The sequence below is a fragment of the Chaetodon auriga genome, chromosome 24 (assembly GCF_051107435.1).
Source record: "Chaetodon auriga isolate fChaAug3 chromosome 24, fChaAug3.hap1, whole genome shotgun sequence".
NCBI lineage: Eukaryota > Metazoa > Chordata > Actinopteri > Chaetodontiformes > Chaetodontidae > Chaetodon > Chaetodon auriga.
In genome coordinates, this window is record NC_135097.1 from 9091064 (window position 1) to 9334856 (window position 243793).

The following is a 243793-nucleotide window of genomic DNA, read 5'->3' on the forward strand; positions in this document are numbered from 1 at the left end:
TCATCGCACCATTCCCAGCACTCGGTCCGTCAACCCCCAGACAGTCATTGACATGGACCACATAGCCAAGCAGCAATCCTGTGGTTCAAATGAATAATTCAACCATAACCAATAAGCCAATGTTCCAGCGCTCAGCCTGTGACACAAAAACGATAGCATCCCCACTTATGTCCGTTGAAATTACAGAGATTAATAAGAGCACACAAATGTCTGCACACTGACAAACAACCGCCATGTTTGATTTGCATGGATTTGGGGGAGGACTCTATTTACGAGCTGCTTTGATGTGGCATACAAGGGGTAGACAGATCTGACACACAGTCCCCTCAAACAGGGGGTTTGGTTGATCTGATTTAACTAATTGAGGATACAGTAGAGTCTCTAACAGGACTGCATCAATCAGCGTTTGAAAACATTAGAGCCAAGGGGAAAATGTTCCTAAAGCATCCGAAAGGGAAAGGTAGCCAGTTAGCGCTGACTAATTGTGACATTACATTGAGGCATTATGTAAGCTGCAGCTGCAGTAAAGGAATAGATGTTATTTTAATAACAAGCAGGCCTTAGTTGAAGAAGCTGTATCTAGCGTAAACCCATTGTGTCGTCGCTAATTGGTTTGTGGACTACCATTTTGAAGCCTTGAGGTCTAGATTATGGTTGTCTCCATCTTAGTGAAGATAAAGTGACCATATTCGGATGAGAGGGTGGAGTTACTACACTTCTATTTTGATTGGATCTGACCTGAGGACGCATTGTGGCGCAACATAACGTAGCTACACACTAAAGCATAGCCTGCTGTATCATCTATTTTACTCTACATGGGACCATAATTTACAAAATGAACATCATGTTGTATTAAAGAAGACTTAAAACAAGTGATTGAGACCATTCCTTACAAGCTTACATACAATCAGACATCCCTATGCAGCCAGTGGAGTTGGCCCCTGCTGGCAATTAGAGAGAATGCAGGTTTAAGGCACATTGACTTTTCAGACACGGAATGCCAACAACACATAAATATTGAACTAATTAATCAATAATTGATTTGTTCAGTGATGGAACTTTTATTAAGGAACAAGAATAAGAGTCTCAAGTCAGGCCAGCAGCTCTGTGAGGCTGTAATAAAGCATAGCAGCGCTTTGAGATAAACACTAATGTCAGCATGCTAACTTGCTCACAGTGACAATGCTAACATGCTGACGTTTAGCGGAATGGTTTATAGAATTCTAAATTCAATATTTTAGGGGGTTTTCGACTGTTGATCAAATCAAATACAGCAATTTGAAGACATCACGTTGAGCTCTGAGAGACTGATGAGCATTTTTTTAGACTAAATAATTAATCCATGAATCAAACAAATAATGGAGTGAGTAATGAGGGGGAAAAAATCGCGACATGCATGTTGTCTCTCTCACTCCATTTCTCACTATCTTTCACACACGTACACAGATCTCCGATGAAAACGCTGATCGTCAACTGTGATGACACCATAACCGCCCACAGGAGACTGTTACTACATCCCTCTTATCCTTATTTATATGTGTGTACGACAGGCAGCGTGGTGCCTTGTTGGCTTGCACTGCTGCCTCACACCAAGACACCAGATCTCAGCAAGGTCGACTCGGCCCTTTCTCTGTGGAAGAACTCATGATCTCCACGTGTCCACCCTAAGGACATGCATGTTATATCTTAGCCCTTGACCAAGAATCTGGCTCAACAGCTGAAGTTGCTCTCCTGGCGCTGCACTGTGGCTGCACCCTGCTCCTACATAGGGTCAAATGCGCAGGACAAATTTCCCCACAGGGGCTAGTTGCAGTATAATTTAAATCCTATTACTGACTAACCTGACTATCCTTAACATTAACTGACACACTGAGTGAAACAATATTAAAATAACTGTATATCAAAAGAGTGCAATAACCTGCACAATGTGAGCTAAAGCTTTCTCAAAGAACAAATTTTAAAGAAGTGCAGGGCTTTAAGGTTTGTGCAATTGTGTTCATCTGAGATTTGAAGTGCTTTAAAGTTCAGGCTAAAGCAGAATACAGAGACAAGATGGACGCCTTAACAGTAATGGTAGCTGACAGTGTGATTAGCCACTGACAGCACTATTAGCTAGGATAGTCATCCACTTCAGGGGCCGTCCTCACTTACTTTCTTTTCTTACTTGTGGCACATTTGAGGGTCTGTGTTACCTGGAATCAAACATTTTTCTGTGCTGTGGAGCTGAGGTGTTAACACTATCAACACTGAAAGGTGCTTAAGAATCACAATTTCTGATATTTTTGCTGTTATTGATACAGGAAAGCCACATGCAAATGATGAACAACTCAAGTACTGTAGGCTGCAGTGCAACCGACACACTCAGAGCTGCTGAACACTACAGCTATGGATCAATATTGCCTTCTCTTGACAGGGAGTGATTGATCACGGACCGACATGAGATTTCAAGATGAAAACAGCAGGTGTCTTCTCTGGAGGAGGATGTCGAGTAACAGAGCGGTGCAGCCGCTGATGAAACCGACAGGCCGGCAAAGACATAGAAACCAGAACCTTCACTCGCCCACGCACCTTACGTGACTAGAGAGACTCAATTGAAGAGCCCGAGACTGTGGATGCAGCAGCTCTTGCCGCTGCTGCTGCCTTGGAAGTCTGCTACACCAGCCTCCCGCTGCTTTGAAATGATTTTCAATTGAGGTTTTTTGGTGTTGTGTCAGTTGCAAGATGGCATGCCCTGACCAGTGTTAAAGTAAAGCTCTTTTTCAGCGATTATGTGGAGAAAATGTCTGTTTTGATGGTTTTCCGTGGTTGTCTCAGGATCAACTAAATGTTTGCGTGCCAAGGATTTTTGTGTTTTATAAAACTGCAGCATTCTGAACATGATGGACACAGTTTCTGAACTGACCAATCTCTATTTATTCTTTAATAGGAGGCGACTGCTTTTCTACTTTCTTTTGCTCTTTTTCACACCCCCTGGCTCGTGGATTGCTCTCAGTCAAAATAATATGTCTCTTTCTGCCCTTTTAAATCACGCTTCTTTCACTGTCAAAGTCACTTTAGTGTTTTACCAATGGACTGATTTAACATAGCACCCTGTTATCACAGCAACCACCACTGATAAGACAGGCTTTTATCACAAAGCACATGTTTAAAAGGGACAAAGCATGTAAAATTGCATGTGCTGCACATTCATCTCTCCTAGCTGTCCAACCGTCTGTGTCACCCTGATTATGTGTATATCTATAGAAATTACCATGCAAGGAGCATTTGGAGCACGAGGCATCCATTGGGGATTGATTACATGGATATCACATCCCATCAAGGACATCGGTTGGGTCCTGGCAGGCTTAAGTAATTCAGTGCATGTTCAGACATGTTTAGGCAGGCTTTTGATACTTCAAAAAGGTTGAAATGTTTGTGATAACATCTCGTGACATCTATTCATGTGGTGCTCTGAGTCTGTGAATTCAACCTGTTGCAGGCTTTCTAAAGGGCAGCAGGGACCAGGAAGAGACACAGGCATGTTTGAATCATGACATTTCATGACAGTCCATGACAACTTTGGTAGGTGTGTGCGTTGGATGTTCCCTCATGCTGTCACAAACAAACCTTTTTAAAGTTGAAATGTATCGTGGAACTAAACACTAAAGCTGTATGTGAGTGTGCTCCGTCCACTGCAGCGAACTGCATTTATAAGCCACAACTGAGATGCTCCCTTTACCTTACCTTTACCTAACAAAGCAATAATTTTAACCCAAATCACAATGCTACTCTAACCTCACCAACGGACTGATGTGAACCCAAACCATGATCTTTCCCTCAAGCTTGCCAAGTAAATTTTTTTTTTTTTTTTCTTTTTTTTTTGTGGAAACCCAAACAAACATTAGCCACTGTGCTCTCACAGCCGAAACAGAGGTGCTTTTCAACAATGATATGCCCGAATATCTGCAGAACTAATACCATTCTCGTTGGTCAACTGTACTTTGCGTTTAGTACTAATGAGTAAAATGTTAGCTTGTTAACGTGCCAAACTAAAATGAACATGTTAAACATAGACATAAAAGACAGGAGAAGCATTAGTCTGAAAAGTAATACAGCTAAGCCCCGTTTCTTATTCTTTTAATCGTCTCACGACCTCTAAGATTTGTTTTATGATCCACGAGAGAGTCATTACTTTGCTTTAGAGTGCTTCATTTTCAGGCATCATAATTAACAAGACAAAAAAATGCCTTAAAGCTTTAGGACATGCAGACATGCTTTAAGCATCAATATATCCATATTATTTAAGCTAAAGCAGTCTGGAAACATTGACTAATATAGAGGACCAATTCTCTCTAATGATTAAATATGTCTACACTGGATCATAATTCTTCTGCGTGATCTCTTCTGGAGGTTTTTCACATCCATTACCTCAACTTAGCCCGATCAGAGGTCAACATAAACAACCGGCAGAGAGTCCAAAGGATCTTATGCATTACTGGAGGATGGAGTCAGGTTGAAGCGGTTTACTGGCAGATGAGTTCCCACATTGAGATGGTCTCCTCCTCCTCAGACAGGCAGGGTCAAGGTTGGGAGGTAATCCAATAAAGCTGATTCACTGCGTGGCTATAATATGGGGTCACAGTGTTCTCAGACACTGGGAGTGGAAGAAAACTGGTAATTGTCCTTGAGAAACACCGCTAGTAGAGCACGAGTTGACGGCATTATTACCGACCAGCAATTAAAGCTCAAAACTTTGCTGACTTTAATCTTTTCAGACATTTAAGTCTTTGGCTTGTTGATGATGTGACTTTCCAAATGAGTAAATGGAGAACAAAGCTAAGATGCATAGCAGCGCCTCCCCCAGTGCTGTGAGACTGGCCTTAAGGGTGCCAATCGCTCTGTTATGGAAATTGCATTGGCTACTTGTCAATGGTGATGTCTTGGGACGCAGGACCAACTAATTGGTTTAAAAAGTATTGTGCCAGCGGGGAGAGCATATCAATGTGTGATACCCAGACCTAACCAGAGGATTTAAGGAGTAGGGCCCCATGGGAGAAGGACACTGATTTGACATGACGCAGAAGGAGAGCATACGGAGACATAAAACCATTTCTGTGCTCATAGCTGCATGTTCAAGTAACTTACCTAAATGAAAGAAAATGCATTGTAGTGAAGAGATGATGTACAAAATGCATATATATGGAAAACCCCAGCCTTCAGTCTGCGAATTCCCCTGCTCTGAGGCTCTGAACAATTGTGGTTAATGATCCCTTGTGAGTGCACAGTTCTTAAAGGACCCCTGCACTATATTTTTCAAACTAAAAAGGTCATGTCTCTCTATCTCGGTTTTGCTTATCTCCCTCCTTGTTTTGCTTTTAAATCTTCGTAATTGTTTTCTGTTCTGTCCCACTGCTTCTCCACCCAGAAGATACAGTAATATCTAAACTAAAGAGAAATTGATTCTACTGCCCTTTCTCCAGATAATTTGTATGTTGGACTCGGCTAATCTTTGGTAAATTGCGGTCCAAACTTGTAAAGGTCACGGATCCTGGTACCTTACGAGGAACGCCACACGAGAGACGCTGTCTGTCAAAGCTCATCAGTGCTTATAGGGTTGGCACATGGGAGGTGACAGACAGCATGGGGGTTGATCAATGTGCCGACAGCTATTAGGTAAGTGGGGCTGAAAGGGCAAGTGTGTTTAAGTAAGTCGCCTGGGAAAGCCTGGTTTCCATCACTAAAACTGAACATCAGCATTGAGATTAGCTGCTGATGGTGTGTTTACAGCCACAGTGCATCGGGTCAATCAATGATTAGGCAATGACACTTCAAAATGACCAAAAATAAGGAATCTAATTTGTGCCACGATAGCACCTACTGCACCCGTAACAGTGTCTGCTAATTCCACTGTGGGCTGGCAATAAAAATAGTGAATAATTTTGCTTCCATACAGGCAGTTAACCACCTGGAGGGCTGACATTGTTCGGCAGGGCTTAGTCCCATGCTAACCATCTCCCTCTTTCTCAGTGGAAACTAGTTAGCCTTGCATGCTAGTTTACTTGTTCTGAGCAGAAAAGCACAGTGGGGCCTCTCAAACACTGTAAGGGACAGACATCTTAAAAAGCTAATGGTACATAACCAACACTGTGGGCTTGTTGAAAAAATATTTGCAGGCAGAGAATGACTTTCTGCAGTCTGGAAGTTGATGGTGTGTCTCCAAGCAAAACCGGCTCTCTCTCTCTCTATGTCAACTGCTGCCATGGGAAATGCCCACCCAGGGGCTTAATGCTAAAACACTGCTTCCATCCATTTCAGGCCTGCCCAAAGTGGGACCTGCGGGACCAGAGTTGGCCTGCCATACAATTTCAATTTGACCTGCAAAATGTTTCTGGCATGCCAATGGTAAAAATGCTCTTTCAATATGCAGGATCCTTATTATCAATTATAATGTAAAATCAATATCTGCAGTATTATTGCAGTTTACAGCGATTTCCTTTACACCAAAAAGTGAAGGGAAGGAGAAGACAAATTTTAACAAGGCTTTAAAAAGGGGCTTTGTTTTCCAAGCAGTTTCAACATGCCCATCATCTCCTTGGCCAAAAACATTATCGAGGCCACACTTTTAAAAGCTGTATAATTTTCTTTGAGACCAGCTCATTTCTCAGCACCACAGGCCCATCTTTGGCAACTGAAAGCCCAAAGCACTATTTCCAAATTTTAAAAAGGTCACAAAGATGTAGAGGAAAGGGCAGTCGTGCCTCCGTCTCATCACCCTGTCACTGATGTGTGTCCACTAGGAACGTTAAAGGACAGGAGGGCCTCTGGCAGCGTTTGATTGTGCGTTGACCCCCATAAGGGATCTGTGTGTGTTAACTAATGCATTCGATAGGAAATTCAAGACAAACGGTAAATTAATCAGCCAACTAAGGCAGCCCTTTGTTTACTTGAATGCATAAGAACTTTTAAAGGGGTGGCAATAATCGTTCATATAATTGACTCAAGACAATTGATTGCCATTATGGATGATGTGAGTGACCCTGAGTCAGGTCAACAGATAACATACACGGAGGAATTGTTATTGGGAAGTGTGGGGGAGAAGAGGAAATAAACGGTTCAAGGCCTGGAAAGTGGAAAATAAACTAAGATTCATCCCAAGGCCTGCATGTTTTCCTCAGATGCATTGTTTGTTTGCTTGCTTTAAAAGCAAATCAAATCACAGAATAGAAAAATAAACAATGAACTGGGTCCATACTCAAGCTTTCATTTAACAACAGTCACAGCACAGCATGAGGCAGCCATCTGCTAAGTCAAAATGTTCTGAGAACCAGGTTTTGTATCAGACATGTAGATATACTACATGGAATTTGTAATGTTGTTAAGCCTCTATCACCAACAATGTGCAATAAAACTCATCAATTAAAACACACATCTCAAGGAGATATTAGTACTATACCAGAATATACAAATAATACAAAAACAAGATTTTTTTGCATAACTAATATGAAATACTATACTATCAAAAATATATTTTTGACCCATTTCTGCAACTAAAGGTGTGTATTGTATTTATGATTGGCACATATTGAACGATGAATAAGATTTATTTGAGTTTCATGCTCACTACATGTGACCTCTTTCCAAAGATCTTCCTTAAAGTGTCAATGCCCTTCTCTTCGCTAATTTAAATTAGGAAAAATACGTGGAAGCTAAATTCCAAAACGTTCTGATATTTTCAACTTTTTTCACACATAGGGATGGATGCATCATCGGCCCTGTGCAGTGATCATTAAAGTAATGAAAGGAGACAAATTCAAACCAAACACCAAATAAACTATTGAAGTGATCATCACATAATTCCCTGAAATGTCCTGACATGCCATGTGCTCATTTCCAACCTCATACCTCCTCATGACCTCGGCTCTATTTATGGAAAATATGATCTGATCTGATCTGACTGAGTCACGGCAGTGGCAATCTAGCAGTTAGTAGTGTCAGTTATTTCCAAAACACAGGGGACCAGGGCTGCCAGCTTTCACTTCAATCTGATAATTGGCCTGCCCCAAAGATCTGCAATTACAGCACATCATAATTAATAGCCTGCTATCCAGAAATGATTCAACTTTTGTCCTTACAGAGGTTTTTACGTGGTCCACAGTTAAGGCTGCCACCTGACGAAATGCAAACATTGCAACAGACAGAGAGGATTGGTCATCACGGGTCAGCGCAATTTCAATACTCATCACAGGTGACGGGGAATATCGTAGAGGCTGTCCCGTGGAGTTAGGCTGGCTGTCATAACGTTGGACCTGTTTGCCATCATGTAGGACACTGATGTTATACAGCAGCTCCACGAGGGTACCAAACCCACATAGTCAACCGAACTCTGTGGAACCAGCAGGTTTCTGAGGCTTTTGATGACACTGTGAACAGTGATTGCGCATATTGTCGTTAAAAAAATGGAGGCAGTCATAACACCAATAAAACCCAACAACATGAAGGTTGTACTTGTTTTGAGATTGAACTTACTGCTCTTTGTTCTCATTCTATTTTTCCAATCTCCCAGGCCTTGTTAAAAGTTTGCTGAACAGAGGTCATGTGTAATGATGGTGAAATGCAGAATGCATTAAGTTTCTGAAACACAATGTCTTTACAGAAGGTAAAAAATGTCAGGTAGCCTCACACAATTGCGGCTACATTACTGAGGCTTATTGTCTGTTTTGATAGCTGACATGCCATACCTTTTGTAAATATGCAGTATTTTCATTATCGCTGCAGCTGTTTTGTCTAAAGTAATGCTCTTCTCTCTTATTATATGCTACCAGAGCCCAAAGTGATGTCTGAGCATCACTTGTTTGTCTCACCACTCAGCACTCAGCTTGCAATGGTATAAAACAGAGAAATCAAACAAATACTCGTATTTAGAAAGCTTAAAAATGATTGATAAATGGCAAAATGGTCATTGATAAACTTTCCTTTGCTGAATGAATTAATTAATCAATGAATCGTTTCAACCATTAACAGGTTAACAGTTGAGGTTTGCCAAATAAAATGTGAAAACATTAATTACAGGTCTGAGAGTGGACACAAACTCTGGCCTCTGGCAGGAAAGTCGTGCTGCACGCTAAAGAAAAGGTACAATTCTTCCTGCACTGGCGCTGAACATTGGTACTGCGCATTAATTGCAAGGTGTGGAATCAACCAATGTATGTAAAAACGGTGGAACACTGAGCTGAATCATTTACTTAAGACTAATCACACGTACTGAGTTTTTAATTTGACCATTGCTTTATGGGAATAACCATTATAACCCCAAGTTAGAAGCTGGGCATTATGATTAATTAATTTGTTGCCTCAACTGAGCTGCACTTATTATTCTATGAAGCATTTTCATTTTCAGAGATTAAATTAACCTCCAACTCATGCAAAACTTGACAGCGGTATAGAAACTGAGTAGTGATGTAAAGCAGATACAGCATAGATACAGTCATTAAAATGATAAGTCGGTTTACAAACGCAATTTACAGTGTGAGAGAATCTATGAGGACTGGGAACTGAAATTTGGACACAGCTCATGTCTCATGTGACATCTGGTGGAACAGTCGAGGACAGTAGCATGAATCACATTGCAGAAGCTGTTTATGCAATGCAGGGAAGATGAAGCCCATATGCAAAGTGGAAAATTGGCCCTAGACATTAGGTAGCCAACCAGTTACGTGGCTTTATTCTGCTCTTCAGCCTAGTGGTATCATGACTGTGGTAAACCTCTCTTACAATTCTGCCCACAAACACCAGCAGCACAAGCAGAAACTACTATACAGCACGAGATAAAACAAATGCACATCATTCGGTTTCATTCTGAGGAGGCTGTTATTGAACAGGCGATTTCTACTTAATGCATCAATCAATCACGCATTAGCATTAGTCAAGGACATGCTCACACCCTCTCTCATCCCCCTGCAAGAAAACAGGCTGCTTAAGTGGCCCAATCACACAGAGGTAAACGCAAGTGGGCGGAGTCACCTCCATCCACCGCCACAGTCAGTAACGTTGGACATTTATGCTTTGTCATGCTGAGAAGTCAAGTCATTCAACATGAGCGATAAACATGAGGATGAGCAATGATGTTCCAAATGAGGTGAGTTTGATAAGTGCATGTGTGTGTTCATCTGGTTGAGCGATGGGTGTTCAGCACATTAATTTATTCAATGACTCACTTGTTCTCCTCAGATTATATGAGCCTCCATTCTCGGCATCAACACGATGAATTATCTGGGACTCATTTCATAAAGGTCTGTGAATAGAAACCTAGTTTCCTGAAGGAGGGGTACTGAAAGCACAGCTCGTCCCATTGTGGGTTGAGAGCTCTTTTCTCAACAGGTGCAACATCTACCTGAACCTCAGCTTTTTGACTATGAGATCAACAGCTTGTCATCGGTTGCATTGCCATTCTAGCTCAGGACTGAGACCCTCAACACATGATCGGCGGTATGAGCTGTGCTCACAGCACGGCGGGGAGCCGAGCTCAGTGCAGAGGCAATTTTAAGTGAAGGTTTATGTCACTACGTGCACAAGGTTGCAGGAAAGAACCAGTATATTTGAAACAATGAGTCCAGCAAACACCAGGAACCAACAGCTCAAGAATAGCATGGGTGGAATAAACTTTCCTCCTTAACATCCATCACAGTTTGCTCTCTGGTTATGTTGCAGACAGCGGGGTCATCTCAGTGGTAATGCATTGAGAGTTCACCCGCTAACAACTAACTAGGGACAAAGCTGAGCTTGATCAAGCTGTGAGAGCAGCAGTGATACTTAAAATCTAAGTAGCATCCAAAGACACACTGCCGAAAGGTTCAGTATCTTTGTGCGCTCCACAAACGAAAAAAAAACAATCTTTTCTACCAGCACAAAGCATTTCCGGCTCAGAACCTAACAAAAGAGATGAACTCCAGACCTATAAAGAGGACCTCTGCCAGAGGTCTTAGAGCTGAAACAATACATCTATCAAAAGCAATTTCATCAAATTATCATTTCAGTTCTTAAATCAAGCAAAATTTCCAAATTTGTTGTCCTTGTGGCCACACCCTCTTGTGCACTGCTGCACCAGGTGTGCAAAGCACATAGCCGCCACTAGTTGGTGCTGTAGTCAAGTTTATTACTGAGTGCAGATACTCTTTAAAGCAGAGAGGTTTGAGCTGCCAGGTGTTGTTTGTGCTCATTCCACAAAACACACTGACAGATCTTGGACTCTGTCTAAAAGCATATTGGTGTTGAAGATTTACTCTGCAGTTCCAGTAATTGGGCTTCACCTCGAACCTCTATGAGACTTCCATCACATCCAGGCACCATCTGGATGTGATGGCCCTGAGTGTGGAACATGCTGTCCTGTCAGCAAACGCAGGTGCAACCTCCATCTCTCACAAGCACCCATTGATGTTATTTTATGTCCCCAAGTGAATAGTTTTCTCTTTTCCTCAATTCAGGCAACTTAATATAACTACAACTCTGGTTGGCCTAGAATCAAGTTGAGGGAATGTATAATATCACCTTCCCAGGTGATGTTCAGAGGCCAAAAGGTGTTGGTATAGACTTCACAGTAGAGCTGTGATGTGCTGTGCTGTGTGATACTTTCCTCAACAGACTGAAAGGGCAAAAACTACTTTCTTCTCTTAAGCACAGAGAAACCCTAACATCACTTAATCTAAAGATTTAAGGCCTAATTAAAGCACTACATGCAGGCTGAATCAAGTGAGCGTTCCGTTGCTTAACTGAATTATTTTGAAATACTTTAAAAACAGCCACATCCAGCATACAATCTGTGTAAACAATTGATTTCTTCCACTTGCTTTATCAGCCTGGACAGTTTCTGAGCGCTGTACAAGCTTCATCCAGACTCTCCGGCTTGTCTCGTCAATGCTGGCCGCGGTCCATCCAGCCCAGATCAGCCATTCCATCGGATTATCATTGACAGGAAGTCTGGACCTGCTGAGAGAGGCACTTTCCCTCCTGATTCTCGATCTGACATTGGGACGGACAACAAACAACTCTTTTCCACGGGGAGCGCAGTGCTCCATAATCCATACTGACCTTCCCTGGCTGCAATTCAGCTTTATTTTTAGTCAGGCTGAAGAGGAGAAACCTAACCGTGTGTTGTTGATGCAGAGAACATTGCAACAATTTTCCCAGCAGCACTCCACCTTACTATTGCTTTTATTTTGATGAACAGAAGCACATCACTGATTTTGTTCCTTGAAGCATAAACTTGAGCTCTCCTTATGGCTCAAAATCACCCAACAACCCCTTGAGTAATTACCCCACAGTGCACGGATTTCCTTACACACATTGTGGGTGTGGACGAAATAACATAAATAGCATGAATGCTTATGAAAAACTGTCCACCCTGCCACAAAGGTAAGCCCTATCAGGCTGCATGCCAATTAGCAATATGTCTACTATATTCCTGTTGCTAAGTCTTGCCTGTTTATTCTGGTTTGCTCTGTTCGTGCCTCAGTTTTCATGCACAAAATATTCTGTTTTTTGCATCAATTCTGAAAGACAGTACTCCTCCTAAGCTGTTTACATGGCTAACGAATGCAGCTGTGCACACTCCAATTAATGAACACAACCTCCCTTCATTGGTTCAACCACCTCATTGGAAAGGTCGGCATTGCAATATTTCTGCATTTCTGGAAACTTGTCTTTCATCATGTTTAAATGTAGGTGTGTTTCTCCTTCCCACCACATATGTGGGCTTTACTTGTGAGCATGAATCTCTTCCCCAGCACTGCAAACTGTTGACCATGAACAGGCAAGAAGCAGTGTTGCAGGCTGCAGTTAAAACCCCTATTGAGACATGTATTATGAATGCTGTATACATGTCCAAAGAATGCTCCTAAACCTGAATAATATCAGCATGTCCCACATGCCTTCATCAGAAAATGCTACACTCGGCCTAACTTGGAATATCCAAATGGAATATGCTGTTATCATGACCTGCATCATCATATTTGGAGTATATAGTGAATAAAGTCAATGAGCCACACTGTTGAACTGGGTGACATTCTTACATTACTACAAACATGGACTCTAGTTAACAATGACTCAGCCCCACATTCATCTTCCTGCCACCTTAAACACTCACTAGTCAACCAAATGTGCATTCATCTGTGGCCCCAACAAAAGTCCTATTTACTCCTGTTGGAGTACCATTTGCTAAAATCTACACTGCCCATCAGTTTAGCCGGCCTTTTTTTAAATAAAAAAAAAAATAAAAAAATGAAACTATATATTTGTGACCCATTTTTAAAGATTTATGTCTTTGGCAGAGGAATAAATGAGGTTGGGGGTTTGAGAGCTCCAGAAAGGGGAGAGAAGTCAGAAAGTGTTGAGAGAAATGTTACATTGCTTTTGCACTTTTGGGAAGAAATTGGGTTTCTTTGTTCTGTTCGGTGTTACATATCAGTACATGGAAATGCATTTGATTAACAGTTTACAGATGAAATAACCAGGTAGTAATGTGAATTAAAGTGTGAAACTGGTGAAGGAAAAGTCAAGGTACTAGAGTACATAGTTGCAAAAGATCTGTAAATCTAATATGGCCATGAAGCAGTCCTGATCATTGATTTGCGACACTGCCCACACTGGCATAATATAACCAGAGAGATAAGGGGAATAGATAAACAGTATAACAGCTACAGAAGCAAATGTCTTTGGTCTCACAGTATACATTATCACACTGCCCAACCCTAAATTCAGCTGTGTAATAACATCATGTATAAAGTGATACAACTACTCCATCATTCACTTATTAACATGTTTACCACTCTAAGCATGGATGTATCCGTCTCAGCCACAAACATTATTCTCCCTGAATGAACACCATTCAAATAACCTGACACTCAGCTCAATCTCCTCAATTGTGGACACATTAATCTTCAAAGTGATACTAATCTGTTGAAACAAAATAGATATCCATTATAGCAAATCCCCCTGTCCCAAAGAATGACAAGACCTCAGTTTGTCTTTGTTCATGTCCCTGCTCAGTCTCCTCGGTTCACTTTGTGGTGACAACATGCTTAAAAAAGTGTGCCGTGTTAATGGATGTGGTGTGTTTTGCTTTTTTTTAAAAAAAATTATTTAATTATGACAAAGACTCCTCCGCTATTTGCATACTTTGGTTGAGCATCAGGGATTGTCTAGAGACCAGAGTGCCTGGGGCAAATTAAGTGAAACTTAGTACCAAAGATAATTTGGTGATTAATATTTTGGAATGTTAATATCAGAATAAGTAGGTAAGGAGAAAAAAGGGCGACTTTGCCTAAACAGAATGACTCTATTGCTGCCGCAGTGTGTGTCTGTGCGCACAGCGTTGGTGTGTGTGTGGCGTGTGTGTCTCTGTGTGGTTCGTGGCTGCGTGCTTTCAAGCAGCTGCAGTGCTTTCAAGTCTCCGAGAGTAGAAAGTACAGAACCAAGAAATGGAGAACAGGGGGAGTAAATGTTAAAATTACCATATTGATGGATGTTACAAAATAGGGGCTTCATCTTTTTCATCTGAATTTCAATGATGCATAATCATAATGGTCATTTGCTTTGCCTATTTGCATAGTTCCCAGAATTATTCAATTTTTAGGTCATTTTACCAACAAAGAGAAATGAAGACAGAAACTATGTTTTTATGCGGGTCATGATTACGTGTCAAAAACTACCACTTGCTGCAGTACACCTGAGCGGTGAACACACTGGAAGAATTTCTTTAAATGGTAACCGGCTGTGACAACAATCAGAATCAGACGTTTAATGGCTGACTTCTGCAGGTCATGAACACGGGCGAACACACTGCTGAGATTTCTGTCACAATAATCGCCTCAGATACACACGTTACATTTAATGTCAGAAAACTCACACCACCACAAACTGCAGGTCCCAGCTGTCCACCTTCACCTGCCCTGTTTTCGCCAAACGCCGCAGACGCTCCACAATCGTGAAAATCAAACATCGTGGCCAAATTGTGATTATAATTGGGTTTTAAACGTGTTCCTGGTTCAACAGCAACATGTTGTTTCAACAATGGCTCTGAATTCTAATGCAAGCCAATTAAAATTGCTTTCATGCATGCAATAGTGGTGTTTTGTGGTTATTAACTATTATTGTTTCATGTAGTCTGCTTGATATTTTGAGACAGGAAGTACACAAGAGTATACCTGGAGTCCAATAGCTTGTCAACCAGGTATGGAGATGTGACACTCTAATAGCACCTGGTAGCTGTGAGAGAGCAAAGATATGCTAATATGCTAAGATGCTAATAATTGTAATACTCTCCTTAAGGGGTGGGGTAAAGTGCAAGGGCCGAAAAGTGCAGAAAAAGAAGAAAAACAAGGAGTGAATAATGATTTTTTCAGCCCAATATCAGTTTTTGAGAGATAACAAATTGGATTTGCATCAGTCAATATTCTTTTTTAAAATAAAACAATCCCGTTTCATTACATTGGGTAGTAAATCATTGTGACTAAGGCTTCAGAGTCTTCAGCTATGCTAGCAGTTCCATGAGGCTATTTTAGGCACAGTGCTTTGAGCTAAATGCTAATTTAACATGCTAGCAATGGCAATGCTAAAATGCTGATGTTCAGCCATTAATGTTCACCACGTGTTGCTTGTTAATTGAGTGTGTTATCATGCTAACATTTGCCGATTAGCACCATATATATATAAGTGCTGAGGCCTGTCATCAGTTTTGCAGGTATTTGGTCAAGGTAAAGGTAAAGTGTTTGGCAAATAAAAGCGTTGATGATTGTGCTGGATGAAAAGTTGTTGAGACATTTCACTTAAAACCAAAAAACCAAACCATGCCAAAAGAAAAATCAGGCCATCACCAAAGTCATTAGGCTTAATGTCCTGGGAATAATAAATGCCTGTACCTCATTTAATGGTAATCCATTCAGTCTGAAAACTGGTGGACTGACCAACCAAAATACCAGCATTGCCATCCGGAGAGCCATGCCGCGAACATGGCTAAAAATACACTTGCCAGTGCAAGGAGAAATGATGTAAAGGTGACTGCAAACATTTTAATTTATTGTATCTACGACAGGCTATTATCTACAGATAACACTGGTAGGCCAATTGCTTGGTCAGGCTGTGGTGAGCTCTGGTTTTCTGACTGAAAACGTAACGCCAGCAGAACTGTCTGCAGTCACCATTGCTTGTTTCAACATGTCAAATACAAATCAGACCTCTTGACACAAACAGCTTGACACAAAGCCATACGCATACTGTGTAACTCATGCAGTCGTCTTTGTATTTCTGCTGCGGTTCTCATGATGTGGTCACCTGTGAACATGATTCAGTGTATATTTCTCAAACAAGATTTTGTCACATTGCTCCTTTGTTCCAATTAAAAGACCCAATGTTGCAGAGGTAGTGTTTAACCTGGCTGCCTTTGATGTTTTCCACCAAACAGTGCTATAGATACACTCATCTTTGTGTTTGCATAAACTGTCCATGGATAGGCTGCTGCAGGTTCCTTGCTAAGGTCTCCATAGCAACACCTTGTCATGTGTGTTTAAGTCAGTCGGTGTAGCAGTAGTGTCACAGGGAAATACAGCCTCAGTACCCATCACAAAGTGACAGTGCAATTTACTTTACTCCCTAATCCTGTTTTCCCCCTCAAAGAGCACCAACACCTGCATTACAAAAAGGAAACTGAGAAAGTATTCTCAGTAACTCGAGAAGCTTTTTGTGTCAGAATTGATATTTTGGTTTACGGCAGTAAGTTTAAGTCTATATAGAGCCAGATGTGCTATATACAATGTCTTCCTCATCAGCCATTTCTCCAAAATCACAATGTATTTGCAGTTTGCCTTTGGCTGCGCGGGGGCCCGTTTTGAAATTCATAACAGCAGCTCATGTCACACAAATAGATGAGATTGTTGTCATGGTCTTATATCATGGCAGAGACAGCTCACCCAAACACGGCAAAGTGAATCTACATAATCTATCAATATGCTGTACAGCATTGGGCCTTCAAGAAGACTCAGGAGATCAATACTTCTCTGCAGGTATTGACAGGACTTTAAATGGTGGCTTAACACAATGTGCAAACTCTGGAAACATTTTTCACAGTTCCCCCATTATCCTGTTGCACATTTGTTTCAAAGACACAGCCTATTCATCCCGGAGACTGAGGCTCTCTGCAGAGGACTGGGGGCATAAATGGAGTGAGTTTTAAAGGGGAAGTTAATCTAAATCTGTTCATCATGTCAGGTTGTGATATAAACTGCTTCCCTGAGCGGCTGTAATCATACATGCATCATCAAGAATTTGCCAAATGGCCATAATGGACTGTGACATGTGTCTGAAGGATCAAAATGAGGTTGATGCAATAGCTGTGTAGCTTATTGGACACTGGCTGCATAGATAATCTTGTGACAACAACAATAACAACAACAGTCAGGCTAGCAGGATGCTAGTGTGAATGTAAACTGGAAGGAAGAGCTTGATTAAAAACTATTCAAGATCATTCAATGGATAAATCACTTGTATCACTACTTGGATATTATTTTTGTATGTATGCTTTTGTTTCTATTGGTTCTAACAATAAGCAATTACAGAGGATCAGCATGTTAGCATTGTCATTATGAGCATGTTAGCATGCTAACTTAGCATTCAACCAAAAGCTCCTCGATAATCAAGTACAACTTCATTTTTGAGTATCTTGTGAACATACTTCATTCTCAAAACCTGCTTTAAAATTTGTACTAATTATGGCTTTGGAACAAACCTACTGTAGTATTTTCCCTGCAATCATTCAGACTTCGTGCTACTTCTTTACAGCTACAATCACTTTAATTTCTAACTCCTAATAAAGCAGTTTACGTCTTCTGGCTCAGCTGTTTGGCTTGTTCACACCAAGCTTGTGTTTTCTGTCTGTCAGTCTTTGTTTTGGTAATGTACAACTCAAGATCTCAAAACTGACAGAAATGATAGTTAAAATTAATAAAATTAATTAAAAAAGGGGTCAAGATTCAAGGTGTAATAAACAGACGTAGTTTAAGGCTCTTCTCAAACGTGTACGCATTATCCTTCAGCTCTGTTTTGGAAGGTCATTGTCACCTCGTTATGGGCTTAGTGGCATTATAATCATACAACACAAGCTGCTTTTTTCACTGTCCAGGCTTAAAAATGGGCTCTGTCAGACCATTCTTCTGCAGTGTTACAGAAAAACATGTGTTGAACTGTCTGGATAATCAAGGCTCACATAATATCAAAACCATGAGGATTAAAACTCATTTTATACCAGCAACACACTAAACTCTCGTGAAAGAAAACCATTTATCGTGAATTTACTTAAGGATTCTGCCCATGTCAGACCCCTATAACAAAGTGCCATATTGGCAGCTAAAAATCCCACATTGCCCAGTCTTCTCCTGCGTTCTGATTTCCCTTCTGTGGGTGAAAGTAGACAACATCTGAGGATTTCCAGAGATTACTCAGTCATCAAGGCTGTACAGTCAATATGTGAGGAAACTAATGCTTTAATGGTGAGCTCTAATAGACAGGCTGTTTTGCAGAGCCCTGATGAACTTCGTGTGTTCGATGATGCTCTAGTAGATTTCACTTGGCTTGTTCAAAGAGTCACATTTCGGGATCTTAATAGCATTGCCAAAATACACTATATTATCTTTCTGAAGCAGAGCCCCTTCCTGACAAATTTAATTAACAATATGAAAAGCGCAATTCACCTTCAGCTGCCTTCTCTCGTCAGTTGAAAGGGATTTATACCTTTACAATAAATGTACTGGAGCGGTGCCATGAAAAGATCTGACAGCTATTTCTTGTTTAATGTTTCCATTCAATAATTTGTTGAGATTTCTACCATCTAACAATGTTAAATGTTAATAATTGAAGCCATTCTCCTTCTCCGTCAACTGTCAAATTGTTGGAGAACAGCACAACACTGTGCTGCTGTATGCAATAATAAAGAAACCAGTTGGTGTCTATGAGCGACAGGCATGTGACTTAAGAGCTTTTGCCAATGGACATAAATACTCAGGGGTGAGGGTCCTTCTGGGACAACACAAATCTCCCACATTCATTCCGATTATCGCCACTTAATTATTATTTATCTACTGTCAAGTGATGCAAATTAACATAATAGACAGCACCAACTGCTCCAAAACAGTGGAGTGCTGTGTTTGTTTACCCCAAAAGGTCTAATTATCTGAAGACGACTCAGCACTCAGCCGCCTTTCCCAGCCCAAACCTTGAACAATTAAACTAAAGGTTTTCAACACAGCTTTTTTGTTTTATTTTGACTTTTCACTCTCTGTTATGTTGTGTGTCCCAGCATGCTGCAGACCCCGTGGAGCATGATGGGCAAATAAGAGAAAAAACATCTTAGACCAACATGAAAGGGCGAGGAGTGAGGAGAAATGTCTCGATCTGGAAACGGCGTCTCACACGGTGAGAGCCTCAAGGTATTCCACTCTGCACTTGAAAAGACTGAAAACTGACGACTTCTCCCCTTTTGCTGCCTATGATGTGCATCTTGCGAGCTTCTAAGCGCAGGCAGTTTAGGAGAAGTCAACGAGAAGCCCAGTGGATCACTGTTGAACTAGTAACAGCAAAGGCTGTGCTGAAGTGCTGGGGGAATATGGGCTAAGTGGGCTGTGAAGGGCTGGAACACTTGGAAGTGGAATGTAACAGGTTGATGCTGCTATTTACATATCTGGATGGTTATAAATGTGTGAAAGACGGAGTCATTCAGAGTATCACAGTCAGTTTTCTGAAACTGCATCGTTGATCAAAGATTATGAGATTAAGCGTTGTCTCCATTTTTGACAGAGGGCTCATTTTATAGTGACAAACAGCTGGATAACACTGTACCGCCTCTTTTAATGCATATATATGAAAATGGCTCAACTATCCTAGAGAATATAAACGCTTCTGGGACTAAAAGTCCAACTTCAATATTCTCAAAGAATTAGCACACTAGTTCAGGATGGCAACCAAGCAATATTTTCTTTATTCATCTGTAAATTTACAATTAGTTTAGTCTCCAAAATATCAAGGAAGGTGACAAGGTGACATCTTCTTGTAATAAAGAAAATTATCTATCCACATTGCAGTTAGGAGCATTTTAGTGCCTTCCTCATTCCTAATATTTAATTACTTTTTTGATTTACTCTTCCCACTCTCATGAACCTTTTTTCACAAACCTTCAATAAACTGACAGTACTGCACTCTACCTGCTCAGCACCAAACAGCAAAGTCAGCCACTAGCTACAGAACATAGTGGAGTATTGCTTCAGTAGTAGTAGTGGTGGAGGCCAAAAACAAGCTAAAAGGAGAGTAGATATTAAACTTGCATTCATCAGGTGGCCAGAAAGAAAAACTCCGAATGAATGCTAGTGTTGTTTCTTACTGCTCAATGTGTAAATAAGCAACTGTTCTGTTCTAAATCTGACAAAGCTTCACCTTTGATAGATGTGTAAATCTGGACTTTATGCATCCGATGACCTCAGTTATGACACAAAACAATGAGTCAAAGGTGTCTTAAATCCTACTTTACTGCTCACTAAAGTGCAAACTGCCTCAGGTTTATTATGTAAAGAACAGTGAACGAGGGACTGATTTCAGACACACCCACAGTCATAACCTACGCCCAACCACTGCTTCATGACCATAGAAATAACAAATGGAACTGCATCAATGTATCAACAAGCTATTTGAAGGACAAAAACAAGTCAACTGAAAGTTTTGCAGAGTTTTACAAGGTTAAAAACAGATGTTTGGCACTTCAATTTCACTTGGACTATTTCAGCATTTGACACAAACCCCAAAATCATTTAGTGGCGAAAACAAGCCGCCGTTGGTGTTTGCAGTCTGTATGAGTCCTGTGATCGACAGTAGCCCTCTTGCTTCAAACTGCCCTCAGCCAATGCTGTGATTATGGTCCTACACAGGGGTAAAAGTGGGGCCCTTGATTCCCCCTGTGCTATAGTCATCAAAAAGTCTGGCCTTATTCTGCCATATCCATCTCCCACTTACTGGAAACCTCTTAATTGATGGATGAGGACGTTATGGGAAATGGCAGGAGTCGTTATGCCGGTGATTTTCCTTCAAAAGTATCTGCTACTTGGCTGGTGGAGGAAAGGATCTTTCTTGGACCCTGAACAGGCAGAGAAACACGTGGGCTGGTGATGCCACATCGGCAGGGGGTAAAAAGCAAAGAGTGGGTGATTGATAGAGATTTAAAATGGAAGGGGGACACCCACCTTCTCTCTCATCACGCCCGTAGCCACGGTTTCTGTAATTTCCAGTGGCTGGAATCAGGATGAGTCTAATGAAAAAGGACTGCGCTCTTTTCCTCACCTTCACAGGTTTTCTCCATCTCTGTGTGTCTCTGTCCTTCCTTGTTACTCGCACCCTACCGCTTTCTCTGCAGACGATTTCTCTATTGACAAAATGTACTAATGAAATGTCACCTCCGACAGCTGGCCGGGAGGATTGATGTGCCAGAACTTTTTTCACTTTATTTGAATTTTCCTTCCCTGCACTTTCTCTTCTTTACATTTTCTCCATCGATTTTTTTTCCTCCCCTCCTTTTCACAACACTGGAAATTGAATTTTTGCCTATTTGTAACACAGACTGGTTCAGAAATATCACATGTCCTGCATGCAAGCATGGGCTGTCATGCCATAATTGGCATCCCAGTGTCTAAATATTGCCAGTTTAAGAAGTGCAACATGCCAGAAAATGAGGCTAATTACCTTTCTTCCACATGTAACCCCTGTAGTCAAGTACATATCAGTTCAGAGGCCACAGCGTACGCATGAACTCACATGACATTAAAATTTGGAATCACCTGTGCTATTGATGTTTCTCCTTTCCTTCTATAATTGCACTTTAAACACATATAAAAACAGCATGACTCAGACACCAAAGGTATAATTTACATTTGGAATAGCTTTGGCCCCAAAAGAAGAAATGAAATGATTAAAACTTCAAATTAGCCGATGTCCCCACAGTACGGCATGACAGGGGAAAATACTGCTGTAACTATTTTTGCCCCGAATACTGTTTGATTCTGAATTTACTTCCCTGTCTAGAAAGTGTAAGTGACCCTATTTCACAACAGGTGCAGTTGGGCTCTAAATATTTTGGGAACCCATTTTCCTTTGAGCCCTCTGCAGTCTGCTCCGTTGTTAGATTGAATGGGTTTAAACTGTGATTCGTCAACTCATAGCATGATGTCTCTCGCTAACCCCAGACAAACCCTCTAGTTGGATTTTAAAGTTTTAAGAATAGCTTTGCTGCAGCAACACGTCTGTTAACTCCAGCTTGTTATAGACATAATTGTGCACTTGGCACTCAAACAAGAACCTGCTCCCGTTTAAATCTGCAGAAATTTTGTGGTTAAGCTTCCAGTTTCTTTCAACAATGACTGGCTATTCCAAACTACTCAACGTCCATTCCTGAACAGTGATTTTCCATTTGTTGCCTCAAGCCATCATTGTCAGTGCTTCTTACCGCGCTCAATGATGGAGATCTGTTATGATGTAAAGCGATGACCCTGGTCAGTGTTCTTGCTATGTACTGACACTAACTGCCAATAATGGACACGGGTCCATTTAAGGTCTAAAGAAAGGAAACCTCGGTGTGCAGTTCAGGTTGTTCACCGCTAATAATGAGGACAGTGAGCTTGAGGGCACTGACGGTAAAGGAGAATGGAGCCCGTCATCAGGCCTGGAAGCAGTTATGTACAGTAGGTTTCACCAGTCTACAGCAAACACACAGAAACGACACATTCGTCATCCATATCAAACACTGCTTAAACCAAGAATGAGCCATATTTGCCATGTCTGATTGCAAGACAGCACGTATTTGTTACGCTTTGTGTTTCTCATGCAAAGGCAGAGTGCAGAAAATGTAACACTCATCTCTGCTTCATGAACAACATAATTAATGCTGTAGAGGGTTAAAAGCATTAAAATCCATTTGAAAAAACACAATTGGATAGTTGCATTGCTGTCATTTAAGCCTCATTAGTGATTTAGTAATCATTGTTGCTCTGCAGGGGTGGTAATATTGGGTGAAACTGTGTGTAACCCCCAAAGGAGCAACCCAGCTACCACCCACCTGCTCATGTCTAAAAATTAAACTTTCTTTCCACACTAGACTGCCTAAACTCATGAAACAGGCACAAATAGAGGGGGGAGGTGGATCCATAATTCAAAATGCCTCCCTGTACAGCCAGCCAACCAGTCCCAGGAAATCCAGACACACCACTGCACAAGTCCACACTACCTCTCAGTCCGCTCGGAGCACACAGCAAGCAAAGCAGTATGACTGACACTTGAGAATTGCTTTGCATTGCATGCTGAGCTGTATCTCGGGGTGACGATGCTAGTCGCAGCCTCTTCTTTGAAAAAAATCAAACCGTATGAAGATTGAGGAGAGTGTAGGCTGAACTGGATTTGGTAATTGCAGCATTTCCATTAACACAGCAACAATTATCTTACTAGATACAATAGAGGTCAAGCTTTTGTCACTGGATGTTTCGAGTTAGGGTTAGCAAATACTTATCTGGAGGTTTAAAAAGGCTTGTTCATGCAGTTCATTAAGTCTCAATCTGAACTGCAAATTGAGCCTGTTTTAAGACATAAAATTGTGTTGCAATTTTAAGGGAATCAGCTAGGAGGCAATTTGGCATCCCTCTTAATTAATAATCCTCTATTGTGGTCCAGCATTCAGAGTGATTCATTTATTGGGTTGGACCCTACATTTTCAATTATCAACACCCAGAAATAGCTCTCTGTTTTAATTAGAAATCACTGTTCAGCAGGGTCTTAACATGAAAACACAAATACACTGACCTGCTCCGCAGCATGTACTTTAACCTCCAAATTATATTTAAGCTGCAAAAACTGGCACACGTCTGCTAAAATAATCAATGAAAACACACAGACAGTAGCCAAAATATTGCTCCCTACCAAATGGGTATGATTGGTGAATCAACACTGAATCACACTGGACTGAAAACTGCCGCTGCTCTCCTCTGCAGGCGTCAAACCTTACCTCTCACCACACCCCAGTCGTACGTCAAAGCAGGTGTTTTTGCCTCTGACAGCTGACGGAAAGCACCTGCTTAAAAACCCCGGACAGAGAGTGTCGGGGGATGCACCAACGCCTCGGGTTTTTTTCCTGCAGCCACTCAGAACAATAGGTGCGTCTGTTGACAACAGGGTCCGAGGCTTTCCATCCGCCCAGGGCTTAAATATTGCTATCTGTATTCTGTCACTTTTATTTAGCCTTGAGGGGAAGACAAGAACTGCCAAATGATGTTAAATCAGTGACTTATCCCTTTAATTTGCCCTCTCTATGCAGCCGCGGTGTGATTCCCAATAGAAATGGCTCAAAACTGAATTATGTCCAAATATATTTTTTTAGAGTAAGATTTTTTTCTTACGCTCAAGGCTCAGTCTCATTTTATTCCTGGCTGCCGGCTGTCCAGTAGGTATGCTGGGATCCTGAAAATGCTGAAGTACATGAATGAATAAATGTAGAAATAAAGGAGTGATTTAATCGTGCTCTGAAAGTGACACAGCTCTGGGTTTATTAGATTTCGGTAGCTGTTTGACCTTTCCACCTCATTTCTTCAAATGTTCCAGAATTATTCCAGTTTTTCTGAATAGATATGTTTTCACACATCTTATTTTAGCGGTTTGAAAATATGCAATTTCTCTACACAACTTAGATTTACATGGAGAGGTGACTCCATTAAGCGGAGGTGTGAAGTGCTGAGAGCTGGCAGTCATCTTGACGTCAGATGCAGATGATGTTGTCTGACTGGATTGAGATATTTACAGAGCACCTTACCGCGTGACCTTTCAGAAATGAGCACATTTACAAAATGGACAAAACCATGACCAAACATATTCAATTTAACAGAAATAGAGATGTGTAATTGGGCTAAATCCAGTGCCCCAGTCATATGTACGAGGATGTGTTCTGTCTTTTCTATTTTACGTCATTATTTTGTGTGTACCTGTTGAGCCAAGTCAACGAATTTTGTAGTACCACTTACGGGTACACAAGTACTTAGTACAGGCTTAAGGCTCACTTGAGCATGTTGTTTTTTGGGACGCCCTCAATAGCTGAAAGTGTGAAAAACACAAATGATTCAAATGGCCAAAAGTCCTCCAAACTAAATGACAAAAGACATAACCACAGGATTTTTCAGCACCTTAATTCAAAAAACACATAAAACTGATCATGAGGAGAAGTTAAGAAAAATCTGCTTCGTTTGGGAGCGATCGTGGTCTCAGTTAAAAGAAGCCAACAACTGCTGTCAGTGGGAAACAGGATGTGAAAAGTGGTCTCCGGTGTCAAACCGACCCAACAAAGTGCGCACACTTCCTCCTCGAGTTTTGTTGCTCTGTAACAGCTGTAGCTGCTCCTTCATGAATCTGAACAAACAACAGACACTGTCAAAGTTCTTGGAGGACAGTCTGCAGTCATAATTGTTACTAGCTGACATTAATCTTTCACCAAAGGCATAATCCGTAATATGTCCACATTACAATGTCGAGAGGGAAGGCTGTGGTGCCTTTCGTTGTCTGTCAATGGCTTCTTTGGCCTCTCTAGTTGCTATAACTTGCAGAAAAACACAGGAAAAACCAGATGATACCTCAGAGAGCGAGGAGGGAAGTCGGCGAACCAGTTAGCTCGCCACACTGTTGTTCGCTATAGCTGAACAATGAAGACAGCAGCTCCATTGATCCCACGCTACTTCATAATCAATCTCTGGCTTTTGCTATTGTTTTGACTTGGAGGCCTCTTGAGGCAAAGATCACACGCTGTGCATTTGAGTTAAACAATGCATGCGTGCAACACGTAACGAAATATTCAGGTGCAGCAGGTTGAGCTTATGTTTCGGTTAATGATCCACAGTCAACAAACGTGAGCTGGAGCGCTTCCTGCTTCAGTGATGCAGTGAAGCAGGGGACATCAACCGGCGTCACTGCTTAGGAAACAAAGGAGGAAACACTTTCCTGCTGTCGTCTTTGACTGTTTCATTTGCCGCTCCCTCCCCCCTTAATTTATGTTATTTGCATTTAGTGCCAGGTACTACATGATAATAATGACGTTTTTATTGCTAAGTCTCTTTGGCTCTCTCAAAGCGGAGATCACAGGCGCATCCTAAGGCTACAGAAGGATTACTCTGTAGTGAGACACCGCACAGCAGACATCACATTAAAACGCAGACACCTCCAAGGATGTTATTTGCTTGATTTGTTTCTTAGATGGAAACATACAAAAGGAGTGGAGCAATAGGAGAAAAAAAAGCGGAATACAATAAAAAGAATCCTCTTTGCTGGGATTTGATTTCCGGGGGGAAAGAGGTGTGCGCGAGGTGCCCCTGAGTGACTTTTTGACAGCTGTTTGTTTTTGAAGAAGCGCTGCGGTAATTTATTTATTTCTCTGACAGATTGTGGATATGCAAAGCGTCTTTGCTCTCTTTGCTCTCCGTACCGAAAATTCCTTGAGCCCTCTTTGTTATTCATTGTTTGAACAACACCAAGACGTGGTGTGCAATGTTAACAAACACTTCTCCTCTTAAACGCAGCTCCGAAAGAAGAAATCTGCTGCTAGGTAATATGAACACACTCCCCCTCCCCCCTTCAATACAATATCATGAAAGATAATAAATTAGTTGATGTGACCAATGCACACCACGCCCACCTTCATAATGCTGCTTAAAAATTAACCGCTTCAGTTGACTCTCGGGCTTCAAAGCCAATTTGCCATGGTAATTGAAGGAGATGAAACTGTGAGCACAATGGACTTGAGGCAGCATGCTGATTAGAATTGATGACTGCATTCAGCGTCTGTACATTTCTTGTGCAGTGAAATGACTGCAGAGCTTCGCCGCTTGTGAGGATGAAGAGTGAAAGTTTGTTTTTTCAAGGTTCAGTTTTAATCCTGTTTTAATAGCGTGGTGATTCATGGCGATTTTCTATAGAAGCTCAGGAGGACTTCTAATTTGGCGCGGCTTCAATAGAAATGGTCCGACACCACTGTTTTGCTGTTATCAAGTAAGCTAAGAGAGCTAATGGTGGTTTAGTTTAGTTACAGTAACTGTGATATTAAGCAGTGCTGCAACTCCTGCTGCTCTATAATCATCTCAATATTTAACTCCTCTCCAAGTTACACCCTCAATCTGTCAACTAGCTCAACACAAGCACAATACTTGAAAGTGCGTGTTACAAGCTTGCACCCGCTGATAAAGATGGGAAAGCTTTGTGGGGTAAAAAAAAGCAAAAAATACTTGACTTTATGAATTATATTCACTGTGATTCTCCCCTTGACAGCCTTTATCTGCCAAAGGCTTTATCAATACAGCCGTGACTTTTATTAATTTCAGTGCTCCAGTGAGGCATTGATCAGAGCCTCTACCATTCTTATGATCTCATTTCAGGCTGTAATGTGAAACTAAAGAGTCAATAAAGACGTCTTATTTAATCCCCATATTCAGCCGGTTCAGTGGTTCGAGGAACTGGAAATGTGCATCTCTGCGATACGCATCTTCGGTTTCATTTGAGAGCTGGTTATAGCTGCTACCACGGGCTGTGCTGCAGTGGGATGTTTGCTTAGTTTTAAATGACAAGTCCCTCCGGATTGCACTATTTTTTGTCGTGCGTTACATTACATCGTCTCCATGTCCTTGGCATATACATGTAAGAGCTTTTGCCTCATGTATCTTTGACATTTTGCATTTCTTAACACAGTAAACACCCTAAAACACTAAAAAAAAGTTTACTTTATACTGCTAAATAGGTCCCAAGGCACATAAAGATGATAGTGGTAGATGGCGTTATTTTGCATTAAGATGTATAGCCATTATCAAAAGGTCTTGTCATGAAAATATATGTTGGAAGATTACACTAAATCAAGCTTTTAGGTCCAACATCATTCATCAAAGCAGCTGAAGTCTGTTTTTGTTTGTTTTCTCTAAAGAACACCCTCTGAAAACCTCCCCAGCGCCACAACAGATGGCTATAAACTTTAATTTCCTGGCCAAAAGTACATTTTATACAGCTTTTCCATGTCACTGTGTACTTTTGTCTTTTCTACAAAGACAAAGATTAAAGAAAAGGAGAAAATGCACAAAGGAGCAGATAAAAGCGATACGCTCCATAATATTAACTATAGGGGGAAGCACTGATACCGCCACACTCCTTTGCCTATTCTTTGTTATCAACACAACACCAGTATCATATCAAAAAACAAACCTCTTGGAGAGAATTCTGGAGGAACACCGTTATGTGCGATAACACTGTAGCGAGGTGCCCTTTACTTGCAGATAGGCCTTATAATGAGGTAAAAAGGGGGGAAAACATCGGATTAATAATACATGGGTCATTTGTAAATCAATGGAGGGGCATCAGGCCAGTGAATAGGCTTGAGGATTTATTCTGATTACAGAATGGCAATAAAGGGCCATTTACAGCCTGAATGGGACAGCTAGTAATTAAGAAGCCTGCCTTAAAACAAAGGGAGAAGGAGTTCGGTGGGAGTACGCCGTTAACTCCAGGGGGAACCACTGCATGTTAATGGGCACGCCGTATTTCACCTGCAGTTGGTGGACAAGACCACGAAAGCCAGTCCTCCAGGAGAATGTGCAGTAGCCATCCATCTTATTATAATATTTGGACCGCACTGCAGTATAATACCGTTGGCCTGCAATGGATTTGCTGCATTGTGAGGTGTAAGGCATGGGAAATTAAATGACTGGAGTCAAAGGGGACGGCAAAGTTGTGCGTGATAAACCAGCATGGTTAAAAATTTACACCTCGTACACCAAATTAATCCAGGCTTGTTGTCAAATCGCAGCCATTTTCATACCAATCATGACTCCTTCCTCGAGTTACTCTAATTAACTTCCACTTTATTGTACCAGATTGCAAATACACCAACATATCGACTATATTAGTGTCAATCTGATTTTATCCCCTTGACAGCATGATGGATTAAGTGCTCGTGGCTGCAGTCAGCCACCTCTTTAATTGGTTTGTCTAAATGTTTTATGAAATCAAGATAAAATTCAATCAATCCCCCAAAACTGCTGATTCATCTTAAAACGGCGGCAGACATTTTGATTTATATCAGTAGCCAGGGGAGCTGCAAAGGTGATATGTGCGCGAGTAGCAACAGCTCAAGGTTAAACAGCGCTCGCAGTGTGTTTTTTATTTTTTTTTATGACGGGGGGGGGGAATGCCAACGCCCACACACGGAGGAGAAGCCTGTGGGCTTTATTGCAGGACATACTGCTGCTACAAATGCACAAGGAGCTTCACAGATGAGATGTGATGGCTGAGGCATTGAGAAGACAGAATGTACAGTGTGATCAATCCCTGCGCTGAATTGACTGTGCTCGCCGGATGAAGCATTTCGCAATCCATTCATTCATTTCACCATCACACTTTCAATGGAAATCAATGGTCATTAAGCTCAACCAACAGAGGTTTGTTTTCTTTATTTTTCTGCTTGGTTTGGCAACTCTTTATGCAATGTTGTCCTCACAATTGATCATGTTGTAAATCATCTGACGTGTCAAACTTCTGACAATCAACCGTAAAGGAATAAATAGGACGTGTTGGCCTGCGACAAGAGAATATTTTCATTGTTGATTTCTAGTCTGTGCATTACTTTCTGGATGAACCATTTGGTTTAAGAAATGTCTATGCTCAAGTTCAATATGCTTCACTCCAAAACCCAAAAGACATTCAGTTTAATGTATAGCGAACAAAAACGACTATGGCTGATGGCTAAGAGTCTACAGCCATGCCGGCAGCTCTGTAAGCCTGTACTGAGCAGCAGTGCTTTTCATGAAAAGCTAACATCGGCATGCTAACATGCTCACAATGACGATGCTAACATGCTGATGTTTAGCAGGTGTAATTGCATGTTAGCATGCTAACATTTCCTACTGTAATTACACAAAGACATACTGACGCTGATTTGAATGTTAATAATTTTGCACATATTTGGTCACAAACTGAAGTGCTGAGTCATTTAAAATTTTGACTAGATAGTAGCGCCAAAGCGAAAAGACAGCAAATCAGAAAAGCCAAAAATCCCAATCTCAAAAGGTTGGAAGCTCAGCAAAGACAGGAAACAAGAGGCCAGGCTGAGTGTCTTTCTGGTCTTTTGTTGATCAATTGAATGTTGCTGGGTGGTTGTTGAGAAAATGTGAAATCTGTTTGGTATTTGAATCATACGCATTGATTCAAATACCAAAAGAAGCAAAATAAATACATTTTTGAAAAATAATTTTTCCCATAAGGAAAAAAAGTGGTGAACTGCTTGATCAACACTGTCATCAACCCCAAAATTAATAATAAATAAATCATTCAACGATTAATCACTAACATTGTTGCAGATAAATATTCTGTCGACCGACTAATCAATTAGTCGACCAATCATTTCAGCTCTAATTATGTTTCATCCTTCACGGGAGAACGTGACAGAACACGCCTCCACTTCGAGGATACACGCCGAGAAATGTTCTGTTTTATCATGATGTGATTCTGAGTGTGAAAGCCTAATTATGCTTTAATGGGTTTTGTAATTGCAGATAAAATGCTTATTTTGAATGAGGATTGATGTTTCTATGCAAATGAGATTGATTTCTAATTAAAAGCTAATTGAGCATTAATCAGGAAATCGTCTTGTATTGGAAGCAACGAGAAATAACCATTGAGTTTTTCTTATATCTGCACATTTCGCAGGTGGGGCTGTAATAAGAGTCCGCTTGCTCCCTGCAGCTGTGATTCACCGTATCCTTGCATAGATATTTTTCTAACAGTGTGACATATGCTATCTGGGATGTCAGCTGAAATGAGAGGACGGCTGAAATGCAAAGCCATTTCCTGCTTGTTCCATTGTGGAGCTCAGCCATGTTGCTTGCCTATTGTATGGCTTCTTCCAAGTTATCTGTCAGGTCTTGCAAGCACCCTATTATTTTCTGCCATTTGACTGTCCCCTCTGCCACAGTGCAACACTTCTGTCGTGCCATGTGATCAATCTGATTCTTTTGACATCCGACGAACAGTATCTAGTGATCTGTAATGGTGGTAATGTTTCCTGTCAGAGAATGGTCCCAGGAAATAGGGTGTGGGAGAGACAGACAGAGCTAAAGTGAGAATAAGAGACTGAGTGAGAGGAAGAGGAGATAAGAGAGAAAGGCAGACAACCTTTATGGGAAATATCACAGTCCAGTCTTTATCCAAAGTCAGAAGCACAGCAGAGTTTTATTGTTGTTGCTTCCTCTGCCCTCCTCTTATATCTGCAGCTTTATGCCATTTTTTGTCTACGCCTGTGAGTAAGACAGAAAGCCAAACACACCACATAGATGTGTATGTGCACACCGCAACAAAGCAGCATTATTTGAGATGCTGTTAGTCCAAAATGGCTTATTTCTATTGATTCTTTGAAAACATGGAGCTCGGAGACGGAAGAAGCAAAAGGGAAGGCATTATAATTCCACTGCTGCTACTTACATTGTCTTTCAAGGAGATACCGTGGCCGGCTATTACTCTGTACACAGCATCCCTGTCACTCCAAACTGACAAATCTGTAAAGTGCCTCCTTAGCCTGTTGCTCTTTTCGATGTCACAGAGAAAGGTCGGCTTTCAATAAAGCCTCAGTCGTTTCCAGTTTCTAGAAATCCAATGTCAAGTTTGACAGCAAGGACAGATCTTCAAACAGTGCCCTGCATGTGACTTGGACAGAAGTTTAAAGTTAAAAAATACAGAGACATTATGATTTCTGTCCATTTCCATTGGATATTTATTGATTTACTATTCCCTAAACGGTTTGCATACTAACACGCCATCATTGTGTTTATTTGTAAATTTTGTATTCTCACAACCGTGTGTTTCATAATTGGTTTCATGTCTGTCAAACATTTCTGTCTGCGGTGCATTCAGTTACCTATGAGGGAGGCTTGTTGTAATTAGTTTTGCTTGCATTTGCAATTCGGCATTCAGAGCATTCAACACTTGTCATTAAGGCAACAACTGGAGGACAAATAAATCCACAGCAAGCAAGCAAACGTGAGAGAAGCCATAACGTTCCTGATAATGGCAAACTACGTCGGAGCAGGGTATGAAACCTCCTGGTGCGTTTGCTAGCCACTTACTGCATCTCACTAGCTAATGATGTTTTGTGTTGCACTATAGGAAAAATCTGCAAGACTGCAGGACAATAAACCACTAGGTGATTTTTTTTCCTCCTGGAAGCATCGCATCCTCTCGAGAGAAATATCATCAAGACAGAACAGGGTAAACAAACTCAATCTGAATTTACATCCTTAAAGGTGCACTAACCAACATATTAATATCATGTTAACTCAAGCTAGCCCAAGTTATTTGGCATCTTTAAACTCTATTTCAATTCAGACACACTGCTCTAATCAGCATTGTTTCTAGCCATAGCAGGCAGGCAAGCTCTAATTTACCCACTGCACTGCCTTTAGCGCTGAACAGTAGATAGGTAAACTTACTGGACTAGCTAGTGAGCATAGCAGAGCACTAGGCAGGTAAATAGACAGATATTTCCTTCATCAGCTGAACAGAAAAAATGTTGAATAATTTCCTTCAACAGCTGGAAACAGAAGGTTCTGGCAAACTTCACTCATACAGGAATAAACTGGATTTGTTAGGGACTATTTTCAGCTGTGGATTAATACACATAGGGATTATTTCAGGGGGCAAAGGTGGTAAGGTGGTGCTCTGTGGGTCTATATGTTGCTGCCTTCTCGTAGTCTTATTGTGAGACCAGACTTACGACGTGAAAGTATCATTAAACTTGCTGAGCACCCTGGAAATGATGTGCTGTCCTCCATGCAGAAGGAATAGCAAGTTTGTCATTTTGTTTACCAGAGCGCAGAAAAAGATGCAGCCACCTCGCCCATCAAGCCCATAAGAATTCAATCTGATGAAAGTCTTCAATCTAAAAAGGAAAGAGATTAACATTGCGGCGAGCGAGGAGTAGTATTCTGGACTGCATTCAATTTTGTGGAAGCAAATAATGAAGCTGCAGGTAATCAGAACAGACCAGGAAATGGCTTGTTTTATCATAGCAGGTTAAATCCTCAATCAGCCATCACCCTATTGGTGTGAGTTTATATCCAGAGTCATTCAAATAGGGGAAATCTACTCAAAGTACACATTCATGATACTACAGCAACAGTAACCCAACTTTAAAGAAATCTTAAATGTTTTCCAAAGTTTGCTGCACGTCAACAGATTCTCTCCCTCTCTCTCCTTTCCACAATGACAGACCTTAAACATTATATCCAAATTGGATCTGGGAGATGCGAGCGCACTCTGCATCTGCTCTGAGAGACATATACACTGAGGCGGATGATCGTTCGAGGAGGCACTGAAAATTGTGCTGTCATGGTAGAAAATGCTGAGAGATTAATATGGGTGCATTTCGCTGCCATCATCTCGCTTTCATTATCAAGTAACAAGCGCTGGAGGAGAAAAAAAAAAAAAAAAAAAAAAAAAAAAGATGCCGCTCCACCGCTCAACCTGAGATGTGAGTGTGACATTATGTTGACAATTCAGTGTGTGGGTACTGTTCAGACAGACACAGGCATATCAATGCAAGCCATTACTGTCTATAGTAGATTGGCTTAGCTTTGTGCTGAGGTGTAATTGCGCAGCTGTCTGGCATTAGTCCTCCCAAACAAATTGGCTTGTGTAGGACTACCTTCCAAATCTACCAGCGAGGATACTGTATGATGCACGCTGTGTGCACACAAAACCTCCTTTTGGTTTGCGTCTAGCCTTTCGAGATGATTATCAACGCCTTAACTTCCAAATTTTTATGATTACATACTATTATTACATTGTATTATTACAGTATTTTATGCTCTTCAGACGAAAAGGTCAGAATCCGCCTTGTCAACTTGCCAAGAGTGACAAGGTGAAGCTCTACGGCCGACGCTCCAGGAAGTCTATCAATATGCAAGATGTTGGCTTTACATCCTAATATGGGAGAAATGTGACAGTGTGAATCTATTGCTGATCATGCCTCTGTCACGGGATCTCCTTGGGAATTCTCACTTCGTGGGCGGATACATGCTCATGAAATGTCATTTCAGACATCCGGCATAAAGCCCAAGGTTATACGATACAGAGGGGCATAGCGTGTTCTCCCATTAAGTGATAGTGCAGTGCTCTTACTGTATGATCTGTTGGGAATCTGCGTCTTAGCTAATGCAAGCTAATAAGGGTGTTAAAAAGCTCTAGCAGCGACACAAAGAAAGCGCTGGAAGCACTTCATGCATTAATGCATGTGTTGTTTGCATTGTGACACGCTTTTTCCTAGCAGCACAGCTTAAAGTTGATCCATCTGAAAGTCTATCCAACACTGGTTCAGAGCAAGATATTAAGGCGCCTATGAGCCAGACATCAATGAAATTTGGTATGGATATTCATGGGCCCTAGAGGACGAATTAGAATAATTTTGGTGACACAAAATTTCTAATCTAAGATACGGCCCTTAAAGGACCGGTGTGAAGGATTTAAGGGGATCTACTGGAAGACATTAAATACAATAATATTCATAGTTGTGTTTTCATTAGTGAAAATAAGAAAATGAAAATAGGACTTGTGTTTTTGTTACCTCAGAGTGAGCTCCTTATATCTACAGAGGGTGCAGAGTCCACCATGATGCACCACCATGTTTCTACAGTAGCCCAGAACTGACAAACCAAACACCAAAGGGGAGGGTGAGATGAAGGATAATCACACACACAAAGGATTCACACTAAAATTATTTAGCATGTAATTGAATGTAATTTTTTTTCCCCCCAGTGATAACAGCCTCACTGTTTACTGCTCATTCCTTTTCCACCGTGTCAGAGCTGTATTAAGTTACTGATAATGAAAATGGTACATCCCACTGCCACGGGTTCACATGAAAAGAGTCGCTGCCACTTCAGGGGGAAATTCTTTCTATTTAATTTGCTATGTGATATTCATAGTCCCCTGTAGGATGAATCAGTGAACCTCTTCCTCCTAGAACCGAATGCATCATACACACAGCAGCCAAGGTAAAGCAGCTGGGATGAACCAGTCAGGGGAGTAAATGTGGTAAAATTACTGGGGAGCTGATGGGTGATGACACCAGAAAACAGAGCAGTGGCATATTCTGACAAGCTGACTTTTAGGGACTCCACAGCCGACTTTACAGAGCCGCTATCAGACCAAACATAGTGTCTGAGCCACCACTGGTAAGACTCTGAATAGCAGAATAATCAGTATTTTGTTTGCTATGTCCAGTATTGACAGCCTGTAATGTCTACTCATGCTTCTTTGGTGCTTCTGTTCTTAAGTCTTAAGTTTCTGTGTAGTATTATCTTGACTCATGGTAAAAATAAAGGAAAGATTGTATTTTGTGGCTGAATTTATCTGCAGTCAGCACAAGTGTGCTTATTAAAAAACTGTTAACCGGGGGGGAAAAAAATGATCAAATGGATTTCTATGACAACTTCAAGTCAGCAGTATTTTAACAAATCAAAACATGATTAATCTCCTCCATAAAGTCTGAGGAATGGAGCCTCCGTTTTTATGAATGGACCTTCAAACTCCTCAAGAGATGATTAATCAATGTCTGCTGAAGACAGAAAAAAAAAACTTTCATTTTCTTTTCAAGGGAAACGTGTGACTTTTGCCAGCTTTGATTCTAATGAGTTCCCCTGTTGAATTTCAGATTGCAATTAAGGTTTCCTTTTATTTTCTCCTGCCTTTGTATTCCCCATGATTACTTGACACACATATTGTCAAATGTAATTGTGAATTACAATAGAAACTGTACCAGTCTGACCTCACATTTTAAAGGAAATACAGAGGGAAACGTTGCCTGAATGAACCGTGTGATGCATTAACAACAAATAATTAAAGCAGATTAGGTGTTTTGTAATTATGTTCACTTTCAAAATCCAGTTAACCAATTTGATTTGCACGAGACTTTATTCTTTAGTCAGTCTTTACATATTTGAAGCATGAATTTTGGGCAATTATTTCCAGTTGTCCGAGTTTGCAATTCCAGTGACCATAAAGTAAAAACATGTATCGTATTTCATCACAAAATATCCTCGATGGCTGTGAGTTCTCAGTCAAGCTCGTACCCACTGGACTGGACAGTTTCAGACCGCTTAGCGGAGCGTCGTGAAATGTAAATTCGGAATTTTACTTTCAAAGTAGCTTCGAGCATTAAGGAATAGAAAACTGGTCCTATGAAAGTTTTATTCCAACCTGCTGACGGTAATCCCTTTCTCATCGCTCCTTTGAACGCTCTCCGTGCAGTTAAAAGAGGAACAATCGATAATGAACTGAATCTGGCCACATCAGAGCCCCCATCTGGGATATGAATGCCCTCTCCCCCCATAAATCCATAACATCACGGGTGAAACGCAGTGACAGAACTCATGAGAGGATATGCTCTCAGCACACAGAGCTCTTTTTTTTTTTCCACAAACTGAAAACAATGCAGCACTCTCAACCATTTAGGGAATCCATTGGTATCCATCCACTGAGCCCACCATTATTCCTCCATCAATGTCATTCAGAGGTGTCATCTCAATGTGGATCTGTCTCGGGATGATGGCTGAAATCTAACTGTTTTTTAATGTCACCTCATTTTCCTCGACTCACATGCCGCCGTGTGAATTAAGTTAATAATATAACATTGAAACTCCAAAAGCACGTTCTCATTTGGACTGTTAATCATTGTTCCTCTGTGGATTTCCTTATTGTTGAATTTGATCACGTGCGCCCTGTCCCCTCACCTGTTTCCTACAGGGTTATATTGTCCCTCAGTTAATTGAGTAATTAAATATTTTTATAACCGTGCTGTGCGGGTGGGGACAGCCATATAAATACTGTAATAACACAGCAGACTTTCTGCTTTGAAGGTCAAGCGTGTCGCACAGACTTCTGTCTGCCCCTTAAATATTTCATCACTTCAAAATGAAAAATAGTACATCCAATTCAAACATAGCTGCAAGTCATACAGAGAGGCTTTAAGATGCAGTGTTTACAATATGAGCAGGCTGAATTTTTTTATCATGTTTAGATCATTGTGTTTCTTTGTTCTCCTCTATAATCCTCAAAGCAGAGATGTGATTCATCATTAATGCCTCAAATGAACGGGATCACATTAAGGTTACAGGTTATGCTTTGAATCAGCCTGCTTTAAATAGAAAAACAGGGCAGAAGTATTAAAGGTATGGAACTATGATTATATTCTGGGGTTGGGCAATGGCATTTCAATAAAATAGCTGACAATAGGTATAAGAATATTTCTTTTCTTGATGTTTTGTGTGCTTATTTTGTTTGTTTACTCACCGCCCTCACAGAGCTGAAACGACAGGGGGTTGGTGTTGGGGTGACGATACATTCGCACTCACACCTGCATAAATATATCGGCAGTTTCCATTCGTCAGACTGACGTCAGCCAGCTTGAAAATCTTCACATCAGTGAATCTATTCATATTCATATCATTTTTGGGGATGAGGAAATTCACTGTTTGTCAGAAAATAGTGAAAAATATGTTTTCCGTGTGCCCAAGATGATATCTCCAAACAGTCCAAAACCTTAAGATACTCAGCTTACTATTACAGAGGTCTGAAGGCACAGCCACAATGGAGCTGACGGATCTTATTCATTTTCTGTGGGGAACAGGAGATCCGGCGAGCAGTGCATGATGGATACAGCACAGCCAACAGTCGCTGTTTTTGAATTTGCATAATCACGACTCGTCCCCCTCCTCACTCAAAAATCAGATCAAACTAGGCAGTGCTGACAGAATGTGATACTCTGGGCACAATGAGTATCTGTACCAAATTTCATGGCAATCTATTCAATAGTTGTCAAGATATTTCACTAAAAGCCAAAACTGCCAACCAGCTGATGGTGCTGGACAAGTCAACAAGGAAGTCATCACTATAAGTCAGCCGGTTTCATCCTCTGACACCCAGTAGTTGTTGAGATATTTCAGTCTGTCCCAGAGTGGTGGGCTGACTGACCAACACACCCACAGGCTGATGCTGCCATCCCCAGAGCTGTGCTGCCGGCAGAGCTAACAAAACTGTCACAGCAAACATCTAACGGCAAACAGTCTTGGTGACATTAGAGAGTCATTAAGACAGAAAGCACGCTGCCCCTCTCCCTTCCCACTGCAAGAAATGCCCCCTTGATTCAATAAGCAATAAACAAATGAATTAAGAGACAATTAAATGCTAGGCCCAATGTCAGACTGCAATCCCTCCATCAACCCCAGCGTGCAGCTGCTCACGAGCACTCTAAGGTTAACCTGGGCTAACATTGACACTGATCAGGCTGCAGCCTCCCTCGTCACAGGGTGCCAGGCCCCCGCTGTCCAATCTCCACCACCACGCTCACCTCAGCGCCGTTCGATCATCCACAGAGTAAAGACCCCAATGTTAAACATTAATTATTCCAAAGGCCGGGACTCATTTGCCTAATCAGCAGTTATGGGACTCGGGGGCGCAGCTGCCTGAGTGGCAAATGCCAATATCCACTCTGTCGGTATGGGGCAAAGGAGGGGGGGTGACTATGGATCAACAAGCCAATACGGAAGAACTGATCCATCATTTTGTCAGCCATTGTCCAGAGGGTGAACCATGTGCTTTGCCAATGAGAAGCCGCAGCAGCTGTGTTGGGGAGGGTCAACAAGCTATGCCTCCCTGATGAATGCATGACCATGCTAACAACTGCCACTTACAGCTTTTAATTACATCAGAGGAGAAGGCAGAGGAGACTGAGACGCATGCTGCTCTTAGCTTCAGTATTACCACTGTACAAAATACTGTTGTGTCACTAATGGTGCTCTACCAGCAGTGTGAATTTTAATCATTTGTTTGAAAAGGCAAAATGAAGCAAAGGCCGCATGTTGGCATCATCATATCATAATACTCTTAAAACCCCGCTATCAAAGCAGTCCAGACTTGTCTGAATGACTGTTATTAAAGACACTGGACCAAAGGGTCTCTGAACTCATCTTCAAACAGATTGTGTACATGTTGAACCCTGTTGAATCAAAGTGGCAAAGAAAAACACAAAGTGGCCATATTTCAATGGTGCATAAATTATAACCCTCTTTCCTAAAAATGCACTCAATTCCATTCCAGCTTCCCACGCTATACAAGCATAGCCTTTACAGAGAGCTTTTAACCGATTGCATTATTTAAAAAGCCACCCCAACGCACAAAAGCAATTTGGTAGAATAGCAGCCGTAAAATATAGCTTTCAGTATTCAGTCGTGGGCACAAATGGTTTGTCTTTCATCACCGCTTTTTCCTCTGACTGCTTCTGTCCTCTTGTCAGACATGGCATCCACCGCCCCCCCCCACAACCACCCCCAACCCCATTGCAAAGAGCATCATAAGTGTTACCGCCGCACTCCAATACAATTGATCTCACATCAGGTACACTTGAACCCTCCAACCTTACCCAATTTACAGAGCATTTTCTAGGGCGCTATTTGAATTCTCTCATTTGGTTTTAGGCAATGCCTTTACAGCGAGCCGTACACGCACCACCCACAACACCACAGAGTCCAAACTCTCAAAAGGTCAATGACAAGAATGTGTTGTGTTGGACTGGAAGGACTATTCCCATTTTACCAGACTGGTAATTCACAGGCATTTGAAAAGTAGACACTAAACTCCTCCGAAAGGAGAAAAAAGAGAAATTTCAGTGGGCTCTATTTCATCTGGTTGAAGGATGGAGAAAAGGAGGGGAACTACGCAACTAATTAAAATGCTGAAATGGTGTAACCTTCAGAGTTTCTATGTTTAAGCATGGCTTCTTGCGCCGCCAGAAAGTGGCAAATTAAATCAGGTCTGAGCAGTGACACGCCGTGAGAGACAAGTTCAATATGTATGATTTATCTACTTAGACAAATGAAATCACTGTCAGCTTATTCTTGCGAAAAGGTTTCAATGTCTCCTCCTTGGGAACAAATGCAATTTGTATCAAATTTGATTTTGTCAAAACTTTTTTTTCCCCTCTTCCTCCAGTGGCTCAAGAGAGTAGCTTTAAAGAGAGAAGTTTGTTTTCATATGTTTTATGCATGTCTGTCATTGTCTCAGTTCAGTAAAAGAGCACCATCCTACTCTGTGTTGTTATCCTTATTGAGTAAGGAGTATTTACTCTAAAGTAAAGATCTGTTTCATGAAAATTGATGTGTAAAATTATTACCAGTCACAATGAAGCGTACTTAATTCAGTTAATTCTTTCTGATGATAATATTTATATTGCTCATTCAAAGCTATGTGCAAGGTTTCATTTTTACTGCACGAAACAGAAAATTACATTTCTTTCTCCGTGTCAGAATATTAATAAATTAGAGATTTCATATTATTTTTTTGAGACTCTCCCCCGAAGAAAAAAGGCGGTGACAAAGTGAGCGCAAAGGAGGGAGTAGTTTGATGTTGTTGTAAAGCCACAAAGTCTACATGTGTACAGTAAATGCACACTATATAATCTTGGTCACTCGAGGTCTGACAATCAAAACAACGAAAACAAAACACGCAGTTTGATGATGCTGTGAAGCAGCATGGGATCATGGGACTTGTTGGCTTCATTGTTAAACAACCACCACTGCCGATGAAAATCAATTGGGACTGAAGCAGAAATGTACGTGGACAACGAAATTATTAAACTTTCATTCACTGACGTTCTTCCGCACTCTGACGTATCATACAGTGTTTACCATATCGTCACTGACAGGTGACCAAATGGAACACATTGTTACCTTGAATAAAGTTATGATTTCTCTGGGTTTGAACATTGTTGGAAACAATAATTCAAACGCGCAACTAAACAAAATATATAACATAGGTCTAGTCGATTTTAATGCAAAATCAGATCAAAACTGGGTTTTAGTTTTGCAACAGCAATGTGTACTGATATTTGAAAGCATTGACAAATGTTGCTCTGCGGACAAGGGTATCAGATCAGAAAATGCTTACTTGTCTCAATCTGGAGGGTGATTTTCTTATTCCACACAAGAAATGCAAATTAAAAGTGGTAAAAATGATTCATGAGGTCAAAGAGGTTTCCAAATACACTGGTCTGGATCTTATCTTCCCAACAATTATTAAGAAACTGAGCATAAATCAAAACTGACTGGAAAACATGACAGCAACTAAATGGAACTGAAGGTAAGAACTAACTAACTAAGCCCATCTGCTCATACATGTCATGTGATATGACTGAGAGCAGCATAACAGCTATGCCAACAAATGAGGGGAATGGTGAGTGTCGTCTGTGGTCGCTGATGCAGGACTCAAATATTTACCCATTACTACAGAAAATCAGCCTGCATCGTCGTTAATGGAACTGTATCAATCAGATACCACAAATAAGAGCGCTTGGCAAACTTTGCTTTATCATTTCTCGCCACGGGCAACAAACGTGTTTGAAAAGCGCTGACAGTGGATGTCTGAAGCAGCCAGTGATGCAACTGTCAAATCCATTGGTTCCAACCAGCCTCTTTCAAGTGGGACATGTGAAAGCTTCTTGGCTGCAGTTGGCAATGTGAAGGACGATACAGCTCCCACTGAAGCGAGCGCTCTTTGAAATGTGTAATCTCAGGATGATTTGTTGATACCTGCGCCGCCGTCACCTATGGATGGAGTGCCCCAAATTTTTCACTGGCCTTTTTCTTTACGCGTTCAATTATATAACCATTTCTCAAGCCGCATTGAGAAGACGCCTAAAAAGAAGCGCTAACAGATGTAATGGCTGGATTTAAGTGCATTTTCCATTTATCCTCAGCTCCACCAGCCTATTTAGGTCCCCTGGTGTCATCATTTCCTGAATAGCATCCTCAGCGGCCAACACCAGTGTGAATGATAACAATGAAAAATGTGCTTACTTTCATTCTGCAATCACCATCACCTCTGAATCCATAGTCATTTTCTCCAAAAAGGATATCCACATTAGCTAAGTGAGTGATTTATGAACTTGTTCACACAGCTTTAAATACAGAAAGCACAGAGGGGAAGTCGGATTATCCCCATTATATGATTTAATGGAACTTAAGTTATGTGTCCATGCACTTTTCAAAGAAATGATACACTAAATAAAGGGAATTAGGTAAGAATACATATAAAACATAACATAAAAAGCAAACAGAAGGAAATGTATTTTCAAGGTGAATAAGGATATTTTTATTGGAGCTACTGGCAAACAATTCAGCCTACTATCGTAGCGACTACAGTAACAACAGCACTTATATTCTTATCTAAATAAATTAACTAGTTGTTAAGGGAGTTTTTTTTGTTTTGTTTTTTTTTACCATCAAGTCAATGTCTTTCTATAAAAAGGAGAAGTAGCAACAGTTTTGATGTAAACAAAGACAATTTTTATGGTTAGCACCCGGCCTTGTGCATCAAGCTGGCTTTTTACACGAAGGAAAATAAGGCAGCAAATAATTACTGATGAAGCACTAGAGAAATATTGAGAATAAGGAGTGCGAGCAGACAGGTGCAGAGAACAGATACTATTGGCTGGGAAAACTGGCAGCACAAGCGAAACACCAGACAAAGAAATGTCATATATACAAATGAAACATAAATACAACAGAGTAGCATCTGAGGCTCAGCAGTGAGGCTGAAAACCCAGGGACAGCCCTGTGGAAGACAGCGCCAGGAAAATGCAGCATCTACATCCACCACCTGTTCATACAGGGAGTCACAGACGTCCAAGCATCACGGCTTAAGTTTAGTCACAAAAGGTAAATTCCAAAGCAGCTGAGAAGAGCAACGAGTACGGTTGAAAGAGGAAGATACTGTAAAGTAGCTGCGAGTATTAATTCATCTCATGACGAAGACAGGAAATTATAAATAGCATTTCTAAGTAGCTGTAGCAGCTCAAGTGGGAAGTTCTTCACCTCCATCTCATACTGTAGCTGCCTCCATTGTTTTACATCCAAGCCCAGTTTGATCAACAACCTATAGCCCAAATGAAAATGACACTAAATTACAAACTCAATGGCCAAGTGAATTGTGGTGAGACGGCCACCATCAACCACAACAGCCTCAGCTCCAATCCAGCTGGCGGACCCTTGCTGCATCTCTCCATTAGCTTAAGAAAAGCTTACTTTGATATGTCAATAGTTATAAGAATTTATAGTACAGAAATTGATATGTTAAAATGTTCAAATATAGGTCACAACTCTTCAGCAAAGCTAATTTAAAATTCTCAACAAAAATGTTATATGCCTATGTAAAAAAGGAATATCAGGTTGCACATCGTTATCAGATTTTTGTAACACTTAAACATCAATATTGGTACAGGCCTCAAAAATCCATTATCGGTTGAGCTCTTGTAATCTTCTTGACAAGTTGGACCAGAGAGCATCACCTCACGCCCTTATTTATTTATTTATTTATTGGAGTATCCCTAATGCATTCATTTGCATTGTCTTGCAAAATCAATGAAATGCTTTAATTGTACATTGTATAAAGTGCTGTTCTAATGATCCAGCACACGGAGAGCTGTGATTTTAATTTGTTTAATTATGCCTATTTTAATGTACATTCAAAGAGCCCCAGTGCGTTTCCACATCCTGATGCAGCAAGAATTGACGACGGCGCCAACAAACAACGCTGAGGCAAAAGGAAAAGCAGAAGTTCATTTTGTTTGCTGAGAATCCTGATTTGTCCTGAAACTATTTTTCTTTCACAGAGGATTGTAATTTTAGCTGTGGCGGAGTGATAACATGCCGATTCTGGGTTTACACTAGCTTCTTCAGTATGTCCAGTTTGTTGCTTTCTATTCTATTATGAGAAGGCCTGGGATAAGAGGTATGGAGTAGAGGGATATAGACTGCCAATCTAGCTGTCAGAGTCAGTAAGGTCCAGATCTCATCTGTAAGTACCAGCTGGCTGAAGGGGGGACCCTGCACTACAGATAAGGAATAGTGTGACCTAAATCCCCTAAACGGAGCTTCCTGTGGCCTCAGGAAGAAGCGGTGCTCCAGTCAGTCTGCCTACACCCATTACTCCTTCCTTACTGTATCACTCTGCTGTAGCTTAATTTTTCATGAGGCATCCTGCCAGTAAATGCCTGATAAAAAGTGATGTAAACAAAACGCTCGGAGAAAGCTCCAGGTCTAATCACAATTAGGGATATAATTGCTTACTGGTGACTATTTTCAGAGTAGACAAGTAATGATTTCCAATGTGTCTTAAAAAGCTAAAAGGCAAAAAGAAGCTGAACTGGGCATCAGTGTTGAGAGGAGCCTTTAAAGAAATGCCCTCAAGATATCAGTTCTGCTCATTGCCAACAGCAAATGAATTTCAATTGAATATATTTACAGTGGAGGTTAAAAACTTTTATTTCGATATTTAATACTTTGTCACATTATATCATTGTGGCTATGACATTAGGTCTAGACATACAGCACATACTTTAGAAGAACAGCATTTACATACAGCATCTGTCCTTTGTCCGCAGATAGAAGGTCCATTTTTGGCACAGTTGTTTCCTTTTGCTCATGCACTCACAGAAAAAGGTCAATCAGAATTGTACAAAACTCAAAAGCTTTCGCTACAAGTGAAAACAGGAGAGGGCAGTGTTTGCACCCATGAAAACTAGTGATTGTGTTCGATAAGAGCTTTTACCAAGGACTGACCCAGAGTCAGTGCTATTGGAAAACCTTTGTTCCCTGAACGACCTGGACACCTCAATCGGTGCCCTAACTGACTTAACTATCAGCTGCACAAGTCTTGCAAACCTACACAATGAAATATACAATCGCTTCCAAAATCATGAATCATCAATCTGCCACCTCCATAGAAAAGGTTTGATTATGTTCAGGTCAGGGAAAGATAATGGTTATACTTAAAACACTGGTCGAAGATGGGATGTGAGCAGCAGTCACATTTCTAAGTTCTCCTTCCTAAGAGGTTTTGAAGCATGAAGACTTCCGCCTTTACTTCTGGCATACACTGACGTCATGGCCACATGGCGCCAATAAATCATAAAACTTGGTTCTTCCTGTTTTTCTAATTCTGAGTTTGTAACTTAAAAGGCTTAAAGTTCTGAGTGACACTTGAATTGTGGGGAAAAAAAAGCTCCTCTTGAGTCGTACTTTAATGTGCGCAGTGGTTTAATTATAGATAATTAAAGTTACTTGACAACAATTAAAGAAGAAATTAGATCTGTAATGGGCAGGTAATGGATAATCTGCCCGTTGTGGCATCCTGAAAACTCCACTCAATGCTCAGTCCATAATTACGATTTACATTAGATTAATAATTGCGGTAAACTTCCAGTGCATGCAAGGCTGAATGCAGTGCCAGACGCTGAGGTAATTCTTCATTATCTATTCATAACTCATCATTAAGCTTTACAGTACCTCACTTAATACACTGTGTATGCCTTTAGGTAGTATTATGGGCAAATATTGCGCCAGTCCAACATTTCTCTTGGGTTTTGCTCCTTGGATTCAGCAAACTGTGAAACACTTGGAGACTTGCAAACAAGTATGACACTTTCACCCGGAGGGACCACTTGCATTAAATATTAGCACTGACAGGTGTAGATTTCCCATGCCAACAAATCATCTTGGGAACCACACTGCTCCATCCTTGGGAGCCAGAGCTGTAGCCAAGAAGTCTACCTTTGTCTTGTGCAAGTCACTAGACCAGGAACAATCAATACTGAACAAGACCAGGGCCAGAAGGCATGCAGATCAGGCCAAACAACAGAAATTTGAGTATCAGTTGAAAGGCAGTGCCCTCCATAATGCAAAAAATTTATGGCAACACTTTAAGGTAGTTGCTTATTAGCATGCATATTAGCAGCATACTGCCTTTTTATTCTAGGCAATTAACTAAGTTTTCCCTCCATAACCTCATAATTACTGTTTATTGATAGTAAGTTGTTGTACATGAATTACAATCTCAATAAGCCAAATCAATTAATAACTGCTTTATAATGACTAATAAATAGCCAATATGCTACTAATATACATGCTAATAAGCAACCTGTTAATGGTGAATATGTTGATCAAATGAAGTTTTTGGAAGATGAACAATGATAAATAAATATTTGTAGTAGCTCTATATCCTTCAACATTTAACTAATAAATCGACACACAGCACAAAATGGCCATATACTTCATCCCATGCTTGTAAATAGACAAGTAGCATTATTATGTTCACTAAATGTTTCCATTGGATCTTTGCTCTAATTAGCTCGTGTCTTTGTTCCATTGTTAAACTGTCACTTTCATGTTACTGCCCATCTTTAACCTACATACAGCTGCGCCAGAGGCATGGAAATATTGTTGCCAATTCCTTGGTTGCCAACAGAGGTTGATGAAGGTTATAAATGACTCAATGCACACTGTAAATTGTTTGTATTGCTGGGAAGAGGTGAGACAGGTAAAGAGAGACAGCTCTTGTGATGGGTAGGAGAAGGCAGAGACAATATCCAATACAGCTGATGCAAAAGTCAAAATAGATAAGTCAACAGCTACATAACATTTCACTGCAAAATGCTCAAATGCCATTTCACTCCATTAAAGTCAGTAGCCATTATATGGTAGACATGATGTATCCTCTGTCCTCAAAAATAATATAATACAAGCGTATGACCTGGGATGTGCTTCACTTTAACATCAGCAATCAATAGCGGACTGTCAGCGTCATTGCGTTTAGATGGTGGATGTTTCATTTCGGGGCCGATGAATTAAAAGTATGGAATTGTGTTCCAAACATGGTAGATGGATGTCGGAGATCTTGACAGCAGGCATCAACTCTTCTACAGGTTTCCTGACAGAACACCACAGCTGCCTCTAGGCAAACTACACACATGCAATCTTCACAGTCCACTGGCCAGAGGATAAGGCACTGAAGGAACATTTTTCCAAATAGTACCTTAATACAGTGCCTTTCGATTCCAAGTCAGCCACAGTCTGGATTTAAAGCATCTGTTATTTGAGTGGCATGTTTTAAAATCAATTTGAGGGGAAATGTACAGTGCGTTTTAGTGAGTATTAGCCAGTCGGTAGGCATTACAACAACAGGTATCTTATATTAGAACAGTGGAAAAATAAACAATTTATTTGCTCTTTCTTATAAAAGAAGGCAACTGAATTTTGGGGCACAGAGGCAGAGACAGACAGAAAGAGACAGCGAGATCATGAGTGTTTGAAAAGTATTTTAAAGACACCTTTGATGTATGTAAATCGATGCCTCCTCACTCCTTTGTGTATCTGAAAGGACAGACAGGCAGTCTCTAGAAAGTGAGTTTGCATTGATTTGAACTCCTACACTGCCCCCTGTTGGTGAGAGACAGGCGTGCACAGTGAAGCGTAGATGAAAAGCCTGAACCTGCTAAGCGCTTGCAGAAAATGGCTGGCTGTATGGATGAGGCTTATTATGTAAAAAGAAAAAGGGGAAAGACAGTCAGAGCACATGTGCAGCTGGAAATGCTGCACCTCGACAATGCAAACACCATTATTCAGGCCTTTAACGTGTCTGTGCACACAGTGTCTCACCTTTAAATCAAATATTGGATGTCAGTGCTCTCACTTAAAAGCAGCAAGATCAATTTGTGTGCTTGCCACTTAGAGATTAACATAAATACTTACAGGGAAGTTGAAAATATAGGACTCTCTCAAAGTCATTGTGTAACTACTGGCAAATCTGAAACTCTGAAACCTAAACCGTATCTGGAGAGGTTGGGGAATTTTCATTTTATGTGGTGTATTGTTGCTTACTGCCTGAGCAGAGTGGATAAATCAAACCAATGGCCTGGGAGCACTCCTGGTCAGCCGCAATGGGAAAGAGAGGAGGGGATGGTAGGAGTGAAAGCCCACACATTGGAAAATGAACTGCTGTCTTTCAAACCAAAATCCCACATGATGGGAAAGCAGCGAAGTGGCACTACACTGTGACAGCGCCTTGTTAGTGACTTTAGCTTAAGAACTACCACTGCATTTGGCTGCTTCTGAGAGGGAGGAGAGCTGGGAAAATGAATAAAAAGGGGGAAAAAAAAAAAAAAAAAAAAAAAGCGGGTGGGGGAACAGAAAGAGAAGTTATGGTCGAGGAGAGAAAAGAAGAGAAAGAGGGGAGAGAGAAGAGAGATATGGCCATGGATCACCGGTCCTCTCTAGTTCAAGGAAAGTTCATTGGAACTCTTGCTCGGATTCATGTCATCTGTTTAGCTGCTCATTGGTCCCTGGGGTACATCTCTCTGCCTTTACAGTCTGTTCAACTTGACAAAAGGGCAGGGGGCTTATCAAATCTCCAGCAGCCAGGAACAGGTTCTCAGCCAAGTTACATATTTCAAACGAAATTCACAATATCAATTATGGATCTCTCCCAGTATGGACAAAGCGGCCTCAGCTTCTCACTGGCAAATATAGGCATATGATGGTTTGGAGCTTCTGAAGGAAAAACAACCAGTAATTTGGCAGACAGTAATAGTAGTCTAATTACAAACAGCGCTTCTGTCAGTGAGTAAGTGGCCATGCAGAATGATATGAAAAATTGCTCCTTCTGTCTTTGTCCAGATGACTGAAAAGCAAAGGGAATAAAAAAGGGAGAGTCATGTGTAATTGCCACAACAAATGCCAAAGTGGCAAATGGCTGTTGTCAAATTGAGACAGTTTTAGACATGTAAACAGGGACATTAGGCAGAGGACAGCTCATGGACTGATCTCGCTTGTGGGAAAAGTATCTGAAAGCTGTATGTATCAATTAATAAGTTTCTTAGTCATTGAAAAATCATTACGAACTGAGCTAACACATGCAAGCCACTGCCCATGAAGCCTTTCAAATTCCCTCTGTGTTTAAAAGATACCACACAGATAAATTTGCCTTCACTTGCTCTGTCTGCTGCATGGCTGACAGACTCCACCCGTTCCTCCCACCTCTCTCTTCTGACCACCTTCCTGCTGCTCCTTGAAGCAAAGTGCACGCTCAACCTCAGAGTCAAGGTCATAATGACTTCAAAAGACAATAACCACAAGAAAACTGAAATTATTGTCAGTCATACGTGCTGCGTAATAGCATACGGCCTTCTCGGTTGGTGTAGCTCACCTTTATCCATTAAGCCTCAGTGCTTTGCCCTACTTTGTCTTCTGAGTGGGCATAAGTTTCACTTCAGGAGAGGGCGGAGAATGACTGAGCCGTGAGTGCAGATTGTTTTCTAGTCTCTATAGCATATATCACTCCACCTCTGTGATACAGTCTCAAAAACAAATGTGTGTTGTGTGCTTCACAAAATTGGTATGGAGGATCTGGCATCTTAAAATCACTTGTAAGTCATAAATGAGCGTGAGGAGCACAAAACCTGCAGCTGGATGCTTTAAAAAGTTTGCAAAACTTTCCGTTCACTCCCAAATGGCACCACGACATGAGACTTCTAAGCCAACGTGTTGAGGTAATCCATCAGTCTAAATCAGAGGCCATTTGATCATTCGCGCATATCAACATAAACTTTCACATTTTGAGTGAGGATTAAGGCTTTTTTTTTTTTTTTTTTTTATATTAAACACAGTGAGAGCTGAGTTGGAAATCAGAGTTTTCTCATGCTCTGATTTTCATGTTTTCATCTTCAAAATGAAACAAAAACTCTCTGTGGTGTCATTAAGACCTGGCTTCTGTCAATCACAGCACAGTCGAGCCCACACACAGACCCACTTTCACTCTTCCAGCTGTAGTTCATAAAATTAGCAAGAAAAACTAGATTTCACAAATAGCATGAGCTAGTTATGATTTTCTACTGGGAGCGCTTCTACCTATTTCACTTAAAAAATAAAATAAAATAAAAAATCAAGACCAGCAGACCAGAGCAAATATAACACCACACCAATTGAAAAAATAGAATGATGTAAAGCAGAAAACGAAGGCAGGAAATAAGCCGGCACTCCAATCACACTGGAATATTCCTTTATGGGAATTTCTGGAGCGCAGAGTGCAGTGCGGATTTCCACCTCCTTCATCACTCAAAGAACGGGAGGTTCTGCTTCCTGAGGGATGCTTCAGCTTCCCGCTACACACAGTTCAACACTTGTACGACATTACAAGGAAGAATGAAGCTGCTCTGAAGGCAAAGCGTGGCCTTATTCCTTGCTAGGTAAATAATATCAAACTGTATATTGCCTCGTGTTTCCATTACTTTTTCCCCCACCTGCTGTATCTCAATATCTCATTATGATATCCACATGTATACAACCCGGGGCCGTGTAAAACTACAAAGACAAATGGAGCTGCTATGTTCGTCCTGTATTGAAAAGCTCATCGCGTAACGGTTGAAGACAGATTACATTTCTTTCTATCATGTATGTAGCATGGCGTTGGGAAGCCTCAAGTGTCTCAGGACGTTCAATATCAAACTATTCTGCATGCATGCAGATCCACACACACACGAAATGCAAACAGCCTTCAAACGTACCTCCTGCTTGAGTCAAATGAAAAATGAAAGCTGTTAAAATTAGCCTCCCCGTTCGTTTTTGTTATTCTGCATAAACCATGCTTCAATGTGATTAAAATAAAACCAACTGCAGAAAAGACTGGGATAATAAACCAAGAGGTTGTGTGCATGTATCATAATGCTTCATTTAGGCACTAATTCAAATTGAAAAACAATATAGGCTCGTAACGGTGACATGATTTGCTCATGCTTGTTTTCAGCGACGGCTTTGCTTCGAGCTGAGAACCTCTTAATTCAAGGAGCCGGGGCACTTTACGTATTTCAAACAAAAACAACATTATATTGTTCGCAGCACCTAAATCCAAAGCAGGCGGACTAAAATGCTTTCTTTTCTAAGGCAACAATTTATCAAATTGTGCTTTCAGAGGGCAGCAAATAGTATCTAATTTGTCCATCACTTCTGTTGTCATATTTAGAAAGAAATCAGTTCTGCAACGTTGAGGTTATTTGTATGTTTTGTCGAGGCAGTTGGAGTTAAAAGAATGTAATCTCTTCTCTTGAATGATACCTTTCCCATCACTCAGAAATGACTGGAAGGTTAAGAGCTATCACTTTGAGCTACAGTTGATTATATCACTGTTCAACCACAGTGTAGTAACATGATAAATGACTCTCTTAATGTCTTGGCAACAAATTCTGGATGTTCATCAAAGGCTCATCATTTCTACACTTAACCATTTCTAATCTGAATGTGAGAGTTCATTCTTGACCTCGTAAATTGTACTTTGACAAAGTCTTGCTCGTACACATTCCACACTAAGTAGAGTAAACAGTGGATTGGACTGTCAACAGTGCTGCCATGTTGCTAGATTTGGAGGGGGTCTCCAAGACCGAAAACACAAGAACAAAAGTGTAAGAAATAGATTACAGTGTGTTTGTCTGCTGTAATGTAAGCTAAGATCGTTAGCATGTCCGGCTAACTATCAGCAGTAAGTTCCTACGGTAGTAACAGCATCACATCAGGGGCCAATGAGAATATCATTAACTGAATACATTTGGTTGCAAGTTTTGTGAAACTGTTCAAAAAGCCCTGCTCACAGAAACAGGTACTGGCCGTGTTTCCACTGCATCGTACAGTTTGGGCCAACTGGACTTGACACACCTTTGGTACCAGGTACTTCTCGATCGCGATTTCCACTGTAGATGGTACCCCCTCAGTGTAGGCAGGTGATCGTCAAAAACTTACATTAAGTGGAAACGCACCATTTCTAAATGTGAGCTGAGAAGCCAAACAGGGTTACAATATGTTAGAAGAAAGCAGTCTGATCTACATCTCAATCATGATACGATCACCTGTTACCAGTGAACCTGTTTACCTGTGGAACGCTCCAAACAGGTGTTTACTGAGCGTTCATCGAGTTCATATTTAAGTTCTTCATTTAGAAATGAGTCAGCTGGAAAAATTAAGCCAGCTCAGGAAAGCATTTTTAACAAACTCATGCAGCTAATGTTAGCTTAATTAGCTAGTGTATTAAGTGGTGATCTATCACATTACTGTGAACTGTGTGTGTGCTGGTTGAGAAGGGAGAGCAGGGCGGGGCGTGGTGACTAGCTTCTAGTTTCACTTGACATCTTTCTTTGTATTTACAGTGGTTTTAGCCACGGTTGGCTCAAAATATAGTCAAAGTTAGTTTAAAAAAATCTATTAAAGTGGGTTAATAGGCATGTACAGTTCATGGATCTTCGTAATTGACTTATGGAAGGTACAGACAGTACAGCACCAAAACCAAACCAACAACCTTTCAACCACTCGGCAGACCTCCTTTGCAAACTCCCCAGCTTGCTTCCGATTCTGTTTGGGTTGCCACCACGCCTCTCTTTATTGCACAATTCATGGCAGCCCATAAAGGCCATTACAGAGCAGTTTAAAGTGACAAAGCATGTGATGTGAACAAGAAGCGGGGAGGCCATTATCACTGTCTAGGGCCAAGCTGTGGTGCCAAGTCCAGCTGCTACCCGCAGCCTCCCGGCAGTGCCCCCATGGTGACTGAGCATCCGCAGAGTAACACTTGGGTCTCACAGCTGTCCTGGAATACCGCTGAACGTCATCAGCATTTAATGAGGTGACAGTGCATTGTATCAAAAGCTAGTAGGGGGTCCACTGCTGCCTTCCACTCTCCCCTCATTAAAACCCTTTTAATGGGCTCTGAGGAGGACAAACCTCCTCTAACTGGCTTAACGCTTGTTCAGGTTGTCAAGGAAAATTACTCTTGTTTAAGGACAAACTTGCCATTCAGCACTGAAATATTGATTTGAGTAAAGTTTGAGGGAGTTGCTGGCAGGCACTACTGTAATGGCACAGAGTCTGTGGGGCCGACGGCTTTCGGGGGCTCAAAGAAATAAGACAGAACACAGACTTGACTTTAAATTTAGCAACTTAGGTGAAAGGTAGTACTAGAGGTGGTTGGAAAGACTGTTCTGATAATTGCCTATTGACACTCCATCATTACTCTGCACAGTTGCGACAAAGTACAGCATGTCGGCAAGTTTAAACAAAAAACTAAAGGTTAAAGTGATCCCTGACAATCATTTTGGAGAATGGATGACATTTACAGGCAGGGCTTTGCTGGCAACCCGATGGCATTTTCTTACAATAACAGCCTAACATGGCTGGTAAACAGATCCGATCAATCGAAGTGTAGAATATCTTGAAAGAACAACCCTCAACAACAGCTTTTCGCGCTCGTGTTCATTATATGCCCCGCACTTATTTTGCTCACGCTTCACAATAAAGCCTTGAGCCAATCAGGATGAATATATTCTCCATTCAATGTCACAGCTTGTGGAAATCAAACAGGCACAGGCATTAGGGCCCTGGATGCAGAGCTGGGGGTTTTTTTTTTGTTGTTTGTTTGCTTTTTCAAGAACAACTAATTACATCATTAAGCACATTAAAACGACTCTGCATCTCAGAAAAGGGCAAACGACTTCAATAGTATAAAATGCAATCTGTTTGTCATAGCAACGTGGCAATAGGAGACGGAAGCTCTTTGAAAATTAAAGACAGGGCCAAATGATACGTTAATTAGTAAGACAGTAATTGTGTATTTACTCAGTTAATGAGTGCAGATGCTTAAAAGTAGATAATGGTCCAATATGTCCTCAAGGTACTGTGATTAACATAAAACAAGCTTTCTTCTTCCAGTCAGGCGTGGTCACAGTCCTTATCGAGGTTTATGACACAACCACGTCTCAATGGTGGCCTGGTGTTCAACATTATAATATATATAGTGTAGTGATGCAGAGGCACGGAAACCTGCAGCCATACCCTATGCAGCAACATTTTACAAGTGGGTCCCTGTTTTGTTTGGATCATGCGCACACACAAGGGCGGAATTTCTGACTCAATAGTGGCGAAATATTTGCTAACTGAGGAATATGATGTGAGATTCATGCTAAGCTAACTGTAACGGTGAACTGAAATCTGTCCGCCCAGGCAAAAGAATTTCCCTTTTATTAGTTCCAGGAGGGTAACAACGAGTGGGACGTGGGCAGAGGGGAGTTTGGCTGCATTGTTCAAATGTATTTCTGTATGTAACATATTTATTGGTATTCATTAGGTCTGTATGTGGGCGTGTAAGTAGTTATTAAGGCTGTGTATATTTTTGGTGGTGGTTTATGTAAATATTTGGTGTATATTTATGTGTGTGGATATCTGTGCAGGCCAGTTATTTGAGCAGACACACTTATAAAAGGAGGCGGTGTGTGTGTGGTGGGCAGAACTGGTCTACCTGGTGCTGTAAAAATCAAGGCTTCATGCAGAAACCACTGGTGGTCCTGATTGTTTGCCTCTGACCGGTCAGGTGGGCTGACAACAGTGGACATTTGTTTTCTGATATTATTATACTGCCGATGAATTCTATTATTGAAAACACATCATTCAAATGAAGGGAAACAGTCCGAATAAAGTGGTCCTACCGACCGATGTGCCTGTGTTAAAGATGTCAGCTGACCTCTGGACGCCTCTTACAGGTAATGCTGAGAAGGCAGAGACTTTGACGAGATTCACGCTGCCATTACAATTTCTGTCACTCTGAAATAAAAACGTTCAGGAGGATGACCTCCACACTGGTGAACCCGGAGACAGCGAAGGACACTTCAAGCGCTGCTAAAAAAATAAAAAAAATAAGTAATACGTGGATGGTTTTTCCACTGCCTTCCAGACTCTGCAGTGGGGACTGACATTCAGACAGCCTTGCCTAAAAGTCTGGAAACAAAGTTTAGGGATGTGTTTTTGTTTTTTTTTCTTTACCAAATGCACATTTATCATGTGTTGTGCTCAGTGAAATTGAGAGACAAACCTGAAATCCCTGAATGATTTTCGCACAGAGGCACTTTCTGTGATGTGAAGGGGAAGCTATAACTCTTCAAAACAGCAGTTATCCCCGGCAATCTATAAACATACATCATCCGGTAACAACACATTCATCACAGAACGGCAAGAAAAGAGCTGAGGAAGGGAAGGTTTGCGTAATACCTCTGATTAAATCTCGGGAAAGCAGCACAAAAGTTACATTCTCAAGCAAAATCATTTGTTCTTGGCAAATTAGTGTGGGCAAGTGCCATTATTCTCGCATGAACTCTTTGGCTTTGGGAAAGAAATTCATCTTTTCAGAAATGGGAGAGAGCAAATCACTGTGAAGTTATTCAATCACTACCTAGTGATTCAAGTAAAATTACCTTTTTGCTTTGTATGCAACTACTGAGCTTCAGTGTGGATGGCATTTAGAACAATGATAGCGGCTGTCAAAAAGAAGTCGTCCTGGTTCACAGCACCCAGGGACTGAAGAAATGAGAGACTTACTGGACTCACTGTAACTGCACAATTTCACTTTAAAGCTTCATTTACCCCTTAGATGAAGAACCTATTGCTCCCCTTTGCAAGGGCGAAATTCCACTGCCCAAGACCCTTCCTTTAAACTTGTCAAACTTCCACCAGCAACACCTCAACGTGTTTAACTGACCCTTTCTTGCAAAACCGCTACTGAATGCTGCTGCAATATGAATAAATAAGCAAACATACGCTCATCTTGTGCCCCCTCACAAAGCGTACAGTTCTGAACTCAATTTCACACTCCACTGCCTTCTCAGACAATTTAGACAGGCTGATGCCAACAGCAGAAAGTGAAGAGACAATGCATTTATTTATCGACTTTTTGGCAGAAGGGAGGATTTGTCAGACTGTGTGTGTGTGTGTGTGTGTTGGAGGAGCCAGTGTATTTCTGTGTGTATGTGTGCATGTGCCCATGCACCTATATATGACAGAGACACATTGGAGGGAAGCTGGAGAAATGTGATTCAGCCCCGAAGAGACACAGAAAGAGCGCGCGAGAGAGGAAGCAGCGAGACAACAGGCATATCCAGGGGAATTGTTTTCTTAGTCACTCATCCGGTGTTTGTCCCAGCGCTCCCGCAATGTGTCTGAGGAGGACATGAAACGCTCCACGTCCACCGAGAGACAAACTCCACCGTGAGAATGCTGACAAACAAAAATGACTCGGGATGGAGTTTAAACACAAGTAGGCCAGTAGTCACAACAACTCAACGCAAATAGTGTACAAAAATGCATGTTCCTTATATGTTTTATGCATTATACACACTATAGTCAGCACATTAGTCCAGCTCTCTGCGCACACTGAGACACACTTTTCTTTGCATAAGCTTCTACAGAAATGAACGGAGGGATAAATGAATGAAACCCTGGAATTTTGCCCTTTGTTGAACGTGCGCTCCACCGATTTCACGCACAAATTTGTCACCAGCAGAACCTCTAAAAACAGTTCAGGGAGTGCTGATTGCATTATGGGAAATGTAGGATCCAGTGTTTTTTGACTTTGACCAAAAGTCTGTAATGCTAAGCTGCTCGCTCACTCACTCCACAGCCTGGCACCGTGGAATAAAACTTGTATTAAAACAGAAAAGGAAGCTGATAAGAGAAGCGAATAATGCTTTCTGTTCTGTTTAAAAGTCATGAGACCATTACTTGACTGCTTCTTTTTTTTTTTTTTTGCCTCGCCCTGTCAGTCTCTTTATGTGCAGGGTCTAGAAAAAGCAGCGCAGGCTCCTCTTAAAACCGATCTTTAAGTCTTTATTTCGGATCAGTTGCACACACTTTGCAAAGTGACGTCAAGGACAAAACCTTTAAGCTGGCAGGGAGAAAATGGAGTGCCTTGCCAAAAAGAATTTCTGCATGGAAATTATTCAAAGCACCGCCGTGTATAAAATATCCAAGCATTCCTCAAGTAGAGCTGGAGGTTCAGGTTCACTGAGCAGTTCCTTATCACAAAGACTTTGGGTAATTGACTCAGACATATCAAATAAACTTTCTACAAAATTCACAAGTAAGCAGGTATGACATTCTAATGGGCTTCTTCATTAAGTCTTTCGGCAGGGGGTAATGTGTTTGAAATTAATGTGACATTTTCGACTCCAAAGAGTTTCAGTCTTCAGTTATTTCTCTGTGCCTAATACTCACTGGGGATGTAATTTATGCACAGTTGTGATCTAATACAAAGCTGTGTTTTCTAAGCTGCTGGAATCCGACATCTAACACCGAACAGCACGCACATGTGCGCGCATATCGGCGCTGGGAAAAGAGCAACAGAGTGCCGGTGGGGTATAAACAGGTATCTGATTCGAGCAGAGGTTTCTCGCTGCAAGAGGAGTCAGCGGGTCAAATAGTCTTCAAACACCGGCTGCGACTTCCTAAGACCACTGTGTGAGCAACTGTGCACTGATATTATTAATTTCTACGAGGATTTCCAGCCGTTTTCTCCAAGATATACAGCAGCTGCAATGAAGACACTTTCTTCAGTGGGTCAGGCTGGATGTAAAAAAAAGGTCACAGAGGCAGAAGCTTTCACAATTACAATATTGTACTGTAGTTTTGAATAGTGATGCTCCAGAGGCTTCTATATAGGGCACTTCAAGCTCTAAAAGAGCACTATTCGTAAATCTGACAGTACAAGCTGTCAAAAAATAGAAAAATATCGGAGGTTTGACCAGCGCTGCTGTGTCTCTGTGCGCTCTTTATTCCTGAAGACTTGCTGTTACTGGACGTCAAAGCGTGATACATGAAATTACAAAATGATGAATATAAAACATACTGTAAAACGGTAACTAAGGAAACTGGTTTTAAAAAAAAATACCAGCAAAAGAAGATGAACATCATCTCCTTTCCCTGTAATATGAAGGGGTTAGTCTTCCCCAGTTGAGTTTTATCCAACACTCGGCGCTATTATCATCATTTCCCACTAAGCACAAGCTCCCCAGATACTCCCCAGAGAGCGGCACTGAGCTGTACGAGCGCCTTCGCCATGTTACCATGGAAACATTCCCATGGCATAGCCCATTACAGAAACAGACACTTACACATCATTTCGGAAAAAGCTTTCGGGGAGAAGATTTCAACCCCGGTGTGAATGAAAACTCCACAACTGTCTTTTGCTCAAACTTTAAATGTGAGTCTTGCATTGCCGGCCTGTGCAGGGGTATGTCGGAGCGTTCTTTTAAAGCTGTCCAGCTTGCAAAAAAAAAAACAAAGGCACCCCCATAATGTCAAAAACAAATTACACAGAGCTCTTCTTATAATACAGAATAAGAACGCATCGTATAATAAAATGCACTCCTGCAATTATCTCTAAACTGCTGACTCATTTCATCAAGCGCAAATTGAAAATAACAAACAACCCCATAGCAGCCTCTCGCCTCAGCATCTGTGTCCTCCAATGCCTCAATGAGGACCTTGATGAGGTTAAGTACGAGAGTAGCCCCTGCCGATTGTTTCACATATTCAGCTGTGGGGAGCCATTATTCTAGAGGCCTGCTTGGTTTTGATTAAGTCACGTTTTATTACACCGTCTCTGCACCCGCGTAATGAGTCTGGCGTGAGGATGATAAAGCTTTGATAAAACATCCAACATGGCTGTTACGACTTCTCAGCTATCTAAAATAAATTTAAAAAGGCTTTGGTGAATGCTGAGTCTAACTCTCACTGGCAGGATGTTGTTTGTTTACCTCGGGGGAGCAGAGAAAACGCAGATAGGGCGGGCAGCTCTCCGGCCCTGCTTGGATCAGACGTGTGCTGCATCACAGCTCGCGTGTCTTAAGCCACAGTCATCACTCACATCAGGACACTGATTGCTCTATTATGACATATCATTACTTCTGTGACTAATGAGTCACCTAGGAGTAGGTTGAGGTGAGGTTATCAATACTGAGGCGCGCTATAATAGGTGGACCTTTGCAGTGAATGCAGGATGACTCATGATGGATCTTTAGCTTTTAGGATGTTGATTTTTGAAGTGACTCATCACTTCCATATGACCTTTAATTGGGCAAAGTGATAGTCAATTCATCTTTGCAGGAAAAATGGCGTAAAGGCTCAGTTGTGAAGTCTTAAGGGGGCTGCATTGCCTGCTGCTGATTAGTTTGGGTTGGACCAGATTAAGCTGAATGGCAAGCGAATGTTGATTAATGTTAGACTCGCCGAAAACTCACCTTGATTAATTCCACAGACGTCGTTATTAGTGCTGAACTGCTTTAGCCTCTGACAAACAAATAGTTCATTTCCTGAGCTCATAACCGCGCGCGCAACACAAATTCATTTGACAATGACATTTCTGCTCATCAGCAGTGCGCCGAACGGTTGTGCTCTCATTTGTAATAAATACATACGCCAACATTGGTTTCCGCTGAATTATTTGCAGAGGGCATCCTCAAATGAATGACAATGTGCAAACTTACCGCTTCGGGCGGGCCGCGCAGGTCCTGAGGAGCTGGAGCCGGTCCAGAAGCTTCAGGCACGAGGACACGGAGATGAACAGCCACCTCTTCTCCTCCCAGCATGCCAACTCCATTTACCAGCAGGCCCAGTAACACCTGTTCCTGCTGAGGTACGTATCAGGAATGACATTTTAACATCTGTTCCCAAATCCCCCATTGAATCTGTGCTCACTTTCAACATTTCTGGGATGACGACCTCACTTTCAAACACAAAACTTGAAATTTTCATGAATTATGTGAAGAAAATAGCCATCATTATCTCCAGAAACTCAAGTCACACTGAACAGAGGTGGAGGAAGTATTCAGATCCTCCACTGTGGTACACACTGTAAAAATACTCCATTACAAGTAAAAGTCATGCATTGAAAATGTTGTTATGGTACAAGTATAATCAGGGACTCTCATACTACTATATGTCATATCATAAGATAATTATTACTCAAGCATTTACATAAAAGCTTTTAATTTTTAATTTTACTATAGTGGTTGTTGAGGTTGAGCTCATTGATGAACTATTTTGGACAGACTGTCTACTTTCACCATGGATTCATCTCCTGGTTATATTCTCAATCAATCGACTGAATAGTTTGCTTTCAGAAAATAGTGATAAATACTGTCACAGTTAGTCCAAAGTGACACTTTCATAACGCTTGTTTTGTCCGACCAACTGTGAATTAGAACCAGGAAGTGTTCGGCATTTTTCATGCTTTTCAATCACTTTCATACATACAGTGTATGCAAACAATCTGAAAATGTAAAGTAACTAACAGACGGTGCAAAGTGGCATGCTCAGATTTAGACTTAAGGACAATACTTGAGTAAATGTTAGTTATATCCCATCGCTGTGGAGGATCTTTCACTGCCATGTGAGACAGGAGCCTCAGATTGGACCAGGTTGCAGGGAAATGTGGACAGCTGACTAACTGTCATTTATACTAACCTATGACTATTTGTCGCTCCTACTACATCATCCCACAAACGTTCCATTTTTAACCTTGCATACAACTGCTCCTTTAACACAACATCCTCCCCACATGAAGGTATTTTCAAGACAGGAGAGAAAGTGTGTTTGCTGAGAGTAATGAGCAGAGAATTACTGTTTGTATGCAGTATAATCAAGAAACACGGATCCTTTGGTGCTCAGGTTTGAGATACAATGAAAGAAAGGAGATTGGTTAAAGTGCCACCTTAACGATATGGAAAATGAGTTGATTTTGTTTTCTGTATATTTTGTTTCATAAAACAGAAAATCGTTTATAAATATGGATGATATGACTATTCACAAATGAAACATAAGTTAGCTAGTTAGGTGAAGAAAGTCTGGCAAATGAGGAAAAATCCCTTGAAGAGGATAAACTTGCAGTTCTGTCTTCTGCTACTCTGTGTACGGTTTATTTATTTATGTTGTGGAAAAGCATGTAGAGGTACACACAAAGTTATAATATTTTCTTTTGGTCTTGAATGCGTTACCAGAAGAAGTCTCCTTCTACTTTTTGATGTTTGGTACACAGTGTAATCCAACTACAGGCAGAAGAAGACGCTTGAAGACGCGTCCACACAGGCTGCTGTTAGCTTTCATGTCGAAACGAGCGAACTTAAAGCTGCAGTAGGTAAGATGGAGAAGAGAGCAGACTTAGCCTGAAAATTTGAACCAACACGAGTTCCACGTGACTCCCCCTCCCTCTCCGCTGATCTCATGCCCTGCCACCAGGCCCCCCTCTTTATTGTCATCATCAGAGTGCAACACAGAGGCAACCAAATGCAGTTAATGTGGTTTCTTAGTAAAGTACATTTTAGAGATATAATTTGTTCTGAGGAGCACTATTGTGACACGTCTCAGGGCAATCGAAGCTAACTGCTCGAAGCTAACAGTATGGTTAATCACAAACATGTCAAAGAATTACATCCTGGCCACCTTTTCCCCACTTTAAAGAACAAGCTTTTCACCATGGAAAACTAAAATTTCTCAGTTTTCTTTCTCAACTTGGTCAAATTTCCTTTCACAGATGAGGAACTTTGTGGTGGACCCTTCAATGGATTTGAGGGCGAGCTGCAGATGCAATAAACAAAAGATACTTCAGTCTGCAGCCACAGCTGGTGACTGGAGAGATGAGAACAATTCACTGTGATAAATACGGAAAGCCATAAAGCTAATACCCTTCACTCCGAGATGAAACAGGTACGGTGTTGAGTTCAGCTTTACAGCACCAGTAAAACCATTTCTTCTGACTGTTTTCACATCGAAACGTCTCCCAATCAGAGCAAGGGAAGTAAAGCAGGCGCTGGCTGCTTAACCGGCTGTCAAGAAGTCCATCTGAAATAGCACTGCATTCACATGATGTGATGAAGAAGAGTATGGCAGTGGCGGCGTGGGGGCTCAGTTTATTGGTCGTATGACTCATGCCTATTGTATAATAGTTTGAGCGACTTCAACAAGAGCTTCATATGTCTGACTTATTATCTGCCATAACTTTCGAGCTTATAGGAATGTGAAGGTTGCCGAGTTCTACCAGGAATCATAAAAGTTATCAGCTATCGATCAAAAGCGAACAACACTTGCCCTGCTTGTTATTGTGAACCATAAAAATAAGGTGTAATTGAGGCTCGTCACCCAGCAGAAGCCAAAAAAGACACGCGAAGCCTGTGCTCAAAGCTGTTGGTGTCAGACTTGAAATGAAAAGAGTTGGGATTAATTCTGAATCTCGCATCTAAACTGCGGCTTCACCCCAGAGAGCTGCATGCCGCAATGTAGTTAAAACACACGACAAGGACATTAAACTGAGGCAGGGAACGTAAAGCCCTGATGGAAAGACAGACAGAAACTCACCAAGCAATATACTCCTCTCTTGACATTCCTTTTGACAATTACTTATGTAATACAATTGCTTGCCAGCTGATGGTGGGAAGCAATTTGACAGTTTTATCACAAGTTTGACAAAAGTAATTTACTCAGCTCAGTCCTTCTGTGCTTGTGTGGGAAATAAATCATCCAAATAAAAAGAAATAAAGGGCACCCCACCAGGATTTGACAGTTCAATGTCTTCCAACCCCAGCACAAATGGTCTAGTCTTCACCTAGCATCATAAAAGTGTGAGTTACCAGGGCTGCGAGCTGTGATCCATCATCTGCCTGGGGGACACTTTGGTGGTCCATTGGTGTTCATAGGACAGCTGGGACTATAACCATGCAGCTGTTTAAAGCTTGGCTTCGTGGAAAGTGTGATTAGTTTAAAAAAAACTGGATTTAGAGCGGCTTTAGAGTTTATTTTTCACATCTAAAAACCTGCCTGTGTATTCAGTGCCACAGTAAGTAAGTATCTGTGTTCCACTGCAGTGCGCTCAGGCTCCATAACGTCTGTTCTATTGTTGGTTGTTTTAGGATTTTGACCAAAGACACATTTTACTTAAAGTAACCCCCGAAAGATGTGATGATGGGAGGTTTAAAGTTGTGCATGTCTGAAGACTGTTTGTGCAGTTCTGTTTAGATAGTTGTTTTAAGTGCCTTGCCTCTCGCTGCTGAGTCAAACTTAAATCACTCTTAATTACTGGATACACACACATGGTAAAGTATATTTTTCGTGTTCTTTCATTAAAACTTGAATGGTTATTACCTCTGTCCTTTCAGATTTATTGTAACTGGGTGTTATGACATTGCATTTTCAAAAGTAATGTGTATTTTATGTGACACGAAAGCTCTTTTTTGGAGTTATTATAGTCAAATTAGCCTCGGTGTTTTGCATTATTGATGTGGAAAAAGAAATATAATCTGATGCATACATAATTATCTCGGGCGCCATCGCCGTCAATTCTAAAAGGAGAGTTTGATCTTTGCATGCTGTTGTAGATTAGGGTTGCAGTCTGCATACTCATTTCAGTGGGGATCAGTCATGTTTACTGATTGAAGATTAACCATAGATCACATGAACATTTAAAAGCCACATAATATTAGAGATTTACACAAAGCCTGCTCCATTAGTTGAAAAACAAATTCACTTCAGGCCATCCACTAAAATATTTCTGTGAGAAAGCACCGATACCCCAAGGATTGAGCTTGTTGATCATGTTGCAGTTGCTGTCACGGTGGGAGTCATCTTTGATGTAATATTGTGATATTTTATTCGATTATGCTGATTTGATTGTGCGAGGTCATCCATCCCGCCCGCCTGATGTCTCCGATATCCTTCAAAAACATTTTTGCTTTATTGGCTCGCTGGTCTACACAGTAGAATTTCAATGGTTGCTTGATGGTATTAATGCACCATTTAAATGCAGACCCCGAGGTTGGGGGGGTGGGGGGTGGGGGGGTGAAACCCATGCGGAGAGAGCATGCATGGAATCTGAAAGTCAGATGTCAGAGGAGTCAGTGGAAGGAGGGTAGACTTTTCTCAAAATGCAGATGCTACACTGGAGTGGAATATCAAATGTTCAACTCTCTTTCGGGGGGTTTGTAGTGTGGCTATGGAAAAAAAAAAAAAAAAAGAAAAAAAAAAAAAGAGCTCCTCTCTTTCAAATGGCACCAAACTCAGAATCACCCACTTCACATTTTTCAACAAGGGTTCAGGCAAGCTGATGCCACTTTGAGAACAAAGTTTATCGTTTGCGCACGCAAATGAAGTGAGTAATGAGCAGATGTGCGGCGCACCTGAGACGGAACAGAAGGATCCACAGTGAGCCTCCATTCAAGTTATATAAACCATCAGGTCAACCTCTCTGTTTGTACACGATCAACACGTTTGCCGCGTGCTCGAATGCCTACATTTTCAAGATGTCAGTCACGATTATTGCCGGTGCAACAGCAATTAGTACGAAAACAGAATTGGACATTTAATCAAAACAAACTGCATTTAACACGAAACATCTCTTTTCTGCTTTGTTAAGAGAAACGTTGTCTGAAACTTGAAGAAAATGAAATGTGTCCGCTGAGTCATTGCTTGGGGAAATCAATTCATTTAGTCATACAGAGGTGCTAAGTTATTTATTGCCTGTCAGCATGAGCTGTTAGTTCAATTTAATTTCTTGCTGCAGAAAGAACAGAGACGCTACAGAGGAAATTTGAAGAGAATTACTTTATTTATGCAAACAGGATGTGTGCTTTAAAAAAAACGACATCAACATTTTTCAATAACTTTGTTTTTGTCTGAATCCCTCCTGTGTCTCCCTGTGGTACCACAGTAACATCTACAGTTTCACAACGGACTGACAGCTTATCTTTCACACAACAAACTTCTGCTCCTTGTGCAATTTTCAGTGGCTGAAAAGAGCAAATCTTAAAAGAAATGTGAAAATACTGCAAACACACGTGAAAGTACAAAAAATTTAGTGAAAATGTGTTTAAAAAAAATAATGTGCACCAAAAGAAACTTTCAGGAGAGAGGTGGTCTGACAATGCAGATTTCCTATCTAGGTTCAGGCCTGTAAAGCTCACTGCACACAAGAAAACAAAACTGTAGGATTAATAAAAATCACAAAGTACTTGGACTGTAACACAATGTCGAGCTGAGCCTGACAAGCTGAGTGACAACATCCATTTATCATCCAGATGAATTTTACTTCCCCTCAGCTGTACATACACATACAGCTGAGCTAACATCAACGAGCAAAGTACAGCAGTTAGCGCGGCTACAGCTAGCATGTCATTCTAAACCTGAATGTTTTGCAAGGAACTGCTAACATTTAGCCCCTTTGTATGTCAAGCCCACAGCATCATGAAGCTTGAAGTACAGCTGAGCTAACATCAGGATGCTACAGTTGGCTCTGTTTCTAGAGTTAGCACGTGCAGCGGCGTGAAGAAGTTTGGGCTGACCTGGTCAAAATTTCTTTTTGGATTTGGATTTGTGCAATTTTAGAGGGAAAGGAGCATCATATTTTGGCAGCCCAAGAGATTTGAGCTCTCAGATAACTTCTACCAAGGTCTGTGACCTTAATCAGCTTGTTGTGGCTCTGGCTTGTTCACAGCCATCATTAACAAAAGGCAGTTGATGCAAATTTCCACGCTTTGTAAGTACTGTGACTCCTCAAACCTCAACAATCAGCAGCCATGAGCTCCTCTGAGCAGCTGTCTGGCACTCTGAAATTTAAAATAATTGATGCCTACAAAGCAGGAGACGGCTAAGAAAAAAAAAGAAGCATTTTCAGGTAGTTGTTTCCTCAGTTTACAATGTAATTAAGCAATGTCAGTGAACAGTACTGGACTTTGCACAAAGTCTTTCCACTCAACATTTTAGGGATGCTGTCTAGAATCCTCAACTTTGCCTCTAAAGTGCAGATTTCTTGACACTTTAAGTATTTATCACAATGCAAAATGCACCTATCAATTTCCACACCCAACTAAGAAGCAGCATGTAGCATAAAAATTCTTCCAGAATATCTATTCCATGTTAAAGTTTCCATTAAAATCAGAGGGGTTACATTGTGTTTTCTCTGTTTCTTCCTAAGTGGAACCAAGAATCTCTTAAAGTTTTAAGAGACTGTTCCGGAGATAAAGTTAAGAAACTGCCCTCAGATCATTTTTGAGAGCAGCAGTGTAATGACCATCACTAACCAACGACACTGAGGAAATGGCTCACTATTAAACAGATGAACCAGTGGACACGAGAACTTTTTGCACAGCCTTGTTTTTGACTTTCATAATAGCGCCATTCATGGAGGCACCGTTCCTCAAAATCTTAACGTGGTTCATGAGGCTCGTTGGAAAATCACAAAGAGCTCCCTCAACAAAATAGTATCATCTCGCCTCCATCAATCCATTTTTCGGCCTACTCGTTTTGCTTAAAAAGCCATTTATCTGCTCACACCAAATCATAATTGCCATTCTAATAGCAGTAAAATGACACCAATAAATACTCACCAATCACAGTCACCACGAGCACTTTACAATTGTTGTCTCCTTCTTACTAAAGAGGACATTTTCCTCTTCAAACCATCAATGAGTACAAAGATACCTGCACATGAATGCATAGAGAATGGCGCATTGAACACTCCCACCCTCATATCTTCCATGAAATAACCCCTTTAAATGCAAATACCCAAGAGGCAACCGGCTTCTTATCGAACATGTCATTGTCTCCTTTGGGGTGGCGCGGCAGAAGAGCTGTTTTGCTCTGCATCCGCATGTAATTGCACGCACGCTGCAACCTTACAGTTTAAAAGGGGAACAAAGCGGCTTCAGAATAAATTACAGCAAAAACAATACGAGGCTGGGGCATGCTATTAATTCCAGCCATGACATAAGAGGTACAGAAACCAAAATAGGTTTTTTTTAAAGTTACTCTGGTGGATAAAACTGGCATGTTCTTTAACGTGATGCATCGTTGACGACAGCTGGTCTAATTATCTTAAGATTTACTTCATTCATGAGTTTCTCTGTCTTTTGTCTGTGCCAGCCTGAACGCCAGGGGAAGATATTTTTTGTTCTCTTTGCCTCACTGATATCCATTTGGTATTAAGGGATGGCAGTACACTGTATCAACACACACACTTCAGGCTGACAAGTCAAACAGGTGTTCAGTTAAGAAATATAGCAGCTGTGTCTACTGTTCACGATGGAACAACGCTGCTGCCGCCGACTCTGGCTTGCAAAGCTCGGGCTACATACTCAATGACATATCTTCCTGAAATTCTCACATCCTATAACACTGACTGAAGAAGCACCACCACCACCAATTTTTACCCTAACTGCATTACTAAAAAACATCATTACGTAGAAAATCTGACTTTCATGGTTCCTTTACTATTTTGACTGTAATGTGAGCAAATAAATCACTTCTCGCTCTCCTCTGCACAGATGAGACACGTCACCATTGGTGTACTGTGGCAGGCTAACACTGCCATCTAGTGACCAAAGCGAGGAATACAGATAAATAGCATCAGTCAGTAGGTGCAGGACAGGCCTTGATGCATTTTCATTTTGTTATTAAATAGTCTGTAATATCATTCCAATATGGAGTAATAACACAACAGGTTTGAATGGTACCCTCAGGAAAATAAATCAAGGATTTATAAGAGAAAATCAGTGCTGTCAACTGAATCAACCTGTAAGTTCAATCATTTTAAAAACAGCAAAAACAGCAAACATGCTACACATTTTTTGTCATACCAAGCTTTTTCCCATTACTTGCTTTCATCAGGGCCTTGATGGCCCTCGCCCTCATTTCCAACTCCAGGAGCTCCAGCTGCTGAATGGACGGCTGACAAACTGCAGGTGCACGACTTGCGCCTTGAACATGTGAACTGAAATCTTTGGACACATCTTTAGGTGGTACGCTCTGTACCTCTTCAGCTACCCCTTTGCGCGAAGTGGACGACAACGCTAAGATCTCACTCACACTTTTGTCAATGTCGCTTTGGATGTCTTTCTTTGCATCAGTGGGTTGAGGGCCTGTGAGAGGTTCGGGATTTGCTGGGTCAGGGTTTACGGCTGGGTCAGCACCTTCCCTGCTGCTGTCAGCTGCTTTCACCGGCCTGCCCACAGCTTTAACAGTCTGCTCCTCTTTGGGACCCTCAATGTCACTATCGTAAGTGTCTGCGTTTATGCTCAGGACGTCGCTCTCCTCACCCGAGCCACCACCCTCTGTAAAGAAAATTATACCAAGACATTTTAAATGGAAAACTGCCCTTTTAATGTCTTTTCCCAGTGTCTTTGAAGTCTCTGATTGAGTGCCTGGTGGGTGTTCTTTGTGTGCATTACATATTAATTACCTTGCTTGGGGTCCTCAGTTTTTTCTTTGAGGCAAGATGTAGAGTCCACATTATTGACTTGCCTTGATGGAGGGGGGAAAAAATGAAATGAACACATTAATAGTATGAGAAAAGTATTTGAACACACGCTACTTTCATTCTGACTCACTGGCTTTCCAAGGTCTTTTCTGCGCTTTCGTTGCCATTTCCAGACGTCACTTCTTCCCCTAGACACAAACAGCTTTAAGTGAATGAAAATGCTTGTTTGTAATAATAGATTGTTTTCAGCAGACAGCGCATTAAGTATGTAGATGTGAAAAATTTGCCAAACTGGCCTTAAGTCTTACCTTCTAAGATCTGAGTAAGATTTTTCTCTGAGATCAGCTCCAGCTGCTCCCAGCACAGCTTTTTGATTTCCTCTAAACTACAGTCCTGTGAATGATAATGTGTTTAAATAATTTCTTTGACGGAGGGTTGCTTTAACAGCCTCCCAAGCAAACAGTAGAAGCTTTATTTCTCTATCTGAATGTGACATTCGTAACACTCTTTAATCCAAAATGTCATATCTTTTCTAGAGTTGGCACAAATGTAGGTATGTTTTTAACTTTACTTTTCAACTTTATTATACAACTCCATAGCTTATTTATAGCTATAGATAAAATTCTTAGACATAGTATGTAAAATAACAGTGACAGCAGCAAATTTCTATCTAAAATAAAGCAAAAGAGACCTGGTAAAGTAAACTGTAGATACGGTTACTCTCAGTTGGTTGGATTGAAATGAAACATTATCAACTTCATGTGCATCATAATACAGTATATACCTACAAAAAGATGAGACAAACCTTTACATGACATGATCACTATTGTTCAAGGCGTTGTTGCTTTTTCAGCCAAAGCATGGAGATGTTGGAATACAGCCAACAGTACAAAGCATGGCCACATATGTTGGAAGACAACACTTGGCAATGCTCAAAATGTGGTCCATAAAACCACAAAGTCAGCAAAAACACGGCGTGACAGCAAGACATTTGCTTAAGTTTGCTGTGAACAGACATCTTAAAAACCGTATTTAAGTAAGTCCAAAGCCACACTGCAGCTGTTGTGAAATGGGGCTTACAAATGCCCTCTGATCGACAATTGTTGTCGTAGTGTCTTCATTTTCATAGGTTTTTTTTTATGAATGAAAAACGTTTCAACCATTGAGAAAATTTTATTTAAAACTGCAATGATTATGAGTTGACAATTATTTAACACTGAGCTTTTATATGATCAAATCATTACCTTGAGTTCATCAGGCAGCATTTTGCGTAGCTTCTTATCACCCAGCACGTGGAGACACTGCTCCAGCATCTCCCGCTTGTCAGTGAGATAAGCGGTGATGGGCTGGAATGGCAGGCTGAGGTCAAGTCCCCCGTCCTCAATGTCACTGTCAATCTTGTCCAGCTCGGGGTCAGCAAGTTCATCTTTGGAGTCCTGTTTTAGGAAACCAACATGTTGACACATGAGTCACAGTGACTGGAGGTCTTGAAAAAAGTCTGTAAGCATGATAAAAATGGAGGAATTAAAGGTTTTGAGTCCTGCAACATTAATTTTAAATTCAGTACTGAAGGTTTTACTGATCATGCAATGTTACTGTGGTGCAACTGTTACAAGAATGACACAGGAAATTAGGACATTTTGTCCACCCCATATCACATAATTTCACAACTTAACAAAAATATAAATGCTATATTTTTTTTTAAATATTTTATTGTCACTTTCAGTCATTCACACAGTTCAAGGTAGTGATTCTTTTTTTTATTTTTTGTTAAATTTACAGCCTTGCAGTGCAATAAATCAGTGAGTTCACTGTAATTTATTGTTGCCATTTATACACAAGCTCTCTGCTTTATGTTTGACATATCCAAGATCTCTATTCCAACAGACAAAGCTAAAACTCCCATAACCCCCATTCATCAACTTCAACATCTATCCACACCCCTTAGCTAACATAACACCAAGCTAGCAAGCAGAGTTTTCTGCACTGACAGTCGATTAGGAAAGTCTATAATCTAATAAGTATTCAGTTAGTACCAAAACCAAAACAGAACAGAGCAGAAACGCTGCTATATTAACGTACTATCCTCTGTCTTTGAACGTATCACATGATTAAAAAACACGACTACGATGTTGCAGCATTAGCACGTTTTATGTTCAAAATTAGGGGACGAGCAACAAAAACAACACGGGGGCTACTGTCAATGCTTGCGTCCCTTCAGAGTAATTCACCATCACGGCTTGGCGAAAGATTCAAGATTCAAATGTCATTGTTTTGTGAAACTACGTATGCTAAGAACTCCGTATTGTTTGCCCCTGCGGACAAGCAACATAACAGCAGCAGAGGCACACTGTAGCTACATGTATAAACAAAACATAGCATTAGCATGACGCTAGCTAGCACACACACACACATCACTAGCTTGAACAACGCACCTCCAAGTTGGACTCCGTACTTCTGCGTTTGCTGCTGTCGTGTCGCTCTTCAGACTGCGAGTGTTTCCTTTTCTTTTCATTGCTACTTGATTTCTTTTTGAGCATTTTCAGGGCAAATACGCCTGTTCTTCTCTCAAGGCAAGTTTACTCACGGCTTCGCCAGCTAAAGTTGAATGTCGCGGGAAAAATATGTCACGAGCGAGCGACGACTTCTTCTTTGGTGACGGCGATAAACGACTCTGAACTGACTGAACTTTTTTTTATTACCTCCACCTACTGGCGTGGAGCGTCGCTGCTCGTCTGTCATAATTAAAGACCGTAAGGTTTCGCAGCAACTTCTGACGTTTTAATTAATGTTTTTAATTAACATTTTATTTCCTCATTCGTCCCACAGGTTATCAGTGTTGTATCTTGCTTAGTCTCATCTGTAGAAGAACGGTTTTAAAATGTGGTCAAGATTGCTTGCAAAATTTCCTGCATTCACAACCAGACTTATTAAATGAATACTGCGGCGCTCTAACTATAATTGATGAGGGTAATCCACATTTTGAGAAAACTTCTTCCAGCCACAACAACATTTTATTTTTATATTATATTCTGTGATGTTAAAGCTGCACAACCGCCTGTATTTTGAGTGAACCTTTCTCTCAAAGTGAGAGGTGCCGTTGCTGTGACCTCTCAAGCTGTTGATGGAAGTGCAAATAGATTCAAACTGTATCCCATCATCATTTTACACTTCAAAGCTTGCTCGGATTACTTCTGACAGTCAATCACAAGTCCCCTTCCTGTATTTCACACGGTCCTGCCATCTCCCACTTTCCATCTGCCTCACCGTTTCATCAAATACTGTGTATCGGATTCATTACTGCAAAAACCTTCAAATCTGCCGCCGCTGTTCATTTATGCCATTGAGGTTTTCACATTTTAAGTTTGATGGCACCATCCTCATCGAAAAGTATGTTTCAAAGGGATGTACAAAGGAATTTGGGGTTGCATAATAATGGAACATAGATCTAAATGTAAGCAGGGTACACCAAAATAATAATAAAGAAATATATGAAAATATATAGTACATCATGCATGCTCCATGGAAAATACAACAGTGTAATTTTTATTTTACATTGGTAAATTATGATATTGCGTCCTCAAAAACAAGTCCCAGTCTCTCAAACAGTAAACACAAAAATAATGCACTCCAGGCTGAATCGGCTGCAAAGACATACAGGATTCTGAAAAAACAACAAAAAAAAACTTTAAATCTTTCCCGCCATTGAAATAAAAAGATGAATAGATGTATACATCTTTTTTTCAATATCAAATATTCATACAGTACATCATACTAATCCATGGCTTTGTAAAGAGCCAAACAACATCCTCAGAGCCCCTAAACAAGTTCATTAACTTCACTTAAAGGACAAGCTAACATTAAACCGATCTCCCGTCTGGAGCAGAATTACATTACATTTCACCAATAAACAACTCTGCTGCTCCCTCCAGCATGCCTTCCTTATTACCACCCAGGTAGCCATGCATTTCCCTTAGCTGGACCGAGACACAGGTTTCAAGGTGGTGACGACACAAGCAAGCTGTAAATCACTCTAATTGGCTTCCCCGCCTCTGCCTGAAATAAGGCGGGAGCCAATGCGATGGCTGCCCAGGCGCCATGGCGACAGCTGTCTCCACATAATGCAGGTTGTTATCCTGATGCCATCCACCAAATTATGCAGTGGATATGGTGGGAGGCGCGCATCGATCACAATCACGTCACAATGTGTTTTCCTTGCAACATCTGCTCCCATGTGTCTGGATATCACCTCGTTAAAAGGGCAATGATGGAGCTGGCACTGTTGAAGAGGACATTGCATTTGGGAGCCATGAAGAGGATCAGAAAAACAACCGCGCTCTGTGTGTGAGCGAGTGCAAATGCCGAGAACTATAGTCAACCCGCTCGCAGGTTTGTGATATGAGATAATTCTATTCACCATCGTATATTACTGAATTCTTAAATTAGAGGGCACTCATAGAAATAGCATTTTCTGATTCTCACTTTGTCTTCAAAAGGGCAAGAGTATCTGTTGAATACACATCAAGGCTCTGTTGTCTAGCGAGGAAATTTGGCTAATCAAGAGCGGCACAGCAGTGAGCTGAACGCTTTTTTTTTCCCCCCATTCCTCTCATTTAATTGAGTTTAGTTGCATAACGCATGGTAAATGATGAATCGCAAGGAAGACGGGAAAATTTCAATTAGTGAGAGTGAGAGTGAAGAGATAGAAGAGTCTCACCTCAAAGGAAACAAAGAAGAAAAAGCAAGAACATAAGTGGATAAGAAACGGCATGAAGACAGAGTCCACATCGAGAAAGATGCTATGAAACATTATGAAATAAATTCAGCTCAATCTGATGCGGGAAAAGCAATGAAATAGAAAGCTGCAGTCCGATATATTGTCCTGGTGCGTGTGTGTGAATGTAGTTTCCTGGAGGCATCAACATTGTTTTCAGGCCTTCATATTTTTCATGACTTTACTGAAAAGAGCATCTCCATATTATCATTTTTCAGCATTTGAACAGTTTGAAATTTGCACTTTATGTTGAAGTACATCGCACCTTTTTGACAATATGCTTTGATTGCATTCAGTAAGTCATATCTGGGTATGTTTACACACACACACACACACACACACACACACACACACACATACAATAATGCCACTTCCATATAACCAAAGCAACAGTCCAGAATCCGAAACTGTGCACTGCAAACAGCATTGATTTAAGCTGGAGCGCACAAATCAAGCCCATTGTGCTTCGTTAAGTGCACACCCATCAGATGTACTCATTTCAACACTTTCTGAACACCTTTGTTGAAGCCATATAAGTTCTATGTGTGAACAGACAACTTTGCAATCAACGCCTGTCCTTGACGAATCAACACTTACTGACAGTGGGTGTCAAAAAACAAGTTCTCTGCCAACTCAGATTGACGTGCATTTTCACTTGAAACATACCTGAGACTAAGTGTTCCTCTCATAAAGCTGTGCTTTAAGGCTTTTCTCCTTTTTGCCAATGAATCCCTGTAAATATTAAACATACCACTTACTTCAGCACCGCCGGGTCAGAACAGTTTGTTAAATAAGCTGAGATGAGTCGTTTATTGAAGATTTGAAGACAGTGGAACTGAGGATTTGAAGCTGTGTGCAACAATCCACCGTTTGGTTTAATAAATGTGATGACATGTGGAAGTCCTTGCTTACAGTAAACTGTCAGTGCAGTGAGAGCATGTTTACCTTCTCTATTGTGATGTTTTTCCAAGTAAAATGATCATTCAGTTAGAAGCAGGGTTTAAATTTAAATCCTTGAACTCTTGATGGGATTGTGAAAAAGTCGACGTAGATTAGCAAATGCTTGCTAGCCACGCTGGACGAGGTTAGCTGGAGGAGTTTCACAGGAACAGAGCAGACTGGTCTCAATCCCAGTATGCCAAAACCAATGTTTCCTCTCATGCAGATGCACAAAATACCCTTCAGCGTCTGTGTGAGACGTACAGCACTTTTCACTGACTGCAACCTAAATCTATTAGCTGCTCCATCAACGTCAGACGCTCAGAGCAAAGTGACGTAGTATAAAGAGCAAAAGAGTCCACGTCTGGAGGAAAAGTTTGGGGTGGATGGACGCCTCAAACACACGACTTTCGTGTCAACTCGCATCACATGTGTAATGCAGGCTTTCAGGCAGTCATCTCAGACAGACGCTAAAAGGTTCGATGTGCATTTATTTGACGCTAAAACGTACGCTGTGCATCTGTCTGAGGCAACATGTCGGTATTTGATGACTGGGAATTATTTTCATTTCACAAGCTGCTTGCAGTGATCCAGTCGTACAGCAGTACAGCTGCAAGTCAACTGACCAGCCTAACACACATCCGTCCGCTTAAAGCAGCAGAAAAATCTAACCAAAGCCTTGCCTGAGCCTCTTAACAACATCTCATATCTACTGCAAGAGTCCTTTGAGACCGAGCCTCTCGACAGACTATTGACATTGAGACGCCTTAATATCACATTGCTGGTCCGAAGATGTAGCTGCAGAGGTAAAGGTCTATCACTGAAGAGGCCGGAGAGATGTCTTCCAAGAATCTCCTCCTGTGGCCAAAGAGTCACAGCAGCCTCACAGCAAAAGTGAAACTATGCAGCAGGAAATCTCTGCGCGCATGAGTCTTAATTCAGCCCGTTTTAATGGCTGCCCAGCCTGTCCTAACTATGCTTTCCGTGAGTATCCTCAGCTGTCATCCCTGATAACAGTTTGCTCTATAAGCTTCAATTATCCTTATGCAGCTTCGTGCAGCAGGCTGACAGTTGTCACCAATTAAATTAAACTAATGTATTAGTTGTCAGCAGTTGTAAAATTATAACCAGTGGGTAACATTTTGTCTTAATTACTGCTCTTCTCCACGTTTTAGAAGTGCTTCTTTTAATATGAAGCAATGTATCTACCTCTGACTTGCCTTGTTTAAATAACCCTGTTCTGGTTTGGTGCTCCAGCTTTGTGATATCTGCGAGAGGTGAGGCAATATTGATTGGGTTGCTGTGGTCGCACAGTGATAACAAGGTAAAACAACTAATATATCTGTTTGTTCGCATATAAAGGGATGACTAAGGAGCCTGTGTTGCATAAGAAAGATTAAACGGCTGGAAATAACCCTGCCGCACAGTCATAAACAATTTATAATATTGATTAAATATTCACATTCAACAGTTTTAAGTTTTCTCCTTAGAAAACAACTAATAGCATCACACCAAACACTGAATAATGACACTAAAGAACTAATCACTTTCTTTCTGGCTCAGGATTGCAATACAACAGCTCTCCTGCTTCCCTCATTCAGCATGGTGTTAACTTAAATATCAATTGTTCTCACTTAAGCAGCAGCTTTTCTCCACGGTGCTGCTAGGCAGCTTGTTAGAGGGCCGCAACAACAAGGCAGTGTGTACACAGTTGTTGCCTTGAGTAATGAAAGCTACAGATGTCTGTGAAAAAAACTATTCATTGCCTTGGAGGAGAACTGTAGCTCATCAAGAACAGCAGTCATTGTTGAGTGAAGGTGTTTTGAATCAGGTGGGGATTCAAAACAGGAAAAGAGAAAAGCTCTTACAGTGCTGCCTTTCGGCTTTTGTTCGTCAGTTTATGACACAGCAGAGGCATATTTAAAATATTCACAAGCCCGATGAGGTTTGAATTAGACATGTTAAAGTGCGCTGAGTGCACAGCCTTGTTGGAATAAGACAAATACGTGCAGTCGGAGCTTCAAGGGATCATCGTGAGGAGTTATAGCCACAGTTAGCGTCAATGTAGAGTATAAAAGCTACTACAAATTTGCCCTTCTTGGATGAAGAACCCATCTGCAGTAAACAGAGGAACAAGAAACGATGCTATCAGCTCTTAAAGAAAGAAAAGCAAAACATAAACTATATTTAATCAGTGGACAAAACAACGTCTACTCATGGTACTTGATGGTATTTGCAGCAGCAGCCATGAAAGCATTTACACTATTTCTTTCCACTGTATATTGTTTGTGGCCATTCCTGCACTTCATTGAAATTGTCGGCCTCTGTGCACCAGATCTGTGAACGTTACTTTAATTACTAATTGCCTATTAGTTCGCGGTTGCAGGCGGCATTGACTGAGTTTGTTTGGCCGCGCTATAAACAGATACGCCCGCCGATCTTCTGCTGTATGCCTGACAAAACAGAAGCTCAAGGAGAGTTTGCTGGAACACCAAACCGACAAATCAAGCAGGGCTGAAATCTTATGGATTACAACTTTAAGGTCAAGAGCGAACTGTCAAGCTCGACTGTTCAACATGTGCAGCAGCTGAACAAACTCGAGCTGCTGATGAGGAACGTATGAAAGCTCCAGAGAGAGCGGTCAGTGGACCTCGAGCTGAGACGGCTTTGTTAATTGCTGTTTTCAAGGTCAAGAGTGAACTGTCAAGCTCAATATTGAATCCTGTTTTGGTTTGAAGGCTTTTTTTTTCCACGTTGCCTCTGCTCTTGCACACTGCTCAGGAAAACCTCGTCTCATTGAAATAACAGTTCTTTTGAGCGTGGTGAATTCCAGAGCATTAGTGTCAAGATGCATGAACAGTAGCCTGCACTCTCCTCTAAGTTATTGTCGTAAAATTCAACTTTTACAAACACTTCCATTGAGAAAAAACTTGGCTTTCCCTAACCCCCTTGCTTTCCTCGCGAACAATCTGGTTTGTCAAACAGCACGACGCATTTCCTCAACTGAGACTGTTTTTTTTATTCTTTTTTTCTCCCGAGAGTTGGAGCAAATCATTCATTCCTCCATCCCAAGCAGAAATCATTTGGAGAATATCCATCATAAATCTACAGTGTACCCGAGGAAAATAAAAAAGAGGCTTTTTTTTTCACAGCTGGTGTGCATTTCACATAGACTAGTCAAGTGGTGTCACTCATATTCATATTCCAGCTGTCACTGCAGCAGTTTTTCGACTGCCATAAGCCCCTCACTACTTATGCTATAAGCCTTTGTGTTTAGCAAATAACAAGATAAAAAGTGCATTTCTTCACAGGACAGGCAGGGGGATAAGGTGGTGGAAGCAGAGTGAAAATGACACTGACGTGTCTCATCTGCACACACGTTCATGTGGGAGCAGCTTAGCAATAAGCAACATGTAAGGGAGTGTGTGGGAAAGGAGGGGTGGAGATATCGGGAGCTCACACCGTCTGCGCTCCAGCCGAGAAAGAGCAATGAACTTTGAAGCTTCTTTGGAGCCGCAGCTCACTTGCAAGGTTCCCTGGAGCTGTGCTCCATGTGCGTTCCTGTTAGACGGAGTGAACGAGCAGGGAGAGATAGCCTGTCGGGTGTAGCAGGGTGAGATGAGGCCAGGCGCAGGATGGGATTTGGTTTTCCTCTCGCCTTTGATTCAGTAATTGAGGGCTAAGATTGGGAGGAAACCTGACGTGCTCTTGGCCCTCAAGGGCCAACCCCTAGCCTCCCAGAATCCTCGGGTACTGGATCATTCCCAGAGCACTCAGCCGAGGTTGGGCCCATACATTCCTCATTTAATAGGGAACAGAAAGGAAAAGAGATGAGTTCATTGTTATCTGCTTGCTTGGGGATTGTGTGAGACGATACTTACCACCTGGTTGTCTTCTCCAGTCGAAGTCAGATCAACTTTCCAGGAACAAAAGTATCTGTAAAGATAGCAGACTGCAGGGCACAAAAGTTACCTGAAGAAAGAACAAAACTGGTTCGAGAACAGAAATGTCAACAAATGAAAGCATTCACAAATCCCAGCGTTTCAGTACTGTACTGAGCTGAGAGCTAATATCTGCATGCTAACATGCTCACATTGACAGTGCTTACATACCGTATGCTGATGCTTGGCGGCACATGTTCATCTTAGCATGCCAGCACGCTCATATTGGCTAATTAGCACTGAACACAAAGCTGACGCTGATGGGAATGTCATTGGTTTTGCAGTTTTACTTTCACTGAACCATTTCAGAAAATATTACATGCAAGGTGCATCAACAGGATATTTCCAGTGAGACAAAATGTTAGCCCCAGACACATGCACTGTCTAATTCATTTTAGAGGTAATTTCTCTGTTCTAACTTGCTCTCAGGCACGGTCATTGTCTTTCAAACTCGCACAGCAAGCAGACAAAAGTGCTTTTCTCTTTTTATACTCAACAACTAAGCTCCCAAAGTCAAAAAATACAAAATCAAATGCTCTGTAATTCCTTGCTGTAATGGTTAACGGTATAAACCGATATGTCTAGACCATGTTTTGCTTTAAAATGGGCTACATTTGCTTAAAAATGACATTAGGATTCACCATATAAAATAGTCCATACCCTAAAAATTCAGTTGCAGAAATGCCAAAAGATGAAAGTTTTGATGCATCCCAAGGTAGCTTTGAAGGGACAAGTGTGTGCATCAACCTCTAAGTATGACTGACAGCAGCCAAGCCTGACATATTAGAGCCATTTCCAGCTGTCAGACAGATATTTACAGTCACATAAGCCCTGGATTTATCCATGACTAATTTTTAGAGCAATTTCTCTCTCACACTCCATCTCTTAAAGGCTTTCTAAGAGGAACTGTAAATCAGGTCAGATAAAAATACATAGAGAGCAACTGAAGGAGCATCTTTTTTAAACATTTGTAAACAAATATAAATGGCTGCACACAGTACAGTATATACCCTGCTTCAGTCTTGCCACAGGGGAGGATATGTATTAAAAAGGACTGTCATAGGTTTGTCTGCATTAAACACAGGCCTGACACCCAGTGTTTCCATAGATGGCACTGTTTCATTGCACAAGAGCCAGACGGGCTCTTTGCTGCCCAGATACAATGATGCAGCAGCAGACTACAGTTCAACATGAGTATGATGTCATGCTGTGACAAGCACTGAGCCAACATTTCAGTGGTCCTTGATAGGTGTTGTTTCAATGAATCCAAAATGGGGGAAAGAAAGAAAGAAAGAAAAAAAAAACGTGATGCATTTTCAAAAAGTATTTTCATGCATAATTTAACAGTTCTGCAGCCTCCATGTGTTCCACTTAAGGGTGAAAATATGTTGATGTTTTTTTATGCTTGCATGCTCAGTAAACCATATATATATATGATATGACTCCTGTTTAAGAATCTTTACATGCCAGAACCATCTCGGCAGTGAAAGAGATTGATTCTCCCGTGAGGCTCTGCAGAGGGAGGAAGTGGGAGTGACGACTCGGGAGTCTGGACAAAAATGACTTTTGTGAGTCTCAAGTGTACATTAAAGCTCCCTCTGTGCTGAATATTAACAGCGTATCATTCTCAATTTAATTTTGATTGCACAGAATGGCTGTAGAACAATTTTAATCATGCTGTAATTGATTTATTCTTTTTGTTGACTGTGGCTGAGTCATGGCGTAAAGAAGGAACCTCAGAGGTGACTGATTTGCTGTATGCATAATTCTCAAACCTGAAAAACTAAAATCTTTTCTAGCAAAAGCCATTACATATGTAACATTTGAGCCATTGTTCAGTTTGCATTATGAATATCTCATCAGCTTCAGTGTACTTTGTGTTTAGTGCTCATCAGCAAATGTTTGCATGCAAATACACAAAACTAAGTGGAACATAGTGAACATTACACCTGCTGAACAACAGCATATAACCACTGTCGCATGTTAGTATGGTGACATTAGCATTAAGCTCAAAGCACCATTAAAGTGCAGCCTCAGAAAGCCATTAGCATAGTTGTAGACTGTCTTGTTATTCTGTATACAACATGACTCATGTCGTCACAGTTAATGTTAATTAACATTAACATTAACTCAATTGGTCATAATAGTCATTATATTTCAAATTAGATGCAACATGGGTTAGTTAATATGATATGCCACTTTTTAGTCATGTGAGGGAAGTCGAAGCTCAAGGTACCCTTGAGCCAGGCACTTGGGTCACCTCTTCCTCTAGAGCTGACAGCAGTCGGAGGCTCTGTTTCATCCCGGACGTTGGAAGTGTGTGTGAAGGTAAAGGTATCGGTGCTGAAGGAATCTGCATGCTGAGCTAAACTTAACAGGATATGTTAAGGTTATAAACACACACACACACACACACACACACACACACACACACATTACAGGGCAATATCAAATAAGCAGGACCCGGGACTTTGGCTTACAATGTGAGGGACTGTCATGCACTGTCAATCAGACGCCCTTCAGCTCTTTGGTTGGAGGAACAAAAAAGCCTCCAGTGAGCAGGCTGATGACTGATTATGCCTGACAATAACGCTTCAAAAGCATCACGCCTCCTAAATATGACAAAGCAAAGCGTTGGGTGTGGGCTGCTGCAATCCCCAAACTACTTTCAACTTCAACCGAGTGCTGCAAAACTACAAAATGCAATACATCATTGATGCTTTAACTATTGATGTTCTCCTGTCACTGGTCCACTGTGTACCCTCGTCATCCATCACAAGTTCCTACCTGTCTCTTCTCTTTCTCCTTACACCTGTACTCTTTACAAATGAGCTCCCAGGATGCAGCCTGTCTATCCCACCAATATCAGCCGTTTCGCACTATTCTTCACAGTGGAGCTGAAGTGTTTGCTCAGATAAAACAACTCTATATCTGAGCCCAACGGTCAGATCGATAACCGGGATGGATATGAATGCAGATCATGATTTTGCTTCACTGTGAAAATAAAAGGTTTCGCAAATGAAAGAAGACAAAGAGCATTTTGGCTCGAGCTGGACCTGAAATAGCCCATCTTGACTTGCAATCAGAATTGCAGATTAGAAATTTGCACATCTGTCTGAGAGGGAAATAAATGCATATTAACAATCACATAATTTCCACATATTGGGAGATTACAAGGGCAAAAGGGTTGTTAAGAAACCCGATAATATTGCACTGGATGTGGCCTCATGTGTTTCTGCACCTACATGCAGCCAATCAAAGTTTTAATCTACTGTACTGACCAAATTGGGGGCCCATCCAACTGTCACGAAGGTGTAAAATGCAGATGTCTAAGGTGTGAAAATGTTTCCTGGCAGGGATACTCCCTGCGGTGTTCAGTGTTAGGCACAATTTTCTGTTTTTCACACAGACGTGGTGCCAATTCTCAAAATTGAGGATAGGCACCCAGATCAGTAAAAAGTTCTGGGTTCTGTGGTGTGTACTGGTGTCTGGTTTTGACTCTTTTTTTCTAAACTTCTATCAAATAGAGTAGTTTTCGTCTTAACTGTCCATTCAGGGATTGCACACTGTGAAGCTTTTCTCAAAGAAAAATTGCATTGGCTGGGACATTCCTGTTCCTTGCAAAGCTTTGAATGCTTCACAGGATTCACAGTTCAGATTTCTCCCAGTCCATGTTCACATGCTCACCTGCTAAAACGTTCACTGAAGAGTTACTGGTCGATGTGATCATTCCTCCCGTGCATACTAACCAAGAAGAGATCCACTTCTAAAGCTGCAATGGAAGAGATGGGGGACAAAATGCACATGTAAAAACATATTACACACTTTTTTTTTTCTTTGAAGCTAATTTGAGGCTCCAGCAGTTGAATTAGCTGAATCAAATGGGTATTTTTTTATTCTTCTTAGTACAAAATTTACCTTTGTGATCACATAAAAACAACATCTAGGCTTACTCCTGGGTGCCAGATGTGTGGTGACACAGTGAATCCTCGTAGGGCTAATGGTGAACTGCTGTAGCTGGCAAGCTAACTGTTAGCTCAGTCATAACAGCTCCCAGAGTTTCTCTTTCTTTTCTCTCTCACGTTCTGTTTACATTCCTTTTTTGGTGTTTTGTTGACCATTGCATTCAATAAAAGGTTACTGACATTGGAAAATAAAGCTCTTCTAGAAGCTTGCTAAACAGCAAGCTTGCTACAATCAGTTAGCTTGCTCATTAGATTAGATTATCGCTAATGAGACTAAGAAGATGGCACGCTATTTAGAAGAAGTATGTGTAATGTTGACTCCTTCTCACAACCAAGTGCAAAACAGCTTTTTTTTCTATTATAGAAGGCTATAAAAAGAGACGAAGCTAACTCTGGCCCCTCAAAGGTCAGCTTTGTTAAGACAGCTTGCTATTAGCATATGGCGCCAATTCACATGCTGAAGTTCACCAAAGATGAACTCTACGTGGAACATATGTGCAAACTAATTACACCTCCTCAAGCGGACCCTCTGGTCCCACAATGTTTTGGGCTTTAGAGTGAAATGAGGGTGAGGAAGAGCGTCAACATACTGTAACACACAGTGTCAACAATGCAAAGTTATGCACATTTTGATACTCTAAAAGAATTACTTCTAATTTACAAACACACTCTTCACACCTAACACCTTACATTTAGATCAGATCCAGGATATTTTAAGATACAAATTCCCTACATCTGATAGTCTGGAGACCCCTCATTAAGTACCTCTCAGCTTGAAATTAGGAATATTTCACAGTATCATAAAAATGTGAGAGAATATGAGTGAGTAAAGATATATATGCAGTTTAAGGTGGGTTATGGTAATGGGGTGACATTATCCAGTCTCAGCGCTCCATAAAAAATATGAACAAAATTTCCTTTGTGTGTTTCCTTGGACGGTGTTGGAGCTGCAGAGCAAGAGTCATCACACAAAAAGATTTTTTTTTTGTACAAAAACGACCGCTTGATTTACTGCTGAGGCCCTGCAGGAGCTCAGCTGAGCTCAAGAATGCATTTTTGGATGGAATGAGGACTGTGGTGTTTGTCCACCGTCTACAGTACGGTCTTGCTAGAAAGGCATCAATTCACAGCCAGGATACAGAGGAAGGACGATCATAACCACCCATAAATCTTTCAGTGTATATATGCACATCTCACTATTGTTTTAAGACGGTCAACGTGTACAAAAGCGAGCCCTTGAAAGTTTCCAGGCCCTCAGCATTTCTCTGCAATCGGCTAATCCGCTTGAGCTGGACTGTGTGGAGGTGGTTTAGTCCAATTTGATTGACATTGGTCAACCCAGTGATAATAGAAGCTAGCAGAAGATGTTTGACTCTATACAGTGCTAAGGTCACAATGCATTGATCTAGTAAGTCATTTTTTTGAACCTTGGACAACAACGCCGCCTTCGCCACTGTATGTCACCACCAGCTAAGCAGCTGGGCGTGGCCTCACCCCACTGACAGGGCAGGTCATGGCTTTGATGGAGCAACCTAACCTATGTCCCCGTGTCCTACACCGCTTGGCACGACCTGCTCATTAGCAAGGTCCAAGGGTCCAAACCTGCCATCTGTCCCAAGGCTAAGGTTCACAGGGGCTCCTACTGTGCCCCATTGCACTTTCCGTGGCCCTCCCAGTCGAGATGCCAAGAAGCAGAAGGTGACATTCCAACTTTATGTCTCTCTCTCTCAACTCCAACTCCAGTCAGCTCCGGGGGTTAGGTTTATTCTGAGAAAGCTTGGATCCGAGTGAGGCACGGCGCCGCCACAACTCACTACAAAAAGAGGCAGAGAGAGTTTGGTGTGTTTGTTTACAATGTGGAGGATGAGCAGGGGAGAGCGCGTCTGCATGAGAGTCTCAAATCGGCAGCATCTGGCTTTGAACGTCTCACTGTGTGTTTCCGTGTGCATGCTCTCACTCCCTGTGCACATTTACTTGTACCCACTGGCAGTGTGTGCCAGGGGGAGATGAGGATGGGCAGAAAGATGTTCAAAATAAACAGGGTTTTTTTTTTTCCCTGTTTTCCCTAAAACACTTCTCCAGGGGGCGCTGGTACTTGATAGAGATGTGCAAGCCCAGCTCAGCATGACAATGTTCACTGCTCTCCTTAAAAACTCGCAGAAAGACCGTGGTAGGGGTATAGAAAGAGGAGGATCAAGAGCGGTGGGAGGAAAGAGTGAGAGACAGCACTGCAACTCTCCTGTCACAGCCTGAAGCCTGACTAGTGCTGACGCTCATCTCATGTGTCACCCAGACTGAAATTAGGATGGGCTTCGACAGTCATAAATCAGGGGCAGAGCCTTCACAACTGTTGCGGCTATAAATGAATTTCACCATTTAATCACTTTTAATCTCCCTTCTCCGCAGGTACATCTTTCCTCAACTGGTCTTAAACTGAAAATAGATTATATAAAGGAAGTAATTTCTTTAAAGGAAGGCTCTAAAAGAATGGGCCAATTTCTTTTTCTCACTCCATTAGATGTGATAGAGTTATCCATTTGTTTTCAGTCACAGGAATGAAGGATTTGAATGCTGCCGTCTGCAGCAAAAAGGGAACAATTTGTCCTGAAGGGAAATCTTTTTTTGCTTTGTTGGCTCATGAATTAAATCCAGAATGTTCTGCTAAATCATCAGCAATCATTTTCACATAAACCTTAATGTATTGGCATCTAGATTTCCCAGGAGAATAGAAGTTTACATTCCCCGAACAGGGAACAATAACCACTGCAACTCTGACTCGGTGCAATGTGAGGAGCAGGACTTTAAAATACTACATATATATGTATCCGTACTTGTGACACTGCAATCTTATTTCTGACCTGAACCACTAGGGGCCAGTAACAGAACATCTGATCAATATGTACACAGCATTTTGACAAAACAGAATGTACCCCCACACTGCTCACAGTTGGACAGTTCACCAAAAGCATGCTGTTTCCAAAGTGATTATCTGAAATATACAGAAGCACCCTGACAGTCTGCTGATGGGTAATAAGTATAATTTATTGTCTTCCCCTGTTCGTAATCTCATAACGAAAAATTACAGCGTCTACCTTAATATTTATGTACTGGAGCATAAAGAAAACCTTCCTCTCAGGTATCCCGGCCGGCAGGATGTGATGATATCAGGGGTATTTTGCAGCGAGGATGCGCTGCAGAGGAGAAGAAATAAAACATGGCATTAATGTTGTGTTGCAAATGACTACACCTTTGATGCCTCTCCAGTGAGCTTTCAGCACAGCCACCTCTTTGTCTTGTTCTCTCTCTCCTGTTTTCTCTCTGGTGACAAACTCCAGCCCAAGTCTTATATGTGAAGTTTCTATAGCAACCCTGTTGCCAGCATGAACTCATCAGTTAATTTCCCCATAGGCTGTCTGACAAAGAGAGAAAAACAAAAAAGACTGTGGGCATCAGGTTGACTTTGCGGGGGTGAGGTCTTCTTCTTGAACTCCACTTCTGCTCAATGTCTAATCTGCTAAATGACTGTCGCTGCTGAATTGCAGCCACCAATCAGAGTGGGAGATAACTGTCTTCCATCAGTTCAGTGACCTGACGTATTATTTGCTTTTAAACATCGCCGGTGAAAAAACAGTGGCAGCAATCTAAAGGTAAGAATGCCACATCGGTCACCTCCTCCCAGGAAGTGCATGGAGAGGATGCAATAAACAGTCAACAGGAAAAAAGCAGGCTTTTTGAGTGCAGAGGACAGGGCACAACCTGCCTTGTTAATGTCTCCCTGACAGCAGGAGAGGCCTAATGTGGGTGGAACACACACAGCCTCTGCATTGATGGGCATTCGAGGGGGCCGCTCACACGGCTGGAAATCCGGCAGCTTTTAGACTCTGGCTGTGGCTCCAGAGGTCTTTGGAAATGTCAATTATGTGCCCTTGGACCCACATGCTGGGGCCCGGGCTTCACAACTTCACTTGGCCCTGCAATTCACTTGCAGTCAGAGACACCTCAATCGCCTTTTCTTCTCACGGTCGTCGGAATTAGCATGAAGTTCTTCTGTATTCAATTATCGTGACTGACGAGCTTGAAAAACTGCCACCGAGATGACTTACCAGTGAAACTGCAGTTTAAACAATCCTGGCATAGACAAAAGAAAAAGTCAGAAACTTCATTCAGAGTTCAGAGTTTTGGAAGAACTGGACACCTGTCAAAGATCACTCCAAACCAACAGGGGGCAGCATTTCACTTTCCTCGTCGCTGTAGCTACTAGCTGCCATTAGCTGGCTATTTGTTGTTTATTTGTGAGACTAAATAAATAATTATCTCTATATTTTAGCCTTGAACTAGCTGTGACTTCCTGATACGGGTCTGAAATATTGCTTATGCACTGCTGTACTTCTTTTAAATTGCATTTGATGTAATCTATTTTTACCTGTATTTCATTGCTGTTCTTCGGTGGTATTACTTTCCCTCTCATGTCAGGCACTCTCTTTATTTTCACTCTTATTCTATCTTACTTACACAACTATTATCAAATGGGTTTTACTCTCCAGCTTACTTTACATTATTTTTTTAGCCTTGTTTTTATGTTCATTCTGTCTCTCCAGCGTTTGTGATTTCTTTATTCCAAAGCACTTTGAGCTGATTCCTCTATGAGCGGTGCTATACGAATAAAGTTTATCATGATAAAAAATACGATTAGAGTGCTCATGATCACCTGCACAGATACAAAGTGGCATCACAAGGCAGCTGGGGGCTAGCTGGTTGCTAACTTCACAACACACAACAGCACAATACATAGATGTCTTTATCATAATGTCAGATCTGTTAGGTCTTCACATTGTGCCGATAACATTAGTAATTTTGTTTTTAAAGGGTGCATGGGTGCAAAGAAGGACTGTGGTCTGTTCCAACACTCTATGGAAAATGGCCTGAGACAACTCCTGCTGTGATTTGGCGCGATATAAATAAAGCTGAACTGAATCAAAATGAGAAGAACCATGTTCTGCTAAACATGCAAAAGTGTGAAATTTGTCTTCAGACATATGTGAAGCAGTTTTCAATAATAAATGAATGAATGAATATTTAAAGACGGTCTCCACACATGTTTTAAGACGTGTAAAAATACTGCTGCTTGTTGTGTCTGATCTGAAGGTCTTTTCATAAAAACTGTTGAATTATCTTTAAAAAAAAGTTACTCTTTCACCCCCACTGAAAAATCCAGTTAGTTGCTTTTCAAGTTTAACTCTGGAAACTTAAAGTTAGACGAGGTCTCCTCATCACACTTGTTATGTCGCAAAATCATCTTTCACTGTTAAACTCAGATTTAAGTCGAGCGGAGAGAAACTTTATCCCTTCAGCAGATGAATGCGAAAACAGCCTTCTGGTGTCAACGTCTGCACATACATCAATCTGCACACTGAAGGTCAAACATCCAAGTGAAGCAACGAAAAACGAAATGCATTCTTGAGTGGAGGGGACCTCAATCAAAGCTGGTTTTTTTTTTTTTTTTTTCAAGGAATTTTCTCTGCTTTGCAACTCAACTGACTGAACTCAAGGAGGAATGTACTTCTATTTTCCCCATAACTTGTACCAAACAACACAGCTCTCTCTCGAAAACCCATCAGCAAACTGAAAAAGCATCTCCTCTGACTACACACATTTTTAAAGAAAGAAATAAGTGCTTTTAAAGAACACCTCTCTCATAAACCAAACTTAAAACACTGTAAAACTGGAGAAAATTGTCTGCCAGGCTGAAACAGTCCAATAATCCAAATCCAAATGCAGGCCAATATTTGTTTTGCTATTGATTTTGCCCTCTTTATTTTTTATGAGCTTTCCCATTTTCTCGTAAGTTGACAAGACGAAACACAAATTTGGCCGTGTATAATCACTGGCGCATCCATTTGTTTTCCCCAATGTAGCCTAAAGTAATATGCTTTATTCCAGCTCAATCATTTTATCTGCGTCTGTAAACATTTTAAAACATCAGGCTGCCACTTGTCATAACAGATGCAGCCTAATAAGTTCAGGTGGAGCAGCCAAACACTCACACAGACATTGATTTGCAGTTCTAATAAACAGCAAGGCTAAATGCTGGTGCAAAAGTTATTACAGCTCGGTTTGCTGAGAGCTGGAAACACAAATGAAAATTGAAAATATAATATTCGGAGGTTTAACCAGGGAATGTGGTGTCAGTAATGAAAGTGTTTTTCAGGTCCTGACTGAGGTCTGGAGTGGGGACAAGACCACAAAAGTCTGAACTTTGAGCTGACACTGACATATCAACGGAGAGGCTTTTTGGTTTTGTGTCTCTAAGTTCATTCTCAAGGCCCCAAAAGTGGAGCATTGTTTGTTTGGTCTTTCATAACACACTCTTCCACATTCTTGAGAATCTCTCGCTCTACAAACAAAATGGTTAGTTCATCCCCACACCCCCAATGCCACCGCAATCTTGACGTCCAAGAGCTTCTTCTACTTTCCAACTGAATGTGAGCACAAAGGTATTTTGGCCACTTCGTGGATTGTTATTGCTATTTTGTCCTTGTTCGAACAGTGTGTGAAGAGAAGCTGTCACCTAAGTGGCAAGAAGCCCTCCTACTCGACAATGAATGGATTCCCAATTAAAGAGTTAAGAGCCTTTTGGTTTGTCAGGGCAGATTAAATGAACAAATGCTGAAAATGTCCAAAAAAAACATGCACAAACAAGATGTTTCTTCCATTAAAAAAAAGAAGAAGAAGAAGTAAAAACTAAGAGCTACGAACTTTGACACCGCTGAGGTTGATTCAAAAGACGTTTTTATGCTGGATGACTCCACCTGTTTGCTAATGGAAGCACAGGCCTTTAAAATGTATGAGCTGCTGTCAAAGAACACCAATTAATAAAAGCTGCGGTTCAAAAGGAGGCTAAGTTCACCACTCATCTTCATGATCGTTCTCAGTCATAACAATTTTGGTGCATGGAGCACATCGGGTCCCTGAAAGTCCCTGCTGTATTTCGAGGTATCTGCCTTTCAGAAAGTGCTCTCTCCTCTGCCTCTGAAAAGGCCTAATATAATCATATCGAGCCATGACAGTACTTCAAACCAAGCAGAACAGACAAGACTAAAATGGCATCAATAATATTTCAGTGCGAAGGGGGACAGGAAAGCTCCTTAAACTTTTACATAAAAATCCAAAACAATTTCGTCAGGAGTCTCATTCGGATGGCTCGGTCACGCCAGGTAAAAGCTTTGACATTGTCACCGGCACATCATAGAGGAAACTGTGCCGGTGTGCTTCTGCCTGTGTGGCCGTGACACCGTCCCCTCCATCTTTTTCGATGGTGGATGGACCTGCCACTCAGCTCACCCCGCCACCTGTCAATCACACATTTCACCGACACATTAATGACCCTCATTACGTGGCGTGGCCATATGGTGTGGCGCTGTGTGTGTGTGTGTGGGCACGTATGTCTACGCCACCGCGTCTGCTCTGCCGCCCTGAAAGCAGATTGCGCTGGAGACGAGGCCAAGCTCTTGGTCACCTCGCTTAGAATCCCATTGCTGTGGTTACGCTGACAGAGGAAATATGGCCGCGGAGCTGGGGGGGCAGCCGTAATGGACTCTTTGCATCTGCTTCAGAACGTCATCCCAGATGTCCCCTTCTGTCCGGCAAGAGCAGGAGAATGAGCAACGGACAGAGCCGGATAATCGCCACGTGAGGCCACCGTGGGGTGACGGGCAGCCACTGAATGTCATAGCGAAAAGTGTCCATCTTTGTGACAATCATTTCTGTATGAAAAGGAGTTTGTGTGGGTTCTGCAATCAGAGAATAAACCCACTGAATCAGTCAAAATGGCACAGAAATTAACCCCCAATCTCACAGTCACCTGCAGAGAAGATTAAAAAGCTGATATCGATTTGAAGATTGGCCACCAACGTGGAGACCCTTGTATCTTTTGGGGTTCATGCAATTACCAACTCTAAGTGCTTTACACTCCCTGGCAAACCCTGGAGAAGCTTCACTCGGACAAATCCCCCCCCAAAAAATCACCAAAATAAAAGTCTTTAAAAAATAATTTTCACACATTTTCATGTTTTCCCCCTGTGAAGCAAACTGCCAGATGCCCCCACCGTGAACCTCATTAAAATTTGGGAAATGTAGTTATTCGCGTTCAAGCGTCCTACGAGAAGATCACATCTGTGCAATCAGTATGAAGAAAAATAGTAGGGAGGCGATTAAGTTAGCTTAGCATAAAGACTGGAAGGAGGGGGGATAAAAGCCAGCCTGGCTCCGAGGCTCAATAATTAACAGGATACATCTTGTTTGTTTAAGCCTACTTTGTACGAAAACTACAAATTTGTGGTGTTGGAGGAAAGAAGTCAAGAAGCGTAACTTTTTCTTCAAAAACAACCATCCTGCACTTGTGTGCACCATCTCCGCTCCTCTTTATGCTACGCTAGGCTAATCGCTGACGAATCAGTCTTAATCTCGAGCACCACCAGCCCTGGGTTGGTGAAAATGGACAGGATGTGTTCTGGAAAATGATTTCCTGGTAATGTTTTGCTTTCTGGTGCACTTCTCTTTTCTTCTGCAATCATAATGAGGCAGGATTCAGGCCCTCATCTGTAATGACTCCACTGGTCAGACTGACCCACGCTGACTGACTCTCTGCTCTCAAGAGGGGCTTTCTGCTTTAAAAACCATCCCTGTTCTTCATCTGTATGCATCCTCTGATGAACTTCATTTGTTCACTGTTATCCACCTCATGCAGCTTTCACATTATGATCAGACATTTGGAAATAAAAATAAACATTGAACATTAACACTATTCATTTAGCACAGGGGGACACGGATTGGATGAGCCACTTATGGAGGAGCCAGGTTGCCGTCATTGTTGACTTGCGCCTCCTGATGCCACCAGCTCGTTTATTTTTAGAGCGCGGCGTGAACGCTACACATTTCTGTCTCCCCCCCTCAGCCGGCCCTATCCTCAGAGACGACTGCGTGCAGAGGAGCATCGCCTCCCCCCTCCTCTCCACTGTCAATGTATTCCAGTGATGTGGGACGCCAAGTGGGCTGGAGCACGGTAATCAAAGCTGCTGGAAACACAAACAAGCAGCTGCAAGGCTGGGACCAAACACTCGCAGAGCTCTCTCCCCTCACAGCCGAGAGCCGTCGTGCTCGGCTTTAGGTGATCCATTTGATAAGTAAAGTGGTTTGATTAACTGTCTAACAGCGAGGTTAAGATAAGAACATGCACAGGCTGTAACACTCGGTGAGCGACTCCAAAAATGTGGCTTTGGGTGATAACGAATTACCTGCTGCTGAAACGCAATCAATTACTGGTGATCATTTAAAAGCAATTTGTTGCTAATTGCATTTTAGCGTGTTTCTTCTATTTTTGTGCAGCTACGCCGGCAGGAGAGGGGATTTTTGTTGACTCACTGCCCTCCGACACAATACAATGGTTCATGAGAGGTGAGATTTTTCTTTATCTCGCCTGTGTTTTGTTTCATCGCAGAAAGCATGTAAGATGATCCCTTCAAAATACATTACAATCAAGTGTGAGAGGGAGTATTTACTGATCTAAGCTGCAGATGTTATTGGATCAGAATACAGATGTAGACATTTTATTTACTCCCGGAAAGCTCACAGGCCAACGCAAACTACAATTTATCTTCTTCTACCTACAGGTGCACACAAAAACTTTGTATCTCTATAAATAAATCAGTCACTCAATCACAAGCCGTCGAGAAAGAAGCGCAGAGCTCTTCGCTCCGACTAATGCTGGGATCTGGGGCACGGCGCTGAAGGCGCTCGCTGGAGCCGTGTCTCTCTGCTCAGGTCTCGTTTCCTTACGGACTTCAGATGCATTTAGACAACTTGAGGGGGTAAAGAGAGAAGATGTGCTGAATCCAAAAGTCCACGCTCGCCCAGACTTGCTGACTTGCGGGCTTTGCAGAGGGGTTACGGCAGGCCTTTGCCAAAATTCATCTAGTCTGCAAGGGCTTTCATGCGAATATTTGGTATGGGCTCTGTGTGGACTTCCACAGAGTCTGCTCGCCTGTAGACTGTACGAGTGAGATTTCTCACAGTTCACTGCTCTGCTGATATGATCATAAAAGACATCAGGTAACAGAAGCTTGTTCTTGTCTTTGAAATAAGGTCTGGAACAAGGTCTTCGATTCAATTCAGGGAGCTAATAACATCCTCCTGGTGTTGGTCCTTCGAGGCGATGATAAAAATGTCTGAGACGCATTAATTCATTCATTAATATTGCTTTTGAAAGCTTTGTGTAACTACTAAAATGTGGTGACTTGAATGTGAACACCACAGAGGGCAAAGACAAATCCCTTAACTCCTCCACAAACTCTTGACCTTCATCACGGTTATGCCTTTCAGTCTCTCGGAGCAGCCTTGCATCCCTGCAAACTCACGTATTCACGACGAGCGCTTCAGTCACTGTCAGACTCCCTGAAATCCTCATTGGCCAGGGCTCAGCCTGCGCGTCCGGAGCCCGGACGTCTGAATTCACCGACAGAACAACCACGGCACGGGAAGCCCACAGAGCGCCGAGCAGCAAGCCGAAATGTGCTCTTTGACTAAAGCTGTTAAGCCCCTGCTGATCGATTGGCCTGGCCTTTCACTGGCACTGTACACACACACACACACACACACACACACACACACACACACACAGTAGGACATTGCTCTCTCTCGCCTATACATGCACGAACAGACCATGATGCACACACACACATCAAAATGTCCGGTCACAGCATGACGTGAACTCATTATAAGACGCCATAGATAGGCAACAAACAGCCTTCTTCTTCCTGCTTCTGTACGTACCTGCTCTGCTCAGGTACCAACTCAAAAACACTGGTTGATCACACGCTCAAGTTAATTCATCTCGGCACAAGACTCAGCGGGATTCTCTTGACGAAGGCTGTGAAGTGGAAGCGATGGCGATGCACTGATTATGTGCATGCCCTAATGGCTGATGTAAGTTTACGTTTTTGGTCTATCACTACTGGCCCTGGATTTATTACACGCTTCGCATAGAATAAAGTCCTGATTCTCAGACGAACTCAAATGAGAGGTTAGCTCACAAGGTTTATGTTACATCTTTTATATTGAAGGGCGCGCGCTATTGCAAAAGGCATGAAAAGAACATTGATGTATGGCTACAAGAACAGCATGGCGGCATAGCACTTATCAGACGGTCTATAGCGTCCTTCTTTCCTTTCAAACTGAAGTCCGTGGGCCTGGTGAGAGATCATTCTGCAAACAAGGGCCGTCTCTGTGAGAGCCCAAAGTGTTCAGTATAGCTCAGTGCAGACGACAGACTATTGTGAAGGCATATCTGAAAGCGCTGATTGTTCATTCATAATGTCACAGAAAAACTCACCTCACAAGGTTTCCAGCAGTGTCACTGAGGCTTTGATGCAGCAGTGTGACGGGTTCTGTGTGACAGACTGCGCTCTAATGCTGATCAGTTTTATTAAGGCATCCATGCTGCCTTCAGTCACATTTTGCTTTGAGTGAGCTCATAAGAAAACAAGGATTATTTGAGGGCTGCGTCCAGCTGCTGCAGCAGTTTGAAGGTCGGTCATTTTGTGTGTCCTTAACATTTTTTCCCTGATGCAGCGAAGCATCGGGATGGTAAACATATGTATCTCTTTCTTTTTTAGCCGACTGCGCTTATCTGTGAGAGTGCAGGGTGCTGATACTGTTAGTTTCCAAGCTGTGGCACCCCATTCAGATCTGGCTTTAAACAGGGGCCCTCTGTCTCGCCTACTCTGTATTCCAGCGACGGTAAGGTCAAACCTCATTTGATTTAAGGGAGGAGAGAATATATTGGAAAAAAAAATCCCCCCTCGCCTGCGGAAAATTTAGGGCTTGTGTTGCCACAGGCCTAAGCAACAGGCTGCTGCCCGGTGTTTCATGAGGAGATGACCAAAAGGACGGCAAGGTGGCTCTCCAAGCGAATCCCTGAATTGCTCCATCAAAATAAAGGCCTGGGTGAATCATCCTGTGCTCAACGAAGCTTTGCTGATCGGTATGCACCTGCAGGCAGCTGTGTGTGGTGCATTAATAGGTTCTTTCCTGGCTTTATTTTTAACCCCTAACCCTGCGCTGCATAGCAATTCGACTGAAAATCTGACTTTGTCTTACATGAGCTGGGGTTTTTGAATCCTTGGCCGGAGTGTCAACCCACCAGCTACGATTTTGTTCAAATAAACACAGATCGTAACCCCAACTAACCTATTTGTCTTTCTGTTTATTTACTGTAGTTTGCGAGAAGATGGCTCCTTAGTCTGCTGCAGTTTGATAACAGTGCCGTACACATTCAAGCATCTGCTCACGCTCCCAGAACAAGTCTGGGCATAGCTGCTGGGTCATAAAACCCTGTCAAAGTGAATAATGAGGCGGTCTCCGAGGCTGAGTCGGTGCCAGACCAGGTAGGTGACGTGCTGAGGGCAAAGCATGCTGGGAGCCGCGTGGTTCTGCCGACAGGCTCTGCAGCGCTTTGTCATCTGCCGAGTTGGCTTGTGTGTGCACTCTGAAGGGTTTGGGCTGTCAGCGGATCGGGGCGAGCCGAAACCCTTCATGATGTCAGAAAAACACAAGGGGTGGACGAGCGTGCCTGGCTACAAAACAGATTGGAAAGCGCTGGGAGGCATTAGGAAGAGAGCGAAGAGAAACAGTCGGGCATGAGAGTGTCTGGGCTGTGAACTCTCCTTCAGTTTTCTTTTTCCCTCTCTTTTACTCCCCTTTCCCTCCTCGAGCGACCTTGTTGGAAAACCAAGCCTCTCCACCAACCCATTAGACAGTGAGGTTTTGAAGTGGCAAGAGGCAGTGAGAGCCTGCTCGTTATTTCGCCTCTATTGTCAACGAGGTCAGTGGTGCCCTTTCAAGCGAGTGCATCAATTTCCAGACAAGATTACATACAAAGTCACGACCACTGCTGAGACTTCAAGGCACCCTTTAATGGACAAGACAACACGATAAAACAAACCCAACCAGATGATGGAGGAGGATCCTGGGAGGGAAAGAGGGGAGGCTGTCAGAAGAGTCTTCCAAGCAAAACACTGTTCAAACCCACAAGCCTGCCTGACTGGAGGGGTGAATGTAATATTGGTATTATTTCTGTATACATTTCCTGAATTAGATATGTCTTTATCTGCTCTGGGTTAAGCATACAAAGGTCCAGCAAGCATTTTTGACGTTACAGGGAGCAGAATCAGATCTGCTTTGACTCACCTGACTGCCAAACCCTCTAACCTTTCTGGACGACAAGCCGCACGAACTCTGTCCAGCAAACAATTTCATCATGAGCCCGCATGAGCTCTGCTGCCGAGCCCCGGCTCGCTTGAGGCATCGTGAGTTTAAACAAACACACACGAAAAGCTGCTTTCTTTTGCTGTCTTGATGATGTGGACTTGCTGTTTGTCACACTCTGAAGTCTTGAGGAGGTTGGGTGGTTGACAAACACAGCACGGTATGTTGACATGGAGCGAGATCTGCATGTGGTTAGGTTTCGGTAAGTTTGGTTGAACTAAGACCAGTCTGTCTTTAACCTAAACCTATTCCAAAAAGCAGCACTTCCTCAGGAGTGGATATTGTAGGGAAAAACAAATTAAACATGTCCTGTGAAATGTTTCCTCATTACTTTGATAATAATGGATCTGAGTGGCATTATATCTCTGTGAAAACATATTTACTGCTCTACATTAGTGGCCTAACAACCTAATTTTAGCATAAAACTGCAAGCCGGCACTCTTATCAGCCGGTCTCAACTGAGAATGTCATGTTACATCCTCAGCTATATTTTATAAATAACAGGAAAAGCTTTCGGGAAACAGCTTTTTCTCAGATAAATATATGTGAAGGCAACAAGCTTGTGTTGTAGAACTGAAATGGCCTTGACATTCACTTACACTGTGTTCATAGTGCATTTTATGTTGGTCAGCTACTACTGCAGGTTTTCTGATGAATACTTGAGTGAGAGGAAATAAAGGGGGAAAAAAAACACCACGTTACAATGTAAATAAATAAAAAATAAACCCAGCCTTATTTACTGGGTAGCTGGAGACTTGGTTAAGCACTTTGATTCCGCTGCTGATCAGGTTTGTCCTCAAGGTGTCTGTGGATGATTCACTGACATAATTGCGCAAGTGTAATAATCAACCCCCCCCCCCCCCAAAAAAAAGACAATTGCAATTTGTATAAGCTGAGCGAGTCCAAGGGAGACATGATGTAATGAATTGGGAAGGAAAGTAATTCACCGCTGATTGCAAAGGTGACTTAAAGAAAGCTAAATTATTAAAATGGCCATAATCAGTCAGCCTTCCAGTCAGTTCATGCCTATCGGTGGGGTGACAGCGAAACCCCACCCAAACCCTTCAAAGACGGCAGCCGAACGGGAAAAGAATCGCTGCAAGGTGCTGAGAAATGTCTGCGACTTTGCAGCGGTGCTACAGCGTTCATCGCTGCAGGAGATCCTAAATGAACACCAATCAAAAGGGAATCGGGGCCCACGCGGCGAGCTTCAACCCCCATCACCCCTCAGCGTGAAGCCCCGCAGAGGTGGGTGGCTGTTAAAAATAAGGCATCTGGTGTAACTTAAATAGCCATGGACAAAAAAGTGCGACAATGGTCTGCCATCAGGCCGAATTCAGACTCCATCTTGCCCCGTTTAAGATGATACCATTAAGCTGCACCCTTCACAGCATGCGCCATCACGACCCCCTGGTACCATCAGCTTCCACGGGGTCGGTAGACTGAATGAAGCTCTGAAGTTGCTCGAAACGGTCAAAGCGCCGCATACAAATGACTAAGTACCCACTCAGTGTGAGCTTTGCTGCATCTACTGAACGTCAGGGGGGAGCACGGAGAGTGAAGAAATATCCCAAACCCGATAAAAGCAGAAATATCAGTGACAAACACTCAGAACCATAATGGCTGCCATAAAAGAGAGAGTTGTTATGTCCTATCTTGGGGGGGAAAAAAAGGACATGAAATAGAAAGAGGAGATTTTTCGTCCTCAAATCAAAGCAGGAGACGAGAAGGAGAGTTAAGCAGGTTCTGTATGCATAAAAAATGTCAAGGCAATTAACTGGAGGAGGGGGGAAGCTTTTCCACGAGGCAACACAAGCCATGTGATATTTCACACCAGCTGCAAACAGGGTCACAAACTGGGGTCCGCTGTGTGAGAGGAGTACAGCCAGTGGTTCAGGCAGGAAGATAAAATGCACATTGCAGAGTCCAGCATTTATTTTCTCCCTTTTGTCTGCAAGAAGCTGCTGACATTCATTTCCGCAGCAAAATATTCTGCCTGGCCGTGCTGCATGCAAACCTAAGTACACGCCCGGCTTCCATGAGGCTTTTGGTGATGCAGGGAACGTTATTCATCATGAAAATGACCTCCTGCACTCGTGCCTTTTGCCTGTCGAGTTGCTGTTTTTCTGTACTCACATTTTAAAACGGACAGAACTGATCAGAGATGTGCATTGAATTCCGTTTTGACTGCCTGCACACCATTCATGACGCGTGTTGCTCAGCAGAAAAGCAACATATTCCTAACAGACTTGTCATCGGAGGACGAGCAGAGGTGCTACTAATAACATGAAGGACAGCTCTGTTCCATTCAGGTGTCTCAGGAAGCCATGACAGGGAGCCAGCGTGCACCAGGACCCTGTGCTGTGCTCAAATATCTTCTGAAGAAAACTCCCTTCACCACTCTCCACCTGAAATGCTCATCAGCTCTTTTTGCTCGCATCAATATTTTTCATTTATGGTCGAGAAACAATGAACGACGATTGACTGATAGAACGTTTGACCTCGGCCAACGCTTGTATTTGCAACACTGCAGGCAGGCAACGTGACTTTTTTGTCTCTCTGCAAATTCAAAGTCAGGAGCAACAGCTTAGAAAATAGACTTGAGTCCAGCACAGTGGTCGAGCCGTTCATGGGCGGCCTTACTGATGCGGATTTGTCCACGTTTGATCTACATGTGCCTGCATTCAAAAAGATTTTCAATCTCCATGAACAACTATGTCCAGTCAAACACCCACCACAGAAAACCTGCAGCCGGATCTTTCAAGCTTGAAAAAGCAGCAGTTAAAATTCCCTTTCAATCGTAATTATCTAAATATTAACATAATTAACGCAGAGGCATTTATTGAAGCTCGACTGAGGAGAATGAGACGAGCATTTCTGTTTGCTGTCACGCAGTTCTGAAGGACACTTCCCTGCGAGGAGTGCTTAACCCTTTACTGGCTTTAGAGAAACACTGCATGTCCACATAAAGTTATCCTTCCCTCATGTGGACGTATGTGAGGAGTCTGCTCGGTGGTGGATCCTAAACAAGAGGCTCTGCTTCCCGAGATGAACCTAAGTCACGCTGAATGACACTCAGCTTTCTCTGGCGAGACAGACAGTCAGCCAGTCTGTTGAGTCTGAGGCAGAGAACAACATAGCTGCTACGACCTTGGTTCCCCTGGGAGGCGGAGACAGCTCGGCCTTATCAGGACAGCTGCACGGCCGGGTCATCCTTCGGAGACGGAGAGTTGAACCACTCCACTGAAAGACCACCAATGTTAGCATGAGACCGTGTTGACCAGTACCACCATTTACTAGTTACACTGTTTGCACAGGCCTGCCTCCCTGCTGCAGGAGACAGTCTAGATGCACTTTTATGCAGATAAATAAGGAGTTATTTATACATAAATAACAAAACATCAAACAGACAAAAACTTAAAGTAAGTTCAAAGTTAAAAAAAGAAAAAAAGCGCATGCCTTAATTAGGCTGCAAATAGCTTTTCGATCACAACAAAGGCTTTAAAAGGGCAGTTTTTCAAACACACAGATTTGGGGCACGATCAATCCCCAAATGTCAGCTTCCTTCTTTTATGTAAGAAACAGCTGCAGGCGGGACGTTGTTATTGCCACGGGCCACTTGAACTGCATGTGTGCTTTATATTTGAATTCAGTACAAATGTAAAGAGGGTTCATTCAGGCTTGCCTTCAAAGATTTTCCACCTGGATACTGGATGAAGTCCCCTCCTTTAACAACCTGAGACACTTTCACTACATTAGCGGACAAATCCACTAAAACAAACATGAAAAACCACACGTGTGCTTAACACCTTAATCCGTAACAGCAGGAGACCTGTTGAGACATCGGCCCACCGCCGGCACCGTGGACGCCTTTCAGTGACTGAACTGAGGAGATGCTCTCACAGATCCTTTGAAACGACGGCACGCGCAGTCAGTTCAGGGACTGCCAGAATGAGAGTCAAGGTGTTTTTCAAAGTTAACAGTGCTTCAAGAAAATAAGTGCAGCATTTAAATTCTGCAAAACATGAATTCAGGATCCTGTTCTGTAAACACACACATACACACACACACACACACACACACACACACACACACACACACACACACACACAACAGTGAGGACTCGTAACATCTTTCCTTGATGGCTGCTGATGTCAAAGTTTTCAAAAGGGATGTCATGGCTGATTTGGTAGAAGTGTTTATTTAAACTGTGCCACCCTGAACTGTGTCTTTGGAGTGGTTCGCTGAGTGTGGAGGAACGTAGCAACAGTTAGCAAAGCCATGAGCTGAAGGACTACAGAAGGCGTTTGGATGAACACCGCAACATTTTGGTGACTGTTCTTCGAATTGTTCAGTGTTTTTTTAATTAACCTTTTCAACAAAAACGTATTTATCTGAACATTGAATGTTTTGGGTCTCCATATTTAAGACAACGCATTGAAGCATTTTGCAAGATCAAAGCAAATGAACGGCTGGAAGTTCAGGTGAATTCACGAGAGAACGCGGACATGAAAACGCAATCATTAAAGAAATCAAAAAATAAAATAACTTTGAAATTACTCCAGACAGACAGAAAGTACAAGTTCCCCTGAAGTGTCTGTAGTAGTTTGACTGCAGCGAGATGAACAGAGACATTGTTCCAATTACTACCTGTTCTAGACAGCCTATAACAAGTACCCTGAAGCAATAACAGCAAACTCAGACTACAAAGGGTGATTACAGTGTGAAAGGGTGGCAGGAGCTTTCTGTAAAGCTCGCCTGTCGAGCAGATCATTGAATCTCCTCTAACTCCTGTAATCTTCACATTCCGACTGACATTGCCTTTTATTGTATTCTTGCACTCGGCACTGAGGTTGGCAAAATGTGGACTCATGGGAAACGCGTCTGTGCGTACCGTGCGAGCGATGTCACCTGGATCACATGTTGTTGTGAACTCGTCGTCTAAAAGCACAAAGTCACTGATTTTACAGACACAAAAAAATAATTTGATGACAAAATGAGGAAACGCTGCCAGGATGTTTTGTTTTTTTTTTCTTTTTCTTCAGAGGAAGCACTCCAACTTCAACGCCAACTTCACTCCAAAAACACCGGCGCGGCTTTCAATTTCTTGAAATACCTGGTGTTCCTGGGTGTGTTTTTCCACTCTCTATCATTTCATGCCGAATAATAACATTCACGACTGCACAGAAAGTCAGCGTGTTCTTTCAAAAGTGGTCAGAAACGAAATAATGGGAAAAATCAAGTCTGGGTCTGCATGATTTTATATATATATATATATGAATCAGTGGCTCAAAGGAATTAACAGCCTGCATGCTCAGTCCTTCACACTCTGCTTTCCTGATCCGTTATGTAACCTCTGCTCATAAACCTCCCAAGAATGACTCTGAAAAATCCAGCGGTGGAATAATGGTGAAATGTGATAAGTAATCTTACCTTAACGCTGGAGTTTTAGCACCTCTGTGAAGCTCCCACCTGACTGATTGCTTCTGGCTGCGTGCCCTGGAGCTCGAAGCTCTAATGAGTCAGAGAAAGACAGGAGGTGTGATACACGCAGAAAGCCCAAACATTAATTCAAGATGCTCCAGTTCAAGTTGGCCGAGATTGAGATTTCTTCCGGTGTGTGGGAAACATAAGCAGTCTGGCGGACCCAGTGAAGAACTCCAGAGGTCACATTAGAGCCGCTAAAAGCCCCATGGACAATCAAAGGATCTGCTAATTCTTACAGGCAGGTAGTTCACCCACCATCAGCTTCATCAAAATGAACTCATTTGCATACTCAGTGTTATTATACTGTACATGTAACATCTCACCTTGAACTTCTCTCTGTGCCGTGCACGTCATCTCACGCCTTCTCCATGGCTGCCTGCCCACCTGCCTGCCTGCAGCACGTCCGTACACAGCAAAACAAAAGCTGCAACAGCCATAATTCATGCAGGTTACTCACTTTTAAATTTTAAAAGTCAGTCCCTGCTGTATCCAATGGTGAGTCGGAGCGGTGCTCGTCTGTTGGCAACACCAAAACAATGTTTCACAGCCATCGGTGTTGAATGTGTTATTCAGATATAACTAATCAGAGCTTAGTCAGGTTGGGTGTAATTTTCACGACAAACAGGATTCGGGATGTCTGGTCACTCCTTTTTCAGACACTGGAACTTACAAATATTTTGCATTTTTGATTGATAAATCCACTTTCTGTGGATCAACTGACTGATGACCCCTTGTGCACTCAGTTTGCAGGATTAGAGAAAACTCTGACGTTTCCGCGGGTCTAGAAGACACGCAGTAAACACTTCAGCCAGGTGAACGACAGCAGGGACTGTCAGAGGAGAGCGGCTACTCCTCCTCCATCTGACCGCCACTCACAAGCGAAAACAAACACATTTGCACCTGAGGGAGAAAACAGAAAACTCTTATCCTTTCATCTCTGTAATGGCAGTCAAAGCCGGGTTGTCTAAGAAGGGAAAAAAACAGGAAATTGGTGTGAGTGATGACCTCTTAATGAACAATTGGAGGACAGGCTGTTCTAAAACAAGAGCTACATATTTTCTGGGACTGAAATGAAATTGAGAAAACAACTGGTTTACCCTTAAAGCATACTGGCTTTGGATTTGACAGATAAAAAGAAGTTGTAGAAATACGAAGCGAGCACACAGACTAAAAGTGTCTGTGAGATAGTTTGACAAGAGAATAAATTCATTCTCGGGCACCTGGCGGACAAAACTTCCCCTTTGAGAGGGAGCGACTGCACTAAAGGTGAAATAAACACGCCTTACCCGCTCTGCTGCAGTCTGTATTCGGGCATCCCATGGTCTCATTTAAAGTGTGGAGGTATGAGAGACTCAACAAATGTGAGCCTTCAACTGAAAGCAGCACTCAAAGTGAGAGACATGACAGAGGGAACACAAAGACGAGACAATAAAGCAGCATAAAGAAAGTTGGACTGAGGAGACTTTCAAAGTGGGACCCGATGAATCAGTGGACAAACACAGCAGTGTGCAAACATTAAAGTCAGAGACGCATTACAATTTGTGCAAATGTTTAATCGTTTGTCTTGGCATGAAGCAATAATCAGTACAAATAGGATTCATTATTCTCTGCGATGGCCATGATCGTAATGTGAGGACTTAGCACGGCATACAAATGATGTCAAGTTCTCAAAGTAAACCAGCACGCCTGTGTGGGGTGAACTGAAGAACTATTTACATCGTAAAGTAAGTGCCAAGTGATGTAAAGCAGCCTGAGTGGAGAGCTTTGGGGTTTTTAATTGTCAGGACACATGTACAGTACACAATGTTGAAAATAAAACAAGTGCAGCATCCATTTAGGCTACATGTAGACATTCCTGAGTCAAAATCACACAGAAAATATACCTGAGAGTTATTTCATCTGAGACATACATTATAGACCATTTTAAGGCTTTGGAGTCTGGTTTGTCCAGTTTGTGAAACAGTACGTGCACATGTTACCACTGTAACATCAGTCCCATTAAACATGAATGACAGGGCGCCACTGTTCAGCTTTCGTTGCTGTATTTCTACTATCAACGACTGACATACAACAAAAGGCTGTTTCCAAGTAACATTACTGACCACTTGCTAAACTAGCAACATTAGGGGACCTGGGACATGTCGTGAAGCATTAAATCATGTGTGCAACCATCGGGTGCATGTTGAGACCCTCGTTCATGGTGCTCATTTTAAAGGAGTCCGTTGCAAACATTCAAAAGTCGGCTGGAGGCAGCGTGTTCAACCCAGTCATGGTGCTAACATGAGCTAGATTAGCTCGCTGCATATATGCAAACAGAAAACTTGACAGGTGTAGCAAAGGAAAGGGGACAGAGCTTAGCAGATGGTCATTTCCAAAAAATGGTCGCTGTACTTTCATAATATAACCAAGTTTCCACATCTTAACAGAGGCACATTGTGACAAATATTCCCTTTAGCTGCAGAGGTACGTGGCAGAGAGGAGTGCAATATTCTGTGATAATGACACTGGTGCCTGGTGTCCAGTGCCAATATCAGCATGTGCTACGACATAATGCTCATCGATACAGTCGTTTTAGATTCTGAAAAGAATAAGTTATAAATAAAAAAGATTTCACAAAGCAATGCATTAAAAATGTCATAAAAACAGAAATCTGTTGTTGCCCCTTGGTCATTTTTGAGAGATCTTTTCGATGTGTGTCTGGAAGCTGTGGTCGCTGCACACATGGGATGTGTCGTCTTTGTCGCAGGCCCAACATGTCTGACAGCTGGTTGACTCTGACCGACTCTGCTGTCCCACTGCTGTAACCTCGACGTCGGTCATTAATCACCATCTCCAGATGATTGGAGGCTCATTCAGACATTCGAAGTCAACACATCTGACAGAGTTGTTATTATTAATTTCTTATCAGTGCCTTGAAGTGTCTGTCTGCGACTCACGACGTGAGGCTGGAGCGAGCTGTGGTTCAATGTCTTCTGGTGTTACTTCAGTCGCTTGTGGATATTCTTTTGTATAAATAATGCAACTTTTTTGTAACTCCGAGCCAAAGACGTGATCTGATCACACTCACCTGGACACATCAGGGCAGGATCTTCTCTTTTAAATGGTTTTACAGTGCAACATATCATCATTATAACCAACAGGGTGTAAACAAATAGAAAATATAATGAAATTTGAAGCTCAGCCTTGGGGTATCCTAAATGCTTAATCTTATGTATGATGCTTTCAGAGGATCATTTGGTCCTCTCACTCTCCTGAGGTATCCACAGCCAGCAACTTACCCCAAACAAAATCGAACTGGTGACTGACTGGTGGTCAGTTTAAGCTTTGTGAAATACAGCGATCCAAGCACATGGATGCACACAGCAAAGATCTCCGTTACAACAAGTAATTTCTGTCTGTAATTACTTCCTTTAGAGCAAATATTTAAGCCTTTTTCAAATGCAAATGGATTATTTTCAAGTGTTTTCTAAAATGCTGTTTCATTTTTTTTTAATCTAGTGCAGTGACCTTTGTTTTCCTTTGCTGTATCAAGACACGATTCACTGTAAAAACCTGACACGTAGTCGTTCAGTTTTCGACAGTTTAACAGGTTTGTATCAGTTACGGTGCACTTGGGGACTGAACAAAAGTTTGGAAGGCCGGTCTTGGCACAGTATGGTGATTAAAGGCAAACACTGCCCTTTGTTTTGGCTGAGGACTCACTCAATCACACCCATTCAAACTTGTTTCAGGCAGATTGCTGGCTGCTGTAAGTGCAACGCGTTATGCTTCTCTCATGGGCGTCACACCAACTCTGTCTCTTGGGAGGTCTTCAAATCCTGCAATGGCAGCTCATCTGAGGTGTCCACTGGGTTGTCATAGGCCTGGGAGTCCTTCCCCACATGTTGGTGCTTCGCAAAATTCACAAAGACCTGGAATATGAATGAGGAAAAGAAGGTACTGAGAGGCAAATGCAAGATAAGATTTATATATATATATATAACGCAGACAATACTGAAGGGCCTGTGGACATTTCTCTACCCATCTCATTTTTGCTCTCCCCTACCCTCCGCCTCTAAAACAAACTGAAATAGTGGTACAGACAACGGGGCGCATGTGAATGAGTTGCCAGACAAGGGCTATGAAGCATCAAGTAAGCGTCGAGCCTCACGCAGTGAATGTCAGTTTGACATCTTTGACCAGCTGAGAAAGAGAATAAAACAATCATTCTTCTCTCTGTGATGCCCATTTAATGTCAGAAGAAATCAATCCTATGGCGTTCATAAAAAGCTGTGTGTATTTCATTGTGCTGTAAACATCGCTGTGGTCCGGGCTTTTTATTCTCTTAGCATTATCTGTCTGTTGGGGTGAGGCTGCACAAAGACTTTTACGCTGAGGGGAAAAAAAAAAAAAAAGCGACAAAAAGGATCACATAAAACGATAAGAGCGCTGCCTTTTCATTAAGAGATTTTTCAGTGGCTGTGCTAGTGCAAAAGGACATGTGAATTACTAGATTGTGTTCAAAGTCTCAACAGGAAAAACATAAAAAAATCATCCAGACCAATTCCATCAGAAACTACTCAGCCTGCCGATGAATTAAAGCCTTCTTCGCGGCTACATGCTCGCCAATAAACTAAACGGGACAGAGAGGAAATGGACAGAGCATTAAATGAACTGAAATAAACAATAGCGTCCTTTTGGGCTTCTGTTTCTCAGCAGCTCGGGGTAATAAAGATACATCCTCCTGCATTTTCAAGCTTCTATTTTTAACCACCCAATTTATATAATCAGTCCCTCTATAATTCAATGCTGGTGATAAACAGAAAAAGTCTTATTAGCATCAGTCACTGCATTGTTTTTGAAGAAGGAAGACTCATCTGTAATATCTTATGTCTTTGATAGTCAGAATGCGTACAGGAGGCCTTTCAATGGCTAATGGAGTAGGCTACACTCAGTCATTCACATCGAAACCTTTAAAAAATACTTCGACGTCTGGAGAAACGCTCTTAGTCCTTTTCTTGCTTGTTAGTCGAGAAGATCAATCCCACTCTCATGTCTGCGCATAAAGCCTTGAAAGAAGCTTTAGCTCCCTCTAAAACTCCCTCTAAGACCCCCTTTTTTTTAACATTTCTCTCTGTGTCACAAAAACAAAAACAAGATGAAAAATAAATGAGTGAGTTTTAGACGTGCTGGCAGGCAGATTTCTGAACTTTGGACAGAACTGGGCTAACGGTTTCCACTCGTTTCCAGTCTTTATGCTAAGCTATGCTAATTCTCTCCTGGCTCTACTTCAAACTTCTTATTAACTCTCTGCAAGCAGGCACGTATGAAACCTTACGATTTCATTCATTTTCACTTCAACAGAGCTTTCCAGGAGTTCATCTTACTATGTGAAGCACTGACCATCAGACATAAAGTCCACGACCTTGACTTCATGCTTCTCTTCCCTTCAGAAAACCGACAGTATTATTACAGCTGATATTTCTCTTCTATTCTTTTTATTTATCCAGGATAAGTTTACTGAGCACAAATACTCTTTTCCTGGAAAACCCTGCACTCTTGGACGCAATCCAGTACAAACACACCCTAAATGTATTTGCTGGCTTCAGAGCAGCTGAAGAGCTGAAGCAGGTTGGGGTTTCCGTGCCTTGCTCGGGAGCATCTCGGCAGCAGGGACGAACGCTGTCAAATTCTGCCCTTTCACGCTTCTGACCTGCTTTTAACAAAAGGAGGCAAACTGTTTAACGTGGGGATTTCATGGAATCAAACTTATGCTTCCAGAAAGAAATTGTAATTCCACGAGAGCGGATTATGGTCCTTTGTTCACTCCAAGGTAAAACAGGCTTTCACTGCTTCTGCTTTCAAAAGAAGAAGCAACAATTCTTCCTCAAACGCTGACACTTTTTGTTAAACTATCATGTTATTGGAAGGCGCTACCTGCATATGTAAAGCTTCCTGACCTCAAAGCTCACGGAGCTGGCGGCCAGTTGGGCGTAGAAAAAGCAGAACAGCGGACTACCTTGTAACCGAGGAGCAAGCAACGCCTGCGGAACGGCCCCGGGCTAAAGCATGCCTCTGTGTGTGTGATGTCAGACCATCAGCAGTGTGCATCAAGGTCACAGCTGTCAAGGCATCTTATCAGGGCAGAATGAATAAGAGAATACGGATGACAGTAGCAACAAACACACCCTCCGCCCATCTCTCTCGGCATCTGACCCTGCCACTAGCTGATGTTGGCTTGATGTGCTGGGGCTTGCGCAGCGTTTCATTTTCAAGGCCGTATAGTTTTGCAAAGGAATTTTAAAGTACCGTTTGGACTGAGGCGACCATGGTAAATTCACGCCCTGCTTTGCGATGCTGCTTTCCTTATAATGCTGCTCTGTGTATTTAGTCAACCATCCATTCATGACCTGAGCGTCATGCACCAGCGCTGTTGAGTGGCATTTTCTTAATGACAAATGGATACAGGCATTAATTACATTACAGAGGGTACGTTTGGGTGTTTATTTGATGCCCGTTGAGGCATAACAGAGCAGGGGAAGGATGTGAATCTACCAATTAACTTGTCCCATATATCAAAGGCGTCCTTGCAGAATGTAAAATGGCTATTTTTACATGTCATCCACATGTCCACGCTCTGCCATGATGCGGCACGGACTTTGAAGTGTTCTTTAACAGCACAAGATCTTGAATCTAGTCTGTTAGCCTCAGAGGGCGCAAACCAACTGGACTTAATACAGTAGATAATATAGAAAAAAAATACATGTTACTATAACTATTCTTGATATTCAGAGTAAGTAGTAAGTGTCATTAAAAGGCCTGAGTGCATGCCCTGAGCCTTATTAGGTGTATTAGGAATGAAAGTTATCATTATTATGTAAATGTTAAACCTCCAGTTACAGATTCAAGCAAATATGAAGCAAAAATAAAATTCATTAGACACCCTATTTTGATCCTCTGTTAATATAAAACTACTGACTGGTGCAATTTTAAGCATTGCTTTACAATAAACCAAGTTTTTAAATTTGTTTTAAAGTTGCAGGTGATGCATAGCATAAATCCCTTTTAGAAATTCTTAAAGCATCAGCAGACATTCACGTTGGCTTGTAAGCACGATTACCCATTACTGCAATCTTTATAGTTCACTTTACCTGGAAATGCATCATTTAGGCATCTATAATAGGGTTGTGTCTAATTTTACTATTAAGAAGTAATAGGATGGACTGTAATTACCAATGCAACCAGAGTGAGAGAGCATGATACCTCTGATGGGGGAGTGAATTCAAATAGGACTGCTCTCGAGCATAAAACATGCAACTGCAGGAAGTTTGTGTCGAACGAGCGATTTGGATGAATTCTTCCTGCAAATATGGCATCAGAGATGAGTATTCATGATATTTTCAGCAATTCAACGTCTGTATTATGTATTTTTTAAAACTTTTATACATATTTAATAAGCTTCTTTTTAGGCAAATTCTGTGTTTTCTGTCTTGGGCATTGCTCTATTAGCTCTCTGGTTGTTTTAACTGTCTCTAATGCGAGTGAAGGCTCTGTTAACATGGCTTGTGCTCAGATCTGCACCGTGCTTAGATCTTCAATAATAACTTTGTTTAGTTTTCTTCACAAAAATGAAAGAAATGCTGAAATATACGCTTACTTCATGCATACAACCCCCCCATGAAGCTTTAGCCACAGTCGTGACGTGGTTGAACGTGTCAAAGGCAGCGTAGCTAACATTTCACATTCCTACCACACAACCTGCTTCTAAAAGACAGTTTAGAAAGTCACATTTTCCTTACAAATGCTCCATCTGCTTTGCACTGTCTTGGCCATCAGTGTTAACGCCTGAGCTGCAGGCTGGTTGGATCAATATTAATTGTAGTGCAAGTCGGGTGTTATACTATAGGTCAAGGCTCTTCTCTATAAATCACCAACTGAAAGGTGACAGTCTGGGTCTCCACAGGTTCTCCAGTCCTCCCCTCTGTGTTTTAATACTATGACCTCCAGGTCCAAGCATGATTTATTTACTGGCCCTGATCTGGTAAATATTGACCAGTGCAGAACGGGGGGCAAGTTGACGAGAAAGTTAAAACAGAGATTATTCAAGATTGGAGGTAACAGCAACGATCTGTGAAGTGCTAAAAACGGCTGAGGAGACACCACATTTGAGAGTAAACTACATCAAGTTAAAGTATTTAGCTTTTCATAAATTCCTTTCCTGTCACAGTGGTGCACTAATTGCCTCCTAGAGGGCATATTTCACTTGAATAATGCAGCAAAAGATGGTTTTATCTTGAATTAGGTGTTATCCACAAGGGGATCGTGTTGATAATGAAATGCTTCAAATCCCCACAGTATTCTTTATATCACATAATTTGATTTAAGCACAACAGTGCCACAGTACCAATGAATCCACAGACAACTCACTTAGTCACTTACTCTTTCACATCTCTCGGCAGATTTTTTTTTCTTATCGAGAACAGGCATTTTTTCCTCTATGGTTGAGTGGACCAATGACCTTTCTGGAGGTCATCCTCACCTCCCACCTGGTCATCTGCTGCTGAGCTAATGGCAGACTTACAAGACCAGACACACTCACACTCGCCTCTGAGTGCCTGATTGCATCTGGTCCCTGGGGCCATTTAGAAAACACAAGGTGAAGCCAGTTCCCAACATGCAGGGCTCACTTTATCTCACCAATCAGGGGGTCTAGCCAGTGCACTTGCACTGGAATAAAAAAAAGGCACTGGCTGGGGAAGGGTTACACATATAAATAAAAAAATCTCAGTCCAGATTCTTGGTCGATGCTGGGACCTGGCAGCTGAACTATCTTGGCTACACAAACTCAGTGCAGTCCTCATTGGTCAGTCTGACACACTAAATAGGAGAAGACAACGTGTCGGCAATGACAGATCTTTAACTCTTATCCTGGCCTGCACAGACGATCATTAACTGAGAGCACTTAAAATGCTGAATGCATTGACTGATAGCCAAATAACCTGCAAAACAGCGCTGACACTCCACAGAATCACAGTAGGACAACTGAACATGACCCTGGATACTCTGCAGTCGGCCTAAATTTGGCCCATGTCAGAAGTGAAGTTTGTGTCAAACTGTTCCTTCCTTGCTACTGAGCAAGTGGAAACCAGCTCAAACCGACAGTTTGCACTCAAGAATAATCACACAAATTATTGAACAACTCCATTTCCAGGCTCAACTGGGCCTTTTTTTCTCAACATACAGAATAACTTTCCCCGAGTAGATTCAGAGGGTGTCCAGCACTGATAACACTTCACTGGATGAAAGAAAATATGTAGTGACCAAGAAAGCTGAATGCTTCCAATACTAAAACCTCGTCCCTTGCCTTCAGATTCTACATTCATATGCAGATGCACAGAATATATGTAGAGAGAGATGAAAGAGCAGAGAGATTGGAATAAATGTACTGCTGATTTTATATAGCAGTATCAATGGACGGAGATGAAGAGATTTCAGCTGATTCCTTTTCACCTTTACCTTGGAAAAAATACTATGGAATATTGATCAAAAGGACAGTAAATCCACCTCTAGAAATATGATTGGTTAACTTGATGCAGAGAGAGCGCAGACCTGGGGAAAATTACTGAATTCGATTCAATAATCAGCTGCAGCTGGTTGAATTAAAAACGAGTTAGTATCTCTCCTGCTTTCACTTCTCCCATTCTTTGGGCCCTACCTGATCCAGAGTGGTCTGGGACACGGAGTAGTCCTCCACACCCAGCCTCTGCTGATGGCTGCTGAACTGGCTGAAGATGTTGGCCAGAACTCCCTGTGCGTGCGGGAACTGATACTGCAGTGTGTTGTGATGCTTCTCCTTCAGGACGCTGCCCGGGAAGGTCTGCTGGATGAAGTCCTCGACTGGCTTCAGCGCAGGAGGAGAGCCACCGACCCTCACAATCACTGTGTAGCCTTCACCGAATCTAGAAAGCAAGAGGCCAAGAGTTCACTACAAAAATAAAAAGATGATCACCCATGAAAAGAGGAGAAGGAAGAAAAAAGAACTGCAAACAAGCATGTAGGTGCAAATTGCTCTCGGCTTGGCATCTCTATAATGAACTTGTCTTTTCTCCTGTGGTCACGGCATAGTGTGATGGATAATAGGGTGATGTACGGGAAGACGGAGACAAGGCAGGAAGCAGAAGAGATGACAAAATATAATTGGTCTCATATTTCCCACCATTTCAATCTTCCTGGATGCGGCGAGCTGGAGTAGCAGGTGACTCACAAGCAGCTGAGAGTAAAAACAGCTTGACTTCAACAGTACGGTAAAGCTGCTCGCTGATAGATAAAGTTTTTCAAGTCAGAGTGGGTTTTGACACAATCTTCTGCACCATTCAAATGCAGTCGAGGAAAAAAGGCAAAAGAGATGAGACAGAAATTAGATCACTGAACAGATGAAGAGCCTGTGCTGGCGAATCCACTTTGAGCATTGTGTGGAAGGGAAATATCCTTTAAGCTGCACAAGCAAGGTAGCTACAGCCATAATGTGCTATAATGCTCGATTATTAATATCCCACCAGTCCGCATCTCAAATAAAACTGAATTCTGTCATTTTTTCTGGTTCATCTTGTTGCCATAAAGAGCCGACAACCTGTTAAGACTTGTGGATTTCTGGCAGCTACTGGCTGGTGAGCATGATTGGACCATTAAGCAGCAAACAGTCAGACATGTCCCTCACAAGTTGGTGGAGACCATAACAGAGGTGAAAGGAGAGAGAATAACACCAGAGAGACGACTCCAAATGTCGCTCAGTGTCTGCTGAATGTGTGTATAGCAAACCGTTTTCTAACAAAGATAAGGTGGTAATATGTCAATGTTGTGTTCACAGTGTGTTCTGCACCCCCCCAAGTGGAAAAAAAAAAAAAAAAATCAACTACGACTGCTTTAATAATCTGAACATAAGAACTCCAGGGAACCTTTAGAAAAAAAAACCCCCACCCACATCACTCACAGTGTATGAAACGTAATGCAGAGCACATATAAAGTGCATTCATTAAAGTGCAATCATTGTCACAGATGAAAGTGGGGCATGGCTAAGCTCTGAAGCTAATTAGCATTCTGCATCTTCCCAGTTGTATGCTACGTCTGGTGAGCACCAAATAAGACTCTGTGCCTTGTTATTCTGTCGTTAGCACTCCTATGACCCATTGTTTTCTGCCTAATTAATTCCCTAATGTTGGATTTACTCATGGAAATGTCCATTGTGGGCTAGTACAGCACTACATGCAATGAGAGTCAGAGGTTCCCTTGGTGGCAATTATAGATATGGTGAATAAACTTCAGGCCTACATGATGTCAAAGGGAGCAAGACAGGAAGTGAAGCTCTGTGCTGGCGCTGGGATGCACAATGCACAGTCAAAGAAAGCGTATCTTGGCATAAATTGTACGTGGGAATGCTTATTCAATACTCATTCTGATTAGCAATCGTCTTTTTAATGCTACTTTTAGTATCAGAGAACGTAATGGGACCTTCCTTTGCTGGAATTTTCCTGCATTACCTTTGGAAAAGCCAGAACACGTCAAGTGATGAGACGTCAGGAGAATATATCCACATAAATCTGCAGGAGATGGCATCCGAACCAGTCACATGCTACATCATTATAAGCATAACCCCTGACCTCTGTCTGCTGCCAAACCATCAACCAACACCCGGTGCTGCCAAAAGACCAAGGTGAGGGAAGTCTTGTGGTCTGATCCCACAGTGAAGGAAATAGTCCAAACAAAAATGGCAACGTCCACGCAGACATTTCAAGTGGGTGCAGTGCTACGGGGGAATAAAACCACACACAAGAGCGCAGGCAACATGCAGCCCCGACAGCTCTGTCCCATTTTATGATGCAACAGACTGGGTGGCATGCTATTCTGCCCCAAGCACGTCTACGTCAAACCTACTGTATGGGGAGGATCTGAGAGCTGTGCCTGCACTGTGATCTCCTCAGGGGCTGCACACCGCGGGTGATCAAAAGCATCCCCATGAAACTAAGACATACTATGTAGTACACATCATGTGGATACAACTACGGGTACCCTGCAAATATCAGCATGTTAGCGCTTAATTAAGCAACTGCCCTTTAGACAGCCCTTCAACCCTCCCAAATTACGCTTATTATACTTACCCGAGCCCTACTCAACCTTGCTATGAAATACTGTTCATTTTGCTGGGTGTTCATTTAATACGTAGGGCTTCATTAGCTCAAAATACAAAAGAAAATCATAATGATCATCAGAGCAACGCCGACTCGGGTATTACTGCACAAAACAAATTACACCACAGTAGCACTGCTTTGTGCTTCTTTAAGAAGCTCCCTTCAAACCCTTTAACTTCTTATTGTCATGACTACATTCCATCATAATATGATTATGATTCATATTTGCCAATGAAATTAGGCATGAAACGACTATTATAATCAGGGATATTACACAGTAGGACTTGGTATTTGTTAATGGGTACTTGTTAGGGTAATATGTTCATTTGGCCATTCTCATTATAAAAGGTTCATGAATAAAATTGGGTGTTTAATACTTACAACCGGAGTGAAAACACACGCACATCCATCACGGCAAGGTGCTCAGTCGGGAAGACTGTAACGATGAATTTATCTCACCTCATCACATTACGAGAGGTGTTATCACGTGGCTGCGCTGTCACCGAAACACATACTAGAGTATGTCACAACATGCTACATGTGAGCTGTTTGCATGAAACGTGAAGACACAATATCGACATGAAGTGTCCACATCCCCCTTTAACAATCCATATGTGCTTTGATTTGCCTTCGCAGCACCACTGTAGATGAGTAAAGCACATATTTTACATGAAGCGAAGCCGGAACACATCTCTCCTTGTGAAAAGCCACATAATTTTTGATGATTTGTGTAAGATGTAACAGACTGCACAGACTGTAATCAGACACCAGCACCACAACATCACAGCCATCCCCACACATCAAGCTCAATTCATCATCCAATCAAGACTATGACCATAATCTTCTTGTGTGTATTATAGCTGCCGGCTCACGAAATGTGCTTTGTCCAAGGACTGCCAAGCTCGGCAAAGATGCAAAAACATTTTGCAAAAATCCAATAAGGCCAGGAAGCAATGTGGCAAAAGGGTTTGGGGCGTATGTGGGTAATGAAATGCTGCTTGTCAGTGACAGTAAAAGGGCTTATCAATTAGCTTCCCCTCATTCTCTCTCCCTGCCTACCTTACGTTTATTTCCTTTCTGTCTGCAGCTACACAGGGCCTTCAGGCAGCACTTTGGGAAAAATATCTTCCTTTCATATTCATCATTTTTACTCTGCCTCTGTATTCACAACAAAACAAGTTCTTTCATCTTTGATACACTGCCGGTTTTGGCTCTCCTTAAATAAACTCTGCCTGCGTCGGGAAAGGTAGGCTCGGATATGTTAAAACGGAGCCTGCACTGCACTTCATGTTCATAACAATAGCATGGCATGCTTTAAACAATTAATTAGCTTTTAACTGGCGACTGGTGAATGAAAAGCTAAAAAGCGAAATCTTTGCAATTTGGGGTTGAATGCAGCCTGAGAGAAAATAATGAATGGATTATGGTTAAAGTCTTGACTGCACCATATTGTCACAACTAATCCTTTCATAATATTTTACATTAGAGATATGATACAGCGGCTCAGCACAGCATGGCAGAGACACAGTAATGTCTGCACTGCTTCTTCATTTTCATTATTCTGCCTCAATCCTCTCCCCCACCCTGGTTCGCTGGAAAGTCGTTCTTCCATGTAATTTAAAACAAACAACAGCCAGACACAGATAAGGGCATGACAGGCAGAAAATAATTCTGCTGCCTTCCTTCATCTGAGGGAGTCTAGAAAGGTCACCCTCACCACTGCCAAACCTTGTATTTGAGTCCGCAGGGGGGAGGGCGGACGAGGGGCAAGAGGTCACAGTGTGGCTTGGGTGGTCTGGTGCTTTGATCAGGCAGGAAGTCATCCAAAAAACCTCCTTAGTTCCTGGAGGGGGAGCTCACAGAGCTGTAGGCAGACGCTCCACAGGCAGTGTGAGGACAGAGGGACGGATGAATGGATAGAGGGACTGACAGGTGATCTCTGTCCAATCAGAAAAGGACAGCTTTGTATGTAAGAACGCATTCAAAAATGCATTGATTGAAAAAACAACATATTTGTCCCAGTGAAGGCTGACGATTGATATACTGAATGAACTTCCTTCCTCATTTTATCAGGTTTTATGTGCCGTAGTTTCTCTGTGTTTCACCTGGGTGCAAGATTTCCCCTCAATGACTATCATGTCAAAGTTGAGGATTACCACCACCAACTGTCAGTTGGTGGAACAGCACGAAACTGTGGGCAGAAATGAATATCCTGTCATCTGCATCCCTGTGCACTTGCTACCAGAGCACAAGACACAAACCAAAGAGGGGTCCGCTCATCAAAACATGCTGTGGCGCCAGTGTACCTTTAATACAATACATTTCAAGCCCTGTAACCCACTAAAACTGTACAGCTCATGGCGGTCGTGTGCTTGCTAACTGGGAGTCTCAACGGAACAAGTGAAAAGTGTAAGTCCAGTGTCAATCATTCTGGTTGGAGTGGAAAATTCACTCACAAGCTTGGAAATAGTTTGACAAGCTAACTTAACTCAAGGTCCACCGTGACATGCGGTTGAAAGCTTTGGATAAGAGGTTGTGATTGGACCTTGAGTTAAGATTATTGTGGTCAAATAAAATGGTTTAATCTGTCCTTTGATAGTTTCCAATGATTAGTAGTGACAGTGTGCCTCCAAGATGTTTAGGTGCAATATTGTGCTTGAAAAACTAATCCTCTGTGAAGGCCATCCTCCGGCCTGTAAAGGCTATTACGACTGGACATTCAAACATAGCTCAACGCGCACGTCATAAAACATCTAAAGCCACGCGGCAATTTCTGTAGACCTTGAGGGACCAAATGTAGATGCAGATGCTTGTCTTGCTTGTCAGCACAAAAAAGAAGCTATGACAGAACTATTGTCTGTACAAGAACCCACATAAATTAAAATCCTCACCAACTACCAAGGGTAAAGATGTCGTATATTCTGAGTGCAGACAGCTCAGATACGTACGGTACATATACCATCTGTGTCTGTCAGTGTTCTTGTAGTCTTAATTGCAGCTACATTGCTGATGCATTGTAAACCGTAAAGAGAATTATTTTGTCATCCATCTCCACGAGTGACACGCACTTAAAAGCCGTAAACTACTTAGTTAATGGTACACCTGCAGAGCTGGCGCGGAGTGAGTGGGAAGGAGTTTATTGGACTTCTCAACGTCAACTTCGGCGGACTGATCCAAACTTTTAGACGTCGCTCTTGTAAAAACTCTCCAGCGCGCACACCGCATTACCTTAATGCATTAACGGCACTTTACCCCCCACTTTTATATCATGACGTGCTTTAAGCAAGGAGAAAATAAGACTCCAGGCTTTGGTGTGTGCTTACTGCAGGTACTCTATGAAGAGGGGATATGAATGATATCAATCAGTGAAAAATCCTGCATCGGCTAGTGGGTGTCCTTCCTAACTGACAAGATTATAGGGGAGCTTTGAAGCTGCTTTTATTGGTTCCTCCACTTCATTTGGGTTTACTTAACACCTGGGAGCTTTCATACCAGCACACTGCTGTACTAAAGCACTATTTACAGCCTCTTGCAGTTTTTTTTTTTTTTTACTTATTTATTCTTCCCTTCCCCACCAGCCTTTCATAAATTCCCAGAAGTGTGATTGATTTGAGGGTTTCAATAGCATGACAGGTAAGGAGGATGGTTTTTAATGGCCGTGGAGGAAGATAATGAAGGGGATTCTTAAAATGGCCGCCCTATTGCTCAGATTCCACCGGCCAAATGAAATCTTCAGCCCCTCTCACATGCTGACCACCTCTGCAGCAGTTTAAATGGGCTATTTTGGCTCATTTGGGCCTTGATTGATACACAGAGGCGGGGTTGTTAAAGCAGCAGAAGGGCATCTTGGTGATAAAGACAGGGTCACCACTGAACTAAAGGGGGCAGCACTAACAAGCACTTGGATGGCTGGGTTGGAAGCCCTGCCACCTGAGAGAGGCACAGGGAGGAATAAATAAGGGTAATATGGCGAGAGGTTTTTGAAGGAGAGGAGGCGACGGGGGGAGCGAGGACCGCAAATGTGGGAGGGTGAGCAATAGGGGGTCAAAATGTGAGAGCTGCCCCCGCGGTGAGATTCTGCACTCCTTTCAGGGGCTTGAGATGAGAAAGAGATGGAGACGTTGGGGGTGGGGGGTGGATGGAGGGCAAGTGGAAGAAGCAGCAGCCCCAGCTTTGCAGGTCAGCTACTCTCACCATGTGACAATGGCGCACACCACCTGCCACCCCCCACCCGCGACACCCCTGCTGTCTGATGGAACTCTTCCCATCTGCAGACTGGCAACAGCTTGTGCATTTGTGACAATCGGCCCCTCCATTCCCACACTATGGACTCATATGTGGACACGAACACAAAACACTGGATGCTCAGCGCCGAGCTGGACTGACGAGGCTCACGACGACTTAAAGGTGGTTGATCACATGTGAAACCAGGGGTGGGAGCCAGCGTATGTGCATGCATGGGGTGAGGGTACATAGCAGCACAAACATGTGGCGGGATAGCGACGAGAAAAGAAAACAGAGAAGACAGTCCTTAATTGCCTTTTCAGTCATTAACAGGGTCCCACACCTCATGAAACATTAATTACACCAAGCGCGGCGGAGATAGGGACGCTTAATTAGAAATTATTCACTGCGTGGCGAGAACTGAGCGATAGCATTTCAGCAGCATGTAAATTGTCCGTGTGAGATCTAAAATAAGCACGGTGAAAATCGGTGTAGACGTCATGCTTATCTGGCTTCCTCTCACTTGACTGTCTTGTGAAGTGTGATTCCCTTTTACCTGATAGCATGTTGAGTGAAGTAGGACATGTGTTAACCCTCTGTTCTCCTCTCTTGTTTGCTGTTTCTTCCCTCCCCCCCACCGGCCCCCCTCGCTCCCTTGGCTGTTACCTATCCTGCACCTCCTGCGTGGTTCATAAATTATTTACACCACCCGGCTTGTCCCCCTACAGACAGGATGTAATTGACACAGAGGACCTGTCAATTACCCTAACATCTGGGAGGGTCTGATTGGTACATCGCTCGCCCACTTTAGCCCTTCGCCTCTCAACTCTCCCTCGTTCTCACTCATTTTTAGCCCCATCTACAATCTACCTCTTCCCTCTCCGCAGTGAGACAGCGGCCAATCATATGACATTAACGCTCTTGATGCGTAATACCCTTGACACGGTTGCCCCCTCCTTGCTGTTTCAGGCATTTCCCCGAGTCCCCTGCACAACTTTAAAAATGGTCTGCTCCACCCCTCATCCCAGGTGTATTGATCTTTCTCTCCACCCAACGATTGCCACCACATATTCCTGCTGTGTGTGTAGCTCTTGTGTGTCTGTGTGTGTGGAATGTCCTTCCTCTTACAAGATCACACAATGGAGTGGTAATAATGTCACCAGGCTGTACCTAAGGTAATGGATGGGCCTCCCTGTTACATGCAGGGCTCGGGGCATAAGTGCTGGCCTTGGGAAATGTCAGAAGAATATCAGAGAGTGGACCTGAGTGCAAAGAGTTAAAGGCAGAGGATATCTATGACGAAGACGGTAACAAAACGCATTAGGACATGTGCAAAGCCTATTAAGGGTGTGCATATGGACAGGGACGGTAGAGATAGAATTTATGAGTCTATAGAGAAACAAATGTGAAACTGAGATAATGGTGAAAGACATGGGACACTAACCTCGTGCCCACAGTCCTGACTGTCTGCTCATGTGAAATCAATGCAATCGTGTTGATGAATCTGCACGAAAGAATTGCTTTTGCTTACGGCAGAGCAAAATACAACATATGGGACGTATATGTGGTTTAAACAAGACAAGAGGCTTCCTGGTAAGCAAAACAAATGAATCCATTATTGTTTAATATCCTCTATCTCTGAAACTCTGTTGTATCTCAGTAAATATGAAGCCACAGCATGCAGCTGGTTACCACAGCTTAGCATAAGAGCTGTGATCAACACATTTACATCCTGTTTGTTTAATCCATACAAAAACCAAAGTGTAGGGAACATGCCAGGCTAGCTGTTTCCCCCTGTCTTTAAGTCAAGCTAAGCTAAGTGGCTTCTGGCTGTTGCGTTATACTGAACCCGCAGATTTGAGAGTGATATCAATCATCTCATCGAACTCTTGGCAAGAGAGCAGACAGGTGTACACACCAAAATACTGAAGTATTCTGTGACTGTTAATGACATGTGGAGTTGCTTCGTGATGAACTGTGCTCTTCTTCGTGTATCTTGCACAGAGTTCTGTTTCGCCGCAGCAATAAATGATTAAAGAGTATGCAGTCTTTCCTTTTTCTTCCTTAAAAAGCTTGAATAATTTTCTTTTATTACCAATATACATTGTCTTATGTTATTTTTATATACAGTATAAATAACAGAAGAGCTCAGTGGGAGACAGGGATTTCTTTCATCTCATTTCAAGGAGCTTCAAAGATTCTTTTTTTTTTTTTTTTTTTTATTCAGCTCTTCATCTAACACGCTCGGCGGTGAAAGAAGGACCCTTACCTGTTCTTCAGATGCTGGATGCTCCCTAAACACTTGAAGCGACCGTTTACCATGATGGCCATGCGTGTGCACAGTGCTTCACACTCCTCCATGCTATTGACAGAGAGAGAGGGAGAGGACATTTGGCTGGATGAATGAAAAGCAGCAATAATCCCGGATGCTTGATTGTCTTCTTTTCCAGATTAAAAAAAACCTAACATCTTAAAATGGGTCTCTTTGTGATGAGGGTATTTTTTGTAATGGCCGTCCTGCTCGTTCAAGCAGATGAAATGTGCAGTGGTTGAGGCTGATACACCGATAACAGACGGTTTAAGAGAGGGTAAAGCTCAATGTTAGATTTCGACTGACTTACTGAAAGTTTTTCTTCTCATTTACAATCTAAGTTTGGTTTCAAGCTTTTTTACATGTCTGCTTTGACACCTTAAATGGACGACAAATTTGGTAATTAGCGGGAGAGGAAGGGACCATCTGTAGTTCTTATTATCTCATTTTTTTCCCCTTTCGGTGTTGGGCTGGAGCAGGAGTCATTTGTAGCTGAGGCAAAACCTGTGAAGCCTTTCTGAGGAATGGTGCAATTAGGATTATGACTTTGTAAAACCTGGTGAATCTGCCACTTAACAAAACACAACCACCTGGTCATGCCATGGACGATTGGGTGCAGCTCAGCCACGCTGCCTGGGACGACAACAAATGCTTTTATTTCTCTGTGCAAAAAAACCCCCACATAATGAGAATAATATATTCCGAAGGATGCAGCAGCGCAGATTATTCACGTGCACTGCCAGGAGCACAAATGATTCAAGAACCCAGGCAAATTGGTAAACGGTGAAATGAATTGACTCGTGTGTTGTTAAATGTTCCATACCGACTTGGGCCATGAAGCTTTAAAATTCGCAAAAAATGAGACGTTTACATTTTTTTTTCTCTCACTCACAACTGTGTCCAAAACTGGCCGATACTACAGAAGAAAAAGTTGGCAAAACTAACTTTGCTCCAGGAAGTCTTGGATAATGAAAAGACTCCAGCACTGATATTGACAGTTTTTCTTTTCATGGAGGGGAAAAAAGCGCCAGTCAGTCAATATGCCCTCGTGCTTCATGAAAGCTTTATAGCAGCCAGTGTGTTTCTGGCAGCCAATATTAACTGCCACACAGAAACAATACCTTTCAACTAAAGCGTAACTCCAATCAATTATAATTACAATATTTACAGCTCGCGCTCGTTTTTAGGGACAGTTCGGGTGATACACTTTCCCTGGTGAAGAGTCAAAATATCTGGACTCCCGTCCTGGCGGGTGAGGTGTCAATCCATCCCAGAAAATCAATACATAAAGAGCCATGTTGCACCTGTGTGATGTGAGAATGACTGTGCGTCCCTCTTTGATGATACTCAGGATGCAGTCCCACAGGAAGCGCCGGGCTTTGGGGTCCATCCCAGTGGTTGGCTCATCCTGCAATGAATGCAACCTCTTTAAAACTGCTTCCATTACACTCCACCTCAGCACATCATTTAAAAATGGAGGATGTCACAGTTTACCCATTTAGGGCACAGATCTACTTTTAACAGATCGTTTAATGATGTGTGTGTGTGTGGAAAGACACAGAGATGGGTGACAAATAAAAGGAAAATCCTGAATTAATGAGTGGAGAAAAGTACTAATCAACAACAACTCCACACCAAAGAGGAAATATTAGCTGTTCATGACGATTTCCCGGTTAATTTGTCACCCATATGTGTCCACAAACACACAAAAGTACACATATAAAAACACAGACATACATAGGTAAAGTCTGGGTGAACTATTCCCATTTCCACACACTCTCCAGCTTAATACAAAACACACACACACACACACACACAGTCTCAGTGACTTGCTGTTTCTTTTTCCTCAGGGCTAGTCTGTCCATGCATGATTAGAGAGTGACAGTACTCAGTCCATTGGCTGGTTTCGTTCCAGGCCTGGTTCTCCCTCACTAGCAGAGTCCTACAAATCCCAAGGGGTATTTTCATCACCGTGCCCAATGTGTCCCTGTGCAAACCCAACGTGGCGCAGCCTCAAGGCTGCCTGGGCTCCCTGGGCGAGCACACAATACTGAAACTGACACAGACACTGACAACACAATATCCCACTGCCTCTAAGTGAAGGCTAGCCTGGCTAAAGGCGAGTAAATAAGTAGGTTTGGAAGAGTGCAGCTCGACGGGCAAAGCACTGAGCCAAAAAACAGAAACGGTTGGAAAGATTATTCTGGAAATGTAATTTATTATGGATTACTCATTACTGACTGATTACTCATTAAACTGTTATTAGCGGTATAATCTGATGGATTGCTTTAAATCATGCAAAGTAATGCATTTATTACATTTTCTGCATTCTACAGGCAGCAAATTAAACAGCATGAAGTGGCTTAAAAACTTATTTATATAACACAACATTTCTGCTTTATTAGACCATGCCATGTGGTGGGTGGGACGTGGGACAAGAAGTAAAAATTGCAATAATCTTTATGAAAATGTATATTTCGGTGAGGCCCCTGAGGGAGCCCCCAGTGTGATTTAAGGTCATTAAAGTTTGTCCCTCATAATAACACGGCCGGAACTTCCTAATGCGCATTAAAGCTGCTTAATTGAAAGCATGTGATGCAGTGCATTCTGAGTCATGGCTTCATTAATCTTCCATCAGTGAGAAAATGCTTTTGCAGTGAGTTTTAAGTCCTGATGAATAGGAGTTTTAATATGTGCAAACACGGTTCTGTGCGCTCCACGTTCTTCTAAAGGAGCGGGTCTCGAAAAAGAAAAACAAAGAATTAAAACATGACCAGTCAGTGACCCCTGAAAAATAGTCCCCCTCTCATCCACAAGTAATGTACTTGTAATCCTCTGGGAAATTCAGTAAGGATTTACAAGATTGATCCCAATCTTGTTTTTTCCTCCTCCACACTCTTGAAAGCAGACGTTACCCCAAATTCCTTCACTCTATCATCTTCAGACTACAGTCGAGTCTCTGTGTGCTTGTGAGGAGGAAAAGAACTGATCTGCTGTAATCCAAACATCTGCACGGCATCAATACCGATTTAAAGTATTAAACTCTTAAGTCTTAATGAAACAGCAGCGTGTTACATTTTCACCGCGTACAGCACATCCATAAAGATGTATCTCACCAGGAAAATGACAGGAGGACAACCAATCAGGGCTATCGCCGTAGAGAGTTTGCGTTTGTTCCCGCCGCTGTAGGTTCCCGCTGACTTGTTGGAATATTTGACCAGCCCCAACTTCTGGATCCCCCACTCAGCCACCTTTTGAAGACAGAAATCAAAGTGACCAAACACATTACGGTGTCAAGAAGAGCGTTTGCATCATCAAACTCTCCGTGATGGATGATATTTTGGCTGGGATCTCGAATGTATTTATGCTCCGTGGTTTTCAAGGGCAAGGCATGACAGCTGGCATCCCTGTAAGACCTTAATCACAGGCTGCTGAGCTACTTTACTCTTCTCCTCGCTATTAAAACAACATCTCCTCAAACAGCTGCAATCAGGAACATCACCAAAGCGCACAATATGAAAGGAGATGTTTAGATGTCACAAGGAAATGACCTGCATTTCATTTCCAGTACATTTCTTCCGTTTACCAAATATGCAAATATGACTACACGTGGTCTTAATCCGGATTGAGATGTTACAAAAAAAAAGGCATATCACAATGGGCCAAAGTAAAATGAAGAGTTAAGAGAAGTGGGTCCCTTTGCACCACAGCTCAGAGATCAAAGCCCTGGCACCAGGTCTGAGGCCTATGGTCGCCGCCAGCCTCTTCCTCTTTTGATCTTACTGTTGTAGAAGAAGTAGTGCAGGGAGGCCGCACAGGGCCGGCCACACCACTGGGCTCGGTGAATAATGTAGAGCCATAGCCCACAGCTGCTGCTTTTCGACCACCGGCCATTTTTCATTATGTATGGCTTCTCCCATTGAGGTTATCTATCACTCCGACATGTGCTTCGGCTCGCCCTACATGCATTCTAGCTGAAAAGCATTTTGATGGTCAAAATAAATAAAAACATTGTGAAGAAAAATAAATATGTCTTGAAGAAGCACAACATTTGAGCTTTTTTTTTTTTTTTGATACTCCGACTCATCTACAGAGCTTATTCAAGTTAAAGATGTATTCCTTCACATCGCCAGCCGTGAGCGAAATAATAAGTTACCTCAGTTTTTAAAAGCACAAGGACAGGAAGTATAAAAGGATGCAGCGGTTACCATGGCGACCTCCTTTTCTGGTACCCCTCGTAGCCTGGCGTAAAACTCAAGATGCTCTTGTCCAGTCAGGAGTTGATCGATAGCATCAAACTGGGGACAATAGCCCAAATTCTGGTGCACGTCCCTCATTTCCGTTCGTATGCTGGGAGAGGAGGACATATGAAAGACGTGACAGTGAGGTGATTGAGAATATATCAAACATACAACGAGAAGACTCAGAAGGCCAAGAAGCATACACTTCACTCAGAGCCGAGCCAGTCAAGGACTTTCTTTCTCTTTGAAACTCTTCCAAACTAATATAGAGCAGCAGAGCGGCTCATTTCACATTCTGCACTTGTGGTCTCAGTAAGCGTCCCAAAAAGTCCGCCTAGGACACGAAAAGCCGATGGACAAACACAAAATGTGGCTTTTCCAGGCATGTAGCTCCAACATGCACCTTCTAGAGGCAAGTATAATAAAATCAACAGCAGCTCTGGATGCAGACGCGCCCTTTCCGCAATCTACAATATTAATACTTTAACCTCCTGCAGGCAAATAACAACTGTTAGAGCTGATTTTCTGTCTTCTTTTTACAGCTGCTATTTTTTCTTTCTTTCTTTCTTTCTTTTTTTTGAAGATAATATTGGTCCCATTTTTTTCCCCTTGAATGTTATTTTCCAGGAGCGATTGTCAGCCTGAGGAAAGCTAAATGTGATTTGATGTGTCTAGAGGCTGCTGAAAGGCCATAGTGAACTGAAAGCTTTACTGATCTAATATTATGTTTTGTTTGCTCTGATAAAGGTTGATGATAACAGTGGGTTATATAGCTTTTGGCTGGATCAGGTTAACCCATCCCACCACAGCTCTCTAAGCAGCTTCAGCTTTTAGCTTGTTAGCAACAGCTGGATAGACTCTACCTCCGTATGTTAAACTTTACCAGTTTACACTGCACTGCAAAAGTCTTCTTAAAGGAATAGTTTGGCATTTTGGCAAATATGCTTACCACTATCCCTTTCCAAGAGGTAGAGTCTTAACTTAGCATAAAGACTGGAAGCAGAGGGAAACAGGTGGCCTGGTTCTGTCCAAAGGAAAAAAATCTGCCTCCCAGCACCTTTAAAGCTCACCAACGAACACGTTAAATTTCACACTGTAGGCTATGTTCACATTCAATCTGTACACAAGTGAGAAAAAACTTGAAGCTGTGGATTTAAGAAGGGTTATGTGCTGTATTATGTTAATTAATGAGCCTTAGAGGTGCCAGTTGGTGCATTCTTTTTACCTTTGGCCAGGCTTGATGTCTTTATACTAAGATAAGCCGAGTTAATTGCCAACAGGCTGTGGCCTCGAACCTTTGGAATGAATGCAAATAAGTGTATTTCCCCAAATATTTAACACCAGACACATAAACACACACAAAAAAAACAGTCTTAAAAGTCATTGAACACGATCAGAGCCGAGGCAGTACACTGCTACTGTCAGTCTGTTTTTGTCTTCCACAACAAGAGACGGCTGGTGAGCCACTCCTGGCTGTTAGCGGCCTAGCTTTTGAAAGCTATTCATTGTGCGCGCACAATTCCAGCTAAGAGACACAAACGTCAGCAGAGGACTTCCAGTTAAGAAATGCTGCTGCTTCTTCTCTGCCCATCATTCCTCTTGCCATTTCACAGAAAGCGTAATGAGCTGAAAAACAGAAGCGTGGGCGTACACACATCTGCTTTTCCCTCTTTTCGGTTTTTGTTCCCCTTATAGGTCTTCGGGATCTTTCTTTGATCTCTGTTACCCACATTAATCACTATTAACACTGCTGTGTTCTGCGTGTGCTCTATTCAGCTCTGTGTTTAACACAAAGTCAATTAGCAGATGTAGAAATGAACACCTATGGCAACCTTTGTGATGCAGAAAAAAAACAAACAAACAAAAAAAAAGCGACCGCAGCTTCGACTCAACCACGCCGGGCTGTGCTGCCTTGTTGTTTGTTCCTAAAAATAAGGAAGAGCAAGCCTTCCTTCGCTCAAGCGCTCCAGTCTCATATTGCTGGTGTCAAGGTACTTCTTTGGCATGTACAAAGATTTCTTATGACTGATTCTGTAACGCAGCGACAAAAAACAGAGCAAGGTACAGGCTGAGGATGTGAAAAGGAATGAAATATGTGCGAGAGGCAGCCGAGTCTTCGGCATTTCTGAGAATATCGCAGTGGGGAGACATGAGAGAGGCAAAGTTGAAAAGGCAGAGACGGCAGAATGTATAAGAGATATCGAAACTACCTAGCCAACAAAAAAAGACTGAGAGTAAGAGAGATAGAAAGCTGTGTTACACAGAACGAGAGAAGCTGAGAACGGGTGTGAGCTATAAAAAAAACCCGCTTTAGCTCGATCCCCATCTGAGCAGCCATCTTGGGTGGCTAATTATGATGAGTTACTCTGTGCACTAGTGGGAGTTAGCAGCTCACCTGTATCCATTTAGGAAGGCCTCTCCACCGGAGACTGGGATGTCTCCTGTCAGCATCTTGAACGTGGTGGTTTTCCCAGCCCCGTTGATTCCCAGCAACCCGAAACACTGATGGACACAATGGGGAGGCGTCCATTAGGAAAACTGTGTTTTGTAGCTGCAAGCCTCTTTGGAAACCAAGTGACAATGGTGCTGGATGACGCTGCAGATATTCTGTATGTAGATGAGTTTCCTATTGAATAAATATCCACTAACCCCTTTAATGAAGTCTATCTATAGACGTATAGATGTAAATATTTGCTCACTACATCCAAATGAGGCTACAGTTTATAGAGCACGCATGACTGATTCAGGGTTTAGCAAAAGAAGAAATTGATATTTTTATGGACACAAACAAGACAACAAACACTAAATCAGCACAGCAGGCACGCAAACCCGACCATTCCCAGCAGCATTTCCTCCTGCCTCTGTAAATTTCGACAACAAACACCATCCCCTCGCAGTCTTCTCTCCCTGATGCTGCTGATTTTACGTCCCTCTGGAGGGCACGTGGCAGGAAGTTGTTTCCGCCGAGCTCCGTGGTCATGTGACCCGCCTGAGGTGCTCTGGCATAAATATTTGATTTCTGTCATTCATTGATCCCTGCTTGTTTGTGACCTGTGCTTGTGAATGCATAGAAAGAAGGCTAAGCTTGATGTAAATAATGCATGGAAATGCAGTGTGTGATCAGCAGAGCCCCGTGAATGACAATATTCCACTGGCATTTACATTGGGCTTTGAGTAAACAGTGGCAGGGCGGACGGATACCGCAAGAAAGCCCACCTAATACAAGCGCCTGTCAGCATTTGAGATGATGTTTAAATCAAGCTTCCAGTGGTATAGCGTGTGTGTGGGTATGTATAATGTATAACACGTTATGAAAGGCCTCCACCAAAGCCAATGGTCCACTCTTATGATGTGAAGATCTGGAAGTGTCACAGTCAATATTATTGTTGTTTCTCGTGAAGCGTAAAGTTCAAACATTTTTCCATAATATCTCTGGGTGGAGCTTCCATAATCAGCTGAACGATATGTGTGTATCCATACCTTAGTTTGAGAAAAAGCTGCATTTGTGGCGATGTTGCAGTGCATGAAACCACTGTCCCCGAGTGCTCTCTGCATGGAGTTCGAGCAGCTAACCCAGAGGATTAACGGTACCCGTGAATGGGGATTGTGACATGGAGTCACTGTATTCCTACGGCCAGCTTTGCTTTGTCACATTGAACTTTACTACCATCTACTCTGTTGTATTTGGTTAATTCAGCTTCCCCCATCACTGGGTCCTCATGCCTTCCTTTCACAGTTTCCGTTGCTCTAGGAATGCTCTCCTACTTGCCTGCTTGTGTGTTTTCAGCACACACATGCTTGGCAGTAGCTTAATGGTAGGAAACAAGCCTGATAAGGAGATTAGTGTTCCTCACTAACGCCTTCTCTAAGCGGCGTTTGGACGATTCGCCGGAGTACAAAGAAAAACAGCCAAACGCCTTTTCAAATCTTCGTGAAATAAAAACTGGAAATCGAAGCCCAGACAGAGAATGGATGCTCACTGCTCCTTGCTCTTGTGCGTCAATATTTTGTAAATATTGCCATTAATATTCAAATTTTACATGAATGTATTTAATTTAGTCGATTCTTTTCCAAATGGTATTTTCACAGGCATCAGAGGATTAAATACTTTCTCTAAAAACGGGTGCTGCCGATTCACTTTCAAAGTAAATGTGCAAATTCTTCTAGCATGAACAAAAGCAAACAGCCTATAGGCTTGAAAAGGTGCTTGTGTGATTCAGCAGCATTTGGCTCACCTCTGCGGCAGGTACGCCCACACATAGCCTGTCCACAGCAGGAGTGCTCTTCCGAGGGTATACCTGCAGAGAGCAAACAATAAAATGAATCAACCAGCCAGCCAGAGAAAGAGAGAGAAAGAGGGCAAGAAGGCGGGAGGCAGGGGAGGGTGGGGAGCAGACAGTGAGAGAGATCGCAGAGACGATAGCATGAGAAAATATGAAGCGATAGCCCAGAGCAGCAGGGAAGAGGAGAGATGGAAGAAGCAGGCGGAAAAAGGAGGAGGGAGGAAACAAATGAAGGAAACACACTTTAAGAAGAAGGAATAATTTGCAACTCGGGGGGGGGGGGGGGGGGGGAGAAGAAGAGGACATGAGCATTAGTATTTCTGACTGCAGTGACAGTATTCATGAGGAAATCTGTCTCCACTTTGAGTGCCACTTCTGTACCCTCAATAACCTTCAACACACTCACAAGTCGACCAGCATTTCATGTATGGACATCAGCTTTAGGTGCAGCTCTGTGCAGCGGACCCAGTGAGGCGAGTTAAAAAGCACGCTGTCCTTCGTCTGAAAAAGGACTTGAATAAATCTATTAAACATGGTATGAGTCTAAAAAATCTCCAGCCACACCGGGGGCCATGTGTGGACGTGATGTCATGACACAATGAAAAACCAAACTGCTGGATGGATAAAAAGTACACAGAGTACAGGGACAACTTGGATTCTGTTGTGCTTTGAGCTGACTGCTAATGTAATGTTAGCATGACTACAGTTAGCATTAAAATTGCATGTTACAGCAGCATATTAACAGATTTTTATGGCCACTTTTCAGAGGGTGGAACAAGCTTCAAAAACAACATTAACACATGATTATGTGAAATAGTGGAAATAAAGTCAAATTTTCATTCTCCATCTTGCTCTGTTTTGGTCTTCACCAACTCCTGAGGGCACATCAGGGCATTAGCTTCTAAAGGCTCCACTAACTTTGAGTGTGTGCCATTTTTCTTTTTGGCTGAAAACAGCTTCCTGTTGCTGCTGGAAGACACTGATCTGAGCACTAAAAGTAAATCAAAAACAGCAAAACAGTAAGATGAACGAGGCTAAAAATCTGGACCCATCGTTTACACAGAAACATTGATGAAGTGCAGCTTTAATAACTAATATATTCTAACGTTTTGATGTTTAGCTTGTAATACTTAGTGTAACATTCGCAGGGTACTATGCAATATTAGCATTAATTGAAAAACAAAAAAGGCTTTCGAGCGATTCTGTTCTAAACTGTTGGACATAAAGTGTTGGACAAAGCCAAATTTGGACCTGTTGGTGTTGCTACATGAAAAGTTCTGGACTCAACAGACTCATGAAGATTCAGCGTCTGGAGACCATGAATATTTATGCCAATCGTCATGGCAATCCTGTTGAAAGCTGTCGAGATATTTCACTCTTGACCAAAGCGTCAAGCCTGACAGATCGTTACAGACCAACACTGCCGTCCCTAAAACTTCTACCATGGCTGAGAAAGAAAACCAGACCCCATGGGACGCAAAATCCCATCTCTCGGGACCAAGGCGAGGATAAAACTTCTCAAATTCTGATTGTGAGTCAGTATCCTGCTAAGATCACGGAGCAACACTGGAAGTGCGAAGGCGGTTGATGTTCCTCACATCTCACTTGAAAACTTTCCATGCTGCATCCACATCTTTCCCCGCTGACCAGCCTCATCCACGCACATTTGCATTCAAGTCTGTATTCCGAGAAAATCTCACCATCCGAGGCAAAGAAACCCCCCACTTGAAGTGAGCACGACTGTTATAATCTTAAAAAATAAAAAAAAATAAATAAAAATACAGCGGGGCGAACATTCGACAAAATGAGGTATTTAGTGCATGAGGTGTTTTTCCACATCCAAGACTATGTTCGGGTTTGATATGTTTTCAAAGTGGTTTGAAAGCGGCGTTGTCTTGCTCGAGCATGAAAAGACAAGACAAGGCCTTTGTTGTTGTTGCTGAGTGTGACAGTAAAGACATTTAGCATTCAAAATCAAGGACAGCGCTGTGCCCCTTTGAGTTATGAAAAAGTGACTATTGCTGTTTTTGGGGGTTTTTAAAAGTTGAAAACATAGTTCTCGATCAATGCTGTGTGTGTGTGTGTGTGTGTGTGTGTGTGTGTGTGCGTGTGTGTGTGTGTTTACGTGCCTGCACGCCGGCGTCAGAGACCGAAACACTGAACGTTCATTAAAACAGACAGTGACAGCGTGCGTTTCTCAGTGTGAAGGATACATTTCCTGTATAGAATCTCTAGACTAAATATCCGCCATTAAAAAGTCAGCAGTCCCAGCTGCATGCGGAGCGCTACCAGGCAAATGTAAATTTAGAGCTGCCACTTCAAGCCTGACAAACAATGACATTGCATTTATTTCACAGTTGGCACATCAAAAGCATTTGATAAAAGCAGGAGTTGCATAGATCCACCATTCTTCCAGTGCCATCTGGCAGCTGCACTCAGTACTTATCAACCTGGATTACACATACTACTTTTTACTGATAGTTTGCAGTGCTAAAGCTACATCAAAGCAGCAGATACATGTAAGGAGGAAGGCAATTAAAGGATAATTCCCCTCTGACTGGAGCGCCACGGCAGCTGTCACGATAAGCGGGGCGACGTCTAATCAGATGAGACAGTTGAGAGAGTGTGATGGCGGCAGTTGTGCAAAGCTAAAGTATAGATTTAGGTTGGAAAATCGCAAGCTTCAAAACACCCAATGCTCCAGCACAGGTAGCAAAGCATGACACTGACCCTGCTTTATTAAAAACGACTCTCCAATATACGGCCCTTTTATTCCACATATGGCTCACAGCAGTGTTCGGTGCTATCCTGAGGTACCTAATAGCATCATTTCACAACCTCTGTTTTTTTGTCTGATGTGCCACCACAGCCCTATCAGATCAGCTCAAGCACCGCTACACCTGCACCGTCCGTCACATTTTCATTTGAAGAGATTTTAAACTGGACTTTTTGAACACTGGTGTTAGTGCAAACTGTCGGTGTTTTGACCGCGGCTCTCATTTGTTGGGACAAGTACTGATTCCACTTGGCTGCACTTTTCAACCATTAATCCCTTACTTTTAACTGTTTAACTCCGCTGTTCACTATCTAACCAGTTTTCACACACTCCTCATTGAAGAACATGTTGTTACAGCAGACTCAGATGTAACCTGCATGTTTTCCTCCTACATACAAATATACGGATATATACTGTATTTTTCCAAATCATATAATTTCTACTTTTTCAAATTAACTGAGCCACTGTAGAATCTTTCCAAGAGCTACTGCAAAGGCAGAAGTGCCCCTGCTTGGGAAACACTGCCCAGGGGGAATTTATAATTTGTTGATAAGGGAATGAAACAAGAAAAATACAAAGAATACAAATTACACTGCGAGAAAGCAAAAATCATAAAGGGAAGAAAAAGCAAATAACAAAAGATATAATTTTTAGAAAATGAGAGAAGATTCAAAGAAAACAAGCCACAAAACTGTTGTGTGAAAGTTTTTCAAGGTAATTTGTAACAGAGAATACGCAGAAGTATCTCGGTGGGCAAAGGCAGCCTTTCTCTAACCACAGAACAGAGAGCTCTTGTCAAACAAGTCTCATCTTAACCACTTATACGCCCATAGCGCATATTAAGACGAGCACACTTGCAGTATGCCAAGGTGCCACTCATCACTCATTAGTCTCCTAAATTCAAACAGCTGTCACGAGGTTCTTTAAAACTTGCTCTGTCAGCTTAGTGAGTGACTGGAAGGTTAAACTGACAGCGCTGGGCCTGAAAGCGCTCACAGACGGACAGACTTCCATTACAGTCTCCATCGATTACGGCGCCGACGCTAACGCAGCGGCTAAGTGGAGGCTAGCAGGTGGGGCGCATAGCAAAACGGTCCTGTTCAGAGCAGCGGGAAGAGGAAGGGGAGGAGCAGGAATCTGACACATGATTGATGGCCTGTCGATCGCTTCAGAGGCATGCTCAGATTTATGACAGGGCTCAGTCTGTGGCGCGTGGCTGCCGAAGCCACGCGCTCATTGATCAATTTGTTATCTACACCCCAAATGGATGGGGCACAGCTGTGGTGGGAGTCAATGAGGGCACTGCAGGAAGAATCCTGATGCCTTCTGCCACTGCACTGCCGGTTTGATGCCGGGATGGGCCGCTGTGTCTCATCTCACAGAAACACTGTCAGGACGAGCTTAATGGAATCGAATCTAATATCCTAAAATGTTTGGTGCTGTTTTAAAGTTGTATTGATGGAAGTGTTTTTAGTGCATTAAATAAAGTTAGCTGAAAAAGAAACATTCCTCTCCACGTCTGTTCACCTCGCGAGATGATTTCGCAATACGTTACCCAACTGTTTCACCTGGCACTTGTTCGGTAATTACCCCGGGGAGTGTGGTGCGCGTCTGTGTCTGTGAGCAATGAGTGAAAGATTAAGTATAGTGAAACTGAGAAGACAGAGGGAGTAAAGGAGCGAGGAAGGCTGGTAAGAAGCAAGAGGCTGTTAGATTGTCCAGCTGTCGGCACTGGAGCAGCAAAGCCGGGTGCTGTGGTGACACTTCCTGCTGCTGCGCCGCCCGCAGGGAGGGAACATCTGCCAATGTATGAAGCGTTAATCTCTGCGGTGTTGAGGCACGCACCGTCACAGCACGCTCGACTTCACCTACTGCATGGAGGGAAGGGCCGGAGCTGTATAGGAGCGCAGACCTTTCCACCCGTAGAAATGCAATCTTGTTTGGTTCTCACGGCCACTTACGATGTTTGTGAATGTCCACAGCTGCAGACTAGCCATCTGTCTTTCCCATTTGCCTTGCAAACTGAATAATGCAGGTGCAGGAGGAAAACTCTGAAAAGTCCTCCCACGCGCACACATGTACACATGAAGTGAATTACTCAAGTCTGAGTGTAGGTTATTACTGCGTAACTTCCGAAAAGAATAAAATTAGGCCTGGTCAGCGTGTAATAAAGACTAAGAATTAGAAAAATGAAATAATGAACACTGTTTATAGAGGATAGAACGGAAAGATTAGATAAAAGAAAAAGGTATTAAAATGCTTAATTATATATTGGTATGGTATGGTGTGTTATGCAGGAGGGCTGTGCAATTTTTCAGTGTATAAATATGTAAAATACCCCAAATTTTGCACACACTTGAGTGCAGAACTGCAAACGTGCAGATGTGCGAGGCAGAGCAAAGGTTTCACAGAGGCCAAGACGAGGCCAGGGATACACAGAGAGCAGAGGAAAGAGTTCACATCCTGATGGCCTGAGGGGAGACAGCTCCTCTCTCTCTGTGCTGGACTCGTCTCACATTTTAGAAAAGGTACGGGGATAAAAACAAATAAAGCAATCAACATCTGACCCAGAAATGTAAAAAAGAGGGAAAAAGCAAGTCATGCTCTGCGCGCTACAATCCGAGCTTCACTTCAGCTGGAGCTCAAAAATGATCTGCACGATACCTTGGTGAGGTCGCAGATCCTCAGAAGGTCGTTCTGGGCCCCGCCTTCATGCACCCGCTCACGTTCCCGCGCAACATCGATATCCTCTTCCTCTGTAGATAATGACTTCCCTGGAATAAGCCTGGCAGAGAGAAGTCAGCCACAGTTGGCATAACACCCTTCATTAAAATTAACATGAACTCGGATGACAAATTATCTCGGTCAAAGTTTAAGCTCGGCGAAACAATCTCTGCAATTTTCATAAGTAGCAGAAGCCACTGGCATTAGTTTCCATGGCAACCCCGCTTTTGGAGTAAGTAAACACTTAAAAAAAAAAGAAAGAAAGAAAGAAAATTGGGTGGTATTTGGCAAACAGATTCGCGGTGCAACAGATGTTGTATATTAAAAGAAGGAAGTACATGAAGCACATTTCTGATTCAACTGGGGGAAAAACAGGAGAGAATGTTTTATCTGACTGAGACAAATACTGGGTGAAAAAATATGCAACTTTATCGGAAACGTGGACGATAACAATAACAAACACTGACTGAAGTGTGTGAGGTCACTCTAAGATGAACAGAAGCTTTTTTTTCTGCCACTTTTGAGTTAATTCACTCTGACACAACAGTCATCGTCGGCCGCTTTTACCTTGGTTTGCAGAAGAACTTGTACTGGATGAGCATTGTGACGGCAAACATGACAAGTCCCTCGATGGCCATGGCACAAAGGTTCTTTCCCACCATGTCCCAGCTGAGGGGGTCCTCGAAACGGTCTTCCCCTGATAAAGGACAAAGAGGGAAATAATGAGGGAAAAGGTGCAAAAATATGGAAATAAAGAAAGTCAGTGCACACAGACAAAGGTAAGTAATTAAAGGCATTATTACTGTGTGTCATTTCACGTTCATTTCCAGCTCTTATCTACAAGCACAGGGGATGATTTAGCAGAAACATTGTCAAAACAAAAAGGAATTACCAGATGTTTTCTTTCATGGGTGGCCAAATCTATCTTTGTCAAAAGTTAGCAGGGCTGGAGTTTGATCAGCTCTTTGAAGTGCTTTTGAGACATATTCATTGGTGAAAGCCAGCCGTTTAAAATGCCACTTAGCCTTAAAAATAAAAACTGCTGTCACCTATGTCATGTGAGAAAATCACTGTTATCCTGTACTTTCCGCGTTGAAGCCTCTTTTGGCTAATGAACACGTAAGTAAACCGCTGACAGTCCCCACTCGAATCATTGTCAATTCTCCCCCCGTCTCTCTCCTCCCTCTCTCAGCTTCTACAACCCTTGAGCCCGAGGGGGCAGAGTAAGGAGACAGGAAAAACGAAAGCGCTTTCAGTCTCATTCTCTGGTAAATAGCCCCTCTCCACACTAGCCCTTTTAGGTTGTGATTGCTTTTCTCTTCCTGCTCTCCGCCACCACCGCAAATGATTCCTCAAACCACTATTTCCTGCTCCATCTCTCCACAGATAAGACTCCTCTTCCTCTTTCATGTGCCTCTTTGCCTCTTGATGGGGGCCCCTCTACCCCAGCTCCACCTCTTCAACTCCGTTCCCCTTGTCTCCCTTTCTCCTATCTAAATTTAACACATGTAGAGAGTGGAGCTGAAGAGGAGGTTTGGGGGCTGTGCTACCGGTCAAACATGTTTTTCTGCTGGTGGGATAAACCAGTATTTTGAATGAAATAGTATAGAGTCACTTCAAAGGAAAGGCATGTTGTTTAAGCGTTATTTCGGGGTCTAACACATGGGTGAGGACGTGCATGCGTGCAGGTCAGGTGATACACATTCCTGCCAATTTCACACTATTCCACTGATCTTACATAGTCTCACATAGGCGGGCCTATCTACAAAGTGCTGAGTCAGCACTGGAGACAGGTCTGGCTGCACCGATCATCATTCAAAAAAGCACTTTGGTTTATTTCCATTGCAGCTGCTAGCTTGCTTACGTTCATACCATTAGCAACCAGGGTAACTTCCCATTTTCAGTAATCTAGTGGATCTAATCCATGGACTGACTAAAACATGGATGTTTCTGATTGGCCATTGTGAAGCCAAACAAAAATTGGGCAAAGAGGTGGAGAATGATTGGGGCCAAGGAGGGCCAAATGACGCCTGGTTGCTAAAACCTAGCAGTTAGCTGTCACTCAAAGCAGCCATGCCCATAATTATGGATAAATTTAAGGCTTAATATAATTCAAAAGAGTGAGTCGCATAAAAATACAACCCCCCTTGGTAACAGGTTGTAAATGTGGGCATTTTAATGTGGGGGTCTATGTCTCGGTCTATGAATATCAGCAGCACCTCTATAGGATTGCTGTGCTTTTGGAGCCAGCCTCAAGTGGCCATTTGAGGAAGTGCAGCTTCTGGCACTTCTGCACTGGCTTCATTTTTCAGTCCTGGAGGCTGCCGCTTGATCAAAACAATAGGATTTCAAAAAAGCAAAAGTTTTACTGCAAAGATGCACACAATGGAGAATATTTCCTAAAGTGACAAAACTACTGTTTTATCTGCACGTCCACAGTTTCACAGTTGCCCTTGCTTAGGGCAGGACAGCAGTGAGGTTTTGCACTGGGAAAATGGAAGAAATGGCTGAAAATTGCATGTTTGGGCTCATGTAATATGTATTTTAATGCAGTTCTGTTCATATAGGAGGAGGGAATGGATATTTTTACAAATGGCTGCGGCACCAATTTATCATCACAGACTGACCACCGGGGCAGTGGAAATTGCATCTGACCAACATCTGGTAATGCAGCCAGAAAACTTGTAACCCTTTTTTTAATCAGGCACATGATCAGTGACTACCTGATGATGGAATATTGATGCATATTACTGATGGCAATTCGTGACACCGTTAGTAATTATCCCCCAGTGTGCTCTGGTGAATAACACTGAATGTAAACAGGAACTTTGTTTACATGAAAACTCACAGGGCACCTTTAAGTGCTGACCTTCACATTCATATTCTGTTAAAATCATGTTGAAAGCTCTATTTTAGACTCAAATAACTGTCAACAGAGTGAGACTTTCTGTGAAAATGCATCAGCCTCACATGATATCTTAAAATGAGGCAGACTGCTGCTGTGATACCAAAATACAATAAAGTCAAGAAAGGTTCCTCTTGGCAGATGCTTTCTTTTGTCTGAGGAAAATATAATCTCTGAATTTAACATCAAACTAAATGAATCATGTAAATAGCGCTGGTGGACTCTTACCAAAATCAGTGAAGAAGGTCGCCATTGCCTGGTTCCTGGCCATGTCAATCAGCCCTCTGCCCAGACAGAAATGCGGGAATATCAGCAGCACCTGCTTCACTATGTCGTTGATGCGGATGATATTCTGTTGAGGAAAATGCACATAAACACATATTGGTGGTATGCAAAAGGTTTAAATATTTACGAAGGCACAAGCCCAATACGTTGACTCGCCACCTTGAATCAGCAGGGCCAGCGGCGTGAGAGGTTTGGAAGACAGCGTGTGGCGCCCCGATGCAAGCGTGGATAATTAACAAACATCCGGCGCTCCGTTTGCACGCTGCGCGCTGTTGTGTTGCAGGGCGCCGCGTGGCACGCTGAGGGAGCACGGACCATCTAAGTTCATCTACCTTCTTACTGTCTGAATTTAGCAAACGACAGGGAGCACACTGTGTGATCTGTGAGGCGGCTCGCATGTAGTATGTGTAAACACATAGTGATGAGGTGGTGCTCAGGTAAGCAGATGTTCACCCTGAAAACCATAACTAAAGGCAGAAGGAGCACACAGAGACCAAAAAGACAGCTGAAAAGCAACCAAAAGATGTGAAAACACCTGCAGGTACTCTCAGTGTATACGCCTCTTTTTCTTTCTTTTGATACTGTATACAAAAGCAAAGAGACATGTGAGCACAAAGCCAAAGCATATTGTGTCACTGTTTCACGAGGCATCCATAAAAGGCTGGTCTTATCTTGGCAGTGCATTTCCTGCCTACAACTTGTCTTTCCCCCTCAAAATTGCACTATCCCTTCCTCCCTTTCCTCCTCCCTGTGGCTGCAATTTAATGGCGGCCCAGTCAAGCACAAAAGAGATAATTAATTAAATGGAGACACAATGGACGGGGCTGCAACAAACTGGCTCAAATCAGGAAGGAAGTACAGCGAGTCAGGGGGGAAGGAAGGGGTGAGAGAGGGAGAGGCAGAGAGGGGGAAGACAAAATATTACTACGTTTGGCGCGGCATGACGTTCAAACGAAAGTTCATGCATTATGCATACTGCTTCATTGCAGGAGAGTCTTCAAAGCTCTTGCATACATGGAGGGAGACTATAAATTCATCATTTCCATTTTTTAGGCAAGCCCGAGAGAAGAGTGGGTGGGGCGGCGGTGGCAGCGCGTATTGTTAAAGCTGTGTGGAAGATTTCCACACGATGGTCATTATTGTCACTGAATTTATTCGCGGATGCGTGTGGAACCGCTCTGTGATTTATTAGTTTCACTGAGTAAGCTTTCAATTGGCAGTTGAGGACGAGCGCATGAAGCCTCATGCACTCGTCAGCCAGCTTTAAAAAACAATCCAAACGCCAGAATTGAAGATATCTTTGTCAAGCAAGTTTCCTGGATGTCTGCATACATTTTAAAGGAATAGCTCCTTTTTGTAGGAATAGTGGGAGATATGCTGATTGGCATAGAATGAGATGAGAAGACTGATACCACTGTCATGTCTGTAGGGTAAATGTGCAGTCAGAGCTGGCAGGCAGTTAGCTTAGCTTAGCATAATGACTGAAAACATAGTCTTGCTCTGTCTAAGGGAAGCAAAATCCACCAACCAGCCCCATCGCAGCTCAATAATTAACATGTTTCTCACTAACTTCCTGGTGTCTCTGCAGGTTCCCCAGCAACTGGTCCTGGCCAGGAAATAGTCTGGCACATAAACCCAGTGAAATAGCTAATTGGCATTTTTACTCTCAGCTTTTGTCTGGGAAAAAAACAAGATATAAATGGAAATTAATGAGCCAGGTTAGCTGTTTCTGTTCTTAATGCTAAGCTAAGCTAAGCTAAGTACCTACTAGGTCTATATTTAGCAGATGTGACAGTGGTGTAAACTCCATCCTGGATCATCTAAAATCAACAGTTATGCAGCAAAGCAATTCAAAAACAATCACTGTTTTATGTGGATGAAACTTCTCTTTTGCAACATTTATATCTGACTTTATCATTCAAAGCACGTCATAAAAGGGTATCCAGGCCAAAAAGAAGAAAACAATCTCACTTAATCTTTTCCCCTCGTGGCAAAACATACAGTAATGTTCAAGATCCAAGAGTGGGCACAGGCATATGTGAGATGATTTTTTTGCATGAGTAGGTGGTCATTGGCCTAGTTTCTCTCAGGCAGATATGAGAGCGCGATGAAAAGGCCTCATTGATCATGATGTCAAAGCAAACCTTCAGATGTCCGGCAATGTGTTCAACAATAATTCATCACTCCTTTTATCTACATTTACACATTTGCTTGAAGACTAAAGGGTACAAAGAGCTGCGATGGCAATTCATCGCCGAGACTAAAACCAACTGTGAATGTAGAGTGTCGAGAAGAAGCGCTTCCCTTTCATCGATCAGGACATCAGGATTCATAACATTCAGGAAAATATGCTACAGATCACACCAATAAAGCCAAACAGTCCGGTGAATTTTTAGAACAGCTCACACTGAGGGGAGAACAGGAGCTGAGGTGCGTTCAGGAACATTGTGTTACATTCTAATAAGCAGTTTCCTCTGGTACTTCTTGAATCGTTCTTTTTATTGATTATCATACATTTGAAATGCCTTTATCTCGTTGGATTTTCATTGAAATGTGGGAATAAGGACAGTGCGTGCCGCTGCAGTTCAGTGCAGCAGAAGATGACATTAACACTGTCTCACTTCACTGCTAACATTTAATGTCAAAAGTATTTTCAGCCCCGAGTTGTTTTCAAATGTATGTAAATGTTCCAATACACACACAGACCTTGGGATCCTCTGAGGGCTACTCTCTTCTTTACAGTCAATACTGAACATATACAGAGATAAGAAAAGTCGAATAAATAAACACCAGCTGTGACCTTGGCTGAATGCAGCCCATCTGTCTGCTAGAGGAATGGTTAGAAAACGAGACCTAATTTGAGATCAATACATGAAATAACACATCTTCTCTTGACTGGGTGTTCATCAAGGAGATCTGAGAAGCTCTTAGTCGGGGATGATGAAATGCTGGACAATTTTCCCCCTTACGTGTGTGCTATATGCCCATAAATCATTTTCAAATGGTTTTGAAGGTGGTATAGTCTGCGGGGCGCTTATCTGACCCATATCGCTACTTGTGCTTATTCCCACAGCATGGCTTCATTCATAATGCTGAGAATCACAATGAAAGCAGACAGACACAATATATGACTCCAACAGTCTCGTTAGATATTTTCTAGACATGAAATTCGTACTTTTTTTTTTAGCTACTGCAGTTCTTGTGGAAAGGCAGAAACACTACCGACCCGCTAATTCAAGACTTTGCATGTAATTTTAGAGTAATTTTAGAAAACACCACATAAAGCTTCCACCTTTAATCCTGCCAATAAAGGCTGCTGGACTTCATGAAAAAGGTAGTACCTGGCCACCTTGGCACACCTTCACATTTATCCTGGAAAATCTATCCGTGCCTGTGGTTATCTCTGAGTGGCACGTGGTGGAGGAAGTGAGCGAGACACCGCTTCAAGCATACAAGGCAGGCTGGGATTGATGCAATCCACAGGGAGCTAGATGATCCTGAGGGGAAGAAAATCTCCCATCGGTCTCAAGACAAAACTGGGGCACCGAGTCTGCACCGCCGCCGCTCTGCTTTCTCACTCCGTTACTTTTTCTGTTGGAAAAAATAGTGCTATGCCCAAAAGGGATCTGGGTTCACCTCGTGCTCAAAAACAGAGAACAGACTGCAGCCTGTAGCTTTGCTTTTGAGCGACACTGTTCAGCTAATGCCACCGCTGAGGAGCCTGAAAACGATAAGACAAAGCTTTGAAACAGCAGAAGTCACAAAAGGAGAAGACTGGATTCAGCTGTCATGTTTAGGATCTAGCCTCTCTGCCTAACTGGGGCACACCGGGGCACTGTCGTAGCTACGTGAGGTATTTTGTGAAGAATCTCTTCCGAAGAGATATCTGCTCTGACAAGGGACGCAGAAACTCAGAGCTGTGACATCTGTGGATTGATGTCTACCCATCAGGTTCTCTTATCAGCAGTAAAATCAAGTCAGATTAGCAGAATTATCATGGACCCCTGTCCCTGTCGAATCTCAGAGAAACACTCTCTCTGTCCCTAATGCCTTGGACAAGAGAGGAGCATAATAAATCCGTCCCTTTACACTGCCAGCGGGCAACATGCTGTCCATTAAATTACCACCAATGGCACTCTTTCCAACAGCACCGTATCAATAAATACGAGAAGCGAACGGAGAGACAACAAAACGGCAACAATGACATTCTTTAAGGGGAGACGCGCCAGTTGCAAAATACAAATTGATAATGAACGCTGGCAAAAATGAAATCACGATGCAAATGAGGCAGCCTCGTTAGGAGACAGGAAACATCCCATGCCATCGCCGAGCGGCACCAGAGGAAACATCAAGTCAGAGGCAGGCGTGTCAGAGAGGACAAAGTGTGCGGAGGAAAAGTCTTTCAGACAACATTATGCTCCGTCTGAAGCGTCGGCTCAGAGCTGTGGGAGACACCCTGATGAGGTATCAGATGCATAAGCAGCTTGTCAGAGAGCGAAACCGCCGTTACGTCTGTTGACAAGGAATGACTGATCAGTGTGAAGCTAAAAATGTGACGTGGAAAAATCCGAGCGTGGGCGATGTATGCTAATCATGCAAATAATTAAATCTACAAATCAAATTAGATGTATTTAGTTCAGAAAAAGACATCAAGAACAGGAGATGGTTTCCTCCACCGCTGCCACCTGCAAGGAACCACGAGGTCTGTCTGTGACACAAACTGCATCGTCACAATCGGACAGTTTCTCTCTCTTTTTTTAAATAAAGGAGATGTGATTTAAATTATAATCAAAAGTGAAATGACTGACAGTAAACACCACCACACCCCCCCCTCCTCCTCCTAAGCTCTCCATTTCTTGTGCGGTTCTTTTTTGGTGTCTTTGTCTTTTGATTCCCCTGAGACTGAAGCAGCATGCAGCTAAAATGAACACTTGCTGAAAGATGGATGAGGAAAGTTCTCCGAAGACCCAATTCTCACCAAACGATTAAACATTAAAGAGAATAGGGAAAATAACTCCTTTGAAAAATCCTTGAGAGGATAAAGGAAACATATTAAAAGTTATACCAGGTGGGTACACACTCCACCCACATGCGTAAGGAAGCCTTTGCCTCGAAAACACCGAGCGTTTATCTATGATTCATGTCAATTAGCCATCCACAGCTATAGCTTCTAAATATATTTTCTATGCAGCTATGGGAGCTTGAATGTGTCTGCCTGCTGTTTCACAGGAACAGTGTTTTCCAGGGTGTTAAAACTGTGCATACAGTATATATGTGTGAGTCTCTAGAATATGTGCTCATGCATAAGAGTGTGTTTGTGTGCCAGTACCACTTACATCATCATCAAAGAGCTCCATAACAAAGGTGGCCACGCTGCCGTTGATACCAATGAAGAGGTTGAGGCAGGTCAGCACCACGTAGGCTGTGCTGGGCACGCTGAAGACGAAGGAGGCGGGGTACATCATGGGGGTGATGGACCACCTGTCACACAAATGGACAGTGAGGGTAAACGAGAGCCCCCAAACACAACATGAGGACTAGCTTTCAGGAGCCTGTAGTCGTTAAACTCCAACACCGGGGTTTATGTGACAGTCGCAGCCAATTTCGAGTGAGCAGCGTTTTGTGCCATTTTCGATTCATAAAAGCAGATTAGCAGGTCAGCTGTGGTGTTTCATGCGACCGTCAGCCTCTTTTGATCATCCGAATGTCCAGTGAGTGACCCATAAAAACACTGCTGAACAATTATTCCCACCCACACTCGGCCTGCAGCAGTTCAAGTCCACTTTGAGGGGCAGTAGAAGTAAGGCGCTGCTCAAAGTGATCACACAAGGGCTGAAAGAACAGCTGTGTATGCAGGTGACATTAAAAACTTCTAAAGGACTAAAGGCTCGTGAACAGTTCATCTGTCGGCCTCCAGTATCTGAAGGTGACATCTCATCGTATTTGAACTTTTTGGACATTGAGCAACCCATTACTGTACACTTCACGATATGGCTGATCATGTTATATGCCTAATACCTCATTAGCATATTGATTTTCATTGGCTTTTACTTGGGCACTCAGACAATGATGCAACAGGCGGTACATTGCATCACTGTGGCACAGAGCCTACTTAATGTGAATCAGCGTAAATGAATGTGCTGCACATTTAGCCTGAAATAGTGCACGGAAGCAGTTACCCCTAAAATTTATGAAAGTGGGCCAACATCTCCAGACTGTGGATGATGTACTATAAAGATATAATTTTTTATGCTACCTCTTACGCCTGGAAAAGTCCGATAATGGATTGCTATCAATTATTTGATTGGTGATGACTGTCTTCAAATTAAAGGCTTAATATCCTCAAGTCTTAATTTTGCTTACCCGTAGAGAATGAGCAGCAGAATCAGAGCCGGCAGGTTCGCAGGTGAAACGTAGGCTTGTTGTTGGAAGCAGAGGAAGATCACGATGACAATAAGGCACGGGATGATATAGTTACACTGCCAGAACAAACATAAACAAGGAAACGAGAACATAAGCGGCTTATCCCCATCAGGAGTGGAGGCCAGTGCATGATTCAGAAATGTATCTTTGGGGCATTCGTGACAACATAAAAAGATTTTGACACTCTTTTTTTTTCATGTTTTCAGACAAACTGGAAGGCCGTGTAATTATGAAATCTGGAGATTACTTTTTTAATTAGCACTAAAATATATCCATTTTTAAATTTCTAATTAATTCATTGAAAACAGACCCACTTTCTGTTTAAGTGGCTGCTCGATGGCACAAAGAGTGAACTGAACAAAGCGTCCAAAGGTTTTCTAAAATCTTCAACTAAGAGACTGATATTGATTCGATACTTGTTTGGATCCATTCAATAGCAAAAGAAAGCTGGGAAAAGCTTTTACTTGTAGTTTTAATGTTCTTTTCGGGCTGCAGAGCTCTTCAATAAAACAAGCCCGCAGTTTTCCACTGGTGAATAAACGATGCACTAAAGAGATAAAATAAATCGAACGTGTCAAGATACAGTGACACATGTTTATTTACAGTTCACAGACAAAAGGTTTACATGGAAATATTAAGTAGCTTTCAACCTGGATTCTCTGTAATATCTCTGTTGTTGGTAGAGCATGCATGCTAATGCAGAGAGCTCCAGGCTATAATCGTTAGACTGACTCCTAGGGCACATTTGTCTTCCACTCAGACAGCATTTATCCACCATAATGATGAGCGTCCTGATGCCATTTCTTTACCAAAGGTACCTGATAAAATGTTTACTTCAATTATGCGTCAGGGAAACTGCCGGTAAGCCTGTTGAGCGTAACCAACGGGGGCAGCCGCTGTCGATAATTACGCCTCAGCCAGTAACTGTTGCTCCGCTGAAGTTTTTCCCAGAAGCCAGCAGTGTCAAAGCTACATTATCAATTATAGTAGATGGATCCTCTTTTTACATATAGCCTTAGGTGGAAATAAATCTTCGGGATAGTAAAAGAGTATCAAACTAGGGTAAAATGACGCCTACAGCACTGGAACCTGAGTGGGCTGAGTCACATTATAATGCGCGTCTTCCTGTTTTTACTTAGATTTCATTCAGCGTGTGAAATAAAGAGGCGACGAACCTGGAGAAGCTACGATCCATCAAGACGTGATAAAGCAGCATGATGGGGCTGGTACTCACCATGTCCCAGGCGAAATTGGCCAACCAGTAGACAGCTGGGTTTACTCCGCTGACAAACTGCAGATGCTTGGCTTTGCTCACCCTCTCTTGGATGAGGAAGAGGACGAAGCTGGCAGGGATGAAGGACATGGCAAAGATAACGCAGATGGACACCACCACGTCAGTGGAGGTGGTGGCCCTGTGATTGAAAAGAGCACAGAGAACAGGAAGTCGAGTGGGGAGCTTAGCTACATATGTTAAAAACCTCAGGGTGCTTTCAATAACACTGTAGAATGCATGAATTGGAAACACAAGAACTTTGGTTCAATTGAAATCTTAATTAAATGCTGCTAATGAATTAAAATTCCAGTGTGATATTCACTGCATTTAAATCTTGTCTTCGGGGACACTAGCCTTTTGTCTTTCCATTTCAGTGGACACTAGTCAGCTATACAACACGCTGCCAATGCCAAGGCCAAAAAAACAGTGCTAATCACCACAATGACGTCAATGAGAACAACATTAAAGGTTAGCAAAGTCAAACCCAACAAAGTGCTGTGGAAAAAGTCTGTTCACGATTTGGTTCCTGTGAAGAAGTTTTGACTGAATAAAAGTCGAGAGATTCAAAGAGAGCAGGTCTGTGGCTGCTTCTCCGGAGCCAGACGACGCTTCAGCAGCGTTGAAGCAGCATGTGGCTCATTTCCTATAATGCAGTAAAGGCATTTCTTTTATTACTTTGCTCTGTTAGGATGCATTTAAATACATTTTGTTGGACCTGCAGAAATAAACTTAAAACTGGTGTTGCAGGCGTGTGCTTGTTAGCATTGATGACTTCATCAGACCGGCGTTACAGACATCACTGGAAAGCACTGACGATGCTGTTTGTACATAATAAAAAAGCTTTCAGAGATCATTAGCCATCTGAAACCATTATGCTAGGTTCACCTTCAATTCATAGCTCCTTTTGGTCTCTCAGCAACCCAGTTAACATTTTAAAATGTGGACCAGACTTATACGCAGCAGTGCAGAAACATTTTGTTCCTTTCTCCTCCAAGATGTTGACCTTCACTTCGCTGGTGTGTTCCTTCATTTAAGCCATCCTAGCTTTGAAAACGTCCTTCGCTGTGTCTGCTCAATTAGCACTGGATAATATTATGGTGTATTCTTTTAACCCCCACCGTCATCCTCACCCTCGGGCTGCGATAATCTCTCACAAGACTTCCTGTTGTGTAATTAGCATATTAAAGAAGCTACCCCGTGTGGCTACGTGGCTGTATTTATCACCGCCAACCAGACACAATTAGAACACATAAATAAAATAATTTACGGCAGTGGGTGCCAGCCCACATTTCAACAGGTTTCGAGGGCTGTGCACTCTGGTTTATTTGGGGAGATAATGCAGGGGGACAAAACTGTGAATGATCTAACCCTGAAAGCTTGAAGCTGGCTAATTGCTGTGAAGAAGAGGACAAGCAATCTGCTAATTAACTAATAATGGAAGAGCGAGAAAGATGAGCAGTGGGAGGAAAGCGTTTCAGGATGTATTGCTTTCCTTGAGGTTTTTCTTTTTTTAAATAACAAGGGCTGTGGGGCACAGCCTGAAATGTTTAAGTGTAGAGGGGCTGAAAGCACGAGATAATTATCAGATCTGAAGCTCCAGGCACAACACTCGGGCTGTTATTGGTATTATGCAGCATTATGTAGATAAAGCTGAGAACCATTTCACTTTTGATGGAAGAAAATTACAATTCATTTGGCAGCTCAACCGTTTAGGAATCTTTAAATGGGATACTTTTGCCAATAGCGCGCACAAATCAGAAACAATATTAATTTGCTGATTGTAACTAAATTACACATCAAATTCAACAGGATGGTAGGAACAGAAGCCGGTTGCCAAAGTGAAAGTCTCCAGCAATTAAGAAGAGATAGATACATCTCCATAATGAGATGGTGCAACAGTCTAAAACTAGAGGGGCCGCTTTTTTTCTGGCCATCAATTTCGATGGGTGTAAGCCCGGCCTTTCTTTCCGTCTGCATACTTTCACAATTTTGCGGCTCATGACATCACTTGCGTTGAAATTGGCTGTGAAGTGCACTGGAGGGGAGTGTCACTTCAAATCAGATGGCGCGGTGCAAAATTGGTGTCCAAAACCTGGCAAGGGAACAAGTCATTAGTGATGAAGTATTATCGATAGAACAGCCCTTGCAATTGTCTCTCCATGACATTAAGGAGGTGTCAGTGAGAAACATGAATTCATTTTTAAGGCTGACATTCCCTTAAATTTCAGATGGGTCTTACAGGACAGGGAGACAGTTTTTGTCATTGGTGGTTTTCGTAGCTCTCTGTAATTCAGGGACTCTTCTAGGGCTGGTGACAAGCAAATTATAGGAGACTTCACAACCACATCTGACAGCTACCTGCAGCAAATTGACTTTGAGAGCAAAATAAAAAATGTGGGCATTTTACCATTCATCGACTTTCACATAAATAAATGTCTTTTCAGAGTTCTGAGACCTTGATGCTGTTATTTTCTGTGAATTTATCAACTCAACTTCTAAGATTATGCACTTAAAGCTGCATTCATTTATTTCTTTTTGTTTGCTTTTTTCAGTCACTTGGAGGCAGGAGAGTTAATAACAGCATCTGATATGTAATCACATTATAATATGATTAAGGCTAACTTCTTCGAGTTGTGTTCCGGCCACCTGAAAATATTAAAGTTGAGCTTTAAGCAACCTACAGTAATTCCATAGTGCTCAGTCATCTACACAGGAAGTCTTTTCCCTCCCCCCCCCATCCTGGTCTACAACCTGCACACTTATTCAATGGAGTGTCCAAGCTGACATGGGAATCGTAGTTCATAAATTGTTGTCGTCACACTCTGCACAGAGCAGTAGAGAGGAGAGAAGGCTCATCCTGAATCTACCGTAATTATCTCCTCACCCCGGCGCACTCCTCTCTAACTCAGGGCTGTCGTCAGCACCTGATCACTACATAAATACCTGACGGAGGATAGGGCTGCAGCAGCAGCAGAGTGTGGAGTGAAACTGCTACCAGGTGATTGGTAGCAAGCGTTGAATTGCCTGTATAATGTCAGGAGTTGTGGTTATGGCACCGCATGGTAATTTGCTGCAGTGCGATGAATTCCAACGACTTTCCATTGAAAGTGTTGATCACACTGACGTCTCTACAGAGACACAATGCAAAATATCAACAGTAGATAACTTTGAGGAAAACTCCAAATCAAGAAAGCTCAAAATCACTGGTCATGATCACAGAGCCAAACAGTGCACAGCACACAGAGCGCCAGAGTTAGATCCATATGTTGTGATTTAGCACGCCATTAATCTCTCACTCTCATGGGGAGCTGCTCGCTTGCTAGCCCTGGGATAAGGCACGAGAAAAAAAATGGTATATCCTCGTAAGAGGCTCCCATGGGCCGCCAAATCTGTGCATACTCCAACAAATCCCTCATCTATCTATCTGTCTGTCTTACGCTTTCTATTGTTTTGCCTCACACTCATCTGTTCTCCCTCTGTCTATGCTGTCTCCGCTCTTCTTTCCCGCTCTGTCCCTCTCACTCTGCCTTATCTCTCAGCTGTTCTGCATCTGATGATGCACACTCAGAAAGTAAGAAATCATGTCTTCTAACAAGAGTGCAATGCAGAAGCCCTACATGTTGATGCTGCACAGAGGAAACTGCAGCACGCGCTCAGAGCTAACAGTGTTTCTTTAAGCGTTGCACATGCAGCATGCTGTAAGCACGTTATGCCTGAGCTAGCTTGATTGCATTTCTAATTAACACTCTATTTTACATTTTAGAGGGCATGTTCCTGCCCTGTTTTTCTCATCTGGATCACGATAAGGCACATGGGATGTAACAATGAAAACGAAAAACAAGGTTCAAGTTGCACCTTTACCCACAGAGCTTAAGCCCTTTCTTTTGGGTCTGATGACTCACATGGCGGCGTAGGAGAGCTGCTCCTTGGTGAGGTTGAGGGGGTGATTGGACACAGAGATGCCGTACTGGAGGGGGTCCTGTCCTGCAGGCAGATTTCCCCTCAGGATGGCGTTGTTGGCCACACTGAGGAAGGACACTATGCCGTGCCATGCCTGGTTGTAGAACCACACCTGCCAAGGTAGACACGAGCTTTAGCAGCAAGAACAGCAGGCAGAGGCTTTGCAGTCGCTTCAGATGTCACCTAGCAACTACATCTGGCACCGCCATGGTTGATAGATTCGGTTGTGGACAAACAATAGACAAATACCACGACACGCAGGTTATGAAAGAAGAGCCATTTCAAAAGTCATGCAGTCGCAGATGAAACAGAATTTCTTCAAAAACACTGTCCCATTTCTTCAGCACCGCTGAGTCGCAACTTGTGTCATCCCAGTTTACCAAAGAAAATGTTTTTCCATCTTTATTTTGGCTTTGTTAGCATGCTAACCGAGGTGCTACATTCAGCTGTTGTGAAGGGCCCTCACTGTAAGAGCTGTGTACCACCTGTGCGGCCGCCAAAAAAGTATGTCAAATCATTAATGAAAGTGTGGTTCGTACACAAGTGAAGAAAAACAAAAGGTAATGCTCGTGACAAAGAGTTGCTGCTGCCACACAAGGCACACTGAGGGTCTTAGTGTACAGCATTGTGTTGCTGTTCTAGAAATTTCTTATTTTGTATGTTTGTGTGTGTGCTTACGATATATTGTGCCATATGATGGCCAGAATACAGTCGGAGATAAAATAGATTTTTGTCCATTTAGCGCACAAAAGGACCTCTGAGAGGGGTCACATAATCTGTCAAGCACTCGTCAGAGCACCATACCGTTCTATAAGTAACAGAAGTGTCAAGCATTCATTTTTCCATTTAATAGAAGATAAAGGCTTGCAGTGACTGCCAAATCCCGGCGAATCCTGACGCCAGCTGCAGAGACAGTCGGTAAAAAAACATTTTTTTCACTTTCTTTTTAATGCAAGTGATTCTCTGAGTCTGTGGCTGCTGGGGTGGAGAGGAAAAAGAATGGATGAAAGCCAGTGGGAGTGAGAGGGGACACCCCGCTGATAGTGCAGCGCTAATTAAGAGTGGATGGTGTTTGAGTGTCAGCCTAACGTAACACTGCATCACAGAGTAGGATATGGAGAAACTCGGCTACACACACAGATGTGCGCACACACACACCCCCTTCCCTCCTTCTGCCTGTTTGTGAGTCTCTTTCCCTTTGTTCTGGCTGGATCTCAGACACACAGATCCACCAAATTTGATATTATTTTTCATATTTTATTTCCCTCACCCTGCACTTTCTGAAAGATCAGCAGCTCGAATATTATTTGATGTGTTCAGGATAACAGATCGTAAAGAGCTCGAGCTTGTCTGTTAAATGCACAAGGGTGGTACAGAGGGAGCGAAAAATATGCGAGTAGATGACGGCAAGCCACATTAGCATTTCTACTTCTGGAAGTAGTTTAAACATCGACGTGTTTTGAGGAGCAAACTGTAGTCTCAGTGTGAGATGCAGAGTAGTGGAAATCACAATTACACAAGCACTGTACTTGAATATAATTAGTAACAAATAATTAAAATATTTCCATTTCCTGTTACTTTTTCTACTCCACTGCATTTATTTGACGGCTACAGTTACAGTTCCTTTTTCAGATTAAGATTTTACATAAGCAGTAATATGATAACGTTTTAAGATACAATCCATTAGAGGTGATTAAACCAGTGGCTCTCAACCTTCTTGGTGTGTGACCTCTTATGGAAAAGCAGCGTCTAGTTGGGGCCTTTTGTCACGTTTCAGATGTCTAGGAGTTGTTTTTAAAGAATGGATACAGATTTGTGTCGCAGGCCTTTTTCCTCTTTCCAACACCAGTCGTCATGTCACAACTCCTCCAATTTATCCTGTGATCCTTTCGATTGGGACCCATTGGAGTAAACCACCTAACTTCACATAAAGTAGTTGAAACTCACTGCATCTCGACCTGCTACAACAGTAAAATGCTGCTCACACACTGATGCATCAGTACTCATAAAGTAACTTCATATATAATAAAAAATCTATGATAAACACTTCACAGCACTGATGTAGTCAATGTAAGCTGTATAATTACCTTTGAGCTTGCATTTTTATTCATTGTTCGTGAAATATATGAAAACACATTACCTTTATTTACTGCTTTCAGGGAAAGTCACAGTTGGCCTTGCACTTACTGAATTTTATAGAAAAAAAAAGGCTTTTAATTATTGCTGCACACCCTTCTGCATCCTCTGCAGAGGGTAGGGGCAAAGTACTTGCATTAATAGACTGAACCATCATGCCACACCCTAGCTTTATAGCAATCTACTCATAAAACAAGGTGTCTCCTTCTGACTTTTGTCATGATAAATTACACTATTATAAGTTTGGCATTACAAAAATGTTTATTAGCAATTTACGCCATCATAATTTAGAATTAAGAACCTGCACAAGTTAAAGCGTGAGACCAGTTTTCGATGCATCCTGCATCTGCCTACGTCCTCTTTCTCTGAATCGTCGCCTCTCCTCGTCAAAAATACAAACTGCACCTGCCTTACCTCCCCTCAGAGATCAGTACTCTTTCATCTCATCAAACCAAACAGTAGAGCAAAGGGGCACGAGGCAATATTATACCTTTACGTTGTCTCTGGTTCCAAGATTCTTCAGGAACGTCTCAGCCTTTGGGATGATCTGATCAGTCACATTATCCTAATGAAGATGAGGAAAACAAGAAAAAAAAGAGAAAAGAAAAAAAAAATGAGTTGGAGACTTAATTGGATACACTTGGAAAACCACTACTACTCTTTGAAATGCAAAACATGAGGCAGAGGGAGACGAGAATTAAGACTTCCGGAGAGCATTTGGGTGTGCTGAGCCACTTATTTCCCACAGACTTGGGGAAAAATGTGTCCCCTGTTATTCTGGCTACTTGCAAGTTTTTTTTTTTCCCTCCTCTGACGTTTCTGTTTTATTAAATAGTGCGAAATAATTAAAATCATGAGAGGAGGGAGAGAACATGAAACAAAGATTCACAAGAAACAGAAATTGCCTCATTGCTGAATGCACCAATCAGATTGGAGTAGTGCGACTGGATTCTGAGTCTCCGAGCGGGTGTGTGGGGATAGAAGTGAAAATAACAGAAAGAAAAGTATTTTCTGGAGAGTCTGCTGGGTTTTATGGTGAGGAGATGAAAATGGTGGAGAGAGGGTAGCCTGGACAGGTTGCATTAAAAATCTGCTCTATTCCACTCATGTTTCATGTGAAATGAGCCTTGGGATGAGGGCTTGAGATGACAGGCATGCGATTTCCAAAGTGTCATGTTGATACCATGCTGTTCAGCCCAGCCATAAGAGCACTGAGCACATTACATGTGTGATATAAATGCAAATGGACCTCCCGTTGGACCCTGCCTTCATCATGGGGCTATAGCAGAGGTGAGGAGGGAGGCAGGGGGGGGTGAGTGGATGTGGCGTGGAGTGAAGAGAGGCCGGCGGAGGAAAAGTGCAGGTGACAACTGGAGAGGAAGAAAAAAATAAAAGGAGAAAAATCGAGAAAGACATTCCCAGAATGCAAGAGTGTGCTCAGGTGCAAGTGTTTGTCTGCTGTGAACGAAACGGCACCTCCAGCACCGAAGACAGTTACTTAAGGAGAAGGCGCTGAGGAGATCGCGCCACTCCCATCCCTGCTCTTTCTCAGTCTGCAATCCTTCGCTCAGCCAACACGACACTGGGACATTCTCCCAAATTTTGGAAAATTTTCAGGAGGGTCTTCAGAGCGTGCTTTTGCCCTGCCAGAGATGAAGAGTGCTCCTTTTGGCATAACAAAATGTTTACACATCATTTAAGTCACGCAGCATGAACTCTTCATCTCTTTCCATATCACAGTGTGAAAGGGGAGGGGGGAAAAAGCGCCCCCCTCTATGCTGACAGGAGTATTTGTGTTAAATAACATCAGTTCCAAGTCATTACCGATTCATACACCGGGCACAGAACGAGACTCCTACTCTTGTCCGTAAAGCTTCCTGCAGCAAAGGCAGGGGACTCTTAACAGTATTCTGTGTTTCTCTTCACTCTGCTTTGCATCATGCCAAGCAGCAACGGGCAGCGCCAATAGGCGGCCTTCCTGAGGATTAGCGGCGGCTGAAACGAGATGAGAAGTGGGCCAGCAGCTGCCTGGGTCTAATCCTTGACAAACTCCTCCCCGCTCAAGGACAATGACAAGGCTGGTTTGGCCAGCGGAGCTGCCAGTGCCACGGCTAACGACACAGCAATAAAGCCACTCGAGTGTGTGGTGACTTTTTTGGCAAGTATTCCAATGTAGCCTGCACAGTTCAGTGGTCAAATGGTCTGTGTGACAGTGTGGTCATATCGTGTGTGTGTGTGTGTGTGTGTGTGTGTGTGTGTGTGTGTGTGTGTGTGTGTGTGTATTTGAGAACTTGCCAGGAAGGAGTTCATGGATTGTTAAATGAGGGGCTTACTTCTCTGAATAATATAAATAACTTGAACTAATTTTGCTTGGGAAGGTTAAACAAACATTTCAGGGAACAGTAGTGACATTAACACCATCTCTATAAGACACTGTGTCATCTGAGATCCATTTTTTGGCGTAATTAAACAACTTCCAGCACAGAGGCTTTCTTGTTCTCGTCGTTCCAGTCATCTCTCGCAACACCGAACCCTATTTCTATCTGCTAAACACAAGAAATGTAATTAAACAGACATTTCAAAGCCCCCTTCCCAGTCCGCGCAGGTGTCTCAGAGTGCAAAAACACCCTACTTCCCGTTAACATCTCACATCACAATGCCTGCCGAGCAGGAGAGAGCCAGACATTTCCCAAGGACAGTGTAGCACTTTAATAACAAGGAATGCAGAGCTGGGACGGCTAATGCCCAGCCATTAGAGTTACATCATCGCTGCTGCACGAATTAAAGTCACATTAGCGTCGAGATCCGGGAGACAGAGAAGGGAGCCCGGGTAGGGATGAGACCGGAGATGCCTGAGGGCAAAGCGATGTGCTGATCTCAAAGTAGTTTGAACGTCCAAAATTTGAAATGTTAATGAGAGACGGTGTGCATGCAAGACAGAGGCTGAGGGGGAGACAGAGAGAGAGAGACGTGGAGGGGACAGTGAGGTGGTGTGAAGTTCAAGAAACACTGCTGGAGTGATCGTATATATGTTTATATACATACATACATATATATATATATACACAGATATCTGAGGTAGTTAAACTAGATAAAGTGAAATAAAGATGAGAGCGAAAAGGTTTGCAGGACTGCGTGTGAGCGTGTGTTCTTTTGCTGTGAAGACCCTGATTCCTCGACTTATTCAAAGCAACGCACAGACAATCTCAGCCTGTTGCCATGGACACTCACCAAAATGGATTTGAAGAATCTAAACCTCCTCTCCTCTTTGCTTTCACTCTTCTCTCTCAATCGTTGGAGAATTCAGTGAGGTCTTAAAGTCCAGGACAAATAACGTCACCTGCACCCGAGATACAAAGCCAACCGAACAAAGAACGCCACGCTCCAATTAGGAGCAGCTCGCTCAAAAAGATGACTGGCAAACTGCAGCCTTGACAGGAGAGAATCACTTTCTAAACCTCTTCTTCAGGCACAGAACTCGTCTAAACATTTGGCGTCAGGCAAAGAGTTCCAACACAAATGCCAAAATACTGTTGATGACTCACAATTTGATTTTAATAATGGAGATCATGAGGGGAACGTTAACGTAACTCCAGAACAACTTTGTGGTGGTGCTAGAGAAAAGCATCACGGTCACCACAGTCAGGTCCTCTGGAGACAATGACTGTCCACACAGAATTCCATGGCAATCCGTCCATCTAGTCCGGACCAACCTACAGACATTACTATACATTACACAATATTACATACCTGGAATGAACCGAATAGCTCATTGAGATCCTTGAATGCAGCTTCGATTGCCAGGTTGGTCAGACGGACTTGGGAGTTGATCCCTCCGACAGAGATTCCTCCATACCTGCAGAGGCAGGAGAAAAGAGGGAACTTCAAGTGGAGATAAGATCATATGTGTAATGCCAAGGATGCACACACCGCCACATCTTTACACTTGCTTTGTCAAGCTATTCACATAAACACGTAAGATAAAGACATACAGTAAACACATATTTTACATTACAAGTAAGGAAAATATGGCCGCCCATTCACAGGATTGAATAAACACATCAACCTAATGCTTACAATTAATCATTTCTGCCACTGACAGTTTGCTCTAAATGTTTTTATACAGTGAAATGACAGGTTAAGGGAAGCGTATGAAAGGCCCAGCAGGATTTTGTCAAAGCACGACAACAGCGTAACATGTAGAGAGGGAAATGGCAGCAGGATTTTGTCCTTTCATTCATATTGCACTCAACTGACCTTCTGAAAGTGGATGTATCTACACCACAACAGCAACCCAAGTAGCAATTTGGCTCTTTTTGTGTCAAAGAAAAAAAAACCAAAACATCTGTGGCCACAGCCAAAGCGCTGGAGGAGAATCTCTAAAGTGCTACCAGATACATGAATGCACTGATGCCCCGATTCAAAAACACTGACATGCATTACCTTGTTTTGCCTGAGTGCTCAAATGTCTTCACCAAGAAATCTGTCATGTTCCGTCCAGTTAAATTCAACAATGTGTCTGTTGTGTTCGGGATCCTCTGTTAAAAAGAGAAAAAGACCAACAAAGTGTTAGCACAGAAAATAAATAAACTCTCCTGGTTTGCTATTTGTTACTTTTGGTAAAGCTGAAACCTGATATGGTGAACATGTTCGCAAACAGTTGCCTATTCACAGCCAGCAGACATGGAGGTGTCACGTTAATGGCCATTATTTGGTGCTGCATATCAGCAATGAGCTGAAAGATCCCCTTTAAGTTTAAAAAGTAAGAAACAGTTTCAAAACACTTGCTGCAAGTCCAAAAATGCGGGGTTAATCTGAAGGTATTTGGGGATATTCATGCAAAAGAGGTTCAGCGCCTCCTCTGTTGCTTATGGAGGGGTATAAAACTTGCATATATCACTTAACTGTGCCTGTGTGTAGTGGAGCATCCTGAGCAGGAGGCTGACCACAGAAAGGCTGCAGCAGGCGCAACTGCTCAGCCAACCATAAAAACTCATCAAGCAGATGCAAAATCAACAAAAATTTAAGAGCAAGAACATTTCGTAGGTGGTATCTGTTCACAGCGCCGTAGAACACATTCTCTCAACCCTAATCATAATAGTCAATTAAGCCTGGCTATGGGAAGCCTAGCTGAAACCTAGACCCCCGCCAGAGCTGCGAAAGCTGTGTCTAATGTCAGAAGACCCTAATTAGATGCCCTTCTGTGTATAAATGGGCACATTCAAACATCCAATTAAGGAAGGGTGCGACACACCACCATGAATACACTCCACGATGTGTGGACTGATACATCCCGGTACACGCACACACACACACACACTCATGCCGACGCCAAGCTGCTTTAGCCCAGCTTATTTAGAGAGGTAACGCTATGCTAATTAGCAGAGTGATCCTTGATAAAGCAGTTGAGACCCCTGACTGCAATGCAATTTACCAATGTACCCCCTAGTTGCACTGGTTATCCACCCTTTGTGCAAACAGCTCGATGTGCAAGCTTTGAGCATGCACGGCGTGTTGTTCAAGTGGTTACCCCTGTGTGCCAATCACACTTGTGTGTACACCCATTCTTTATCACTTATTACATACAGTAGACGTCCGTAAAGAAGTAAATGTCCAGGAATCCGTTGGAATGACCTTTTTGGCATCCCTTTCATCCCTGAGTCCAAAAATCTCCCATTAGAGATAAATCACTGTTTGTCTGGGCTTTACACAACACGGTACTGCTGTTATATAGGGTATAAAGGTAGCGGTAAAGTGAAGAGGAGATGAGGATAAGCTGAGGTAAAACAAGAAGGACGAGATGAATAAAGGGATAAAAGCAAGATTAAAGAAGTCACTAAAAGACAAGTAAGAGAAGAAAACAGGAGCAGAGGATAGGACAGGATAGGATAGAGGACAGAAACATAAGTTTAAAGAGCAGGGGAGGGAAGGGAAGAAGAGGAGGAGAACTCGAATGAGAAGGCAAAAAACAAACAGAAGGAGAAAGCAGAGGAAGAAGAGGACCCATCTGGCTTACGAATCAGAGATAAGGAGGACGAACGGCACAGCAACCTTGGCTTATCTCTGAACAAACATGCTTCTCTTTCGAAAAGCCACAGGAACTCGGAAACAAACAAAACCAAAAATAAGAGCTTTTACCCTCCACTGTGTGTACAATGAGTTTATACCCATTCATACAGTCAGTGTGGGTCTAATTATTTTGGCCTTGGTCCATATCCCTGATCAGAAAGACTGAAATGGGAATATGATGTGGTTGTGAAATACCTGGGCCTGCGTCTCTTGTTCAGGACGTGAGAACAGCATCAGTGCGCTTGGCATTCTGCACATAACGTGGGCTCTCCACCACACAGTGGTAGCTTGATAGCTGGGGAAGCAAACAGGGGCGAGGGAAATGTAAACTAAGGAGTAATCAAATCTGTTGAATGAGCTGGCACACTCGAGCACTGGGGAGATAAGAGACTGTGCTGTGTTCATATTAATCTTGGCACTGTTTATATCGCACTGTACCTCTAAGGTACCGTTCAAATTTTATCTCGTGCGCGCAAAGAAAAGCAACCTCCAGAAAGCAGAATCTTCTGTAATTAACCGTGTTATGTTAAGGCGTGGGGTCACTTGTCTTCTGACTTTTGCAAGTGATGATGAGGTTAATTGTGTCGTCGTGCCAAACAATATGTCTCTGCATGCGTGGAGTTGTTTTGAAATCAACGTACTCATTATAAGATGGCGAGTCTGTCGTGGAAGTGACAGGTGGCCTGTTGGGTAATTGTGCGTACGCGTGTCACCGTGTGCGTTTCAGGAGCCGCTCTTCAGCTCAACACATTTCGTCGTGTCGCGCGATTATGTCCGTTATGATCGCATCACAGCAATCATTTCAAACCGAGCCAAACAACACCACGAGGTAATAGCCGGAGTGGTGTGTGAAGCACTTGCCGGGTGACAAACGTGCAGTTGCGAGCTGCCCTGGCCTGGCTCACGAGAGACCGAGCTGCAGGTATTCATGCCTGATGAGAGATTTTCATCCAGATCCCCTTCTGTTCTGTTCAGCCACAACAAAGGGGAAACCACCGCCTCATCCACCATTTGCCTCGCCTCAAAATTCAATGACCTTTCGGCTCTTGTTTTCGAGCATCTCTTGCCTTCTGCTGAGAGGGTGGCTCTGGACAGGTCGTTTTCCACTAAAATGGATCTGCAGGTGTTGGGAGTCAAAGTGACAAATCATCAGGGCCCAGCAGAGAAAGGATATGTAAGCCTGTTGTGTTCGCCAGGTTCAGTGCGGACTAGTGGGGGTTTTGGGGCTGATCTGCGGTTAGCTGGATTTGTTCGTTGCCAGCTGACTGTTGCAGAAAAAAAACCTGCTCACAGATGTAAAGTTTACAGATTCATCATGGTCTCACTGACCGGCGTGAACCATCAGTCCTGCCAAACTGAAATGAATGGGCCACACGGACATTTTTCTTTTCCAAATGTGCAACAAATACTTGTAGTGAAAGGCTTTTTTTCTCTCATACCAACAAATTAAACTAAATAATGGCAGTCTTACGTCCTTTGCAGCGCTATTATTCCCCCACACAAATGGTAAGCAAATGCCCAACATCAACAGCCTGATAGATGAGGCCAAGGAGAGTGAGAGCGAGCTGTAGTTGCGCCAGTCTCCAAATGATAAAGACATCAATCGTAATTCGGCGAACACGGCGGCTTTATCAATTCCTCGGCACGCATGACGGCCTATTCATCTACGAAGGTTAAATATCACCAGTGAACGAGAGTCAATACCTCAGAATTGATAATGGGCTTACTGTTGCCCGCCATTTCCATGGAAACAATGATTTCACACCGCCTCCTGTGGTGATGTGTCCATGTTTTTCTCTCTCTTGTCTCTTCTGTAGTTTCTCAAGGGCATATTCGGTGGATGGGCAGGATAAAAGATAAAAAAGGAAACTAATGTGAAGCTGGTACACTCTGTCATGATTTATTCAACAGGGGAAGCTTTCAGGTCAAAGGGAATACATCCTCATGGTGTGCTCGGCTTCGGTGTGTGGTCTCTGCCTTGGACTTGCATTAATTTATGGCCCCCTGCGATGGGCCGCAATCTAAAGATAAGCAATGATGATAAACGCATTCGCTCTCATGCACATGGACATACATACTCCTAAGTGCATATGTGTGTTTAGCAGCATGTCACAATATTTGTCCTACCTCGCCACAAGCAACGATTCTCTCAATCTGCAAGAATGATAGTCCCTTCAGACTCCGTATGGTGAAGTTGAACATGATGGCTGCACAGTATGGAATTATACATGTGTCTACCTCATGACCTTATGCACTACACTACATTTCAAACTGGAAATTATGGGTTATGGCCCACTGGTGGGTTGCAGTTAACAGCAGAGAGGCAAAGAGGGTTGAAGAGGGGTGGAGGGTTGTGGGTTAATACTTTGATTCACTGTCATTTAGAAAGAAACGACACCAGCACGTTGGTAAAGAAATGTCTTTTCACTACAGCACTGAAAAAAAAGGACCATGATCAAACATTTTCCAAACCCCCACTGTATTACACTATCTGTCCACCATATGAACTCACACGCTATCACACTGATATAAATCTTTCAAGCTTTCAGGTGATGAAATAAAACGCTGCAAAGCTTTCTGGCCTACTGCGTTACAAAAACTGACCCCTGCCAAATAAAGTGTTGCATTATGCAAAAAGAAGGAGATGAACAGAGAAACATGGCCGTTTACAGCATGTGCGCTGCATATAAATACTCTGCTCTTGTAGCGGCTTTGTATCCTAAATTTAAAGTTCATTTAGCCACAGTGGGAGACGCCTGGCAATAACTTTGTTGCATGATAAGAACTAAATGTCCTCAAGGTTGTTTCCACGCAAAAACGAGAGTCCATTTTAATATCCTTTAAAAGGATCTGGATTGAAGCAAAATAAGACGTTGTAAATAAAGGGGAAATGATGCAAGTGAACGCAACCAGATGTAGGCAAGCATTGGCCTTTATAAATGGTCTTTTTACTCAGGCTAAGTGGACTAAAAGTACCCGCCACTTAAAGCATGGCACGATAAAGTAGAAATCCAGTAAAGTAGCATTTCATAAAATAACAGGAAAAGATTCAGGCTGTTGAGTGAGGCTGTTTTAAATGGAAGTTATAGGTGTAGCGGAGGAAAAAGAGCGACATAAAAAAAAACGGGGGTTAGTACGGAAGACCTTGATGGCTTAGCAGCGTACCAAGGAGATACAAAGATACAAGCAGCACCTCAACAAATGGGGGACGCCTTGACAGCGCTGTCATAAGCCGGGGCCGAACGTCAGGGAAGGGAAAAGGTTACACAAAGGGCACCTCTCTTGTTTGACTGTCTCAACAATCATCCGCTAACATGATACCTGGACAGTTGCTCCATTAATGCGGCCCTGGATGGCCTTGTCGCGGGAAGGAGCACACAGAGAGACTCACACAAGTTCAACGAGGCATTACAGATCTGTGGAGGGTGTGAAATGGCACATTATGTGGTGTGGATTATTGTATAGGGGAGGTATAGGGGGAAGGAAGGGAAATAAAAGAGTTTCAGAGGAGCCCTGCAGTTTCAAACTGTGTCATTTCATGTCCTGCCTGCTGGAAGTCATCGACTTTGCAGTGTCTCTTTTTTAATGGATGTCTCATTTGTCCTTCCAAGATGACATCTCCCAAGTATGTGATATACTGAAGAGGAAATGCCATGGCAATTATGAGACAAAATCACTTTAGATATATCTGTATGTGGCTGTGCAAGTATTTTCTTAACTCATCTCATCATATCGCTCCCTCACTTCCCTGAAGAACAGAGGCTGAAAGAAGCTTTGCTCCTTCATAACTCCTTTGCAAATACAACTTAAAAAGGCTTTTTCGACTTATGTCACAGACACATAAGAACTGATGCTTTTAAAAACTTCGAAGGCACTTTCAGCAACAGCGAAGCACGAGTTTAGAACTGCCTGTAACTCAATGTTTCAGTTCCTGGATCATGTGGGAAATAAACAACCATATTCCATAAAGTCAATATAATCTATTTTTGTTACTGACACTGGAAGATTTGAAGGCTTCACTCAGACAACTCCTCATACAAGACCTCATACAAGACGATCTGCAGTGTAGCTGCTGTGCATGAAATGCAGACGTGCGATAAAAGCTGTAAATTATATCACCAGCAAATTGTGTTTTTGATCACATCATTATCATGTTGAACTGGTGAAGCGGGTGTATTAAGCAGCACGATCATGTGTAGGTTAAGTATGAGGGCGAGAAGGGCTGATGAGTCTTTCTGCTCTAGATGTGCAGTCGAGAGATAAATGGGCATTTCACGAATACACGAGTGTTGAAGATGACGACTGCAAGCTGCAAAGAAAAGTGACCTTGTTCAGGATGAGTTTATGGTTTCAAAACAAAAGGTCACGACTGCGACTGTTGTATGTGGAGTGAATTCACCCAAGTGTACGATGTAGGATTTTTGTGACTGGTCATGTCACAGAATACTAGAAGGAATATAGTTATGTGCACATGACAACAATAGTGAGAATCAGCCTTGATGAAAACACTGTCTATCAATATAAAACAACATAAAATGATAGTTTGGAGTTAGTGCTGCCTTAATTCTGCTTGTCTGAGAGCATGTCTGTGCATATCCTGTAGACATGTCAGAGCTCCGTTGGCATTTGTGTTACATATGAAACCTTCTGGCTCTCGCACACGCAGGATTTGCTGCCGCACCCTCCCACTTCTGCAATCCAGTTACACCAAGGCCATCCACCATCCCATAATCCAGTCTGTGTGAGTTATTGCCTCACAATGATGAGCTGTGGAGCATTTTGTTGTTAAATGTCGGTCCTTAATTATAATGTCTTTTCTGTTGCGGTTGTATTTGTCCGTCAGTTTCAACAGACGCGAAGATAATTTCTGAAAGGACAATGACCTGAGCTAGCAAACCTCCAAACAGACAAAGCCATCTCTAACAAAATGACATTGGAGTGGAGGTGGCAGCTTCTCCGTCTATTGTCTCTCAAGCTTAGATTTCCCATTATCACTGGGGGACTGCAGTGCAAACCAGTTAGATCCAAATGAGACACTCCTTTGTCTATTTATTGTGATTGGTTCAATCAGCAGGTGGTAGCTGGTAGGCAGGCGTGCACGGCACCTAACTTGCCCATGGATCTTGACCCGGATGAGGCCTCTTCAGGTGCATTTACCCTACTGCATTTGGTCATGTATACTGTTGAAGTAATGGCCTATAAAGGACTGGTATTGAGTTCTGGAGGATGAGGGACCGAAACCTCCCCGGACTTGTGATGTGAGCAGAAAAAGTGAAAGATGCTATAAGGTTAAAAGTTGACATATACCTGAAAGAGTGAAAGGGTGCAGGGGTACCACGGGTATATTTAAATAAATTTTTTAGTAAGGCTCAAGCTGAATCGTTCTCAGTTGCAAATTCAGTGTATTTTCAGTGGAATCAATTTTGGTCCTGCTTTCATGCATGCATGCTAGTTCACAAAAGGGAGGCAGCACAAAAGGCCGATTTACATTTTGCAATGCAACGCAATTTCCTTGTTAGTAAGTACCTTTACTTTTTCAAATCTAAATGATGCTGACGGGGACTTTCAGACTGCCAGCCAAAAGCTTCCATGACAAGCAGTTTTTATTGTACTGTTGTGTCACTGATTTATTTATTTTTGAACATTTAGACCATTCCACTCGTTCGCTGCACTGTGACACACATACAGGAAGTGTAGGCACTTCACCAAGAGACCGGGGGGCACAGGCAGCCAGGAGCAGCACCCCAGGTGGTAAAGGTGGGCTTTAACTGTCTTGCTAAAGACTGACACAGTACGGGGCATCAAACCTACGATGTCAAAGCCATATAATGGTGGCCCTAAGTACCACACCACCCTCCAATCAAAAGGCTCAAGCTCCAGAGTGAGAGACTGACCTGAGGTGGAGGGAGCCCTCCTGCGCCGGGCGGGCAGTCAGGCAACATGGTTGCCCGTTCAGGCGTGCTGCACTGACAGGAAGGGGAGGGGTTAGACATGCTCCAGTTACCATTGAGGAAGATGTCAGTGATGGATTGATCCACAGATGGAGTGAACCAATCAGAGCCACTCGAGGAACACGGTAAGTTCCTAAAAGAAAACAACGGAGAAAGTATGAGTGTAATTGGCTGTAATTGACTACGACCACGTCTGCTGAAATACATACGCTCTCTTACCTTAACCACAAGTGTAAGTGCTGTGCAGCATAGTAAAAAAATCAAATGGAGATATTATAGGTATTATGTTAAGTGGATATCGTGTGCCATCAAAAGGGCTTTTCTCTGGATTAAAAGATATGTGGTCTGTGAAGAACTTAGTCGCTAACAGCATTTGCGATGCACAAGCACTTGTGAACTATACGGGCTCAGAGCTCAGTAATAATTCCATTTCATTTTGAACTTTAAAGACGCATTCATTATTCAGCTTATTCTGATCAGGACAGTCATTTGGTTTTCAAACGTGCACATGCAGCGCACTCCTTTCCGATGCTCTTAGCTTTGTTACAGCTTGTTTTACTTCTGTGGCAGGGTTTTTTGAGGGAGGCACAAACACAGGCTCAGACATGCATGACTCCATGTTAGCACATAGTGTGTGCGTGCACAGGTGTGTGGCTACAAGCCACACATAAGGGGCTTGCAAAGCTTCACACTTTTTACAATACGTGCCATTTGACGTGAGTGCACGCGCAAACATGAACACGCATTCAAAAACACTTACGGTATTGGGTTTCCTTCCATGCAGCGAGTCCCAAAGCCAGGCGCGTTCACCAAGGTTTCCACCACCTGAGACACCTCCGCACTTTTCGGCATGTCGTTGCTGTAAATAATTGGGATAATCATCAATGAAATGCACTTTCAAACATTTCAATGCGCAGCAAGGTTTGGAATTTCGTCTCAAACTCTCATTTCATCTGTGATTTGGGGTTGTTGTCTTTATCCTTGTTGCTGTTGTTTCTGTGTGGACCCCAGGAAGCTAACGGGAATCCAAAGAAAGAATAAAGAATCTCTCACAGCAGGTCCACAGATCACTTTTATCCAGTAGCATCAAAAAGTATTAATCGGGTCTTATATCTTGACACAAGCACAGAAGTAAAACAAAAGCGTCTGGTGGCGCCACGTCACAGTAAAACCTCTTTCCTAGAAAAAAAAACACAGAATTGGAAAAACCATGAAAACGCCGTCCAAAACGTGAAGTGACACTAAGTGTGGCTTATCAAATGTGCTGTACCGTTGATTGCTTCAAGGAGAGCCTGAATTCAACACTTCAGGACAGCTGGACTGATCTGCATTAGAATTACCCATCGAGACGTTCAAAATGGAAATCCTAATCAGAGTCACGGTGGTCATGACTGATGATTGGCTACGATCTATTGTCATTCCATTGGATGACAGAGTACCATGATGGAGTCTCTCTTAATGAAATAGCTGAATTGATTTACAGAATTGACCTGCGCTGCCTTGATATAATGAAAAAGCTTGATATATGCAACCTGAGACCATAGTCTGACTTTTAACCTCGACTGTCGGTTTGATGTTTTGATATTCGATATATATTCTATATATTTGGAATACAATGAAATGTCAGAGCAGCTTAGGATGTTACATGTCCTGTAATCAGTCTCCTGTCACAATTGATTAAGATTTTACACATCGTCTAATCCGTCTTCCACATTGGCAAAGCGCCGGAGTTTAGCTGATCATTAATCTTAAATGTGTCCTGACATCCAGGGAGGCCAGAAAGGAAATGAGACATGTGCGCGAGGTGCTCGGACGTGGTGCATTTCAAATAAACGCTCAACTGCCACCTCTTTTCAAAACAAGAATTCCCAAAACAACACTGACTAAACAAAAAGGCGATGAACTTCCTCTCTAGCTTGAGTCCATTTGTGTCCTGATGTGTGCAAGCACGTACCGATAAGAGCCCGTTCAGGATTCTGTGTACAGTAAAGGCTCTTCACAGCCTTTCATTATTATCTGACTCTCCTGTACATTTCTAAGCCCTGTGTCTCAGTTAAACAATCGCCCCATTCCAATTTCATTCTCATTACTAACCACACACACTCTGCCCTTTATCTTAAGGGTACCTGGGGAGTTAAAACACAGTGTTTCATAAAGACCATCGCGATGGCTTTCTGCCAGCAGTGGCCACAGCCCAGCCAGCCATTTGGATTAATACACTGTTCATTGTCTCATTTAGAGGCGTCTTCATGAAGGTCATATGGTCATTTCCTTGACCACCAGTGAGCGCAATTGAAGTGGTCCGATTGTAAAAAAGGATTATGTGCAGCCATCTGTTTTGCAATTAACAATGGCTGGGCTGCCACGTTATTCAAGGTAATAAAACTACCGGACAGTTCCAAAATGAAGACTTGTGCATACACACAGAAACAGTGGAACTAATGAATGGCTCATCCAGTCAATCTGAAACATCACAGACGGAGAGCTGAGACAATATTAGAAGAAGGTCAAATGAAGGCTGCAGCATATTACAGAAATCTGAAATCAAAGAGAGTGATCTATTGTCTGGAGTGTAAATATTTCCTTCCATATTCTGACATCTCATTCCTATTTCTAAATAAAAAAAAACGAAATGAACCAAAAAGAAAAAAACAACAGAGGTTAACTAATCCACATTATTGCCACAGTTACACATTATACACTCGTGAGCAGGGTTCAGAGCCTCTTGAAATTCTAAATGAGATCAATCATTATCTTCAATCACGCTACGCTAAAATGGCTCATTGGCATTTATGATGTATATCAAGCTGCATTGCTCCTCCGAATGAACTTTTAAGATGAAAAGGCACACTACTTTTAATCACACAGTCGCCATCGAGCAGGACGTTTTAAAGTCACTCAAGAGAAAAAGACAATATTTAATAACTGGCCAGAGGGAACGTCGGAGAAATTAAAAGCACTCCAGTTTTAAAATGTATCGCACAAGAACGGCTCCCAGGAACTCCCGAGAAAAGGGAGCGTGCGGCTGTGGTTTTGCCACTTTTGCAGAGACTTTGCAGAGGAGCAGGCTCTGAAATATTCCCCCTTGTCACATTCTGTATTGACATAAAAAAAGTACAACTGGCAAGAAAAGTAACATTGACTGCTTCGTGTCAGAACGAGCTTCAAAGGTCATATATCACCACGGTATCATGGAAAAAGTCTCGTCCGTCTCATGAAAACACCGGGCGAGGTTGTGCCACTGCAATTAAATGATGTTTTATGGACAGCTATTTGCCTTCTAGGGTGCTGCGAGATGATATCTTCATGCCTAGTGTTTTCTGGGTTTTTGGCAGGAAGTAAAAGCAATGGTGGAAGTAGTGAGAGCAAATGGACTGGGCCCTCTCATTTCTCCATTTCATGCCTGCATGTCTACTCTCCCCTTTTCTTCCCGGGTGCCTGTGACCTGGAAAGCGAAAGCGGCACATCTTGAAGGACGTCTCAGTTCCTAAATGCATCTCAAGGAGAGAGGAGGCTTGCCAGAGGAGCCAAGAGCGAGAATGCATAGGTGCACCCTTTGTAGAAGTCCCTTCTGTATTCACGAGCTGTATTAGTGATTAAAATGATCAAATGTGCGATCAAACATTCAGTCCTTCACTGTCTTGTAAGGTCTGTGCCACACGTCATATGAAACTAACTGATGGGCTTTAAAATGTCAGCTCTGAAGCGACGATGTCTCACTTTGTTAAATGCCTGTTGCCTCGACTCCTCTCCTCGCATCTCAGGTGGGAGGGACTAGAAGAGGAGGCGAGGAAAGGTGTGGAGGATGTACCAGCTGAGGAGAGGAGGGGACTGGGTTTGGCTGTTTCAGCACCACGGACAGAGACAGAGCATGTTGAGTGTTTCAGCGCCGTGGACAGAGACGCACAGGCAGAGTGAATTCGTCTGTTTCAGCACCGTGGAGAGAGACAAAGGACAAGCTGCGTTTCGGCTGCATTGTTGGCATGAGAGCAGAGGAAAAGTCTGCAAGGAAAGCGCCACTATTGGGCTGATAAAGTGCAGAAAAGCCTCCTCAATCCCCCAAAAAAAGCAGAGGATTGTCTCTAGATTTTAGCTTCAAGGGAGGAAAAAAGCCACGCTTTATTCAAATCTTTAGGAATGGATAAATCCTAAAGGAGTCCTTGGTGAGCTGCACGTTGATATGTGTGACACCTGTTCGTGTGTTTATGTGGTGCCAAATGTGTGAGGATACAAATTCATGAATTAAACATTCAAGCGGTGTTTGTTATTTGTAATTACATAAAGTGTTATCACTTAACAAATCTACTGTAAAACTAAGCAAGGACTGAAAATATCTACCCGCGTGCTGCAAGCAAACACAAGTAATAAATAATAAAATGATCAATCCAAGCTTCCTGTTTGGATTAGACTACGTGGTTTATATAAGATCATACCAAACGGAAGTGCATCAATACGTCAACAAAGGCAAAATAAACAGCGTCTCACTCTGACCAAAATCGAAGACTCCACTTGAAATAAAGCAGTTTCAGGTTACAGCTAATTGTGTCTTGACACCTTCAAAGTGAATTTCTACAAAGCACTGCCAGGGGGAATGAAATACCTGCAGGGTGGATAAGCAACGACAGCTTCATGTCAGAAGAACAGATTATGAATACGGCGTCAAGATTAGTTTGATGCTTTGGACAGACGCTGTAACCGCTAATGCATGTTCGAATTCAATTGGCATTTTTACAGCATGTTTGTTGACACAGAGGAGGACAGATACAAGAAGACAGACTGAAACTGGAGTGAATGTGGAGAGATTTTACCCATTACGTAAAATGATCTGAAAAAAGTTTCTCATACAGTGAATGTACACATGAAAATTGGGATACGTGTCTGAAAAAAGCCATTTACAGCGGCGCACATCTGTGTGTTCTTTTGATGTTATGTGTCCACATCCTCTGCAATAAGTCCGAGGCCGTGACCTGTCACTCAGCACGAGCAGCGCTGTGATATCTTGTTCCTTTGATTTTCTGCCTTTGAAGTTTAAAGTTTCGTGCAACCTATTGTTCGTCTACTCAGCCATGTTTGCCATTGTTAGTGCCTTAACTATGCAGTTCTTCTTCTAATCATTCATGGCAAACATCATTGCTAGAGGATTCTTACCTGGAAAATCGTACTTCTGGGTAACAGCAACACAGAGGAATATGGAAAAGTTTCACACAATGGATTTAAGCTTATTACTATATGGAGAGTAATTACTATCCTGAGAGGAAAATATCACAGATTGCAAATCTAAATTAAAAACGTGCGCTGAATTCGGTGAAAATGTCCAGTGCCTGATGGAAACAAACACGACAAATTGTTCTATGCTGTGTCATGATGTGGTTACCTGTAGAAGGTGGTTTGAGGCAGACCGTACATCCAGGGTTGCAGCTCCAGACTCGGATATTCGGCGAACGGCGGGACAATGAGCGAGAAGATCAGAGACAGGCACACAAAAACAGCAGGCAGGACCACCTGGGAGGATGGTGACAAATTTGAAGTTAAATTACCTCATTAAAGCGTCCCTGTCACGACTTTGCTTCACACATTTACTCCGCTACATCTGAAGTAAAATGGTACAAAGTCAAGGGAATTCAATGAAACCCTGGGTTGTTTTCATGGAAGTGACTGCCAGACAGATTGATTTCTATTCTCTGCACATTTACCAAGATAACACAATGCAACAAACATGCGACTTTTCTTTCAGATTAGAGGCATGCTATCTGCCACGAGGGCTACAACGACTGCTTGAGGAAGTTGAACAAGTCTGAGCGGCAGCAGAAGCAGTCGGTTGCCCTGCCAGACCTCGACGAGAACCCGGCCCCAGAACGGGGCGCCTCAGGCTTCAGAGGCTGCTGCGACGCTGTCTAACAGTGGGATGAGAGGTTACTACACCAAACACACACACACACACACACACACACACACACACACACACACACACACACACACACACACACACACACACGCACACACACACACACACACACAGCACTATCCGCCCTCAAAAGTTTCCCCTACTGTCATCATGCCTCTCTGCCACTCGTTGATGTGAGCTCTATGGCATCGAACATAATGAGCCCGAAGCTGCGCGTTGTAAAATGGCCCGTGATTGGCCAGTTCCCCCGTCACAGACTATATTTTCTAAAGTCTGAAAACAGAGCCCAGTGGAGATGCTCAAGTCTAGTTTTCTCTCAGACCACTTGAATTATAATGTGCTGAAAGGATATTATAGAATTTTTGCCCAATGACCTGAAAAATAAACTGCCTCCCACAGCTCTCAGTCAATGGTCATGGATATTTCTATGGAGCACAAGTACAACACAATGTATGTCATTTTAAGTGTATGCTACAGCATACGATGACACAGTGAGTGCTAAAAGCAGAGCTGGGCTTCATGTTCAGATCCATGTTTATGTGTGTAAGCATGACAGCTCAAGATTCAATGCGAGATCATTTTCACCCCCCCCCCCCCAGCCTCAAAATGACTGATGCATTCAACAATAATGCACGTGCACATTAATATGCTCCCCACCAACTTGTTTGGGCTCTTCTGCACGCTTTATTAAGTTGATTAACCACTTCCACTGCAGCCACCATCATCCGGCCACTCGGATCTAATTAATTTCTCACTGTTTTCTTGTCTTCTGCGTTATTTTTTTTTTAAAAACGAGATGCGGCCACGCTCACGCCCGCCGCCCAGTCGTCTCTTCTCCCGTCACGTAATTCCCTTTTCATGTCACTGTCAGAGCTGACAAAAAGGTCAGGGGGGAAAAAATGCGACATATCTTTAATTTTTAATCACTTGTAGGTTGCGGCGCGCTGGGCAGCGAGGGGGGGAGGTTTGCGTACCCTTGATTAATTGGGTGCGCAATTTGCCGGGCCGATTCAAGGTGCTTCAATTGAAAATCCTGAATTTACTGCATGGAGCTACGGGCTTAGAAATGTGCTTGAAAGAAAGATAAAGAGCAGCAATGAGACTGAAAAGCTTAATGGCAGACTGCAAAAAAGAAAGAACTATTCTTTTTCTATTGCTCCCTCTCTCTCTCTCTCTCTCTGTCTCGCTTTCTTTCTCTCGACTGTAATTGCAGGTGACAGCTGGTAGTTCTTCCATTGAGAGAGATCTGCAAAAAAACAGGGAGAAGTCATTACGCTCACAAAGCCAAAGCACTCCCATGAACAATGCATGAGTTTATCGCATTCTCAAGTTTGGTGGGGATTTAAAGAAGAGGACGGGATTATATGCAAACAGGGTATAAACAGCAAAACACGATTAAGTTGTGCTTTATTTCCTGCAAAGTCAAATGGCTCATTAGATTGAGTTTGTTTCCTCAACAAAACGCTTATGTCTACCCAATTTCATTCGTGAATAATGGCTTTATTGCTGCACCTTGCATTAAACGGGATAATAGCATCACCTTGGATATTTTACTGGTGTGTTAACGCGGTGTTTTCTTCTCACAGCGTTCAGATAAAATACGACAAATAGTAAACACATTATTTCCAGCGGAAAATCCTGTCCGGGACGGGAAAATAAAAATAATGCAGGAGCTGTGGTAATAATTGGACTCAAATGTGCATAATCTGCACCTTGAAACAGGTGTAGTAGTCAGTTCAGTTTGAGCTCCGAGCACCAGAGGCATTCAATTCATCCACAGCAACATAACCAATAACTGCCTCTGCCCGATTCTGACATTGCCAAGACTCGCCTGCACCCAACTTTCATTCCCATAAATCACTCCTTTTGTGTTACATGCCATAATCTCTTTTATATTCCCCTAACCGCTTGTATTCCAGGAGATTACCTCACCACACAATCATATCTGCTGACAATGGGAGCTGTTGACATGATGGGGGGGGGGGACACCTTTAGCCAAATGAATAAAGAGGAAGAGGTAGGAGGTGCGCCCTTGCAGACAATGTGCACCCTTGTACGTACACACTCGCACACTTATCCCTCTATCCTGCTCTGCGTCCTCACTAAAGAGGGACGTCCAAGACTGACAGTGACTAATGGGGATTGGTACTGCAGCAAATTACAAGAGGAACCTGCACACCTCTCACAGAGGTGAAACATTGTTCTCTCCCTCCTCTTTCTTTCTCTCTCACACACACACAAACACAACGCGCGCACACACCCGAGCGGACGAGCTGCTTCAGTCATGTTCACGTGTTATTTGAGCGTCATGGCAGCTGTCATAACCGATGGCATTCCCTGATATTCAGGCACACACTGTGAATCTCCATAGGTGGTGTGTAGACATAATTTGAGTCACAACACATTTTTAGAGCTTGAGAAAGCCAAAAAGAAAAACCATTTAAGTACCCTGGAAATTGCTCCTTAACAAAATTGTTTTTGACTTGTTTAAATTACGTCTCTTTATTGGTTTTGACTTTTGAAATCATGTTTACGAGGAACAAAATAATATAGACGTACACTTAATGGGCTAATAGCGGTCTGTCATCTCCGTAATTGTTATGCGATCACATTTAATATACAGCTAACCAAAATACATGATGAGCGCACAGCGAAGTGAAGGAAAAACAAATTACGGGTGTCACTTTGCCTTTCTCGTGCCAATCACAGCGATCAGGTGAAACGGATGGCGCTCTCGCCGAAGCACGCCAAAACACCTTTCACGGGCTCGCTCTTCACGCGAACGCATTAACTGTTTCCTGCCCACGCCAGGCTGACTTCGGCCCTATTTTCGCTGAAACAATCCTGGTCCCAGGCATCGGCACTTTTCTGCCCCCAGAAAGAGATTTATCAGAGCTAAGCAGCAATTAACACTCCTGTTCGCACCATCTGTAGCCTCTGCAGTCCCTCGAGCATTCTTTGGTCCAACACATGGCTTCCTTCGGGAGGTGAAGATGATGATTTCACCTGCAGTTTATTGACATCTTTCTGCTCTTCAAATGTTTCAAACTCCTTCCTTTTATATATATGTCCCGCCGTCTGTGTTAGTTTCTTTTCCCACAACTTAAATTCCACAACTATTGACTCCATCAAGATGGATGACGTTTCCCTCCAGATTAGCTTTCTCTATCATATACGTCATTAACTGATTTTGAAAGCCAACATGTATTTCACACGATCCTTCCTTGATCCTCCCACGCAACCTTCCTAGTATAACCCCTCAATCTATCAACATGACAGACGGAGGCCATTACCTGGGCAACGAGTCCCTTGCGGCTCCGTCGGGCGAAGTGGAAGCGCTTGATAAAGAGCGCCAGGAACTGCCTCCTGATCAGCTGCGATCCGGTGATGACCGTGGATCCCTTCCCACTGACACTGGCGTTCTTCTTTAAGTCTAGTGCGGACATTAACCCACAGTGTTATTTATCATCTACGCATATGGAAAAGAGCTGCTGAGTGCGCTTTCCAGCACAGCTAATGGGCTGATCAAATCCAACTTAAGTGTTAAACCTGCCAGCTGCACTAGCTCATTCCTCACTGTAGCACCTGCTTTTTTAATATAACATGAATTTGGAAATGGTATTTGGGTGTGACTCAGTCGGGAAAAGGTGATTAAAAAAAGGCTTTGTTGACACCTTGGTTTTATGTCTCACACTTGCCAAGAATAGTGGCACAAAAAAAGGAAGCACTATATTTTCACAGCAGTCATTAAGATAATAAGGCGTATTGTGATTGAAAGCAATTTTCATGATGAAACACACTGTATTGTAATGGCAAAATTGAAAAGATGAGGAGACAGCTTAGATAATGCCACACGGGCTGGAGGGAAATTCTGTTTGAAAATGACTTATTCTGAAGGCAGAGCTCTTGTTTGTGCCCTCCTTTCAAAACGGCCACTGAGGTGAAACAGTCAAGCTGAAGCCAAACGAAATGAAGTTAATCAATGAAGAATAGAAAGTGGGAGAAAACACAGACATTATTGTCTGCAGCAAGGGCAAATTACAGAGCTTACCTTCAACTTTGCTTGTGAACTTTTCCTTCGGTTCTGCATGAGAAACAGAAGCAGAGTCAAGCAGGAATAATAGTTCATTTTACTAAGTTTCTGTAAGTGTTACTAATTAGCCAACTTTCTGCATTGTTAAGTAAACTCGCAAATGTTTAATTGGGTTTGCTTCATTAGGAAAAAAAAAAAAAAAAGAAATGTATCATATATTTGGAGAGACTTGCCAGTCATTTCAGAGCCCTGCTCCGTTTTAATGTGGACGCTGGCGATGCTGTTCCGCTTGGATGCACGGGAGCTTCTTTTGCGGTCTCTCTCCGACACCTCCTTTGTTGCTGTGGGAATACAAATAAGATATGTTGTTTTGGCCTGACCCAATTTAGGGTTATAAATAACAATAAGAATAGCTACCTGCCCTGCACGACGCCATATTATTCTGAGAAAAAGCACAAACCCAGGTGTTTCAGGAACGTGAGGAAATCACATTCTGACAATAAGCTGAAAAGGGAGGTTGGTGATGGACATAAAAAAAGGCTGCAAATATGTGGGTGTAATATTTATCCATGGACGTATGTGAATTGTGGACACAAATGAAATGGTCTCTTTAAATATGAATGAAGTGTTGATGATCATACTTCATTTACAGCTAGCATTCAACCAACAGGTTGCTCATGTAGCATGCTAAATGTTGTCAACAAATGTTGTCTGCTGCTGCCAGATCGTGGCAAGTAAAGTGTACAATTAAGAGGTGTTAACACGTATACATACTAGCTGGGCTGCCATCAAAATGTATCACAAATTTTAACCCAAATCACAAGAAAATCGTCAAAAAGCTATCACACTGTCATGATGATACTAGGAGATGGTTCCCTGAGATAAACAGTGGGTGGCAGAAAAAAAACATTACGTCATCGCAGAGGAAGAGGGCACAACGAAATGACTGATTAAAAGACCACCAGTCAAACATTTTAATGTGCACAAACAGCTTCTTCTTCTCCTCTCAGAATGGGAACAGCTGATCAGTCACGTGACTTAAATGCTTGCCGTGTCAGAACCTCTTTGGAGAAGGTGTTTCATCTCCCATTATGCACATCAAGTCCTTTTTTTTTTTTATAAAGGCAAAAAACACCTCAAACGAGCATAAAACCTTACTTGGTATTTCTGCATCCACTCCGGTATCTTCTGCCACTTTAAGAAATATCTGCAAAATCAATAAATTATGTATTAGTATGCTGCATGTGTACAGCATCTTATGAGAGCTACAGAATGTTTCCTGTTGCCTTATAAGTATGGATACAATCAGGACGAATGCAAACTGATGATACTGCAGGGGATGAGCGTTAACTAGGCTGTGCACAGATTTGATGCAGACGCCAGTTATCCCTGTCAAGCTCCTGCTCCGAGTCAGAGCAGGGCTGTGCATCCACAGAGAACCTAACCTTTACTTGAGCACCTGCCAATTGGCCTCTCTTGGAGAAGTTCCCTCCTTGACTTCATTTATCAATTCAGGCCATATGTCAAAGGAAATAAATCTCCATATTTGTGAAAAATTTCCAAGTGACCTTCGCTTATTTCATTCTGCAGTGCATGTTAAGCCCCGTTTCAACATCTGCCCACTAAAAAAGTCTCTGCACACTTTTGGCAAAGGCTTCAAAATTTATAATTTGCACTGAGTGTGATTTTATGTGCTGAATTATATCAGAAACTCATAAAATAGAAGTGCTGAGATCGTGAGAACACTCAAAAATACGAGTACTTAAAAAGCTATTCATAACAATAAGCAGAGCGAACGTTATGATATGACTGACTTCAGCGCAACATCCATCAGCCCTTGTTTATTAGCGCCGTATATCGAAAACCACATCGTGTTTCGGCTGAAGCGTAGTCGGACTTCAAAAAGAAAACATGGACGGATGAAATAACCTTGTTGTGTCTGAATTTTAGAAATTCAAAAGGAATTATTTACATTGCCTGCAAGCCATGAGTGTATGACTCATGTCTGAGTTACAGCAGGAACATTAAAAAACAGTCACTCAACTTTATGATCCAAGACTAGTCTGGATGCAGAACACACCGCACACACACATCTGTGGGAAAAGAAGACTCTATATGTGGAATGAGAACAACGGCAATACTACTACTATCACAGTACTTCACTGGGTGAGTGCATTAGTGCTTCAACTGCAAGTAAAATGGTACTTGACCATTGCCGTTTTCAAGAATATGTCATGATGCTAATGCTGTTGAATGTGCCTGACCCAGTGTAGTCTTACACAGTTCAAGGCACTTCACAAACAAGTACTGGTAAGTTTAGATATTCTAGCTAGAAGTGGGCATTTTGCATGTAAAGTTACAAGTTCCGTCCATGTTGTCTTCATCTTTAAAGTGAATGAGATATCAGGCTTATGGTGCCCAATCGACGACCCATGCGCAGACTTGTAGAGAGCGATGACGGTTTTTTTACATGAAAGTTGGACAAAAATCTAAAATGTAAACAAAAACAAGTTGATTTGACACAGGATGACCCCAAAAGTAAAGGAAGGTCAAAGTTGCATGTATATGTACGTTTATGTTCCCGCTTGTATGTAGGCAGTCTCTCTCTATGTGTGCAAGCCTGTTTCTTAAATTAGCTTGTCAATCCCACGCTTAGTGTACCTCCTCCAGCGTGGTGTCAGAGATGCCGTAGCTGGTCAGGCCGAGGTCAGCCATGGCCAGGTCGAGCTCTTGGAAGAGCAGAGCAAAGGTCCCATCTCTGTCTCCACTATAAGGCAGTATGTAGGTGATCTCCTGACCGATGCACTCCAAGAAGACAGCCTCGGGGACGTGGCGCCGCACAAGTTGACCCACAGCTGTCAAATCTGAAGGACAACAGACATTGGCCAAAAATACATATTTATACCCTCTGTGAAGCTGCTTCTTAGATAAAACGCAGAGTAATTCAAGAGCAACCACACTCAGAGAGCGTCTAAAACCAGCGTTGGATATATCAAAAACAAAGATTACAGAAACAAAGTTTACTTCAAAATTTGATGCCATGCGTCGAAAAAACACTACTGAGATCAGAACATACCTGATGACCTTTAAACACACTGAAACAGATCAGTGGACATAATTCTACTGCCTCATCCATTCTGAAGCTGGGTCTTAGTGAGAATCAATCAGGACAGTGTTGCAGAACACACCGCATCCATTATTGATCCAGAACCTCTCATACATAATTACTGCAGCTTAACAACCAACGACTTGGCGCTTTATGAAGAAGTAAATGGATCTGCTTCACACATCGGACTGAATTATTTGCTGGGAATGTGTGTGTGTTTCCGTCTGTGTGGTAACAAAGAGAAATGTGACTGTCACTTGTGGAAATAAAATGACATTTAAGGCATTTTCCAGCTTATATTTAACCGTCTCGTGTGCAATCATTCTGACGGTATGAGCGGGTTTGATCGATTTTCCATGCATTACAAACTGGCGCCTGGCTGACATTTTTCTTCTGATCATGTTTTGCATGAGCACTTCTGTTTACATGATCAAGGCGAAGAATGATCAAAACAAATCAAATCAGCAGCATCAAATGTTTTAGTCGAGGCAATTTCTGTTCAGTTTGCACTGCCCCTCTCTTTATTCTATACATCCAGAAAAACTGAAGTGAGGTCAGAGAAGCAAGACTTGATCATCCGCCTGATACACTCAATGAAGAATTTGTTAGTAACTTGTATGAAGAGTAAACAAGTTATATGACAGTACTGTATCAGAGAAGAGTCTAAAATGTGGAATTAAACATACACTGATTCATGCTTTCTTGGAGTGATTTGGTTTGACGACTGCATTTCCCATTAGCTCCACCGCCTCTCAATCTGGCTAGCAAGTGAAGGTGTCGTAGCCTCTCCACTGTACACACTGCTGTCGATCGCCCGGTGCATGTTGATCATCATTCATAATCACAGAAAGCTTTGCGCTGCTTGTTCTGCTCAACAAATGCAGCTAACATGAGCTACGTTTAACTGACGTTAGCCAAAGCGTCAGCTAGCTTTGTTTTAACCACCATCAATTCTTTTCACATTGTCACTCGAAACATCATTATTATTACAATATTGATTATAGCTGCTTTAAATTGGTCATCTTAACCTTTAGGATGTAGCACAGGACAATAATGAGGAGGCCAGCATCTTTGTGCACTGACGAAAATGTTAAAAGCATCAGTCGGTTTGGCACAGAATGGTCAATTGTACATTGAGATTTCTGTTTGATGCGGATATGATGTGATAGTTTCCTTCATTTGCCCCAACACAAATAAAAAAAAAAAAAGCTTTCAAGTGAAACAAACACTAGTTTTCCAGAACATTTTGTCCTGAATTTGACAGACCAACCCTGCTGCTCTCCATTGTGGGAGCGAGTGTTTGGGCTCAAAGCTTGTAGTGAAGACCTCCAATCTCTGGAAGAGTGGACAATAGTCACGAGAGACGGTACCTATCACATGAATGTCCTATCAGCAGTGCTGAGGAGCAAGTTCAGCTATTAAGATAGCAGAAAAAAATCAAACCCGATATAAAAACAGTGCTAGAGAGGAGCCTTTCATCACCATCATCATTCATTTGCAGGGAATTTGCCAAAACATTACGTTGAAAACGCACTTCGAGTGTAGTTTTATGCTCAAACGTCAATCAGTTTCCATATTGTCTCTTAGTTTATCTGCACTTGTAACGCTCTCGAACTCTTTTGTTGTCAATAAAATCCTACTTTCCCACTTATACCTACCATTTTACTATGACATTAAAGTGCACTCTACCAGTAGTTACAGCATTTCAATAGCATCTCAAGGCAGCAGCTACTTCACCACTCTTGTGGTGTTTGCTGGTGTTGTATTGAAAGAGTGGAAAAAAAAAAAAAAACAGCAACTGTGGGCTAATGGATGTCCAGCACACTCGGACGGCACGGTTTTGAGAAGTTTTATGGTTATTGTTCGCCCGTTCTGGAAATGTTCCCAGAAGAAGGCTGACACGGTGCTCAGCTTCGGCACCTAACTCTACATTTACTGGAGGCTTTATATGAGGCTGAATAGGTAACGACAGAGTTTTCAGTTTCAGAAATATTCACACAAACATTCCCACAATGTGCTGTTCCAATGTCTGCTGTACCGACTATATGACATTTTCTTATTGCTATATTGACATTTCATATTAAAGTTTACACTTTAGTTTGGGTGCTAATCCTAAAATACGGCTGGCAGTAACAGTTCAAATTTCTACCTGAGGGATCTGAGTTGACTGCCGATGTTTCACTGCCGATGCCGTCGTCCGGGCTGCTGCTCCTCGAAGGACAGCCTTTCTCCTGTTAATCAGAAATGGATTAGAAAGGCCTTATCATGCCTTACCACTTAGAACAACTCCTGTTTTATACTAATGGAACAGCGGACGCCATCCACAAGTTGCTATTTAATCGCTCTAAATAAAACTGCTTGCACGGGACGTCAGGTGATGCAGTCGACCCGTAAAATAAAATGAAGTCACAATCTTTCCAGCCTAAGACAATGCACATGAGCGAAGATTAGATTTTCAAGGTTGAATAAGCCTCACTGCGCCTCGAAAGAACTCGACAACGTTTATTAAATGGAGTTTAATCACACTGAATGAGATCAGGACGATCAAACTTTGTCCAGCTCTGTTTCCGAGTTATATTGGCTGTGTAATTACAAAACGTTCCGCTGAATTACAAAGTCGTCATCTTGGAAAGGGGATACTATTCTACCTTGCCCACAAAGGTGTTTGCATGTTTATTTATTTATTTCAAACAAATGACTCTGCTCACCTCAAAGAGCCCGCAGACTAATGGTAATTGCTCTCGCCCTGCTGGCATCAGTGCATCTTGTTCATTTGCTCCTATTGATTAAAACTAAGTGTGTGAGGCACCATTGGCGAGCAAAAGCGAGAATCACCCCTCTCCCCGGTGACAATTAGTATCATCCAACACGTAGGCGTTTGCCAATTCTCATGCTGGGAGAGACTAAACACAGATCATTATGGGGGGAGGGCGGCAAGACAGAAAGAGAGCACTCAGGATAGTCAGAAGGGGCCGTGTTCAATAATAGACTGGAAGGGGGTTACTGTCGTGTCAAAGGGGCTCGCAGCTGAAGCTCTTTTCTTGATACATGAAGTCAAAAAGAATGACCCGCGTCCAATTTCAGCAGTTTTATGGAAAGTTATTCTAATAAGGACAAAAAAGAAGGGTAATTGTGTGGTCAGGCAAAGGCCCTAATCACCAAATTTGCGTTTATCTGAAGATAATGAGATCACAGAGCCAATGTTGTGTCTCTCAGCAGCCACGTGCACTGGTGAAATATCCTGGAGGACACCAAAACAATGGTGTTCGGTGTCTTACTTTGAGGGACATTAACATGGTTTTCTAACAAGCTACGTAGTTTCTTTTAGCAACAGAAGTCAAATTTCTGATTTTGAGAATCAAAAGCTCATCTGTAACCAAACACCATGTCTGCTTTCTGTTTTTTACCTCTTTGGCCTGAGTGTTTATGATCCCATTTCGCTGAGCTGCCATCTTTTCAGTCCTGTCTCGGACCAGGGTGAGGTAGTATCCACTGCCAAAATATTTCTTCAGGAAGATCGAGGAGCCGCAGCAACGCATCTTGCCGTGGGAGATGATGGCGATGCGGTCGCCTAAGATGTCCGCTTCATCCATGTGGTGCGTCGACAAAATGATGGTGCGACCTGAAGCGAGACAGAAGGACAGAGACTCGATCGGTGTCACCTGAATGGGGACAGCAAGAGTGTGCGCTTGGCGTCTGAAGTGGTGTGTTTGTGTGTGACTCATAAAGTGTCTCTGAAGTGGAGAATAAAAATGCAGGATTGCAAATATGGAAAAAAGTTAAGGCGCAGACTGGAAAATAGGAAATAAACAGCACTTCTGAAGCATTTTTCACTTTGGACATTGTTTGTTTTGACAACTGTTTTCATGAAAAAGACGCCTGACAAGAAACGATGCCTCAGATCAAAAGTGCTCAAATCAAGCCAGTATCACAATCTGTCTCTGCACTTATCTCCTTTCTGCTGAATCCACTGTGTTTTTTACCCGTGCTTATCCGCACTGCAAAAAAAAAAAAAAAAAAGCAAACTCCAGAGGAGCGCGTGGGCGTGAATCTGGGACAAAATTAAAATCACGATAAAGGCCGGCCTAAGCCTACTTTCCAGCATTTCCGTGAGACCACATTTTATTTAAGCTCTCCCTTTTGTGCTGCGAGTCCTTTTATTCGAGACATCACACCGAGAACAATTGCAATGACAACTACAGCATGCATTGCAAGGTTATTCACAGGTGTTCTAATCCTTTCATATCACGCTGTATCAGATAACACATATTAATTATCACATACCCCAGATATCAGAAAAATGACTAGATCTGTAATGAAGTCACAGCATGGCGATGTCTCTGCAGTCGGCATGAAAGCGGTATCACAGAGTCCTGGGCAAATTTTGATCCTGTTATGTTTTAAAGGAGAAAACATTTAACCTGATCCGCTTATCATGGATGGACAACAAAAGAAACATGCTTGGAAGTCAGCCGCTTTGAAAGGGCTGTGCTAACTCAAGAGGATGACATGTTTCACAGTTAAGAAGGCCAAAAGAGAAGACAAAGAAATGGTGATTAGAGCTGGACTTTTGCAGCCCAGTTAGCAGTATGGCTCTATGGGTGGCAATGGTGGCCATGTTTGGACCCGGAAGCTCTGTGACTGTAAAGATCACGCACATAGATGCCGACAACAAATGAAATAATTAATCAATAATCAATGAGTTCAGTGATGGAACTTTAAGTCATGCCAGCAGCTCTCGGAGGCCGCAATACAGCACAGTGGTGCTTCGAGCGAAATGCTAACATCAGCATGCTAACTTGCTCACAGTGACAGTGCTAATATGCTTTGGTCCAGGTTAAAGCATTAAGTATTGAACGGACTGCCAGGAAAAATAACAGCATAATACTTTTTCAAATAACTGTAAGAATTTCTGTACCTTTAACTTTTCCTCTGGCACCATTATCGGGTCAAATTTAGTTCGGTGGCAAAACCGATGACGTTTCCATCAACCTCAGCTGCACTTTGTGGCTGCAGAACTTAGCAAATGCTGGTATGCTATAATGCTAAACTAGTGAACAGTAAGATGATAAACATGTTTCTTGCTGTGATGAGGACAAAAATGTACAGCCTTTGTAATATGAGGCACATCAGCGTGTGGGCACTGTCATTGTGAGCATTAGCACTGAGCTCAAAGCACTGTTACGCCCAACAGTGACGATAGCATGACTGCAGTCTTGTTAAGAGATAATTTTGAGGAGTGAGCCTCAGATCACTTCTACTCCCTACAGGGACGTGTGCCATATCGAGCATATTAATCTCAAAACATGGCAAGGAGATGCAATCTCAGTAAGTAGCTGACAGGATGGAGCTTTCACCCTTTCTTCACAGATTTTTGCTGGCGTTTATCGCGAAAGGTCAGGTGCTCTGCTGAGCTTGGCGGCTTTTTTTTTTTTTTTCCGCACTGAGCTAGTTAAATCTGTATCCTCGCAGGTCACATTATCCCAGGGACAAGGACACACTCAGAGGTCATTAACTGCAGCCCAACGCAGCCATTTTGCTTGGCCAACTATTTCCGCTCTGTCTCCCACACCCAGTCCCCCCTCCCTCGCCTTTGTAGCACGCCACCAGCTGAGCTGCTAAATCCATCCCTTTTTAGTTAAGTATTGCTGCCGTATGCTACGCCAAGCAAGTCTGGATCCCTCTGTATACAAACTCCAACAAAATGCCCAAGTTGAATGAATGCCCACAACCCAGTCAATTCAACATATGGAGGAAAAAAGCTATGTTTATGAAGGGGGTGGGCTGAGGAGACTGCTTGAGGTTCAGTCTGACTGAGCCAGCTCATTTCGTATGGGATGTTCAGACTCACAGATGATTTTTCGAGGGATCTGTTGTGGTTTACAAGGGGGGGAAAAGTTAAATCGCACTGCATCATCCATGAGTTGGGAGCAAAATAAATGTGTTTGGACTGCAGATGGCCCACAAAGGTATTCTGATTTATAGTGCATTGTGGTGCATTATAGCACAAAGTGATATATCAACTGGAGGCGGGTGTGTTCAGGTGAACTGGTAAGACTCGCACTATGTACAGCAAAGTGAGGCTGAAAATCTGGTTTCTGCTTTGAGCCTCCTTCCCTCTAAATCAAGTTGATAGAAACGGATTTCACAGTGGTTGAGTTAAGCTGGACAGGCATTACGTAGGAAGATGAATTATTGGACAAAACTGTATTAACTGCTGTTAGTGGCAGTCAAGTCGTCCATTATCTACTCATGATTATCCTTTGAAGGGTGGTCGTGGCGGTGGTGGGTGATGCCAGCTGACAAGCATTCCCACCTACAGGCAATTTAGTCGCCAGTCAAGTGAACCTGCCTGTGTTTGGACTGCGTGGAGGAAACCAGAGCACCCAGAGAAAACCCACGCCGGCACAGAGAGAATGTGAACTCTACACAGGAAGGCCAGAGCCAAGCCAGGGTTAACTTCCCGGCACTAACCACCTCACTGAACGCAATCGACTCAGATCAATACATTTTCAAATAGCCTTGACACCATTTACAGCCTGAGTTACAAGAAACAGATGGACATGTTAAAGGAACCAAACCTGATAACACAGACAGTTAGAAAACACACATGTTCAACTTTTGTTAGATCTGAATGCAGCCTGTGTATCGGCAGAATTGAAACTCAGATATTGTATTAATTTGAAGTCTGTCACTATTGTCTGAAGGTTGCACAGGTTGAAAGAATACTTTTTTTGTGTTGTTCCAAATGCTGAGTTCACAGCTTGCTCCTGTCTTCCCCTCCACCCTCTGCAGCCGATCTAATGAAGGAGGTCTGATTTTAACACATTTGCACTTTTTTTCTTTCTACGCCATGAAAACGACTTGCATAAGATCCCATACGGGAAACAAAGACTGATGCATTTTTAGGCCATTTGTACTGCAACACTGGCTTCAACACTACATTAATATGTATTCCTGGAGAAGACGCATTATGTATTGTAGTTCAATTTTTCACAGCTGCCAGAGAAAGTATAAAAATGCACGCAACTGCCATCAGGGTCTACAATAAATTAAGTTGGTACAAACATCCAACTTGAATTTTGCCAGTGTGTTTGCAAGGTCAGTCTGGACAGAAAGACGTGTACGACCTGTGATGATACATTCAATACGGCTCAAACTGTTGTAACTTTGCATTCTTGTCTAAAACTATGCAACTGTTGCTTTATGTTTATATCTACTTTAGGTTTCATATATTTCAGAGGTGCTAAACAAGTTATAAGAATGTAAAACAGCTCTATTAATACTGAGAGTTCTAAAAATGCTTCCCGCCCTCCCTCATTTTCTTTGCACCTCTTATTTGTCACAAACTGAAGCACCTGCCTACATGTGACAGCTCTAATCTGAGGCCAAGTGAAGCATTCAGGGTGCCAGTATTCAGTGTGGGATTTAAGATGCTCGACACGAAAATATGCTGCTATCATACAATGTTCGTGGCATTTTGGAGGAGCCGGTTCATAGTGCGGAACTGCTAATTGAATCAGAACAACCAACTTCAGCGATGCTCATGCTTCTACGTCCATCAATACGTGGCTATTGACACAAGCTGTGAGAGGATTTCAATAAGTCAGCGGGAGAAATCGACGGATAACGTGTTTCGTTAGCAATGTAATCTAAAATATGTTAATACGCCGTGTGTTGGGTGCATCGATGTGAAACCAAATGTCACATTTATGTGGCAATAAAGAGCACTATGTTAGGTGAAAGTAAAAGAGCAAGCCTTTCAGGGCATCAAAGAAATGATCAATTACGATCAATAAATCAGGCAGCAAAAACACACAAGGCCAAAGGCACAAGGCTGAATGTGTTAAATCCATTATATGAATTTCATCCTGAAGGCACATTTTAGAACATAATGAGTGGGGTAATTTAATAGTAATCAACTTTCAGTAATGGATAATAATTAAAAATTCATAATTTGCTCATTTTTACTTTAAATCTTCACCTTCCACTTTCATTTTCTAATGACACATGACAAAAGAGACGATTAAAAGCCACCTTAAATGCAAAGATCTAAGGAATAATCAAACGCCGTCATGTCACCACATCAAGCTTTCCACGAACATTCCCGATTAATTACAAGATACATTAAGCATATTCTTTTAAAATGTACACTGAGGGTTTAATTCAACCTGCACACTATGCCACTGTTCTTTTGTACCTCGGGCAATTAAAAGACAGAATAAGCCCAGATTGCACTGAATCAAAACAATACCCACTTAAAGCAATCTGGTCGCCCTGTCTGTGAGAAAAAGCTGCACACTTAATTAGCTCTGAAAAACCGCAATATTAAGTCCAATTTCAGCCTTCAGCTTCTTCATACAATACCCTGCCTGTGGCCTTCTCTTGCTTAATGACAAACCTTTGTAACACGACGGCGCAAATAAGACTAGAGAGGCACAAAACATGACTCATTCAACCAGCCAGAATGTGGGTGTTCTCATTATAACAGAGTTATCTCCACCCCCCAATTGGAGTGAAAGGACTTGATTAGAGAGAGGGGAGCTAATGACACAGCGAGGGCGGAATGTCACTCAATGCGCATTAAACATTTAGACATCTGTTGAGAGAATGTGTTACCATAATGTCCATGTCCTGCTTACAGCCACTAGCTAGCACAAAGCATATAAGGCCAGGGAGTGACAAGCTGACTGAAATGACAGACAATTAGGGACTCTGTTAAATAGCAATGTCAATTAAAGCTTCTTGGAGTCACTTGTCTTGGCTTACATTTCAATCTGCTCCAGCGCAAATTATAATTTCTCTCCACCCACAATTGAGTGTCACAGAGAGCAAGGCAGGAAAAAAAAAATTCTATATGTTTCACTACCTTAACAACTGGGCGAGCTCAGCTCAGTTTTGGAAAGTTTCTCAGTTTGAAAGAAGCGCTCTGCTTCTGCAGAGCCTTGGTTCTCACCACCGGTCCCATACCTTGCTTATACTTCAACAGCAGTTCCCAGATACCCCTGCGGGCATAGGGGTCCACTCCAGCTGTCGGCTCATCTAAGATGACGATTTTTGAGCCGCCGACAAATGCTATGGCCACAGACAGCTTCCTCTGCATCCCACCTAGAAGACAGAATAATGGACATAAGGTGTGGTATCTTCGTGACATATTTTGCCTTCGACATGTGCTGTTTTGACCATAAATGCAAAAAAAATACATACAAATGCAGCTAACATGAAATGGATACTCATCTTTGTGCTGGGTAGGAGACATTCTGGCTGTTATCAGTGACAAATCACACACAGCCATCTGTCAACATTAGGTTTCAGACACAGGGAAGTGATTATGGAATGAATGTGTCGAGATGTACCTCTCCAGGTTTTATTGTCTTTTGCGTGGTATAAAATGATTGATGGCAGGGAAGTAGATACACCTCACCCGGGTTATTCCAGTCTCCACTCTCAGAGCGAGCTCTTCAAAATGCATCCAATGTGGCGCTAATGTAGTGTAAATGTCAGCATAGATCAACCTTGAAAGTCATATTTCAGTGATTTTGCTCACAAGCAATCCGTGACTGGAGACAATTTATCAAGCAGGGCTTGCTCATGCCCCCCAGACAATGAATTACAACCTGTGACACACAGGTACAGTGCATGTGTATGTCGAGACAGCCGCGTGGACATGCGCTGGCAGAGGGACAGCACAACACGGCAGCTTCATCCTCCATGGAAAGGATAATCTACACATGATATTCCCTCCCAGGGGAAATGAATGCAGCGTGCACAGAACCTGACGCACACATCACAAACTAAATTTACATTTCTGCATAATTTCAACGAGGCACCACGATCCAAAGCATGTCAACACAGACGCACGCAGACAAACCTGACAGGTTCTTAGCGAGATCCTTGCGCTTATGTGGTAAACCAACATCCTTAATCATCTGGTCCATCTCAATTTTCACTTCATCGCTGCTGCATCCTTTCAGCCTGCCATAGAAGTAGATATGCTCCTCCACTGTCAGTCTGCAAAGGTGAAAATAACATCTTAACACGCATTTAACGGACATGTAAGGAGGCACAAGTGACCAATGAGGGCATCTCCTGTCACTTATTCACATGTGAGTGTTTGAAATGTCCCCAGAGACAAGTATTGCATTTTGTCAAAAAAAAAAAATCATATGTTGTAACTACTACCTCTAAGTTCGCATGAATATTTTAACCCTACTTAATATAGATGCTTTGACTGTCTGGGATTAATATTAATGAAAGTAATTTGGAGGCGCTCGGCTGTAATTATGATGTAGGACTTGTGTCGACTTGCAGGTAATCAGTTTGTGGAGAGAAAAATAGAGGGGAATCTAAAGGTGAAATAAAAAACAGAATAATGGCTGGGAATGGCACTATTAGGAGAAATTTTGTGGACGGAGTGAGCAAAGCTCATTTTTAAACATAAAGAGGGAAAGGGATAATGATGTGTTGATGGGAAGCATAAGCAGAGACCGAGTCCTCATTATGCATATGATTAAACTGCACTGTAATGATCTGCTTTTTTCTTTCTTCCTCTTCTTTTTTTAAATACACCAGAGGCAAAACATGATTACACCAATGGCCAGCTGAGAACAAGGACGGCTCAGCTGAAGTCACTCACTCATTGAACAGGACATTGTGCTGTGGGCACATCCCCAAGTACTTCCGGACGCTGTCCATGTCCTCCCGGATGTCATGTCCATTGATGAGAGCCGTCCCTGATGTAGGTGGGAACAGCCCCGTCAGAATTGACCTACAGGAAAAAGAAGACGTGAGCAACACGCACGGCTTAGGGATGAATTCTGACTGTTGATTTTGACTTCATGACAAATAATCTCATCCCGAATTACAGAGCTGCAGAGGGACTCAAAAAGAAAATTAGAAGGAACTTATGAGCAGCTGGCTGAACGCAACAGCGAATTAGATTTATCCCCTGCTCCAGTTTAACATATTTGTCAATAGATATGATGTCCTACTTCAACGAAATGTTCTGATTTAGTGCTCATAAAGTAGGTGAAAGACATCTTTATCACGAGTTTTGAAAAATGGAACCAGTGCTGTGCTGCTGTGTCAGAAGACGTGGAGCAATGACGACTCGTGTCATCTCGTATTTAGCCTCAGCTCATTACTTATGTAATAATTAATTACCAAACTGGGCAGAAACATGTACAAAAAAACATCATAAAATAGTACAAAAAACCCGCCAATTTAGACAAAACACACACTTCAACATTTAGTATTGCGACATGATGTTTTTTGAAATATGTGCACAAACTGGACTGAAGCACCTCACAGACAGACAGATCCTGAGATCTGAGCCTCGGTGTGTGACACAGTCCTTCCTCTGTCCTCTTCTGTTATTGTGCTGTTGTGTTTTGTTACAGTAGCTCAGAGCGCATGTCTTCCCTTTCAGCCCTTAGTCTTGCATCACTTGCTCTCTCTCTCGCTCATTCTTTCTGGGCCACTGGGTTTCAGCTACTTCCTGTCATCCTAAACCCCTTCCAGCCTCTCCACTACTTTTTTAAACAGCAATTAGACGAGTCTCACTATCGACACAACAGCTGACTCCGTGTGATAAATGTCCTCTCAGAAGGTGCCTCTCTTTGACAGCAGTGACCACTGAATTAATGGGGCTACAGTGCAGTCGGCATTGTGTACAAGTTAGATTAGTTGCGCCCTGTGAAATCACATGGACGCTGAGCCAAGTGGCAAAGCATGGGAGAAACAGATAATGCGACTCACATTGTGGTGGTTTTTCCGGCTCCATTGTGGCCGAGAAACGATGTGATCTGATTCTCGTAGAAGTCCACGCTCAGTCCGTCCACGGCGAGCTTCTTTCCAGTCTTGTAGATTTTAACGAGATTGCGGATTGAGACCCCCGCCTTCACATTGGGTGGTGGTTCCTCCAGGTACTCTTTAGAAACACATGCATATATTCATAAACACGCACACAGAGATGAACAGGGAGACAATCATAGAAGCAGGTGAACGACATGATATCTACTGATGCTTAAACATGCCTTTTTTATACAACATGGCTGACACACAAACTAATTTTGCACAGGATGTGATTACAATACTGATGAAAAAAGTGAAAACACTCCTGAGCACTAAAGGCTAAAAATAACCAGCTCGCTCTCTCACTCACTCCAAATGCTAATTAGAAATAGTTTTTTAGCAAGTTCCTAACGTGAAACTCACCTTTTTTTTTCCCCCAACAAGCACTGAGCTCTATTATCACCCTTTGTGACAAATAAGGTGCTAATGTTTGTTGCGACCAATCCCAATTAAATTACTCCCCAGTTAACTTGAGAATCTGACAAATACGCAGTAACTGTCACGCTACACTCACACAGCAGAGGCGAGACGGGAAAGTTTTATGGCAGTTTACCTTCTTGCACCGTGGAGTCCTTCAGCAAGTCGGGGCTGGGGTCAGTCTCTGAGTCTGTCCCACACCAATAAGATGCAGTGAAAGGGAAGTACCACGGCTTCGGGATTCCATACTGGCCTGGGATCAAGCGTAGAGAACATTATTCACATTTTAATAATAGTTTGACTTGAGGGAATATGATGTTTTATAGTATGTTTCCTCTTGACAGTCTGGCACAAATCCTGTCATCTTTTAAATAGAGTCAATTTGAAAAGCATTAAAGACTGGCCTGTTAGGAAAGCTGCACTGGGTATTGATTTAAATTGAGCAGAGGGGATCTCATGCATGAAGAGTAAAATAGGACACAAAGGTTTAGCCGCGCTCGATACTTCTTTACATATGGCAGTGGTAGATAGCGTATAAATAACATGATGCGAATTCATCTGCTTCATAATCAATACCTGGAAAGACATTCTCAATGTACCAGGTAAGCACCCAGTACAAAGCAGCATCGGCGAGCATCATGACGATGGACACGACGAAGGTGTAGGGTTCTCCCTCTTCTGGACTGCTGTTCATGTTGTACCACTGAATACCGATTCCTTGCTGCTCATACTTGGAAAAGACCTCGCAGCCGTAGCCGAAGGCCACGCATGACAGTAAACTCTGGGAATGAAGGACATGCAAGCAAAAGCATTCAGTTCAGGTTTTGTATGTTTCCTGCTCTGTCCAGTCTTAATGGAAAGCTAAGCTAAGCAGGCACAGGCGAGCTCCATATTTAACATAATGAAGTGAGAATGCTATGAATCGTCCCATCAGTTTCTCATCAGGTAAGAGAATATGTGTATTTCTGAAAAAGGCCTTTGTAATAGATGAAGTTTGACCACAGAGCATATTTCATTACATTTTGGGCAAAACAATCAAACTGACTGTGCACTAGCCTTTGATTACTCGATTCAGATGATGACTTAATTATGAGAAACACACTGTTGCCGTCCGAGGTCACACCCTTAACTGATCAATAAGCTATTGCAGCAGAAAGAGGAACAATACCTACACACAGGCATGAGCAGGTAATTGCTGCGTCGCCTGTGCACATCTCTCAGGACTTCAAATTCAGCACAAAGACTGAAATGGGTACGCCGAGAAAGAAGATTTGTTGGATCTTTCATACAGTAGGAAATCGCAAATGATGCTTTGCCTGCGAGACATCATCTGCCGCGGCCGATCATTCTGCATTGCCATGTTGCCCGCCAGCTGTTTTACCACGCCTCATTTGCTCACAGCGTTTTCACTCCGGCAGAAGCATTTGTTGAAGCTGCAGAGATGAACCACCGCGAATGCTGTCTACCCGACGTACCATTACCAAGCAGAGAATCTGAAAAGCTCTGCAGTGACGCCAAACCTCTAGCCTGGCTGTTAACGCTGCTGGCATCTTCCTGTGTTGTCTCCCATTGCCCATCTACTGCCAAGCAATCAACAGTGAGTCAGTAGATGAGGGGTGACAGCAGGGCTAGTGGGCACCCATCCTTGACCTCTGCATGAACAGCTGACAAAACGACAGGAACCACTCCATTGGCTCATGAGAAAAGGGCATGAGTTGGGAGGCAGACAAAACAAGCCCCCTCTACTGAACACATGTCAGCACTGCAGATTCAGCCACCATTCAGCTGGCTGCAGACAAACAGCATTGTTAAGAGGAAGAGAAATCAGGGTTCCGGCTCCATCCAAGAAGTCATTTTCCATGACGTTTTTAACAAATAGTGCTGGAATGACGGACAGGATGGCAAGAGAGACAAATGTGCATCTGTCTGAAGAAGTCTTCCATGGAAATGTCAGAGTGCAAAATGTTTCTCCCATTGAATTGCATTTTGCAAAACAAAGAGCAGGCGAGAGATGTGATGACTCCAGTAATCGATTGACGGCCATATTGATGATCGAGTACTTGTTTGAGCCATTTTTCAAGGAGAAGTATCAAAGATTGTCTTGTTTTAGCGTCTGAAGTGTGAGGGTTAGCAGCTGGGATATCTTTAGGTTTTTGGCTGTTGATCAAACAAAACAAGGGAAATTCTAAACATTTTTCACAATTTTCTGACATTTTACAGATCGAACAGAGAACTTTGTCGCCTTGTCTCTCCACTTGCTTCCTCTCTGACTCTATAATGTATGGTAATAAATACAAAAACATTCTAATTTTAAAAAATATAACCATTACATTGCATATTAAAAGAGTTACATGACAGGAAAAAAGTCTGAATAAGACCATCAGTGAAATCAGCTGCCAGGTGATGCAAAAGGCATAGATCAATTAACTGATTTCAGTAAAGGAAAGCCTGACAACTTCTAAAAGGTTTTGCAGGAATCACCATTTTTTCAGGATTTTTCTGGGATTGAAACACTGACTGAAAGTTTCTGGTTTTCCAGAACTTCGAAGCACTCTGGGCCCTCGCTCTTGTTTCTCCCTCATTTAAAGAGGGAGGAAAGAGTCAAAGCACAGCAGACAGGCTGGGTTGTGACTGTGACCTCTCTTCTAGTGGCCCTCTGATACACTGCCTGTAGCTCTCCTTTGGCACACGGCTGCAATCAAAAACGCTTCTATAAATTCAGGTGATCTTTTGAAATTCTGCTCCGATTAAAGACTTCATTATCAAGGACAATGTGGGCCAGTGCCTTGGCACAATGTTGTTTCATCCGAGGTGGGAGAGAGAGGAACACACACAAGCACACGTACTTGCTCTTCTAGCCTTGCGAGGACACTCACTGACATTAGGCATTCACTAAGCCCTTACCTGAACCTTAACCATCATAGCTAAATGCCTAATCCGAACCTAACCAAAACCCACTCCTAACCTAACCCTTAAAACCAAGTCTCAACATTCAAACAGCCCTTTGAAGGTGTGAGGAAAAACTCTGTGTACCAAGTGCACACAGACACACACACACACATCTCTGATAAAGTGTAAGGATGAACTAGATAGTGGTTTGGTCAGAGGAACATTGCTCATGCTAATTAGAGGGCTAGAGGGCTATCCATCTAGTTGGAGCAGGGGAGAAAAATCTCAGCGCCAGGGGAGGACCTACCAATGGCACTTTGTGTGGAGATTAAATAAGGTTTGCAGTGCTTTATATGTAAAATGCCTACCGAACCAGCATGCCGTCCGTAAAAGGAAATGGACTGAAAAGTTTCCTAAAGGAAAAGAATGACATCACTTTAAAGGACTTGCTCAAAGAGAAGCAATTTCAGCAGGTATGCTGGCACTCCTTGTTGGCAAAAGCAAGGTTTACAGAGGCTCCAAGGATGAAGGATGAAAGCAGCAGTGACTTCTGTCAGGTGCCAATGTAAGATATAATTGACCTCCGCTATTTCAATTTGATAAATAAGAAACATGAGGCTGTTTACCTCGGCCACCTGCACCCGATACTGCATTGTCAAAACTGACAAACAAGAACATGCAATCTGATAGAAATTCGGGGGGGTGGGGGGGGTGGGGGGAGACGCGTTCGCACACAAGGAAACGAAGATTCAAGATTTTGAGTGTCTTTGTCTGCAGAAAGGACAGCCTGAGGACAAATGATGGCAGCACCGTCCAGAAAGGTCACACAGAGAGGCTACACTGAAAGTTGAGCAATGGTATACTATTTATCTTTATCCCTCAGAGGATAGCAGAAAATCCCCAACTTCCTCGCTGTGTGTCTGTGTTGTGTCCTTTTTTATGTAAATGTTTCATGTTTTTGTCACTTCTGTATGTCCAGGTTTCACAAAAATTCCTCAGGCTTGTGCCAAAATATGTCTGAAAAAGTGGAAACCAGCAGAGTTTCCCTAGACCTCTAAATCCATCTTGCAGCCAGACTTCACATGTCATTATCAGTGCAGGTATGATGAAGACAAATCATACAGACGTTATTGACACTGGGGGTCAATTCACTTGCTTACATAATAACCAGTGCTGATCAATCAGACCATCGGCAGTTTGGATTTAATGGGAAAAGGAAGAAAACAAGTGCGATTGTCCAATCGTGATTTTAATGGCAAAAACCTACCCAAGGAATATAATTCAAAATACAGCCAGCCCTCGTGTATGGTAACAGCAGGGGAAGATATAAAACACCACACCAGAGTTAAAGACAGACTTACCACAGCAACCTTGGCCCCGAAACCCATGACGTCGCTCCAGGCGAAGCAAAGGACGTGCGGCAGGTAGAGGACAAAGAAGAGGAGGCCGCCGCACGCCGCTGCTAAGTTGGCCTTAGAGAAGAAGACGCTAATGAAGAAGCACTGACTGATGGTGGCCACGCAGAACACCAGCAGGAAGACAAAGATTATTGAGGGGTCGCTGTACTGCAACACTTTGCCATACTGTGGGGTAAAAAAGACACAGATGAGATGAGAAAATCTGATGTCAAAAGAAACAAAAAACGCTTGACATTTAGGAGAAGAGAAACAGATTCAGAGAACGTGATTGTTACAGCTGATTTTTACGACAGAGCAGGCAGAGCAAAAGAGTTTTGAAAGGATTAAAACACGTGGTGTATGGATGTTTCTGATCCAAGTGAACAGTCCTCCAGTTGACTGATATTCTTTTATCTGAATGTCATTAAATGTGTCACTCTTGTGATCTGCCAGTTTGAAGGAGGACCCTCTCTCTAATTTTAGCGAGATGCTTGTGAGCCCATTCTCCCACGTAGCATCACGATGCTGGTGTTCTCTCCGAGCCTCGTTCCAAGAGCCACTTGAACCGTTGGAATAACAGCGCTCTTGCAATGGATGCAATTATGATTACAAATCTTATAGAGGACAATGTTACATGGAGGTTCATTGTAGGAACTAAATTTGCAGAGGCTAAATTAATTCTTCAAGCGCAACTAGCGTCAAGTACAATGATCTCATTTCGGTGCTTAGGTTTCTCTTTAAATTAGCATCTTCATTATTTTAAACAAAAGTGTCATTAGTCCACGAGGCTTGAAGGCTAAAAGTAGTGATGGGTCCTCCTTGAATCATTGTTCAATAATTTTGAAATCACCTTCAGTGTAAGGGCAAGGAGGAGAGCGCTGATGGCGAGCACCGTCACACTGGACACTGCCCAGCTCAGCCAATAGATCACATTTCTCAGGCCCATGATCCTCACTGTCTCCTTGAGCCTCGCCTCCTTCTCTGCAACGATACCCTTTACGATCATGGCCACTGAGTAGATCCAGGATAAAGTCATGAATAAGGGGAGGGAGCGCGCCAGAGTCCGGAGGAAGCTGAAGGGTGGAGGAGTCAGACCAGACAGGACAATGACCCCATGTACATCTGGTATGAACAGCTTGTTCAGCTGATAAAGGGACATGTTGGCAGAGATGTGGTAACAGATAAGGGGCATGAAGTAAGAGGTTGAAACGCCATGCACGAACCACAACACCTTTGTTGCATCCCTCCCATGTTTCCTGTTATCTCTCCATTGTTGCCGACTAATTAGGGCATAAAATGTCTTGAATATGAAGTCAGACATTCATTTGGAGCTGTGTTTCAACATTCATTCTCCTTTTTGTTCTGCTTTGGTTTCCACTGCTCCTGAATGCCACATCTGCCTCTTCAGCTGCTAAATGCTCAGCAGCTAGTTGGTAACTTCGTCTGTCTACTGTTCGGCAAGTAGCACACAATGGACAGCTACTTCCTGCCAGAAATGGCGCTGTTGAGAGCCGTGAGACTGAACCAAACAGCAGCACTGCAGGCCATAAACCCACTTAACAAACTGAAAGATGCTAAAATGCTCTGTAGAGCTGATGTCATTAGACCCACTGATATTATAAAAATACTGATTATAAGTGCTTTAAGAAAACAAACTGGATAGACTGTATTTACACCTGGCTGACGTCTAATCACACTGCAGTCATCAACCATTCTGATTGCAACGTGTGCTCTGTATGCATTCACACCTTACATCAGCGTGCTGTTTTCTCTTTCCAGAGGATATATTCAGATACAGATTTCTTATTAGTACCAGGGGTAAATGTTTACTGTAGCCCCATTTTTCGCAGGAAACATAAGGTTAAAAATAGAAATTTCATGATGCAATTTACTCATTTACTAGCAGAAGTCCTGCTTTCAAATGTGCACTAAATGAAAGAATGTTAGCATTATTAGCAAAATGCACCTAAGGCATCAAAAGTGCAAGTATTCATTATGCAGGTTGAGTTAAACTGCACGTGCACGTAAGCAGCATTTTAATGATGTAGCTGTTGGAGGTCTTAGTTGCTATACAGTCTATTTCATACCAGTAATCGGAAATAGAGCTGTCAAATAAATATGGTGAGTAACAAGTGGAAAGACTTAGAAATAGAGTGTAGTGGGAATAACAAGTAGCATAAAATGGACATTTGGATGGATGGACAAGTGCAAGTACTTCAAAATCAGACTTTAGTATTAAAGCAAACATTATGTTCCACCAACATCCATTTCTGACTCAATAATGTCTCATTTTATTTTTATTTTTTTCCAGTCCGGTGTGCATGGGTGATTGATGAGATGTCAATAGCTGTCCTCCAACTGTGAAGGTGGTCTCTGACGCCGTCATTTGCATTCTTTTCTCAGCGCTCACAACAAATTAATCAAATTTTAATGACTGAGCGCGAAACATTTGGGAGGAGGTTTCAAGTTGTCAAAACAAGGACACAGCGTTTGGGAGAGGAAACATGTATTGATCATCACTGATCAGTGTTAGTTTCCCTGAAGGAGATCTTGTCAAACACCTTGATTCAGCGGGTTTGGAGACGGGAGCCGTGTGCGGGAACAGTGTAAATATATCAGTCTGCCTAATAATACATGCATTATCTCCTCCATAATGGAGGAGGAAACAAGTGTAAAATGACAGAGGACTCAGGTGCACATGACAAAACCGGTTGTTGTCACACCTAATCCAGATACAGCCTTATGATAATTACCATTTGATTTGCTATTATTATTAATGTGCTGAAAATGGCTGTGAAATTATCATTTAGAATGGGCCTGTGATCTGAATACACATCGAGCTCGCAGTCGCTCCTCCAAGGCACTCAACTAACTCAATTTATTGTTATTAATGTTTACAAATTGTTGATGGCTTGCAAACACATTAGGCTGATGGGAAATTACATTTCACCCAGCTGTTCAAATATCGGTTTTTATTTACCAGCCGCATTTTCCAATTAAGCTGCAAAAATTGATTAGGCCGATCTAAAATAACCATCCTTTTTTATTTCATTAGCAACGCCTACAGAACAAGGAGTCGTTCCAGGATGTGCTCTATCTAAAGGAGGCCAACAGTAATGCTGCTTCGGTGCGTGTCACCAGAGGCACGGAGGGCCTCCCGTCTGTGGTGACTGTGCTTTGGGCATCGTTTCTAATCAATTCTTCAGCAGAGGATCATTCCAATGGATAGCCACGTCCATTATAGCCGACCAAACCATTGCTTCAGCAGAGGAATGAGCGCATAAATGACGACCTATAGATATTTCCAGTATAGAGACAAGTGCTTAGTACTAAAAAGGATAATGCACATACTGCACAAAACTAATGCTGGTCACATTTTCTTCAACCTCTTTTCTGGGAATAACACCAACATCATTTGGTATTTTGTTCCTATGTTTTTCCGAATGATTGATGGTGTTTAGACCCATTAGATGGTCGTGCTTGCAGCACATTATACATCAGGAGTGCGACGATACTGAGATAGGCTTTGCTTGTCTGAGGTATTGTTCTTTCATACTGCTCCAACCTGCGTGCATTATGCATGAGCTGGAAGGCGGGATAAGCGTTCGATGCGGTGAATCTAAACAACGTGCTTTGACGAGCGGTCTCCAGTTCATATTATTTGTGAGGGGTTAACTTCTCTTACAGTCGGCAAAGGGAAGGCAAATATTAATCTTGTTTGTTCATATTTGTCTCATGTAATCCAACAGGCAATTTATCTTGCTTTCTGTTTATTTAAAAATCTAAACTGCAGGAGTGCAAAAGGCATGTTGGTCCTGACACTAGAGCTTCTCTCCGGACTCTCTGGTGAACCTCTATGCCTCCCAGTTATGGCTATTACCTGACAAATTTAATAATGCAAAATAGTGCACCTGTTCCTCTGGTCAAAGATAATAACATTTCCATTGCAATCACAGAAAAATAAATCATTCACTCCTCAAATTACATAAAAGGAGGCGTCTTTTTGTGGAAGGCGCAGAAGAAGAGGTGATGCAATTACAGGAAATAAAGGGCAAACACGACTGGCATGATTTTAATTTGACTAAATTGCAGTTTTGGTTGCAGACTCGGTTAATGAGCCCGGAAAGGCTGATTTAAGGAATCGGGGATTATGATTTGATTCTGTGCTCGTGATTGGTTATGATTGACAACAGCAAGAGTATCAAAACACAAAGCATGAGCAATCCTCTGACGTGAAGGAGCCGTGAGAGCGTCACATGATTTGGTTGGACACATTTGATCAGAGGATCGTTTTCTCCCGTCTTGCTGCGTTTGATGAACTTTACTGCACTTATTGTTGTGTCTGTCATTTAGTTTGTTTGGGTGAAAATAGAGCGAAGATGTCTCTTAATGCCAAGTTATGTTTAAAAAATTTTCACAATGAGTGCCAAGAATTTTTCAAGAATATTCCCATTCGAGAACATTGGAAAAAGTCTGACAAACATGCATCATTTTCATCTTGCATGCTTTGTGTTTGGATACTTTCCACGAAGTGCCTCTTTCTGCCACTGACCTTCACCAATAAAGTTATGAGCACACAGGGGACCGTGAGCAGAACAATGTTTTCTGTGAACCTCGCAGACCAAAGGGCGCTGTTTTGAATGCCAACAGCACGCAGCACTTCCTTGAGCCGGCGTTCCTTCTCCAGCACCAGGTCTTTGATGGTCATGCACACAGTGTACATGAAGGCCAGAACCAGCATCATGGGGAGCATGCCTCCAACACCCCGGATGAAGCTGGTTGTAGAGGACAGCAATCAAAAAGGTCAGGACTGCACATTGACAAAGGCAGCGTTTCCAGATTCCACTGATTTCCAGTGTATGCACACAAGTAAGTCTGTAAATCCTCTTCTTCAGATTGTACAACATTTAACCGCACTGATGGTTGGTAACATCTGGAGCTGAAATGATGAAGCAATTAACCCATGTTCTTTGTATTTTGGTAAATGATTTTTAAACTTGTGTTGCTTTCAAGCATTCACTGTGAGAATTAGCTAACATCAAATTGGCCTTCGGGGGAGTTTTATTACATGACGTTTAAGAGAAACAAGATTAATTTCATAAAAGCAAACTGTATGTTGCAGCCTCAATGGTATCCCACAAAAAGAGAATCACCATTTTAAACAGATGCTCAATTTCAAAGGTTGTCTTTTGCAGTCTTCACCTGTGCTTGCTGCATTTAAGTAAAAGGAAGTGGAAACTGTTTGACAGATACTGAAAATGTTATCACTGCCACGGACAATCGTGACAATCAGAGTTGTATTCATGGACTCAATGCCGTGGATGCGGTTTTATATCTGCACTGAGTGAACATTCATAAATCCATTGCACGGCTCAATCAAGTCATTTAGTGCCGCACCTCATGCCAGAGATGATGTATGATTTGATTTTGTTACAACGCAATGAGGTGATATTAAACTGGCCTCATAATGCCACCAAAATGCCATGTCAATATCTTCTCCTCAGCCAATATAACAAAGTGCTTCCTTTGCTTTATTAGACAGTGAAGGAAGGATATCAAATAGATTTTGACAAAGTATAGATTTCACATATCACTTATGCTTGCATTCCATAAGTAGTGGGGATATAATGCAAGCAAAGCACTGCTCAGCACGGTTGTACTATAGATAAAGCACAAAGTTAATACGCGGTAATTGGCACAATGATTTATTTCAAGTGAGTTAACGTAAACAATTGATCAAAGTACACTTCCAGCACATTTTCACGGAATTAATTTCCCCTGTAATTCTGGAGAACTTATTTTTTAAAGGCCTTACTGAGTCCCTGCCAAGCGAGAGCAGTTCAAGCAAACATCTACTTACCATAATTGCTAGGTACCCCTGCATAAGTGCTTATTTCAGGTGACTTTGTAGATCCAATTTATCTTTTTTTTTTTTCAAACAGCCATAAATTATTGTCCAGTAACTCTCTTTAAAAAAGGTATTTTCTTGCCCTCTTTCTATTATCTCACTGCGACGGCTTTCATTTCAGCAGATAACTTCACATTGTACCGAGTTAACAGGGACCAGGCAAGTCTAAGTACATAAATTTTAAGCTTCAGTCTATGCAAAATACAGCTCAGTATAGTTTTGTCAATAAATCAACTAAGGATGAAAGCCTTGCAAACACAACAAAGAGATTAAGTTAGCTCCACCGAGACGTTTGAGGAAGTTCAGTTATATGAGAACTTGAAAGAGAGAGAGACAGACTTGTTTTCGAGGACACTTCCCCTGCCCTCGTGGGATGGATCACTAACAAACTAGGCCTTGAAAGCAGCAAGACGGGATCGGATGACACGCAGTTTCTAAAAGTTCAGACCCAGAGCAACGCAGAGCATAACACCAAAATCTGTTCCAAGATTACATAAATAAAATTGCCTCTTGGAACCTGGAAATTCAAACTCAAACAGTTTGGAAACAATACACTTCAACAAATAAAAGCCAGCACATACATTTGTACCTTTTCTGGGGAGGCGAGCAGCCTCAAGCAGCAAATGCATCAGGTTGAATACTAATTCTGGTATTATCTGCTCCCGATTCTACCCTAACATCTCTGTAACAGCTGACAGCCTGTGTGAGTTAACTCCTTCTGTGACTTCTAGCACTGGAGGGGGAGAGATCAGTCATGCACACCGTGTCTGACACTGACAACCTTGCCACCAGATGCTCTTGAATTATACATTCGTTGATCGATCAAAGGTGCTTAAGTAATAGAACTCCAGGCGGGTCTGTGTTACGGGGCTCCAGTTACATTGGCAGCCTGACCTAAATTTAGGGAAGCTGGAAGACTGATTTCTCAGTAAATCGAGAGATAGTAGAGCACAGCCTCCCCAGAGATTGGCGTTGTTAAAAAAAAAAAAAAAAAAAAGAGAGAGAGAAAGAAAGAAAAAACCCTCCTTTCTCAAATATACCGTTGAGTTTCTTGCCTGGCTGGAAATGAGCAATTCATTGAAGGGAAAAGATTTCAGCTCATTGCTGGTACGAATGATTGCTTCAGGGAAAATGCCCACGTGGTGAAGGCATTAAGGCTTCTTAGGAACCCATATGTCATGTTTTTTTTTTTAATAACAGCAAGATCAAAACTATAAAACAGAAGTATAATTCCTTTAACCAACAGTGAAGCAAAGTTTTGAGAAACAGCTCGGAAGAAATAAATATGAACAACTAAATATTAAGAAATTATATTAAGAAATTGAGACTTGTGAAAGCCAAGAAGCATCGTTTCATCAATGTTGTTATATTATTTAGTATATATTCCTTTGCTTCACTGATGATAAGGTGGGCCTCCAATTATCTGTTGCTCCTGAGGTAACATTAAGTTGTCTGACTCGTCATGAAGTGCAGTATGTTCATGGAGTTTTTAATTAAGTGGGGTCAAGACCTGTGAGAGATGAATGCGAGAAAGTTCTGTCTTGCTTTCCGTCTGTAGTGCTTTCAGTTTAATACGACAAATGGGAATGCAACCAATCTATTTGTGGGATTCCAAATGCACTGCGTTACAGTGGATATTAAGAAACTGAGCCTCAACCTGTTCACAGACTGCAATGAGAGAGGTTCTATCTATGGTTTGTCACGACAGCCTGACAATGAATTCACTTGAGAATGCAGGTTGACAGAAATCCTTGAACTATTTACCACTAGTGACTGACGTGGGAGCATCTTATTAATGGTCACCGCATGTATTAGAACCTGCTATTTAAATGACTGGATACACATATGTGAGTCTGTGATTTGTGGCATTTTACAAATGAGTCAGGGACAATTTTTCAATCAGGCATGAAATCTCATCTTACTAAGCGATTGTTAATTCTAGATGAATACTTTTAACATACAGTAAGAGATTAAAGGAATGAATGGACATGTTTTATTTCGACTGTACGATTTTGAAAGCTTTTACAATCCCTAATCTAATCTAGATTAAATTGAATGTGACCTGAAGGCCTTAAATTTCAACACCTGTCATTGCACAAGTTTAATTTAGTGCACGTTCTTTAACATTTTTTAAAAAAAACATTGTTTTTTTTAAACACACACTCGGACACTTTGCATTTGTTTGACAGAAAAACCCAACAGCAGCTTTAAAAGCGTGAATCCATCTTCATCCAAACGACAAAATGTTTTGCAAACGTCATTCTGTTTGCAAAGGGAGAAAAAAAAAAGACTTTACAATTAAATGACAAATGCGCCAGCACTTGCTTGGACGGTCTGAATTCTGCAGGATCCGTCATTGAGCCTCCATCTGATGCTATTAAATGCCAAATCTTGAAAAGCATCTCACACACAGGATCAAACAAATTAATAAGAAAACTCAGTAATGCACAGCCCTTATTGTGCATCGGCTTCGGCATGAACATGTTGGTTGGCTACAAAATGACATTTAGCATCAATTTAGTATTTATGTGTATAATGCAGTATCTGGGCATCCTGGAATCTTACCAGATCTTTAGTAAAATAAATCAATATACAGGCTATACTGGCTATATATATATATATATATACACTCTACTATACTACAATAAACAGTATTTGAAAAGCTGGAATTACAGGGTACTAGAAGCCCTTTTTTGGCCATGGCTAACAAAGCATCTTTCAATATATGGGAAGTCATGCAGTGAATATTTTTTGATGTTATTAATCCAGCTTGTCCCTTTTATGCAGAGCAGAAGCACTACGAACATGAAACAAAACATCAACGGCTGATTTTCGCTTGTTACAAGCTTCAGATGTCTCAAATATGCTCAACTATTTTGCCCACTCTCAGTACTAACACATTAGGTTAATTAGCTACTGGACAAAAGCATATTCCTCTTCTATTCCTCCTCGATTTGCATATGCCTCACGTCCACTGCGGTCTGTATTATGTGTTGCTGAAAGCAGCCTCAGATCTCACATCGGGCCCATGTGGTTGTGAAAGACCTATTGATGGCGAGCACAGCCTCAGGAACCAAACAAGAGATGCCTCTGATTCAGGAGCATGAGATGGCTCAGAGGCCACTGATAAAGGACCAGTTTACATGCTATCAGGCCCCGCAAGGGTCAAACTTTATCCCACACCATCATCTGCGCACAACATGAATGCGAAGACAGTGGGGAGTTAATACAGTTTGGTTATCTCAAGTTCGAAATGCCAGCAGGGTCAGCTGCGGTTGCTAGAAGCCCAGATGGCTGGGAGTTCATTGGGTGTGTTATGGCTAAAAGCTGTGAGCAGGAAATGAGGAACACACACACACACACACACACACACACACACACACAAAAGAAACTATTTGAAAAGGCCAGTGAGAGTGTTTGGGGGTCAGGGTACATAATAATGAATTGTTGCTATAGCTGAAGTTTATCAGTGAAGGACAAGTCTTGTTTTTGTGCAGCCGAAATGAACAGAAACATTAAAAACAATTAAATCCCTCTAATTCATTTCCACAATGATAAAACCTTCACTGTGTTTTGCTAAAACTTCTATTTTGCACGTCATACTGCTACTGCAACCACACCTTTTACACGGCCAGCGGGATCTTTTTTTTTGAGAGAGTCTCGAGGCTGAGGGTTTTTAATGACGTCTTTCAGCTCAATCAGACCTTTTTCTAAACTGAGCAACAGTTTCAGCAGACTGCAAACATGTTCATCTGACTGCACAATGTTCTTTCCTTCCTTTTGGTTGGCAACACCGCACAGTTTGAGATGAAAATAATTATCACCAAGGTTCCTCCCCGTCCTGCCTCTCTGTGTTGTAGTGCATCTTCCTTTGTGTGATTTCACTCTCAATTATTTATGAATGAAATAGCAGTTTTCAAGTGTTAATAATTTATAGAAATGCCCAAATGGCTCGGCAGGCGAGAGAGTAAATGGTGGAGGGACTGAGGGTATTGCAGTGCTTTATGGCTACCATTTATCTTCTGTAATTATTAATCTTTTGTTTTAGGAAGATGAAATGGAGGCAATGGGGTCGACATGAGCAAATAAACTGGAACATGACTGTCTAATTTCAGATTAGCGTCACACCGATGAGTTGCGAATGAAAACGTGAGGAAATTGGTATTTTTTTTAATTGAAAACCAACATAGGGTGCTATGCATTAATACAAACCTACAATATGGAGGTTTGTAGTTTTGGGTGTTATTGTCATGGAAAATGGACAAGAAGGCAACAGTGGGAATGCCAGTCTTCTTCAATCTGCAATGTGTCTGGAGAGGATGATTTTGCAATTCAGTTGATTCAAAATACCAAAATTCCTCATTGATTAATATCTGACATGGGAGGCAAAACTGAGTTCAACTTATTGACAACATACTCCTGAAATCGCAATCGCAAGTGCACCCACTTAGTTAAAAACAAATATGGCAAAACGTGCCTTAGACCAGGTTCACTCAAGCAGCTGTAAAGTTAAACCATATGAATGAAAGCATTACTTAAAATACGGTTTTCATAGCATCGATGTCTTCTTGTGTCCTGTGTCTCCAAGACAAACATGAAGTAAAGAATTGGGCATTATGATTCAAAATGTGTATTTTACATGTAAGTTATTAGCAGCAATATGAAGTCATCATTTCCTTCCCGCTTCTGCCTCTTTAAATATGTTGATCCAAACACACTCTGAAGGTTGCTTTACTGTAAATTCTGTGCTATCCAAAGCACATCACATTTTTAAATTAGATCCCTAATCTCTGGAACCGTGTTTTCCCACAGGGTGCAAATATTTTGTGTCTACTGAAAGGGGCGTATTGTGTTGTTGGACTTAAATCTCCCTGGTAATTATCTTTTCTCTTGATGGCATCACTGGGCTTTTCCTTTATTAATGGGGATCATAATGTTGCGCAGATGCGAGTAATTTCCAAGACTCTGAGGAAATCTTGGCTGGGGAAGATCAAGAGTGATACCCCATCATTTCTGTCCCTAGGTGAATGGTCTAACATGATAGAAGCCAGTGCTATCAGTGGATAAATACACAGCACAGATGGAGTCCTGATGTCAATCTTTGCACATGATGGAGCTGTGTGGGACACGGGGTACGGTGTGCTCACTTTGTTGCACATGAAATGCCTCTGAAATACAAGGAAGGAAGGGACTGGTGGTCGCTTAAATAATTCAGCATCCATCAACTATTCAGGAATTTCCTGTGGTTTGACTGCAATCAATAGTTTTGCCCAACTCTTTTCCCTCTTGTTGTCTTCATTTATTTCTTTTCTGTTGCTGACCCTCAATGCGTGGTTTAATTTGTCCTCCTTTTTATTATTGACATAACTGACACTGTTACAGGAGTCCCTTCATCTGTGATCAGCGACAGCATAAAATAACAGCAGAAGAGCAGCATAGATATTAAAAGAAGGGGCAAGTTAGACAAAGAGGGAGCATCTTGAAGCTTCCACGGGGAAATCTGGGGGGCCTAAGTGACTGATAAGACCATAAGTCAGCTATGTGTGTGGTGGCAGTGAGTGGCAACTCCCCAGAGTGAGCAGAATTTTATTGCTGTAATACCTCCTTCCTCTTCCACTAATCACAAGGCTGACAGATAAAAGCTTTTGTCCTCACCCGTCATCCACGAAGCAAGGGTATGGCATTTGCTGGACAAAAACACCGAGGGGTTCCGTCTTTGACGTGTGCATTCGTATAATGGCGTGGTCCATCATATCCTGCAGGTAGGCGAAGCCTCCCCATATATACCGCAGGTCGTTATAGGGGTTGTCGAGGGGCCCGGGAGACCATAACCTTATTAAAAACAGACACAGCATGATCTGTCTTAGCAAAGGGCAGGTAAACTACAACCAGAATGGTCAGAAGTGCAGTCAAACGATGATGACTGTTTTTAGAGGTCTTACTGTTTGACAGTAAACTTTAAAAGACAAAGTCATCTTTTGGTAAATATACAAGATGATAAGACATCTTCTTCAACCTTTGGGCTTAAAGGAATACTTTGACATTTTGACTGCACCTATCAGCTCACTTGCAGAGAGTTAGGAGGGAAGACTGACGCCACTCTCTTATCTGTACTTTAAATATGAAATGAAAGTCAGCAGGTGATTAGCTTAGCTTAGCATGAATACTGGGTCTGTCCAAAGGCAAAGTTTGTACTGGTCAGTGCTGCCCAGAGGACATTTTAAACCTTTGGAAAGAGCCACTAGCCCTGGAGTAAGTGGACAGTTAGCCTCACTTAGCATAAAGACTGGTAAATAAGAGAAACAGCTTGAAACGTTAGAAAAAGTCTGCCTACCAGCAGCTCTAAAGCTCACTAATTAACACATATTCTCTTTGTTTATTTAAGAATACTGACCTTAAGACAGAGCCAGGCGAGCTACCCACTATTTGCCATCTGCAGTTTATGCTAAGCTAACCATCTCTTGGCTCAGGTCTCTTATCTAACATATAGATACAGTATGAAAGTGGTATCAATCTTCCCATCTAACTCTCAGCAAGAAACAAATAAGCATAGTTCCCAAAATGTTAAAATACTCTTTTAAACAAAAAGCTATAAAATGTGTAACAAAGGAAAAATCAGTAAGTAAGCGGGGTCACGTACCTCTCTTTCACTTTGTTGGTACGCTCGACCTCATCGATGTCCATGCGAATTTTGTATTTGACATAAGGAGGCAGTTCACTGGAGTTTGCCTGCAGGTTTTCGAAGACAAGGCCAGCCCAGTACGTACCATTCTCCAGAAGCTGCAGTGCTTTGCTCACTAGATGGTTTTCAGTCGGGGCTGCCTCAAACTTATTCAGCTCTAAACACTGTCAACAAAAAAAAGAGGTATTACTGAAATGCCCTTCTTTTGTATAATCTTCTTACAGCAAATCATTCCTGTTTTATACAGATCTTTACAGTCCACAGAAGACAGAATAGACCAGAGGCAGGCATGAACTCCCTGACAGAATGGCAGATGGATATTTAGCAAAAAGTATCACTCAGCTATTGACTAAGCCACACAGAGTCTAGTTCCAAATTATCTGGAGCTGCCAGGGGGTGGGAAATGTTTTGGGCTTCAGACAAGCAAATGAGATACAGCCTCGCGAGCACTCCCTGTTCTGTAGCCTCGTCCCCCCGTTTCATGAGACGATAATGAGCTAGCCGTCCTGGGAGGCAGTCACACCTGACAGCTGTCCACACATCTCAGTGCCGCAATAGTTTTATCATTTCCCCCCAGGATTCTCTCGCCTGTATTCTATATCAAGCGATGGTGGGAAACAAAATATCACAGCAGCAGCAGCATTAGTTCAGTACATAGTAGCGAGGATATCGCAGTGGTGGAGCAGGAATGTGAGCCCAAAGCCTGAGAGGAAGAAAACGCTCTTCATAAACTAGGTATAGAAGCGACATGTTAACACCACATGTGATGACATAGTAAGCCTCAACCTTCAGTAAAGACTGCTGTTCTGACATGCACATTTAAGGCAGCTTATCATATCCGTCTATCGCATTTCCAAATGGCCTTCAGAGCCTTTCAAGTCTCTCTGTGATCTTTAAATATCAGCACCCTTCTCGGTCACTACAAGCAACCGAGATGTTTTGAGAAGGGATGCAGGAAAACTGTTTATTCATATATTTATTTATTTTTTTTAACTACTGGGCCAGCAGCTAAGGCTAAGCTGCATGATATCAACAACCTGAGTCTGGCTCTGGACTGAGAAACTAGCCCCACTGACAGCTTGCCAATCCCATCTTGGCCTAATTCAGGGAGAAAATCCAGGGCAACACATTGAGTTGTTCTGGCCATGGCAGCATCATTCTTGTCGAGTCTGTGTGGATGCTGCACACTGATAGTGAAGTGATGAACGCGAGTTATTGGCCAGCGTGCTTATCAAGTGGCTGTGTGAGTGCATGCTATGAGTCCAATGTCCTTGAAGTTTAAGCAAAACATCACTATATTGTAATACAGCCTTCCCAAAAAGCAACAGACCAGTGTCATTGGAAGCTAGTAATGAAGTTTTATCCCCAAGGTTACGAAGGGGATGCAGCAGTACTGTTTACAATTGCTGCCATCAAACCCTTCAGAATGAGCAGCTCTGCAGTTAACATGACTATTGCTATTGGTATTTATTTTTCCTAACTCCACCATTAGTACCATGATCCTATTAAATTGTGGGGCAGTTTATAAATGAAGCAGGGCAGCAGCAGTCTGTGGCTCTAATTTGGGCCTGTGCTATCAAAGGGATGAGGCAGATTCTTCAGTGGTTGTGCTGGTGGTGGTACCATGGAGAGAAGCCACACCAATTAGAAAACCACCACAGATTGCTGCGCATTGATCTCGAGTTATTAATTTGCTCACACAGATTATAATTTCGAGGACACAAATGACTAATTTGTGAACCCCTTTTATTAAAGCATTTACCTCTTTGGTGTGCCGTGTCTGCGCATTTGACACTAGATGGCTTATTTTTCTCCATGTATGCTTTAAAGAGGGATTGTGCTTGATTATTCACAATGCAAAACCTGCTAATAAAAAGTAATTCAATAAGGGTAAATTATGCTATTCATCAGATGGACAAGATGTTAGTCTTAAAGATTAGTCATTTCAACTTTTAATTCTATCCAGCAGTAAAACACATTATCTAGTGTATCATGGTGGGTCTAATTTGCGTTACTACATTGCATTATTTACCTCTTAGCTACTGCACTGGCTTACATTGCCTTGTTAATGCTAAAAGTGTAAACTCTTCAGCAATAGACTGAAAGAGGGTCTCCATTTCCCTACAGATGTATGCACCCAGGCAAGAGGACACTGCAGTGAAGCCTGGCTAATGACTGTCACACCATGGTCTCCATTTTGAGCAATGCCATTTCTATTAGGGCAGAAAATAGATTGCATTACGTTGCTATTTCATTGATCACGTATGGCTAACCCCAAGGGTCCAACCTACCTACCATCTCACCTGCCTGTGGATTGGCGTTGTGTGTGTGGGTGCGCGCACGCACAGCGGGAGGTGTGGGTGGGCTTTGTGCATGTGTTTGATCACATAACACAGAGGAAGAAGGGTTTAACTGCAAACTGTGCCACAGATCAATATATCAACGTCAACTGTGTGTGTGTTCCTACTTAGAGACGCCGCTCTGTTTGATGCCTTTACAGATTCACTACAGCCAGACCCATGACGACTTTTTTTTTTTTTAATGATTATCATGGAGGAAATGTAGTGACAGATCTTCCTGTGTATTTGACAGTTTGCTAAGTCAAGGATATTAAACTTTAATGAATAAAAGATCGCTTGCCTTTTTTTCGATTGTTCTACCAAAAAAAAAAAAAAAAAAAAGCTGATAGAGTGGGCAAGATAAAAGAAAACTGACATGTCATCTGGATTTTGGTTTTAATAGCAGCAGAGCACAGACACAGAATGCAAAACACCTGCTTATATACTGTAGTGCCACTAGCTTCTTGCCGGTGTTATGTCGAAGATACAGGAGTAACTTGAAAATATAAAGATGAGAAAAATAGCAGATGCTGTAAGTCAACTGTAATCTACTGTATATTTAATGTGTTAGATGCTGCTGTGCTGGCTCAGAGACGGGAAAGTTGGCTCATCTGGATCATCTTTTTAGCAAACTCACAACTCAGAAAAGAAAGCTGAGACGTTTCTCAACTTATTCTTATGGAAAGACACTTTTGTTGGAGCACTTTAAAAGGTCATACAGCCCTCGCTTTTAACGCCAACTCCAACCAAATCACATGGGTAATATCAGGTGAATGAGATAAATAACAAAGAAGGGAGAGGCTAAAAGAACAGGAGGGGAGGGCAGAAAAAAAATGTGTATTGCCAATTTCCTCAGCAGTGAGAGTTATGTTTTTAAAAATCTTAAATGTCAGCACCCCGTTTCAGAAAAAAAAAAAAAAAAAGAAGAAAGAAATCCCTCACTTTACTGGAGAGGTCGCGGAACCCTCTGGTGCATGCGTGGGCTGGAAGCCAGGTTCATGAGGTGCTACACACTGAATGAAAGCACAGACAAAAGAATTACATACACTGAGGAATCTGGAGACGAGCTGCAGGGTTTGGGTCGTGGTGTTGTAAGCATTCCGCCAATCATAGGGTGGCATGTCGGGCGGACGATCCTCTGGTGGCCCGTTGTACAGGAAGTTGGCCAGCAGCTCGGCCGTCAACGCCGTGCCGTTGAGACGCTGGTTGAGGAGAGCGGCAACCACCGGATCGGCCAGCAGAGCCTGATTTAAAAAACAAGAAGATGGGTTTAATTATAGTTACTCTGGTTACTCGTGAGGAAAAAATGGGTGGTCAGCTTCGTTTGTTGGTGGCAGTGAGATTCATTCTTCTGCAGAATTAATTAGCAACGTTAAGATAGATGGCACTGTTGCACTTCGGGCTCTGGGATACACATCAACTCCTCTCAGGGCCACGCAGCGCTCATGCACGGCATCCATTAGGAATGCACAGCACATACGCACACACACACGCAGCATATGCACATCTGAATGGACATACATTAAGGAGTGTGAAAATGAATGCAAATTAAAACTGCCTACTCACACACACACACACACACACACACACACACACAGACACACACAGACACACACACACACACACACACACACACACAGATACATAAGAGGGCACACAAAGTACAGGAGCACAGAGCAGACATGCGGGCAAATGCCATTTCCCCTCCTCTCAGCCTCCTTCACTAACACGGTCAGAGACATGTGTGTGAAGCCTCTCTCAGTCATCTCAGGTCATGGATCAAGCTGCACTGCTCTAATCAGGGAATGAATTAATAAAGGTGGCACTCTGATCCGTACCTGCAGTACTTCAGCCATACTTATATACAACAAATGATTATGCATACTTTTCTTTCATGCGTGAAATAAACAATTCTAAGCTCCTTAAACGATAGCTCTGTATTATAAGATAATTATAAGATACTCGATCTATAATGCACTGCATTATAGTTAGAAGTCACAACCATTCCCTCTCACTCCCCCCTAGTATTTCCACTGTTTCATGCTGCTGTGAAATTACAGTCCAAATATTAATATGACACTATTCCTTTAATGACATAAACTAAAATTAAAGATAACAGTGATTATATACGTGTCACACACACACACAGAGGATCACCGGAAAGGAAACTAACCCCATTGAGATAATAAGTTATTTAAAGCATCCATTCAATACCATTTATAATTTAAGAAAAAGGTCGGATCTGAAAGTGGACTGTGTGGACTAGGGAGGAAAGAGCGCCGTACGTCAATGGAGAGCTGGGCCTCTGAAGTGGAAACGCCTCGGATGAGATTCAGATATATTCTGACCAGCGCAGTGGCATTTCACTGTCAACACTTCTGATGATATTCTGCTTAACCTTAAGACAAAGTGTCATATTAAGTAATCTCTACGCTGCATGTGACCTTTGGAAAAAAAAAAAACCTGTACATCCATCTTCGTGGGTGCTACATTAAGGACATGACCCATCAAAATGTGTGTATTTCAAAGACAGTACGTCATTTTAAACGCTGGCAAACTGTAACCGCTGAACTGGCTCAGCTTGAAATCTTCTTTCGGCTACGAGTGCATGTGGGGTCATTTTTGGTGTCCTTTCAGGCCAAAGAGTCGCAGGTATGCTATTTAACCTGGACAGTCATGTGTCAAATGAAATGGTTTGTCATGCCAGGATGTTCCCACCCACCCAAGTGATATGCTTTTGATTGCCTTTGTTAACAGGATCAATGTCCAGGATATAAAAGTTGTTTTCTGCAGTCAGGACACGCTCCTGTTTATGTCATCCAAGTATAGAGTTCAAGGTATAATCCTTATCCAGCCCTTTAGTCAATCCCCGTTTATGGTCAGCCATATGACGCATTTACAGTCAGTATCACCTCTCTGAAGTAACCACTCCTGCACAAGGGATCCACAGGACAGGAGGCAGCTATCTAAGCAGTATAACTGTACATCATCGATACCAGCCCAACTGTTTACTCTTCACTCTCTTTGCACTGTGTAAAAGCTCTATTTAGTTACAGCTAATGCACAGAGAGTGTCCCAGAACTGCTGCCGCTTCCGAGTAAGAGCATTTAATTCACCAATTTTCCTCAGAAACGCGCCTACAAAACACTTTCACCATTCCTGGACGGCAGATCACTTTTAAATATTACAGGGAGTAATGGAACAAGTGGGAGCAGCCATAGTGAGCTGCTAGATGAGGAGTTACGTTGGAATGTCACCTCCAACCCCTCAGAAAGGTAATTAACTTCACTGTGCCCTGATACTGTGTGGAAAGCTACTACATGAACTACTTTCACGTGCGGCGGTTGCTCATGGCCTGATGGAGGAAGGGAGATAATTGACTGGCTTCTTTATTAAAACAAAGTGAGCCAGTGTGGCTGCGCTGGGAGCAGATACAACAGTTGTGCTTATGTTCTATTTCTGCTCCACAAGACCAGTCATGTTCAACCTCACTTGCTGTTACCACGGTAACCGCGGGCGTCATTAAATCAGCGAGGGCTGAAATGGGAAGGATAAGAACTTTAGCATGTACACACCATGTACAGGCGAGCGGCAGACATATTTCCAGCCACTCCTATTTGGAAGCAGTTTTCTGAACAGTGCGTCCTTCCATCCAACTCCACGCCCGACACCTTCCATCCTAAATGTAGCCGCGGTGGTGATGGTAATTGGTCCATCAACGTAAAGCGCGTCTGCGACCTTGAAGGACCTCTGAAGATGACAAACCTCCGAAGCCACCAGGTTCGTAGCGAGAGGTGGAGAGCGAGAGAGCTCGGCTGGGAGAAAATGAAGACAAAGGAGGATTGCCGGCCCATTTGTGTAAAGGTTAGGGCTAGGGTAATGAATACCCTGGCTATATGGAGCTCCCAATGTCTGCTTCCCTCCAGCTGCCTATAAGCTCATTTGGAGTGACACTGGAGTAATGTCAGTGTCAAGGAAATACGGCAAGAGGCAAAGAGAGAGAGGAGAGGGAGGGAGGGAGAGAAGTGGCGGCGAAGAGTCCATGTCCTCTACTTCTATAGATAATCCTTTCTGCCCGGATGAAAATTATCCTGCACTTATCCATAATTACTTTCCTCCCTCGGTTTCCCTATCCAACAGAAGGTGCAACAAATTGCTATACACGACGCATATATTCTCACCTGCAGTCTATATGAGGCTCATCATTTTCATTTTTAGCATTTAGATTCTTAAAGGAAGCTGAAGGATTTTTTTTTTTTTTTTATGTCCCTATGCATTCAAAAGGCCAGCCAGGAAGTGCAGTGAAATAAAGAGAAAACGGAAAAATAATAACAGATTGAACGCTAAAGCAACCGGCAGATTGCAACTCCAGGAGGTGAAGAAATAGTCCAGCACATAACCCCCATAGAAATCCTATACATGTCATTTTTATACTGAAGAATAAAAAGAAACAACTCACTAATTAGCATGCTGTAGTGAATTAGAGAGGCTTCAAGGTGCTGGTGGGTGGATTTTGACCTTTGGACAGAGACAGGCAAACTGTTTTTATGCTAAGCTAATGGTGTCCTGGCTGTAGCTTCATATTAACAGACCACATATGAGAGTGGTATCGATGGAGACTTGCTACCTGACACAATCTGTTTCGAAACTACACTCTATTTTTTTCTGAATAGCCATAAAATCACAGGTTAAAGTGCTTCCTAGTGCTGAGTCTTACCCGCAGTGCGTTGACTTGAGTGCTGTTCTGAAGGAAATCCCAGACACGCGGCCCGAGTTTATCCCATGAATCAGCGAGATCTTTGAGCATCGCCAAAGTGTTGAATGTGCTATTTGCCTAAAAAAAGAAAAGAAGAAGAAGAAGCTTTAACAATGGAGTCATCTCACCTCTCCACTGAAAGCACTGAGCCTTTTCTATTCGCTCTGAACCAATCCACACATGAAAGTACTGCACATCTGTACATTTCAGCTCATCCCTGGAGGAACTCTTCACATTGTAACGCAGCCTCCCCCCCATGGTGACGAATGTAAATGGGGTTATTTACCCCTGAACGCTGACTTGTAAACAATCTGACTTATGTCTGGTGTGAAAGGGGCTTCCTGCTCCAGCACCGGGCTGCTTGCTGTGAACTCATTACGTATTCTCAATGCAAAACCCTCGCTGCCTGCCTGTTGTTTGTTTTTGCTTCTGCAGTTATCAAAATGATGCTAATATCTGGGAGAAATGTCATGTCATGAAAATACATTACATTCACAACGTTCCAGCGCAGGCCCCCCTAACTAACTATTGGATTTTTTTTTAATTTTCTTTCCCAGGTGGTTACTTTGTGTGACATCTCGTGTTTTTCATTCCCCTGCTGGATGCTCCTTTGCAATTCTCACAGTTACTGATAACTGTAATTGGTCCTGTGCATACAGGGTATTCAAACATACCCACAAACAAATGGAAAATAAAGAGTTGGGACACGGTGGAAAATGTAAATAAAAATAGATTGCAATCATTTGCAAATGAAAACTGGTTTTATGAAGTGTTCCTGAGCCCGTGCAGTAATGGCGGTGAACCTCGCTCCATCCTTGCTTGTACTGTTTTCAATTGAGTTTAAGCCAAAAAGGAGGAGCAAACGATCACATTCTGCTTTGTTTTGGTTTACGCAGTGTCCTAACAGGAATCAGGATCGTACTAAACTCGCTCCTATCATGCACCGACATGAGCATGACAAGTCAGTGTGCACATAAATACACTCCATTTTTCACTTACCTCCTTCACCATGAGGCGAGCAGCAGGTGTGTCAGGTGCGTAGAGGACTTTCCCTTGGAATATCGGCCTGAAGGTGCGCCAAACGTAGCTCAGACCAGGTGTGCTCTCCAGGGTGCCGACAAGGGTCTGACAAAAAGCATCTACAGACGATCCGAAGAGAGGGGAGAAGACAGGGAAAGTCAAGGCAACGCCGAGAAAATACTTCTAAATTTCCGATGCTCTTTCATGGCACAGGAGGAAAGAGGAGAAACACGATGTTAGAACTGTACGAAATCAGAGTTTGCAGCACCCGAGAAGCGAACAGGATAAATATTGAATATGAGCTTGAAATTCTTATGTGGCTACCGTAACAACCCGTCTTAACCCAGAGTGAGCAAATATGAACATAGCACGAGTTTTGTAAAGCCATTAAACATACAGCTTGGCTATTTAATTTCACATGTCATGTCTTTAAAAGAATTTAAAGAGCCCAGTCTTTAAACAGACATATCACATTACAAATATGATATATGAGATTTGCATGTGTTTCCTATGACTAGAGTGTTGAGAAAATCACATTTCTACAAGCAGAAATAAGAAAACCAAACACAGATTACAAATCAAAAAGCATCCCATCGACGGATACATTTAAAGGGGCAGCAGTGCTGAGGTAACACACTGTAATACACACGGTGCCAGTAAAATGCAAGAAAAGAGCTAAATAAAATTACTGGAAAGTACACAGCGCGGCAAGTTTACACCATAGGGACAGTATTGATGCAATCACTGCACTTCAAAAGGCAGCGATTACTTCTAACTGCTCCTGACGACTCCTTTTCGGAGAGCCTTGATTAAGGATTCTTGTTTGAGTTTTCTGATGCCGTTTTGAGGAGTAAGTGTTACGATGCTGCGCTTTATGCAATGAGGGCTTTACAACGGCTTTACAAGTACTTTGAGCCAACAGGACTGACAGCAGCTCCTGGCACTTCGAGATGGCGTTTAAAGAGTAGAATGGGTATAAGTGTTGATTTAGTTTATTGCGTGTTGTTAGGAGAGCCTGCAGTTGCTAGTTTCATAGAACTCATTTTGGAGGACTAACAAAATGACAATTACTTCAGAAGACAGAAAAACCCCATCACTCTTCCTTTAGTTCTTAAAACTTTACTCATAAGAAAGCCTTTGCAAATGCTTGATGCTTATTTCTGGTTTTACGGCTGCGCTTACATTCAACTTGATCAATTATATGTTTAAATAAAGTCTTGTTTTCTTACAGTCTGCTGGGGATAAAAGAGCTTACTATCTAATTCTGTTAATACACACCATTGCTGCTTCCTCCATATGTCAGCGTGATGTCCTGTGAATGTCCTAGCTGGGGTTATAAAATGAAAAGTTCTCCTCATGAGGATACTGGGTCAGTTTCTGGTAGGGTACTTCATTATGCATCAGCGACCAGAGAGTTGCAAAGTGGATGTATTTAGAAAAAGTTATTAAAAGTTATTATTACTTTAACACAAAGGCAGAGGAAAACACAAGCCAAGAGTTCAGACCTGAGTACATAAGGAAAAGCTTCTGTGGAGCAGAGCGAAAAAAAAGTCAATATGCTCAGCAGCAGCGCGATCATTACTAATTTAACTTATCTGCCAACGTGAATATTGCCAGGTTGGGAGAGCGCTGAATAGGTTACATGAGGACCTGCACGGGAGTAGAAAGAGGGCTTGTGCTTGGATCGTGCCTGCCTTGTTGTGACTGAAAATATGTGATTCTTGCAGCGTGGGAGCTAATCAGACAAATGATCAATTCAGTGCGTCGTCTGCCAGTCAATTTGACCGGCTGCCTTTTTGATCTGCTGCCAACTGTCCCTTTTGTTCAGACACCTGGCATTACATCAGTTCTTCTTCCAGTCTTTTTCCCCCTGTCAAGACTACAACAAAACCTCAATCCTCCACTTCCTCTCATCTCACCAGGCCAACCGTTTCCCCCATCAAGGAGATTTTAGCGGCCATTTTCATTGCAATTAAATGTTAGCCTTTCTGCCTCCTGGCCATCTTTCCCAGGTGCTCCTGGGAGGTCTGTGCACGGGCAGCTAATGGCCGCCCCTTAGTCTGAGTCTAGCCAGCTGTTCCCTCCACAGACTGCAGATGCCACTTGCAATCATAATACTTGAAAGACAGGAAATGTGTGTGCCACAAAGCTCAGTAGCTCTCTGCTGTTAGGTGGAAAAAAAGACTGACAGAGTGTAAGATTTTTGGTATTTAAGAAACCATTTCAGAGGTGTCCTCAGGATTTTTCTGACCCCTCGTTTTACAAGTGGGTACATTTTGTGTGTATCACAAGCGGCAAATCTTCCAATCATTCTGACACTAAATTAGCATCTTACAGACTGACAAATCGGGGGAAAACTAACTTTGTTCGAGACCTCTCTCTGACCCAGCAGCACGTTCTCGTGAGATCTGTCTGCCTCAGCATCACCTTCTTGCGGGATTTGGAGATCCGGAGCAAGCATATTACACTAGCACACAAAAACGAGCAGCACAAACATTAAATTTGTACTGTATCTAGGGTTGTATTGTTTTGACATGGACAAGCCGGAGTCCATCAGTTATGCGTGAGTGTTAAAAATGCACTACAGGGATATGAGGGAGAGGCGAGCGCATCCACTTAGGAGTTAGGAAGTGTACACCATTTCACAGCTCGGCACAGCTAGAAATGGGTAATCTTGTTGTTCGACGGCATCTTTTAAACAATGCAGAATTTCAAGTACTGGCTTTGCAAGACCTCAAGGACATACACAGTGTGTGTTGTTCAGAAACACTGAACATGAACTTGACTTGTTTGTTTAAATGAAAAGCCCGCAGGGTAGTTTTTCTTAATTAAGACAAAAAGACAAAACAACATTTAACAACATTAAAGGCGGTTAAAGTAGATGAGGCAGGAGCCACAAGGCAAAAAGGTTGGGGCCCACCACCTTTAAGAGGTACGTACGCATGTTTACTGTATTTCCTATATAGTACAACCTGTTGTGACAACCTCTGTGTACCAATGAAGAGAAACAAAGTAAGCTCTATTGCAAACAAGTCAGCTAAATTTTCTCACTTTATTTAGCATCCGTCAAATACATGTAGAATTTCTACATCTCTGGAAACTACTTCTGTGTTTACAGCGACCTTCTTTCATAAAAGAGTTCAGACTGTGAAAGTGATTATGAGAATAGGAAATAACACAAATGGGCCTTGACCAACATGCTTGGGACACAACACAAAGAATAACAATTTCTAGTCAAGAATGGAGCAGGAACACAGAAGGCTTCACATTGGGGGAAAGATATATCCATTTTTGATATTCTGTGTGCTAAAGGGAGCACTGGATCCCAGAGGTTACACATTCTCAAGAGCTGTAAGCTGTGGAGTTCTTTTGACAACAGATCTGCACTTCATGACAAAATGGCAGAATGACAGAACAGGAGAATCTGTTCTTTACACCCGTTTTTAGCCACAGTCAAATAATTGCTTGGAGCCTCAAGTCAGCCCCTCAACTTACCTGGCAAATGTAATCAATTTGAGTTGCACCCTAGAGATTGGCTCAATTCTGCACCACAGTGAGACAGAGCTGCAGACACACCGCAAACGCTGGTGCCACACACACAGACTGATAAAGACACACACGGACACACACACACACACACACACACACACACACACACAGTCTCGCATGTATAATTACATGGACAGACATGCACATGCGCCTACACACGGATAATGATATCACTCTAGGTTCACATGACTCACAATTCAGGCATTTCGTGCAATAAACACAGCACACAGTGTGCGCACACACACACACACACACACACACACAGCATGCATGCACTCCCAATATGATATGCCAGTCTAAAGTGAACCACGCCATGCATCAATAAAGCAGCACTTATTTCCTACAAGCAGCACAAATCAAGTGCTGTCTCGCAGCATTCCAACAGGAAGTCAAATAAGCGTGAATAAATGTCATTGAAGTCGCTCTTTCATAAGAGACAGAGAGGCCGCTTTGACATTCAGCAGCATAAGACGAGCCTCTCTCATTCCCAATGACTGCCTCGATAGACACATATTTTGCCTTCACCAGCTCCAGTGTATATTAAAGGGATGTGCTTGAAACTAGAAATAAAGGGTACCAATTACTAATTATTCAAAGAGACACCCATTGGCAAATATTCAGAGGACAACAGCGCGAGTCTCGAGATAATTAGGAAATAGTATAAGCAATGTCAGGGAAAATCACTCCAGCTAAAAAAGGACAATACTAAATGAAAGAGGGGAAGTTATTTTGGCAGATCAACAGAAGATGTATTCATCTGGAAAACTGATGTTTGCCATGCGCACAAAAAAGTCACATTTGAATGAAGAGCTCTGCGGCAAATATAGTTAAAATGTCATTCTGAAAACAGTGTGAGGTCAAGTCAGAGCAGCAGTTCTGCAGCCACGGCTGCACTGCAGTACTTCGACTCTTTCGCCTACTTCTGTTTGCAGTGCAAAAGCGAGCCAAGCCATTCAAATACTTCATATGGTACCAAACGATGTTTGATTCGACGACAGCGAAGGAAGCAGCCTCTAAAGTAAGCCATGTGTAAAAGAGCCTCCAAATGCATTTGCATAACATCAGTTCACAAATGTATTCAACAAATGTATAAATGTAAATATATGCATTGCAGAGCCATGTAATCACTCCTTATTCATTCTAATCTACAGGGCAGATTTTGAAAATGGTAACAACTCAAAATCATTGTTTACGGTCATGGAAGAACAGTTACCAGCCCAACTATTCTGAATCGTGACTCACAAGTTTTCCTTTGCTGTCAACCATTAATTGGGAACGGAGCATTACTGAGCCGTTAACAAACCTCAGCGTTGGCCTTTATTATTCCTATTCTACTATTCCTTTGAGTGTACTTTTACACTTACAAAGGAGTTGTAATTGGCCATTATGCAGACACACTGCACATTCCAGATTCATTTAACTGTACATAGAGTAACACAATGAAATGCCAAGGCAAATCCAAAACAGCCATTAGCATGCTAACAGAAACATTAGTGCTTTTTTCTGTATGGATGATACAATGTTTTTGCTAATTTGCGCTGGCACTGGCATGCAATTCCACTCTACAGTGTAACTTTATTCCCAGGAAATAGAGGCTTCTTATTAAAATCTAATTTTGTGCAGTTGTCTCCAAAGAACAGGCATTTAATGAAACAGCAATGCATGGTCTCTAATGAGCACGAGGCTGCAAGACGCTACACTGAAGATCTAATTCTCAAAGATCTTCTGGAGCAAACATAATCACTGATTTTCAAAGCTGTGCCCACCATCACCACCACGAGCAACCGGGTTACTGTTATTCATTTTTGAGTGACGACAACAGTGATTTCTCTGCACAGTAAGAAAAGACTTAGAAAGGATGTGCATAATCTTTTAGGGAAAAATGTGACCAATTGTGCTGCTTGACTACAAATTCCCCAAATGTTAACTATGTATGTCTAGGTAATGATACAGTGCAGTATAAACATGTATTGCATAATCCTTCCATATATTTAAATGCATGGAAATGTATATATTATACTGTATATATGTAAATATATGTTTGTCTTTTTATATATGTTCTATTATGGGTTATTTCCCTTACTGTCAAGATAACAAGGCAGGTTTGAAGAAAATACGTTTTAGAGTAATATGTGTTAATAAACACACCTTTACTCATTGTAATATTTGCAGAAATAGAGCAGAACACTTCTTGGGAATTAGTTATGCAATGGCAACAAACAGAAATGCTTATCGCCATGTGGAAAAAGTTACCGTCCCTTTAATTACTAAAAATAGAATCAGGTGCACTTAAACAGGTGCAAATGATACAACAAAAACAAAAAAGTGTGAGAAAAGGCTTAGAAGGTCCACCCATTCATCAAGATCAGACATGTGGTCAGGAGCAAACATTCAGGTGTGTGATCATCCATAATGACTCTTTTTTTCCTGTGAATCCCATAGATGAAAACAAAAAAAACAGATATTCCATAAATATAGAGAATTAGAAGAAGCAATCTTCAGTGTTAACTAATGGAAAATGCAGAGAACACTAAAGGACATACGGTCATGTCTTTCCACAGTTTCTAGGGAGGAGTCAGCTCTAACCCCAGTTGGACCCACAGGGTAGCTCTGGATCGTTTGCCAGGTGACACTGGAGTGAAGAACAACACTACTTTCCCAGTGCGTTCTGGACCGAGGCAGGGGTTGATAGAATAAAACACAGCCTTTGAAAAGATCAGCCTTAATCATTTGTGAAGCATCATACACTGGTTTGGGGATGCTTTATTGCCTCAACAGGCCTCAGGCCACAATGTGAGCTTCTTTGTTTGTTTTTTTTGTTTTTTTTTAGCTCATTAAATGACACATCTCGCAGTGAGCTAACCAGCTTCTGACAGTCGTGCAGAAACACCTTTTCTATTCTTCATGGAAAAAAGCGTTAAGCGGTGGGTACACAGTGTCCTGTACCTGACTATTACCATTAGTTTTACACAGTAACAAACATCTTTCAGGCATGCTAACTATACTTTGATGTATAGTCCTTAACCATGAGACACATCAAGAAACACACTTTGATGCAGTGATGCCAGCAAAGCAGAGTGTTCGGGGTTAGATCAAAGGGTGATTCGTATCAATACTCGACTCTTACATATGTCTTCCACAAACGCTTGTAGAATTTAGTATCTTTCCTCTTTTACTAATTAAACGCTCGCAGCCATGAGGACCCTCGTTCACCTACAACCACGCTGAAGGTGGGTGGTGTGGCCCAGATTTTCAAAGCGGTGTAAATGTACCACAGCTTCCTCTAATGTGGCTTCATGGAAGACATATTTCCTACGTAGCACCAGGCTGCTGTCGAGGATACTGTACGGGGTTACTCAGGGATACTGCCCCTTCGCAAAAATCTTTCCAAACTGAGCCTGGTTCAGTGAAATCAATATAGCACCAAGGAATTTGTGTTTCAGTGACACCATCTGTCCTCAGTGGGAAGTTGGGGTTGCCATATGTTCATGTTTAGAATGCTATGTATTTGCGCCTTGTGACTCTGCACCACCCAGACAACAGCATCACTTTCCACTTGGGATAAGTAACTCTGGACTTTCCTCTTTATCAAAAAAACATCATTATGTCAGGGTGGGGGGTGTACACAGCTTCTAAATGGAATGAGAGGAGCTTGATTTGATTGGCTACGATTGATGCCAGCCCCTGACACAGCCGCCGATAATGTATTCCTAATCAAACCTAGTTTCCAGCTCTGGCACAGGTGCCAACTGTGCCACAGGTGCCTGGTTCCTGGATGTGCACAAGTTGTCACATCCTGCGCACGCTGCTCAGTTCACTGCACTGTGGACCATGCAGCACCAATTCATGAAAAAGGGGATCATGGTTTTTTCTTTGCATGCATATTTTGATGACAGGGTTTGAATTGTCTGTGCTTCTATGTCATACAATTACTTTTATCCTGTCCATAGACAACACTGCTACCCCAAAAAGACTGCCTGCTGAGCACTGCTGGACTGATATTTGCTGCACTAGCAAGGCTACAGTAGCTCCATGTTGCTATGTCCCGTGATACAGGATGCTGTGTCCATTTTGTCCATTTCCTGGCAACCAGGACTACAAACATGACAAAGACACAAGTGAAGTCTGACAACATTGCTTTGTAAAGGAGTTTGCTGCGGCACTTACCAGAACTGTTGCCCAGAATGGAGCTTGCCTCGCTGTTAGCCGTCTGTCTTGCTGACCATACGCTGATGTTCATGTCGGTGGAACTGAAGTCAGACCGACTGCCACACAGTAGCATATTGACACTACCAATCATGTCCCCTTGGAAATCCAATTCACTGGCGGCCTTAAAGATCACAGAATTCTGCAACCTGACCATCTGGATGCAAGAAAAGTAAGGAATTTTACAAACAGATTCTTTTCTTTTCTTTTTTTTTTTGTGAACATACATAATACAATAAAAGCACTAACCTCCTCAAACACTGGTAACGCATCTTGAGTGATCTTCCCCATCAATGCTGCTGTGTCAGGTGAATTCAAAGGTAGCTGAAGGAGGTATGAACAGCTGGTTTGTATGCATGTACATGAACGGACAAAACTGAACAAGGAAATAATCCGGTGAACAAATTAAGTTCACAGCGATGCTTGCTATTTTGAAAAATTCAGGTTTTTTTAAAAAGTAGAAAAACATATGATTGCATTACACAGCCAATAGCTAACGTTCCAGTTGTAATTTCCAGCTGTTATGTGCATGGATTTTATAAGATCTGTGACATCCGCACACCTGTCACGACGTCGGCTGAAAATAGCAGTACTGCATCAGCCTTTTCAATCAACATACGATGAAAGGAATGCTGGTGATGCATGCGCTAATTTGTGTATCTTGACCTGTAAATTGAACCCGAGCATCATCATCCCAGACACTGGTTAATAAAAGTTGCATTAAAATGACAAGTGTTACGGTGTGTTACAGTGACATTAGGATGGTTCACAGTATGCGTCCAATTAGAAGAAGTAAATGGCATGCCCTTTTAACCACTGTCATTTTCATGCATCAAGTGTCAAATATAGGCTTTATTAAGAAGGCCTGTATTGTCTTTCTGAAATTACAATTACAAAGCTTATATGCAGTGTATGCAAGAGATAGGTCCATTGGGAGAGGAAAGAAGGCCAAGAGAGGTCTAAAGAAGGGTAACACTGCATTTTCATTTTGAGATAAAACTCTTTTCACATATAAAAGCCTATTCAAGCATGGTTTGGACAATAACCTGGCTATTGATTGAGCTTGAGCACATTTACTTAAGGTCACTTTTACACTCAGAAATGAAGAGGAGACAGCAAGAAAGTGCAGGGGTCTGAGACAATTTTCTGCAAAGCAGCTGAAAATCACCTGTGAGTAACCAACGGAAGGAGAGATTTCAGCCGTCGCATTAGGAGCTGGAGAAAGTGAACCAAGGCACGAAACAGACTGCTCAACTCATTTCTTAAAGAGGCCATTATATGCTTTTTTGAGGTTCTCTTTCCTTTAGTGTGTATAATGTCTGTGCATGTTAAAGGTCTGAAAAGTTACTCTGAACTGAACTGCCTGACACACCCTGTTGGTAGCCCCGCCTTTCCTTCTATCGATTGTCTACGTCACGGTGTAACACAGCACCACCTCTGGCTCGATGAGCATCTTCTGCCGAGGTGATCGTCCCCTCCATCTCGCTGTCTGCCATTGCTACAGGTGACGTTATTAGCAAAGCAAAGTATGAGCCTGAAAATGAGCAGAACGTGGCCTCAATTTCCACTACACTTTGTTCCTGAGGGCTCCAGCGGTTGTGGGTGTGTTTCTTTTGCTAGCCAGGTAAGCTGATTAAAAAAACAGCTCTCTGAGAATGATGTAACCATGCAAATTTTGTAAAAAGGTATGATTTGTTGAGCGACTGACCGCCTCATTTATTCAAATCTTTTTTTTTTGTTTACCGTCTCCCCTGTGCATTGTTTGGAAATTATTTCCAGAAACACAAACGCAAACTCGTGGAACCAATGTCTAAATCTGCCTCAGTGATAAACTCTGACTTCTTCCCTTGTCCTTTTCTTTATGTTGTTGTTGTTGTTATCACAATCATTCAGAAACGTCAAGCTTTAAGTGTGAAGGCTTGATGTTCTTTTCCATCCATTTGCTTGCGGCACTGAAGAGCTTTTCCACCATATCTTGTCTGGCCTTTCTTTTTTTTTTTTTTCCTGTCTGAAAATGCCTGTGGGCTTAAATTGTTCAAATGCTCTCTCCTACGAACTTCCTGCCTTATCACTTATTTATTGGATTTGCTGTCCCATATATTTTCTCTCAAAGATAAACTCAAAGAAAAGTGCAGGCTTTCATCATCCCAAAGGGAGCTCAAAGATTTAAAAGAACTCAAAAAAACATTGGTTCTAATAAATAATTCCCACCTGATTGCATGCATTCTAGTAAAAACACTTGAGGACACAGGGGTGGACATGACGGTGACAATTTAAAAGCTTAGACCCGATGGGACAGAAAACCATTTCTCACTCTAAATGGAAGAAATATAAATATATTAAGATAATCGTGTAGTAATACAAAAAAAGCGTTAAGCTGTGTTAATTTTGTTTAAGAAAACTATTACTTAATATGTTGAGAAACTCTATTTCTTTTTTCCATGTCCTTGAACTTTGGCTAAAATAAGACCAAAATGCCCAATTCAACAAAACAGGATGAGGTCGACGAAGCACGATAAAAGAAGACATGACAAAGGACTAAGACTAGCCAAAAATAAATAAACAAATACATAAAAATGTTGACAAAAGCAGCAGGAGTGTTGAGGTGTTGGTGGTCGGTTTGGCTTTAAAGTGGACGCACCAGCAAATTCTGACTCGGAAAAATGTCTTCATCTCTCCAAGTTACAGAGCCAGACAAGCATGACATCTAACTTTTAAAGTGGCTACTCAATTGTCTGGCACAGAACATCATTGTCTTTTAATTCAATTTACTGCAAGTCATGCGAGAACTTTAGTCTGAACAGACCCACAATACTGAAATTGTATTAAGCTGCAGGGACTGTTTTATCTTAGTTTGTAATTGATAGCACATCCATGTTGAAAATTACCTTGTGCAGCTACATTTGCTGTTTCTCGTTTTTCTCTCAATCTAGGATGAGCATCTGTCATAACTCGCACACAGAAAATGCCAGAAAGAAGAAAGTTCAACAAGAATTTCAGGCATGCAAAACCCACCTACACTACCTTGGCATTTCATTTTCGCACAGGCGTCAAGGTTTGCTCAGCAGTTCAGAAGCACCCTGCACCAACAGGCCTACTCAGTCGATTAGAAACCAAACTGTATCAGCAAACAGTGAATTAATTCTTATGTCTGATGCGTTTAGAACATTTGCAGAAAATGTTTCCAGCTATAGCCACAAACAGACAGCTTAAATCACCAACAGTGCTTAATCAAAGCTACATATGCCTGTTGAAAACAATCTGTCGATCAATGCTGGGAGGCTATGCAGGGCTATGATGTGCTCTCGTCAGTAGCACACCATGGAAGTTGACAGTGCATCTCCCAGCAACATGAGCTCTCAAACGCCATGGGGAATGCCCACCAAGAGGCACGAATCTTAGATGCTGTTTCCACAAAAAATGTCCAAAAAACAGCTTGATTCTCTTTTGCGAAATGGAAAATACACACAACAGCTGCAGCATCTTCAGTTGGGCTTTAAAATGCCTGATGGAGGAGTTCAAATACATCCTTCAACTCCTCAACTGACACCAGGCATGACAAGAGTTTAAAATTGACATTGTTAATAGCGCCTTCATTTACCCATATGTTATGGCCTGTACAACTACGACCCGATCAGGCCAGTTACTGCAAAACACAGTTCCCTAATGCATCCCCTCTCCCGCAAAATTAGACTAAGCGTGTCCGGGTTACAATGCAAAATTCCTTCAAGTTTCATCAAACTCAAATTAAATGATGAAGTTGTGGGATTTGTTGTGTGTGTGTGGGCGACAGCGAGAGAAGCTCACCTCAGAAAGTATTTTCCTCGCATCCAGGTTTTGCAGGAGCACTCGCTGGGTGTTAATCAGCTGCTGTGGAGTGAGGGAGCAGCTGACATTTTGAAAAGCCTGCTTTTCAGCTTGGCTGCTAAATTGGACATACTGATCCAGATCTGTCCCCTCACACAGGATGCTCCTCAGGTTGCCAGGCCTTGGGATGCCCATCATCTGAAAAATAAACACCAACGTTGGCAAAAGTTGACAAACATGAGAACTTTGCATCTGATCATTTTAATTATTCATGCGTTGTGTCCTTTGGGTTCGTTGTAGAGGCAGATGGAATGCAAAATCACATGGAAAGTAGTGTTTTCGCATTAGTTCAGTCTTACTTTTCTTCGATCGCCCGCTTTTAAACTGACATAATGTACTGAGCACATGCACAGACAGTGACACTTGAAGCAGTAAAAATGTGACAGACACACACAGAAGCATACACGCAGATGATTTGCATCAGACCAGACAGCATACAGTGGCACCAAGCTAGACAGGATGCATGGGCAGAAGACAGAGAATGGCTCATGAACTTTCACTTTCTGGATACTCAGTACAGTTTGCACCAGAACCCACTGCAACCATCAGAATGCCTCATACACAGTAGGGATCTTTTAATCAGCGCATATTGTATTCAAGCATCCTTGTCAATGTCAGAGAAACATAATTACCTACTTGCAGCTCATTTGATATTACTTGGTACATACCACAGTATCATTTGGGGAGCAAATGATACTCTTATTGCTGTTGCAAGTTCATTTCATTCCAAATTACCTACTGTAGGCAGCTTCAAACGGCTTTCTCTGTCAAGCAAATACTAGAGTTTACTTTGATTATGACTGTCAAGACAAGGAGTCCCAGAGGCAGTTCTTGGCCAGGACATTTTATTCTTAAATGTTCAAGCACAACACTCTTGACACTCTTGGTCTTTGAACATTTTGTTAACATTTAAATTCCTTCATGTACAGAGGGAGGTGAAAAATCTTGTCTCAAAGCAGATGCATTTTATGCTGTTTTCTACATGCAGGCGGAGGAGCAAAACGATACTTACTGAATTGAGTTTAACCTCGGCATTCATGAGGCTTTGGACCACTGTTGGTGGCACCGACAAATTCTCTTTCAGATGAGTGGAGAAAGCTTCGTTGTCTCTTAGAATACTCTTTAGGATCACTGGTTGACCTGAAACATACAGACAGAGAATCATTATGTTCGTAGAACAGCGGCTGATACGAAGCAAAAACAGGGACACACAATTGGAAATACAGCACAATACAATAATACTTAATGTGCTGGTCAGAGATGGAAAACTTCACGGTAAAGCCTAACATGAGTCTAATTCTAATAGTTTTGGCTATAAATCCTCGTTACTCGCCACCTGCACTCCAGATATTTTGTAGCCAGCCATGCAGCTTGTCTGTCTCTACCTCCACTCTTCACCCTGCATTTCCACACTACTGGGTGAATGCAGAAATGTGTGTCATTCGTCCTTATGGACAACAATGCCAGTCATGCAGGGGAGCCTGTCATGTAACTCAGGCCTTCCTCTGCAATGGAGGGATTTATTCTGTTGTTGAAAGGACAAAGTTAAAGCTAATTTCTCTGTCTTCAAAATTACCGCAGTGCAGCTGCTGAATATAATGTGACTTTATTTACAAAATAGAGACTCAAGAATGCAGAACACCTGATAGCATTCTGCTTTGGTTTTGTTACACATGTTGCTTGGAGGGGCATTACGGTCTGATGAATGTCAATTTAAATTAAGCCTTTTAGACGACTGTTGCAATTAAATCCTTCATTGGTGCAAGTAGGGGTTTGAACACTTGAATTGCATGAGAGGAGATAATCTGTTGCTAAACACGCATCAGATTGTTAATCAGCCGTTTTCTCCTGATTAGCTGTCCACAGGTAGTCAGGGTTTAAAAGAGCCTCTTTTATTGTGGGTACATTCTTAGTACACAGAAGCAGGCATTTTCTCTCTCCAGCAGATACTCTTTTTACCCCCAACGGTTGACAATCCCAACTTTATTCCTTTTGTGCTGACCTTGGTTTTAAAGAGTGGAACACATTTGGAATCCGGGTGATAAAAGATCTCGATGAAACCATTGAACCAACTCGTTCAGGCTGCCTCGGAAACACTTTTTCAGACTTGTACAAATACAATGATTTTTAAAACTCAGCATCCCAATGGAAGTAAGGTCACGGACTAGAGCAGCCCGAGGCACTAGTTCACTCAAATTGCAATCACTGATCACCAACGGAAAGTAATTATTTTAAACAGAAAAAGAATATGCAGCAATTATAAATCCCAGGAAACTCACTTTAAGATTATACATGTACAAACTGCCCCGTATCGCAGGAGCAAATATGTTACGTTGTCCTATTGATCTTAATCCTTTACAACTTGTGAGAATCCTTCGTCTTCCATGGTGGTGTGTTAATCTTACAGTGTTGGCTAGACAATGTCAAACTATCTGTTTCAAGTTGGCTTTATAATGTTCTACAAATTGTCCAATTGAAAAGGCTCACACAAGCTCCCCAAGGAAACATGAATGCTTTTTTTTTTTTTCCTGTCTGGAGCTGTTATATTCAACGCACTCATGCACACACTGAATGTATGCAACATGTGTTTTCTTCTTCCTGGGACTGCGTTTGCTCTTGAGATGATGAAGGGGTTAAGTAATTGAATTAGATTCGCCCTTCCGCAAGTGTAATACATGCAAGTCAGTCAATTATCAGGATGAGGGGAGGAAGTGACTTTCAGATTTTCAAGGTTCAATTAAGATAAATGTTTGGTAAAAATAAACGTTCAGGATTTTGTGGGGTTAATCATGCAGCGTGATGCACTTCTTACAGTCTATGTGACGCCTGCTGACAGCTACTAAACACATATTATTATGGCCCTGCTGACTGGAAGAACATCAAGAGGGATGCACAGGGTAAGATTATGCGGAAGACAAACATGCTCTGGGCTCTTCTTGAACAGTGTTGCCTTTCTGATTGAAGAGACCACCTGAGTCTTTTAATCAACCCTTGGTAAAAACCAAAAAAGGGACAACACAATCGCCTTTGCCATCCTAGTCTTTTGATAGTCCATTCTCCATTCTTGTTGATGACCTTTTGTGCTCTCTTGTAAGACAGCGCACGCCATTAATTATGCCCAGGCTTAGATGTTTGATGGATTTAATCTTGTATATTACAAGCCAGCGACCCCAAAATGCAAATGGCCCAGGAGCCGTTTGTTGAACAGCAATCCCCCCCCCTTGTCTTTTTGCAAATTAGGTGCCGTATGAAAATCTGAATATCATCAGACTAAATGAGCCGAATGCAAAGCAGCAACTTATCAAGACAAACGATCTGTCAGTCTGCATGGCAAATTGCATCATAAATAATCGCGCCATTGTTTTTGAGGGATAAAGGAGAATAACAAATCCTCCAACTTGTCATCCGCATGAAGGGGATACTTTCCTTGATGGAGAGTACTTAATAAAGACATAGCAGAGTGATTGTTGCTGAGGCTGAGTATTTTCAATACCAATTATTTTTTGAACCATTACTCAGTAGCAATAAAACTTTTCTATCAATCTACACTTTGACATTGTTGCTTCTCATCAATTTTTATGATAGTGTTTAAGAACAAGGTCTTTTCATGACTAGTTTTGCTGTTTTAAGTCAATGCATCAGGAATGTGGTATTCAAATCTTCTTACCATTACCAGGGTTAGCCTGTGACAGGACTGAAGTCAACTGGTCGATGTCATCCGCGAGCAACTGTGCCTTACTGAGAACAGATCTGTTCACCAGGAGGCTTTGCAGCTCTATCAAAATCCCAGCAATTCTAGTTTAGCAGAAAGACAACAAAAAAGATCACAGATATAAATTCTCAAATCATCTCGTATTCAGTTTCATCCTAGTGTATAATGCCTTAGACGACAGAAAGGAAAACATTCCAGTACATACATGGAGTCATTGAAGTTGTTGACTTGGCCTGGTGTCTCCCCCGGCGTTGGATAGTTCAAACAGGGATTGTTGATGTTACAGATCATACCTTGAAGCCAGGGCAGCATGCCAGCCGATGGCATGGCTTTATTTGGGTAGTGGCCTAAAGGAATACAGGTGAATACTTACTGCATTCATCTACACAGCTGCACGACTAACACCTTGTTGTCTGGAAATATAGATCCATTGATGTCACAGCAGAGTTAAGAGAATTAACTACAAACTATGAAACCTCAGCAGTCGTTCTGCTGCTTTAAACAGAGTTTTCAATCGGGCTTGTACTTACATTGGCCTTTGTGAAATGCCTGATTGGTGGCGCGAACCCCCACCAGTATGAAGAAGAGAAACAGAGGCCATGTCAGTTCTACGATGAGCCGCACCTGCAAGGATAAAGTGGCCTTGTTTCATCATTTGTTTATGAGATACATCTCTGGAGCACATTCTAGCTCACATCATTTGCATTGTTTTCTCATGAGTTAAAAATGTGGCATCCTTCCTAAAGTCAAAGCAAATCACTCCAAAGATATGAGGCAGAGGTGAAGACGAGGACTATTAAATAAACTGTAAAAGATACCGTTAATGATTGATACATGGATACACACACCCTCATGAGGGTGTGTACATCCCTGTGTGTGTTTACAATGTAGCTACAGATGTCACAGTCCACATGTTTTGCAGTTGGTCTTGCGTTTACTCGAAGCACTTACAGGATTGAGAGAGAAACCTCTGCTTGCTTCCTCTCCCCAAGCCAAAGCTATCACACACACCTTATCATCTCCTCGCCACATTTAATCCTCTTCTGGATGAAGAGCAGGAACCACTTCCTCGCTTTAATACAACAACTTCAATACCTGCCGGCATGTAACGGCCCATGTGACATGCCTGGCTTTTATTTCAACCTCGGGGAATGGGTGAAGAGAAAAACCAAGAAAGCACAAATGGATGACCTCAAGGCTTTACTAGTTTCTCATATTTTTTCTTCTCTGTTTGCCTTTAGAGGTACTTTAGAGACAAAATATCAAGAACCTAGAGTTTGGAGGTTAACATATACATCTGAACCACCTTGGGGCATTACAGGTTCAAGCTTCCACATTTCCGAAACACACAGAGATGCTTATTTTTACCACTGCTGTTGCTGTGAAAACACAGAAACAGTGCAGTTTCTTTCGAAATGACTCAAGGTAATGTGCACCTATGAAAGGTGATGGTGAAGTAACAATGGTGCAAAAGCTGATTTGACTTCATAAAGGCAATTCATCCCCGCGGTGAAGCATTTTCAGCAGGGAGTCATATCTTCCAGCGGATGACTTCCAATGAGATATTACAATGCCGCAGCATTGACTCTTCAACCCCACATCCTCTGCCATCCAGGCTTTTACACATCCCTTGGCACACCATCGCTCAACAACCCCACCCCCCAAGGCCCGCCCTCACCCACCGAGACCTCTCCTCTAACCTCAGCTGCCCCGGTCGGTCTGCACACTCATGCCTCCTGACATCTCTGGCGGAGTGACCTGCTTAGAGAAACCGGCTGGAAAGCTCCAGTCAGCCAATTCCCTGCACCTGCTTTAGTAACATGTTCCGACACAGTATCTGATGACGCACATTAGCACAAATAATAAGAGAAGACATCTATATTGTGGCTGTTGTGTTCATAATTAAAGCAGAGGGCAGGGAGAGGTGAGGTGAGGAAATACAATCATACACATTGCTTGTTATGCTACAGCACCATGGGTACCTTCTGAATTTAAGTAAGGTTTCTGCAGAAGAATAGGGATGAGCTGTGGAGGTTGAACACATAGTATTTATTTCACTGTGGCATATATATATATATACAGGCGTAGAGTGAATTTCCAGTTGTATAATTTTGTCAATGAATTACAGATGAGAAAATTGTAGATATATTTCAAAGAAACTAGATAGAATTTCTAATTCTGTCCTTTAATTCCCTCCAGTCTCTGTGAGAGGATGTAGTTCTGCTGAGAGGGTGAATTATCATAATGTATTCCAAAGAAAAGGCATGGAGAGGGAACACAGAGATCATGGGGACTTTCTCAATGTCTGGCTCCCCAGGCATTTGCCATCGGACACCAGCGTCTTTGTGAATAGATAATCTCCTCCTATGAAATTATGTGAAATACTGGACCATAAAATCAGTTTCATGCCCGTTATAAAATCTTAAAATGCTTGGTGAGGCATTCATATAATTGGTCATTAACCTCCACAAGCCCTCCAGAAGCACCATTGTCCTTGCTAACTCCCACTGGTTTTGTCTAATAACAATATTTCATGTTGACATTGGCCAAATATCCCACATTCCATGCACAAAACCACCACTGTCCCCTTACATATTTCAGGGAAAAAGTAGGCACATATTTCCTCCTGATACAAAAGATACTACCCGGTTCTTTATGCCGGCTGAGGAAATTAACAAGGGGAATGTTTCCCAGATACAAAGTTGTGAAATTACAAATGACTTTGCCTTGAGTTATTCCAAGAAAGTATGAACTTTGATGAAAGCTGATTTTTTTTGTGTGAAGATGTCTTTTGTTCTACTCTGGCAACAGATAGACTGCTGTGCTTGAACCCCTAACAAAACAAGTGGGTGGATGTGAGACCTATCATTACTGCAAGAGTATAAATCAAAGAACACACTGCAGCTCTTTGTGACGGCTATATCTGCCTCGAAAATGACGCATAGGGATAATCAGATTCCATGACGACTTGCTCTGACCCTTGAGATGCAGTTGCGACACGCGGTGTAACTGTTATCTTCCTGCAGCACGTGACCTCGTGGCCACTGTGGGTGAGATGAGAGGCAATAATAGCCATATATCGTTAGCTGATCACATGTCGACTACTATCTGTTTGGAGAATGAAAAAGCAATGACCAAAGTTCACCTAAGTGGCCTGGGCACAATGCCCAAGAGACTTTCATCAGCAGAGTTAGATTAGAAATGATTTCTAATTAAAGGAGGTCTGCACAAGTTTGAATTTGTGCTCGCGTTCGTTAGTATTTGGATGAAGTTGGACTAAACTGTCTTTTGAATCTTCTAGTCTGTTCTACACAAAGGAGTTTCACATAAGAGATGAAACCCTCTAAACTAGAAAAGGCAAAACCAGCTAAAGAAAATTTGAATGTGCAGCCTTACACTGAAAGTCACAGGTTGACATCTTCAAACGTTAACTGTTTGCATCAGAAATGTTACATGTTGTCCTCATTGAAAGAAAGCTCGTTTGTAGTCTGTACAGTTTTATTTGAAACCATTTCTTAACTAAATTTACCAAAACAATTACACTATCATGATGTATAACGTTACTGTGGTATGAAATTCCATAGATGGACAACAGAAGCAATATCGCCCAACCTTAGTAAGAGCCGAAAGCAACTGAGAGATAAAGCTCTTGAATTTTTCATTTGAATCCCTTTAGGTAGCTGAATTGTCATTTTGTATGTAAGCACTTAAAGCAGGTGAACTGACATTTGAAGCACAAGCACAGAAAGCAGTTCAACTGTCAGAGGAAGTGTGAAAAATGAAGGCAGTCAAAATTTCAGCTGAAGTGAAAGGGGCGGCGACAGTTTAAGTGCATCGTAAGAAAAAAAGAAATTAAATGTTAGTCGGTGCATTTGATCTTTCCGTTGAACAGTAAAAATTAATAACCTTTAATTGTCTGGTGACATTTTGTAAACTGCAATGATACTAAACTTTTGGATAACATTGCTGAGGACGGGCTGTGACAGCAAGTTTGCAAGAAGAGCCAGAAAGAGTATTTGCCCTTCAAACAGAGCATTTAACATTCGTCACTCCCCGTCCCATTCTATTAGGCCAAAGACTGGCTTTGTTAGAACTAAAACACAGGCAATGTGACATAACGTGCACAAGAGATAGATCTCCAAAAATTGAAGGTGACACTTTAAATTGGTGGGCATTAAGGTAAGATTGTTAAAGGCGGCTTACTTCTATAGGAGACAATTTTCGTAGAAAAGCCCACCCATTACCTATCCCTCCCATGAATAACTTAGCTGCCCTTGATGACACAACCCTGGGACCATATTCTCATTTTCCCTCCATCGCTGACCAATTTTAGCAGATATACATTGATTTGCAAAGAGGGTTGGCGAGCGCAAGTGTACCTTCTGTCTCTTCCGGAGAGTGAAGTTCTTCCACAGGAGCAGAGTGAACTGCGTCAGGAGACCCATTACGGCTTATCCTGGCAATATCCTGCCAAAGCGTCGCTATGGCAACTGGCCCACTTAATAAACCCTGGAGGGAATAAAAGGTAGAGTTTGGTTTTAATACAGAGGAGCAATGCATCTTGGGGGAGTGCCACTAATCATTCACTTCCCCAGGCCTCGGGGCTTATGGTGCAGCACCTGTTCTAAGAATTATTATCACCTAAACTCAGCAAATCTCAGGATGGGGCCATGCCTCAGCACGTGGATCTACAGCAGAAGAATCTTTATTAAAGACCATGCGGTTGTTTTACTTAATGTACTGAATATAAAGCTATTAGGTCAAAACCAAAATCTCTTTTCTTTTCCTCTTAAAGGAGGATGAGGCAATGTAAACTGCGCTCCTTGACTCATTAACCACCGCTGTGCTACAAATTCTCTGTCAATTAATCAGTCTTTTTTTTTTTTTTTTTGGTGAACAGAGCAAATTAAAAGACAAAGCCTACATGGGCATCAGCCTCACTTCTCATGTGAACCAAAGATTGCTGTTAAATATTTATTGCAGGGTTTTACCAGCCACTGAACACTGATTACACAGATGATAAACAAATAGATCTGCCGTGGCATTTTTACACTGCTACATCAAGTATGACCTTTATTAAAAACTCCACGACTGACAGTCTCTCCTTTGACTACGGTTCATTCAATGGCCGACTGTGAGGTCCGATTCATTAATACAGGAATTTTAGAACCTTTTAAGTCTAATGATACAATTGAGGGTTTTGCTAATTTTCAGTTGGCCATTTAAAATGCTTTCCAGTGCAGTCAGGCTGTCCCCTCTGACGTTTTCACCCATGGTTAGGACCATTCATATATGTGATGTAACCTGTCATGTATTTCACAAAAAGCCAGTTAATTTGCTGTAACAACAACAACAACAACATGTAAGTGTATTTCTAAAAACTGACAAGAGAAAACATCTTAAATTTTGTCAAATTGACACAGTAGGGGTAGTTGGGTCTAATCCATTGCTCATTTTGACATACCTTAAATATACATAAACATACATTTGCAATATATTAAAATATCATATTAAATGTATTTTAATATTTCAGTTTTCCTTCATTCTTCGTTGCATGTTGTGGACTGGCAGCCACAGACTGAACAGATACATTTCTAAAATACACATTTGAGAGTATGCATTCGAGGTTACATTCGAGAACAAAAAAATAGCCTTTTTTTTTTTCCAATTATCGACTTATTAATTGCTACTATTCCAGGTGCATTACCTAGCTGTGTTTAAAACAGGTTGCAAAGCACTTCCACTAATGCTCTGTGGAGACTTTTGAGATGAGAGGATGTGTACCAGGTGGGGCAGGTGGGGATGGGGATGGGCTTTTTAGCCCAAGGGTAGTCCTGACAAATGTGCCACCATTTAACGCTCCATTTCCTCTTTCTGTACAGGTTCCATCTTCCTTCTGTGTGTTTACATTATTTACTGCTACTTCATGGATGTTTTATTTACTGTCATGGGAAAATTGAGGCTCCCTCACTTCCGAATGTAAGTAAGAGCTCTAAAAGGATAAAGACTTACAGCTCTCAAGGCCATTTAATAACCTGTTCCAGAATATTGGTGAAATGGTAACTGGCTCAGCACAGACTCCTCTGACTAACATGTTGTTTTGTTGGCAATAGAATCATGCTAATCATGCTATTACTGCTGTTGTTGAGCTAACAAATGCACTGCATATTTTTTCACATCTAATAGAGAATGCTGTTGGATCAATGTGCTGCAATCACATGTTGGTTTTGTTGTAGTCTACTGCTCATTATTTGCTTTAGCTTTCGGTTCACGACTTACTCTGCTTATATTTGGAAGGACGTGGTGGTTGTGGAACTGAACAAGGGCAAAATGGCCTGGGCCTTAACATAGAGGCCGAATACACGCATGACCACTCCACTCCATCAGTGCTTGTATAATTGAGTGTGTGCTAGATTCACTGCACCGCTTTCAAGCCTTGTCTTTTGAAACATGTAATGTGCAAGAGAAGGACAGCCCGGTACCACCTCCACTCTGAAATCACGTCAAGCATGAAGGGTAAACAACATCTCCAGGAATATACTCAACCCATACGTCAAAAATGAGTGTGTGAGCTGGTATCTGAGAGAAGAGTTGTGTCTGTAAAAGACGGTGTGTGAATGTGTGTGTGTGTGTGTGTGTGTGTGTGTGTGTGTGTGTGTGTGTGGGCGAGTGTTGTGGAAAAGCCCATCTCAAGGACTCTTTTTCAATTCCACATCTAAAGAACAGATAACAAGTAACAAGAGAGGGTATGATTGTGATTTGCATTGCAGCCGCAGTGTTGCAAAACACAATGAACACAGTTCTCCAGAGAACAAAAACCATACAGTGTGAAGAGTGTTTTCCAGATCATCATTTTAATCTGTGACTGGGAGTGCAGAGAATAATTGAAATAAGTTCTTTTTGCGACTTTTTGGACCCGTTTTTTGTGGCCATCAGGCGCTGGCATCAGCTTTTCACCGTATCATTGGTTCCAAAGAGGGCCCCATGAAAGGAACCAAGGGAGGAAGAGAGGAGAGAATGTCGTGATATAAAAGAGGTAAAACTATAGAGAGAGTATAAGTGCTGATGCATGGCCGCCATTTGGAGACTAGAGACAGCAAAGTGCATTATTTCAGCCCGTAGGATGATCGAAAGAGTAAACAGATATTTGTCATACACCATGAGAGCAGAGGACGGCAGAGAATGTCTGCGACATCCGTTACAAGGGGGCCGCTATAGCCCTCTGAAGGGTATAATGGTCCCTGTGCCGCTTCATTCAATCCATCTTTTTTCTCTTTCTAACTCTATCTCTATTATGGGATCCTCCACAACCTTGCTGCCACAGGGATTCATACTGTACGCTGTGAGAAGGTAGATTCAGACAGAGGTTGTTATACATTTGATGATCTTCGACACTTGTCCTGTTTAGATGTCATATTCAGGTTATTGGTTTGCAAGTGAGCAGTTGGTTTTTTTTGTAGTTTGGGTTTTCGTCTTTCAAAAACTAGCATGATTATTGTGGTAACTTAATTAGTGCACAATTTAATCACCAGCACGACTCCTGATCTTGCTGGTTTAGTTCATTGCATCCAGAGAACTTCTGAATTATTGTAAATTGTAGCGTATAATAGAGATCCTGTTGCACAGCAGTTCACTCTCAGTTCACTCTGAGCTCAGTATGAAGGGTGGAGTTAGCAAGAAATCGTATAAATGAATATGGTAAGAAGCTGTACAAATTGCAACACTGAATTACATAGTGAAAATATAATGTTTGATTCATCTGAAGACTACAGGAATAATATATTTTCACCACTTATCAACAGTTGCATCTGTGATTTACCAAGATGCTTTGAATATGGAAAACTGTCAATCTGCGCCTTCGCAGAGGAATGCAGGTTGAATTTAACACCATTACAATGGTTTCTACCTGTGACCCAGTTTCACGGCTAAAAAAACTAAACGCCCATAGAAAACTTCCAAACCATCCAATAACCCACTTCTTCTCTTCCAATTCATTTGCTCAGTATGTTCTTCAACGCTCATTTATTTTCAAAAATGCAGCCCAATACACAGCTTCCTTTTGTTGCATTGTGAGCATATGAATCACAGAACCCAGACACCCTGGATACTGCACATTTGTCCAGTCTTGGCCGCTCCAGTCCAAAGCTGGTGATGTAACTCCATATTTGGCACCAATGCGTTATTACATTGCTTTCATTTCCAATTCATTGCTACAGCTATAGCCATGCTGCTACAGCTCCCGCTTTTCCTTGTCAGATTCAGTTGTACCTTTTACAAATATTTAAGCCACAGTCTCAGCCAGTGGTAGCTCCAAGCTCAGGTCCATGGCCACAATATCCATAGGCTTTTTACAGTATGCACTGTGCTATCTACTGCCAGTGGTAGCTTAAACCTCACTTATACTGACTATCAGCACCCTGTTCTCCCTGGGGTGCCTCTCTTGCCTGCGCAAGCTCTGCCAAGCTGATACAGAGGAGAGTTTATTGACCCAAAGATGGATCTTGATTATCTTTCAGACCCTCACACTAAATTCTCAGCAATAGGAGCACAGAGTCCTTCTGGAATACACTAATTGGTTTTGGAGGAAGTTCATCTTGAAATCTCAGCCTTGTCTACACTATCCGCACATTGCTACACAGCAGCAACGCATGCTTTGAAAAGGGCAACGTGGGCAGTCTGCTTACACAAAGCACATTAGATATCTTAAATGATCAGGCGTAAATACCACTACCGCAATTCCCCCCAAAAACTGGGACTCTGTGTAAAACAAATAAAATAGAACTTATTGACATACAGTGGCAAGTGAGTAGAAGATGGACTGAGTCATTAAGTTAAAGATCAAATCTACAACAAAGATTAGAGCAATATTTTCGTTTAGTGCAATTTTAGAGGAAAGAAAAGGAAAGTTGCAAAAGTTTGGGTACCCCAGGAGATTTGAGCACTCACATAACTTTTACAAAGGCTTGATAGTGCTATGGCCTGTTCACCGTCATCATTTGGAAAGGTAAAGTGAGGCAAATTTCAAAGCTTTTCAAATACTGTGACTCCTCAAGCCTTGTCTCTACAATCAGCAGCCGTGGGATTCTCTAAGCAGCTGTCTAGGACTCTGAAAATGAAAATAATTAATGCCCACAAAGCAGGAGAAAGTTTTAAGAACACTGCAAAGCCATACCAGTCAACAATGGAATTTGAAAATACAAAGGCACAGTGAATCCAATCCCACCGCAAGAGATAACCACTGCCTTCAGAAAATTGGGGAGGTTTGCTTCTGGCCCTCTTCCTTTTTTGTTATTTTGATAGCTAAAAGAAATATTGCCTAATATATTACAAACATGTGTTATCTTTAACTTTATACTGTTAGGATAATAGATAATAGGTCATATTTTACTCACTCAATCTTTTGACCAAGTGCACTTAAATTATCCCAACTAAAGACTGGGAAAGTTGTGGAAAGCTCCAGAAACACCTGTTTGGAACATTCCACAGGTAAACAGGCTCATTGCTAACAGGTGATAGTGTCGTGATTGGGTATGAAAGGGGCATCCCGGAAAGGCTCAGTCGTTCACAAGCAAAGATGGAGCGAGGTTGAACACACGGCTGTATAAAGGATTTTACGACATGAGCTCACGAACACTTCATAAAACTGTTGTTTGCAAATGAACTTTTTTGGAACTCATCCCAGACTTTTGCTCTTACGGTGAATCTCCTCATGGTATATTTACAGCATATTTTCTGACGAGAGATTTAACACTACACAACTTTTTTGCACCATATACTCCCTTTAATCAGCGACTGTAAGCTGTGATATTGGAGTCTGTTAGAAGGATATCGCCAATATTAAGTCAGTCATTTCAGGTAATTAGTTCAGAGAGGCAATATTTCTCAGCTGTGTTAACTGTGCTTCCTGGGGCAACCTGTCAATCACTTTTAGCAGCTAATTACTCATTCATTAGGAACAAATGAAAATGATAAATAAAAAAAAGACTGGATAAATGTTAGCACTTAATGAATCATTAAGACATGTCATTCAAGAAACTATTACGTCACACATACAGTATACAGTATCAAGATATACCATAGTATGTGGCACCTCTTTACTACTTGTTTTAGTACTCTAGCCTCAGTGTAAATCATTAGCAGTACAGTAATGTTGCTCTGTACAGGCCAAAGTTCACCATCTTTCCCCCTTTGACTCAGCAAACAAGCCCGCAATACAAGCCTGTTCAGATTTCCTTACTGGTCAACCACTGTAACCAAACACGACAAAAAAGTACCTCATTTTCTTCTGTTATTGTGTAACGCAAAAGTTATCCACCGAAATCCTTTATTTCCTTCTCAGCTCCTTCATTTCCATTTTAAAAGCAGCCAGCCCGCAGACTGGTTTATTAAACGCTTTCGAATAAGATAAGCAGTTCTCAGGGCACTCTACGTGATCCACTACAGACAAGACAGGCGGAGGAAAACAGAGACAAGTGTATAGATACCCAAGCCTGAGCCCCAGCTAGCCTCGGGAGAAGAGAGCAGGCTACAATAACAACAACAGCAGCAGAAGAAAGACAGCATCACAGGAGGTTTGGCTCCAAAACATGTGTCCTGTTAGAGAAAACAAACTGTCAAAAACAACCTACCTCCAAGCTGTTTGGTTTTCACCCATCAGCACATCTTAGGGCCAGGAGATGGATTTGACCAGTTTTAACTGCCGGCCCTTATGACTCACGCAAAAGCCACGCGTTTCCCCTCTTTTCCCTCTCTCTCTCTGTCACAGTCACATACACACACACACACACACACACACACACACACACTCCCTGCCTACTTCTACCTCTTGCCATCCCCCTTTACCTGGAGTCATAAAGTATGCAAATGACCTCTGCTGAGCCTGTCATAGCGACTGTAGCCACAGTAAAACCACTGCCAGGAAGCACACAGGTGGTGTACATTACACAACATGTTCCCTTAAGCTTAGCCCTGTAGCAGAACACATATGTCCGCTCCTTGTAGCCCCGTCTGAGTCACCTGACAAGGCAAGGAGGGCGAACAGGAGCACTGCCCTACATTTTGCCGGCCTTGTTTTTTTGCATTCGCGGGCCACGCAAGTTTGTCTCACGGGGTGTCTCACAGGAAACTTTGAAATTCAGTCACCTGTTGACTTTGCACAAATTATTCATGAGCTAATTAGTCCTTAAAACTCATCTTTTTTTTTTTTTTTTCTTTTTTTTAATAAGTGAAGCATCAATTAGGGGAGTTAAGAGACCAGATGGGATCATGGGAAGTGCGTTTATTTACCGTGAGACAGAGCCAGGCTGAAAATGTTGATGATGTTGTTGATGATCAACTGAATGCGTCACAAGAGGGGAGCAGCTAAGTGCAGTGACTGTAGGGTTTTATAGCGGCTATATAATTTGGTAACAAGGGGACTAAGAGTTTATTATGCCAGGTGATAAAGAATAATACCAAAGGTGCACTGGGAGATTATAATTATGTAGATGCGACGGGTGTTTAGACAGGAAACAAACAGGGAGGCTTCACACTGGGTATTTTTGTGTTCATCATGAAATGTGTCACCAAAAACATTCTTCATCCATCCAAAGCCAAAGCAGGGCTGCTTCATCAGTCCCATTTTTAAAATCTACTACATTTGATTAAGATTCCTGGAATTCATGTGAAGACCGCGTTTGAAACCACAATTTAAGGTCCGACAAATTTGAAGTATTAAATGAGGTTTTAAAAATACCAGGCAGGTCTTCAAATAACAGAACGGTGAGCCGAGACAGAACCCGACAAGCAGACTAATATATGTTAATTGTTATCATGACGGATCAAACTCCTCTCCACCAGTGCTCTTGCAAACTACAAGAGAAAACTTTTCTGTCCCTCACAATCACTCAGGGGTGGAAACTTGTTCACGAGGTGTAGGTCCGCACTCTCAATTCGGTGCACACACTCACATTCATGGAACCCAGGTGAAACCTCGACTGCCCAAAAGTAATTGCTTCGACTAATGAAGTGCTGCCGCTCAAAGGTGCCAGCGCGGTGGAGTGCACCTGCTGTTCCCAGGTCAGTAAACCCCGTATTAGTCTAGCCATACTAATGAAAAACAAGGTGCACATTCGCAAAAGCACCACCTTGTAATTTGTTTCTTGCATACCTTAAGGAACAAATGATAATGGGAACACAACCTTAACCTGACTAGAAAAAATGAGCCAAGGGCCACAAGCTGAGGACCTGGATGAACATACAGTGAGTAAAGCAAAGCAGAGGAGGGGGGGAAAAAAAGCTAGAATGAAAGCAAATATTTAGTATAGCAAATAGTTAATTTAATAGTTTCGATCTCTGAGGAGCTCGATGTCAGTACATAATTTACCGTCTTTGGGATGTCTGTGTGGAATGATGGGCAAGTTATTTCATATTCTTAAGAGGAAAGCAGAAAGCTCGAATAATTCAGAAGCTGCACGATGCGTGGCAAAATGAACCGGGGTATTTGGATCAAACATCAAATTCTTTATCAATTCAAAAAAGTGAGATTAGCAAAATAAAGCAGGGAGAAAAGCAGTCTCAAACCAGTTTATGCTACTTTGCAATACACTTGCATAATCGCACACGGCTATACCCACTGGTGCTCCAGTCACCATCACACCACTCAAATCATTACGGAGCACTAATGTTTGCTGTGATCTGAGGAAGCAGGAATATTCCTTACCACTCAAATATAGTGGAGGGAGTAACAAGCTTCTTTGCAATCCTTGCTGATTTTATTGCCTGCTCAGGGGAACTCTAGTGCAGAAAAGTTCACTGACTTACTTATGTGCATCAAAGTTCAAGCTGGCACTCGTACTTGGTTGGATCCTTGTGTGCTTGCATTTCAGTCAATTAAGAAAAATGATCACAAATCAGACACAAGCAAGAACAGTCAGCATCCCGGGTTTGCTTAATGTGAGCGAGCCAGATTGAAAACCACTGACATCTCACCGAATCTGTGCTAGCTAGCTAGCTGATTTCCTTCTGCCCTTATTTTCTACAATCTCTCTCCCCCTGTTGATGAGGTGAGGAGTAAACACACAGGTCCTTGTTAACCACGTTCATCCGGACAGACCGGACAGCTGACGGACACCGGCCAGCGGTAAACTTTAGACAGCCCTATAGGGTCACAGCTGGCATTTTGGCTTTCCATTCTGTGTTGTGTCTTCCTCTTAGCAGGTGGAGAGTTGTCCTGGGGAAAAGAAAACCAGAAAAGTTGAGGAAAACAAACAACAGCCTTCCTCGACAGATGCTGTTGCCTCTTCCTGACTCCCGGCCATGGGCACAATAGTGTTTGTTTTGACTTCAGCCAGCACAGCCCACACAGACTATGCAGAGGAAGAACAGCACTTCTTCTTCTTTTTTTTTTTTTTTTTTAAACTCGTGTAGTCTATTTTGACACCACCACTGTATGGACTGCAGTGAGAACATCGTGTAAGAAAAACAACACCTTGAAATTTGGACTCATGAGGCCATTAGACTCAAGAAGAAAAACTGTTCCATCATTTCTTCGCCAAGTCTATAAGCGCCCAAAGATACATTTGGTCCATTTCGTTTTGCTATGAGACAAGAAAAATAAAAGTCTAATGCTTCAACATACAAGGTTGATCAAAAAGGAAAAAAAAAAATGGATTAGACTTCAACCAGAGAAATCTAGCTTCACAAGGTTAGCTGAACAAAAAATGAGATCTGCGCGGAACATCACCTTTTTAACACCCCACTCACCACAACAGGTAGCTGCTGTGCATAGGTTGAACCAGGAAGGACATGAAATGAAAATGTGGAAAAGAACTATTGTTCTGTTCATTTGAGGTTCCTCCGAAGCCTCATCTGAGTGACAAGCTAAAAGGCAATTTCAGATCTGCTTCGTAAGCAAGCAGCCTTGTACAAATCAGCCAGCTACCTTACTAGTACCCACAAATTTTCCACTATGGCGGCAATTGTAAGTACGTTTGCACACTTTAGCTCTCAGATGGACTGGTTTCAGGATTAACCAGTCATCCTGGCTCCTGAGTTCTCGACTTAACTTTGCATTAACCTTGAGAGCAGCAGAGCATGCAGTAGATCAGACTCAGTGCATTTTACGAACGCTCCTCTCTAGAGTACAAGGAACCGCCTGTTGCTTATTCACGGCAACAGGCCTTTGGATTTTCAGCACAGCTGTCCATTCTCGACTGTGAGTTGCGGTTAAAGTTCCGAAAAGCTAGTCAATTTGGGAGTTCATCATTACAGATTCCCCTCCCATTCAAACAGTGGTTCAAATTTTCAATGAAAAGTGACAGCCCTCCGAAGGCAAGACTTATTTCAAAGCAGCATTTGTCAGTCTGATCAAAATCATGAAGACTTCAAAGGATATTCGAGTTGTCTGTGGACAGGTTAAACAGGGTGACATTAATATTACAACGCACCTTAGAGAGACTCACATAGAGAGAGTTCACGGTGCTTTTCTGTAGCTCTTTAGCACTGCAGTGTATGAAAACTTGTGCTTTTCATGTTTTTGTGTCCATGTGAATGCGTGACATTAGGTACTGACTTTTGCTGTGGGGGGTGACCACAGCAACTTCCTCGTGCATGCCCTCTTTTGCAAATGTCTGTGGTGGGAAGTCAGTGAGGAATCACATTCTTGTCACTGCACTAGTGGCTCCTGCTGGTGTGTCTGACCGGCTACACAAATGGGGACAGGATCTGCCGGGCTAGCACTGCATATCATGCTGTCCAGATAAAGCTACTTGCTGACAGCTGAAAATAATCAGCTAGTGAGTTTATGTTTAACAGTGGAAACACATAGTTGCCGACACCATCCCTTGGCCAACAGTGGGTGTTAATGCAGTGTTTGGGAAACTAGCCCTAACAAAATAAGCGAAAAATACAATTTTTCTCCTCTGTGCATGTGGACAGCTACTGATAAATGTGCTAATCGTCCGCCAAGCCACAGCCAGGTGTGACACCTGCTGCCATACTGGCACACAAATCCACAGAAACAACAGAGCCAACCCATCTATTTGTCAGCATATTGGTGGGGCCACAGTCAGCAATGGTATCATGTGCAGTAGTTGGTGCTGCTCCATCAGTTTAGCTAGCTGGGGCATTGGCTTGTATTGGTGAAGATTTTCTTTTAATCAGACTGAAAGACTGTTAACAAGTCTTTTGGGACCCTGGGTGCAATTCTGACAATATCAGAGTGTTATCAATAACTGCATTGGATGATATTGGTATTTGTTGCATACATGACCGCAATGCTTCCACTGACTTAAGCAAGATGCAGTGCTGTATTCTCAGTAACAGCGCATGAATGTGTTTTATGTTTTTTAAAGATAAATGATTTACAAATCATCAGGGGTGGACTTGTAAACACAGCGTTACTGACTCAGACCTGTGTGCTGAAGAACACTTTCAAAGAAGGAATATTTATGCTATCTATTATATGGCTCCAAACTTTTAACTCCAAGAAAAGTTTCACAAATGTAACATCATGCTGTTTCACAGTCTTCATTTTCAAAGCAGGGAAAAGACAAGACAAAGCCAACATTTGTAACAAAGATAAAAGCAGTTCTAATGAGAATTTCTGCTTTTTTATCTGTATCCCTGGTGGAAATATAAGCTATGCTACACTGGTGAATTGTGTGCCTGTGTTATCTGTAAATACTTAATTTTCAGTCTCAAAAGCTAAGTTTAAACAAACAGGTGCCTCAACAAGAAGCGCCACAATAAATACTGCAAGGTTAAACTTTCATTTAAATCCAAATGATAAGCAGTTTGTACCCAGGCATCAAAAAATGAGCGAGACATCAAGCTCTCATTTTCACAGGAATAAAAACTGCATGCTGATACTCAATCTACGTACTCATTCACCTGAACAGTCTCAAGAATGCTAAAATTAAGATATACACACGTATACTGATGTGACATGTGCTGATATATTCTCATCTCTGAACCTTATCTGAATTG

The 243793-nt window shown here is 42.3% G+C and overlaps 2 protein-coding genes across 2 annotated transcripts; both read right to left on the minus strand.

The window, feature by feature from the left end:
- Window positions 1-64375: 64375 nt before the first annotated feature.
- Window positions 64376-70663, minus strand: caap1 (caspase activity and apoptosis inhibitor 1). Its single transcript, XM_076725498.1, has 6 exons — window positions 70473-70663; window positions 69282-69473; window positions 68346-68430; window positions 68168-68225; window positions 68020-68081; window positions 64376-67891 (listed from the first exon to the last, which is right to left on the minus strand). Exons 1-6 carry the CDS (start codon window positions 70575-70577, stop codon window positions 67398-67400), a joined length of 996 nt encoding a protein of 331 aa, XP_076581613.1. The 5' UTR covers window positions 70578-70663; the 3' UTR covers window positions 64376-67397.
- Window positions 70664-104035: 33372 nt separating this feature from the next.
- LOC143316892 (phospholipid-transporting ATPase ABCA1) lies at window positions 104036-232272 on the minus strand. Its single transcript, XM_076724670.1, has 49 exons — window positions 232207-232272; window positions 228358-228451; window positions 228033-228174; window positions 227783-227910; window positions 225128-225255; window positions 224056-224253; window positions 220498-220572; window positions 220210-220405; window positions 212473-212612; window positions 211435-211551; window positions 207764-207961; window positions 204337-204542; window positions 203352-203528; window positions 192639-192861; window positions 191753-191974; window positions 188079-188283; window positions 187639-187755; window positions 186990-187161; window positions 185869-186000; window positions 185104-185243; window positions 184203-184340; window positions 178640-178854; window positions 177382-177463; window positions 174788-174990; window positions 173285-173333; window positions 172360-172467; window positions 172145-172177; window positions 171387-171526; window positions 167563-167690; window positions 162949-163047; window positions 162132-162321; window positions 154612-154706; window positions 153919-154024; window positions 150659-150733; window positions 147975-148144; window positions 144034-144211; window positions 142740-142855; window positions 141713-141857; window positions 136320-136443; window positions 133754-133883; window positions 133127-133247; window positions 127639-127701; window positions 125799-125905; window positions 123371-123512; window positions 122279-122413; window positions 120467-120570; window positions 119121-119213; window positions 110158-110401; window positions 104036-104374 (listed from the first exon to the last, which is right to left on the minus strand). The coding sequence occupies exons 1-49, from the start codon at window positions 232270-232272 to the stop codon at window positions 104246-104248; spliced, it is 6738 nt and encodes a 2245-aa protein (XP_076580785.1). The 3' UTR covers window positions 104036-104245.
- Window positions 232273-243793: the final 11521 nt, after the last annotated feature.

Excerpts from the sequence above, each read along its gene's own strand:
- caap1 (XM_076725498.1), bottom strand. The coding sequence starts at position 70,577 with ATGCTCAAAAAGAAATCAAGTAGCAATGAAAAGAAAAGGAAACACTCG. Across the intron at positions 69,474-70,472 it reads GTACGGAGTCCAACTTGGAG|GACTCCAAAGATGAACTTGC; the intron begins GTGCGTTGTTCA and ends TTCCTAAAACAG. Across the intron at positions 68,226-68,345 it reads TCTTACTCAGATCTTAGAAG|GGGAAGAAGTGACGTCTGGA; the intron begins GTAAGACTTAAG and ends GTTTGTGTCTAG.
- LOC143316892 (XM_076724670.1), bottom strand. The coding sequence starts at position 232,272 with ATGGGTCTCCTGACGCAGTTCACTCTGCTCCTGTGGAAGAACTTCACT. Across the intron at positions 192,862-203,351 it reads CCTTGCTTCGTGGATGACGG|CTTCCTCCGGACTCTGGCGC; the intron begins GTGAGGACAAAA and ends TCCACCCTTCAG. Across the intron at positions 172,178-172,359 it reads GCAGGGCTCTGAAATGACTG|AACCGAAGGAAAAGTTCACA; the intron begins GCAAGTCTCTCC and ends TTTCTCATGCAG.